The sequence below is a fragment of the Platichthys flesus genome, chromosome 18, assembly GCF_949316205.1.
Source record: "Platichthys flesus chromosome 18, fPlaFle2.1, whole genome shotgun sequence".
Taxonomy (NCBI): domain Eukaryota; kingdom Metazoa; phylum Chordata; class Actinopteri; order Pleuronectiformes; family Pleuronectidae; genus Platichthys; species Platichthys flesus.
Window position 1 is genome coordinate 3,340,625 of NC_084962.1, and position 288,358 is coordinate 3,628,982.

Sequence of the window (288,358 nt, forward strand, 5' to 3'; positions counted from 1 at the left end):
GCCTATGAGGAATGGAGCACGAAGGTCTTGACGTCTCATGAGGGGCTCCTGAGTATAGATCAATCCAGTGTTTCGGAGGGTGCAGGGGAAGAGATGGGGCACTGGAGCCACTAACATGTGTGTTTTTGCCTCTGATGAGAATAGATACAATCAGCATTCAGTACAGACTCAAATGACTCTGCAGCAGACAGGTTTTCATTGGCTCAAGCTCCGATCGGCAGTGATGGAAGTGAGACATCCGAATAAAGGCGTTAATTTGGCAAAACAGCGAGGTGAGAGAGAGCTACAGTTTCCTGAGTATTCGTGACATTGAACAAAAAAACAGAACGCAAACTCCTCTACCGGCAATGAGAAAGAAGTCATCCCCTTTTGTCAGCAGGTTAGCCCATGTTTAAAAACCTTTGTTTAAAAACCTGCTTGTGCCTTTAGTTTTGGTGATTAAGAGGTGTCAGGGATGGTGGTACCGAACTGGCTGCTGAATGACAGGTTGACTTACAGCTGAATGGCACAGGTATGGCAGGTTGAGAGAATGAGCTGGTGGAGCCTAGAGACAGCAGGAAGTGGAAGGCGCAAGAAGAACTTTCGCTCAGCTTCATTTAAGAAAAAAGTCTATTTGTTTCATAAACACATAGATTTTTCTCTGTTTTAAGAAGACAAGACCAGTCTTAGACTAAAATACTTGATATATTTGACTTGATTTGATCAAATCACTAACTTGATAAATTTGGAGGAGGCAGGAGATATGTAATGCGTCTGCATGTGCTCCTCCAGCTTCTTTCTTTAATTGATTGTCCTGTTAGTGTTTTGAAAATATTTGTAGACTTGTGATTATAAATGTATTTTTTATAAGTTAAAATTCAATTATGCATTTTTAATCAGCAACAGATTTATTCTTATTAATAGTTATAATAAATATTTACTAGTAATAACACATTGATAAGAACAATATTATTACAGTATTTTGAAAATAACTAAAACCCTGGCCGGTGTTCGCTTAGTTAGCAGAAACACAGTCTGAAATATCAGAAACATATTAATAACTGCTCGATAGCTAGTAAACAGTTTCCTCTTTAGAATACAGCTGGTAGCGTAAACTGCCTGAGAGCAGGTAGAGCACCGTGTTGTACCTGCAGGCTTGGTTAATCATACAGAAGGTATGTGAGTGGAAGAGACAAACGTGTGTATCTGTTGCTTCTCAGTGAAGCATGAATGACAGTGCACATTTCCCTCTGACACCTATCAGCCAAACAATAACATTCCACATGTGTTGCACAATCGTCGGCGCTGCCTTGTCCTCAAGCTGAGGGTTTCAGAGTTCACACAGGGCGGCCTCCCCCTGCACGGGGTTTCCTCTCTCCGTGAGTGACCAGACGGTTCACATGCTGCTTTTATTAAGTCTAATTAGTCTTACCAACATAAGGACACAGTGTTTGTCAATAGCCTTGGCATTGGGCGGCAAGACTCGGCTAATGCCATTGCTCCGTGGACTCTCTCACCCCCAGAGCTCCACAGCACCACCCCATTCATCCCCCACACCTTCCCCCTTTTTCCGCCACCCAACTTCAGTCAGCCGCCTTTGTTGAAAAGGCCTCGAGGAGAGGTCATTGAGTGCAGGAATGCTATTGCTCACTGTGTCTGTGTGTGTGTGTGTGTGTGTGTGTGTGTGTGTGTGTGTGTGTGTGTGTGTGTGTGTGTGTGTGTGTTTGTGTGTGTGTGAGTGTGCAGGGACTCCATAGTCTGTAATTAAATTCTCCTCATGCATTGGGAGCAGGAGCCAAGATGGTGACTGTGAAAGTAGCGCTCTGTGACACGCTGGTCAAAGCTCGTCTCCCGGCCCCCCTTTGTCACCCACCGGCCTCTACCACGGCCCCCAAGCCTCGCTTTGGAGCTCCACAACTTAAATATTCTGAATCAAAAACCCTCACATGTCCCGAAGGTTTCTGCGTGGATGCATATGAATATTAATACCTTCACTAATCTGGGGGATTAGTTGCGGGATTGTCAAACTGTGTCTCTGACCCCTAAAAAAACGCAAACTCCTTGCAGACTCCTTCTGCATTTCTTATTGAGCATTTAGCTCCTTATTTAGAGACACCTCTGATTTCCCTCTGCCACTTTACTTTTAGATTGTGAGTACACTCATAATCCTCCTATACTTACTATGCATATCAATTTCTAGCTATGTGCAGAGTGCAGGGAAATCTGTGCCTGTCATCTGGATTCTTAGAAGTCAAAAATACACTTGGATTAAGCTGGTGGCTTCACAGTCCGCTACAGAACATGTTCAGAGAGCCTGTCGAGAAGCAGCAGGTTTAAAGTCAACCTGAAATGTTCAAGTTGTGCAAAGAAACATATACTGAAATGATGGTGCAGTTTTTGTAGAGATTCTCAAAAGAGCGTAGAACCGCTTGTCAGCTGATGTTGTATCGTTATCTTCTGTGTCGCTAGTGACTTGAAAATACACTGCACAGCCTATAATTATGCTTAAAAACCTTTTCATCCATTTCTCAATAAGTCCACAAATAGTAAGCTATGAGCATTTAACAATTAAAGCTGTGTGTCTTTAAAACAGTAGTCGTGACTACAGGATAGACGTTGTGCAGATGTTTACTGTCTGTTAGTCAGTAAAGGGCAATAAAAATGGATTGGCTTTTCATTACAGGTATTCTTCCTGATTTTTCCCCGATGCATCATGTTCAACATTCCAATATCCCACTGATAAAAACCTGTTTCCACTGCAATCTCATTTGACCTGGGAGGGAACACTGATTGTATACATTCCTATTGCAGACAAAAGACACGTGTTATTGGGTGATAATAAGTTTTTTGGACCAGTGGAAAAGAGGCTAAAGTTTGTTATTCAGACACAACAAGAACATTCATCGTGTCGGGGGGAAACCAATTCTTCCTTTAGAATTGTATTCCCAGTGGAAGTGGAAGCTAGTTAGCCTAGTTTGCCAACATTAGCACAGATCCCCGCTAGGTGCGACTCTTAATTCCTGTTGTATTGAAAAGAGGGAGCCCAGTGTGTTAGCGGCTAACACACCATGCAGGGTCAGGGCTAAAGGATTGTTGTGAGTGACATGTTGCATCATTTAAACACAGCATGTTGTGTAATCCTCTAGAGAACACAAACAATACAGTAGGTGTTGCATAGGGTGGGAGCTTAATAGAAGTTAGTTCCATTTCATATTTGAGGTTAATGCAATTTTGACATGCCCGCAATAGAAAAGGGTCATTTGATTTTGATTATCAATTAGATTTAGTAGTTAATCTGGTTTTGAGTTGTGTTGTTGTATTATTATGTACGAGTTGACAGTTTTGTTATGTCTGTGATGCTGCTCTGTTTGTTGTTTTCCAGATATGTGCATTGGGTCAGATCATCAGGTCGATCAGGGAGAGTGACAGGTTTACACAGGTCAGGTCTCTGAGAGAGGAGGGGCTGGGCAGGCTCAAGGTGACAGAGATGGCTGACGCATGTTTTAGTAAACCTGTTGCATTTATCTGCTGTGTGGTTGATTTGATAGGTCAGCAGTAGCCCGGAGTCCAAACTTGCTATTGTCTTGAACGTGGTTTATCGTTGTCTCTCTTTTTAGCTCGCCTTAAACTTACCAGCACAGGTGGTAGGTTCCAAGCAGGTGAGGGTACAAAGCTAAAATGCCAGTCAGTAGTGAGGAGGGGTGAGGGGAGAGGAGTTGACAACTTGCTGTGAGGCTGCAGAATTTGATAGTTTTGTGCTCCTTTTCTTTCCCCAGTATGATTTAGTTTGTTTTGCATTTCCCAGGGATCATTTAGTTTTTCTGTTGTAGTACCTTTTTGCAATAAAATTCCGATTTTTTTCATCTACTCCTGCTTCTTCAGTATTGCTTTTGTTCTCAAGTTTTCTGAGCAAGATAGCACCCTCCACCCCTATCTGGGGTAAGATTTGTCAATTATTTGTTTGGATTTATTGCGTTTCAGAAATCACCCTGTGCGTGATCTTAAAATGTAATCATCCCGTTCCTCTGACATACACTATGTAAATCTTTTTTTTTCTACAGTCTTTCTCTGAATCTCACTCACTTTGATGTTCTCTCCACACATTTATCAAATAGCTCATGGTGGTGGTGTTTTGACTCCAGCAGCAGCAGCAGCAGCAGCAGCACCATCTCAAATCACCAGTTTAATGTGTGCAGCAGCAGAGGGGGCTGCTCTTTGAATGCCAAGGAATATCCAGTGAAAAGTGAATACCGCTGTGAAGATGGGGCTGTCTGCTGTTCTATGATAATTTGTAATTACATGCAAACTCCCTGGGGGCAGTCTTTACATTAGAAATGAAAACGTCTCCAGTGAGTGTTCACTTGTCCATACAGGATGTGAGCTCCCTTCCAGAACAAAACCCTGCCTCCCTCACATGGCTTGTGTTTGAGCCAAACAGCGTTCTCCAGCTTACCTCCCTCCCACCACCCCGCTCCGCTCATTTAGCATCCTGCATTTGTGTTTGCTTTGGTCAGTATTCAGAGGTGAAAACTTGTTAGTCAATATTATGGTTCTATAGCTGTAAATCTCCACTCTTGTGTAGCCAACAAGATACTTTGATCCAACCAGACAATTTGTAGACACAAAAATTAACGAATTAAATAATTAGATAAAAGGTAAAATAATAATTTGTGATGAAGTCAAAATGAGTCACTCTGTCTTGTTTGCAGTGATGACAAAGTCCAATTACAGCTGGAAACATGACACATTGGATAAGTGGAGTTTGGTTCTGAAAGAGACAATGTTATACACAAGGCAAGTTGTGTGGGGAATGAGCTAATAGCTAAGCTGAAGGAGAATTAAGAATTCAGAGGGAGGATTTATGAACAACTGAACAAAGTCAAACTGTTCCTAAGTAATCCCATAGCTCTGCGCTTACGGCTCATACCATATGGGTGTAAATGCCCTGAGCACCAAGTCCCCCTGTTTGACTCCCATAGGAATCAAGGGAACTACTGTGTGAGCTGATATCTGGTTTACTGCTGTGAAGTGCACATAGACATACTCAAACAAACTGTGGGAGGAGGTAAGTTCATTTGTGAAGATGAAGGGGAAACCTTTTGTGGAACACAGAGAGAGCAAAATCAAAATGTCTCAATTTACAGGCTGACTCTTTTTGAAGCTGCTTTTGAAGACCGACTGGATCCCAGCGGCGTGACTTGAGACACAGCTGCTATGTGGTCTGGCCTACAACGTGGACAACATCAATTAACTCTCAGGGCCTAACGTCAAGCAACAAGGTCTCAACCAGCTCCTCAGCCCTCCACTCCCAAATGTAAAAGATATCTGAAACTAAATGTAAAGCCTTTGGTAGTGGCAACAAGTGTTTAAAACTCCTTCAGACATTAAGCCACAGGTTTCAGGGCATGAAGTAACTGAACATATTTGTTAAGCTAATTAATATGGAACCACCTGATGTGCCTGACAAAGTACCTCACAAACTAATTGGACTGCAAAGTAACAAGTTCAAGGCTTATTACAGCAACCTCCCTCTGCTAAAGATCTACAAGCTGTATCCTGAGGTTTTTTAGATACATACTTTATTGTCAACTTTATATATATATCTCATCTCATCTCTCATTTTCATCCGCTTATCCGGGGTCGGGTCGCGGGGGGAGCAGCTCAAGCAGGGGGCCCCAGACTTCCCTTTCCCGGGCCACATTGACCAACTCTGACGGGGGGATCCCGAGGCGTTCCCAGGCCAGTGTTGAGATATAATGGGCGGCTCTAATCCAAGTTCCTCACGGATGGCTGAGCTTCTCACCCTATCCCTAAGGGAGACGCCAGCCACCCTTCTGAGAAAACTCATCTTGGCCGCTTGTACCCGTGATCTCGTCCTTTCGGTCATCACCCAGCCCTCATGACCATAGGTGAGGATAGGAACGAAGACGACTGGTAGATCGAGAGCTTTGCCTTGCGGCTCAGCTCTCTTTTCGTTACAACGGTGCGGTTAGGCGAACGCAATACCGCCCCCGCTGCTCCGATTCTCCGGCCAATCTCACGCTCCACAGTACCCTCACTCGCGAACAAGACCCCAAGGTACTTGAACTCCTTCACTTGGGCTAAGGACTCATTTCCTACCCGGAGTAAGCAATCCATCGGTTTCCTGCTAAGAGCCATGGCCTCAGATTTAGTGGTGCTGATCCTCATCCCAGCCGCTTCACACTCGGCCGCCAGCCGATCCAGTGAGTGCTGAAGGTCACAGGCCGATGATCCAATGAGGACCATGTCATCTGCAAAAAGCAGTGACGAGATCCTCAGACCACCGAACTGCAACCCCTCCCCACCACGACTACGCCTCGATATCCTGTCCATGTATATCACAAACAGGATTGGTGACAAGGCGCAGCCCTGGCGGAGACCAGCATCCACTGAGAACGAAACTGACTGGCTGTCGAGGACGCGAACACAGCTCTCGCTTTGGGAGTACAGGGATTGGATGGCCCTGAGGATAGACCCCCTTACCCCATACTCCCGCAGCACCTCCCACAGTTTCTCCCGGGGGACCCGGTCATACGCCTTCTCCAGATCCACAAAACACATGTAGACCGGATGGGCATACTCCCAGGCCCCCTCCAGGATCCTTGCGAGAGTGAAGAGCTGGTCCGTAGTTCCACGTCCGGGGCGAAAACCGCATTGTTCCTCTTCAATCTGAGGTTCGACGATCGGCCGAACCCTCCTTTCCAGCACCTTGGAGTAAACTTTGCCAGGGAGGCTGAGAAGTGTGATGCCCCGGTAATTGGCACACACTCTCTGGTCCCCCTTTTTGAACAGGGGAACCACCACCCCGGTTTGCCACTCCTTTGGCACTGTACCCGACTCCCATGCGATGTTGAATAGGCGTGTCAACCATGACAGCCCCCTCAACACCCAGAGCCTTTAGCATTTCTGGCCGGATCTCATCAATCCCTGGGGCCTTGCCACTGCGGAGATGTTTGACCACCTCAGTGACCTCCACCAGGGAAATTGACGATGAAACACCATCAACCTCGAGCTCTGCCTCCAACATAGAGGGCGTGTTATTCGGATTCAGGAGTTCCTCAAAGTGTTCCTTCCAATGTCCGACAACCTCCTCAGTTGAGGTCAACAGAGTCCCATCCTTACTGTACACAGCTTGGATGGTTCCCCGTTTCCCCCTCCTGAGGTGCCGGATAGTCTTCCAGAAACACGTGCCGACCGAAAGTCCTTCTCCATGGCCTCTCCGAACTTCTCCCACACCCGCTGCTTAGCCTCCGACACGGCAGCAGCTGCAGCCCTTCGGGCCTGTCGGTACCCTGCAACCGAGTCAGGAGTCCTCCAGGATATCATATCCCGGAAGGCCTCCTTCTTCAATCGGACGGCTTCCCTGACCACCGGTGTCCACCACGGTGTCCGAGGGTTACCGCCCCTTGAGGAGCCTAAGACCCTGATGCCACAGCTAGCCGCCGCAGCTTCAGCAATGGAGGCTTTGAACACCGCCCACTCCGGCTCAATGCCCCCAACCTCCACAGGAATGCCAGAAAAACTCCGCCGGAGGTGTGAGTTGAAGATACCTAGGACGGGGGCCTCCTCCAGGCGTTCCCAGTTCACCCGCACTACTCGTTTGGGCTTACCAGGTCTATCCGGAAATTTCCCCCACTCCCTGATCCAACTCACAACCAGATGGTGGTCGGTTGACAGTTCCGCCCCTCTCTTTACCCGAGTGTCCAAAACATGCGGCCTCAGATCAGATGACACGATCACAAAATCGATAATTGATCTTCGGCCTAGGGTACTCTGGTACCAGGTACACTTATGAGCACCCTTATGTTCGAACATGGTGTTTGTTATGGATAATCCATGGCTAGCACAGAAGTCCAATAACAAACGACCGCTCGGGTTCAGATCAGGGAGGCCGTTCCTCCCCACCACGCCTCTCCAGGTGTCTCCATCGTTGCCCACGTGGGCGTTGAAGTCACCCAGCAGAAGTACGGAGTCCCCTACTGTAGTCCCATACAGGACTCCATTCAGGGTCTCCAAGAAGGCCGAGTACTCTGAACTGCTGTTTGGTGCATACGCACAAACAACAGTCAGAGTTTTCCCCCCTACAACCCTTAGGCGCAGGGAGGCGACCCTCTCGTCTACCGGGGTAAACTCCAACACCGTGGCGCTCAGCCGGGGATTTATGAGTATCCCCACACCCGCCCGGCGCCTCACGCCCTTGGCAACTCCGGAGAAGAATAAAGTCCAACCCTTATCCAGGAGTACGGTACCAGAGCTGAGACTGTGCGTGGAGGTAAGCCCCACCAGATCTAACTGATAGCGCTCCACCTCCCTCACAAGCTCCGGTTCCTTTCCCCACCGCGAGGTGACGTTCCACGTCCCCAGAGCCAGCTTCTGCCGCCCGGGTCTGGTCCGTCGAGACCCCTGACCTTCGCTGCCACCCATGTGGCTGCGCACCCGACCCCAACGGGTCTTCCCACAGGTGGTGGGCCCATGAGATGTAGAGAGGGGGGGGTGCCACGTAGTTTGTTCGGGCTATGCCCGACCGGGCTCCGTGGCAAACCCGGCCACCAGACGCTCGCCATCGAGCCCTCCGTCTGGGCCTAGCTCCAGACGGGGGCCCCGGGCTTCCTCCGGGCTGGGTCCCATCTCCTCTTGTATCGATATTCATTGAGGGTTTTTGAACCCTTCTTAGTCTGGCCCCTCACCTGAGACCACTCTGCCATGAGAGACCCTACCAGGAGCACAAGGCTCCAGACAACACAGCCCTCAGGTTCACAGGGACACGCAAACCTGTCCACCACGATAAGGTGACGGTTCAAGGAGATATATATATATCACATTTAAAACAAATCGGTTGATCAAAGTGCTTTACAAAGTTAAAGGGACAAGAAAACACCAATATGTAATATATAGTACTAATAAAATAGAATAAAATCTGATCAGAGGGAAGCGTATGAGAGAAGGTGCAGATCTAATATGAAGGAATAAATCTGTTCCACAAGTTTGCGACGGCTACTGCAAAGTCGGTTGGCTCATTAAGAAATTTTAAAGTTAACCCAAAATTTTTAAATATATCTACGACGAAAAGGAAGCCAGTGAAGGGAGCATAACACAGGTGTAACATGGTCCCTCTTTTGCTTTCCTGTCAGGAGGCGAGCAGGCGCTGAATGGTTGACTGGTCTAAGCCCACATACAATTAATTACTGTAATCAAGTTGAGAAGCTATGAAGGCATGGATCACCTCGCTAGATCTTTAGGTGGGAAATAGGCATTTACCTTAGCTCTAAGTCTCAACTGAAAGAAGCTATACCTAACAACGGAGAAAGACAAATGTAAGAACACTGTCAAAATAAACACTCTTATATCAGAGTGAACATTAGATGCTAGAGGGCTAAGGGAGAAATCTCAATATTCAGGCATGTACCGACCTGCATCAGTTCATAATTGCCAGTTTCATTTTACTTAGGCATTCACGAAAAACAAATTATATTTAAGTTGCATGTTGAATTTGCATCACTTGATATTTTTTGTAATATTGACTATAGAGGGTGGAGTCTCATTGTGTTTTATTCCTGGAATCCCCCTAAAAGTCAATTATCCTTGCATCAGGGATTTATGTTTTTTCAGATTCTAGTTGGTTAGGGTGCTGACATTTAAGATTTTTTTGCAGTATAAATGACCACAATTTTTATTTTATTTTGTGAATTCAATTTTATTTGTATAACACCAAATCCTAATATACATTATCTCAAGGCACTTTACATTTTAGGTCAACACTCATGTTGCTGCCTCATACACTTGTGGTTTAAGAATTACAATTTAATTTGTTTGTGTTGCTATAATGATCAGTTTTCAGTTGTTATAATGATCCAAAACATACTTATTTATAAGATGTGATCAAAGACAGTTGTTGACCATGTATGTTTAACCTGTGGGTGAAAGTCAGATTCTCACACTGCAATTATAGATGCAGTCTATTAATCATCATATTGATTTCACAGAGATCTTCATCAGCTCTGATCAAGGAAACAGAGTAGAAATAAAGGAAGTATATCAACAGAATTGAATCTTAAATAATAAGAGCAGAGCTGAATCACACTGATACCTCCGATCATTGTAGTGTTCTCTATTTGGGCCGACTGGTACAAGAGCGACACCACCTCGCCTGTACTTGCATCCCTGCATTGACTCCTGTTCAAGAATAACAGGTATCAGGTTCTTTTCAGCATTGAATGGCCTGTCCCATTATATCTCTGAGCTTCTCTGCCCTCTCTCCACTCTCATATCCTCCCACCTACACGGCTCCCGGCTGGCCCTTGGTCCAGGCTGAAGGATAAAAGCGATCAAGTGTTTGCCGTCCCAAAGCACTTCAGCATTTACAATGACTTCCCCCTCTGGAGACATATTAAAGGCTACACATGTTTGCGCTGGTTTTTATGGTAGTTTTTATCCACTTTTTAGACTTTTCCAAGTTTATTTCTGATTTATTTATTGAATTATTGGGCTTCTCATGTTTATCTAGTACATTATTTCAACTCAGGTGGTTTATATGTGCTTCATAAATAAACTTGACCACTTATCAATGTGATATTGTGTAACCCTGTGAAAATGGAAAAGAGACGCAAATGTATGTTGAATGAACTGCGCCCCCCTCGCCCGAAAAGTGGATGAGCAAATCAAAAATAATGTGTTACAAATTACCAAAGTGGTGTCATTAGAACTGCTACATGAGAGAGACAATAAGTTACTGAGGATACAATAGATATACACAATTATATTGAACTCTAAGTAATAGTAAAGATAATTGCTAAATATTTCCATAATAATAATGATGATAACTTAATTTATGTAACACCATAGTAAAAACAATTTTGTCCGTATAATAGTAACAGCACAGGTGTAAGTGCCTTGAGGGCTGTGTTCAGTTCCAGTCCCAGGGCGACGTCACAGTGTGACAGTGAGTCAACATCAACAACTAGACCAGGACCTTGAACCTGAAGCAGCTGGATGGAACTCAGCTGCGGCTGTTTGACTGTTTACACCTGCTTTCCTGTGACACATCAAAACGTCTGCCATGAACAACAGGCCCTTATGAAATGCTCTTCAAAGTCAATGTTTGAACACACAAACGTCTCAAACATCAGTAAACTTTTATTCATAAAGGTTACAATTTTCTTTAGAATATTTGATTGAAAAAAACACTACTTCCAAATTGAATTCAAGATGTTTAAAGCCTTTCAGTTTTTTGGGAGATGAACTCACTTTCAGAGTCAGCTTTTTTCTAAACAGTTTCAACATACTTCAAACATGTAGCCTGTCCTGTTTTTGTGTGGAAATGTAGTTTGACTGCCTTATTATGGCATTTTAAATTAGTAAAATAAAGTGTCTACCTTTGGCCACGTTTGGAATAAAGGAACCTAAGTTATATGCATTGGAGTTTTGAATGTAATTTGACTCAATACATATTAGTAAAACAACATGTCTTATATAGAGTTTTAAATGAATAAAATAAAGTGTGTTTTATATTAGAGTTTCAAATGTGGTTTGACTTAATACATATTATCTTAAATTAGAATTTCAGATTTAGATTAACTCGTTAGTAGTATACTAACGTGTTACAAAAGACTTTTAAATTAGTAAACGTGTCTTGCCCTAGATGTGGTTTGACTTAGAGAAAGTGAGTACAACACACAGCCTTACCTGAGTTTCAAATATAGTGTGACTCAGAGTCAGAGACAAAGAGCAGAATAAACCGGGCTCTCCCCTGCACTTAGTGAAAAAACCTCGCGTCATGTTGCTCCATCATGATTATGTGGGGGCCGAAAAGAGCAGGCGCGAGAGGGGCGGGGTTTCAGCCGAGCGGCCCACTAGTGCGATTCACCAAGCTGCGCTGCGCACAATCGAGGGCGTACGCGCGCGCCAACGATGTTGTGAATGAAGGGATGGGAGTGACGTCAGCGGCCGAATGTCAACAATGTAGCGGCGGCGAGGAGGAGGAGGGGGGGTGGTTGTGGAGGGGGAGGAGGCTCCAGTCCAGAGGAACAAACTGCGGAGACTGAGCGCTGCACTAGCACGCGCACACACACACTGACTCGCAGACACGCGCGCACGCACACACGTAACACAACAGACCGGAGAGACGCTCGTGTTTTGTTGTGAAGTGAGTAAAGAGCCGAGGCGCAACGAAGCGTGGCGAAGAAGGAGAAGAAGAAAGAGAAGAAGAAGAAAGAGAAGAAGAAGAAGAAGTGGTCTCAGCGCAGCTCCGATGAAACGACAAAGAGAGCCATCATGTGAAAGAACTTAACGTGGGAAACGGACGACAGGGGCTGGAATACGAGCGGAAGAGAAAGTCAAAGGTGAGCCGCCGTGCACGTTTCTTTACGTCCCCCTCTCTCGCGCCGACCCGTGTCTGCGTCGCCGTATTTCTGCGAATCCTTCAAATCTGTGCCTCTTGTTGATTTGCGCCCGCGAAGCGAGTTGAAAGTTGGTGTGGAAGCGGCGCTGCAGCCGGGAGACAGCCCGCTGTCAAACACGGGCACGGGAGTCACTTGTAGTAAAAGAAAGAAGGTGATGGATAAGAGAGGACAGGAGGAGAAGCCCCGCGTGCACGGCAGCTGGAAGCAGCGGCGGCGGTGTGGGTACTGAATGGGGTGTAATGCACCGGGGTGTGAACGCGGGTTCAGGAGTGAAACACAACTCTGCACCACATCCTGTTGTGCTTTGAGTCAACGTGCCGTTTGCGCTCCCTGTTTTTCTCTGTTTGTCTCTGTTTGTGCAAAGTCGAGGCGTTGCTGGTCCCAGCGGAGAGTGGGACACGCTGCCGCTGTCAGGGAAAACACTCCAGAACACAAATACGACAACAAAACACAGGAGCTGTCACTCGGAGCGTCATTAAACATCTCCCTGAGTCACCTCATTCCCCACGTTCAAAAAGGAGCATGTTGTTATTATTTCACGCTGCATCTGTATTGCCTTTCACTCTTTGCATTTGTCGTTACACCCCCTCATTAATATACCTTGAGAAAAAACACAATCAAAATATTTGCTGTGTAAGGACGAGCCTTATTTGCCACGACAGCCAATGGAATCCTCTCATCTCCCCACGGTGCCGTTTAACAACCCGTCTTTAGTCTTAAGCCCTTATGTTTAAATAAACCGACCAGAAGCAAGTTCGACTACCTTCGGAAACGAAAGTAGATTGATTAAACACCCACACACATTGGTGGCTCTGTGGTTCACTCACAATGGGGACGGAATAAGGCGCTGCGCCTTTACGCGCGGTCCTGCTTTGTCATGAGAATTGATGCTGCATTCGTGGCTTAGTCAGTCCCAGTCACTCTTATTGTGTAGGAGTCAGTGTTGTACTATTTGATGCAATTCGTACATAAGGGTTTATGTTATATATTTGTATACATTTAAATCACATTAGTTGGGAATCACATTTTTACACATTTATTTTTTCTTGTTAAAAATTCTTTTAAGAGACCAAATGAATAGCACATGATGGTACGCAACTTGCTACAACCTTAGAGAGCAATAGTGTAGTCTACATTTTTTAATTGGCTTATAGTTTTTAAATTGGCTTCCACGTTTGCTTTGCTGACGCTGGAACATGAATAGCACGCGTGCATGTGTCACACACAGGCTGCATTGGTGTTTACTCTCAGTATCACACTGCAGGATAAATGTGTTTGTACAGTTTGGGGATTTTCTGTTGTTCGATTCCCTGAGTGGCCGAAGTCACCGGGGGGACTGGAGCGATGCTGTCATTAATGCGGTGATACAGCAGATTTGGAGGGAGCGGTGTGGCGTGCACGGGCATCGCAGCCTCTTTGTTAGTGCTGATGCAACGCGATGATGCCACCGGTGGAGGGAGGGGGGTCGCGACGCCCCCCCCCCCCCATCCTCAGGCATCCCTGTCATCATCACCGCCGCTGCCTTCGTTCCCGCACAGAGTGATGACATTGGGGATGAGTGGGGGAGTCACGCAGCAGCAGCGGGGACAGCGGGATCGGTGCGGTATGAGCTGCGGTGCGTGCGCGAGTCACAGACACGCACAGTGCACAGTAGTAAGTAGTAAACCCCCCCGCTCCGTTGTCACCGGAGGAGCTGATGATATTAAAAACGCACAGTGACGTCGCTCCGCTTTCGCAACACGTGTGCGGCTGCAGCACTCATGCGCAGTGTCGTGCACGGCGCCTTTTGTTCTGTACAGTATCTCCCCCCCCCCCCCCCCCCCCCATGCCCTTATTATTTTTTCATTGGCAATCCTCCGCTTAAATTGTTGGGATGCATGTGTGCGCGTGATCGTGGGTGTTTGTGTGTGCTGGTTGGGGGCGGGGGGGGGGGGGGGGGGGGGGGGTCAGAGGGTGACTCAGTCAGGCTTAAATGCCACTTCATCCAGTCTGCCAGCCAGCTTCTCCTGCTGTTGACACGTTGCCATTGTCTGTGTTATCAGTCACATTTGTTTATCTGCATCATATTTTACACGTTCGTGTCCCCGTACAGGAAATCAATGACATGACTCACAGAGCTTGATGTCTAATTATGAATGGATCCAGAGGCACCAGTCCCGTCTTTACTGGTTCAAAAAGTGATTATTTGCTTTTTGCTCATTGAGGTGATAACAATGATGTAAGACCAGATAGATAGAAAATTGCTACTCAAGAGCTGGATGGTTATGAAATCAATATTATAATAATGATAGATATAATAGATAATTATGGCATTTGTACACAAAAAGACACATTGCACATATCTAATGTTATATTGTACATATATTTCTCTTTTATAACCCACCACAGCCAAGTCCTTGGATGGGAAAACCTACCTGGTGATAAAAACCCGATTCAGATTCTGACATGATAATAATAAATGTTTGGTGCAGAGAACTGTTTTAAATAAAAAATGTATAAAGATTACATTAATCCAAACCTGCAACAATCTGTCTTAATTTTCAAAACATATTTAATTTGGGCAACAATATCACAGTACGACTCCGCCGGATGCCAGTAAACAAGGATTGCCCAGTTATTGCATCACATAGTTCTGAATTGCCTCTCTCATCTTCTGCCCCGTGCATTATTATAAAAGCTGCAGCTTAAAAGTCACATGATGAGTAACACAGACTGAGGTCTGGAATGACCCCCACCCACTTTCATTGTAGATTACTAATTGTACAGTTAACTCCCCCCCAATCTGAGGAAATCCCCACATTGCCAGAGAAAAAACCCACCCATGGCTTGTGACCTTATTGTCCAAAATGTGCGCTACACCCATATTGCGGTGTTAACCTCCCTAAATAAGGAAAAATAAACTTTGTTTAAAGGACCTAGAAACTGTTATAATTATCGAAATTCTTTATTCTTCCTCTATTCTGTGGCACCACAACTGAAAATGCATCAATATGAGCTGAGGAAGAGCCCGCTGAAATCTCACCCAGCAACAGGAACCCTCATGTTATTTCCAATCGGACCTGTAGGGTTCAGGTCCTCCATCGCCACAGAGCTCATAGTAATCATATTTTATAGCACTGCAGTTCCTGTCAAGCGTATTGAAATGCTGATGACAGAAGAGTGTCCAAAAGTAACAAAGCACTTTTGGGTCGAGGATCTATGAATTTGCAGTCGAAGTCTGGGACATGATAAAGTGATCTCCTGCTGCGATCCGAGATGGATTCCCCCTGAAAACAATCCCAGCAGTCGCCTAACTGCATCATATTTTATTTTCATGACGCACAGTAAATAAAAAAGCTGATCCCCCTTACTGAAATTAACAAAAAACTGTACATCCACATTTCTCTCATAGCTACTCCCCCCCCCCCCCTGCATCATTAAAGGATTGTTTGCATCACTGATGATATTTGAGTAACCCCCCCCCCCCCCCCACCCCCTACCCCCACACAAGCTCCGCTCCACATCTCAAGTCGGTGCCTTGGCTTGGAAAAAAGAAAAAAAAAACATGTTCCCGTAGCTCTCCCACGTCAGCACAAAGGCATGTTTGACTGGGCTGCTTCCAGGGTGAGGCGTACATGGAGCAGCACTGCTGGGAGAAATCTAAGATCCTGCACTTTACACCAAGGGCTATTGTTCCCACCCCTCCACCTCACCTCCCTCCTCCTCCATCATGTCATGGCCGTTCATTCTTCCTCTGCTGTCGTTCACGGCAGTGATGTGCACTGGTGTTTTTTTTTGCTCGCCATGTGAAATCAGATTGTATTATCCTGCCAGAGCCACGCAGCTCCCGTCAGTCTGCAGTTCCAAAGTGAGAGTGTTTCTCTCTCTCTCTCTCTGAGAATGAGGTGTTTGTGAAGTGGCACTTGGTGAACAAAGAGAAAACATTTAGCAAAGCACAATGTCCTGTTTGTGCTGATTACTACCACTACTACAACGAGTGGAAAGAGAAGAAACCTACTGCCGAGGTCTGTTTGAATGTGCACGCTCTGAACTGGGGTGGGTTCAGTGCAGAGGTGCTGCTGCTTCCTTTGGTCTCCTTATAGTGAGCAGGAGGTTGTACTGCTGCTGAGCCTGGCACCACTGCTGGTTGGACTTAGACCTCAGCTCCTCACTCAGAACAAACTCGTCTCCAGCTAGAGCTTTTAAGACACTCAGCAATTTATTCATAATAAAGTGTAAAAGTTCTGCCATTTGGGACGAAATTTAGTAATGAGTTTAATATTACAACTTTAACTTGACGGAGTAGGTGATCGAGTGATACATTTTTCATTATTTCGACTTTGTAGGGTTGTTTAAACCCATTGTTTGATTTCAGCTTGGATTCCTTCAGATTTCTGTTCACAGTTCTAGGAATTCTGACAATTCTTACAAAATATCCAGTTAAGCCTTCGCTTCACTGACATTTTCACACACATGTATTTCACAGAAACCAAATGTTGATCCTTGTGAGCCACATTGATTAGGAATGTTTTTTTAGAAATTATTTCAATGGTCTGTTTGGGGTCTTCATCCTCCACTGAAATCAGATTGTAAATTTAGCATTAGAAAAAAGTGTCAGTGTCAAAATGATCAGACTTGTGAATCGTCTTTGCCTAATTTAATTTAGAATTTACATAAATGTATCCCTCTAACATAATTATGTGGATTCTTTAATAAATCAGAATTATGAAAAGTCTTACAATAAATCCTTAAGTTGAAAAGTATTTGTAGTAATATTTGGAACTTGGTTTTATTAAAATATTTCTAAACTTCTTCCATATATTTGAAATCTAATTTGAAAATCTGACAAAAAGAAAAATGTCAAAATTGTAAGGTTTTTCATATCTGCTTTAATTTTGACCTTATTAGCCAAAATTTGGCAGAATTTTGACTTTCGCAATTCTCAGAAACAATCTGTGTGTCATTGTCTGACTTAAAATATAAAGGCTCATTCTTAGGAATCTGAAAAAGGACTTCCTCACATTTCTGCTTTTGACATTGCTTCCTGATAAATGGTTTGCTTTTAATTTCAGTTCTCCCTTCAGGAATCAAATTCTTCGGTACGCGTCAGTTTGTCTGTTGTCAGTTGGACAGTACAGATAGATAATTGCCTCTGAGCCTGACACTGATCATAAAAAAAGCTAAGAGACTTTTGCATGTGTTAAACTTGTTTCTGAGAAGCATTCCTCTATACTTTTTTCGAATTCCTTTGTTGTGGCTTTTGAATGTTGTTTCTTCGAAGTTCCACTGACTTTGGCGCAAGTGATATGTGAGCCACAGTTTCCAATGGGAACAAGAGTGGCCATAGAGCCACATGAAGTGCCTTTACTGTGTTAGATATTCACCTTGGTAACTGTAATGGCACCATTATTACAGCACATAAAAATGGCCTCCTCCATGTGTTCAATTGCATTTTCTTAGGGTTGCAGCGCTTATTCATAGTAAACACTGTTGTCTGTGTACTCCCCAGAGCCCACCCCCTGCTGCCACTGTAGAAACAATATGCAAAACATATCAAATTATAGCAGAAAGCCAGAGTAAATAGTGTGTCTCTTGGTTTAGGCCTCCTTTGGTGTTCGCAACTCTATGTCCTCTCAGGGAACACTGAAGCACGGTTGTAGTGGCAGTTAAAATTTAAAGTCCCGCACTTGTCTCGGCAGCTGCTGAGTTACATAATGTTGATGCTCATGCCGAAAAGATAAAGAGCCACTCCTGCACTGCGACCTCACACAGTCTCTGTCTTTACTGTCAGTCCTTTATTAATTTCTATGGTTTTGGTGATTAACTAAGAAAAGTAGCTACCAATCAATCAATTGCATTTCTACAAAATAATTTATGTTTAGTTGTTTACAGCTGATAGTTTCCAAGGTCAAGATTGAGCATTAAAGCTCAACATGTAAGTCTTTGTGGATTAAAAGTCCTGGTAGCAACTTTTGTCAATGTGTTTTGTGCCTTTTATTCATATTCAAACTTAAAGTTAAAAATAAGGGTTAACAGAAAATTTTGCAGCCCTACTTCTGCCTTTGTGTGTAGCTTGTAAATGTATAGTGAAGTTATGATGTCCTGAGCAGAGAATGAAGGCCCACTCCCTGTGTACTCTTTGATCCGAGTTTCTGTGTACTTTTGTCTTGGGAAGTGGTTGGGGTGCATGTGCATGTGCACAGTGTAACGTCTTTCAGAGCACGGGAAAGGTGCAACCACACTCTTAACCTGCCAACCTCAGCGCTCTTATAACAGATACCAATTTCTACACCTTATCTCATTCTTTTATTTATACTGACTATCGGCTACACACATCATTTTATGGCTATGCTAATAATGTTAGCTATGCTAAGCACAGCTTCAAGTTAAGTTTTAAATACATGCTCAGACACCAACAGGAGTACAAACCAACAGATGAGAAGCCACACATCTATTTTAAAAGTCTGATCATAGACTCTATATAGAGATGGACGACATGTCAGCTCCCAAAATTGAAGCTAAAATCACATTTATCGCCCCCTGGTGGCTAGCTGTCATAAACCCTGCCTCCTTCATGTTAGCAGCATGGAACGTGGACCAAACTGAAGTAAAAATCAAAGTACACATTCACTTTAAAAGCAATGCTTTTGAAATGACTTGAAATCTGCAGAAAGAGGGAAGTAGCCTAAGTCAAATTAAACAGTCTAGAAGGATTGTATCTATTTACCCAATACTTTTTGAAGTAGCACAAATCAGACATCTTTGTAAATGATGAAAGAATAAACAGTGTTCATTTTGAACCACCCCCCGCCCTGCACAGGCAGAAGAATGCTGTTCTGTGCGCCTTCGTCTGAAATCTGAGGTCATATCCTCATATGTGACACCCTTTTGTTCTGTTCACTGACATCGCAGTACCCACAGAAACAGTGGAAGGTTACCAGTTGTCACTGTTTTTTCCCTCGTACTGAGTTGGTAGAGTTAAACTCATCACACTGAAATGCATATAAAAAATATGATACTAACCTTTTGCACACGTTGCTATCTACATTGTGTTTATACTCATAACCCAGACAGACACAGCAGAGAGGATTGGGTGTCCCCAGGTGATGAATATGATATCAAAGAACATTTAAGGACATTTGTGAGCTGAGCCGGAAGTTTATCATCTGATTACATGCTGCAGTGATACACTGATATCACAAGCATCTGTTCACCAATGTTTTCTTCCGATATACAATACCCGATGTATTGGTGATGGTGTGTATGTTGGCAAACAGAACATTTTAAATGACTAAATATACCAAAGATGTTTTATTGGAAGAATTTATTCAAGTTTAGAAAGCTCTAATAACTGTCATATTCTAAAACCATTCCTTACTAAAAGTCTGACTGTGGTTTACTATATAATCCTTTTTCAACAATGTCACATATGAGAACACAAATAAATTGTTGCTTTAAAAGATGTTTTGGGGCCATTTAGTCTTTAATATATAACAATATAGAAAGAAGGAATATGACATTTGATCCCCAGGCCACTGTGAATATTGCAGTTTTGGGGTCTGCACCTATTTTGCCATCAGACTTCCTAGCTATGGATTTTGGGGATTTTTCTCAGGTTTTATTATTGGCCTGAAAACCACTCTATTGCTCAGGCTCATATTTTTGACTCATCTTTCCTTCAGCATCAATCTCATCTCTACTCAACTTCACTGCCAGTGATCATTCCCTGTGTCTCGCTGAGTTACAGTGGCTTTGTAGTCACTGGCTGTTATTCAAACCGTTAGCTGTAAGGGGCCAAATGAAGCTAGTTCCCATCTCGCTAGAGGGGTTGATGTTTCCTGCCAAGGTCATTATGTGTGTCCCCCCCCCCCCCGCCCCACCTCTCTCTCTCTCTCTCTCTCTCTCTCTCTCTCTCTCTCTCTCTCTCTCTGTCCTTTGGGTCGATGGGAAAAAGAAGTGGCGCTCAGTCAAGCATAGTGGAAGGTATTTCAGACAATCAGCGGATTGCTGGTACGGGGAATGAGATCATTGTTTTAGCGAAGGAGGGGGAGTGAGGGAGGGAACTGGAATGACCCCTGGCAGGACGTTAGCCAGAACGAACGCGACACCGGCTCTGGCAGACGTCAGAATTCCTCTCCAGATGGATTTATTTGTACTGCTTTGCACATTAGGAGACACCTTGCAAAAACAAAACACTGCCATTGTGAACCTCCGACATCTGCGAAAGATGAATACGGTATAAATAGAAAGTAATAAGCGTGCTGCTCTGAGGCTGGGGTAAACAAAGTGTCAGGCAACAACAACCTCTGATCATTAAGTACACACGCCCAAGTTTGATCTCTTGTTTGTTTCGTGAGCGCACACTTTAAAGAAGGCAGAGAAATACTCCACGTTCATGCACTGTATATCATTACAGCTCAGCTTTAACTTCAACAATCCTATGAGAGCATGAACTCAGCTGTGGGGCATAACTCTGTAAAGGGACAGTTCATTCCAAGCACAACAAAACATATAGAGATAACAGTGAAGAGTGGTTGACACTTCCCAGATCAAATCACAGTTTTAATCATCTTAATAGCTTTTAATTAAGACCTCCAGATTAAAGGCTTTGACACATTTCAGTCTGAGGAGCTCATGTTGTCTCATGCAGATTAAGTGCAGAGGTGTAGAGGCTGTTGTTTGGATATTGAACCTATCACCCCGAGACGTTACCTAACTGTAGTTTGTCATTGTTACCATAATTGGACAGTGTAGCTGAAGAAATGATATCCCTCTGAACCCCAAGCAGTTTATGGGCATTTTATGTTTTTAACTCACAATGAGCTCATTTTCCTTTGCAACACAAAGCGCTATTAGTCTGTGGAAACAGCACAATCATGATTGGATGAAAAGAGAAGTGTAAAACATATTCTGTGCACTATAACACGGTTATAATGGATAAAATATCATGAAGAAAAAGCTTAACTCTTCATGCCGTGTATGTGTAATCTTGTGCTGAGGAGCAGAATATTAAATAATCTTGTTTGTGCGCAAATGGTTTATTTTGGGTAAATATTTTTTAAATAGGACGTGAAAGAAATGGATTTTGAAGAAATATCACAATTTTAAGCTCAGAATTAGCTTTTCCTGACAGGAGCTTTTTGAAAATAAAAACCTGGAGATAGTTTATGTTGTTAAAGATCCTGGATGTGCCCTTCGAACCAGCCAGCCAGTGTTTTGGGATCAGAGGGATACACCATTAATGTGAAAGCTTGGGAAATGAAGTTCTGTTTTGCAATGTAGCAACTACATCATTTCAATATTTTATTTAAAATATTTTTTACAATAACATTTTTTTTCTTTTTTTTCTGCAAAGACATTGAAAATGACTTTAAAAGAAACTCAACAGCAGCAACAACAGTTTTCCCTGAAACAGTACAAATAACCAACGGGCAAACAACCTCTGTAGAAAATCATTCCAGTGTATACTTCCAAATGTGCGTATGAAGAAGATTATCTACAAACCACGTATCTTTTAAAAAAAACAGTGTGGTGAGACACCACTTGAGTTAAATATGAAGATATAACTATTAGTTTCCTAATGTGGGCGCGCTGACCCTGCATAAACTGTGAGGCAGTTTGCAGCAAACCATTTCATATCTTCGCTGACATCGAAGCAGCGGAGTGTAAAATAACAGAGTGTGTTGGGTCGTGTGGTTTGGTGAAGAAGTGCAGCTGTAAAGGAGTTTGTGTCGCGAGCTGGTGAGGGTTGGAGGGTGGGCGGGCGGTTGGGGGGCTCGCATGAGACCACAGCACAGGTGGTTGGGAGGGGGTTTGGGGTAGTGGTGCGAGGGGAGGTGGGCGGGCGTGGACATGCAGTAATGTGCCCATTTCCTGCACAGAGCCCTTGTGCCGCACTGTAAACCAGAAAGCTTACAACCAGATCAGCAGGATTTGCAGTTGGTGGCTTCTCGCCATTTCACAGCAGGCAGCCATAGGTGCAGATCCTGTCTGTGCTCTCGAGTGGCCCACTGTGCCATAACCATTGGCTATAACATGGAGCAGGAGCAGTCAAATAAATTCTACAGACGAAGGAAAAGGAAGAATTATCTTAAAATAACACTTCTATTTAACTGCACTTTGAGTCAATAGGTAAAACTGTAGACTATGTATTGGTTTATACACATTTAAATTAATTGCAAGAAACGCATATTAATATTGAATAACTCTGCAAAACCACAGATTCTGTTCAGTGGTGTTTTCCACCAATCAAAGAAGACAGGGTATCAACCCAGACCGGCAGTGTTAAAAACAGCTTTCACACCCCTGCATCACAGCAAAGAATACATCCTCACTTCTCTGTGTAAATGCATCATCTTCAATAATGTATTAAATATACTGTTTGTTTTGCATAGGATGTTTGCAGAAAATGGAACCACACTTAAATTCAATATATCAGATTTCTATTTGGATCTACACAACACACACTCGTAAATATCAGTCCCCTAAACAAGTTGTTTTTTTCATCAAGATAAATGATTTACTATCTGAGAAATCAATCAGAATGTTGATAAACGCCCCATCTCACAATGTCAAATAAAGAGAAAATAAAAAGTCCTGGGTTCGCCCCCTGGTCCAGAATTTAACAGGTTCCTCCTTAGGTCATTCCCCGAACCTTCCACAAACCTTCAAGGAAGTCGGTCATGTAGTTTTTGCCTAATCCAGCTAACAAACAAAAACAAAAACATTCCCCCCCTTGGGGAGGAAATGAAGATAGGATAATAACACCAATCAGAAAGCAAACTCACCTAACATCTTTTTGGCTTTATGATACTGATAATTTATTAATTTATCCTAAAGTATTAATGTAGTAGAAATGTAGCTGCAGGTGAATCTCTAAATGTATATGATTAAGGGAGAGAACAGTCAACATGACTGATAATAATTTGTATAATAGTGTAGGTAATTTTTTATTTATAATCTTCTGACATTGTACTGAATAAATAGTAACAAAAATAAACAAAAGTTTGAGAACTAAATAACTTCTGTTTTACCACATTTCCATCTCTGACATTGTAAGTGGACTTTAAATTAAAATTATTTGGTCAAACTACAATTTCCAAGGGTTTTGATTTTGTTAACATCTTATTTTTGTGTCATTAAATAAGGAAATGTTAAATATTTTCTAATCACAAGCAGTCATCGATGGGTGATGACAAAATACAAGTCTAAAATGTTTTTTTTAAAGCGTTGAATCTGGTTAAAATCAATAAGACGTTTCTGAAAAGACGTGAGCCTTCAGCGCCTGCCTGATTTTGATGCTTGGTATTTTTGCTGTAGCTCTCTGACCCGTACAATTCTTGATGAACGTCCAGTAGCTGCGGCTTTCATATCAAAGACGGAGAAGAAAGATCAGGAAACAAAGGCAGACAGAGCAGAGAGAGTTAGCGCGAGCAGAGATCAATAGTCCTGGCTGCATGAAAGGCTGTAGGAGGCAGCCATTTAGATGGATTACAGTAGCACTGCTCCCCTTTCATCTCACTCAGGGATTGTGTCTTGAGGGAAGGAAGCAAATTGGTTCTCATCATGCTTAGCAACTGCTCAGTCTGATAGCTGAGTCTGTTTGAACACCGTGATGTATATTCCTACAGCGTTATATACATGAGGAACATTTATGCTGCGCCCTAAGCCAACTATCGCAGTCATCTTCCCCTCCATGCGCCCAGTGACAGACCAGAAGCGGTCTAATCTATCACTCTGCGCTCTGCAGCTTTTCGGAAAATGTGATTCTTCAGGGCGCCGCTGTAACCATCATCGTGTCTGACACAAATGTGCAGCTTTAAGCACCCGCTCAGGTCGAGCTGTTGGATCAGTCGACACAAGTCGCAGAGTTATAACAGATTTCACTGCTGATTTGAATCTGAAAGTGAAAGACTTGTTCAACCACCAGCACAGACAGACACACACGGCTGTCATCTCTCACTGAGTTACAGTCAGGATGAGATTTACTGTAAAGTGCTCTGTGATCAACACGTCCTCTCGCCCAACTCACCATATACTGTAGTTAACGCAGCCTATATAAAGCAAGGATATTTGTTGTCATGGTAACAATGGTACGACCTGCAAGAGTGTTCCGATGGCAGAAGTACCAGACTTTTGTTGTCATGGGAACAATAATGAACATGCACTAAAGGTCGGGAAACGGTCATGGTTAAGTTAAGTTTGGGCACAAAAGAAAACTTGATTAGCTTTGGGAAAACATATTTAGTTTGTGCTAAAGTAAGTTCTTGTTGAGGTTAGAGAACCTTTGTTGTCATGGTTACAATAAAAGTGGTTTTGGCTGGGGATAAAAGAAACAACATAGATTCCAGCCTACTTGCACCTCACAGCCGCCATGTTAACTCCACTATAGGTCGCCAGAGAATAAACGTAACAATGGGTCAGAATAAGGTGCTTGCACTGACGACCTATGGGAATTGTGTTTTATAGGAGGAGAATTTCAGTCTTTACTTCTACTTGCTTATGTGGTTTCTCTGTTGAAATAAGGCTAGATAAATACAGGAAATAAATAAGCTGATTTATAGTTACTATTAAATTGTAATATATATTGTTAAATAATATAATCTATAATTGTTATTAAAAAAAGATTGTTGGAGTAATCCCTGTCAATTCATCATTTTTTTCATAATTGTTCATTCTTGACCTTGATGTTGGTAGTTTGAAAAACAATGGTGCAGCAGTGCTTTCAAGGACATCCCTGGATGGAATTATCATCACAACAAGGGAAACCCTCTCCATTGATTAAGACTGAAAATTAAACATTTTTCTTCTAGAAATATAATAATAATCTTGTAATTTCTTAGAATCTTAACCTCTGTTTTCTCCAGCCAACGATACAAAACATGCAGTGGTCTTAAGACACATTTGAATGAATCAAAAAAATTGTCATTTAACTCTTTTCATGGTTTCCTCTTCCTCCATGAACTTTCTCGCTTAGCATTTCAGTCAACAAGTCTAATTAAAGCTACACATTCCTATATTTAACAAATTAATTTATTTTGTCAGGAGCACAACATACCTGAAGTCAAATTTAATGAAAGTAAATCTTTGTTTATGAGAAAACCACCGAAGTCACTGGAAACAGAGGAATCAGTGTATTCCCACAGTATTTTAAAGGTTTTTATTCAAAGGGACTGAATAACTATTTGAGTTTGTGCTCAAATGTGTTACATTTAATAATATTAATAGTACATTTCTTTATAGTTGACTTTTAATACCAGAAATGTATCTCAAAGTGCAGTAAAACCAAAAAGGAAATTGTACAATAAAAAAAGGATGAATTGAAATATATTGTAATTATATATTAAAAATGCAATAGATAATAAAATATATTCATAAAAATGATTAAGAAGGATATTATTTAAAGGCCAAAATAAGAATGTGAATCTCATTTAGTGCCTTGATAGTATTGAAAAGTTCCTACTTTTCAGCCATTGCTTCTATAAGAAACCTGACAAATAAGCGGTTTTATAACAGATGATCTCCAATAAAACTCTCTGGTTCTATTCTTCATGTTAAAATGTTGTCCACCTCGACTGTTGTGCATGTCTCTGCAGCTGTCCTGTGAGAGTGCATGACAGGACAATCTGTCCTCACGCTGCAGGGACGTCCTCCCCATGCACCAACGACCTGCCAATCATGTATCTGCTCTCACATCTGTCTGGCTGACAGTGACACAGATGTGTCAGTGTGACTGAACGCCGCTCGTGGATAAATGATCACTAATCACTATCGGATGATGAAGGGCAAGTCTGTGAGTAGCGCTGATACAGTAATCTAAGTTTGGTTTCGACATTTCAACACATTATTTTTACTGTTGACAGGAAGGCAGTTTTTTATTTTTTCCTGTTGTGGTTAGTTTGTGCGAAGCCGAGGCAACATTTTACACAGTGATGCACACAAACACAAAAAAAACAGACTGAGCTGCTCTCTGATTCTTTATATTTATATTAACCTAGATTTAACAAAACTTGTTTATTTTTGCATTAAGATAATTCATAGATACATTTCTGCTCCAAACCAAAAAAGTTTAAAAGTGGGTTTTAAAAGTTACAATACCTGATTTCAGCAGATGATTTAAGGCTCTTGAAGACTGATTATATCACTTGTATTTTGTCAAACAACAGGAGAAAACTGCATTCTTTGAAACTAATTAACTCTTGACAAAGTGCATTTTTAACTTTTTAATTTATAACAAACTGTCAAAAGGAAATACAGCTTCCTTCTCTGACTTCCTTTGCAGGTGCAAGAATAACAACTGTTGTGGGCTTTAATATTCGATGTTCATTAATCCAACTCTCTCTCTTATGTCTCTAACAAGCACCATGCTGTGAATTACTCCAGTGATTTACTGACAAAATAAACAAGGGAAACCTACATTTTAAAGCCCTTCCTTCCTATAATGGATCCAGGAAAACTATTTCAAGAAATTATGCCTGTTAAATGGGTGACCACATCTCAAGTGACGTGTCGCTCACAAATGTCTTAATGGCAGCTCTCACATGCATTGGGTATGTATTAAATGGGAGCTCTCCTAGCCCAGCTTTTCCTAAAAAGTCTTCAAGCAAACACAAAGGCGTTCTTTATTCCCTGAACTGTTAGATTCATAGCCAGAGTTTTTGGCTTAGTGTAAGTAGTGGAGTTAGATTGTCAGAGTACTTAGCTCAGACCACGTGGAGTGCCGGCATCTGAGTGTCACGCTCAGCGTGGTGACTTTTACTTTTGACGGGGCCATGGTTGTGGCACGCTGTGCTAGTGTAGTAACACGGCTGCTCCCTCCCCCCACTAAATATATGTAGATCAGAATTATTTAGAATAGCTTTTTCTCCACTTATTTTTCAATTCTTAAAAAAAGAATGGATTTACTAACCAGTTCAAACCTTATTGATGGAGAGCATACTTTGCTTGTTTTTTGTATTAATTGAGGAATTATTGTCCTCTCCTCATTGGTGCACATATGCCTGATGTTTTCACCTGCGGCCATCTTCCTCTCTCCTGTAGCGGTAGCTTGAGTGGCATTTAGGTCATGTCATCGATACACCAATTTTTCCACCTCGAACAAGCGCGGAAACACGATTTTTTTTGGAATGCTAGCTAGCTGTCTTTTTCTCTATAATTATGCTACTGAACAAATGCAAAACTTACCCCAGGAGCTGATAGTGACCCAGAATCAGTGCTAATGTTAGTATGCTACTCTTGCTAGCGCCCCCTACCTGGATGATTTAGAAAAAACACATTGGATCTTCACCAAACTAAACACAATCATTCACACAGCCCAACTATAACTTTCTCCATTTTGCTGGAACTTGACTGAAACTGTTTTCTCGACTATGTCCAATAATGAGGAATGGGACAACATGCAAAATAGTTTTAGTATCAGTGAACCTAAAATTTCCTTACACAAAGAACAAATAGAATTCAAAGTTCTGTGATACTTACATATTCCATAAACATCAGTCTAAGTAGTTTTTTTGCTATTCTACCTCTTGGGGTGAGAAATCCAAAATGACTTCCTGCTTCCTGCTCAACTAAATATAATCCTGTGTGGTTAAAACAATTATTCCAACACTATGTGTATTGCTGTTAGTATCCAAAGGGCTTTCTTTGTCTTAAAAGAGCATTCAAAAAACATTTTTAATTTCGTCTATGCATTTTTAGTCAAAAATACACAAGGCTTTAAGAGAATCGAAATCAAGCATATATCCTTATTTATTAATATTTCCGAAGGCCTCCAATTCAATCCTTGCTACTTTTTTTTCTTACTTTTAAAAAACTTTTAAAAAGCTCTAAGCAAACAAACATTTGGAAATACATGAAAATTGCAATTGTGTTATCTCCACTGGAAGAAGTTATGCATCTCTGATCAATGCATAAAATGTAGAAATATGGAGTGCAGACAGCAGCCTATCCTTAAAAGAAGTGCTTGTAGTTCTGACTTGTAGGAGGTTTGTGAACTGCTTGCCCTCTAATACCGACTGAGTGTGTGTTTTACAAAGCAAGAGTAATCCAAGCACATAATTCACACATGGTGCATGTCTGGAAGTTTAAGTGCTATTGCTTGTTGCCTGGGTTCGTCCGTGGCCCCTCTGAAGTATCCCAGCTCAACTGAACGACTCTGTCTGCCTGTCTGCTTCCCATCATGCACCTCCCCAGCCCCAGCCTGGGGAAAGGCAGTGAAGGAAGCCATTGTTCCTGTCACTGCGAGGCATGTTGCATGCACTTATGACACCGAGTGGGAGAAATTATTCCCATTATATCCCTGGAATGTCTTTGAATCAATCAATTCTGTGTGAATATGCGCAGCTCTTTGGCCGACAAAATCTTTCAGTTACGAATGTGCATGTTTACATATTTGAAATGAAGAGAAATAAATGATAGTATTGTTTAAAAACAAATTCAAAGGAGCTGAGATACGTTTTTTAATCAAAAATCAACACCTTGCTTTATGCTAATATCCTCCTTCATTGAAGCGTTTCTCGTTTTTTTGAAAAGACCACCTCCAGGGTCTGATTCAGAAGTCTGATCGTCTCAATCTGTTTGTTAACAAATGGCGTTCAGAGCTTCTCTCCACTAATTCCTTTCTTTTCCTGCTGAGCTTTGATCGATGTGCAGCAAACCATAGGTGGAAAACCTTGCAGCTTCTCTCGTGGATTTACCCGGCATGATCTAATGTTTTGATGATTCTCAATGTAGTGTGCTGTGTGCAGTGACATCAAAACAAAATAAATATCCTCCCCCTGAAAAGTTGGACTCCTCCGTCTTGGCGGGCAGATCATTTATGCTTCACATACCACAAAACCCTTTGAATCCCCAAAGCTGGACGCTCTTTGCTTTTGACATGCGTGAGAACGTCAGATTGTCTCTGTTCTCAAGTTCCAGGAGATTTAAGGCTTCCTGATCCTTTTTCAGGATCTATAACTGTTTCAAAAAAGTGCCTGTTCTTTTCTGTTTTTCAATCCTGAGCTGAGTCGTATGACTCTTTGCCACAGACACTCTAAACCGAGAGCGCCATGCAGAGGTCATGAAACACTGCCCTGTCCACCAGCGGTGAGTCTATTTTTAACTCTGCTGTATCACCTATCACGTCTTGCCAATCAATCTGCCACTGACTGGTTGTAAGGATTGAGAATGTGCTGTTCTTGGTTGGCCCACACGGCCGCCAGGAGCTTTAACGTCATTTGTAATGTGGTCTCTGATAATTGGCAGTCTTGAGAAATGTGCAGACCTTGCACATATGGAAAACCACAAAGGAGTCTTGCACCATCATTCAAGCAAATGATGATTCTTGCATTTCTAGTTTGAGCAGTTTATAAAAAATCTATAGTGTCTCAATAAGATTTAAAAGCAGGAATATTAGTCTCTCCTGGATGATATTCATGAGGTTGTACTTAGGTTTTGACTCATGAAGCTGATGGAAATAATTGAGTGAACAAAGAAAGTAAAGGGAGCCTGAGCGAGAACTTCAGATCCATGCACAATGTATGAAGCAGGAAGGACTGCTGGATCCTTGGTTCTCAGAGAGAGAATCTGTTAGAGGCAGTACAGATTCAGATGTATCAGGATTGGGTTGTTGACGCTATGTGAGGACCCAACGAGCCTCGTTTGAGCCTGATAAACATAACTTGCATTCAAAATCACAGAAATCCTCATAGTTTTCAACTTTTTTCTGTTCATAGCCAACACATATATTGGGAAATCAGTGTAATGCTCTTTCCATTAAAAACAGAACCCCTGCTGACCCCTACCTTAGACATTTCTAATTTGGATATAAATGTATGCTCCTTGCTTCCTTTAATTTAGACTCTCCCCGTTTTTCTATTGGGTAATTCTATTATTTAGTAAGATCTCGACTTCACTGTTTTCCTTGAGTTAATTTTGGGATTTGTCTCTATACAAATAAGAAAAAAACATTAGCTAAATAAGTACCATTAAATGAATGTAGAAACCCCCCACAGTGTGTGTAGAGTACATGTGTGGTAACCCACTCTGACGGTGACCTGACACGTGGAAGGTACCAACCTGTAAGACATATTGGTCTGCTATTTTCTTTTCATTTATATTTGATCATGAAAAAAAAACAATGGTTGTTATGAGTTTTTTTTTGTATATATTTCTGAGTTGCTATTTATGAATTGTCAGGGGCTGGAGATTCCACACACAACCTAGAGGGCTGAAAGGCCAAATACAAATGTTGCAGAGTAAAACGGATTCAGACAGTGATCTGGAAGGTTCCAGTTGATGGGTTCAGAGGTCTAGTGAGTGAACAGGGCGATCAGGACAACAGTGAACGTCTGGCCAAGGCTTAAGCTCCTCTAGTGTAAAGCTCAGAGGCCCGTCTGCTGCTCTATTTGTTTGGGTTGGTTATGATCCTCAATCTAGTCTGCTGCTGCTGCTCTGTTTTGCTCAGAGTTGTTTTCTACGAATACGACAGGGGAATGTGTGTGGGGTGGGGTCACAGACAGGGGTGGAGTGCAGGAATTCCCGCTCACTTGGCTCATCTTGCATTTTGCTCCACTGCTCCGCCGAGTCATTCCCGTCACACACGGAAAAGGGGATGTTTTGTTTGTGGAAAAGCTGCACTCCCAGCGCCGCGCACACCGTCCTTGTTCTTCAAACTCCTGGGACCTGGAGAGGCTGCACAATGTGGTGGGATGAAAGCCGCTGAGTTCATTCATCCGCCTGTCAAGGGCCACTTTTTGCTTTTATTTTCAGCCAGAATTCATCAGGCTTGAAAGGCAGGCCAATTTGAGCCAAGCAGAGGGCGGCACTCCAGGTCCACAGAGTCTACCTTCTCCTCCCCATTTGGGAAAAAGCTTTAGACAGCGCTGCTCCAGGCCCAGGGTTTTGTTGAGTCATGTGAGATCATGTCCACAGAAACTCAGTAGAGGTGGGGGTTGAAGGTGGAGGGGGCTGCAGGGTGAAAGAGGAAGGTGGGGTTAAGGCCAGGGGCAGTTGGGGAGCTCAAATTTGCTCACAGGCCAGCAGACAGCAGAACGTGCTGGTCTTGTATAAGGTAATGTCTAGCGGGCATGTTGGGGTGGGTTGTGTACACGTGAGTTTTTTTAATGTACTGTTGGTGTTGCCATTGAGGGGTGGGATGTCGAGCCGGTCAGCTCGTCCCAGCAGCACTGTCACACTTCAGACGAGCCAGGACTATTTGGACAAACCTGCTACAGACGGGTAAATAAACTGTGAAAAGAGGCAAGTTTGAGGCCGAGCCTGACCTGTTAATCTGCATGGTTAAATTGGATTTCATTTCCATTCCCTCAAGGCTGTTTGCACTCATTTTCCTCATGCTGTCTACATGTGTCTGGACAAGCTCCTCTTACACATGCAGGTTTTGAGCTCATCCCACTACCGGGAGGTCTGAATTTGGCATGTCATTCTGGTATTTAGCATTGCACTGATAGAGTATGAGTTGTTGCCTCAAGGTAGGCATCTGCTGCAGCTTCATGCCCGAATGGATTTGTTTCTGGTTTAGAGAATGAAAAGTTTCAATGTCTTACCTGAATAATTAGACACTACTGGGACTGCAACTAATTATTTATTTCATAATGAATAAATGTGTAAACATTTCCCTTCACTCAAGTGGTTTGTTTTATTTATAAAATGTACCCAAAACAGTGGAAATTTTACAATGTATAATCATGTAAAACATAAAAACAGCAAATGAGAGGTTGTAACTTTAAATGTTTTACAATTGTGTTTAATAAATAATAAAGTATTATCCAAATGGTTACGGAATGTTATAAAACAGTCTTGCAGTTGAAAGCCAAGGAAATAAATATGGACCTCGTGTTCAGTGCTTTTTCTAAAACCAAATAGTTTTTTTCTCTCTGTTGATTGATCAATAAAGTTTCTCGAGCTATAAATACTGTTGGGGCATAATTATGCTATCAATTACGAAAGGCTGAAAGGCTATAGAGTAGAAAATGCTTCCTTTTAATGAATGAAAATGAGTTCCACTGTCCTTGAAATAGAACCTATAATGCTTTTAAAAAAATTCTTTCACACATATTGTTATAATGTAGTTATAAAGCACCTACAATGAATCACTGTGTGAAAATAGCTCAGATATCGGACTGTTCTGAACTCAAGGTTTTTAGTACTTCAGCTCAAGTCACTCTCTCAAAACAGTCAGTAGTTGTGTGGCCACATTGTTACACATAGAATATGATTGAAATACGTTAGGTGTTATGTCACACTATGAGCAGGTTATGGGAGTTTAAAACCTTGCTGCGGTGTTGACATATTTTTTGCTACGTATTTTGATGCACACTGAAATGCTCGCTCAGCCTTTTTCTAGCAACTGGAGCGTCAGCATAGACTAAAGTAGTTTGGTTGGGTTTGTTTGGTCTTAGCCATGTTGGTGGCAAGGATAAATTCTTTGGTTCTGATTGAAATATCTCAAAAACATTTGGATAATAGTAAAGATATTTATGTTCCTGCATTTTTGTGAGTTTAGTCATTTTCATTAACCATTGACATTTTAAGAACCTCAATGTATTGAAATCAGCGTTTATTGTATTTCATAGTGCTGTAAGTGCAGAGGTGTAACACAGGCTGTAGACCTGGTGTGCAACCAAAGCAGAGAGAGAAAGCATGACTATCCAGCATCAATAATTTAATCTGAGCTAATTTTGGACTTGGACTGGAATGGGATGCTACTATCAGGTTCAATGTTGACTTAATGGCTGGTAGCCAGTGGAAGTGATGGCCAATGACTGCAGCTCGGGTGTGAAATCCACTCCAAGGAGGGAAAATGAATGAGTGTTTCTATTTTTTCTTCCTCCTTCAGTGGCAGCTTTAGCTTTTTTTAGGTGGTTGTGGGATTAAATTGTTTAGAGGGCAGTCAGTGTAATGGTAATTTTTATAGCCTATAAAAAACAGCAACACTCTCAAAGGACATAAATCAGACCAGTCTGTCTTCGCGGCATGTTCTTAAGCATGTTGGAAACAAGACGGCTGCAAACCCCTTCCACCCCACCTTGAGCAATGAAGGTGACACAAGAGGAGAGTAAATGACCAGGCACACAGGGCAACTTTAATGAGCCCTGCACAAGTGTTATTTAGATTCCATTATACCGTGTCTTCCCACTCCCACTAAAGCTGTCAGGAAGTTGTATATCCTCTGTTCTCATGTGAGAATTTTGTCTCTTGGAACTGTTCGCGTCTGACCCCGCTGTAATTCTCCCAGCGACTCTGGGATGCTTCATGTCAAAGCAAACTTGGTTCCATTTAAAAAGGCCTAATTGAGGTGTGTCCACTATCTCTAGATAGAGTGGACCTCTTTCAAATGATCACTTGCTAAGGGCCGAGTGTGCAACATTTAATTCAGACATAATCTTGCATAATTCTGCTTTGACAAGCACCTGGAGATCTGGAGCATGTCAGTGAGCAAAGTAGGTCAGTGGATGGGCAGAGACAGAGTGGTGTATGTCTCTCTGCCTGAAGACTGCGGTCATGTGCATGGCCATAGACACTGGCCTCTTTTTCTGACAACTTTATTAATTGATGCTATCAGAAAGTGAAGAAGATTTCAACAAATATGGTGTGAGTGGGGAAATCAGAAGAGTTTGTGTTACAAATACTGAAGGACTAACTCACTGACTGATTGGGGACCAGGCTTATTGTCAGTCAGCGAGCAAGGTTGCCAAGAGAGAGCCACGATGATGGACAAGTGCTCTCATGTTCCCAGCTTCTGTCGCTCCCCAAATAGCCTCGCAAGCAGTCACTACCTCGTCAAGCGGCCAGCACCGGATACCTTGCAAGGAGACCCTAATGAACTTGCTGTGTCACTTTCAGGCCATTTCCAAGAAAAGAGACTTTTTTTCGAATGACTGATGTCGTCGTTTTGAGCCAAAGCCTTCACAAGATTTATTGTCCTCTCAGTGTTTGTTGTTGTGTAGTGTCCAGCCTCTGCTGCTTGTGACCAGGGGTTTATAAGCAGGTCGTCACCCCCCCCCTCCAGCTGTCAGCACTGTAGCCTTTGGTCAGTCTGTTGCTCGGAGCTTACCCATGATTCCCCCTTTCAGTGTGACATCATAGCCTTGCTCGGCCACCATCCTCCCCCTATGGAGCACGGAACTCTGTCTTTCTCTTTGTTCTCTTTCTGTTGAACTACTTTGTAGATTAAAAAAAACTATATTGGGTATATATGAAGTATGTTCAGTCTAAAAGGATTGTTGATAAAAGGGGTTCATTAATATCCAATCAGAAGCTGTGGCGTTCTAGTGGAGGGCTGCTTCAAATCTATAATGTAAAATTATTTTACCCTTGTTAAAATTGAAATGGCCATTCCCAAAAAGGATGTGGCTCTCCAGACTCCACTGGATTCTGTTAAGGATGCTACTTTCACCCAGACTATTGAGGCATGGAAATTCCTGCTGTGTTGTCAAGACCATAGGCTGAAAGGATGCTTCTGAAAAAAGGATGTTTGGAGCTATAGCCGTGGACCATGGGAACGGCAGAGATGGAAACTCAGCGTGGACAAAAGCGGATTTTCTTTTCCGTAAATCGGAGTTACCTTCTGACACAGAATGGAAGAAGGAGCCGGTTGAAAAATGTCCCATAACATGGTGGAAGTTGGGGTAATTGTTCTGCCAGTTCATTTTCTGTACCATAGCCCTGGATCGGAGGACCCATCACCATGGAAACCATTATGTGGGGCAATTGGCGGCGGAGCACTTTAGAAATCTCTTTGGAATATATTAGGAGCTGCAAAGGCCCCACTCCCCTCATCTTCAACCTCTCGCCATTGTCTCAGAGTTTACTCCAGGCGTTGTTCTCAGGATTTCAGGCCGCGGCTCAGGAATGTTCAACCTACAGCCCATCTCTATGCAGGGATGTAAAAACAACCCAGCTTATGTCAGCTGAGGTCTGAATTCTCAAGAAGGAAGGCTGTAACACACAAACCTTCCAATAGTGAAGTTCCACTGCCCCCGAATTCTGTCTTTTCCTATTTTATACACAATAAACCCAATTAAAAAGATGAATTTCATGACTCATACATACTCATGCCGTAGCAGTGCAGAACTTCAAGTTTGACTTGAAATTAAATGATTTGAGTTGCAGCGCCAAATAGAGACGCGCTGTTTTTCCTGATGTAGCAAAACTCTAAATAGGACGAAGACTTCATACGTAGCAGTTGTGCTGAGACTGAGATTTCACAGAGGAGCTGCCACAGATTCAGAATGCCCATTGAACCACTCTGAATATTAAGTGTTTTTATTCATCTCTCTCACCTTTTTGCCCCTGACACATTTCCCTGTGGTCTTTTTTTGAGAGTTTAGGTTCTAAGATTGAAATGCTCAGCAATCTTCAGCTCTGTCACCAAAGGCATTGGGTTTACTACCACTTTATTTTTTAGGATAACAAATTTGTTGCAGATTTCTGTGTTATAACCCGATATAGCATATTTTGATTGTGCAGGAAAACAAGCTTCCTAAAGATCTAACCCATCTGGCTGAGGTGATTAGCAAAAGCTGTGGCAGATGGTGCCACGACGAGATTTTGCATCGCCTCAGGGCTGTATTAATCTGCATATACGTCTGACAGCCATGTTGGCAGTGAAAAGAATATATATTTTTTGGTGTGTTACATGACCGAATGGGAGTGTGTCAGTCTTTTCCTGCAGTGTGTGAGGTTTCTCGTGGAACCGGCTCATTTGACTGGGACCCTCAGGATGTTTTTGACGAGGGGTGGAGGCGGAGGGCGGGCGGTAGACGGACATTCCCCTCTTCATCTGCAGCAAAAACACTAAATGTGAATGAGCCACACAGCAGTGTGCCCCCCCCCCCCCCACCCCCCTTCCACTCCTCAATGTTGGCGGCGAGGTCTGGAAATGTTGACACACGGAGCTTAGAGCAGCCCCAGAAACCCTAAGAATCCCCCTGAGAAGTCGCAGGGCGGGAGGGTGAGGTGGAGCATTGGAATGCACTTGGAGGAGTCAGTCACTTATTTACTAGCTGAACTCAGTGAACCTGGCCTGAGTCAGCCACTTCCACCACAGTCAGCCTGCCCCACCTCTCTCTCTCTCTCTCTCTGTTGTGTTGTTGAAGCTACCCTAATGTCTGCATGCCCCTCCTTTCACCTCCTTATCCGCAGACACTTGGCTCCTCATTGGCCGCCATCTTTGCCCATGCCCCCTGATCATGACTGACCCTGTCACCCGGTTCTCACCCTCAAGCTGCAATATTGAGGTCATGAGCTCATGATGAGTAATAAAACAAAAGTCAGCAGAACTGTGAGTTGAGCTGGGCAGTGCGTGGAGTACAGCCAAGGTACAGGAAGTACCCCACACATTTAGGTTTCTGTGAAGGTGAATCTGATCTTCCTCGAAGCCCACCTCAAACAGGCTTGTGATCTGCTGTCTGACCTTTACAGCAGCACATCCCGTCCAGTATTCTAAACTGGGGGTTAAAAGGAAGGGTTATTGGTGGGCCCAGACACACTTCACAATGTTTATGAAAACATCTTCATCAGGTAGTCCTGCTCTCACCCCAGAAAAGCCTTTGTTTGAAACCCGCCACTTTTAGACCCTATCATATAAATGTGCTGCCTCGAGTCTTCAGAGATAGATTGAAGACATTTTTAGACATGAACTCCAGAGGATGCAGCACAGTCGGTTCTGGAGTCTCACACATGAACTACGCGGCAGGATTCTGTTCAGACCTTCCGCACTCACTGCAACACATAAATCTACAGAGGGTTCATTGAGGGTTGACGCTGCAGGTGGAGACAGGATATTACACATTAAGGCTGCTGTGTAGACCACATGTTTTTGTTTACAGCACATCGACACCAGCGTCGGCCCACATCACCAAAAGCCCTCTTGACATCTTCATCAGTGTCCTCTACGTGTATGGCATCGCTTTTTCATTCTGAGTTCTTGTTATTCTTTTTTGAAAGTCAGGTCATTAGCTGGAGTTCAGCATATCTGAAAGCGACACCAGACTTTCAGGTTAAGGGTTGAGAGAAAGAAAACCTCTCCTCACACTTTCCTTTCTAATAACACACAGTAAATTTCTGAAAGGCAGTCTTAAACTTTACTAAGTAGTATGTTACATAATCCACTTAATTTAATACATGTAATTTAAAAATGTCGAATTTCAGGTTGCATTTCAGTTTGTAATATTAATTTCCCTTTTTATTCATGTTTCTAGCCCAAATCATTTTCCACAAGGGACTGTTGTCAGTTACTGATATTTTCTTAGACTGGAACATGGAGACAGTGTTTTAAATGTTCCCTTTAATCAATTAACAATAAATTAAGATGATTCATCCACAAACAGCCAATGCAGCGTGGTGTATTGTAAAGTAGCCAGCACTATGCAGATTCCATGTGAGTGGACTCAGGATCAAGAGGGAGGGTGAGTCACTCCTCAGCCAGAGAGAAGCGTCATGAGAGGAGATGCAATGATTAATAGCTGTCTCTGTCTTTTTTTCTCTGACCACTGATCTGATGAGGGAACAATAATCATTGAATCCGCAGGAATCCAGCGCTGCCTTGTCAGTGATACTCTCTGCATGACAATTACTGTTGCTGGGAAATGTCAGTGGGAGCGCAGCAGACGCTATAAGCTCTGCGTGAAAAATTATGAGGGAACAATTCGTTTATTATTGCATAGATCGACAAAGTAGATCCAACACAGACGGTGTGTTTCTGAGGAAAGGAGAATTAAAGGCATTGTTATCTACAAAGCTACTTTGGCCTTTTTTTGCTCTTGTACTGTCTGTATTTGTGTGCATGTGTGTTTTCCACGGATTGCTCATTTTACTGTGGATATTGAATGAACATAAGACTGACTTCGGGGTTCTTCATGAACCAGCAGCAGACATCGTAGACGTGTTCAACTTGGTGCTGTTTCTGCTCACTCCATCACTTTCATCCTGCTGCTGCTGGTCCCATCAGTCACCGGCTGACACATTACATAGCAGTAGCATTTGTCCTCTAACAAGGGCCAAGGAGATTGTGTTGGATTTCTTTTATACCAGCTGACAGGATCGCAAACCAGTGACTGGTTTGAGGATGAAATTTGGATCCAAAAGAAATGAGATCCATTTCTTTCAATGATTTCTCATGAAATACTTAATAACCATGGCCTGTCTCCTCTAATAACCCTTCACTTAGTGTAATTTGTTAGTTTGTATTAAAGTGTAATATTCATATTTTTATATCGCTAACCATCGGAGAGAAAAAGGGGTAAAAGTGAAACTGCTGAAGTCGTGCAACAATGGTGTAGCTCATTTGTAGCCTAACATTAACCTTTCTGCAATAATCCAACAGTGCAGCACTTTATTCTGTCGGCTGCTTAATCGAAAACTCACATGGATTTAAAGTTGATTAATCGATTAATCGATCCACTTTGATTCAGTTCTAACTATGTGGTTAATTAGCTTGGGTTATATTTGAATGGTTGTGGAGACTGACTTTGAGCCGTCTGTCTCGAATTATCTTCAGGAACCACTGTGATATTAAATAAACATTCCTTGGTCTTGAATATGAACCAGATTGGAAGTCACATTCCTCAGATTTCTAGTCAGCCCTACAGCAACACTCGTCTGTAAAGCCTCATGTTTGAGTTTGGTTTTTGTTCACTGCTGTGGTGTTTTCGTTCCTCGGGGTTCACCTGCCTGTCAAACAGTGGAGCGGCGTTTTCTGTTGATGCAGGTGGATCTCTTTTCTTTGTCGGGGTCAGGGTGACTGCTCCATTCTTTTGCTGTACTCAACTGTTGCTTGTGGCGATGAAAGAAAAGAGGCATCACTTCCTTTGTGCTGGACCGGCTCCTCTCAAGGCAAAACGGAAAGTGTGAAAGCCTTGACCCACTATGTGTAATATGGTGAAAACATGATTATCAGTCCTTTATGAAAATCAGAAAAGAATTTCCTTGTGAATGATAATGAAGAAGTTTGTTTTTAATGTAGTAGTGAGCAGGTTTGGAGTGTTTGAGGCTACATCTGCACTAGTATGATTTAATTTGAAAATTGCGTATTTAATCTAAATCGATATATGTTCAAAAGTGTTTGAACGGTGCATACCAAAACGCCTGAAAAAGACCACTCACACACTGGTGATACACGGTCTGGTATAAATAGGAAGGCATGTGTGTCCCACTGGACACAGGAATTATCACAGATTGCTTGAACAACAGTTTGTCTCCTACGCATTTCTGCATACGTATCATTTTAAATTGCAGAATTTAACTTCACTAACAGCTGGGTAAGGACCTCTTGTGATTGTTTATTAATGTGGCTTTCTTGATCTGGTAGTTGAGGCTAATACCGGTTGTTTTCTTCTGTAAAGGAGTCATGTGGTAGAAGCCTGAAAAAATGGCTTGTATATATTGTAAATGTGGCTGTAAAACTCTGGAGTAGTGTGGACGCCAGGCCTATACTTTGCAGAGTAGATCGATTTCAAATGAAAAGGTTGTATTGTGGATGTAGCCTTAGCCTATTGAAGCAAGGTGTTTGTTGCCACAGAGAAACTTGTCATCTAAACCTTACGGGCTGTGACACAGTTAAAGACACAGACAGGCCAGACTGACAGGGTTGAGCCTTAGTGCCAGGGGCTGATGGGAAAGATGTGTGTCCAACAGACAGATGCTGCCAGAGTTTACCCACTGGACCTTTGCCCTACTTCTCTGATAAATGGCACTGACTGAGAAGAGATGTGGGCTTTGAATTAAACTCTTTCCTGATGCATTTAAAAAAAAGTATTACTCCGATATGACTTTCCTTTACATCTGACTATGATCTTTGCGTGGCTGCACAAGGTCTTGCACAATACCTCCACCACATTTTCCTTAAATGACCCTTGAAGTAAGTTCTTTGTTTTTGCTCGTCGGGAAGAAACAGACACGACCCCCAAACTCCCCAAAGACATTCAACAAAGCCTCCTAATCAAATCAACCAGAGAGATAGGGTGTCTTTTGTTTTTTTGCACTTATGTTTTGACTCTCCACATCCCGGCAAGAAAGTAGGTCACAAGCTGACCGAGGTAAAGTATGAGGCAGCAGTTTGCCGGCCAGCCCCAGTCAAAGCAGATCGTGTCTCCAGGAAGCTTGTTGCAGAGGGGGAGACGTTAAACACACAAGTTCCTGTTTGACATCTGTTTCCAGCGAGTCTCACAGGCCTGTCTTTCCGCCCGCCGCTCAGAGGGCCTCGTTCACCTAGCCCCTCCATCACAGCCTGGTTTGTCCGTTTAACTGCTCTTCGACCCCTTCCTCCCCTCCCTTCCTAGACGCCCCCCAAAAAGAAAAAAATTGTATGACGTGCCTTCCGTTGAGTCTGTGCCCAGAAAAACAAAAACTTAAGCGATAAAATCAGGACAGACAGGTTCTTACGCAGGCAGCTACGCTGCCAGACTGCAACCCTCTGGGTTGTGAATAATTAACCAGGTGTACATTTAAGGAGACAAGGCAACAGTGTGTTGCCTTGTTGTAAATTATCACATCCTGTCATTTTACATGCTAGAGAAATCATGAAATTGCAGCTCAAACATATAGAAAGCTAACCAAGGAATTATTTAGGTAAGCTATGAAAGTGGGCTTTGTTGTTTGCTCAGAGCTGGCTCTCATTTGTTTTTCCGTCATCAATAAACCGGTGATAAACCTCTGCCAGTTTTCCGCGGGCTTCCCTCCCTCACATGTATGAAGGCGGACACACGAGGGGTGTATTTTTAGCTCAGGACGATACTGTGATACCACCAGACATCAGAAGACCAATTATCCTCCCACTACACCTTGCTTCACGTGAAACCCTAGATAGGCTGAGCTGGAGGGAGACGGCGACCTGACCCCACGAGCGGCGCTGATGTCAGAAGCGAGGCTGAAAAGCAACACGAGGGAGCGACAGGGGAGTTCAGGCAGAGGGCCAGCAGGGCCAAGGCACAGTGCTCCCACCCAACACACAGGGAAAGGTGTCACTGCTGCTCCCACCTGGACTCTGGCCTACACCATCATGTAGACATACAGTTGGTCTTTTTCAGTGACAGTGCTTTTTTTCACACTGTATTACTATATATTATTTTATAAGTCACTGTTATAAAATACAAAATCAAATTGAATTATTACACAATCAACTCATTGTTTCACATAACTTTTATATTTATTACACTATAGAAAATACATATCTAATATGTAATACTCTGAATAATGATATACTACTTTAGTTACTGTGTTGTATAACATTGGATCATATTTTAGATGGCTATTTCTTAATATGGATCTTAAGTTTGACTATCAAATAATTGTTAAGTAGCAAATGACAGAAGTATAAATACAAGTCAATGATTACTGGTTAAGTAAAAGGCAATTGGTACCGGAATCCAATACAATGAAAAATCTGTCTGCAGTAATTCAAGTGGAATAATATTTACTCTGTATTACTAAAATAGTGAAACTTTTTACAGTGTATTCACAGTTTTCTTTAAATTTATTTCCCAAAACAAACAACTTATGTGCTTAATGTTGTGTTGTTAAAGATTTTAAAATGTGGCATTTAATGGTCAATGTGTGTGTGGTGGATATAACATTAGCATTTTTCTACAATCCTCCAATTAATCGAAATCCACCCAATTTTTTGTCCAGTTCCGAAACATTTAAATAACATGGCCTTATGGAGCCGAGGTCAGCTATATCTGAAGGTATAAACTCTATAAAAAGCTTGTTAATATTAATCAACAATAGTGATTTTAACATGTTATTGAACAGAAACAAATGAAGATGAATGAAAAGTCACATTTACTTACAGCTTCAGCCTAAGTTTTCCATCATCCTCTAAAACCGTATCAGACTCACCACAATACACAACATTTTCTACAACTACTCCTTCAACTGCAAAATGCTGCTTGTGTGTTAAAACTGCACACATACAAGGAGCCTTCCTCTATAATGTTTTTCACCCTGTGATGCATTTAGGAAATGAGGCTGGTTATACATCTGCACCTTTACTTCAGTTACAATTTGAACACAAGTCAAAACTATAAAAAGTAAGAGTAGAGTTGTAGTAAAGTGAAATCATTCTTTATGACTGACTCTTTTTCACAAAGTGAGCATGTGTTTGCCTAGGGGAGCGCTGACATTAAGTATCAATAGCAGCCTTTAACTAAATGCCATATAGTTAGTCATTACCCAGAAGATGAAAACAGTGCTGTGCCCACTTCTCTCCGTGGAGGAAGATCTCCTGCTGTCAGGGAGGTGATACAGTCGGATTTTATGAATATGTTAAAACCCCTGTACATTTTCCTGTGTGGAAACAATGAGAGGTGGTAGGCCTAGCCCACATTTCCACAGATTTTTTTTCTCTCGGTCTGAAGGGTTACAGTGGGTGAATAAGATTTTCCACTTACTGTAAAGCTGCTGGCGGCTGAAGCTTCTCTGTCAGTACTTTGTTAGTTTTTAGAATAATGTGACAATATCCTCACTGTTTTCCTTCACAAAGTTACATCTCTGCAACAGCTCACATGTGACATGTTGAAAGAGTGCAGGTGCTGTCATACAGCAACACACTGTGTCTCGTTTCTCCTTATTGAGCGGTTTACTCTGCTCTCAGTAAGTGAATCAAAACGCAGAGTGAGTGCAGGGGCTGTATAAGCACCGATTTGCGTCTTCTTAATCATGGCCTCGCTCCAAAACCAGTTCAGCCATGAGGTGTGAAAAGACTTTTGTATCTGTATGATTGTGCAGCTCGGTACTTGAGAATCTCGGCCGTATTGACGTGGCTCTGATCGATAAACCATGAGCGGAGGGTGCAGGGGATTCGGGGAGGGAAAGAGAAAGAGAAAAGAGAAACGCTTGGTTTCTCTCATAGAAGGTGGAAGTCGTTGCGATGAGAGGGAGAGAGAGGAAAAATAAAAGAGCTTTGTTTGTTGTTGCTCACCAGCGCTGCCGGCTGAGATCAGACTAATCAATAGCAGGGATAATGTGGAGATGAGGAGTATGACATCAATATCACACACAGAGGCCCAGCAACACCATTTTGCTGCTCTCCATCTCGCCCTGTAAACAGTGGCTCCCCAGGGAGGAAGGAACTCGTCGATGGGTCTCCCGCCTCTGTGCGGTGTTGGGCCTCCCATACACAGCCGAGCCGTGAGCAGAGGGGGGGAGGGGGACGACCATACCTGCTGGTCAACCGAGGATGAGGGCTCCCGGTCGATAAGCGGTTAAATTCAATAACTTCTCAGTGGTTTGAGACGCTGAAGTACTCTCACCCTCCACTCCAGTGTTGTTTTTTATCGGATTGTGAAATAAATCACGAAAGCCTCAGCCGGGGCCATTCATGTGGGTGATTGGAGGCTCTTCCTTCTGGAAGTTTAGTGTTTCACTGATGCCTGATGATTTTTTTTACAACATCTTTCATTTTCCCGCTGGGAACGTGTGTGGGTACAAAATGAAATATACACAGTTTAATGAGACAAATACATGAGACACCTCTTCTTATAAACCGAATCAAGTCATTACCATAGAAATGAGGAAATCATTTTTTAATGTTTCTACAGTTTATTACAAACTTCTCACTGGATATTGCTGCAAATTTCATAGACTGATTAAATCTTAAATAGATGCTGCTATACTTATGCTTTTTTGTAGGAATGGAAATGTCAGTCACTTAGTTTTTCAGTCAGTTACTGAAACATCCTCCCAACCATTAATGGATTGCCTTGACATTCAGGGTCTCACTGGAAGAATCCCTCTTGATGGTTTTGAGGATCACAAATAATTGACTTATTACGTGAAATATCCCAAAATTGATGTCATTGCTTTGGCAGTTCATGGCCCCCAGAGGAGGTATTACCAAAAAATGACTGTAGATCGTCAACATTTTAGTTTTGTGACCAAACCCTTGTGACCAAGTGGAATTCAGACATGCACTGAACTCCAGGTAATCTCCTGATATTCTCCAGAGGGTCTGTTTACGAGAACGCAAACATCTGAGTAGGATTGCTGTAATAGGGGACGGCTGTGGCTGAGGGGTAGAGTGGTCGTCCTCCAACCTGAAGGTCGGCAGTTCGATCCCCAGTTTGACTCATCTGCATGCCGAAGTGTCCTTGGGCAAGAGGCTGAACCCCGAATGGCCCCCCCATAGAATAACAAAGTGCTGCCAATAGATGCACTGTATGAATGTGTGTGTGAATGGGTGAATGTCAAACTGTACTGTAAAGCGTTTGAATGGTCATCAATACTAGAAAAGCGCTATATAAATACAAAACCATTTACCATAACCATTAATAAAAACAGGTCAAACAATTGACATTAGTACATTACATTACATCCCGCATCTCCCTGCTGCACCACCCCTCACTTGGACACTCCGGAGAGTTCTATTTTGTTGTGAACACGTTTTTGCATCTAATCTTCTTGTTCAAGTGTTGAACGGCAAACTTCAGAGCAATTGTGCGGACGTTCTCAGGAGTTCAAATCAACAATGAAAAGTGATTCTTAAAATGTAAAAGCAAATAAATACTGTGAGGTTCATTTCAACTTCTAGTGTTAACAGCAGATAGATATTAAGTATTCCAGTCATGCATTTGGTGTTTAGTGCAGATGACATGAAGAGTATCTGCTACCTGACCTGGTTGGATCTGCCTCAGACCGGTTGGAGCTGACCTGCAGTATGATGAGCGTCTGCTATTTCCCCTGTGGCTCGTGCAGCAGCAGAATAGGTCTGATAAGAATCCTCATCTTTCTCTCGAGAAGGAAACACACAGGATGTATGAGTCAGCGAGGCCACTGGCAGACTATTGCTGGTCATCTCTGATACATCTGTGCTGAAAACGCAGCACTTCACTGATCTACTGATGAAGCCTCTCTGACAGTACAAAGGATGACTGTAACTTTGTATTAGTTATGCAAGATTATACCTAAAATTCTAAACTAAAAAATGATTTAAATTAAAAACAATAATCAGTTGTCAAGTCACATTATCTGGCTCCAGCTTCTCACATTGCACATGTATAAGATCCTGTAAACTGGATTGTGCTGTATAAATCAAAATATACTAAAGCTAGAGCACGGTTTGTGACTGTCAGTCATTCTTTCTTGTCTGATCTCTGCTTCTTAGATCATGAATGGAGTTTCACATTTAACTGAACAAATTAGGAACAGAACCATTTTCACTACCACTAGTGGTCCAGAAATTGTAATGGTTATGATGTGAAGCAATTCCAGTTTGGCTCCAGGAATTGCATACACACAAATGTGCACCTTAAAACTTGTGCTCGGTCCCTCATAGCCAAGTGGAGAGTAACAGGTTTGTGTGCATCTGACTTCCATGCACTCAAACTGAGTTTGTGCTCTTGCACAATCCAGTAGGTGAACATTCACTTCTTTGAAACTGTGGCTACGATCTTCTCCTGTTATGAACTTGGGGTTTCACAGAGTGGTCTAATACTGGGACAGTTTCAACGAGTTTAAATCTAAACTGATATTTTTAGAGGATGAGGCAAAGAAAAGCTCCTTATAGTGATCGCGTTGTCCTGCAGTGTAAATTGTTAGCTCTTGTCTAAATTAAAGTCCAGTTGGTGTTAAACAATAAGGTGTTCTTTGTCATGTGTAAGCTGGAGAGACAGTGGGACAGACAACTGGACTTAAAGGTAAAAGCTTCAGTTGATCACTACCCATGATCCTCCATTCTCTCCTCCCTCCCTCGTTGGCGGTCTGCCTCGCTCATCCCGTGGAGTGGGGGACACCTGACGTAATTGCTGGAGCTTTGATGTGACGCTGCTTTCGCCGAGCCTCTCGATTCAGCACTTAGCACTTAACAATGCACCTTTCTTTTCATCTGCAGAAGAGTGGAGTAGAATTTCAAAGAGCCGCTATACAGAGGGGATGTATATATATATATGCATTCTCAGAGGAGATGTGGTTTCACATTGCCTCACACAATGCTTCTGCATTTTTTTACATTGAAGTTCTTGCATGACAGGACCTCAGGAAACCCAGGTTCAGTGTTCTGACCACAGTGTATACTGCAACATCAGGGTTTATTCACACACAAATTTTACAGCAGGAAAAAATTTCACCAGACGGGGAGTTCGGTCTCGTCACTGGAGTTATTTATTGTGTCAAGAGACAAACAGTCCCTGAGAGTCATTCATGCAGCACTTAGATGTACTATAAGGCTTGTGGAACATTTTCTGACTCATTTTTGGCTTCCTCCTTCATATTATGACTCAGAGGTACAGGGTGAAGGACAAAAAATCTGTCTTCAGAGCATTGATTGTGAGTGTGTGCGTATGTGCATGCGTAGTAATCAGAGATAGAGACAATGCAAGGTTTAAATGTAATTGGATTACAAATGAAAAAGAGACTGGACTCCCCCCAGGATCTATTTCTAGAAGTAGGTAATCACATTACTGCAGATGCTCCTCTGGAGTCACCATACGTCTGGTTCATTTTATCACTGAACATTTGCAAGTTAAAATAATTATATTCATAAGTATGAATTTGTCTGGATTCATCAGAGGTCATTCGTGTGAGTGTCATGTCACCACCCTGAACCCAGCAGGCATAGACTTCTAGGAAGTGGACTTTAAAGGATACACACTGATAAAGTGATACATGCAAAGACATTTTGAAAACTCACTGGTTGCCAAAATCCATTTCAGCCAGAATACTTTGAGTATTTCGTGACTCATGAAAGTATTCTTCTCGGGAATCTGTCAGTGTCCTGAACTTCCAGTATGAAGGCAGTTGACTTCTGTCATGTCATAGAAAGAAAAAGCACAGAGTAAGCTGATAACATGAATCCATGCCAGTGTGACGTGCCCCTTACGCCTGTGTGCTTTTCCTGCGAGGACGAGTGAAGTTGAGACAGAGGTGCATCATGGGAAGTGCAGTTTGACAAAACTGTAAAGTTGCTCATCTTTTCAAATGACCCGTTTAAGTTCATGTCTAAGTTTCTCTTGTTTGCAGCGATCTCCCTTATTCATGTTTCGTTGGTGCAAACAGGTCTGATGGTTCTCTTAATGTCAAACAGGCCTGTGTGCTCATGCTGAGTAATCCTCCAACACAGAAACATACTTTTCATATGTGTGCATAAATGTGCGTGTCCGTACACTGCTCCACTTCTGTGGGAATGGGGAAGTGAAATTGAGTCCAAATGCCCCGACCGCCTGCCCACCCACCCACCAACCACCACCGCCTCCTCGGCCATCAGTGCAGTACAGTGTGCATCTGTGTGTGTGTGTGTGTATACGTGTGGAAGAATGGGAGGGGATGCATGCCCTGCGGCAAACCCCGGTTGCTTTGTGTGCGCTTTGTTTACGAGTCTCCTCTGTGGCCCTTTGCACCGCCCTAGCTCCTCCCCTCACACCCACCCCCACACTCAACCCCCGCCTTGCCACAGAGAGTTTGTTGTGACGAGCCGGAGCAACTGTTTGAAACAAGATTACGCCAGTCACACAGGATGTGAAAGGGTTCAGAATAAGTCAGCTTGTCACATATACCATGCAGCGATATCAATAACGGACGGCCGTGTTTACAGTGCCTGGTGTGACTGTGATTGTCGCTTCCTAAATCACGGGCAGAGAACGGTGAAGAGAGTCAAAGTTCTGTGGCAAAAGAGCAGCCCAGTGAGTTCAGTTGACGTCAGCTCTTCCCTCAAATAACCTTCGGCTGGTGCAGAGCTGGTGAATGGACCATGACTCACTGCCGGTTGTTGCCCTGACAGGTGAAGTCTGGTCTGCGGAGCTTTTACGAGCTCTGTGAGGTGCAGAGGTGAGAAAAGTTCACCCAATGAGATGACTGAGGGCCAGAGGCACTGCAGAGACGTGCCAGTAAACTGTGCTGCAAAGCTGCAGGTACTGTGAGAAGCTGCCCCAACCAACATGCAAGGAATGTAGAGTTGTTACACTTTCAGCGCCACCACATAATTCATTTTTCATAAATGAATACAGGTGTCATCCAAGCAGTTTTTCAGACTCTTGTTTGATGGATAGTTAAACAGTTAAAGTCTGAAGTTTGATGTTATGGTGCTGCAATTAAATTATTGTTTAGGCTACTACTACTACTCTATAGATCATCTATTGTAGTGGTGACTTTGTACTGCATGTAAGGGATTTCGCCATTAACTGCTTTCATACCCCTTTTGCAAAGACTTTTGCAGAATAGACCAGATGTTGAAACCCAGTCATTAAAATGCAGCTGAAACAAAGGCTGTATGAGCTCATTTTTGTTTTTGTCTAAAACATGGCTTCACTCTTTGCATTATCATGTTGCCTAACTTTAAAGAACAATGTTAGATTTAACAATATCATAATTTTCAGATTTCTCTTAATTCACTGATTAAATCTAAAATGCAATGCATGAAACTGTGAGTTGGCTCATTTCAAGATACAAGCTGAAGTTTATTTATATGTTATGTAACAAATGCATCTTAATTCATAGAACATTTTCAAGTGTAAGTCTCCAGTCTTTTTTAGCTCAATTCTTAGGTCTATATTTTTGCCTTAAACATATTTTATGTCATATGAAGGTTCAGGTTCAGGTTTTTAAATTCAATAAAACATTCACATTGACTCTGTTAATGTCTCAGAGGAGGGAGCTGCTGAACGTGATCATTCGCAATCATCCAGTCCGGTCCAGTCCACATCAATTTAAGAGCGTTTTCATATCTACCGTGTAGTTCAGATTAGTGGAAGGAGCATTTGTGCTCTGGACTAATGCATATGCATATCACTTCCTGTTTGTCCCAAAAATGGTGGAAGAGTCCCCTGCTGCTGGAAAAACTCGGAAGCCACTGCAGCAATGGCGGGATATCAGGCATTAGAGATAGGCCAAACTCTCTTTGAACCGTGTCTCTCGGTTAGGAAAATCCAGTATTGAAAATTCCACCTTGTCCTGAACTGAATCTAGTTCCACCTAAGCCAGTTTGCCAGATTGATATCAAGGGCCAGAAATGTAAATGTTGTGCTTAGCAGGCCGAGTAAAAGTCTGAAACCAAAACCCCAAAGCCAGTCCATAACTGTCCAAGTCTTCTGTGTCAAACATGATTGATGAACTTTCCCGTTTGCCTTGGTAAGCGGCATGACTTTGAGACTTGAGGTGTTAAACACAGAAAATTTCTCAAAGTTAGAATCATGGTAGGTTGACAGAATTCAATCACTTGTTTATTCTGAGCTCAGACCCTCGTAGATCAGTGATCCCGGGAAATGCTTCTGGCGTGATGAGATCCAGACATGTGATACTGTCGGCTGGCAGCGTTTGCCTGGAGGATATTCACAGATGTACAGTGGCTGAGATAGATATGTGTCTGTCAGTCAACTGCTGGTTTTACATTAGGATATAGTGAGTTTGACGGTGCACAGGGAAGTGGGGAGACAGCATGACCTCACGATGGATGATGAAAGAGCAACTCATCAGGGCTGAATGGAGAACAGAGCCCATTTGTCAACTCCTGGAGAATAAATCACCTGCCATCACGTCACCACTGAATGCATGTGTCTCATCTCCCTGTCTTGTGGAGCGGTTCAGAATAGACTCTGCATCACTGAATTTTTTTTTCCATGCACTTCGTTTTCTGCTGCGCACGTCTGCTTGCACACCCCCAGTTTTCCCCTTGCATGGGAGTACTGCTGTGAAACTTAACTACTCACATGACCTATTGGTGAGGAAAATACTCGTTTGCCTCTTAGCACCTCAAACTAAAATTCAATACATTTCTGACCTCAATCTGTACTGGTCAGATTTGCAGTAAATCTTCTCTATTGCGTCACTATGATGTAATCTGCTCCTTGCTTGCTTGGCACCCAACGACAACATATTCTCACAGGCACAATAAACAGTCAAAATAATGAGGGGGAGAAATTGAAAACAGTTCTTCCATGACTTCATAATAAGTTAAAGGCGTCCAATCTGAACACCCCTATAGGTCATTTGTAATGTTCACTTTCAGATACGACCTGTTGGAGAGTCTCCTGACATAGTGCCCATTGAGCAACAGGCTAATCAGAATCAGGTTTAATCAGACCTCATCATCATGGTTTGGATAACAAACCAGAAGTTTGTTACCATGGTTCAGATAATAAAGACACGGTTAAGGGTCTTGTTGGTTCGTGAGAAAGCTGTCAATCAAAACAAGAAAGCTTGAAAAGGGTGTGGTTTCAGCTCCATCAGTGGTTACGCCCCCAGCAATTCCAATTTTTCTGATTTTGAATCCTAATTTTATTTAATCTTTATTCAGTTTGGCACCACACATGTCTTTTTCGGCACATTGATGGCTACCTGTGTAATGGTACATGTCAATTAGAAAGAGTAAGCTGATCTCCTGGTCTTCTTCTATTGTATCAATGCCTGCTTGGCCATGTTTAGCAGTTTAGTTTTTTTACTCCTTGTGGGCTGGTTACCGCTGCCTAACGAGGCTTCCAAGCTTTTAGGTCATTTATGAGTTTTTAATTAAGTAAATGTGTTCAAAAACAACATGTTGTTTTTGTTGTGGATGTTTTGAATTTCCATGTTGGCCCGTGGCACCCAGCTAAGCGAGATGGAATGATGGAATGATTATGGGAGAACAGGGCTCAGCTCCCAGTGTGGTACTTTAAAGCTATAAAGGGCTGAGAGGTTTAGGCCCAGCCCTGTCTCTTTATGTTTATGTCTGCAGGATCCTACATAGTCAGAGGAGTTCCTGATACAATCCTGCGATGGGTGGGGGTTAATGCAGTCTATGTGTGGTCATGTTTGTTACCACCCACCTCAGCAGATAAGCTCCTCAGTTAATGCTTAGCAGAGCAGAATGTCCGGGAAACACATCCAACAGTTATGAAATAATGAATCCGACGCTCTCCATGACAAACCTGTTGTTTTTGACACATGCTGTATGGTTGCTTTCCTCAGAAATGCTCTCAGCTGACATGTATATTCGTCGCCATTCATTACCGAGACTGCAGGATGCATGGATTATATTTTCCTTGTGGAAATGTAAAGGGCAAAAATAATTAAAGATCGTACATAAACCCAGTATATGCTTCAACGTGGAGCTTTTAATGTTTATTTTTGTCATCTGGTCAGTCTGGGCCATTATAAATCCACTGAAGGATTATGCAGCTAAAAATAGCCTCTCATGATAGGGGACTTAGTTCACAGTCTGAACCGTAAACAAGCAAATGGCAATCTCTCGCCGGCCCTGTCTGCCAGCATTTCAGGGAGTAATTTGCGGTGTGCAGAGAGGTTGACCTCGGTCAGGAAACTGTGGCAGGATACAGAAGGGCCATTTAGCTCGGTTTGGAGCTTGAGAAAGGCTGCTCGCAGGCAGCGTCCACCTTGTGGCAGCTGCATGGCCGCAGACGGGCTAAAACGCTTAGGATACTCAAGCGGAGATGTGCATCAGTCATGCCCTCCAGGAACTGTGAACCACTGGAAAAGCCAGTGTCCTCCCGCAGTCCATCATGTTGTTCCAAGCAGGGCCGTCTCATCTGCAAATAGCAGCAGCTTGCGTCGTGTTTTTTCCCCCCAAAGGATTCAAGAGGCTGATCTGAGGAGGAGGAGGAGGAGGAGGAGGCAGGCTTCCTATGTCTGTCAGTGTAATGTTTGCTCTGCATTTGTTGAAAGTGGCAGAGGAGGGTGACCTTTGATACACAGAGCAGGGGCCCCAGGTATTTCATCTACCTGCTCAACAGAGGAGCACAAAGCAGTTTAGCGCTCGGTAGAACTGCCTCATCCTTTTGAAGCACTAATGGAGTGTGGCGAAATCAAATGTGTTAAAAAAGAGAGCGAGACAAAGCTCCTAAAGGATCCTGGACAGAAAAGTCGGTAACAGCAAAGATTGCAGTTGTATGAAACAAGCCAATTTTACCTTATTTTAAGACAAAGTCACCAAGAATCTCTAACTAGTGATTCTGTACATGTAGTCTTTATGCCCTGTGACCTTTAAGTTTTGTGTAGTTATGGCAGACGCCTGTTAGTAATGCGGTGAAGTAATGCAACGTTTCTTTTTTGAAACCTTGAAGAAAAAAAGAAAAAAAAAAAAAAAAAAAAAAAAAAATATATATATATATATATATAGTATTATAATTATCTGAGGGTTTCATCACAGGCCACGCTTTCACATTACACAGCCATTTGATACATTGTTATTATGAAACACATTGATTAGTGCAGCTTTAAAGGCTAAACGGAACACCTCTCTGATGGTGACTGATGGGAAATTGGTTCCCAATCTGAACCATTCACACATGAATAAAAACATTTGTATATGAGCAATATATATTCCCCTTTGATTGACTTGTGATTGTGATGGAGCGGAAACATCCATAAAAGGACCGAGAGCAGGTGAACGCTGAATGGCTCTGCTTATTTATCTTCATGAGGAGATAGATAGAACACTCAGGTATCACACTCGTCCATCTGCCTCGCTTCTCTCAGCCATGATGACACTAACAAATGGCAGCACACGGACTCGTCTGTTCTCCCAAGCTGCACGGCCATTGAAAACATCAGAGTGCAGTGAATGAAGAATAACAGATTTTTTTATTTAAACCATTGTTTCTCCTAAAGTCACTGTCCTGAAACATTCCTTGATTTTACATTCTTTTTAAAGCACATCAGAGGAGGAGCAGTGTGTGAAAACAAACAATCAGGCTCTGACTTGCTGTGTGTTGCCTATAGAAATTGTCCTTTCAGCTGATTATTGGATTACTCATTTCCAGCCATGATGGAAAAATCAATCACATGTCGCCTGGACAAATGTCATCCAGTGTACACGGTGTGTGCACTATGCTATGTCGTGCTGTGGTCCGGGTGTACAGTATAGAGTGTGAGCTCAGGGCTTCTTCCACAGTGACTCGTACACCATTTGCTCTCGCTGCTCCTTCTCCTTGAACTTGGTACAGTTGCATGTTTCATTTAAAAAAAATCAATACTCCCAGAGATAAATATTGATCCCACAAGAGCCAAGACTGTAAGTGAGTCATTTGACTAGTGGCCTGCACTTTTACAGCCAGATATACACTTTGGAACTATGTCAATGTTTGGAAGAAGAGCGAGAGGTGACTTTTTGTGAGGGTGTAAATGTCCGTATTGTTGATTTTGTTGAGTATTTTCTAAAGCTGGACTCCTGAGGATTTCTGCCCAATTGGTTCTGGACTTTCTTTGGGGTTTCCCTCTATCACATTAACAGCGCAGCAGGAGATTCTCTCCTTAGACGTGTTTACAACAACAAAGAAATCACCGGAGCATTCAGGTGAGGGGGTGATAGACCGTGCAGAGGCAGGACGTAATGTTAAATTCCGCTGAGCAGATCACTTTTATTTGTTCACAGCACATTAACACTAGTGTTGGCCCGTATTTACCAAAACCTTCCTGACGTTTCCTAATTGCATTGTTCTTATTCTATTAATTGCATTTCATCCTGAGATATTTGTTTTCTGTTTGCTTTTCTCATTCGACAAAATGTTGGTAGATTTACATGCAGCACATACCAGCTGTGTCCGAAATCACTTACTCATCAGTGCATAGTCCACGATATGGTGATTTTTGCAATTTTGTAGTGCTACCACCCTGCATTGCACTCACAGTGTTAATAGGATGAAGAAGGGTGGAGAGACGAGACTAGAGAGGGCAGCGCTTCTCTCTCTATGCACTGATTCTACTTCTTCTTATTCTGATGAAAAATATCTAAATTATTGTGAAAATAAAGAAAGACAGGTTTATATTTGCCAGGATTTTCACAGACATAATTTTAAAACAGTCTGTTTTAGTATATCTCTTATATTTTCGGTGGCAATTTTTTTTCATAACCGATTTAAACATGGTGATTCAAACATGCATTTTGAGGTTAAAGTATTAGTGCTATATTTATTATGGGATTTTCCAACAGCTGACGTTGTTGTACGTCATACTCCTGCAACGATCATGTAATTACCAGCCCAAAGAAAATGACCCGCATAGTGTCTGAAAGTGTTTTCTTCTTTTGCCGATGAGATCACAGTCCTCTACAGACAAATCCCTATTTATTGAGTAGGGGGTAGTGAACGAGTGGGTGATTTTGGACACAGGCACTGTTTTGATAACAGTATTTCAAAGTCTGTTCTCTTAGAAATATTCATTTCATGGTAAATATTTAAACTGATATGCTCCATATTGTAAAGTTTTTCAATTTTTCTGTTTGTGCATATTATCAATCTGTCCTTCTCCATCATGTGACAGTGCCCAGCAAACATGAATTGTCCGATTGCAACACTGTGTTTAACAGATTACTCTTATGGCTGCATGACACAGCTGGCCCACCCATTTCAAGATAAATCACTGCAGGATGGATCCAAATGCAATAATTACACAGGGAGGACTTTATGACCGAGAGGCCTGCTTTAGTTTTTACTGCCAGCCTGTGACAGGGGGAAACAAGTTGAGTTGATGGAAAAAGTTGAGTCACAAGTTGTGCATTTAAAAACAGAAAATGCTCTGTCATCACAAGGTGGACAGGATGTTCAAGGGGATTTAAGGCGTCCATCTCGAATTTGCTGTCCTTCAATGTATTTATGGGCCAATATATATTGTGTTGCTTCATAATTAGGAGCAAGGGATTAAAACCGAACACCCCAAACAATTCACGCTCTGCTCACGGGGGTGATGCACTTCCTCCTCCCTGCGAATATTTCCACTGTGACTTGTGATGCTTGGGCGTGCAAATGAGTCCAATCAATAAGCAATATACTCTCTCTTCTCAGTCTGACTCATCTCAGGCGTCTGCCCAAAAGCCACCAAACCACACTCTGTGTCACATCTGCGCACTCTTGAAACCATAACCTTTCAGTCAGTGCCCTCGCACTCGATCGCAGGCAGCCGACGCTCTGCGCTGACGTACTCTGACAGCTCTGACTGACCTATGATACATTCATTGCACTCACGCTTTACAGTAGATGATGTCATATACCCCTGTAGGTATATTGTAAATTGTTATTGATAATACGTCTTTGTAAGACACAGAATTGGCTGGATTATATAAATTTGAAGGAATGAAGCCACTCATGTTTACCAGGTGGACTGGGAGTGGAATAGTTGTCAGTTGATATTTTACTGCAAGATTAGATGTTTTGGTGGAAAACAAATGAGTTGTCTGTGAATGTTTTACGGCTACATATCAGTGTGTCCGTGCAGCTTACCAAAGAGGCCTATTTAAATCCAATCATATCCACATGATGCTATTAGAAAACACACTTCGGCCACAATTATATTCCTTATAAAACATTTGCAGTTGAGTTGTAGAATAAAATGTCATTTTGAGGACCATGACGGTCATGTGATTATTGTATCAGCTTTGTGATTTGTCATGTGATTCTTTCATGTTTTTTAGCAACATTTACACAGTAAAGAAATGTGTGTGTGTGTGTGTGTGTGTGTGTGTGTGTGTGTGCGGGTTTTTTCACCGTCACATCACTTCCCTAATTACCGCCTAACTTATTTTACTTATTCACTTATATTTCATTATGTTGATCATGTTCAGTGAGCATTATATTCTACTCCTTTAGTTTTGGAACCATATGAACCTTATAAACATTTATTGTGAGTGATGAAATAAGATTTTGATATCTTTCCGTACCTTAAAATTTGGATGGAGTTTTCTCTGTGAGTTTGGAGTTAACGCCGGGAGAAACCTTCCTCACACTGATGTGGCTGTTCCCTGGCTGGGTAATGTGAGTGCGCTCCCAACTCAGCCTCAAGTGTTGGAACATGTGAATGTGTTGCCGCCCCCCCTTCTCGTGCCCCTCACACTGGCATCGCCGCGGATGCCGTAAACTGACAGCAGCGGCTGTTCAGCAGATCCCCTGCAACGCCTGAATGACGACTGACTACCTTGGTAGCCCGGGAGGTTAAAGTCAGAAACCTACAGTAGCCACACTCATCAGAGCCTGTTTACAGTGTAATCAAAGTCACATGGAGTCCTATAATAATCATAAAAACTGATTTATTTGCCTTTCCATGCACGGGAGGGGTTGAGCACTCTGAAAATGAATGTGGAAATGTCATTTTAAGTATTTCTTCTGTAATAAAGATCAGCCTTTGTGAGACTCTACTACATGTAAACAAAAAAAAGAGTCACGCTGGGTCAGGACACACAGGAGACCACTGTTCAATTTTCGAGGCATTATTGTTTCATTTATCAATCACCATTAATCCACAACCTTAAACATGGGGTTATCCTGGTATGAAGATGAAGGTCCTCGAACCTCAAGGAATTTTAACTAAATCCACAAAGCACAAAAAACTACATGGTTAGAACTTTTGGAAGCCTGATCACGTCGTCTGCGTTGTTGTGACACTGTTTTTATGCTGCTCGACACTGAGCGGTCGCATTATCCTCAAATTAGATTTCTTGAGTCAGAGGTAAATATGCTGATGTTGTCAGGCGTCTCGTATGAATGACAGCCGTACGCAACCTTGTGAAGGGAGAGAACAAGAGCTGCAGGGCGCCGCGCTAAACAAAGCTTGTTTGTGAATGGTTGAAAGACAGTTTGGAGGGAATCCGCTCTCGTGGCCTTCCAGTCTTGCGCGTGGTCTTTCACGGCAGAACAAGATGTTCCGACGGCAAAGGAACAAATACACACGAAAGAATTTGATGATTAAAGAAGCGTCAGCGTGGTGTCAAGCACCGACCCTGAGTATTGCGACTTGCAGGAATGTCTCTTTGTGCTTGTCAACCGTGTGTTACAATCAGTCACATTCGTAGATGTTGCCTTTTATCGTTTTATCAAAGCCTGGTTTTGCGGCCTTTAGCAGGATATTCAAACCAGTGCTCCAGGTTTACACATTCCGCATGTTTCCACAACAATGTAAAGCAAATTTGTAAAACTTGAGAGGTTACACAAAAGAGAAACGTGTGTGAGAAAAAGCTTTTCTTTGCCATATCAACAGGCTTGTACCCTCCAGCCCACTCGCTCTTACACACATGATCACATACACTGGCTTTGCACACACACCCACACACATGCATGCGTACAGACGTGGCTTTTGAAGGTTTTGACGTGGGCGATGGCTCTGTGACAACTCTTTCCTGTGGAGAGACTTTCCACTTGATTTTTTTTTTTTCCATGAGAGCTCTTGAGTGTGAGCTTTTTGTTGAAATGACGGTTACATTTTTTTTTCATGCATGTGCCGGGTCTATTGTTTCAGATGAAGGCTTCCACCTCAAACCTACCGACCCCCCCCCCCTTCTCAACTCTTCACTCCATTAATAATTCAGCACATAATCTAGGCTTGGTCACACTCATGCTAGCAGCCCCTTGGCCTGCCCATCACTGGCCTATTTAGTGCAAGATCTGCTCCTTTTCAGGCAGTTGCTGAAGAACACTCCACTTATCCTAATCCAGTCCCTCAAAGGGCGCCTTCCCTCTTGACAGTGGTGGTTTTGGTGGTGTTTTGTTTCCCCCTTTTGGCCTTAGAGGGGCTGGCAAATACCAAAACTTGTTTCCCTTGTTAATTCAGCCAATCCCACAGAAAAAGGTTTAGACAAACACATTATTGTGTGTGCAGGTGTGAATGTCAAGCAGGAGTTAAGAAATGCGATATGTATCCGCTAACCTTTCTGGAGTCGAGAGTCTTTGCTTTGGCGCATTTTGTGCAGTAATGTGGTATTTACATTAAAGGCCGTGTCCAATGAAAGCCGAATGGTTCTGAGTCACGTTGAGTCACACCAGAATGTCGGGCAGACTGTTCAAATACTGAATGTCTAATTCACAGACATCACAGATAGTTCTTCTCAGACGACTAAATGAAGTGGAGTGAGTTGTCATATCATGTGAGGGCCAAGACGACGCTGACACAGAGCAACTCTGCTTCAGACATTTGAAACAGCGAGCCCAGTCTATAGATAACCCCAGTGTTTCTATCACATGTGCAGTGTGTTACCATATAAGACAGCAATATGACTCACCCCGCTCACTGACCTACTATGTGGGAAGTCATGATTCATGCAAGCTGCATTTGAGCAGGCAGGGTCCAGAAATACTCTGGTATGCCATCGCACATGCAAAACTACCACACACACACACGCACACACACACACACACACATACACACACACATACCTCAGTTGCTCAGTCATACTCACCACCCACAGACACTGATAGGCTAGATCCTGTCAGTAACCAACAGTGAGAGACATTAGAAAGTTATCAGAGCCACGACTGGAATAACAAGATGACTGGATCTGTGCTTAGGCCTTTCTGAGGTAATGCCAACGTGTTCAGGTGACGCTTACACCGCTTGATTTACACTGTTTCTGTGACATAGGAGGCAAAGAGGATTTTTAAAGAAATCAACGTAAAGTCTTGTATTTTTCAACAGACAGCACCAGTGATACTGACTGCATTTCAGTGAATACCTTCTGTGACAGCAGACATGTTTTTGATTATTTGGCCGTTAGTGGCGCGTGATTTCCTTCGTTGTTTGTCTTGATTTTATTCTTCAAGGTGAGCTTTCAGGAGGGATTAATCAGCAACATGCATAGTGTCTACTCTACATAGTGTCTGGAGTGTTGTTCAGTTAGATGCAGATGCAAGCCACCGCAGTGACACCAGGTTTTGAAGACATGCTGTAGAAACCCATGTTCACACCTGGCCACGAGTGCTTAGCGTCTGTTTCCCCAGTACACTCTTCCGTTGTCTTACTGTGGATTGAAGCTGTCAAAGGTTTTTTCTCTTAGCCCTCTGACTTCATATTTTCCTGAGGTCAAAGACACAAGCCTCAATGCATCTTTACTGCAGATGTCAGATGCTTATAATTCGTTTTTTAATGTGCAATCCAGAAGACTGATTGTTTCTGCACGGCTTGTGCGACACACTAATTGTCTCTTTTAAAAGCTAAATCTCTGCAGTGGTTTGAGTATTGATTCCGTGGCTGAGGTCAATGCCTGGACCGTTCCATTGCTGGGAGATGAAGTAGCTCTGGTGTTAATAAGGCAAGCTGCAGATAGATGCAGGTCTGTGCAGCAGTCCAAGTGCATTCGGGCCTGATCAGAACTTGCTCAGTTGCATGCTCGCTCTCTCAGCCAGTCCCATTCATCAGTGTCAGCAGCAGAAGCACTGTGGGAGGGTCTGCAGCTTGGCTGCACCCAGGGGACGCAACCTAATCCAGGTTACTCCAGTCATGTGACCATGCCAGTCCTGAGTGTTTGCTAAGGACATTACATTAATGGAGTACAGATTAGGTGCCTTCTCAGTACAGGCTCTTTTATTAGATCCGGGGCAACAGATCTAGAGTCCAGCTGAATCGTGTGCATGAATAGCTCCTCTGTGTGGAGGGATTGATGCTGTGTTGTCTTTGTCTCAGTCCCCCAATCTAAGCACAGGGAGACAGTATTGGTTTCTATCTGCAGTGAAAAGCACTTGATCCATATGTAGATGAACTTCAGGATAATGAGTCCAGTTGCATCCTGACATGGTTCCATGACACCCAGGTTTTACTTTCAAACTTTCTAGATTATCTTATGTTGTGAAACACCTTACCTCAGTCAAATTCCATTTACAACCACAGTGATGGAACCTTTCTGCAGTATTAAATATGTTATGATACATACACCACAACAGCACTTGGAATTAATTGCACAGTGGCAATAACTCTGATATCTTTGTTAGTGCAATCGAACACGGCAAAGGTTTTCATCATGCTTCCACGTTTCTCAGTGTTTAATCAGCAGATCCTGGTGAGCATCAGCTGCATGTCTCTGAGGTGGCTGTCTTGCACATATTATCTCAGGATCAATATTGGCAACCTGGTGACCTTCTGAAAGCTGTTTTGCTTATCAGCAGTGTGGAGAATGAGGAGCATCTGCCATGGAGGTTAGTGAAGCCTCTGTGGTCGGATTGGAAAGCCCCACAAAAACGGCTCGGCTCTAAACATGTCTTACAATCTGAAGTGGAGGAATTTACTCCAGGGATGTCGTCGGGCTGCTGGTTTTGATACAGCCCACTGATGATGTTCTTTATCTAAATGAACATTCAAATTCATCCATTTCTAACCGAGGTTTGAGGAAACAAGTTGAATGCCGAAGCTACCTAGTTCTCTTTTTTGTGTCCAAACACCACATCATTGAATGCATTACTCAGCTACCTCCTAAGTTACAGATTTTTTTGTTGCAATGAGCAGACACAAAAGATTTCCTTCCTCTTACCAAGAAAGGCCTCTCGTTTTCAAATCACGTATTTGTGATTGAATAGTTTTGGCTGAATATTGGCTCCATTAATTATTTCTGAGACACATGATCCAGCCTGAGCCGGATGTTTAGTCTGTTACAGCAACAGTTGCACACACAAAACCTCACTATGTAATTAGAGAACATCTTTTTCTTTTAGGAACAGGAAAAGAAGACTTGCTTTTAGTCTTGATGACAGTGCATATTGAACAGGTTTTGCAACACTGTCAAAAGCCACAAGGTTCAGAGAGTTGTCTCAACCACCAGACAACCACTCAGTCCTGCTTAAGTTACAACATAACAGAAATAACCAATACTTGTCCAGTGGAAAGATGGATCACAACTGAGTTCAAACAGTTCTTGCACAACCTTTAATTATAATTTCCGGAGAGTTTAGTTGATGTCGGGTACACTGATCAGTCACAGCATTAATACAGGTAACCAGTTTAAATGGTGTGGCTCATATAATACCAATCACAGCTCATTTAGAGTCTTAAATAACCTGAGTGTGAAATACAGGACTAATAGAAACAGAGAGGGGTGTATCTGCGTAATATCCAGGGAGACGTTGGAAGCAAGTTAGGAGCTGTAGGTCTGAATCCAACCTCATTTGCATTTTCTATAACAGCCCAGATAGAGTAATCCCAGTTTAATCAATCCATCTGTCTGATATCCCCATTCGGCGCCTGTAATGAACTATTAACGCGTTTCTGATGATCTCTTCAGTTTGTCCATCCTGTGTATGCACCAGCTTCTGATAATAAAGGCCAGCCCCCTATTGTCCAAAATGAATGTATGATACAGTACTGCATGACTGGAGATAGATATGTTTCAAGATTATTATACCATCTTAAATATGAACTGTTTATTTAACAGAACAACTAAATGAGATGATCAATACCTAACAGATGCTGTGTTAAAGCCTTGCTAAGAGCCAAGAAAGGCTTTAATATTCATTGTAGCCAAAAAAACATTTATTGGACAGGCTGTACAGTAAATTGATGTCGTGTTTGCTCTCCTGTCCAATGGCTTGCAAGTAGTACAGTGAGAGTTTTGCATTTGTTTGTGTAAATGTTTTAGAGCTCACAAGCTACAGTGCACAATCATCATGTCGGCCTCACTCTATCTGCACTTTTGTCAAATAAGCTGGTCTTAATGTCACCATGTCCCGAAGATGAAGCTGTGTATAGATGGTTATTTTGCTTAAAACCCAAAAGAGTGCTACTTTCAACCACAACGGCTGACGCAGTACAAATGGTTGCGGTCCAAATGGGAGTGTCATGCTGTGTGTGTGTATTGTGGGCAACTCTAAACTTGTAACCAGGTCAACACACTTGTGTTGAAATGTTGACGTTGCACAATAATAAGAAATACAAAATCAGCCGAACCACAAAGCACTATGACAGAGAATGAGAGAGAAATTGAAAGTGTGTTACAGACTAGAGTATGTTAATTAAGACGGCTGCATGTAAACTCATTGAATGTTACCTTAATTTTCCCAAAAAGATGCTACCTGTGAAAAAGTTAGTCTGGAGAATGTCAAACACATTCAGAACAAACCGCATCCGCACAAGATTTAGAAAGAAAGAAAATTACCAAAACCAAAACCCCAAACCCCTAAATCCTTACTCTCCTGGAATCTACTGGGTCTAGGTTGTGTAGCAGAACTCTATTTCATTCCTGACTCTACTTTCTCAACTTCTGTCTTGTCAGCTACCCAACTTACCATATACATACATGTGCTCAGCACAGCCTGCACAACATAGCCACAAATAATAATCAGAGGGTATGAGGAAGCAGATAGTTTCACATGAGGAAATGAAACCTTTATAAAAAAAAGAATCATCTTATTTAAATACAGTACATTATGATGTGCATTTGTGGCTAAAATGGCTTTTTCTGGCATTTGCTTTGCATGCAAACGTAGATAGAATGCATGGTAACATACGCTGTTATACTTGCATTTATTATCATCATCATCATCATCATCATCATCATCATCATCAAATTTGACATTTGCCACCTTGTACAGCACCTAGGGCAACTGTTACTGTGGCTTAATTTGATAATTCCAATTAAAATCAGGTTCCTACTCTGTGTAATTACAGTCATCTGGCAGAAGTCCTCCCCCCTAATTTCACACAGTGACACAGTGTTCACGCAAGTCTCCCTCTGACTTTACTGCCTCAGTGGTTAATGTTATTAGTCTGCAGCAGTCGAGACTAACCTTGTATGTTACTAGGGGCCACAACGCATTTGGATTTTGTCACAGTCATGCACTGACGATGTTCCGTGGGACAAAATCGTCCCAAAACTATTTCTTCTGTTGACCCAGAGTTGTGTGTGGTTTGCAGCAGGTGCTCATGTTGGTCTCCCTTAGCTCAGTGCTGTGCATTGTCGTTCTCTCGGAACCCCAATTTGTCAGGAAAATGATGGAAAACATCATCAGACATGTCAACAAATCAATAAGTAATGGAACAAAAAACGATTTCATTGATTAAAAGGTAGGCTTGGTAAGTTGTTTTGGCTGGCGTACCTGTCCGACTCTAACCTACCTGCCTATGTGAACCCTATCCGTGCGGTCACTGTGCATGACAGGTTTTCTTCACAAGCCAGGGAGACATACACAACTGAAGCAGAATCTATAGCCAGAAGTAAGTCTGGCCAAAAGTCGACTTCTAGCAGTTGTCGGGCAGTGTGTGTGCTTTGACGAGAAGGTCGATGGGAGGTGGAGGGATGTATCGCTTGCATATTTCCAAATGGTAGCCTGCTCATGCTAGCTTTCCCAGGATTACCAACCCCAGCTTTAAGTGTAAGAAAGGGAGCAGGTTCCATCTCTACAAAAAGGATAATGCCATTTTGTCCTAGTTTCAACTGGTAGTATAGATATTAGATTTCTGAAAATATACAAAACCTTAGGCCTGTAATGTCACATTCCTAGATGTGAGTTATTCAATGACTGAAGAGATGTTGCCAAATGAAAAGATAAGGTCCCAGTCGACAGAACAATGTAGCTGTTTCGTCAGTATCAAAGTCTTCATCTCCATTGAACTGTGAAGATCATTAGGAAGATTTAAATATCAAGATATCAAGAGATAAAAGGCCCCATAATGAAAAAGTAATACACTTTAAACATTTTTACACTAAAGGAAGCGTATCTGTAGTTTATTGAACATGGGTAAACGCTCTAAGTAGACTTGTGTGTCTCTCTGTCTTTTTTTATATTTAGTACATCCACCACGGTGTCATGTTTACATTGGAGTTGATAAATACTTGTGACCTCTGCATAGTAATTTGACTGAGGATTTAATGCCAATTGTATCCTCACGCAACACAAAAGCCAGACGCTAGTGGGAAACAGGGATCAGTGGAACTCGAGTGGGGATTATTTTGTAACCAACTTGTCTCTTATTGTTCTCTGTGATTTTTGTCTATTTTTCAGTAAGTGGACTATGACTGGAGATTGTTTCATCCAAAAGTCAGGAACCAACTGTAAAGCTCCAAGACTCAAGTTGTTCTGAAGATAATCGCCCTTTAATGTTTCTCTATATGTGTCCATGTCTGTGTTGCTTTGATATTAATGGGTGTTCTTGAAAACACCCTGCCTTCAGAGTGTTGGCGGACTTTGTCGTGAAACTGTCCGACCAGTGACTCAGAAGAACAATGTTATTCAGGAGGGTTAGTTGATATCTACTGGTGCTCGAATGCAGCCAGGTTTCAATCTGGTTCTGTTTTTCTGCACGTTAAACTGGCAAATCCCACATGAAAGTATTTCGTATTTGCAGAGGTGCACAGTGTCTGCTTGCCAGAACCACAGAGAAAACAGGAAGCCTCCACATCGAAGCTTTCAGTGTTGGCTTCGCTTCAAGGAGAAATGGCAAAACAAACTATGTTAAAAGAATCTATGCTGTTGTATATAATCTGCATATAGAAAACTCAAGTAGGGCATCTTTCCAGGAATGTGTAGAAGAGCTCCATGAATAACGGATGATGTGTTTTTTTATGATAGGAGTGATCATGACTCTGCCACCGTGGGCTCAGTTCAGCCCCCAAACACTGTCCGCCCTCTCTCCTTCGTATTTTTAAATCTGTCTTGGCCCAGACCCGCCTCTTCCTTCCACACACCCTGAACGTCATCCTGCCGAGTCTTGACAAGGGGAGGGAGGGGGGGACACACATCACAGAGCACATTATGATACTCAGTCACACATTACTACCCCTCCTACTGAAATTCCCCCAACCAAGACCACATGAATATGATAGTGTCAAGCCAAAGCTGCCTCAAACCTCCTGCCGCTCGTCCTCCTCAGCTCAACGACTGCTTCAATGTCTTTGTTCCTCTATAAATGCTGCTGTTGTCCACAGAATTATTCCAGCCTTAGCTTTGCTCTTATAGCCAACGGATGCATAAAACTAGAGTATGACTTGGCCAAAAGATTTTTCTGACCTACCCCCGGGGGAATCTCAGCTACGTTTCCATGGCGATAATCTGTGACACTGCTGATAACTGAGAAAAAAAAGAGAGGAAAGAATGGCACACAATTTGTGGTGTGTGTGTTTGTGTGTGTGTGTGTGTGTCAAAGGAAGTAATGCCTGTAGACAGATTTTTCATTTCTGCTTCTGCCACATTCCTTAAATAATAAGGACCCGTCCCTGAGCAGAGTCACAAAATACTACCCAATAATTTAATAACCATTGGGCAGCTGTGGCTCAGAAGTTGGTTGTCTAAAGTACTGTCTTTAAGTGGTTGACTTTATGCAAAAACAGCCCATTAACCATAAATGTAGTATTTATCAATACAAATATTGAATAATGTGATGACATCGATCTAGATAAGGGATGCAAGATGGTAAAACAGCACTTGACCAATGACAACAGTCAGGCAGCAGCAGATACAGTTAGTGATGGCTCTCGATTCATAATGGCAGGTGAACTTAAGTGTGGTAAAAGGTGTAACCTGCAGCTGCTTCTGAAGCACCTTCTGTACGGTGTGGTAGAGTGCTGCTTTAAGTGGTTCACTGAAGCTCCACAAGCATAATAGCTGTAAGTCCGAATGCTGTACTAATGGGTCTCCAGCCACATTAGTCTTCATCAGCTTTGCTCAGATCAGCAGGCTCGCGCCGGGAGAAGCCAGCCATAAACCTTGAAGTCAGCTCTGCCCTGCCGCTGAAGTGTACTCATCTTGATAACGCTGCACGTTTGATCCGCGCATAAATGTTAGGACACCCACCAGAAGCTTGGCAGCATCAGTATAAGCAGCTGCCGTCAACTGACCCTGGAAGTTAAAAAAAGCAATCAGCACTTCTAATCATATTTCTGCCAGATCCGGCTATTTTGTGATGTGTGTGTCTGGGTATGTTTCTGTCTTCATGTATGTGTGCGTTTGTAAATGAAAATGCTTGCAAAGTATTTGTGTGTGTGTGTCTGTGTGTTTGTGTCATCCTTGCATTTTCCCCCCGCTGCAACAAACCATCTGAAGTCCAAGTGAAGGGTAGAAATAGCATGTTTGGATTGCTCTGAACCTCGCAACCGCATCTGGAAACATTATTCTTGGAAGACAGGTCATTATCCGAGGAAGCCAACTGAAAAATGTTTGGTGGAAATAAGCAAGCTGTACAACAGTTGGACCAGCCAGAACCACAGGAGGAGTCTGGACTGACACAGTTGTTCCACATCAGCCCCCACACCAGACTGCTGCAGTCAAAATCATTATCATAACTCTGTCCTATAGGTAAACAGCTGGATCTACAAATGGCCTCTTATTAGGGGGCTTGTGGTTCGGTGTAGCCTCACAGAGCCAGAATGACCACTTCCCTAATTTCTGGTGGTCTGGGCTCTGTGTGCATTTGTTTGTGTCAGTCATTTCTCTTGTAGAAGAAGAACTCTCATCAGTGTGATCCCTTCTTGCACTTGATTGGACAAAAAGCACAACTCACTGGGCTACTGAAGATCTCTTTGTCTGATTGCTGGTTGTTCTTGAAGAAGTCTCAACTGTCGCCCAGTTCCCTAATGAGGCTAATCAGTTTCTCAAGGTCGAGCCTTACAGTTGCTCAGTCATTTGCATATTTTCATCTGGTTCATAGATGGTCGTTGGAGAGTTGTAAAAGGATGCGACTTGCATCACTAACTAAAACACCTTTTTTAGTCTGGCTTTCAGCTCAGAGCGGATTGTCAGTGGATGTTTTCCAGATGTTTCCTTGAGCTTCGGATTTAAAGCTCTTTTATGAGGCTTGTGTCAGCTGACTCACGGCCCAAAACACCCGCTAAAGTCCTGAGGAATGAATCTGTTAAATCTGTAAAAGATCGAGGTTGCATAATATAGCCACTCTAAAAACTAAGGCAAATAATATAATTGTTGCAACCTATAGCTTAAATAAGTACTTCTTTTGTTGTATCTTAACATTTAGTCCAATAATCTGCTCTCATGTTGATTAAGAAGGAAAATGCTGTATGTGGTTGAATATGTCTGTGATGTCAGGAATTACATTTTCTTCCAGCACTGTTCCCCATATCAATAGGGAGCCTTTTAACTCCACATGCACTTTCTGTAATATTAATATTTACTCCACATATATTTACCCATTGTAGTTAAGCCAGAGGCCTTTGTGTAGTCCCTTTCACAAGCTCTTGGTTCATCTCTCTTGACAGAACCATCTTTAAACCGGTGACATTTAGTAATTTCACCTCCTGTAAAGCTCATCTGACAGTTTCCTTCAGCACTGCTGTATATTGTTGTGGGCATTGTGAACCAGACTGATTGCCTTCAGGAGGAGAAACACTTGCTCATGACACCAAAGCCGGTGATCCGATCTCAGCTGATCACCTATAGTGTGTGGAGAGATTCCTACTCCTCATCCTCACCCCGTTCTTTTTCCATTCACACAATGAAGAGCTCCCATTTTCACATGCTGGGAGCTTATTCCACATGCGAGGTGAAGGAGCCTCTCAGGCTTCATTTTCACAACAACACCGTTCGGCACACACACCACTGTTCCTGAGGCCTTTCACCCAGATTCACTGACACTCAGAATCCTGGCTGACGGAAAAGTAATCTCACACACTCAGATAAAAGATTGTGCCATGACAAGTGACATGTTTTTACTCCAGAGATGTGTGTGCGTGTGTGTGTGTGAGCAGGAGAATCTAGGCCATGTGTTATTAAGTATGTTTGTGTTTTGATAGAAGTTACACTGACTTACTGTTACTTCAGCCAGGTTACATAATCTGTGTTCATTAAAATCCAAGCATGTACTGAACAGTATCAGTATTTATTTATAAATCTGTATATAGAAACCCGAATGAGAAGCTTGATATAAGTGTAATCCTTCATCTCTGTGTTTGAGTACAGAGCTGAATGGTGGAGAACTGAGTTTAGAATAAAAGCTTGGAGATCTAGATGGAATTTAGAATAAATTCAATTGGGATTTAAATGAAAATATTTTTTTATTGATGGAAATGCGTATAAGCTGGACATACTTTATAAGTCTGTCTCATGTGATTCATGTCGTCTGTGTGAATTCTTATGTGTAACTAGTAACTTTTTGAATAACTAAAAGTCAGTATGTAAAGCGGAGAGCAACAGTCTGTCAAGCCAGTGTAGGAGGTTCTCTGCAGCAGACAACCAGGGCAGATGTCAGCTCTTGGGTATGTGCTCACCAGACTCAGCTGTAAGCTCATCCTCCTCTGTTTTGCTTCTATTTTCAGGGCGTGAGCGGAATGTCCGTGGATGTGAAGCCTGAAGCCCCCATGTATGTGTATGAGTCGACGGTTCATTGTACCAATATCCTCCTCTGCCTCAACGACCAGCGGAAGCAGGATATCCTGTGCGATGTGACCGTCCTGGTGGAGGGCAAGGAGTTCCGCGGGCACCGGTCCGTGCTGGCCGCTTGCAGCGAGTATTTCCTCCAGGCGCTGGTGGGCCAGGCGGAGAATGGCTTGGTCGTTAGCCTTCCTGAAGAGGTTTGTTCATCAAACACAATGTTTCCCTGAAATGCTATTGACTTTAAAACAATGTAAAACTTAAACTCCCCCTGACAAGGAAACAAAGGCAATAACCAGGCCCTCAGCACTTTCCACGCAGTAAAACACAGTTCCCAGAACTCATCTTATGACCATAAACAAAGAACTCATGTAATAGATAACACGGTGAACTGTGTCCAATATTTTCTTATCATATAAAACACATCAAAAGCAAAAGTTTGTTTTAGTTGCACGGTCAATTTCCAAGTTCTTGGAAAAGCCTGAAACATTTATTCATCCAACATCTGATCAAAACAAACAGCACATAACATTTACATTTATTCTAGGACTCGGAAACTTTTATCTACAGACATTAGCAGCTGTCTTGCAAAGTACAATAGGCTATTCTGAGTCAAGAAGCTCGCCGAGACACAGACAGCAGCTGAGTCAGGGCAGACATCTCAGGGCCACAACACACTCCTGTCAACAGAGCAACTACAGCAGCCAGAAGTAGATCTGTTGCTACCGCAGTGAGGCCGTACATTGGTATCTTTTATTTTGATGGAAAACACTTTCAGTTGTGTTAGTAATCTTTCACACTCCCATCAGGTTTGGACTGGTCACTTTTGAATGCCCCCCCTACATTATTGTTTGAATGCGCATGAGCTCTGTATACTCTTGGCATCCACACTACTACACAGTTTTAGAGCAAGTTAAAAGGAGAAATTTGGAAACGCTGCTGGCCCTGGTTTAGTTTGGAAATGCCAGGTCAGCATTTTAGTCTGGAAGTAGAGGTGTTGGGAAACAAAAACACATGCCCCCCCCATTCTGGAAGAAAACAACAGGAAGTGAGCCTCAGCTACCAGTGTAAAATGCAACATGGATAATCAATTAGAAGTGTTGCTGACCATGATGTCTTTCCTAACAGCTGTTAAAATCTGCCTTTTACAATAATACAACTGTTTACATTTTTAAAACATGTTGGAGTGGATGTAGATTCAAAAACCCTCATTAGATTACATATTACTTGAATATAATTTCATTAAATATTCCATTATATTACTCAAAGTGAATTATTTACTTTCAATACTTATGCATCATTTTCTTTCATCATTTTTCCATGTAACACTGTGATTGAATGTTCCGTTCATACAATATAGCTCCCTCATGTAGACTGAACCCAGGAAATCAAATTCTGGTGACTGACAGCAAGTTATACTGCACCTGCTGTGAATTTGTATGTTTCCGATGTCATAAAAATGACTGATTATGGGCGTAATTCGTGCGGACTGCTATGGACCTTTGCTTGTCATAAATAGAAATGAACAGACACAAATGGGACAAAAAGAGACATTTTCTGCTCCTTTATTACAAAGGATGCTGTCAGGGCAGTTTCCCAATGGCAACATACAGTTTCTAAAAAATCTCACTTCATTCCCACCTTTTTTTTTCAATTAACATAACATCTCCTGCCTTGACTTTCTGATTGTTTAAAAGATATTTCTCTTTTCACTGTACGGGGCCTTTCTTTCAGCCAAATGATGTCAGTAAACCTTTATTTTAATTTGATCGAGACTCTGGGAGATGTGTGAGAAAGTGCAACACTGAGCCTATGGGGCTATGATTGCCAATTAGCACCTGTCAGATGACGCCGCCGCCGTCGTTGTCGGCAGCAGGTAACACTTCGCAGATTAACGCCACCTCGGGCCCGGCGCTCGTCAGGTTCAACAACACCCCTCGCTCTCGCTCACCTCTCGCTCTCACACTGTCACTTTAAACTGACTCCTTTCAGAGCTCCTTCGCCAAACACATGATGAAAGTACTCTGACGCATTGATGTCGCACACCCACACTCACACAAATCCACCTATACATGTGCCGACGGAAAAAACTGGGGCATATCCCACATGTGCTGTGGCGTTGAGGCTCTTTGCCGGGGCCAGCATGCATTAATAAAGCCCCAGTTTTTTCCGCCTGTCAAATGACTTTGTCGCTACCCTCATTGAAGGAGAAGTCGCTGTCAGATTGTCGTCTTATGTAAAATGAGCATCGCAGTTTTTTTTTTTTTTTTTACTCTTTGACTCAGAAATTGACAGCGGGGAAGGGCTCCCGGATGCACACAGCTGCCTCCCTTTCATTCATTTGCTGCACACATGAATAACGCATGAGCCACTGGGTGTTTCAGGTGTGGGATTGAGTGTGGAACGTAACATCTTTCAATGAATGTCTCTTTTATGTACCGGGGAGAATTACTGCCATTGAGGATTTAACCAAGCCTCCTTTCCTTTGTCTATCCCCGTTGAAGTTGACAACATTTCACACTTTTTTTTAATTCTTTTTTTTTTATTCTTTTATCTAAATGTAAAAACAACATCAAATGAATATGTTATTCTCTTGCAATGGACACTTAAGGTAGCCACATCATTTTCAACCACACCCCCCAATGACATGTGTAGAAGGATATCCTGTGCGATGTGATTGTCCTGGTGAAGGGCAAGGAGTCCTATAATGTGTAGATATTAAGTTTTATTTATAAAATACTAGAAAGGATTATCAAGTATGTGTGAAGACTGACACCTCTGCAGCTTGGCAGAACAAAATGTGATACAAATCTAAACATATTCAGTATTCAAGTATTTGACAACATATAATTTGCTTAATAAGTGGGAGTTGCATTGAGATCCCAAAGCAGCAATACCAAAATGGACCCTTCCATTTTATTATAAAATATAGCCTATAGATTTTAAAATGTTGTGGCTGGGGTCAGCTTATATCCAGTTTTTTGTGTCTCTGTATTTTGGGTGTAAAATCACAAGCACTAAGTATAGCTGTGAAATATTATGGAGTAATAATATGAAGTGGTATAAATTGGAAATACTAGTATTCCTTGTCACGAGCCAAGGAATACTGCACATTTTACACACAAACACAGGTAAACATACTGTAATTAGTTTTCAAAAGACATACAATTGAAAGTACTGCTTGTGGCTACAGTGTTTTTTTACACCACACAGTTTGAAAAAGATGCAAGGACTTCTGAATAGCTTGTTGTTAAGACAAAACTTACTTCGTCAGTGGCTCTTTGTTTGACCTCATATATTAATATTAATTATACTCATATTTTCTGTGAACTTCACCTTTAAATAAATAAAAGTCCTCTGCCCTCTCCAGCAGTTAGTGCATCCCATGTGTGACTGTCTAGACAGGTCACAGCCTCCTCGTGGAGGAATGTGATTACACTGATGTGGCTTACTGCCGCCCTTTGCTTTAAAGGGCGACTGAAGCATGCTGACGCAGACCTGCTTCATGTTTGAATGACGTTTTTCTCCCTGATGCTGAGGGGGGGGGGGGGGGGGGGGGCGCACTGGTGTGTCTGCTCAGGGCTGCCCCCTTTAGCTCGGCTGCAGGTTAGCAACACATCACTGATATGTGTGTGTCTGTCTGCGGCCACGGAAAGCTGCTACCTACTGTATGTGCAACAAAGGGTGAATCATGGAGGCACAAGCTGTCACTATCCCCATAGGGGGCGACACTCACTCCCTATCTCTGTAGCCTAACTTTTACCATCACGACTAAATCCTACCATAACCAAATTTAAAACCTAATTCTAACTATAACACCATGTCTCAAACCGGAAAATCAGCCTCTACCTATGGAGACCTCAATTTTTGTCCCCACGGTGACGCCCTACTAAAATATGAAAACAAGCCCACATGCTCAGTGTTTCTTTTAATCACAAGACTTGTGAATGTAAAAGCCAATGAATATTCATAAGATTGGCTTCGCTAAGCGTGCCACAAATATAAGGCAGGGAGTAGAATTTCAAAGAGAGCCCTCCACTGGAGAGGATCAGTCATCGCTGAGATGAACAGAAATCACCTCCTTATTGTGGGAGCAAGATGTCAAGCCAAGTCATCTGTGTTTATATAGCACATTTTATACGTCAGGCATAGACCCAACTTGCTTCAGGATAAAAAACAAAAAAAGGTAAAGATCATACTCATACTCAAAAATATACACTTTTACATCCCACTGTATAAAATAAAAAGTAATGAGAAAAGGATATCATTAATTTGCAAAAAATGTAAAGTATTGTGAGAAGATCTTTGATGGCCTAAGGGTTCTTTCTAATCTTTACCATTCATAGATTTAAGTAAGATGTTTTGGTTTTTTACAATAAAAATAATTTATTTCTTATTCTGAGAATCACTGCAGAGATGATAAAAATGAGGGTGATGTGTCGAGACCTATTGGTTTTAGTTAATACCCTGTCTGCAGCATTCAGAATGAAATTGAGTTTATTTACCACCTGCTCTTTCATTCCAGCGAAAAGTATATTTCAGTACTGTAGTTACTGGGAATAAATGTATGAACCAGCTTTTCAGAATCTGACTGAGGCAGGAACCATCGATCTTTAGAGATGTTTCTGACATGATATAAGACAGTCTCAGAGATGTTATATACGTGCCAACAGAAGTTAAGATCACTCTCTGAAATCCCACCAAGGTTATTGGAATGCAAACAAGGTTTTAAGGACAGAGAGGTTAGTAAAGAATGAATCTGGAGTCTCTTTTGCTTTAAAAAATGGCAATTCAATATTTGATCAGGTCACTTACTGGGCCGTGGTTGTTGACAATGCCAGATATGTTTAATAGTGCATCATCTACTATAGGAGTTATATGAAATGTTGAATTGTTAAAAAAGATGGACTCAAGTGGGAGCTAAACAAATTACTAACAGCAGTGGAACAATAATTGAATTGACTCTATGTGGAATGCATCTCATTGACAAGTACCAATTAAAACAGAGAATGATCTTCCAGTAAGATAGAAAGAAAACTCACCGGGATCTGTTCCTCTCAGGCTGAGTGAAGAGCACTGAAGAGGCATTTTATGGTTACCTGAGCAAATTTTAAGATGTAAAACGTAATGTTACCCTTCCCAGAAGAAGCAGGCAAACATGCAATAATCACCACTTACCTAGGAGAAATGCAGCAGCATGTAGCCTTGGTTCTCATGAGGGTTATTGTGAAAATCCACTAATAATCACAAATATTTATGTCCACTGAATCGTTATTTTGAAATTGCATCAGATAGCAAATAGACTTTTTTCATCAGATAAGGGAATCATTTTATTGGCTTGAATGAATCAAATAACCAGTCAAAGCGTGATTCCACTTAGTGGCTCTTACTCTGCCTACTTGTCCGCTCAGGGAATGTTAGGACTGGCTGGAGTGATTGATTCCAGACCAATGCAGGGGTAGCGTAGGGCTCCACTAGGTGGAGGATCTTTGGCTAACGTTTGTGCCCTATGATTTATATTCTGGGAAAAAAGGGGGGGCAGTACTGTGATTCAGCAGAGGGCTGGTTCACAGACCTCAAACAACCTCCTGTTTGTCAGTTCTTTCCTCTGTCACGAGCCAGGGAATACTGCACATTTTTCATCTCCAAAAGAAAACACACAAACACAGGTAAACATACTGTAATTAGTTTTCAAAAGACTTAAAATTGAAAGTACTGCTGGTGGCTACAGTGTTTTTTACACCACACAGTTTGAAAAAGATGCTCGGACTTCTGAATAGCTTGTTGTTATGTCAAATTAAAAGGCTAAAAAAGTGGTTTGTCCTGATTGTTGTGAGGGATAGGACCAGAGTTGGGGTGAGTTACAGTCGGGGGTAGGTTATAGGGAATAGAGGAAACATACATTATATATATATATATATATATATATATAAATGTATATATATATATATATTTATAGAGAAACCAAAATGAGGTTGTCTATGTCAATTGGAATTTTTTCTTAATAATGGTATTGTCCAAAATTAATCATAGGTTTGGCAGTGTTTGAGAAACAAATTGGCTAACTGTTGCCATAACGAGACATAAAACGGACTGCTCTGGTTGTTAGTTCATTTTATTTTAGATTTAATAAATTTTTATAATGAATTTTTTCCAGATCATATCTGAAAGTAAAAGTGTATTTAGAAAGGGTTTGGAGTGCCCTCTCTTGAAGACGACAAGATCCTAAAGAGGATGGGGCAAAAATAACCAGAAGGCTCATGATCAGAATCAGTTTTTAGACATTAGGGTGTTCCTAGTGGTCATTTGTACATCTGAACATATGCAGCTTTCACATCCCTGGTCAGTCGCTGCAGGGATTTGAGTTATTCCTCTGTTCCTGAAGAGCAACTTCTGGTGACCACATGAATAATGACTGTCATATCCTGAGAGCGAAGGCAGAAGTAGTATGTCGCTTGCACTGCAAAACCTCTTAGAGAGATCAGGGTCTTTCTTTGGGTCAGCGAAACATTGTTCTCCATCACTTACAAATTTAGTTTCTTGTTACCAAGACTACACTTTTTACCAAGCAGTTCTTAAACAGAATCCACAATCTTTCTCCAACCTCATTCAACTAGATAGTAGTTACCTTATACTATACCCAACTATATAGGTGACCTACTCTGCCCTGAGACAAATGTTATGGTCTTGTGTTGGCTTAGGAAGGTTGATAAGTGACATCTATCCACCACCTCAGGTCAAACAGAGGATCAGGGCTGGACCGATGAGACGGCGGCTTATCTGAGGGGGCCTTGCCGGGACACCATCACACACATATAGCCTATTAGATGGTAGGAGGCAGGGACCGAGCCTTCCTTAAAGATGGGGGTTGGGTTGTAGAATATGAAGAGGGAGCAGCACAGAGAGGAGTGATATGGTGCGGTGGGAGTGCTGGCACTAATACCCAACCCCCTCGGTCCAGCAGGGGGTCTGTCTTTCACTGCCAACACAAGGGCACATCTCAGCCCGTAAGCTGACAGAGAAGATGCTGAGTAGAGGAGCACCTTGAGCGGCCGGCCTGCTGGGAGACAGCGCGCAGTGGGATACCCATGGATATGCTCTTTAAATTTAACCTTCAAACCCGGCACAAAGAAGAAATGAACATCCCTCTTAATGAAAGGAAAATTTAGAATTCATCGGTCTGGGCTTAAAATTCTGCCATATGTGGTAACAAAAATAAAAAGCCTGGATTGTAATTGATTGCTCCGGCTCAAATGTGTTTGGTCAGAAACAAACAGCCCAAACACAATCTTGTTGTGTGTTAAACAGTGTAAAGCTGGGGTCATGTCCTCCAGAGTCTCTGGTCGCTACTGTAAGCTTAGGCAAGATTAGGATGTACACTATCTGATTTAATCCCCAGTCAGGGGGAGGTTACTTACCCAAAGCTCAGCACCAGGAACATCTGAGTTTCTAATGACATAGAAAATGACACATTACTTACACTTCTCAACATTTCTGTGAAACTGCCTGAATTCACAGTGCTCAGCAACGACCCTTTTCACGACGTCAAAGTAACTTTGTCTGGCAGCAAAACCCTGGTGATATTCCAAGTGAAGGCAGTTTTGAGTCTTTATGGTTGTTTGGAAGGAAGAAAGGATGGAAAACCAATTATCAATCTGGAATGAAACCATGAGAATGATATAAAAAAAATTAAGGATGGATATGCAGAATCTCCACAGTGGTATAAAGGCACTTTAACTGGTTTCGTAATGAGCTGTAAGCGGCTAGTCATGTGTTTTTTTTTTGCAGTGTCTCATTATACTGAATTTATCAGTTTACTGTTTCTTTAATGCAGAGTGCGATACAAATAAGAGGCTGTCTGATTGCTCACTGTATGTTTTGCTCCCGCTGTCTTTATCAAAGACTTTGCTTTGGCTTCGCGGCCGGCCTTTGTCCCTGCACAGTTCCTGTCATCTCCTCCGGCAAAACAGCTTAACCCACAATGGCGTCATGACAGTGTACAGTGCAGCACCCGTTCGTTTTCATTAGAGCTGTGACTCAGGCTCCTTACTGTTTGTCTGCGAACACAGAGGTTAATGTCAGGTTACTCAGCTGATGTTAAAGCGTCGGCTGCTGCCTCCGACGGAGATGCAGTGTTTTCTCTTGCACGGGGAAGCGCTCCATTGTCATACCATGCCGTGTCTTCATTAGCATGCATGACATGCAGGAATTCACTGAAGCCTATTTGAATACATTAGTCCTCTATACTATGAAGGCGAAAGGCTGATGTAAGAGAGAAGTGCTGGGTGAGGGAAGAGGGAGAGTTATTATGGGAGGGGAGGATGGAGAGAGGGGAGGGTGATGTAGTATTGCTCAGCCTGTTTATAGAAGGATATTTGGCAGGCTTCCCTAAATTGTCATGTGAATCGCCAGTGTTTGTGATTGGCCTCTGCCTGTAATTTCCTGCCCTGTAATGGTATCGCTTGTCCACTCACATACATAGCACAGGGCTGTTAGACTAAAATGGCCCCTATCTGTCCTGTTAAAATGAGTGTCTTTGTCTTAACTCATACACTAACTACTGCTAACAGCTGACATGTTTCAAACATCATGGTGGCCAGCTAATGACCAGGAAACACTCTGTGTATCCTCTTCTTTGTTTACCCGTGAGTTTCCTTCATTGTGACCATCCCTCTCCCTCTTTCATTTGCCTCCATCCACCGTGCCCCACTATCTTCCTCTTCCCTCCCTCCGTCCTGTGTCACTCCCTGTACGATTTCCTTCATTAGGCTGCTGTGCTGGTTGTAACAGTGGAGTAATCACATATGGTACAGGGCACACATAAAGATGTGCTCCCGCAGGCAGCAGCTGCTGATACTAGCTGAAAATAGATCCCTGGTATGCTCAGCACTTTTTCCTCGAGCAGCAGTGCTGTTTATCAGCAGCCTTGGATGCAGCCGGCCTTATTTAAGCTACCACTGCCTCACCGTTGCGGTCGGCATGGTTCAATCTACCACACGTTACTCTGTGTGTGTGGGTGTGAGTGTGTGTGCGTGTGCCTGCATGCTTATGAAGAGAGGCAGTGGTAGTGATTTCTGTGCACACTTTCAGATCACCGAAAGGCTTTTATGTATGTTGTTCTTTGTGTGTACGCTTTATGTGTGAGTAGAATCACTATTCATTTACCTCAAATGAGGCTAGTTTACAATAACAATTGAAAAATTAAAAATTAAACATGGCTAGAAAGTATAAACTCCATTGTGCTGTCTCAACTGATAACACATTATTTGACTACTTGTTAATAATTAACCAAGTATAAGGGGTCACTATTGGTCCAATGTTGACTTCATTATCGTTAAGTAACCGTTGATTGATTAATTTGCTGCTGGACTGATTGTTTAGTCTGACAATCCATCACACACAGCCGGTTTGTGTGTAGAGTTTGTCGATGGTTGTTTTGTGACAGTTCAGACTCATTAGGAACAACATTCTTTTCTTCATTTGAACCAGTCGATCTTGTTTTGGTTTGTTTCTTAATATAAATATGAAGACCTAGAAAAAGCTAGAATATTTGTCTTAAATTGAATTTTAACTTCCACAGATGTGTTTTAGCCTAAATTTGATCTAGGTAATTTGGAACTTTATTGCAACCACATTCAACCGACGTAATTTCTTCATGTCTAACCTTCTCACGTTTCACTGGAAACTCGTTAGTCACTACACAAATCCTCAAAAAGAGAATTTAAATATTTAGAAACAAATTGCTATTTGTTACACATTGTGTGAAGTGCATACAATTTTAAAATGTCTTTTGTAGCTGCAAAAAGCTTTCTCTGCCGTGAGCCAAACTAGGAGTTTAAATTTTGAAAGGTGAGGTAAGGGATCTCATTAAAAAAAATGCCTTTAGTTGCATTATGCTAAAGGTAGGAGCCAGGGCTTGTGGAAACTAGCTCATACATGTGCTAAATCAAAATATCAGTGCCTCCTCTGCACAGATTTGATCCATCCTATCATATTATCATTACGTCTAAAACGGCCTTATTTTTTTATGGATGTTTTATAATGGTAAATCACTGGAGGTTGCCTTCAAGGCAGAAATAATAAACAGAATTTATAAATATCATCAAGATCACACAGCGGCATGATTGTGAAGATAAAAGCGGCACACACAGCAAAGTATTGCTGATGGGTAGAGAAAAAGAGGCGGTCAGATTCATCAGGTTCATTAATGCAGCATGTTCAGAAATGTGTGTGCGGCAGCAGGAGTGTAGTAGATGTGCTGTGCTCATCAGTAGAGCAGCTCGTCCAGTCAAAGCCTCTACCCTCCCCCCAATACATCACACTCACTCACACACACTCCCACCCCCTTACTGTAGCGCAAGCAGGTGCACACATGCACTCACAAGCCCCTGGCATTGATATGGAGTCAGCAGCTTCCTCTTCACAATGACTGATGGCTCACAGTGCCGTTGGACTGTCTGTTAGCCAGAGCGCACTGCTTCAGACCAGAGGAATACTGGAAAATACAGGCTGTGGATGCACTGTGTTAAAATAAGAAGGAGATTCAGCCATCACAACCAACTGGAGCGCACCATGCAGATAAAACTTAACTTAAATTAAGATATTTCAGTTTTTATAGTTGGCCAACACATTGTACGCTGTATGCAAACAGATGTGTATTTACCATATGTCACATCAGCTAAGTCTGCTGCTGGCATTGTATTTTAGATCATGAACATTTGGTTGTTTGAAATCATATCACAGCAACAAAGAAAACAGCAGATGTGTGAATGAAACAAACAGGAGAATTCAGATTTAAGCCCAAATGAGACATGGCAACAGCAAACACATCTAATGACGCAAGCACAACTTGCTTTTTAACAGCACGGTTGATCAAAAGCGGTCACTGCTTCTTTGGCAATGTGGGTAAGAGGATGGCAAGTGGTGATCTATAAAGCAAACTGGGAAATATCTCAAGCTGTCATGGGCCAGCTAAAAGAAGAATTGAAAGATTTGACAGCTCTCGCTTGGAAGGAGCTGCACCAAATTTCACTGCAAATAACAAGAAACATGAATTCATCCTGTTTTAAGAGAGATTCACAGATAACAGTGGTTTTGTGGAATAGAACAATGTGCAATGGAGGGCCTAGAGGTTATGATGCTTCTCAATGGGTTTATCATAGGCTAATCATTGGGACTTGTCAAATACTTGACTTCCACAGTCGCCAGATTCCAACACAGATGAACACCTCAGGGAGATTTTGGAGTGATGTGTCAGACAGCTCGCTCTATCGTCTGACCTGTAGAAATCCACACACTTGGAGAATCTATCTAAATGCATAGGTGATTTAAAATCATACAATTAAAGCTGTTTAACAGATAATGTTAACAACATGGTAACATTGAAATAGTGTTGCCTTGAAAATCAATTTTTACTCTCAAAGAACTGTTTTTAAAAGGCAACACTCATGTCATAATTTTAAAGGAACTAAACCAACATAAAAAATGACCAGTAGCATTCCTCATACCAAACCACTCCAATTAAATTCTGCCACTACATTATAGAAACATACTGGTTAAAAGGCAAGTGACTGATTTATAGCTCCACCACACTCACAAGCATAGGGCTGTACCTACTATTTAAACATTAAAATGTCTTAAAAAAACTGGACCGACAGTGGGTTACAAATGGATGATTATATGATTCTAAATGTTCTAAAGAAAATGTATAGTTTTAAACAGGGCCATGGTATGTTGCCTGTTACTGATGCAGTGGCACATTCAGCAGCAATGTGGTTATCAAAATGTTGACTTTTTATCCAATTCTAGATATTGGTCCTTTTTAACAAATAACTTCATCCAGATAAAACATGTTAGTCATCAGACATCTGGATCTTACTTTACCTTCTGTCTGATGAGCACATATGTAATCAATGGTTGTGAACAGATGTAATCAATGGTCGTGAACACAACAACTGCAGAACATCACCAAACTCTGTCTTATTGTTATTCTTTTTAATGTAGAGGCCCCCAGCAGCAGATAATAACAGATAATGCATTAAACCACATTATCCCCATTTGTATTTTGGATTCATGTTCCATCTGCTGGCACAGCCACATTCTTCACAGTGTTCTGAGCCATAAGCATGTATTATCTCTGACTTCAGAAATAATTCTGCTATATAAACCAGGAAGAAGTCAATAAAGTATTGTCTCTACTGGGGTTTTGACCTCTGAAAAAGAATAGGCAGTCAGCTAATGAACATGATATAAATCTTCCAGAAAATCCCAAAGGCCCTGGGCTTTAATAGATTATCAGACTTATCCAGATGACCTCAAGCTATCTATACTAACATATTTTTGTTTCCTTACCAAACAATTTTGTATTTTTCAAAGCTGGATAGCAGAGAAAATAAATCCTGTTTCAGAAAACAAAGGCAGCAAAACCATCAGTAAACTGTGGGCTCATTAAAACCACATAGGAATGCTCATCCCTTACATCTACAAGCCTCTGTTAGGTTTCGTAAAAAAGTGTTTACATTAGTCAGAGCCTGAAAAGACACTTTGCAAACAATACCACCCCAGATTCAAAGGGAATCGATTGTAATTGCGTTTGTGAGCACACCTTTTCTCCATGTGTGGTTTGATCACATTCCCTGAGTGTCTAAACAGTAATATGTTTGGCACCAAGGAAATGAACAAAGGTAAGAGATTGGCTGCAGGGATTGGATTCTCGAGCCTGACTTAAGTGATGAACGAAACCTAGTGTGAACCTCACGTTAATCTCTAAACAGCAGACAAGCCCTCTATTACAGCCAGCTCCCGTGGCTCCTTTCTCTCGTCTGTGTGCTCAGTGACAGCAGAGGGCAGTCTGGACTTCTGCAGGCTCAGGAGTTTACCTAATTATCTGGCATTAAGTCTAAATGGAAGGCTTCCCTCTTTCATCCCATGCCACATGGCCACAACAGGGATAAGCCACAGTCTTACAAACCATTAGGCTTTACAGGCACTTGACCTGAGGATGCAGGGCACTGACACAGAAAGTGAGGCAGTGGGGCCAAGTCTTGATTAGAGCACAGTAAAGAGTATATTTCACTGCTGTGAGGACAAAATTACCTCTTTAACTGACGTTTAACCAAAGTATAATGCGGTTGAAAATAAACATAATTATTTTGTCCATGAGACCTGCAGTGTAGTGTGAAGTGGCAAATGTTCTCATTGTGCTTTGATTCATAATCAGATTTGTTTTGTTTATGACAACATAGTTCCTGACTTAAATAATAGTTTTTGGAATTTCAACAAATTCTTTAGGCTGTTTATGCTCAAACAATATTTAACGTACTTAGCCTTTGTTTGGTACCAGTGTCATAGGTTCTGGAACTGATACTACACCTCAGTATCACGCTGTAAAAACTGTAAATTCACTGTCATAAAGAATGACCATTTGGCCTTCTAGTAACACACTTAAGGCACGAGGTGGACTGCTGGAATATCCCACAGGTTGTTATCATGAACATGAGGATGGACACACAACCTGCCAACATTCCCAGAGCACCAGTTCTTATTTACTGCTGTATACAGTAGAATGTTCAATGCTGACCTGATAAAAGATTAACTGGTACTTCACAGTGTTTGTTTATGGTTGTTGGAGCTGTCAGGATATCTCACCACACTTCAAATGCTCTGAACAATCGCTGTGCTGATGGTAATGCTGGCAATTTCCCTGTTTTTTTTCAGGTCACTGCCAGGGGATTTGCCCCATTGTTGCAGTTTGCCTACACTGCTAAGCTGTTACTCAGCAGAGAAAACATCCAGGAGGTCATCCGCTGTGCCGAATTCCTGCGCATGCACAACCTCGAGGACTCATGCTTTCGCTTCCTGGAAGCTCAACTGCGCAGTGAGAATGATGGCCTGCTGCCCTACCACAAGGTGGCTGCTGTGGCAAACAACACAGAGGATGAGAGCATGCAGCCAGAGACGGAAAGGTCCCCTAGGGCGCAAAAGTGTGCTGATGCCCTTACCTCCTTTCGATGCCCTGACAATGATCGGCTAGCAATTGCTATTCCAAGTAACTTCACGGATGGCCGGCTGGACTTTGATAGACATGGAGTGTCAGACCTGCCACGATGCCCCAAGTACAGAAAATACCAGTGGGCTTGCAACAAGCACAATAATGACAACTCCTCACACACCAGTACCTCAGGTTTTCCAAGCACATTAAAGGAGAGCAGCATTGGTGGGGCAGTGGCAGGTCAGGGGAAGCTGCCTTTGGCACAGATCAAAGTTGAGCCACAGGTTGAAGAAGAAGCCATCTCATTGTGCCTGTCAGGGGATGAGCAGGATGTCAGGGATAGGGACATTGTGACAGCTATGGAGATGGATAACCCAATATCTATTGAAAGAACCAAGAGAACCAAGTCTCCTTCATGCCTCCGAACCCTCTTCAAGAAAGGGGTGGACCTGCCCAGCCTGCCCAACACATCACAGCAGCTTTTCGCAAACAGACTTGTTTGCCTCCAGGACAAAGGAAACTCTCAGGGAGATCATAAAAAAGACTTAGGGCCTTTCACTGGGGAGCTGGGTCTGTCTCTTACATCCCCAAAGGACATGGACGGTTTCCCAGCAGGGTTGTCTCTCAAATCTGCTTCCTGTGATGGGGTCTGCAAACAGGAAGTTGAGCTAGACCGTCGTAGTGTCATATTTTCCTCAGGGGCCTGCAAACGTCTGGGAACCCCAGCGCATTCCTACCCAGGAGGGAACTCTTTGGAGATGGAGCTCTCTGAGCACATGCCAAAGGGCCTTTGGGCTGGATCCAGCCAGTCTCTCCCCACCTCCCAGACCTTTTCTCCCAGCACCACCTCCACTGAACCTCCACTTCTATGCCGCCCACGGCCCAACACCAGCTGCCCAGTGCCAATCAAAGTTTGCCCGCGCTCGCCAACTTGTGAGACACGCACCAGGACTTCCAGCTCCTGCTCCTCATACTCCTATGCGGAGGACGGCAGTGGAGGCTCTCCCTGTAGCCTACCACAATTTGAGTTCTCCTCTTCACCATGCTCCAATGTGGCACGCTGCCTCAATGTGGACCAGCAGGAGCAAAGTGTGGGAGGGGATACCCTTTTTAACCAAGGGCAGCCCAAGATCAAATGTGAGCAGTCGTACGGCACCAACTCTAGCGACGAGTCAGGGTCCTTCTCAGAGGGAGACAGCGTACAGGAGCGGGGTCCAGAGGTGAGTGTAAAACATTGTCTTTCACATGTAACACAATGACACATCAGACTCAATTCCACCATGGCTAATTATATTGCAGTGCCCTGCTCTCCAGGTCTGCGTTAGCAGTCATTAAATCATCATGTAATTGAAGTAGGAGTGTTCAGTACAAGACTAAAAGCACCACCAAAGGGCACAGATGTGCTTTGATATTATTAATCTGCTGATGCTCTGCTGGAGATCTGTGTAATGAGTCTGAATATGTGAGCCCAAATGCACTAGGACACTCTTAATGCGTGGGGATGTTGTGCTGTTTTTAAGAGTGTGATTGGTTGATCATCCTAGCTGTGAGTAGAGCATTTGTGAAAAGCACTGCAGGCGATTGAGGGGTCAGGATTCTCCCAGGGTAGACCTGCCCTCTAAAGTGATTCCCTCCGGTAATGTTTTTTCCCTCTGCCAGTGCCAACAAGTCTAACTAGCTAATTTTATCCCAGCAGAAGCACTGACATCTATAATCCGCCTCCATAAATTTGCATATGCTAATTCTCCGTGTAGTCCAGCCAACTTCTGACATTTCTGATCTATCAACAATTAGCTGTGATACTCAGCCGCAGTAAAGGTGCGCAATGCGTTGCGAAAGGATTACAACCAATACATGACAGCAGTACTGTGCTCTGGAATCTGAGTGGGCGAGAGGTTGCGCTCAGTCTCTTGACAGGACCGTAGTGCAGTTTGACAGTGCTTGCAGTGACGGATGAATAGCCAATCCTCTAATCGTCCTCCCCTAATCCCCCTGGGCAGACGTCCTCCAAGCTGCAGACTAGACGACTGTTGTTGTTTTACCAGGTAAAGATCAGTGAGGGACTCTAATTCACAGATGAAGTGCAGCGCAGTTGTAAAAACATGAAGTGAGCCGATTACCCACCTGAGACAATGAAATGATTTCACAAAGAACACCTTTGCTTCCTCATAGAGCTGCTGTTTACTTTAATGATCAGATTAGTTCCATCTGCATCTCGCTAACATATAATTATTATTGTTGTTGTCAGATGAAAACCCCCTCTAGCTAAAATATATCAAACACTGTTAAACACTTGGAACTGGAGCTCTGTTTTATTTTTTTTGTATAGAGCATCATATTTTGGCTGTTGTGGAGCTTGAAATTACAAACATTTGGCATCACGTTACCACCAGGACGTCTTGGCTCTTGTACATTCGGTGATGTCTACCTTGCATAGAAATATTTTCAGATGATCTTGGTAGAGAGGCCTGTTTAAAGTGCACATAGGAGATAGAGAGGTAGCGAGAGAGAGGGGTAGCGAGAGAGAGAGACAGAGAGAAACTAGTGTGTTTCCATGGTGATCAGATTGACAGAGCATGCTGGTGTGTTGGGAGCTATAAGACAGGATTGTGCTTCTCCACGGAAATAATTCAGTTCCACTGCACAGAGTTGCAAGATAAAGAGGCTCAGCAGTAATGTGTAATTATTACCTTCCGAGCATGACCCATCGCCATCAGATTTACGGGGCTCTGAAGGGCCTGCTGAATGTGCTGCCGTATATTATGTGGGATTGATTTACAGCACTGAGCTGTCAACCCAGCTCAAAAAGGACTGCAAGACATATCAGTTGCCTTTTGTGCTGGTGAGACTGTGTTTATATACTGTATGTAAGTGTCAGCCATTGTAGACCGTCCATTACTCCACACAGTATTGACTCATACAGGGTTATCTGCCAGCTCTTGACTAACTATCACAAGCTGTTGATAACATTCATCATGAATGAATGTCTCCCAGATCTGCCTGCTCTACTGTTTATTGTGCCGGTTTTATAGTGGAGGTCACAGAGGGGTAGTTACAAAATGATGTCCGTGTCAGGTTACTTCTCTCTGGCCTTTATGTGGTGAAGAAATGCTACCTCATGCTTCCTGGGGCACTTGTTTTTCCTACCACCTTTCTCAGTAATTCGGGTGTACAAACAAACACATGGAGAGGGCCGTCCTCTCTGTGTGTTTGTTAAATAAATAGCAGAGGGGGAAAGCTGCTTTGGTAAAACATAGCTGTGGCCCAGGACTGTGGACTAGACACAATGAATACTGATGAGGAAGGTAGTTATTAAAGTGCAGGCCTGTCTGACCAGTGCGTTGTCATTCAAGGTAGCCAGAGTCACTTGAGGTCTCTGGGCAGCTGCAGCTCTGTATGTGTGGTTATGGGTTGTTGCCTTCATGTGAGCTGCATCTGTGGAGAGAACTATCAGAAGCTACACACAGACAGCAGACATAGTCACCTTAAAAATACTTAAGCCAATGACACATTCTTCTCTCCGGCTCTCTGAGGGGAAGTTCATAGTGTCATGTTTAGATTCTTGAGTACATTGGCTGTAGCCTAAATTTATGACAGATGTCATGTCTTTTTAAATCAGTGTAGGTGTGACTTAGCCTAACTTCTTTGTAACAGCAATGATTGGATTTACTTTCTAATTATGGCTTTAATTGGCTTTACAGGCCTTGATTTGTGATTTGATTTTGCAGCAGAACCAAAGGACAGGTCTCAAAACAGAGTAGTTCTGATATTGCAATCATGCAGGTCACAGCTAATGTTATGTGGGCTGCAACAGTCCCACTTGGATTTAACAACTCTGAAAGAGAAATTGCATCTACAAGCATCTGGACGTACAGAGATGCACGATACACACAGAAGTATTTGTTCCTCAGTCTCCTTCTCTCTTTGTGTCTCTCCGAGTTGCAGCTTCGAGTTGCAGCGTAGGCGTTGGGCTCATTTCACGGTATCGTCTGGCCACTGAGGTGCAAATATTGATCTCAGAGCGAGTGGGAGGAATAATGAAGCAGTCCTGATACATCAGCACATAGTTTTTTGTTTGTTTTGTTCCGTTGTTTTATAAATGCAAAGAATGTATATTTAAAAAAAACATGAAGTAGAAGTGTTCACTATCATACGAGCCTTGGACAATGAGAGAGATGCTCTATAATAATAATAATAATAATAATACATTTTATTTGGAGGCGCCTTTCATGTCACCCAAGGTCACCTTACAATACAACAGTACAGTATAAAAGATAAAAACATTAAAGATAAAAACAACATTAAAACAGAACATCAACATAAAAAATAAAAATAAGTGAAGTGCACAGGGTCCAGTTATAAGGAGTATGCCAGTTTGAACAGGTGAGTTTTGAGGTGACATTTGAATGATGTGATTGAGTCTGATTGTCTTATGTGTGGGGGGAGGGAGTTCCAGAGCCTGGGTGCTGAGCAGCTGAAGGCTCGGGCACCCATGGTACTGAGGCGTGACATGGGGATGGTTAGCAGGCCAGAAGAGGATGAGCGGAGGGTGCGGGGGGGAATGTATTCCTGAAGGAGGTCGTAGAGGTAAGTGGGGGCTAGATTGTGGAGAGCTTTATAGGTGAGGAGATGGTTTTTGAAGTCGATGCGGTATTGTACAGGGAGCCAGTGAAGTTGGATGAGTACAGGAGTGATGTGATCCGAGGATTTGGTAAAGGTGATGATCCGGGCAGCCGAGTTCTGAATGATTTGCAGTCTGTTGATGAGTTTGGTGGGGAGTCCGGTGAGGAGGGCATTGCAGTAGTCGATGCGGGATGTGACAAATGAGTGGACCAGGATTTCGGTGCTGGACTGGGTCAGTGATGGGCGGAGTCTGGAAATGTTGCGGAGGTGGAAGAATGCAGTTCGGGTGATGTTTTGAATATGGGGTGCAAATGAAAGGGTGCTGTCCAGAATGACACCGAGGCTCTTGACTTGGGGGGAGAAGGGTACAGGGAATCCGTCGACGATGATGGGTGGAGCTGGGGTGTGTTGGGATTTGGTGAAGATGGATTTGGAGCCGATGAGCAGGGCCTCAGTTTTAGTGCCGTTTAGCTTTAGGAAGTTCCTGCTCATCCAGCTCCGGATGTCATCAAGACAGGTGATGAGGGAGGTAGGAGGGATGGCAGCGGTCGGTTTGGAGGAGATGTAGATCTGTGTGTCATCAGCGTAGCAGTGAAAATGGACTCCATGCCGACGGAGGAGTGTGCCCAGGGGGAGGAGGTAAATGGTGAAAAGAAGGGGACCCAAAACTGACCCCTGGGGCACTCCGTGTGAAACACCCCAACACCCAGACTTGTGGTTCTTTAATTGCACGAATTGTTGGCGGTCAGTGAGGTATGATGTGAACCAGGAGAGTGCAGTGCCAGTGATTCCAATGCCAGCCAGGGGGTCCAGAAGCAGAGGGTGCGAGATGGTATCGAATGCTGCGCTGAGGTCGAGGAGGATGACAATTGTAAGGAGTCCGGAGTCAGCTGCACGGAGGAGGTCGTTAGTGATTTTGACCAGGGCTGTTTCAGTGCTATGTTTTGGACGGAAGCCGGATTGGAAGGGTTCATGGAGGTAGTTTGTATCGAGGTGGGACTGTAGTTGTGCGGCAACCACCCTTTCAAGTGTTTTGGAGATGAATGGGAGGTTGGAGATGGGCCGGTAATGGTTAAGGACAGCTGGGTCAGCACCAAGTTTTTTCAGGATAGGTGTGATGGCAGCCAGTTTGAGAGTGGGGGGTACAGTACCAGTGGTGAGGGAGGAGTTAATTATGTTGGTGATCATGGGGGAAATGGATGGCAGACAGGCTTTGACAAGGGAGGTTGGAAGGGATCGAGCTGACAGGTGGTGGTTTTGGCTTTATGAATGACTTCCGAGATGGTGTGTTCTGATACTGGGGTGAAGTCGGAGAGGGTGCTGATGAGAGGTTGGCCAGTGGTGATCATCCAGGGTGGATTGATTGAGGAGGTGCAAGATAAGGCCAGTTGTTGGTGAATGGTGTTGATTTTAGAGTTGAAGAAGTCCAGGAAGGCAGTACACTGATCAGTGGAGATGTCTGGAGGGAGGGTTTTAGGAGGCTGAAGTAAGTGTCTGACTGTTGAGAAGAGGACTCTGCTGTTGCCTGTACCAGTGTTGATTAGTCAGAATGTGAGTCTGAGACCGCTCCATTGGGCTGTGATTATGGGGCGTGTTTCAACTGACCAGGAAATCAGAGCAACGTAGTATGTGACGTATGCTAAGCAACGCATTGTGAGTTGTTTACTAACGCCGGGTTCACACCGGACGCTTCAGCGCAGCGCCAAGCCTTAAATTACAGCTGGCTCCCATCCACTCCCATGTTAAAACTTTGTGCCGGTCACACCGGAGGCTGAAGCACCGCGCTGCGCCAACGCCAAGGCTGCCTCGCGGTGCTTCAGCCTCCGGTGTGACCGGCACAAAGCCGTGCAGCGATCGTTTCGTGTTGAGTCTATTTTTTGTGCTTGACGCGAGCGTATCGCACCAGGAAACACACTGAAAAACGATTTTTAAATGATATTGATGACATATTTTATATGATATAAATGCTTTCGATGTCTTCTAAAACAGACTCAATGGCAGCATCTACACATTTCAGCTCTCCAGCGGCAGGCATGTTTGTTGAAGACGAATTCAACCCAAGGGCACTTTGATGATGTCGTTGATTACGTTACCGTTGATCATCTCCATCATCGTATAAAGCCCGCCCTGACAATCTGATTGGCCCGCTCGGGCATACTTTCTCCTCAACGGAGCGACTCCAGACCGAACTTCCCGACCGAAAATGTTGTGGACGGGGCTAAGTTCTTCTGGCATCCAGGCTAGGGGACAATGGTTCATTTAGTTAAAGCAATCTGACAATATCTGTTAGTGTTCACTGTGATAAAGGTGTTTTTTGTTAATACATTAATGGCTAAATAAACCATTACAAACACTTGTCTGTAATGTCTCAATGATGATGAGTGCAGCTGAATGGAAAGCAGGTTTCGACATTTCAAGCAACATTGGTGGGATGTTTGTTCCCTTCTTAAATCTATATTTTACAACAGGGACATGTATAAAAATGTACTTATGCTAACACATGTAGCCTTATTTTGTAGCCTACCAAATACACAGAGGGATCCTTGTTCAAACTGAGCAACAGAAGTTCCGTTTACCCAAGTGTTTTACTTTGAAATCTATATTTACCTACCTTGATTCATATAAAAAGAATGTAGTGACAGGGTAATGAGATACTCTCTCCAGGGGTAATGAGATACTCGATCCTGAAGTATTTGTTGCATCACTCTGGAGCACTGAGATAAAAATAGAGACCTTAGAGAGGATACTTTTATTTGTTGAGTCTGCAGAGAAGAGGACAGTGAGTGTAGTGTGCGATCGGGCTGGACTGGAGATCCCCGGGATTCTGCTAGAGCTGAGCTACAGCAAACTAGGAGGGCCCTCAGGGCCAGCCGGGGCACAGAAACATCTCTATTCCTCTGCAGGGCTTTACATCCTGTGGTCGTCCTGGCACCACTAGGACATTTAGCATCCGGCTAACTTACAGTGGTAATCTGAGAGATTCTTCTTGTGTTGCTTTTGGCCACATCCTTCCAGCTTGGCAGTGAGGGCCATGGTGTTTTTGCACTCAGATTCTGAGAAATAGCTTGGCAATCAAACAGCGTGTCCAATGCTGAAAAGTTTGTGTTGGTGTTGGGGATTTTCTGTTAATGAAGTTTGACACTTTTTTTTCATAGCAGTTGCTACTGCCAGTACATTAAAAAAGGATCAGTAGATTTTTCCATGGAAATATGTACATAAATTCCAATGCTTCTAGCATAAATAAAGTTTTTAATGAAGCTGGTAGAGGTAAAAATATTCATTCATGATGACATCATTCAGCAATAATAACAACAGTAATTTATTCATCTGAAAATGTTTCAGATTATTACTATAATCCCCGGGATAGAACAGTTACGACTGAACTGCTCATCGGTTCCTTCATTAAGATCTAACCCAACACATGCATGTGTATTGTCGCATTATAATCTCATTTATTAGCATATGCAATGTAGCAAGGTTAATTACAGATATACTTCAGAGACACAATATGCGATCTCATTTGGTTTTGTATTAGATAAGGGACAAGTGTTACACAGACCTGGAGCAGAGGTGTCAGACAGCAATCACTTTAGAAAATTGCTTCAGGCTGGAATGCAAACTGACAGAGGAAATATCAGAGTGCTGACAGCCCCGGGGCCTTTGTGTGAAACGGCTGTGAATGGAGTAAGTGCTTTGGTGTGAATGAAGTGAGTGTTAATGTCTTCAGAGCAGGTCAAGAGACTGTAGGGAGCACAGAGTGACCCCTTCCAGTGTGGGTCATCGGCAGAGCTGTCCCACCCTGCTATTACAGCTCCCTTCAGGTCTCCACCTGACTCAGCTCACCAGCTGCCCAGCCTGCGATGTCATGCAAAGATATCCTATTAACTTCTACTTAAAATGTGTTATGTATGCTTTATTGCCAGAGTTTACAAAGTCTTTCTGCTTATCCTCAACAATGTAAGTTTGTCCCTTTTAGCCCAACACAATCGTATCCACACTTTCAATAATGGAGCGTCCAACCTCATGGTTTGAAGAAGTCCAAAGTCAAAAGACATACCGATATATTTCATGTTGACATGTAAAAGGACTTTGGTGATAAACCTGCCTGACAACATTTTATAACATCCCTCCAGGGATTTTGGATATTTGCACATTCCCGTAAACATTGAAATAGAGTATTTTATCATAGCACCAAAAGCTGGTAAACTCACTGCAACAATATTCATCAAGAAGTAGTTCCAGCAGTCAATCTCCCTAAAACTGCAAAATCTTTAACTTTATAGTCTATAGGGTAAGGCATTTGATACAGCTTGTGGATTAATGAACATTTTATCTGACTCTTAGAAAGAAAATAAGGGATTTCGCTAGATGAAAGTATAGTTTTGAAGGAACACAGAGTCCTTTTTGTACTGGAGGCAATTATATGTGTACTCTCTTCTGCAGATAAGATACAGATAATGTATTTTCAACAGTTTAAAAGAAAAGTCATCGTTATTACCACTTAGTTTGTTGGTTGGAGTTATTTGTCCTTCACATATTCACATTTGTTCCAACATCATAAAAAGGTCCAGACTGTATAAGCTTTGCGACCTACATGTGGGAGGTTTATCACTTACAAAAAACAGCAGATCTGTTGGAGGAAAGTCAAAGACGTGTCCTGAAGACACTCGCCTTGTCTGTTAGCTTCAGGTCGTCGTCGTGCCGAAATGTGAACCTTCACCCTATGGTCTCAGATCACATGCATCCTTGAGCGGGGTTTTCTTCACAGACCACTTAGTGTTTGTCTGCATTCATTCTTCCCACTGTCCTGACCACTCCTCCTGTCCCTGCCATTGAGAACCTTCCCCGATGCCATGAGGCTGCCACCACCATGCCTCACCCTGGGGATGATAACCAACTGCAGGGCTGCATTTTCCAGACTCACCCCAAACAGTGAAACAGTCGTTTCATCAGACCAGAGAATCTTTTCCCTCACTCTCTCAGTCATTTCAAATGCCATTTAGCAAACTCCAAGCAGGCTGTCATTTAACTTGTATTTAGAGTGGCTTCTGTCTAGCCACATGACTAAAGGCCTGATTGATGGAGTGCTGCTGAGTTGGCTGTCCCTCTGGCGGGTTCTCTAATCTTTGCAGTGGACATTGTAAGAGTGATCATTGAGTTCTTGGTCAACTAACCAACCTGACCAACGCCCTTCGTCTCGGTTCGCCAATTCGAGAGGAATCCAAACTTCCATTTCACAAACATTCTGGATGCTATGCTTGAGAAATTTCAGTTTATTTAATTTTAATACATTTATCTTTGTCATTGCAATTGAGTGGTCAATCTACATCACAATGAAGTGAGTAAAAATGAAAGGATGTGAAAAACCTTCAGTATGTAAAAATGATCATGTTACTTCTTTGACTGAATCTTCCCTTTGTCCCACATTGTGTTGTATTTTGAGACAGGGTTTGAGCCTTGAACATCCATTATGTCTGCCCGCTGTCAGGGCTGGGCCCCAGCACAGCGCTGGTCCTGATAATAGATGAGCCCTACTTCTCACTCTGTACCCCACTTGCAGAATAATGACCCAGAGTAAGAGAATGACCGAGGAAAGGGGGGAGGAGGGGGGGATGAGGAGAATTGAGGAATAAATGTAAATCCAGAACGTTGGGTGTGAATTTATGACCGCGATGGAAGTGCACTCAGTCATTGCAGCTCTGCCACTGAACTGGTTCTCATGGTGGGTGGCTAAATTTAGCCATCCCCAGTGTACCAGTGACTGGTGCATGCAGGGGGAAAAGAAACTAGCACAAGGTTGCAGCGTCTCCTTCCCCCTTGACTGGTTTGGACAAAGATCTCATCAGATCCTGTGGCGGTAAAGCCTGCACTCCTCTCTCTGCTGTGCAGTGTATGCTAAAGAAGCTATCTAATCACAAAGATAGTCATCAGATCCTCTGCTTTACTTGAAGCTGGCAGCTCGCACTGATGTTTTATAGCCCTCCCGTCACCTCGCTTTGAGGCTTGAGTTGTCATGCCCTGGCAAAGAAGCGAGAGCCCACTGTGGCCTTGAAAGCTTGGGGGTCATTATTTATTCATGTGTCTGCATGCAGATGTTGAGCTGAGATGAGAAATAGGGCTCCTGGCGGCTCAGAGAGCTGCATTTCTAACGAGGAAACTCGAGCTATTTTCTCTTTCAGAGACAGATTGACGTCTACATTTGCCAAGCTGTGAGGAGTAATTTAAATTCTGTCATGAGTAGGCACCTTGCTTTATCCCCCTGTGTTCCGAGCTTACACCAGGTGACACCTCAGCCACTTCTGGCCTCCGGTATGGAGAAACATTGCTGCTCTGCCTCTGCTGCAGCCCCTGCTTGCAGTCATCTGAGCGTTTAAGGGTCTCCGGGGAGCCTCTGGCCCCGCTTCAGCAACCAGGTACATGGGGAATGGAGTCGCATCCCCTGCTCCTCCTCCCCCCCCCCCCCCCCCCCCTCCTCCTTTGTTTGGCTTTGTTCTTCCTGAGCTCCGCGGAGTCAGCCATTGGGAGGGAAAGGGAGAGGAGAAAGAGAGAGCTGCAGCTCCTCTCATCTCTGCCAAGCTCTCCGGCTGTCTTCCTCTGGCTCTTTGTTATGCCTCTGCTTCTTCCCTCGCTGCCTAAAGCTACTGCTCCCTGGTGCACACAGATACCACTGGGGTGGATCTGCCTATGATGTGCTTATCATAAGGTTTGCCATCACCTCAGGGAGGGAGGCTGACTTGTTGAAGCTCTTCAAACTGAGAAAAGGAAGAAAAAAAGCATACCACCACACATCAGCTGAGGTGTATCTGGCTTTGTGCTTGACCGTATTTATTGCACAAATTTTTTTTGTTATGCAGCCAGTAAGGAGTGCTGCAGATATTCATGATCCCAGAAAGCACCTGACACTGATTTGGATCAGGTTGATGAGTCACTTCCCCCAAATCCTGGCAAACTCTTCGATCAGATGGAGACGCGCTGTTCCAGGACAGATGGAGTGGGACTCTTTTCTTGGATCACCTTTTCCCCTCTGCTGGAGAATGTGCTACATGTTCAGACAGAGCTGAAGGCTTCGCGCAAGTCCTGCTCTGTGTGTGGAGCGGTGCTCTTCTGCCACCTTGTGGTCAAATGTGGCAACTGCCTCACTGCAAGTGCACGCAGTCGTACTGTACGTTGTTTTCCCCGGAAAAATACTCTTTATGAGCTTTAACCCTTCATTAATCTCCCTCATTTAAACACACATCACACATGTGATTTTTACTAGCTTTTATTAGCAAACTGTAAAATTCAAAGCAGAAACTGTGGAAATACTGAGGACATGATACTTTCCTCTCCAATGTCTTTGATGCACCCGATAGAGAATGACTCCCTGCAACATGAACGACCATAACCTCTGACAACTGCATGGATTTACAAGGCCATAAGAATATGAGAATAAGAATGTGCCTGGTGGTGGCATGGTTAAAAAGAGTATCAGTGGGATTAACAGATTAAACATTGTCAAAAGACATTTTTACTTTAACTGTATGAGCAATGTCTATCCATCTAAATCACTAATGAAAAATAAAACTTAATCTGTCTAATGGATGATGTGACTTATCTTTTTTGTCCTTTTTCCAGGTGAAGCTCCCTTTCCCCGTAGATCAAATCACAAATCTTCCAAGGAATGACTTCCAAATGTTGGTGAAAATGCACAAACTGACCTCGGAGCAGCTTGAGTTCATCCATGACGTGAGGCGGCGGAGTAAGAACCGCATCGCCGCACAGCGCTGCCGCAAGAGGAAGCTGGACTGCATCATGAACCTGGAGTGTGAGATCAGGAAGCTGGTAAGTGGACTGCTTCCATCAGCACCGACTATGAGACCCCCATGTCTTCATTATGGCATCAAGAGTAACGGCTACCTCACTGCAAATTAACTGATGATGAGGTAAAATACCTCAGGACGGATTGTGGTTGTTTGGTGTCAGCACTTCAGAGTGCCCTCTGGTGTGAGTGTGTAAAACTGGGAGGCTTTGATTTGTTGTGTCAGCCTCAAGATGTGTTACAGCCTCTGTTAAAGGTCCCCAGGTTTTAATTCCCACAATAAAAATTGTATTGTAAACAGCACAGCTCACACGACTGACAGTTAGGATGGAAAAGGAGGAGAGTTACCTGATAACCTCATAACAATCAAAATTAATAAAGAAAAATGTTCAGGATATCGTAGGTATGTTAGGGGACATGGGCTGTGTGGACCTCTAGTGGTAGGACACCTGAACTGCAACAACACCAGACACAACACCCCCATCGTATTGATTTTATTTGTATAATGAGGCCGAAGTGTTTTAACCTTTTGAAGCAGAAACGTTGAAATGATTCTCTGCGCTTTTCAATGGCATGAAGAATACTTTGAACTTTCCATATCTGGAACATTTCAGATACTGATACTGGTTCTGTCGCATTGCCAGAAGAAAAGTCTAGATAAAGAGAAAATAAACAAACCCCCAAAACAACGTAAACCAAGTCAACTGTACACTGGGGATATCATTGCATATTTAAATAATGTCATGTCACACGGCAACAACATATTTTTCAGTATCACAGATCATAACTTTTAGTGGAAATCCAAAAGTTATACATAATCAGACGTACCAAAAATATTTTTCTACGGCTGCTGTTGTTAATTCGATGACGTAGAAGAAAACCTGTTTAATTAGGTCCGCGAACAGAAGGCACCAATGCCACCTGCCCCCACCGAATGCTACAGAGCACTGTTCACATGCTCAGTCAACTTTTATTTAGCCCAAGATATTCTCCTATTATCTACTTACCACAATACCAACATAATGCAATTAAACAAAGTGCATCTTTAAAACCGGCCATTTTCTGTGTGTCTGTATGTGTGTGTGTGTGTGTGTGTGTGTGTGTTTGTGTGTACAGGTCTGTGAGAAGGATAAGTTGCTGACAGAGAGGAACCAGCTGAAGGCCTGTATGGGGGAACTGTGGGAGAACTTCTCCTGCCTGTCCCAAGAAGTGTGCCGGGACGTCCAGCTGAGCCCCGAGCAGGTCCAGTCTCTAAACCACTACTGCCCCGTGCTGCGGCCCGGCAACTCCAATGCGGGCAACAATGGTGGGCATGAGCCGGAGCCCCCCTGTAGCCCCGCCCCCGGCACCAACGCCAGCCCCCTCACCACCAGCATCGACCTCACCACCCACTCAGGCTCGGCAACGCCGGAACCAAGCTTCCACGGGTCCCCCGGCCCCTTGGAGAGAGAGCCTGACGTGGCCGTCAGGAACGGGGCTGTGAAAGAAATGGACGGCCAAGACGCCAGCTTGTTCACAAAGTCAGGGCTGTCCACTGGAAAAACCAACCAGACGGTGACAGTTGATTTTTGCCAGGAAATGACTGACAAATGTACAACTGACGAGCAGCCAAGGAAGGACATTACTCAGTAGTGGTGGTTCTCTGTTTTTTTTTTTTTTTTTTTTATTATTATTTAATTTTAATCTTCAGACAAACCCTCTGTCAGGGTTGTTGAGATGTCGGCCTCTCCCAGTGTTCACTGAAAAACAAGCTTTTTATGTATTTATGTCTTTTTGTGCTGTTTTATTTTGTTTTTGTTTGTTTTGAACGGTTGACACTAAAGTTGTCTTAACAGCAGCAATACTGTTCTCCAGGTATTTTCCTCTTATTATGACAGAGTGGGAACTTCTCACCAAACCCTTACAATGGTGCTACATTCGGCCCAGCAGCAACCTCTTCAGTGGAGACTCTGCTCTTCATGTGTCGCTCGTCACAGTTCAACCTCATCGGACCTAAACAGCAGCTCTCTGCGTCGCTCTGTGTACCAACAGCATCTCTGCTTCTGCCTTTCTCTCTCCCGCCTCCTCCTTCTCTTTCTTTCCCACTCTGTTTTTTAACAATCTTCTCTACCTCTCTCTGTCTCACCCTCTTCCTGTCTCTCTCTCTCTCTCTCTGCGGTCTCTTCTCTCAATATATCTTAGTGGCCCTTTTCGTCACAGCAATTCAAACTCAGGAATAGAAATAAAAAAAATCCTCTGAATGTTCAACGGAATTCATGAAAAATGAGAATACAGTTTCTGTACACGAGGAAGTTAACGATGCAGATAGACTGTAAAATGTTCATATGCAAAAAAGAAAGAAGAAAAAAAAACACGTCTTCAAGCGTCTCACATTTGTATTTCTGTACAGGAGAACTTTGTACAGGCTGCGACCGATAACATTCCTCCTTTGCCTTCCTCAGCACTGAATTGAAAGGAAAAAAAAATGTTTTTTGCAGGTGGTTAAATTACTATTTTTTATTTCCCACTCATCAGCAATACCATTGTATTTGGGTGTTGTAACAGTGACTGACTTTTCAAGTGCTTGTTTGGCAGAATTGTACATAGTCTGGAGCATGATGACTGTAACAGTGATTTTGTACAGGTAGAGGCTTAGATGTTTCTTTTTCACCGGGGTTATATCAAGCACCTTTTTGCTAAGGGAAAATCTTTGCTTTGCTGTTTCCTGTCCTGCCTAATGAATATTCCCCGTCATGGTGGGTGTTCTTATACTCAGGAAATCAGCTCGATACACATGTAGACACTCACACACACACAACAGCACATACAGACCCATGCGTCAACACCCGTGTAAAATTGTTAAGCCCAATGCATGTATAAAAGTTAGACATTCAAGATGTTCTCTGTAGTGCGCAGCTCAGGCCTGCTCCTCTCCACCTTTGACTCCTCTTTAAATGTGAATTTGACTTGTGTTTTTTGGGGTAAATCTTATTTCTTATCAGTATTTAAAGATGCTATTCATGTGCACTCGCGCAGACATGTTTGGGGTTTCTTCAGTGTTGCCGTTTGACAGCGAAAAGTGCAGCCACCATCGATGTGTCAAATACTCTCCTTTTTTCAAATTGATCCTGAATAATATATAAACCTCTTGACAAAAAGATTTTAAGAAATCAGTAAATTGGACTTTATTCAGACACTTTGTTTTCCGGCCATGGAGCCATTTAGCACTTCAATGAGGCGCTTTGTCCTTGTTTCAGAAAAAGTCTGAGACTGGAGCACTTAAATTGGCACTTCAAGAGGAAAAATCACGTTTATTTGATTATATGAATATACAGTAAAGAAAATCCCAAGGAAGGAAACGTATCTGAAACTTAAATCCAAGAGGAATCTAAGGTTTTAGAAGAAGAGTGTTCACACCTTGTATTAGTTTGTCTTCAGGACTTGAATAAGCTAATTCAGAATTCATTGGATGTGAAAGCAGTGTAAGTGTCGTCAGAACAATTAAGCAACAATCATATAAGATAGAAACATGTTTGCCCTGATAGTGCATTTGTTTGAACATCTACTTTGTGATGTGTGTGCATGCTGCCTATAGCTGTTTGGCCTAGTTAGTTTGTCCAGCTTCTGTTTTACCCCGCAAGTTCTCTGCGGAGCAGTCCGCTTTTAAAATTATTCTTTTTAAATCTATATATAAATATCTATATTTCTATGTATAAACAAGCTGAATTATCACAACTCTCACTGGAGGCTGGCTTTTACGTACAAGCAGAGCCACGCTCTAGTGCAAAGGTGGAGTTCAATTGGAATGTGAAACTTTGTTTGTTGCTCTTTAAAGCCCCAATCCAAAATGACACTCCTGTTAGAGTATTAGAGCTCATGTGAGATTAATAGAGAGCATAAACTAATGTCATGTCCGCCCCTGTTCCACTGGCTTATCTTACCCTTCTGTCACATGTTATTATTGATTGGTATCTACTACAGTACTCTGTATTACATGTAGTTCAAACGTGTATTAATTTAACAACATTAGCTTCAAGCAACAATTATATTATATGTAACATATTATAATTTGTAAGTATATAGGACATTAAACAGATTACTACACCTACAATTAGACAAACAAAAATATTATATTTGTATACATACTGTAAAGTGGAATTATACAACCAAATAAATGATACAACCACATAAGTGTTAGCAATATAGATACAACCATTCAGTGCATCTACGGAGCGCTGACTCTGCAGTTGAAGAAATGAGAAAATCTCACTGACATTTTGTCTTACTAAAAATGCTGGACACATAAAATAGCTAAATAATGTGTTGTGTGAATCATGCACAGTCATTGCTGAATATTTAAATAACTTACCACACCAGGTCCTTATTCTAATACGAAGTACTGTAGTAGATACTAATAACCTTTGAATATGAATATCTTCTGTAGCAGGAAAGTTAAGGGTATAACTAAGCTAAGCAAGCCACACCCCCTTACATGTACCAACTCCCTCACCCAGTTTCGTGATTTTACTTTGGTACATGAGTTGTGCTGCTGGATGGTGTCGTTACTCTTTAAATTGAATTCCCAGAAAAATGTATGGGGACATGTTGTTGCCAAATAGATTTCGGACTCGGGCTTTAAAGTTTGAACAAAATATTTTGAAGTTTTAACCCTAATTTTTACTGATGTACATTTTTTGACTTTAAAATAGTAGATAAGAAAATGATCTGACATGACTCTAAGTGTATTTTATGAACCTGTTTTTTAAATTGTTATAATACCCATCTCTATTTTGTAGAGTACATTGACCCGCAAGCGCACAAACACATGCACACATGCCGTACACACACATATACATATGATACACACACAGTACATACGTGGTGGCACAGCCTGGGTGCAGAGCAGTAGTGATTATTCATTGACTGGTGTGGTTTCTCTTGTCCTCAACCCTTTTTGTATACTGTTTATGCTTTTTTCATTCTTGTACTTGTAATTGAAGCTGAACAGTATTTACCCATGTGGCCGCTCTACCGGGTTAAAGCCAGAAAATTGTTACAGAAGCTTCTTCTCTGCAAACATTTTCTTTTTGTGTGCTTTTTCATATGCTTGATGTTAAAATGAAGAACCCTGGTGTTGCATTGGGGAGCACAGACTCTTTCACCTTGTGTTTTTCTGTCTGGAGAAAGTTCATTCATGAAGTTTGTCCTGTAACCATTGTAACAAAGGAGCCTTGAGATGTGCTTGATATGCTACAATGAAGAACTTCTGCTACCCTCACAGACCTGCTCTGTGTTGCTAATTCAACTTAACAAACCCTAGAGGAAGAAGCAGGCAAAATAACACCTCTGAATTACACTCTCCCGGCAGAAAAGCCTTTTATCCTGAGCTCTTTGAGTCTTGCTACATGCCCCAACACTGACGTGTTGGTAAAGTTACAGTGTAATCCTCCATCCATCCTCAGCTTCAGTGGTGGATTCCAGGAAAAACTGTCTGGATGCACCCTGGAGACTGAGGAAATCTGTCTCTTGAGATTTATTTTTCCATTCTACTAATGAAACAATAGAGGAATTTTGTTTATGGTGCTCATGTCACTGGATAATATTGAGAAACAAAAAAGCTCCTTGCCCCGCCCCTCCGGATAATTGTGCAGCTCTATAGTTCCAATGATTATGTACACAAAACCAATTTTCCAGTCGCCTCAATTGTTTTGTGTTGTCGGCAGAAATCTCAAACGACCTCAGAGCTTTGGCAAACGAAAACAAGACACAGTTCATTAAGTGACAAAAATGTGTTCGTCTTTTGGATGAAACAACTGCTAAAGTTGCTCAGGGAGCCGAGCATGACTTTGACTTTGAGCTTTTTCAAGTAAAAACTAATCCATTAGAATGTTGATATAATTTAAAGCCACATTCATTGATTTGTTCGGCCACTTGGGGGCAGCAGAACAAGTAAAAAGGCATTATCTATCAGGAGGTTAATTTGGCTCATTTACACATCCAGCAGATACGGGGTGAAATGTTTGTGTACATTTGATGCATGTTATATCCACTCTCTTTTAAGCTTTGTTTTGGTCTCCTCCAGCTCCTTGGAGAAAGGACGTGGCTCTTAAGTTCTATGGTGCTGCTATGTTCGTCAGCTAGTAGCTAACTTTCTCACATTTCATTGATTATAAATATTGATAAGTGCAACTTTACAATGAAGTTACAGAAATAACTCCAAGTTTAGAAAAAACTCTTAAAATGAATGAATGAATTTGAGAATTGGGGAATCCTTCAGGTTACTTGGTGCAGGCCAGACCCATTTGTGCATAGCTATTACAACGGATTGATTTAAGTGAACAATTTCGCTGTTGCTGTAACTCTGTAAATGAATGCTCTCACCATTTTTTGCTGTGTATTTGTCTTTTATAGTTAAACTCTTTTTTTTTTGTTGCTGCTTCTCTGAAACAAACACTGGCTTTTCAACTCCAAAGGTTGTTCTACAAAAGAATATGAACAAAATCCTGCCTTTCTCACAGACTGCTCGACTTTACTGAGAAGAAGAAGAAAACATCTGGTACCCTGGTTGAATGCGCAGGCTGAGCTCATTGAAGATAAACATGGAAATGGAATATGTTTACAAATAGGTCTCATGTCATGTATGATCAATTCTTGCCATGTAAAAATCACTCGGTTCAATTAGACTGGTTCTCGGTGTTGTGTAAAGACACAAAGATGAAGATTCCTCACCTTGTCTTTAATCCAACTTTTGGGATGGGTTAGCATTACATGAATACAAGTGCACCTCCGATATTTGCCTTAGAACGTGCAGAGGCCATAGTTCACATTCAAGTGAAGTGAGTGTATGCAGGGGCCTGGGCCCCCCATCCCTGAGTCACCAGTGCGGACTTTCTCACACTTATCTACCTGTGAAATCCTTCATACCTCTCATAACTGGTCAATGACTGTATCAGCAAACTGCATCAGGTGTTTTTTCTACATGCTTTTTACACAGATTATATGGATTATTGTATTAGTCAATTTTGGTGCATCATTTTTAATGTAATAGCTCTTAAGCTTGTAGTTCAAGTTGTTGTTTTTTCTTTCATTTTTCTAGATGACTGTTTTGTGTTAATATTGTCAATTCGAAATAGCTGTTATTTGCTTATTCTCTACTTAGAGTTCTTACCTTTATAATTTTTAAATGCTACATGACCCTAATTAATTAAAATGACTTAATAACCATTGTAAATACTGTATTGTGCAAACCCAGTTTTCATTAATTTCAATTGCTAGTGTTATCTAAACGACTTTTTTGTCTAGACACCATTTCTCTTTATGAAATAAAGAAACATGCATATCACATTTTGTGTTTGTGATTGTTTCTGTGCAAAATATGACAAAATGTTGTTTCGAACTAAACATTGAATTAATACAGCTGTATTACGTCCTGGACTGAGATGCTGTTGAGATATTGTATCTTGGTGTGGACAGAGGCCAACAGGCTCAGTTTGCTGTGTTCATGGTGCAATTAAGTCCCTCCAGAATAAAACAAAACACAAGTCAGACAAAACAGTTCATTCCAGCTGAAGAGGGGAAAGAGTTTAATAGAAAAAAACAACAGGACACCAGAAATATATGCAATAACAGCTCAAATTTGTCAGACGTCTTTATAAACAATGTTATCCTTTTTTTCTGCAGCTCATTCAGTATGATAAACCATAAAGACCAGTTTAGAGAACTCTCATCTTTGTGTGGTCACCAATTCCACAATCTGTATTTACAATCTTCTGTCAAGACTTTTTGCCTCATTTTATGAGTTGTTGCTGGAGACAGCGTCGGTGTGAAGCTAATTATTAGGCATCTTCATTCTGTGAAATTTAACTGAAGCATTTGCTCATGCACGATACATACTGTATAAACATACTGTGGAAATGCACAGCTGCAGCTGAGAGACAGGATATTTGCTTTGCAATCAGGATCCTCAATCCCCTCCTTTAACTCCTCCTCTGGCTCGGACCCAAAATGTTCCTTAGCACTTTACTTTTTCATGATTGAAGACAGCTCCAGAATCATGCTCTGAAAGAAGGAAAGAAAGAAAGAAGGAAAGAAAGAAATGAGTAAAAATGGCAGTTTATTATCCTGTCTCAGACACTAACGTGTTTCTCTTACGGAGCTCTCACACAGACATGTCATTCACTTGAATGGTAACCTGTGTCTTCTCATTTCAGATCCCATGATATCTACAGTCCTCACCTGATTTAAATTGGTCAAACTGCTCAAACCTTATAGTTATGGAATGTATGTTCTTACTGACAATACTTTATAAATAATGATCCATTTACTCAGTCAGCCTCTTTACGGCTTAAAGCAGCAACATTTCTGTACCTGAAACGTTTTGTGTGAGGATGGATGGAGCATGTTTGTTACTACAACTATACAGTAAGAACTACAGGTTTTAAGCTACAAGGGACGACAAATCAACCAGGGCAATCAATAAAAACGATTTTTTTATTTTTAAATAAGCTATAAACATCTATTTCATTCTGACCTAGAGGATGGTTTTTCAGATTCTTATCTTTAGTAACTAAATAATTGTTAAATTTCCAATTTTCCATCAAATCAAATCACGACACCAGTATAGAGGTTGATTATCTACCAGTGTTGTCTGGCAGCATAAATGTTTCATACCAAATGCTAAGTGCTGTCATTAGTTTCCATGGGGAAGTGCTGAGGAAGCTTTTTCTTTTTTTAGATGGAGATGTGTTGTCCATGCCGAATGGAAAATAATCGACTGTCAGTCCAGCTGGTGGTAGAGCTTGTTGTCAGTGAAACAAGCTGATGGCAGCCATACAGATAACAATATGTAATCATGGGTCACTTTATATGAATGTTTTAATTAGAAATTATTCAGGCAATTTAAATCTTTCACAATGAAACAGCGCTTCTTAACTGTATTAATGAACAACTGTGTAGGATTTAGTGATTAGCTGTGAAGTTGCACATTACAACCAATGGAATGTCTTCAGGTAATATACAAAAAAGGGAAGGGCCCTCTCAAGGGCCAGTCTTTGGTTTGTCCACTCTGGGTTCCTGTAGAAACATAGCTATGCAACATGGTAGACTCCATGGATGAGATGCTCATTATAGGATTCACAGTTGCTGGGTCTATTTCACTTGTGAAATTATAAGAATACATATTATTTTCTATTTCTGTTAGGAGACCATCCTAAATCCTGCACATTGGACCCCCTACACTCTGAGTTGCCCGCATATTATTTATGTGTTTATGCTTTTGTGTGCTAAATTACAAGTCTATAGCAAAAATAATCCTTCCTTCCTTCTACCAAAAATACTGCCCCTCACGTCAAAAGCATAAAAAACTGTTGTAGTAAATCCCAAAATTGAGTTTAATAAACTTCTAAATGGACAAACATGGGCTACACTGTGTCATTGATGTATTGAGCAAAACCGGTTAGATAGCCAGGTAGTTATTTCCCCCTCTCTTTATTCAAAATTATGTCCATTCAGTTTGAGAGTAGGATTTTTACGTTCAGATTTTATAATGTGCTCACTCAAAAGCCTGCGCTTGCACTCTAATATACTCTTCTGGTGCTTAGATTTCCTGTGCTCCAGCTTAGCCTCTTCTCCTAGAGTTATGCTGCCTCCATCCTTTTCGTAGTTTCTTCTACTCTTGGATTTTGTTGTCCTGCCCTGGTTTTGGGTGGGTTCAGTCCTGGGGGACTGAAAGGCTTTAAGCCAACACTCTGGTTACTTTAACCGGGTTCTTGCACTCCTCACCTACATGGCGTATTGTACCATATCAAATCTGCATGTGGACGTATTGAGTCCTGCTCTCAAACTGAAAGACTGTGCTCTTGAATAAGGATTAGAAAAAAGAATAGAAAGAATAGTAGCAGCCTCTGTTGCTTTAAGGGTTCCAGATAAAACAAGACTGAATGATAGTTGCATGTTCTCACCATGGACATCCTCCTCCCACTGGATGGAGGTGGGGTCACCATCGGACTCTCTCCCTGGTTGAGGTGCTGAGCCTCGAGGTCTGCTCCGCTCTGAGAGTCGGCGCTGTCGGATGGAGAAGCCAGCTGGACTTCCGACATTCCTCTGGACATAAAACTGCACTTCCTGGCTGTGGGGTAGTGGTCGCTCTCCGGAGAATCGCTCGTGTCACTGAGCTCCTTAAAAACACTCACCTTGCTCTGCTTCCTCTGCGCGTTCTTCAGGGCTGCGGCGATATCCATGTGGCCAACCATCACTGTGGGTCGGGGCCCTGCATACTGCGGCTGGCCTGAGCCGCGACGTCCATTCGACTCATCGCTGCTACATGAGGGTTTCCTGCTCTCGAGAGTGAAGCGCCGCTCCACAGCCCCCAGCTGCTGCAGACACTGGATGTCAGCTTGGCTTTGCAGATACATCTGTGCAGGGTTGTGATGGGTATGCTCCTGAGTCTCCCCGAGAGCATCAGGCAAACCAGGGCAGGTTAACTGTGTGAGCTGCACCAACCTCTGTGGTGAGGAGTTAGAGAGCACGCACACCTGCTGCGCCATGGAGTTCTTCTTTGACCTGCACACACTTTCATCATCTCCATATTTGTATCCGTACAAGCTTTGTTTGATCTTCTTCACCCCCAGATGGAAAATCTCCAGGAGGTTGAGGACTAAAGAAACTCCAGCAATAACCAGCATGAAGACCATGAAAATGTTCTTCTCTGTTGGTCGTGACACAAAACAATCAACACTGTTGGGGCAAGGCAACCTCTCACATTTGTACAGAGGAGAAAGCCCAATGCCGTACAGAGCACACTGACCTATAATAAAACCCACCTCCACCACAGATCTAGTCAAGATATGGAAAACATATGTGCGCAACAAGGAGCCTCTGAGGGGAGCTTTCCTTACTTTCTTCTGTTCATCCAGTTTCCTGAGCTCTCGCTCGATCCTCTTATGGTCCTCCTGGATGGGGTCTGTCCCCTCCAGCTCAGCTTTAAGACAAGCTTTTTTTCTGTGCCTCTCTTTCTCCAGGGTCCTCAGACGGTTTAAGGCATGACCCATGTAGACCAGAGATGGAGAGGACACAAAGATGATCTGAAGGACCCAGTAGCGGATGAGGGAGATGGGGAAAGCCTGGTCGTAGCAGACGTTCTTGCAACCAGGTTGCTCTGTGTTGCAAACAAACTCACTCTGCTCATCGTCCCACACGTCCTCAGCTGCAACACCGAGCACGAGCATCCGGAAAATGAAGAGGATGGTGAGCCATACCTTCCCAACAATGGTGGAATGGATGTGGACCTCTTCTAAAATGCTTCCTAATAAGTTCCAGTCCCCCATCTCCGGTCACATTATTATTAGCTGTTCTCGAATAAAGAAAACCATGAGTAGTTTAGTCATTTATCAGATGGGATTGTCAAAATTGGATTAAAAATGTTTCACTTACATGCTTTCTAGGGTTCTTATCTCTGGCGCTTCAGTGTGAAGCCACTGTAAAAGAGCAGATTCATTTGAGGGACGTCTGAGCTCGACTGTCATCCCTTGAAGACAGACGAGACCCCTCTGCGCAGTGTAGCTGACACTATTTCAGTGCACTAGCAAACTAGGACTCCAGTTTGACGTGATTGATCCACCACATGACCCTATAATGCCCTGAGGTTAGCTTCACCCTGCTACTTTGAACAGGACACAACACAAATAGCACAAACTGAAACGTCAATACGCTGCCATGGACATTGTTTTCAACTTTATTGCTTATAAATTAGCTCCAATGAGGGTGCGACAGCATGTTAGGATATACATGCAGCAGTATGCTTTCAACCTGATGGCTTGAGTTAATACATGCAGATATGTTTTCCCCTGTTTAGTGTCGGAGAGATCAACTGGTTTCATTTTCTTATTCATCTGAACTCCACCCTCCATCTCTGGGATGAACAGGAAGGCTATCATCATGCCAGGACTTATCAGTTGACATCAACGTTTGAGTTCATTAATGCTTTCTGGAGGAATAGGAGCAAATTAAGGTTATACTTAACGTTCCTTTTTGATAAAGCTTATGTTTAGGGCTGGATCCCGTGAGCCCTGAACCATCCTCTACTTATGCTGCTATAGGCCTAGACTGCAGGGAAACTCCCATCATGCACTGAGCACCTCTCTCTCTCTCTCTCTCTCTCTCTCTCTCTCTCTTAAAAAGCTATAATTAAACACAAGTAGAGGCAGAGCGGGTGCAAAGAGCTTACAATAGTTGTAAATAACATACATAATATGAATATTGCACAGTTCCTGCTCAGACAGGTCTTCTGATAGAGGACTGACTGATCCGATCCTATGAAATCGATGCACTTCCACTTTAAATTTCTATGTGTATAATATTAAGATTATACAAAAACGACTGGATGGAGTTCAATGAAACTTCCGGGAAGGATGTTGTATACATTTTGGTGTAGGTACAGGTCAGGGGCGGATGATGGAATTTTTCACTTTCTTTAACGTAGCGCTTTTTTAAACGATTTCACCATTTTCCAGGTAATGATAAATCAGGCAAAGGTGTGGGAAACTTGGTGCAGCTAGATTGACTTTAGAGAGAATGTTCGGCATTAGTGGAGGGATGAGTTCGACTTAATGACATTCTAGTTCTGTTGATCAACTCCTATAGCTTTCTTTTGCACTTTATTTTTATAATAAAATGTCCTTTATGCTGGATATATGTGCAACAAATAATTCTGTCTAGTAAGGGCAAATATTTGCAACCAAAGATCTGTTCAGCGTGGGCTTAACCCGTGTGGGCTTGACCTGTTTGGTAGGTACTTGTGTACAACAGAATCAACTTCACAAGCTTATGTACTAGGTACAGCTAAATGAGTTACTGCGAAGTGTTCTTCTGGCTTTAGTGAGTCCGCAGGTGCTGCATTAGCACACATGGTCTGTCCCTCCCTGGGACAGACCATGTGTGCTAATCTCCCCAGCAATGGTCACTGTGACTAAAGGTTCATGTAAAAACTGTATTTAGTACACACAGTATCAAAGTTATCATTGTGGAGGCAGGATATCACTGTCATATTATTATATATTACACTTAAGCATTACTGTTGCTAAAGTATAGCAATTGAGTACATTTACTCACTAACGAAATTACCAATTATCATGTGTGTGTGTTTGCAGTATACTTACTTTGTTTGTCTGCTGCCGTACAGTCAGCTGATTGTGCTTTTCGATATATTTTGCTCGAAATACATTTATCTTTTTCACACAAATGTCAACACTAAATCGTCTTCAAAAATACATGTTGTTCGCAGGTGAAGTGTGTTTAGCTGAGGTCACATTTCATTTCTCTCATCCAACGAAAATCAAATTCACCCCAACATACTATACCTTTTATCTGTAACTAGTCCCTTTAATGTTCTATTTGGAACTTAGTCTTTATTTGGTTGTCTCTCATAGATCTTCCACATTAGATATATTCTAATTTAGATTTATAAAGAGTTCAAATATGTAATAAACACATACACACACGTTTACTTTTTTGTTTTTGTTAAAGTTTAATTCTCTCTCTTGTTTTCTGTTGTGTCATATACGTCTTTATATTTGTCCACTAATCTGCATTACACCATTATTAATATTGACTGGCTACCTCATATACAGGTGGCTGTCAATTAGTTCAGCCGGCACATACCATCTCCAAGAACCCCACACATAATCCTGGGTATAAATATACAATAAACCCTCCTGGAAATATAAAAAAGGTATTCGTGCCCCCAGGGAAGTATTTTGCCCAAACACCCTGGGAGAGAGGAGAGCAGGCAGAGGTTATTTAACAGCTGACAATATATCTTAATATTCCAGTACTTGTCACTTTATAAAGAGTCTCCTATACTTAGCAATTAACCATTTCACCACATTGAATACATAATCAATGTGCACTCTGTGTTTTTTACAGGTCAGCGACGGGTTGCCACAACCATTGTCTCCCGCTGTGTCCTCAGAATCCACGACCCGTAGCATGCAACCAAACCATCAATCAAACAAAAAATAAACACTCGTCTAATAATTGACTGTGTGTTTTACGTATGCATATCAAGAGAAATTTTTTAATGAAGGTAAACAATTAAAGTATTGAGTAACGGCACACCCGTCAGAACCACCCTGTGACGTGTGTGTTGGAGTCCTTCATCCGGGTCAGCCACTGCAAAACACGATGGTCTGTCTCCAGGACAAAGTGACGTCCCACCTCAGTGACTCAAGGGCCCACTTCATGACCAGGCACCACTACCATTGTCTCCCGGTCCAGGAGCTTGTGATTCAGGAACAGCAGTGGATGCCTGTTTGCCAGTCACTGCCCCATTGCCGACCCCATAGCATCTGTCTGCAGTGTGAACGGTTGAGAAAAGTCAGGAGTGTGGAGCACAGACTCACTTGTGATGGCACCTTTGAGATCCTTGTAGGCTCTGTCACACTCTTCCGTCCATCACACTCTGTTTGGGGCAAACCCTAACCCTAACCCTTTCGTGAAGTCAATGAGTACAGTTCCCCTCCCAGAAAAGTGGGCGATAAACTTTCTGTACCATCCCAAAAGCCCGGCCTTCTTCTTGCTGGTGGGAACAGGCTAGGCATGGATTGCATCCACCTTCCCCACTAGAGGCTTGATGACCCCCTGTCAAAAAAAGTCCCAAGGACTCGACCTGCTGCTCCACAAAAGACATGACCTTGAACTGAAACATGTCAAAGGGTGTTCTAAATTCTGTCATCTCCCTGGTTTCAGGTAGCAGGGCCAGCTGCCAGTACCCCTTACTGCGGTCAAGGGTGTTGATGAACTTGGACATCCCCACTCTTTCCAGCAACTCATCAATACGGGGCCTCAGCAAACCATATTTTTTTGGGACCAACACAATAGGGCCTATCACTCACTGGTTGATGCTTCAATTATTCAAATGACTCCCATTGAGACAATAGCAGTTTGGATAGGGAGTTTGTGACACAGTCTGTAAGGATTTCCCTAGGTATGCCTACCCAGGAAAACAATTGAAAAGACAATTTGCAACCTGTCTAGCCTTAATAGATCTGAGGGGAAAGGTTTCTGGTGATCGGGTGGCATAATCACAAATTACCAAGATCTTTCTATTGCCTGTGGACCTTCTCTGAAGGGGCCCCACTACATCCAAGGCTATTCTGTCAAATGGGGTGCGAATGACAGGTAATGGCTGAAGCTGTGCATGGGCTACTACCCCAGGTGAGGTTAGCTGACATGTCTCACATGAAGCACAAATATCTTGGATGGGTATACATGCCCGACCAAACAAACCTACTGGCAATCCTTCTAAGGGAGTCCCATGTTGCCTCCCAAATGGAAATAGTGACCTAGCTTCATGACCTTGTGTGTCAGGCTCTGGGCAAACCTAAGGCCTCAATCTTCCCCTGACGCTGATAGAGAACATGTTAGACTATGTTTTTAACTATATAGCTAGCATCAGCGAAACAGTCTGCCTTGCCCTGTCTCTATCCCTAAACCTCTGAGACCTTGTCCCAACATGGTTTTAGCATCGGGTCAGCTTGCTGCAGGACTTCTAATTCTGAGCTCTGGTCTTTTGTTGCTTGGCTAGCCCTGCCTATAACTCAACTTGGTTAAAGGATAACTCCTCAAGGGAATTATTCACTTTCTGAGACCAAGTTGTAAAAAAACAACAACAGTCCAAGGTTTCCTCTCTGTAGCCAAATAGTTATACATATTAATGTTTTCCTATAAGGACTTCACAAGCTTCCTAAAAAATAAAATTCGGAGAGACCGAAATCATCAACTACTGCCCACCAACAGTATATTTTATCTAAAATACAAGAACCTTAAAAAACACCTTTAAAAAGAATCATATCATATTCAGACTGTTTTCCTCCCATTGTCATTTCTCTCCTCTCTTTTGAGTCTGATTGCAAACCAACTGTGGTCCTGCTCAAAACCATTTCATTATCATTTTTATTATCAGTTATATCATCATAGAATTACTACAGCTATTGTTAGAGCCTGGTTCTGATCATTGTTTCTTTCCCTTAAAAGGACATTTTCCTCTCCTCTTTCTCCGGTCTCTCCTCTATACAGTCTCAACCTTCCCTTTAACTACTAAATACATTTAAATTGTCTGTTTTATTCTCTTGTAATTTTATTGTATTGTACATTTTACCCTACCTTTTATTATAGCTGTGATACAGGTTACTTTTCAGATAAGAAATGCACATAAAACACCATTGTTAGCAGTAAAAGTGTTCAATATTATACACAAAAGAAAATTGTGTTTTATGGCAATGAGTACTTTTATTTTGGTTCTGTAAATATATTTTTGTGACAATATTCCTGTGTTTTGACAAAGGTGGGATGTTGAAACCAGGAAAATGTTACATTGTGTTATTGAAATTTCCTGTATACTTCTCCTACAAATGAAAGTGATCCAGTATCCATATGCTAGATTTCAAACTTCAAAACTAAGTAAAAATGATTCGATCTGACTTTGATTTTACTGACTAATCAATAATTGACACAGCCTGGCACATGTACAACACTGAGCATTTTATTTAGCCGGACACTGAAATATGAGATAAAAACATATAAATAAGTGGCACAATAATGACTGTTTACTTCAGTCGTCTATTTAATGTCACCGTCCGGTCTGCTGGCTATAAAGGGCACTCCTAGGCACTGGCCTCAATTGACGTACTTTGTTGCCCACTTCATGATTATTTGTGTCAGAGTGAATGCAATGTATACACAGTATATAACAGTGTCTTCTGCTTCTAGTGAAACTTTTATATTTTTTATTTCCTCCATTTAAAAAAACAATGAATAAAACAAGAACAGCATAAATAAATAAAACTTTAATTTCAGTAAAGAATTATGTACAATATTCACAATATTGCATTTCATGCTGTTCATAGGAAATGGGATCAGTCAATCGAAATAGCAAGCAGTCCCACAGATACAAGTTGTACTTCATATTAACAGAGATAAACTTACATCATTGAGCAATAATCACTTTAATAGCCTTTAAAGATGTTAAGCAGCACCACCACACACGGCCCACCCCTCCCCTCAAATACTTCAAATAAAAAAAAAAAACACATCCAAAATATCACACACAGAATTCAGTCCCATAGGTCAAGTGAGTCATCAATTATGAAAATATATTTCTTGCTGTTTTGAGAAACATGTAAGTTTGGAACTAGACGTAAAACTGGCTTGAGAAGTTTAGCAAAATATAGCATCTGCAAACCGAGGTAGCAAAGATGAACAGATGCTGTGCTGAGGACAGAGTCACATCAGTCTGAGGACCAGCAAATATCCAGAAACCAATACTGATGAAGTTATTGTAGTGTGCAATAATAAAAAAACCTAAGAACATCAACAACCACACTGATTTGTTCTTCATATGAATCCTTCTTGTCAGTTGAGCTGAAAAAGTAATTATTTGCGAACTAACAAACATTGACCTTTTCCAAAAGGTACAATTCAGTATCCAGAGCAAAACAGGTCCACACACAGTTAACTCTTTCATGGATGAATTTCCAACTTTCTGTTGAGCCGGTGGTTGGAGTATGATTGCCATCAAATCCTCACGGTCATTGTAGACAATGTGGTTCTCCATGTGACCGCAGACCATGTAATGACTCCGCTAGACCTGCGTTCACATCTTCCTGCACTGTGTCCTGTGAACAGCAGCCTACATACATGCACTGGTGATACAGGATGTGTATGGATTGTATTAGCACAGCAGTGTGAGGCGTCAGGGGTCCATCTTCTCATGCCTCTTAAAAAGCTTCATGAGCTGATTAAACCTGTGAGCGATCTGAGAAAATGGAAAAAGTACACAGGGTCACTGGATGTGCCTTCCTTGCAGCCGGCAATCTTTATGTATGATGCATCAAAATAACCTAAAAAGCTAAAGGAACATAATAACTCACCTGTCCTGATGGCTTGCTGAGTCTTTCTGACAGAGAAGAGAAAGTTTCACGTGAAGCCCCTTTTGTCTTCAGCTCAATCAGAATAGCTCGATCTTCATCTCTGCAAGAAGAAGCAAAACAATGAGACCTGGAATAAATAGATGCAAAGCTTACCACATCCAAAATTAACACAAAAGTATGCGAACGCCTTAATTGAGCAGGCCTCATAGACCTCTATCGCATTCTCTCAAGTCACCTCATAACATGTTGTTTTCTTTTGGGGTTGTTTTTATTCATTTATTTGTTTTTTCTTATTTGATCGGTGCTTATTGTTTACTTGTACACACTATACCTCTCCCAAAATGTACAAAGTTACCCAATTTTGAAAAAGGTTGACAGCAGCAGAAAGTCTTAGAAGGACGAGAACATAGTCTTAGAAGGAAAGCAAATGAGTGAATTTGTCCAAAATTTGAGCTACTCCTTTAATTAAACTAAAAGTCATTAGACAATATTGCAAAATGACTTCTTCATGACTCAGAGATGCAAGTTTAGCACCAGAGGCAGAACAACCATTATTTTGTCCTGACTAATAATTTATTTGCCAAAACTTTGTCTCTTTTGGTTCTGAGGTGGAATTTGTTAAGAAAAAAAGGCTATAAATGGCTTTGAGATCTGAGAAAGGAGTGCGTCAGGGATTCAAATATAGATTTGCACGAAGGAGTAAGAAGAAGAAAAAGCACAGGTCTGACCTTATAATCTTGTAATGACTGAAATAATCAGATTACTAATACCTTAGGGTTAGTAAAAACAAATCCAATTCAATCACAACCTTGTAAAACTGCTTTCATTGCCTCTGTGTACATCAGTGATTTCAGTGTTTTGACCGTTTGGACGAAATATTATGCACAAAACCAAAAGCTATTAGAAAAAACGTGGGGACTTTAAGATGTATTAAAGTTCATTCAGAATCAGCTACTGACCTCGTCCATGCTATCACCACCTCGCCTTTCTTCCTCACAACATTCTTTGCTGAGAGGCTGTTGGGGGACAAACTCAGTGGGGAGGATATGGACTCATTATCGTCTTTAGGCACCATCTTCTCTGTAATCTCCATCTCCTTCCTTCTGGGCCGCTTTGCTTTCAATTGATCTTGGTGCTTCTTTCGTTTTCTGCCCCTGTCACCATCTTCCTCTGCTGTGCTGTTAGACTCTGATGCCTCCATTGCATTTCTCTCTGAGTCAGAAACCTGTGATGGTGAAACTTTGCTCGTTTGAAAACTACCAGTAGGTTGATGTGGTTGATCAGACATCTTACTTTTAGAGGGACTGATCATTTTTTCGGAGTCACTCGAAAGTGCTTTTGATGGACTTCTTTGAGTTTGCATGTCTTCTACTCTTAAGTGCCTTTGACTCTTTGTAGCGACAGCTTTTCTAGGGACTGCCTGGCCAATCTGCACAGAGCCTTGAGCCCCACTGTGTAAACTGTTGTCTGAAGGAAGCGTCCTGTGTTCATTTTTCTCTGGCAGTGGCTGTGACTCCTCAGAAAAACTCAAACGTGCGTTACTCTGGTAAGTTGACACCTCTTTCTTTTTGTGGGAGGGATCTTTATTTAGTGTCTGGCGCTCATCTCGAGTGACAAAGCTCTCTGAGCCTGTGGCAGCCTGGCAGATCCCAGAGCTTTCAACAAAGTTAGACAGACTGTTCTCAGATAGCACCACATGTGACGCAGGACTTCCCTTCTGCAACTTGTTCCAAAAAAACGATTTTGTTTGACTTTCTTCACCTGCCAAGTCTCCTTCTCTATGCTGGTGATCTTCTTCTGTCAGTGTCTGACTTAAGCTTTCATCGGGAGTGAGCGTGACGTCAGCCCGCATCGCGGCTGCCTGGCGGATCTTCAGGATGAAGTGATCATTGGACCTCTCCATCACTAATGCTTGCATGGGCATGTCAGGCTTGAACAAGAAAGATGAGGCGTGTGCTGATGAGGCCACACTGCTGCCGGAGCAACAGCTGGAGTTGTCGGTGTCGAGGGCGAGGTGAATGTCCTGCTCTGTGGCGTCCTCGCCGTCCAGCAGAGCGTCCTCGCTTATGTGCGCGCTGATGACGCTTTCTGGAGTGGACATGGTGCGCATGCTTGATGGCTGTAGGAAGCTGAGAGTGCTGTCAGACTTGAGGGGTGACGGAATGGTGAGCGAGACAGCCAGATCTTCAGTCAGTATGGAATAGGATCTTTGAGAAGACAAGCTGGACTGCAGCGTTGTTCTACTCTCCGTTGGCAGCTCCAACAAGCAACTCTCGTCAAATAAACCTGGATTCAGGGGGACCTGCTCTTTCAACCGGGGAGAAGACATCCTGCGAGGTGAAATGCTGGACCAGGTAGCGATGAGTTTGGAGGGGGTGTTATATTTCGATGGGGTAAGCAGTTTAGACGGAGAGTCAAATTTATTTGGAGTGGTGATGCTGATGAACCTCTCTCCGTCCTTTCTCGGGGTACAGAGCGACCATGCTGTGCTGTCTCCTGTGATGTTGCTGTTTTCGAGTAAGTCAGATCCTTGGAGAAGACATTTAAAGATTTCTCCCATTTGAGAGTCTCTCACCAGGTTGAACGTTAAACTGGAGGCCTGCTGTTCCGTGAGCAGTTCAAAGTCAGTTTTGTCGAGCAGAGAGCCACTTTGAGACACAACCAAAGAGGGCATGCTATTTTTCTCTGGAGTTGGAGGAATAGTTTTACGAGGAGGGATGTCAGTTACAGATTGTGTATTTGTTAGATGTGGGACAATACTGCAGTCCTTTTCCTCGTGCGTGATTCTTATGTCTTTTCCTCTGCTTCCAAGCCCTGTTTTGTAAGGCACTACAGTACAAGGCTTGATTTGGATCATGCTGGTTGGAGGGGACTGTGCTTCCTTCTGTTGAAAGAGAGGCTTCTTTAAAGACGGCTGTGCGGATACTACCTCCTTCCCAGCGGGCTTCTTCTTCTCAGCCGCAGTTCTTGCTGGTTTGCAAAGAGAGCGCAGCGTCGCATGAATGTCCATGAACAAGCAGTCAACTTGGGCATCAACAAAGTCCCACAGCTTCTGCTTCAGGTCGACTGCTTGCTGTTCAAAGATCCGTTTCACGATACCATTATTTGCCAGTTTGCTAAACACAGGCACAATCAGATTCTTCAGCTTGGATTTCAGCTCGACTGCCTGACTGCATATCTCACCAAACTGAGCAACATCCACAAACTCTAAAAAAGATTCCTGATAATTTTCCATTATGCCATTGAAGCTCTTCCTGGGAAAGGTTTTATGAAGCTTCATGTACTTTTTTCGGATCTCACTGCGAACCAACCTGAATGTATCCATTATTTCCTCCATGTTGGAAAAGGAAGCTTTGGATGCTGCAGGGCAAACCGTTTTAAAACGACTCTTTGGACTTCGTGTTGAACTACCTGGTTCTTCACCGGTTTCTTTTGAGCCAACACACATTTCCTCAGTTATCCTCTTCAGCACAGACTTGGGACTTGGCTTATTCCTGACAGGTCGTACCATCTTCGCCTTCTTGTTTGCAGGAACTGGGGAACCAGCAGCCGCCTCATCGCTCTCACTTAAAATCTCCCCCTCCTCCAGTTCAGTGTCAGAGAGACTTGAAGGCATCTCAGAAACCTTGTCCACCACATTGTGGATGTCCTGCTTTGCAGGAGAACCAGGATATTTGTTCTCTTTGTTTACATCCAACTTCTTTGAGTTGACATCAACAGGTGTAATGGAGAAATCTGCACAGGAAGATGAGAGAAAACAAACTAATCAACATTTATGGTAGTTACGAATTAGCAGCTCATAAGTATAGTGAATGTATCATAGCATTAAAAGGTCGCAATCTTTTTTAAAAGATCTACATTTCTGTCTATTTGGATCATAACTCATAACTTAGAGAGGTGAAATAAAACATGATTAACAGTCGCTACTATTTGAGATGACAGATCTATGAGTACAGTAGTAATTTTGTAATATGTAATTTGCATTCCTTGGTTTCTATCATTGGCATGCTGATGTCGGTTGCATAAAAAACTACTTTGCACATTCTCTGGTGTAATTAGGTATCATCTAGCAGTAAAAAAAAAAAAATCAATAGTGATCGTCAAGAGTACCGATATAACCTGATCACATAATGACCTGAGGGGAGGTGCTGCATTTCTGTTTGGATCAGTGAACAGTGAACCTCATTCACAATTTCTAGCTTAAGGAATAGTTCACAGAAAGGTGGATATGAATGTCGGGGGCTTGTGGAGGCCACATGAGCAGTGTGGAGGCGTGTTATGTTTGCTCTGTTGTTTTATAACTTCTGAAGAAGAGGTAAATTTGGCTACAGCAATGTGTCTTGTTTCTTTCTGTGAGCAATCAAATTTATTAATCTGATGATCTATTTACATTTGCACTGATTAAAGTCAGCCATAATGGTTTATATTATTATTCATCTCGTGAACTATTTGCTGAAACAGCAGAATGGTCCCTTCCATAGTTTTATGTCTCTGAGTATCAAACATTGTTCTCATGTGATCACAACATAAATGTCTTGTTCTCTTTGAACAACAAGCTTTCAGATTTCAGGTTTTGTTCAAGCTGGTTTCATGGTGAAAACATTCCTCCCAGCCTTTAGAGAAAAGAGTGACCCCAAAGAAAACACGGCAGCAATTCAAGAAGATAAAAGGTATCCGAGTACTCTACAGTGTGGCATGGCTACATCACTTTACAACAGAGTAATGGGGTTACTTAAAGGGAAGAAATCTGATATTTCTAGTATTAAGTCATAATATCACTTATTCATTCTACAAATGTATTATTTTAATCAATATGATTGAAAACTGTGGCGAGCATCAGACTTCTCTTAGCTGCTTATTCCTTTCATAATATTATGACTTCTCATTGAATTATTAATTTGTTATGGTTCTATTTTGGCATCTTATTTTAATAAAAGTTGAATCCGACATCAAGATTATGACTGAACAACAATTGCTAAAGACATAATAATGAACACACTGTATAGTTGTGCTCACATAACAACAGGCCTGAAAGCCCCTAACAGCCACTCGAATCTCCTGCATGAATGTAAAATTCAACTTTAGCCTCATTATCAGGCTGACATTACCTTTTTGGAGGCTCTTGACATGACCAGGCTTGCCATGAACAGTGATGTGACTCCTCTTGGTTATCCGGATCGGGCTCCTCAGGGGGCTTATGGCATCAGGGATTCTCTTCAGATTGCTGAGTGTGCGCATCATGGAGTCCTCGTCATGAAGCAGTGGCACTGAACTGGAAGGCTTGAGATTATTCTCTTGACTCTTTCCAGGCCCGAAGCTCTTTCTTGGTGTGGAAGCGAGGCCATGGGAGTTTCCTGGCTGCACCGTCTCCTCTGTTGTGCTGCTGACTTTGTACACTGCGATACAGCCTGTGGAGGAGCTCGGCTCAGGGACGATAGAATTTCTGTCGTTGGCCTCTTCGTTTGTCTGGGTTAGAACTAAAATAGCCTCAGGTAAACTCAGCCCTTCCTGTGGAACTGAGTCCAGGCTTATTGTACTGGATACAGCATCCGTGTCTTTAGGACCATTTTCCATATGACTGGGATCTTTCTTGTGAATAGAAGTGACTGAAGCAGAAGGATGGAGTCCTTGCTGACAGACCGGTGTCAAAGCAGTGGCAGGAATCTTTTTACGCCTGGGACTGTCAGGAACATCTTCAGCTACAATGGGTTCCTTTGAGGGTGAAGCCATATGAGCTTCTTCAACTGAATCCACAGGGACGATTTCCTCTACTGTCCTTGACTCAAGACCATCAGGCTCAGAAACAGTTTCCTCAGTCATCTTTCCAGGGTTTACTTTTAGTGGGGAATTGCTTGCCTGTTGTTTGGAGACACTTCCTTGTGTGTCACTGATATTGTCTGTCACCTCCACTGGTTTAGATTTATCCACCCGTCTGTCTGAGGTCAGACTGTTTGACATGTAGCTCTCTGCTGTCTTGAGAGAACTACTCTCTTGTGATTTTGGTGTACGATGCACACTCTGCTGACTCTCTGCAGTATTTGGCGGTTGGATGAATGCTGAGGTAGTTTGGACTGTAATTTCTTCAAGCAGTTTACCAGCTGCAGCTTCACTGAGACACTTGCTCTTTTCCAGGACAACTTCTGCAGCATCACACCTCTTGTGTGTCTTTTCAGAGCTTGATTCTTTGGGGATATCTGTTGACTGCTCTGCCACATCTTCCGGTCCAGAGATTAATTCACTGCACTCTGCTTCGTCTATGACACACATGTCTTCAACATTAAACTGTAAATTCTCATCATCTGCTTTGTTTTCAGCCACCTTGTCCTTCGTTGGGGGGACGTCCTGGCCGGCCTCGATTGGTAAAACTGGCTTCTTAATCGGTGAAAGGGTTAGATTCAATGTTTCCATGAAACACAGTTTTCTGTTTGGACTATTTTCTTCCACAGAGCTGTTATCTCGGATACATGGTTCTTTAGATGCTCTTTCTGAGGCATTGTGTGTCTTTTCCTGACTTTCCTTAGTGACATCTTTACCTATGTCTGATTGGTTTAATCTCTGTTTCTTTCTGCTCATCTCTGAAAGCTTGTTCTTTTTATGTTTTCTGCTCGCATCGTCTTCATGTCGTCGTTCTTCCTTCTTTCGATGATCCTTCAGGGGGCGATCTCCCTCCCTCTCCTTGTGGGAATCAGTGTGGCGCTCGGTATGTTGATTCAAAGAGGATTTTGTTCGCTCCTTGGAATTTGAACGGTTACGTCCATCATCACTCTTTATTTTTCTATGATCTCGGCTGTGGACCTCTTTGGAACTGCGCGCTGCATTTTGCTCAGAGTCCGACAGGGCCACTTTGGTTTTGTCTTGTCTCCTTTCCTGACATCTCCCTTTGGTGTCATCATAGGGGGATGCATGGCGTATGATCTCTAGTTGGGGGCTTTTACTCCGGTCTGATCTGTGGTGTCCCTCAACATTTAAGATGTTCCTGTTTTTACATGACCTGGAGTCGTATTTCCGTCCTGTCTCTTTGTCTGCTTTATGAGACCTGTTTTTCTCCGAGGCTTGACAGTCCTTTTTGTGATGTGAATCACTTTTAGGTCGTCTGTCTGTTGATTCAGATTTATGACTTTGATATTTTTCCTCTCTCGGTTTAGATTTGTGTTTGTCTGAATCACTGTGCTGGCCTGATGAACTGATGCAGGTCTTGCTGACGGAGTGCCCAGGATGTTTGTCGGGTATTTCACCTCCTCTTGAAGAACTTTTAGAATGACTACGGGAAGATACTTTCGATGCTTGTGTCTCAATGCAGGAGCCAATGGGCTGATTGGCCGAACTTTCTGTCCCTGCAGAGTGAGGAGGAATCCTTGCAGGCTGGTTCTCTCTGGGAGGTGAAGTCGGCAGACGTGGAGGAGGTGGTGGAGGACCGGATGTAGGCAGAGGAGTGGACAGTGGGCGAGGAGGAGGGGGCCTACTGCTGTGAGACAGATAGTGATGATGACCTTTCTCTGACCTGAAGGAAACAAAGTTTTAACAACTGATTTATGTTTGAACAGGTATCAAATCAGTAGAGAGCTCTACAGAACACAGTGGTAAGGACGCTTCTTGGCCTAAATGTTATTCCAACATGGATTTGTCAGATTAACTCACAATCGGGTGTCTTTTACAATGACATCAACTAACAGCCTAAAACGTTATTGCAAAATAGACCCTACAGTTCTGAGTCACTAGCTCACACACATATACTTTTAAACGTACCGTTGATTCAACCTCTGAATCTCTGTGTCTTTACGCGTCACCTCCTGTCTCGCTGTTTGTAAAAGTGCACAGATGTTCTTTTTGAGACGGAAGTTCTCAGTGTTCAACCCCGTGTTCTGTTTAAAGAAAAAATGAGAGAGAGACAGAAGCTTAGTGTTTATACCACAATTGTAATATTACATTACATTACATTACATGTCATTTGGCTGACGCTTTTGTCCAGAGCGACTTACAATTAGTACACTAAACATTCATGAGGGGCCATTTAGGGGTTCAGTATCTTGCCAAGGACACTTCGGCATGTAGATGGGGAAGAGTGGGGTTTGAACCGGCAACCTTCTTGTTGGAGTACGACCACTTTACCCCCTAGGCCACACCGCCCCAGTAATATATTCCATAATTCAACAATATAAATCAATTTCAATGTAGATACAAGACTTTTATAGATTATCAACACTAATGAAATCTGCTCTTTTAAGGGTTATGAAATATTTTAGATTTCAGCATTAGACACATTTTAGAGTTAGAAAATCTTCTGTATGTAGCCTGATAATATCGCGGGAAAAAAATAATGCACACCTTTTCGTCAGAAAACAAAATACAGAAAATATAACAAACCTGCATTTCCACCTGCTCCAGTCTCCTGCGTAGCTCTTTGATTTGGATTTGAGCTGCTTCGAATCTGGACTTCAGCTTCAAACACACAAAAAGAAGAGTGTGTTAGATGTTTGGTGAGCTACTGATGGCAGCCACTGCATTTTAACACAGCAGAATTATTTCAGTAAAGTATGTGTTTTTTAAACCCCTTTCACCGCCTGCTAAACTATAGGCTACAGGAGTACCGGCTTAAACCTGGCAGAAATCCACGTTCACCTATTTACATCACAGTGATCACTGCTATGCACTACATAGCCAAGTAGAAATCAACAACAACTGCAAGAACCTATTTATCTTCAGCCTCTCATTCAGTATAAAATGCTAATTATTAAGTTAGAAGAGAGAAAGGAATCATGGGGAACATGGTAACTCACATCTGTGTGCGATGTCTCTCTACTATGCTGCTCCTCTGTGACAAGTTCTTCATATAGATCCATAGAATCCTTCAGTTGAGATGCATTTGGAGTTGAGTTATCTGTAATAAACAAAAATAAGACAAGAAATCTTCATTCGGTCTCAATGAAGGTCAATGGAATTTGTGCTAGTCGGGTTCGTCTATCTGTCTTAATATTGTATTGTAAGACCAAAGTGAGCCTACAGTAGTTCATAAAAGACTCTTACCTGCATTGCTGTGAATACCAACATCCAGGTCATCGTAGATATCCACAGAATCTTCATTAACATTCGCAACAGGCACCGACACTATGGGAATAATACATGTTTTATGCAGTTCATTGGGTAGGTTTACCAACTACATTTTTGTGCCTGAGAACTGGAATGAAACCACTTTTCATCGAGACAATATACTATATTGTACAAAAGCTATATTACAAGCCTAATGGAATAATAGATACAATAAAATAACAGATATGTACTTACGACCAGAAACATCGTAAGTGTTGACGTTCTCCATTGTGCCAAATGTCTCCGTGGCTCAGTTTCTTTAAGAATACCTGGTTACAATGCAAAAGGAAAAATCAATCACTATTCCCAGTCTACAAATATCATTCGGAACCAACATAAGGAAGCAAACTTGAGATGTTGCCACTGGAAATGTTGTTAAAACGGTCAAAAAATTATGATATATTAATAAACACATACAAAGTACAAGTACATACAAGTACTTATTCATTCCTACCACTTCATTAAACTAAGTTCCAAACCATTGCTACTAATGTCTGCAGAGCAAACCGCAGTTTGATAGATGTAGTCATATGATGTAATGCAAAGATGCTACTGGTTGCATTATGGGAAATATAGGATTAAGTGCTTCTAGCATTTGGGTGCTGCTAATTTCATCCTGATGAGTCCTCCAACTGTGTGTAGTGTAACAGCATTCATTGTCACTGGAGTAATCTGTTAAGTCTTGTTTGAGTCGTATTTCCAGCTCACCACACTGACAAGTAGTAATAAGTAACCTTATTAAAGGTTCTGTGTGTAGAATTTAGTGACATCTAGTGTTGAAGTTTCATGTTGCTGCTGAATACCCCTCACCTCCCCCTCCCCTTCCAAACATGGAAGAGCACCTGTTGTCAAAAAAACTCAAAGGGTGTTTAGTTTGTCCTATTTGGGTTACTGTAAAAAAACATGCTGGCCTCATGGTGTAATTATAAACGTATTTAAATATAAAGGGCAGAATTTGTACAATTTAGAGGATTTCAAACTAGTGAGCACATCACTAGTATTATTTTATAATTTCGGCCAATAGTTCCCTATGCACTTAACCTTACACACTGGACCTTTAGGGTACACCTCTACACTATAGATGCTATTATCTGTGGTGGGCAAAGAGGAGCTAACGGTGGTGTTGTTAGCATCTACAGCCCTATTGTTCACTACTGTCAGAACAAAGAAGGCATCGTTGAACAATGCGTTCCAACAGCAGGCCTGGACAGAGAAACATCCACAGAGAGCTGCTACACTTAAGGGTCTGAATGATCGTTGCCTCACTTTGAACCCAGAGGTCTAATGCGATGTTTAACACCCTCAGCTCAGGCTCGGGCTAACATTAACATCACTATGGCTGCGCCAGCCCTGTCCTGCACTCTTCAACCTCAAGAGACCACCGGAGCTCTCCTGAAATTAGCACTTAAATCAGGTGTTAAAACTTAAAGATGGAGGACAACCCAGTGTAACAAACGTTTCACTGCTATAAAACTACCCTGGACGTAGAAACACAGCTCTTTGTCCAGCCACTAGGATTCAAGAGGAATGTTATATTAAGAACTGCAATGATTACATTATTTTGAGGATGTTGTAATTTAGCTGATTAGCATTGCATAGTATTTTACTGATACATACAACAAGTCGCTGTGTGCTGCTTATTTACTGTTTCACCTACGACTGAAGGTGACTGTTACTGCAGCAGAGTGTTGTGTAGCTCATTGTGTAAGTTGAAGAAACTGTGAATCCTCCACAAACACACAATACACGTCTGTATAAAAACATGGTACCTAACAACAAAGCTAAGTATGAATTGGTTGACCTACTTGTTTGTGCGTACTGTTGTGTGTCCTCCCGTTGTTGACAGCCGTAATGTCGCGCCAAGACTTTTTAGTCCACAGGAAGTAACGACATTTTCCCGCGGTCTGTCACTGCTCGGGGTGTATTCTAGCAGCTGCTCGATTCCACAAAAATTCAAAAGAAACCTAAAAGTCAACCCCTGAATTAGATCGCTAATAGCGGGATTATGCCGCCTCACACTCTTAAACGACCCCCCGACACAATCAGGAGCATTAAAGGGCGGATGAGGAGGTTTAAACCCAGCGAAAGTTGTTTTTTTCTCGCAGAGAAAGTCGAGCTGTGCCGGCGCTGCTGTCCGCCTACGTCATTACTGCGCGACGTCCGGGTGAGAGGGGAGGGGAGGTTGAGCAGTCAAGCCGACCCGGAAGCATTTGTGTCCCAGTCACATGTGGACAGGATTTTAACACCAGTAACGGGAACGTGCTTGTGTGCGTGTGTTGTGATACAACCTCAGATGCACACGCGCGTGATGAACCTCACATTTTGCTGTACTTACACCAAACCTACTTATTGGACGCGCGCGCCTGTTTCCGCTGTAGACCGCAGCTCCACATGCGACAAATGATAGGATGGAGAATCTAGAATTGAGCCTGTCATCACTGGGCACCATATCCAGACATGTTGACAAAAGTCACAACGAACTCAGCCAGTATCTGTCAAAGCAGGTAAGACGTGTTGCCTCCTGGTTTTTGTGGAGTCCAAATTATGTGTTTACAGTTTGTTTTCACATCCAGACTCAAAAAAACGTGGCATCTGGTAGCGTTCACTTCACATGTCAGTAGTCACTGTAGTAATATTGTATCAAATCCGTGTTGTGTGGTTAAAACTGTAAATATCTGTGACGAAATATTGTTTCATGGTAATTAATCAATATTTGACTGGGGAATCTTGCTCCTGTCCCATGCTCTCCCCTCAGATATGGAGTCAGCACGACAGACAGTGTATTCTGGAATGCTTGGCTCAGCTGCTGCTGGAGAAGGACTACACCTTGCTGATTGCACGACACCTGCGGCCGCTGATCCTGGACCTGCTGGAGCGGAACGCAGAGAGGGTCAGAGGCGGTGGCAGGATCAACCATGACCTCCACGAGCGCCTGTGCGTGGCCCTCAGCAAACTCCTCAGCGTCAGTCCTGATGCACAGGCGTAAGTGGACCCTCTACCATCTTTTCCTTTCACCCTCAAGTAAACAAAACATACAGAACTATGTATGTGACCAGATCACCATAGCCAGGTTATATTTTTACGATCTGGCTTCACTGAGCCTAACTTTGGGCATCAGGGATAATCTTTGCCAGACAGCTGGTTATCAACTTTCTCATTTAACTCTGGGTTTTCCTATCTGACTTTGGAAAATACACAGCCCCTTATTACAAGCAACATCATGAGAACATTACATTAATTGGCATTTAGCTGACGCTTTAATACGAAGCGACTTCCAATTAGTGCTTTCAACATCTATGAGGGGCCATCCGGGGGTTCAGCATTTTGCCCACAGACACTTTGGCATGCAAATTGGGAAAACTGGGGATCGAGCTGCCGACCTTCTGGTTGGATGTCTGGTTAATATCTGTCCATCCATTATCTATACCACTTTTCCTTTGAGGGTCAATTGTTTTAAATCTACAGGTAAATCAGCAAGTGAAACATGTAAACAATATGAGTACATAACAATGTATTAGAATAGAAGATAAATACTAGATATACGTTCTAGTCATGAAGGCCAGGCTAGAGGTGCAGTATTAGTTACCATTGGAATTTACCCTGTAAGATTTGAATCACTGTTATAATAAAAAATCGGAAGCTACCTTGCTAAAAACAAATGTTGCTTCACAGTACAGGCCTTTGCTTGAGCACACAATAAACTTAAATAATTAAGGTTGTACGAACAATTTTGGTCTCAGGGCCATCCACAACACAGGAGGTAGAGCAGTTTGACTACTATTCAGGTCACTGCTATGACTCCCCCGGCTCCTAAATGCTCCTGTCCGCATTCTGAAGTGAACCCAGAATTGTCAGTCATTGTAACAAATATTTTTTCTCTTCTCTGTAAGGTTTGCTGCAAAGTACTTCAACAGTGCCCCTCCAGTGTTTCAAAGGCTCTTCTTCACCAGCGAAGAGTCATCAGCTGTCCAGTATGGCCCCAGGAGGATGAAGATGCGTGACCTCATGGGTGCCACTCTACGTTTCCTTCAGAGTGATTGTGCCAAGTTTCGAATGCTCTGGGACTGGAGTCCTTGTGTCTCCCAGCTGCTCACCAGCGACGTCATGGTCCGAGGGTATGTGGGGCCTTACAGTGAAAACATTATAGGACAAGAGTACTCTTGGTGTCTTTGTAGTTTCAATTTCTGATTTCCACACCATGACCAAAATAATTATATTGTGGCTGATTTGCTGCCAGTATTGCAGTGCAATTGTCCTGGTGTGTCAAGTTTAGCTGTTACTACAATTTCAATATTGTCTTACGTCTGTGTTACATGTTGAGCTTCATGTTTATTCCACCAATAAGTTAAACACTATTTCTCCATTGTTTCCTCCAACAGATACACTGCCCATTGTTTAGCACAGGTCTCTCACATGACTGATAATCAGAAAACCATCTTTCTGAGAAAGGTCTTGGCTAACGAGGAGATCCTGCATATGAAAATTAAGTATGTACATTTGTTTTTGTTGTTATTATTTTGTTGTCATAAATTAGTTTTACATACATATTACTTCTGTTGAATAATTGAATAAAATGAGTTTATAAATTTGAAAAAAGTTGTGTGGAATTTAAACTTTTTCATCTTTCATCACCACTAGGTATTGTTGGCATGTACTCAGCTGTTATGAGAAAACTTACTCTAAAATGAGGCTTTTAAACTGCATGTCTGAACTTTTCGTTTCTTTTTCAGAGCGCTGGAAGAAACTCAGCAGCAGGAGGTAGAAAAGGCGCTGGTGTTAGCCAATCAGGGCTCTGTAATGTGGCGTCAGGAGAAGGCTAATAAGTTTACTAGGGGCCAGGTGGTATCCGAGGACCTTTCCCAGAATGTGGTAGCAGTCTGTGGTGTCGTACTACCCAGGATAGTTCCTAGACATGCCGAAAAGGTATGTACCTCTCACATAGAAGGTTTTCTGCTGTTTAAGAGAAGGAAAACATGCTAATGTTGCCCTGTGTTCATAGGTTAACCAGAAGGATCTGGTGCTGGTGGACTCGACCTGCCGTAACCTGAGAAGACTGGCATTGGCTGTAGCTTCCCAGAAGCCTGTGCTCCTCGAGGGTCCTATTGGATGCAGTAAAACTGCCTTGGTAGAGTTTATGGCTGAAATCACAGGACATACAAAAGCTACAGAGATTCTCAAAGTCCAACTTGGGGATCAAACTGACAGTAAGGTGAGGATAAATGGAATCAGTCCAAACCTAAAAGCAACAATCCACTAGTTTTACACATTAAAATTCTCATGTAATTACTGGTCAGAATTCTGTATTCCACAGTTTGAGGCTACATCCACATTACTATTTTTTTTTGTTGAGTTTATCAAATTTGCTACGCATATGCCTGGCGTCCAGACTTTTCTAAAGTTTATAGCTGAAGCGATGAAGTAGACACTCCCAACCACTCGGGGATTGGGTCTTTTTGGTCTTGACTTAGTTTTCGCTGATTAGTTGTTTTCGCGGTTTTCCAAAAGAAAACAAATGTCATTAGCTGGGGCTACCAGTTTCGAACGTAACATGGATAATCAATAACAAGCGTTACTGACCCTGTTGTCCACTGTCTACTAACAGCTATTGTGATGATAAATTCAGTATTTTCCGGTGATCCAGCTGTTTACATGTGATGAAGATGAGCTATTATTCCAGAAATTTCTATGTACACTGGCATGCGCATGTTCTCTTGGTGCCACAGGCAAGTGCAAACCCAGGATAAATGAGCAGTCATGTGAAGTACGTTATCAGGCGTGTTAGTATGGATGTGGATTGAAACTTATTAGGTGCTAAACGCTGGTGTGGACAAAGATCGTTTTAGTTTGAAAATGAAAGGGTATGGGTGTAGCCTGAATGGTCACCTTGATGTTCTCATCTTAGCTCGGCCTTGAAGCATACAATTTTTAATGTCTAGGAGATGAGAGGTTTGAAAGTGGAAGGCATTTAAGAGGCAGTCATGGTCTAATTAGATATGATTGAGTTGCATAGTGGGAATAGTGTGATCCAGCTCTCTATACTAGATCTAAAGGTCAGGATATTACAGCCTATGATACTTTGATTTTCACAGATGCTGCTTGGGATGTACCGCTGTACCGATATTCCTGGGAAGTTTGTGTGGCAGCCAGGAACACTGACACAAGCTGTGTCTAAAGGCCAATGGATCCTCTTGGAAGACATAGACCATGCACCTCTGGATGTGGTAAGTTAAAAGTCATTGAGAACTGCATAGAATTACATTGTCATTTTTTACTCTGTATACATCAAACTGGGTTTTCTGATTAGGTTTTTGTTTTATTTAACCGATTTGTTTCTACTATAACACTCCCTCAATCCACGACTGGACCAAAATGTCAATTTTTCAGATATCTGTGCTGCTGCCTTTAATGGAGAATAAAAAGCTGATGATTCCAGGACGGGAGGATTGCATCGAGGTTGCACCTGGATTTCAGTTCTTTGCAACAAGAAGGTAAGAATATCATTGCCTTCTAAATCTACAGTATGTATGCACAAGCAGCTCGGCTGTCCTAGTATTACACTCTTGAGTGTTTACATGCACTGTTGTGATGTGATGCTTATTAGCTGAGACTGACATGATGACCTGATTTTCACTGTTTGGTTGAGTCTCTGCAACATTGCACATGCTGTCTGACCATGCGCAGAGTGCGAGGAGATGACATGTTCTCTGACCTTTACTACAGGAAGACGTTCTACCTGTTCACAAAAAGCCACAGTAATCTTCTCTTTGCTGCATCTACCATCTCCTCAAATATCTCTAAGAACTATTTTGTGCACCCTTGTTGTTTAATAGCAACAGGCTACATGAAAGAAAAGCAATTATTTTAATTGATGTGCTTCTGCATAAAAGTCACCTATTTATGTTAATTAAACTTTGTTATCCTCTGCGTCTGCATAATCCGAAGCAAACTATTGTTTTCATTGTGTATCTACCAAATAAATCAACTAAGCATATAGATGGATTTTCACAAATCTAAGTGCTAACATTGCTTTGGATGGTTTATCCAGAGGATTCACTTTTGGAGCTGATCTGTCAAAGGACATGGTCAACGATAATATGGTGTAAAAACACATTTTTTTGATGTATGTCCGCAAATAATAGACAATCTAAAGGTTCTAATGTTCAGAAAAAATAGTGATGCCATGTAGAAGTCATTAATTTCATGGATAGTTCCAAAATACACAAGGTAAAGCTTGTGGTGATTGAAAAATCATTCATGATCATATGCTCGGATCGATGTTGTTATGATTTCACTATGAAGACATGTTATATCTTGAAGTCAGATTCCTTTAAGTATGCACCAACAAACTTGACCAATAGAGCTGATTCTGAAGGACGAAAACACAAACTCCATTGAGCAAAAAAAACAAGACATAGGTCACAGTTGGTGATCGGTAAAAAAGGAGAGCATGAGAGAGACGATCAGCATCGCCACACACAGGAATATATTTTTCTTAACTAAGAAATTAACAACCAAGTTACTCTTGTGAACTGCAGGACGTACTACAGTGGAGGCAGCTGGCACAAGCCTCAGAACTCTCACGCAGCGCTGCTGGACAAGTACTGGACCAAGCTGCAAATGGGCAACATGACACGTGAAGAGCTGAAGAAGGTTAGTGTTTCTGGCTTTGGTATCGTATTCAAGACTGTTTATGGTCAGTTTGTTTTAAGTTCTTACCTTAATCATATTACATTTTTCAGCAGTATCCCCATTCATCTGTAAAATATCACTGCAAAAAACATATTCTTCTGTCTCCTGTTGCTGCTTTTACTTCTGGATATTACATTTCTATCTCGCAGAATTTCCCTCATCTATTCTAAGTTCACACCATGTCTCTTCATGCAGGTGGTCATCAGCAGATTTCCCAGGCTGACAGTGGTGGCCGACCGTCTCCTGGATATCTACTGCCAGCTGACTGGGGAGCGGCACTCGGACCCGGACTCAAGCAGCCTCCAAACCTCTGAAAACTCCCAGCAGCAAAACTCTGAGAACAAAAGCCCACCGCTGGAGGGGAGAGCCCTGTCAATGAGGTCAGGCCCAGCATCACTTTGTCTCTTTAAGTGTGTGTGTGGTAGTTCAAAATATAGATTTGACACAGTAAAGCAATTTCTTTGGAAGCATATTGCATTGACTTGATTAGAAAAATACTGCAGTGTCTGAATTAACAAGACACATCTTTGCAATCTAGAATGAAGCATATATTTTAGATTTGATATCCTCTTTGCTCATGCATCAACATCGTGTTTGTCCACCAGAAGCCTCACAATTTAACTTTGTATCCAGTTTTAAGCCACATTTTCATGATTCACTTTTTAGATCTCTGTTTTAACTAGATGAAGGATTTAAGTTATCTACCCTTCAGAATCATAGAAACAAGCGGAGCTCATTTTGCAGCCCCTCTGGTTGTCCTGTGAACAGTATATCTGATTGGTTGACAGCTGGATATTACATTACATTACATTTACCTTACATGTCATTTGGCTGACGCTTTTGTCCAAAGCAACTTACAATTAGTACACTCAACATTTATGAGGGGCCATTTTAGAGGTTCAGTATCTTGCCAAGGACACTTCGGCATGCAGATGGGTGAGAGTGGGGTTTGAAATGGCAACCTTCTTGTTGGAGAGCCACCACTCTTACCACTAGGCCACACCGCCCCACTGAAGTTAACATCTGACCTGTTTGAATTGCTGAGCATATCTCAGATGTTGGGGGGGATTAGGGGTCTAAAACCAGGCTATCTTTGTTGTCCCTTGCCACCAACTTTTTAAAACACTGTCTTTATTGACAAGAAACTATTAGAAAATGTGTATTTACAAAGCTGTGACAACCCCTCAGCTTAATTCCACATAGCTGGGATTAAACATGAAACCATTTTGGTTGTATGACTAAACTGAATCACATTACTGAGTGAAGTAATAAACTGAACATGTAAGTTCATACCACCCTGAGCAACCATGCAGAAACATGATGATTTGATGTATCTCAATACTGTGACTCCCGCCTGTGATTATCAGGGCAAACATGCAGAGCTTCAGCCCCCTTGGTCTTCCATCCATCAGATCCCCCCCACCACCAACCCCAGTCAAAACCTCCAACCGACTTTAATTAGCTTTCCACTAGCTGCTGCTGCGTTCGATAGATTATTGATTGGACTGCCCTCTGGACGATGGGCTGAAACGGACGATTCTCCAGGTCACACCGGGGAATGTTTATTAGGTAACAGATTTATAAACACCACCTCACTCTGAGAGACCACTCAGCGTACCCGGTGCTTTTTTCCACCTGTCGACATTGAGGTCCACAGATGGTGTGTTGATGAGCATTTGTCCTTAAGTCAGTGTGTCTGTAGTTTCCACGCTCCACAGGCCTTTCCTGGATCAGTGCAATCGATTGTATAGCTCGGATTGTGATGCTCATATGTGCTGGTGGAGGTCACACGGTTCAGGTTACAGACACATTTACATGAGGTTTACATTAATACTTTTTTTTGTTTAACAATATAAGCCTGTACTGCAGCTTATAATAATATTACCATTTTATTAAAATAACTTGTGATGCAGAACTATTTATTTTAAAGTGTGTTTTCATCATGTTGGAGAGCTACTGCCTGTTTGAAAGAAGTCGTTGGAATGTCTCAGATGTTGAAGTCTTGTGGATAAATCCTGCTTGCAGAACCTTGTTTCATTAGTCTGCACCCATTGTCTTTTTCTCTTCCAAACCATCACTGACAAAATGTGATACCTGAATAACTTGAATGATGAGTTAATTATGGGATTCTAAATGACGTCTCTCTCGCTCCGCTTCTCATTCATTACCCAGATATTACGTACTGTCTCTTGTAGTCAGCCAACATTTAGAAACATTTTATGTTAATTCCACAGGGACTTGCTGAAATGGTGTGAGCGGATCAGTGTCAACTTTGACGGCACCTCCTCTGCCACAGCACATCATGTCTTCCAAGAGGTAAGTGGATTTACCTATAAGAGGACAAATACATGGATTTACATATCTTTCTCACTCAACCTTTGGAACACTATTCAGTGTATTATGTTAAGCTCAGTCATATTGTTCTGAAATACCCACTCCCCTTAGGAAAAATAAAACTGCTGTGATTCAATGTGTATTTATGTTTACCAATGTCTTTTTCATGGCATTTCTCCCTCTTAGGCTCTTGACTGCTTCACAGCCATGTTGTCTCACCCTGAAAGTCGACTGCGACTGGCTGAGATCATCGGAATCAAGCTCAACATCTCCAAAGAAAAGGTTTTTTATTTTGACTAGTATTAGTGTGCTCCCTTTAAAAAATGTCAGCCCATAAAATAGCTGTAATCAATGTGTTCTGTCAAAAGTTCTATGATAATCAACATTTCATACAAAAGTCCTGGCTTCTGTTTGTTTCAGGCCCAGCACTTTTGCCAGATGTACCAGCCTGGCATATCTGTGACTGAGCTGGACGTGTGTGTGGGCAGAGTAACTCTGAGCCGAAAGCAGACTGAAGCGGTGCAGCTGAACGTGTAAGTGGGACATCCTGCCCCGCCTGCCCCCTTTGACCTCTGTTTACACCATATATTCATCGGCTAGTTGCTGTGCCAACATTCACCCGCTGACAGGGACCAAGCAGACCCCCTGCTGCTAAATTGAATAAACATTGAATTGATTTAAAACCACATTATGGTAAACAAAGCCCTCTAATGGTTCGACCATCAGGATATGCCCAAATATTAACATTGATTTTTCCCCGAATCCAATACGAATGGGTGTCAAACTTTGGACTGGACACAAGTAGGTGTTAATTATGTTCTGCAGTGCATATCTGAGACCAATGTGTGCAGCACGTCATGTGGTAACAAGAGCATTAAGTAATCTGAGGGTATTCCATTTGACTTTAACCCAATTCTGCAACAGAAATGGTGCCTCCTTGTTTCTTCTTTTTTTTTTTAACTGTACAAGTAATTCAATAAACAATAATAATAATAAAAGTACTGAAATTGGTTTATAAATTAGATTTAGTATTTAAAGATTTGTATCACATTTTGCTCACTAAACACAGATTAAAAAAAATTGTAAATATAGAAACATTAATACAAATTTTCTTTGCCACTCTGTGCAGTAACAACATGTGTTGCACAGCAAGTTGCACAACCAAGTGACGTCTTACAAGCCTATATTGTGATGAGAACACAGAGGCCTTGGGTGTCTGCTGCAAAAAGGATCAATATTCTAACTGTTACGAACTTAGATGAGTTTAAACAGGATCAGCCTCTAGCTGGCTTGTTTTAATAACTATTTCGGTTTTGCTATGACCATCTTCTATAGTGTTGAGGCTTTAGATACACATTCTTTCTCTTACAAATGTATCTTTTGTTTATTAGCTGTATAACAATGAACTTGATTCACTACATTGCTCCATCTTTACTTAGGATGAAACAACCAACAACAAACGGTAAACTTTAGATTCACAATTCAGAGTAACTGCATTCATTGACTATGAGACTTTTTCTTTCCTTGTGCTACTGTTGGTGTTCATCATAATTATCGCTCATTGCTTAAATTAGAACAGTCATGGTTTTTATCTCTACAACTAATCTGGTGTGATATGTGAACTAATGTAATCTCATGTTGAGAATATGTCTTGTTTAATGACTCTTTGTGCATATGCTAATATAGCACAAGCATTGATCACTGGCAAACAGAAGTTCAGTTTTTTTTATTTCTTAACTAATACACTAAGGGGGTTTGCTGCTCTAGCTCCACTTGTTCTGATATGACATGTCACTTATTGAGGCTTAATATAACATTTCTAGTTTAGATAGTTCTACCATTTAGCCTCTGTATGGCTTGTATTGTTATTGATATATGTAACAACAGTCGCTGCTGTTAACCTGTTGTCTGGTTAGAACAACGATGGCTGAAGCTCTTGGCGAAAGACCACCATCATCACCAACACGTCAATGCATCATTTAAGTCAAATTCTGTTTATAACAACAGGAGCTGATTATAGGCAAACAGCTGTAGCTGCCAAAACAAGACATGGTTATTCTTATATTCTTAAGGGGGGGGGGGGGGGGGGGGTCAGAAAAACAATTGGATGTCTTTGAGAGATAATTTATCCAACTTTGATTAACTCAAAGTATTTGCAACACATGGCGGATCTAGGTTTTTGCCAATGACTGATTGCAAATAAGCCACTGCATATTTTCTACACACAAATGCTGTATCTACAAGCTCCTACAGCCCATTGTGTACTCACTGACTCCTTATTGTCATGAACAGGGAGAACCAGACCTTCGCTGCCACCCGACCCTCTGCTGTGCTGCTGGAACAGCTGTCTGTGTGCGTGTTCAAGGGCGAACCGGTTCTACTGGTGGGAGAGACAGGAACTGGAAAGACGTCCACTGTACAACATCTGGCCAGAGTTACAGGTGAGCACAGGTTTATTGGAGCCATGTGGGTGGGTGTGCTGGTGAGATAAGTCCTTCACCAATCAGTTAAAGTGGGTCAATATACAAATTATTTGTTTCACTCCTGACTCCAATATGCTCTTTTGTATGTTCATCCCAGGACACAGACTGCGCGTTGTCAACATGAACCAGCAGAGTGACACTGCTGACCTTCTGGGAGGGTGAGTGACCTACAAATATTGCCTTTAAACAGGATTCATTTGAATTGCAAATGACACATTTTGTAGAGACTGAAAAAATCAATGATTAATCAATGATCAATGGATTCATGTTTTGTCCTACTGCACACCTCCAGTTTTTAAACGATCCTGTCTAATGTAGGTACAAGCCAGTAGACCACAAGCAGATCCTGCTCCCTTTGCGGGAGGCCTTCGAGGACCTGTTCTCTCAGACCTACTCGAGGAAGCAGAACCTGACCTTCCTGGGTCACGTTCAGACCTGCTTCAGGGGGAAACGCTGGCAGGATCTGCTCAAACTCATGGACCACGTCTGCAAGTCTGCTCTCACCAAGGAGCTGCAGGAGAAATCCAATGGTAGGGCATCAGACAGAGTAAACAGTCATAACAGTGTAGTGCCTCCTGCAGCACGATGGTTGACTAATGTTTGGTGTTTGTGTTGTTGTAGCCTCGTTGCTGAAGGATGATTGGGAGGCTCTGACTGCAAGACTCAGTCAGACCCAGCAGCAGATCAGAGCCTGTGAGACCGCCATGGTCTTTGCCTTTGTGGAGGTAAGGAGCTTATAAATCTCCTCTAGGGGCTCCCCGTACCCTGCACATGGCACATAACTGCAGAGTGAATTGTGTTATTCTGACCAAGGACCTCTGCTAAATATCATGCCCCTGTTTCTCCTCTTGTCTTGTCTGTGAATTTCTGTTCTGTCAAAGAAACTAAAAAGACACGACATTTATTTCTGCATGCACTTATTTTTGTATTTATAAACATATGTATATTTTGCATTTATATTACTTTCAACCACATGTATACATATATACATATTTTGAGAGAGAGACAGGGATGGAGGTCGATATTTAAAAAAACTTGATACATATATGCAGACATAAATGTAAAAATAATTGAAAATCTGATAATTATCTGACCAGATACCAACCTGATGGTATTGCATGACGTACCTTAAAAGTGCTTGTTACTTTAGCATAGGACGGTGTATCTCCTTAAACCCTTTTGCAAACACACACACAGACATATTCAAGCACATTTGTGTACAAGCTGAATTTTATGTACATCCTTGGTGTATTAGCTGATCCCTTTGTGTTCCTCTGCAGGGAACATTAGCTCAGGCAGTGAAGAAGGGTCAATGGGTTCTGCTGGATGAGATCAACCTAGCAGCAGCCGAGACCTTGGAGTGTCTGAGCGGACTCCTGGAGGGCAGCGCCGGATCCCTGGTGCTGCTGGACCGAGGAGACACTGGTGAGGATCACTACCACTAGAATAATCTGAATCCAGCACCTTGTCTGCTTCTCTAATCCTCCAGAATCCTCCAGTTTACAATATTAATATGCACATTTTAAAATCGTAGTTTGTAACTTTATTTTTGTAGAAGACCTTCATACGTAGGAATATTCAAATATTATTGTCAAATGTTTTGGCCACCCTAGTCGTGAGGTGAAAATCTGGAAATACCACATTGTGGAATACCAAAGATTAAATGGAATGCTTTTTCAGCATAACCATGAAAATGTTGATAATTTTGTTTCTTTAAATCTAAGAGCCCCTGGTTCGCCACCCAGACTTCCGACTCTTTGCTTGCATGAACCCAGCTACTGACGTGGGCAAGAGGAACCTGCCTCTAGGCCTCAGAAACAGGTGAGACTGAAAATCGTTATCTCATGAGCTTTATGATATTATGATCTTATTTACAATGAAATAACAGACATTTAATGCAAAAAATATCTTACACAGCAATAATGGTTTTAATAATTATAACATTTCTTCTGTGTGTCACAGGTTCACTGAGCTGTATGTGGATGAGCTGGAGAATGAGGGAGACCTGCGGATTCTGGTTTCAGACTACCTCAAGTACCTGAATCCACATAGAAATGTCATCAGCGGCATCATAAGGTTAGACTTTAATGTACCATCACAGCAGATCAAATCAAGTTAACACTGTTCTATTCAGTGTTCTAAGCAAACATGTGTCTTTCTACGTCTTTGAAAGGATGTGTACCTGATTTCATTGTGGTAAAGCTCATCATCATGTTGGGGCTTTTGGTTACAACAAGTATTTAAAAAAATTGTTTACTTATGCATTCTAAAAATCTACAACTAATTCACTGCATTACTTTGGAAACCAAAAAAGGCAGTGAAGGGTCGGATCTCTATCATTAAACATTCAACCCAAGGTCCTACTCGTGGGTGACATCAGGATCCAATCATCTTCTTACCAAACCTTAACTTTAAGCTTTTTACGCCTTAATGCTGCATTTTTCAGAATACCCGAACCCAAAGTTGTCTCCATCTTTATTTTGAATGTCTGTGTATGTGTGCAGTTTTTACTTGGCAGTACGAAAAGAGGCCACCACACATCTGGTGGACGGTACAGGGCACAGGCCCCACTACAGCCTGCGGACTCTGTGCAGGGCGCTGAAGTATGTGGCAATAAACCCCTGCATCAGTGTGCAGCGCTCCCTCTATGAGGTAAGGACGAGAGAGAAATAATCTCTTAAAAGGTTTTTTAAAAGGTTAGTTGACAGTGTCTCCTGTCAATGGTTTCAGGGTTTCTGCCTGAGCTTCTTGACTCAGTTGGACAGAAGCTCTCACCCTGTGGTCCAGAAACTGGTGTGTCAGCACATCCTGATGGGGAACATCAAGTGTCTCAAACAAGTAAGACATCCTAAGAGCCGCTTCGCTTATTTCATCACTGTTATGTTTTGTAAAGAATTCTGTGTCTGATCCCTGAGTGGGCATTATGTATTTGAAGAAAATGTTGCTTTTTAACAGTACTCAAATTGTGGCTAGAGAGTTTAAGCGAACTGCTGAAAGACGCAGGACTGTACATGAAACACGCTCACTATGTTAGAGATGATCAATATTATTTCACATGACAGTTTATATTTGTATCCTATCATATTGATGCAGGACGCCTCCATGATTTCTGACGTGTTCCTGTTTCTATTTGCTGACTATACTTTTTTATATATTTCTGCTAAACTTATACCATCAATCATACATAGTCCTGACAGGCTTTTAATGTGAGAAATACACAGCAAGAGATGATCTGTATTGACAGTAACTTAACACGGATCAAGATTTGAAAACAGTAATTGTCTAAGAACAGTGCAGCTCTCAGCAGCGGAGTTGCGTTTTACTTTTGATTCAATGGTGAAACATGCATGATGCCTATTGTAGTATGAACGATTGAGAACGATATTTCCAGTGGTTTTAAACTGGCCTTTATTAGTAAGAACCCCATTATTTGAAAGTGATATTGCTATAAAGTTGACATTTTTTGCAATGCTTTTATTTGAGAATTTACAATGTTAGAAGAGTTGAGATAATTTTTTTTAGTAATAATTAATATCCCTACTAAATATGCAAGTATATTTAGTGCAGTTTTTCTTTGTCCAAATCAAAGGTTAGGTGAAAACACTGTGATTAGGCGTTACATTTTCCAAGGCAAAGGAGCATTTATAAAAATTGAAACTCAGAGGGAGGAAACTTTTTTTTTAGGTTATTTATTTTGTAGCACCTCACTGCCTCAGAAACATTTCAATAAATATTTAATTAAAAAGTTGATCTCTTTGTAGACATACCTATTTGTACTTTGTTGGTTATTTGTGAACAGATAGTAAAATATCTCTTGTTGTGATTCCTCCAGCCCATCCCCGCACCCCAAGGTCAGCGCTGTGTTGAGGTAGAGGGCTACTGGGTGTCCCAGGGGGAGATGGAGCCAGCTCTAGACCCCAGCTACATCCTTACCCCCTCAGTCAAGCTCAACCTTCGCGACCTCGCCCGAGTCGTATCTACAGGGTAGGAAAACTGTCCCCCCAGTTTGACCCCGGCCCCCAGATCAATGGGTTCATTTATCAGTGTCAAAACGTTCAGTTCGACACAGCCAATTCAATCAGTTCAGAATGCATCAGTGTGCAACAGGATTAAAATGTGGCTGGACTGAGTTCCACTGCAGTCAATTGACCTGTCGCACTCCAAACGATTACTTTTTATGCTTCTTTTTGGTTGCTGTTGAGGACAGCTGACCTCCTGATCTCATACAAGCATTAGTTAGTTCTCCTGCTGATGTTGCTGAGGACTAATTTTCATGTCACTGTTTCATTTCATCCAAATGCTGATGGTTGCATTTTAGGTCAGGGCTCTGCAGGCCAGTCAAGGTTTTCTACACCAATCTCTAAAAAATATTTCCATACAGAGTGTTTACTTTCATCATAAAACAGAAACTAAACAAAAACAAGCTGTCAGTGAAATGACCATTTTATGGAATATCATCATAAACTGTAGTATTAAGACCTTTAACCTGTACTCGAACCACAAGACATATGTTCTGTGACATGTTGCATTGTCCTGCTGGAAGTAGGCATTAGAAGATGGTCAACTGGGGCCATAAAAGGATTGCATGTTGCATTGACAGCAACAGTGATAGACTGCGGCATCCAATCAATTGTTTCCATGTCCCTAAATGGAAAGTCTCCTCTGGTCAGCAAGGAACCAGGGTTTAGGTGATGCCTGACCGATATGGATTGTTAGGCACTGATGCTGATACCACATTTAGGGAGTGAAAAACGTCTTATCTCCGCACAAGTTTTCCTTACATCAAAACCGTGTAAATGTAATTGATGCTTGATGTTTAACAGACAAACCCTAAGCTGTGATATAAATAACCTATAAGAAGACAGCACAAATACAACCAAATATGTAGAACTTGAATCAAGAAAAAAATATATTTTTATAGGTCACATGTAGCTCATTGTTCTTATAAATCACCATTCTTAAATAATAAGATATTTATATGTATGTGAAGGGCTCATATCAGATGATAAATCAGTTGAGCTCAGGTACCAACTAGATATATCTGGGTTCACCTCCATTTAGAGCACTGGCTCTGGAATCAAACTGGACTCTGTCTTTTAACAAAGTTTCCATCATTAATGCAGTGTACAAAAATGTACTTTTAATGTGAGGATTGTTAGGGATTTGGACTGCCTATCCCCCTAAAGCTCATTCCCCTAATTATCTTATAATAAGGGAGAAATATTGAATATTAGCACCCTATTGTTTTGTTTATTTGCTTTTGACAACACACTCTTCCACAACACAGCGCTCAATAGCCGTTTAGTTTAATTTGGCACAGTCAGGTTACAACATCATTCTACACTGAGCTCATGACTAATCAGTACCATGTCCTCCCATGTCCCTCTCTCTCTCTCTGTCTGTCTCCTAATGTGTTGGCACCACAGAAATCACCCAGTGCTGATCCAGGGAGAGACATCTGTGGGGAAGACCAGCCTGATTTGCTGGCTGGCCGCAGCCTCTGGGAACCAGTGTGTGCGAATCAACAACCACGAGCACACCGACATCCAGGAGTACATAGGCTGCTACTCATCAGATGACAAGGGCAAGCTGATGTTCAAAGAGGGTACGGGCACTCATGCAGCCGCCAACCGTGGCAGACGTTTATGCCGTCACAGATATGTCACACGCTCACACAGGCAGTTCATATCAAATGCATTTATTGTAGACCTTTTATATGTCCAAGTGAGATATGATGTAAATATAGTCAAAGTGCTAATAAGAATAAGTTGCATTTTTTAGGACAAATTTAACTCAAAGAAATGTATTTTTGAAATATTATGTTCCGGACACATCTTGTCGAGCAATAGTTAAACCTCATTGTAATATTTGTCCCCCCAAAAAAGGCAAGAAACTTTCCCATTTGACATTTTCTGCAGTCATAAAATCTGATTTGCTTGGAAAATTACAATAGTTTTATCGTTGTAGACCTTATGATATATGTGGTTATACCAAAGAATTGGAGCGGAGGGAGGGTAGACAAATTATTAAAGAATTGTCAGTATTAACTTAGTATTTAGAAAATATTTTTAACTATAAAAAAGGGTAAACGGTCTGTATTTATATATCACTTTTTTTAGTCTTGATGACCACTCAAGGCTCCTCACAGACCAGTCCTGACAATTATCCATTCACACACACATTCATGTAGTGGATTTGTGTGCAGCACTTTCCTTCATACACTGCCGGCACAAACAGGGGCAAGGGTTCAATATATCTTGCCCAAGGACAAGTCTGCACCATAGACGGTGTCTGCACGCAAAATGGGACTGAGCATGGGATTTAACTACCAACGGTCTGGCTTGTGGACGACCCGCTCTATCTCCTGAGCCACAGCTGCCCTCAATCATATAGTAACACCAAGCCTATCCCTTTAACATCCAGTGTGTAAGATGTAGGTGAAAGGGATGTATTGACAGAAGTTAAATATTGAATAACCCTACTGATGTTTTCAGTAGGGTGTTTCATCTAAATTGTAAGAATTTTTGATTTCTTTACCCTGGAATGGGCCCCTTTTATTTTTAAATAAATAATATTTACATCGGAAAAGGGTCCTCTGTATGGAGGCCACCATGTTTTTGTACAGTCGTATAAACTGACAACTGATGATTACCACAGGTTCCCTTTCATCTTTGGAAGGGGAGGGTGAGGTGAGGGGTATTCAGCTTAAGCATGCAACTTCACCACTAGATATCACTATATTCTAGACACTGATGTTTTAAAACATAGATTTATCAATTACAATGAACAATATCTTATTCATAATTAAATCGTGACAGAAATGATTATTTTCTCTTAATCTAAACCTTACAAACTGAAATGCGAATAAGGGGTGCCTGCTAGCTTACCTGGTAGATCTGGTGGTCATATAGAGACACTAAAGCTCTCCTTCAGCAGCTGGAAGTTTTGCTGCATGTCTTCCCCAATCTCTCTCCTCATTTCATGCTAATCCCGTCCTACCAATAAATGCAAAATTGATCAAACAAATATCAATCAAAACCTATTACGTCAGCCTCCGGTATGCATAGTGTATTCCATTTGTATAAACCTTCAACTGTTACAAACTGTGGCAGCATATGTCTACTGCCACCATCCCAGACTGAAATGTTGCTTGTCTTTGCCTCAGGCGTTCTGCTCGATGCCATGCGGAAAGGCTACTGGATCATCCTCGATGAGCTGAACCTCGCCCCCACCGATGTCTTGGAGGCTCTCAACAGACTCCTGGACGACAACAGGGAGCTGTTTGTGGCTGAGACACAGGAAGTCATCAAGGCGCACCCCAGATTCAAGCTGTTTGCTACCCAGAATCCCCCTGGTCTCTACGGTGGTAGAAAGGTATACCATTCATTCAGCTTTAGAATAATTATCTGATCGTCTGAAAAACTGCACATAAGTACCTTGAAAGTTGTATTTATTGTTCAGTGAATAAAAAAATAAATAATATGAACACATTTTTCTCCTTCCAACCTCCAGGTGCTCTCCAGGGCTTTCAGAAACCGCTTTGTTGAGCTACACTTTGATGAGCTGCCCAGTGGAGAACTGGAAACCATTCTTAACCAGAGGTGTGGTTTGCCTCCATCCTACTGCAGCAAGCTGGTCAAGGTCATGCTACACCTTCAGGTAACAGTACATTCCTAAATGTCATTGTTGGACTCCCTGTCTACTAGGGCTGCACGGTATTAGGAAAACATGCAATAACGTTGTTTAAGATCGCGATGACGATGTGATTTGCGATATATCATGCAGCCCTACTGTCTGCCTCTCTTATCTCTTTATATTTACTATCCTCTTTGGGGCGGTCCTTGCTGTGATGGTTAAATGCATTTCCCCCATCCAGTCTTTACGCAGGCGATCCTCTGTGTTTGCGGGGAAACATGGCTTCATCACTCTCAGAGACCTGTTCCGCTGGGCAGACCGTTACAGGCTGGAGGAGGAGACGGAGGCCTCTCAGGACTGGCTGCAGCATTTGGCTGACGACGGTGAGGGTTTCTCTGACTTTTCTGTTTGATTACCTGTCGATGCCTCTGCTCCACTCAAACGCTAAATAAAGCTTTTTTCATCTCCTCCAGGGTACATGCTGCTGGCAGGGCGCGTCAGGAAGCCGGAGGAAGAAGCCATCATCCTGTCCATCCTGGAGAAGCACTTCAAGAGGACGGTGAACCCTGAAACTCTGTTCTCTCAGAAACAGGTGACCAGCCAGTTCAGTGAGTAAAACTCTTCACTCAAGCACGATACTGTGCACCACAGCCAACTCACCCTGTCACACCAGTCTGCATTACTGCAGCTGTTACAATATATATATACTGGAACACTACCTTTCAATAGATATCTGTTAATTCAGTAGCTTTTAGGGCTTTGCTGCTCAAGCCTCACTGGGTCCAGTTTAATCAGTATCTTACAGCTGCTAATGGTGGCAGCTGTTGGTGAGCTTTATATGGATATAACTGTGTAAGTAATTGGTGTGTTCAAAGTTGTGGATGCACTTATAATAAATGTCTTGGTGTTATTTGCTGTACAATTTTCATGTTCTGTCATCTCTAATGTTTGAGTGAAGATACACATTTTTCCTCATGATTATTTCACTTCTCTTTTATTTTGCTGAATATTTAGATTTGTAAATATAAAGTAAAAGCACAATGTTCATTTTGTTGCTGTAATGCTATATATTGAGCTGAGTTGAGCTTTTATTTTGGAAATTTGTTAACTTGGGTCTTAAGACCCAAGTTAACAAATGTGTAGATTTCTTGACAGACCTGTGAAAGCGAATACAGTTTCATACAATAATTCAGTTATTAGTTAGGATTATGATTTTCTTACAGGTAATTTAGCTTAGCCTAGAAGTCTTTGAAAGTAAATTGCATGTTGATAACAGACTAAGAATAAACATCTCAACTGAAAATCCGAGCAGAAATTTGGAGCATGTTGATTGTCTTATAAACACAGTTTGATGTTGTCTTGATGCTCTGATCACCAGGTCCCTTCATCGACAGCATTGCTGGAGTCCCAGAGGAGTTCCGCCACGTGGTGTGGACACACAGCATGAGGAGACTGGCTGTGCTTGTGGGACGTGCACTTCGATTTGGCGAGTCTGTCCTGCTCGTAGGAGACACCGGGTAAGAAACAATTGCAAACAATAATGTATTATATATATGAAAATCAGAAACTTAGACATTAGGTGAAAGCAAAGCAAACTGCAAGTCCAGCTTCTGCAATAAAATAACAACATATTTGATTATCTTGTAATTATAATGCTAAAAAGTCTTTACCCTTCACTACCAGATGTGGAAAGACAACAATCTGCCAGCTGTTTGCTGCTTTGGTTGGACAGAAGTTTTATTCCGTCAATTGTCACCAGCACATGGAGACGTCTGACTTCTTGGGAGGCCTGCGACCTGTCAGACACACACATCAGGTACTTACATCGATTCATGATAACCTTATCTCTGAAACTTACTGTCATATTTGTAGAAATGTATAAAAGGACAGCAAACCTGAAACATTTAATATTAATAAAAGTATGTATTATTAAGTTATTCACATTCTCCTGTCTTTGCTACTTGCATGTCTCTCACCAGAAAAATGATTCATATATGAATTTAAAACTCTTCATGCTCAGTTTGACAAACGCAATTTGAAATGAAAGGATGAATACTGCCACGTATCAGCTTTGATTTGAGTAGCTTCTCGTCACTATAGTAAGAACTGTTTGATATATGCAGCCCTATTAGTTTAGATTTTAAAAGTAAGTATACGTTGAAGGGATAGTTCACCGCAAAATGAAAACTCACTCATTACTCACTCATCAATTTAAGTCTAACAGAATCATCATATTTAATATTTAGTATAAAATCCTTTGCATTGAGTGACTGACTGAAGTTTTTGACAGTGTCCCAGACACCATGAATCTTCCCTGGTGATTCTCTCAGAGCTTCACTGATGCCTCTTTCAGCTCACGCTTATTATTGGATGTCTCTGTCTTGAGTCTGGTTTTTAGTAACCAGCTGTAATGTGGTGACTTACTTTGCAAGTCAAGACAAGAAAAGATCTTTGGTTGAATGCCTCTGTTAACGTCTAATGAGAGATTAACTAAATGATTGTGTGTGTAGCCGGATGGTGAAGACTGCAGGCTGTTTCAGTGGCATGATGGCCCCTTGGTGCTGGCCATGAAGGAGGGCGGGGTGTTCCTCATGGATGAGATCTCCCTGGCTGACGACTCAGTGCTGGAAAGACTGAACAGGTACTCACTCTCTCACATACTCACTCAAACACTCACACACCCACACACACAATTTGCCTTATTTGTATTCACCTATTTCTACCTTTTATACATGGTCATTAAATAAGGTTGTTAGGATCATGTCTCTTTTTTTTTAATGCAGCCAGTCACATTTGTAATTCATGAGGTGGGGTGGACGGTGTAAATGTCAGATTTCAGTGCATTCAATCTACAGTATTTGTTGAGATAATGGAAGGTCAATAAGGCTTGTATGCAGCAAAGTGCATTTGTTTAACACTTTTAACCCATATCCCCATTAATCACTCCAAATCTACAAAGGCCCTGACGATGTGATTTTTGTTTACAGTGTGCTAGAGACAGAGAAGTCCCTGGTGTTGGCCGAGAAGGGCAGTGGGGAGAATGACGACGTGGAGCTGATCAGAGCAGTTGCACAGTTCCGTCTTGTTGCCACCATGAACCCTGGGGGAGACTTTGGCAAGAAGGAGGTAAGGAAAAAAAGAAAAAGAAACTGAAAAACAATAGAGAAACCCGATCAAACTAGTCAAAGGCAGAGTCTTATTATTGTGCTTGTGTGTTTCCGAACAGCTGTCTCCGGCTCTCAGGAATCGTTTCACCGAGATCTGGTGTCCTCAGAGCAACAGTCGCAGCGACATGGTTCAGATCATCCAACACAACCTGCGCTCTGGCCTCTCACTTGATGGTAAAGTAGTTTGGAGATGAATTAAGTTTTGCAGTTTGTACATGAAACGGATCACTGATGTTGTTTCCTTGAATCAAATCTAGGTTGTGACATAGCAGAGCTGATGCTGGACTTCATCGATTGGCTGACTCAGCAGGACTTCGGACGCCGCTGCATCCTCAGCGTCAGAGACATCCTTTCATGGGTACACTTCCTCAACGTTGTGTGTGAGCGGGATGAGGATGGCTTCATGACCATGGGGGCGCTGGAAGATGAAGAAGAAGCAGAGTGGGACCTCAGACTGGACACTGTCACCGCCTTCATCCACGCAGCATGTCTGGTCTACATAGATGGCATCGGCTCTGGTAAGCCAAGGTTTTGACTTTTCTTTCACTGAAAGATTGTCTCTGAATGGACTTGTGTAGGGAATGTGTCTGAGTCTCCTCTCTCCTGCAGGAACCACAGTGTCCAGTGCAGACAGCGCCATCCTCGCACGCCGGCAGTGCATGAGCTTCCTGCAGCAGCGGCTGAGTAAGATGACAAAGCTGGATCAAGAGATGCTGGACGCCCTGAGAGTCTATGACAGCAGCCTGCCACGGAAACCGCAGTGTGGAGAGGACTTCTTTGGCATTGACCCCTTCTACATTGCTTTAGGTGTGCATGTAGTTTTATTTATCAGCTCTTTTTTTCCAGGATGTGAACCATATGTCATGAAATGTTTTATTCAACATCCTTACTGGAGATTGATGTACTGGTTTCAGCCCAACAGGCATCTTCAGATATACATATATTTTTTTATTTGAAAAGAAACTGGACTAAACAATAAATCATTATTTTAAAAACATTCCATGTTATGGTCACCAAGTGTCACTGGGTATAGCCTACTTGCTAACGTGTATTTTCGAAAAATGAAATGAAAACATCCATCTCAAGTGGCAGACTTCAGGAAAATGAAATGGTTAAAACAGTGAAACCACATTAAACTGCCAATCAGACTTAACATGAAAAAACAATGTTTACTTCAAGTTTCTTGAACATATTGTCTAGAGTTAATTTCCCCTTCTTGTGACTAAACTAATTCTTCATTAATCCATATGTCCACCTAGGGCCTCAGACTGAGAGTCGCTCCCTGACAGATTACGCCATAGCAGCAGGCACTACTGCGATGAACGCTCAGAGGCTTCTGCGGACGCTAAAGCTTCAGCGGCCTGTTCTGCTGGAGGGAGCTCCTGGTGTGGGGAAAACCAGCCTGGTGACAGCTCTGGCAAAGGCTTCTGGGAACCACCTGGTCCGAATCAACCTGTCAGAGCAAACAGTAAGTCTTCATATGAATATTGAGAGGCTCCTAACTGTGCTTCAAAATGAACTCTCCTGAGTGAAAATCTCTGAGGCTAATGAGTTGTACTTCCTGGCAGGATGTCACCGATTTGTTTGGAACAGATCTCCCAGTGGAGGGAGGCAAAGGAGGAGAATTTGCATGGCGTGATGGCCCCCTTCTGGCTGCTTTGAAGGCAGGCCACTGGGTTGTCCTAGATGAGGTACGCTTATTCTTTTTCATAAATTTGTCCACCAGCTTTTTTTGTTGCAGACGATCATGAAATATATAATAATATAATCTTGTGATGATGATGTATTCTGTTTTTTTTAACTGACTTGGTTTGTTCCCTACTATGAAAGCTGAACCTGGCCTCTCAGTCGGTGTTGGAGGGTCTGAACGCCTGCTTTGATCACAGAGCAGAGATCTATATCCCTGAGCTTGGCATGAGCTTCCAGGTTCAGCACGAGAAGACCAAGATCTTCGGCTGCCAGAATCCCTTTACACAAGGTGGCGGCCGTAAAGGACTGCCCAAGTCCTTCCTCAACAGATTCACACAGGTAAGAAACAGTCGACAGGACTCAACCTACTTTTATTTGCGTTGTGCTTTTCTGAGGTAGTTTTACTAAACTATTATCCTATTATCCATTCATCCAATTGTGTAGTTTAGCCTGGATTATACAAATTCTATAAAATACTATAGCTTCTACAAGGAGGAACATGCTGCACTAAGAACAGAAGCAACAAAAGCAACTAGTATCAACAAGTATTTACCTCAATACCTCAATACAATACCCCTGTCCATAGACAGACATATTGAGGTAAATACTTGATACTTGAGTAAATTAAGTAAATACTTCTGTGGTCTACAATAGTAGGCCACAGAATATGTTGTGAAGTTAGCCCTAATGCATTACTGCTCTTCCTGACGCTAATGATTTAACAGCGTAATGACAGAGGGATTAGCATTTTACACAAATAAACCTTATTCATGTCTGTGTTCCCAGGTTTTTGTCGACCAGCTCACCAGCAAAGATATGGAGTTCATAGCAGACTCCATTTTCCCCACCATCGATAAGGAAATCCTTGCTAAAATGGTGGACTTTAGTAACAGGGTATGTTTCTCTTCCCATTACTCTTTTACTCTATGTTGATTGGGCTTGATTGGGCTGTTCCAATTGAAGCAAGAGGTTTGAAGGGCTCTTTCTTCCTCCCATAGCTTGTCCAGGAGGTGTCTGTGGAACGGCGATGGGGGCAGAAAGGAAGCCCCTGGGAGTTCAACCTGCGTGACATGTTCAGGTGGTGTCAGCTGATGCAGGCCGACCAGTCGCCGGGATTTTTCAGTCCAGGCCAACATGTGGCGTTGGTGTATGCTGATAGGATGAGAACAGAGGCTGACAAGGCTCAGGTATTGTCTTCCACCAACTTATTACCAACTTATCTGAGGGTCCACGGATAAACGCTATGTATTTAATCAATTAATTGATTAATTCTATTCATTTTTTAAAGTTGAATAAGATTTCATATTAATATTTAAAAGACTAGTACCTGTTTTCTTCTGTTTTATGTTCTGTTGTTTGTGGTTTGGTTGTTGTTGTTCACATGCATGAGTTGGTGAATTTTTATTTTTAATAACAATCATGACCCCTAAGTCATGACGCATGTGTTAAGTTCCTGCATTCATGCACAACCCTAGCTTTGCTGCATTGGTTTGCCACCCTCTTTTTTTCTTTTCATTGGTCTGACTCAAAATTTGGAAAGCCTTTTCCACTGTTATATTATCTGAACTTTCTGTGTTCTCCTCTCAGGTACTGTGTGTGTTCAGGAAGGTGTTTGGGGAAGACTTTGAGCCTTACACTGGCTCCAGACAGTTCCACATCACTCCACTCAACCTGCAGGTGAATTCAAACACCAGAATCAGGCCCCTGTTCTCAACATAAAAAATGGTTAACATTTTGTGAATAATTGTTGGTACTTCCTCTCTCGTGGATTGTAGGTGGGCTTTTCAGTCCTGCAGCGCAGCGGTGGAGCTCCTGTGGCCCTGGACCCCCCACTGTCAATCACGCACCAGGCCCTGCGGCCACTGGAGTCCCTGATGAAGTGCGTGGAGATGGGCTGGATGACAATATTGGTCGGCCCCACAGCCAGCGGAAAGACCAGCCTGGTGAGACTGCTGGCCCTGCTGACAGGACACCGCCTCAGAGTTATGGCCATGAACAGCTCCATGGACACCACTGAGCTGCTGGGAGGCTTCGAACAGGTAACCAGGAAATCAGGTTTACTATATACCTCTTCATTGAAAGAGAAGACAGCTTTAGACCAATACTCTCTTCCCCATTCTAGGTGGATATCATGCGACCCTGGCAACAAGTGCTGGAAAGCGTGGACTACATAGTTGCTATGGTAATAAGACGTGGCCTAATGTCCCTGGATGTTGGCATCCAGGACACAGAGTTCCTGCTGCAGACCTGGGGCCTGTTCTGCAACTGGCTCAATGAGAAAGAGCTGCAAAAAGCTGGGGGAACGGTCGACTCTGAGGCTTTGAACAAGCTGGAGGTCATCATCCTCCTCCTGCAGAAACTCAACACCAAACTCAAAGTGTTCACTGGTAAAGACCAAGCACTGTTGGATAACATGATACTGCCTGAGGGAAAGTGGGATACAATAACGAGTGTGATTCCACGCCTTGGTTTTTCCCCCAGACATGTCCAAGCTGCAGATGGACTTCACGCTGCTGAAGGAACGCCTGGCCCAGCTGGAGGATGGCTGGACTAACGGGGGCTTTGAGTGGTTGGACGGTATGCTAGTCCAGGCCCTGCAGGCTGGGGATTGGCTGCTCATGGACAATGTTAACTTCTGCAGGTGAGGACAGTCAGGTTGTCTATAAAAACTAAAGTATTTGAAATGTGAAACAATTTCTGGCAGGGTTTGACAAAGTGACAGACAATTTAGTTTAGCTTTTTGTCTGTTACACATTGCAGATATGCTTTAGTTTAAATTACATGTTTGTGGTCTCTTTTGAGAAAGAATTTAGTACCATGAAAAAGAATAGGGCAGCATCCACAATCTGTGCATAACCTTCCTTTCATTTGGCAAATCAGGCTATTTGCACACTGATTTATGACTGACAGATGGCGATTCCTAACCTGACCGGAAACTAAAGGCTTAACACAAGAACAACTCCAAACTTCAATGATCAATCCATTTTAGATACTATCAGTAAACTTACTTATTGCTAATGCCTTTCTTCAACATCTTGTACCCCATCTTGGCTTATTAAAGAAGCTGCCACATGAATATCCATCAGGAAATATTGCACCACTAACATCAGTCAGTATGGTATAAACCTACCAGCAAATGTCAACACTGGTCAGTTGAGACGCTAAATGTTGTGATCCTTCTATCTCCAGTTTCACAGTTAAAATAACATTTCTTTCTTAGCTTGTAAGCTACAGCCATCCGCTAAGTGTTTTTACATACCTACTGGCCCATGTTTGGATCAATTGGACTTCTAGAGAAGCCTCAAGAAATCAATAGTCAAGCCTGAAAAAGGGTCAGTGGCCTAAAAAGAGCCAATTGAGTGCATTGTGTGTGTTCTGTCCTTAGTGCCTCAGTCCTGGATCGCCTCAACGCCCTGCTGGAGCCTGGTGGATGCCTCACCATCAACGAACGCGGCGTCATAGACGGAAAGACTCCCCAAATCACCCCACATCCCAACTTCAGGTAGTACAACAAATTAAAGCTAGTTGACCTCCTGTTGAAGTCATTGAATAAGCTGGTGCTCAGGTTATGTGTGGGTTGTGCAGATTGTTCCTGACCATGGACCCCGTGCATGGGGAGCTCTCCAGAGCCATGAGGAACAGAGGGGTGGAGGTCTACATCCCAGGGGAACATGAGGGCGTCTGCTGGGACTCACTGGACCTGAAGACCCTGCTTCACACTGCTGGGGTATCTGGGGACTGTGTGTGCGATCTGCTGATTGAAATACATAAAAGCATTAAATCTGCCATCTGGGGTAGGTACTGAATAATGAAAACAAATGACTGAACTGTCTATCAGAGTTTAAGATAACACTGAATCTTCTTTCTTTCAGATTCTCCTGCCTCATCATTGGCCTCTCTCCTGCAATCGGGCACCCTGCTGTCGTGTCAACTGCACAGAGGTGTGGATATACCCAGCGCCCTGCAGCACGCCTGTAGAGAGGCATACTCCCTGTGCCAGCGCACCACTGCCAACCAAAAGGTATCGTCGCCTCATTTCCCATGCATTACGTTCTATAATATTTCACTTTTGTCTCACTTTTATCAACCATATGGAAAAACATCTGTCTCACCTGCATCCCTCATCTGTGATGTCCACAACAGGTCTATTTTTGGGAACACTTTTTGTTTTCTTTATATACACTTTGTTGTCAGATTACCATTTAAACTGTAGTATATTTTTGCAGGATGAAGTTTCATTTAATTTTCTGGTCAACATTTTCTATTCCATGTGTTTTACTTTGTGTTGTGCAAATTCGAATCGAAAGAGTATGTTCATGAATAAACATTACTGCTTAATTTTCCTTCTAGCAAGCCCAGCAGGTGATTGAGCAGCACTTGGCCATCCTGGACACGGAGGACTGGGGCAGCGGGCTGCTGTGTGCCGGGGTTTGGCCTGACGGCTTCCCCTCCGCTCTCCTCTCCACAGAGGACTCCTGCTTCTCCGCCGTTCTCCGAGACGGACAGGTTCTGGCATTCTGCCTGAACACCCTCAGCCTGCAGGGCAAACGGTGAGGATGTAAACAGCAAACACATGAGTCTGCAGTGGACAAAGTGCAACACAAGCAGGGATTCAGTCCAAATCCAGTCAAGTGTAAAATTAACTAGGAGGTCCAGTTGGAGTTTTGAATCCATAAAATGCATTTAAACACTGCAGAGTGGTTTATAATACTCACAGACAGTATTGTACAACCCTGGAATGTTGTTGCATCTTTCGTTAAAATAACTGAGGTTAATGGTATAAATCCATCATTTGTTTAAAGGGAATCTACCAGGAATATGCTCTTGCTTTTATTTAATAGAACAAATTATTGCCAGGATCACGTTATTCACAGATGGAACTATGTTTTAATATGGATGTCACAATGACTTGTTCCAAAATAAAGAGCTGGAACCTGAACAGGTTTGAGCTGTTAGTCTAAATGCATCTTAATCAGCATCTTAATTGTAAATACTGAAAGGAGTCATTGTGTGAGTGTAATTTCTAAAAGGGAAGATCCTACTCATCAGCACTATGGGGAAAAAAGGCATGACGTCTATTACTGTCTGCACAGGAATCTACCACTGAGCCTAAGTGACCTGCAGAGGGCGATGCAGAGCAGTGGTGTCCATGAAAGCCTGGTGTTCTCTGACGGTGTGGTGGATCTGGAGGCAGGAGACGCTCTAAAGCTGATACCCACAGCAGTGAGACTGGTCACAGAGAGAGCCTCTCATGGGGACTGGATCCTCCGCAGCAGCTGGCTCTCCCATCTGGGAAAGAGCTACAAATATGCTCCTGGTTTGTGAAAAATATAGTCTCATATATTGTACTTATATTCATTACAAGGTATTCAGCACAATTTTCTTTTTAAGAATTCAAGTGACGTGTGTTTGTCAAACTGCAATGGGAGATAGACCAAAGATTCCTCATTACAGAGAGATCTCTTGTGTGACACTGACCAAAAGAATAATAAATAGTTGAGATTGTCCAGCACTGTCTAGTATCTCGTACATTAAAACTATGTTGTTGTTGGCTCTTCCAGATTCTGCGCGGGTCCAGGTGGAGGCAGGAAATCGGTCTCTGAAAGCTGTGTTCGCCTGCAAACTTGCTGCTAAGGGCAAGTCCCTCACAGAGCTGCTGCAGCCTCACAGCACAGGTAACGTTTCTGCTCATGATCTTGTTCTTTCATCAGCGTTTTTTCTTGTTTTTTGGAAAGATAACGGAAGAAGCCATTAACTCTAGTGATCAGGAACACTAGCAGTAAAAGGCATTTTTATTTGGCTGTCTCACTCATGTAGATATATAAGATATATAAGTTCAGTATTTAGAACGAGGAAGTTTGTAATCATTTTTATCAGAAAAAGTTTTTGTTAATCTTCCTTCCAGCTCGAATAGTATTTTCAATTCAACATTCCTGCTATCAGAAACTATGTTTACATTAAGTGATTGGAGGTTATCTACAATAACACACTAACTTAGCAAAATGTAGTCACTTACCACTGGGGAAAATGAACTATCTTTGGATAAACAACAATTACAAGATGTAAGGAATTGCATTCTGTGTCTCTCACCAAGTTGATAATCATTGTGTGTTATGTTGCAGATGAATACAGGATTCTGGTGGACATGCGCTGGAACAAACAATATCTGGACATTTTAGCCAACAAGTGCAGCTTTGAGGATGAGGAGAGATACATGGAGTTTTTGGAAGCACTGAACTCCGTAGCTAACAGGTAAACAAACAGCCTTTAAATAGTTTTCCATGTAAAGAAATCTGACTCAGCCATGTTGCCTATATACCACTCAGGAAGAAAGATAGTAAACATACAAGGGATAGCAACACATTTCAATAAAGATACATTAAAACACAATTTCAGTTCAAAATTATTACTGCATATGTATTGTATTATTTTAATTGTATTCTGCTCAAGTCTAGAATGGTTGATAATTGAAAATAAAAGTGTGATGTATGGTAACACAGGTATAATTATATGTGAAATGTGTGATGCATTAAGTAGCTGCTGGACATGTTCAAGTTTGATTGGTTTGTGTGTTTCTTAGGATCGTTATGATGATGGACAGAGAGGAGAGGTCTGTCATCTGCACCTGTGCTATCAACATCTCTGCGCAGAACTGTGCCCTGAGGATAGCCGCAGCCTTCAGTAAAGGTAAACACAGAATACACTGGTTATTTATAAACTGGTGGAGTAACGTCTCGATACCTGACACCCACCTGCATTACTGACTTACTGTACCGGTTTGAAACTAAATCCAAACATCCACCCAAGAGCAACAGAGTGCCATCAGTGAATTTCATGTGTCTGTATCTTTCCCTCCCCTCACAGGAACTGTTGATATCGGTCACCTGCCTCATCCGGTGCTGATGCACCTCCAGGCGTTCTTCGACCTGTGGAACACCTTCACGCTGCAGGCTGTGCTGAGCGGACAGAACTTCATCTCAGACCACATCACGTTTGAGGTGAAGACTGTTGCTTCATCATTCACTTTCCACCCATGATTTTCTTTTCCTGGATTAACTTAATGAAGATATTATTACTGCTCTGCAACTGCTGCTGCTGGTGCTTCTACTACAGCACCTAACCCCAGCTTGTCTACTTGTCGTGTCTTAGATCATGCAGTTGCTGCAGTGGCTTGATCGTTTCTGGGATGTGTGCAGCACGCTGCCGGCCGACTCGCAGGGCATCTCTGTGCTGTCTCTGCACTGGCAGTGGGTGCAGAAACACCTCATCCTCCGGCTGCCGCAGCTGCTGCTCGGAGACACCGACACCACATTAGAGTAAATATTTACCTTCACACTACTCATATTTTCATTTAAGTTACACAATTTAGAATTCTATATGTTTTGTGTATATTTGCTGAGAATACTGACATTGGAGAGATGGTAGCGTATTGAGATTGCAGTTGTACATATTGCAGTAATTTGATTTCACACATTACCAGTGCATTAAAGCTGTGTGATAGAAACTTTATATCACACTGTCTTGAGAACTAACACTTATGACTGTGCTGTGTCCAGAGGTCATCAGGAGCTGCAGGTGGTCTCCACAGCCATCCAGACTGTCCTCTCTACCCCGGTGTCTGTGGCCACAGCATTAAAAGGCATCCAGAAAAATCTGGGGAAAGCTCTGCCATTCAAGGTGAGGAAAGTCAAAATCCAACTTTAAGAAAAGAAAGTAAAGCTAGATTATCTGTTTTTATGTGTGTTTATTTACATCTGTTTACTTCAAAAACCGTCTCATCTTCCTCAGTTGGAGTCGGTAGGTAAGTGTGCGTCTCGGCTGCAGCTCCTGAGTAAAGCCTTAGATGTGAGTGATCTGAGGCTGGATGGCAACACTGGGCCTTGGAGAAACGATCTGCTCCGACTTCAGGGTGCTGCGCTCCAACTGGACATTAAAGAGAGTCTGCTGGAAGCCTGGGGCCTTGTTCTGCTGGCAAACAACCAGCTGGATCCTCAGAAGTCGGGTGAGCTTGTGTTACAGAAAGATCTTTCTACCCCTGAGAGAGGTGAAGTTCGTCTGTTGTTTCAGCACGAAATGTCTCAACAGATGCTTTACCTACTTTACTTTACTCATAAACAATAATAAAGCTTTATTTATATAGTCGTTTTCTAAAAGAGTTACAAAGTATTTCACAAAATACATTGGAATATAACAACTCAGAGCAAAACAATACAAAAAAAGATAGATAAGGAGAGAAAATATTTAAACCAAACATTTGAATAGACTATTTAAAAGTCTGACATTAAAAGGCTTTCCTATAAATAAGGTGTTAGGCAATGATTTAGAAAACGTATGTAATGTAAACTAATGTAAATTTAAACTGATTTTTAACAAAAATATTAGTAAGATAAAAAACAAATATTGATTATTTTTAACTTTCACATGTTTGTTTTAGATGCTAATGGAGCACCAAACATTAAGCTCTAAACAACTTTTAATATCAAGTTGTATTTGGTTAATTAACTGAAAAATTCTGTAATTCTTGTTTCCATCCATTCAGGAGTGCTGGACAGGTTGGTGTCCAGTGTCGAGCAGCAGCAGTGTCAAATGACCTTCAGGGGTCTCTTAGATTTCCGCTCCATGTCTGACGAGGAGGAGCCAGAGGTCGGAATCCAGCTGCCCAGAAAGGAGCTTCAGCAGCTCAGCCGCAGAGCCCAGCTCTGGCCAATGATGGAAGAACTGGCTGTGCTCAACCAGCTGCGACTCAGCACTGACCTGCTGCATCTGGCTCTCTCTCCTGGGTAAAAATCTGCCTCTCACTCAACAACACAACATTTATGGAGACTGACCCTGAACCAGTTGGCAGTTCCATTAACTCTTGCTGTTGATTCTGCAGTGATCAGGAGGCAGAAGAGAGCATACGCCGAGAACTTTCCAGGCATCTTCGTTACTGCCTCCAGTCAACACCGATGAATGTCAGTCAGCTGCAGCCCCTCTGGTTCCTGCTCAGCAGTGACAGGGTCAGTAGAATAAGCATAAACAGAATCACAGCTTAGATTACATTCTGATATATTATTAAATAAACACAATCGCCGGAAACACCATCGCCTAATCAACAGTGCTAATGCTTCTTCTCCCCTCCAGCCGTCTGAGGACCTGCAGTTTGTGTGGTGTGACCTCTTGTCAGAGGCTCTGTCTGCCTTGTGGACCAGCTACGTGACCTCCAGCCCAGACCGCTGGTTGAAATGGGACCCACTTAATCCGGAGACCAAGCCGGGTCCAAAGCTGCCCCATGGAGCAGATAATATGGTAGAGGCCTTTTAACGACTACGTCTAACTGTGATGTTTCAGTCAGCCTGCTGATTCTCAGATTTTCCAGCTGGTCTGGATATAATTACCTGAAGAGTGTCCATGTTGTTTTTAGGGTCCAGCCTTGTTAAGCAAAGCAGTGTGGTCGCACTGCATGCTGGGAGTGCTCATGAGCAGTGAGACAAGAGATCGTTGGGAGCCGTCAGCAGCCGTCCTGCTCTCCCTCTCCCATGTCACCCTGGGGGAGTGGAAGGAGAGGATCCAGCAGCTGCAGGATGTGTCTGCAGTGTTGTGGGACAATATGGCCATCCCTGCACTTACAGAGTTCAGGTAGATAAGAAGAAACGTATATTCTTAGTCCTCTCAGTTCTCTTAAAAAAGGTTTTTAATCACCACCACATCTTTTCAGGGGCACCGACTTTAGACTGCAGGGCGTGGTCCTGCGTCGGCAGCTTCAGAGCATGGCTGACCTGCTGCCTCCCAGTCTGCAGGAGGGCTATATGGAGAGCTGCGAGAGCCTGGTGGAGGATGCTGACCCTCTAATAGCTGCCCAGGAGATCCAGACTGTCTTCAGAGACTTCCTCCCCCCCAATCTGCTCCCTGACAGCCTGTTGGAGTCCTGCATCACCTGCCTGCAGCAGTACGTCCAAAGCAAGGTCCAAGGCACCAACTCGCTGGCCCGCGCTGGAGTGTTCTGGGTCAACATGGGCCTGTTGCAGATTAAAGTGTGGACACCACAGACCATCTTTGACCCAGCTGTGAAGAGGGCCTACAAACTCAACTACGCTCAGCAAGAGGTCAGTAGCCGACTGGTTTTAGTGCTTAATATCCTGTTGTCTGTAAAAACTACTCTTTATTACCCATGACTCCCTTTGAGCCATGAGTGTATCATGTGATTTTTCATGTAATTTATTTGATCATAATCCATAACCTCGATCAACATGGATCTTAGCTGATACAGCCTTGGCATTAAACTTTATAACAGCAGAATAACAAATATACTGTGATGTCTGAAGAAAATGTGACAAATAAAAAGTAAATTGTGTTGTCTGACGCAGTCTTACTACAGAATGTTCCATTCTGCTTTGAGAAAAGGGTTGGGGTTAGTGGTAGATACTGCGGTGGTTATTGCTGGAAATACTTTAAACTGATGCTTCCATCGTTTTCTTGCAGCTGACTCTGCTGCAGGAGGAGTGGAGAGGTCGCAGTCTGTCATCTCAGCTGATGACTGGAGCAGAGCTGGAGGAGAGCAGCACCACTGATGGCTTCCAGCATCCTCGGATCAGGTCAGAACCAGTCTCACCCAGTGACCTTCAATATGTATTCAAATATTCACATTCGATGATTCCAATAGTGATTCCAAATTGTGCAGTTGTTGAGAAGCAGTTGTCTTTTAAGACATCAAACTGACCTGTGGTTGTTGTAAGTAGGCCAGGTGTAGAGGATGTGAGGGGTGGTTACCATCCCATTTAATTCTAAATGACCAAAAATCCACAACCCCTTTCCAATGGATCAAATAATTTCCACAGTTCTGTATGGTATTTTGGTGGTTGTAATTTGTTATTAAGCACAAATGAGAACCATTGTGAATTTATAAAAAATCGGCAGCAAAATCGCTCAGCAGTTATCTGTAGCAAAAGCGCCACATTAAAACTGCAAATATGACAACTGACTTGAACTGAATAAATAAGGTTTTGTAAATTCAGATAACTGGATGAAATTATATAATTTAATTCACCTTCTGGATGCAGGTACTTGTGGATCCGTATGCAGCAGGTGAAGGATCAGATAGCTGAGCTCTCCAGGAAACAGGCTTGTCGCCCTCATGAGCCTCAGTATGGTCGACTCTTCCAGGAGCTCCAGCACTACCTCTGCAGCATCGGCCAGACCTCCAGAATCGAGGACCTGCTGGCTCACCTGCTGAAGGCCCTGCAGGGCTCCTCCTCCAAATCCAGGTCATTTGTTCAGAGTCTGCTGAAGGAGGAGGCTGTGTGGCAGAACTCCCAGAAGCGCTTCTCCCAGAGGCTGCCCGAGGAATACCCCTTGTACCCTGACGTGGTCGGGCCAGTGCGGACTGGCATCCTCCAGCTCCGACATGGCATGAGGCTGGTGGCCTCCCAGGTGGCTGCCTCACTCACGCCTGTGCCAGGTCTGCACAAGCTGGTGTCCTGCCTGCTGGCCTTCCCCTCCCTGTCCTTCAGTCTTCCCTCTTACCTGGCCCGGGCTGACTTCCTCTGCTCCAGCACTTGTATGGATGTTCTGCGCTGCCTGGGAAAGCTCCTTCCCGCACAGGACCCTGAGCATGTGGTCCCCAAGTCCTTAACGCTGCTTCTGAATGCTCTGCTGCTCGTGCAGTGCCATACCCTTACCACAGGAGAGTTCAGCTCCAAGGCACACAGCCTCTTCAGACACATCTGCCAGGTCAGAGAATTGATTTATGTGTCAAACATCTGTCTCCCCTTTCTCACTGTTTGCAATGTAATGATTGTTGTATGTTATCATCTTTATGTAATCAAAATAAGTTTATATTCTGTACGTTTTTTTAGTCAAACATTTGTTTTACAAGCTGAACGCTTGCTGCTGTACTGACTGTAACATGATGCTTCCCAGGCTATGGTGAACGAGTGGGACGACCAGGAGAGACAGAAGAGAGAGAGAGAGCAACTGGAGGCCAGTCTGTACCGCAACCGCTCTCGACTGCACGGCTCAGGGCTGACTGAGGAGCAGCAGGAGGAGAGGGACTTCAGACACCAGTTCCCACAGTTCAACAAGGTATTGACAGAAATGCTCACACATGTTTTAATATGTGTGGAGATCAGCCACTGGCTGGTGCTGGCACAGAGGCCATATATTTTCAGGTTGTCCGTACATCCATCCATATTGTCCGTCCCATTCTCGTGAGCATGATATCTCATGAATACCTTGAGGGAATTTCTTCAAAATTGGTACAAATATTCACTCAGACTCAAGGATGAACTGATACAATTTAGGTGAGGTCAAAAGGTCAAGGTCACATAACCTTACGTTGTTCTAAAGACAATATGCTAGTTCTACCCAAAGGGAACATCATAACATGTTGCACAAACATTCATTTGGACTCAAGGGTGACCGAAAGTGAATTTCGTGTTCAAAGGTCAAGGTCACTGTGACCTCACAGAGCACATATCTTGCCAAATCTCCAAACTCCTTGAAATAATTTGTTTGGTTAACAGTAGACAACACTAGATAATATAGGGCCAAAGAGCTGGAAGGACAAACTCAGAGATGGCAATCACTGACAGACTGCCATTAGTTAATTTTATATAAAGGAAATGGGATCATACTTCCTCTCCGCTCATTCTTTGTGTCCATGCTCTTAATCAGGATTTTGCAGACATCATATCCCAGCCAACCCTGGAGGGCCCAACAGACTCTGAGATTGACGAAGAGGAGGAGAAAGCCCAGGAGGAGGCAATTGACAGCGCCTCCCTGTCTCCGGCTGCCATGAACATGGTGGTCCAGGTCCACCAGCAGCTGTGTCTGGGATACGCCCGATCTCTGTGGTATCAGAGCACAGTAACAGCCAATCACAGCAAAGAATCCATCAAAGTTCTGGTATCCTCCTACCAGATCGCTGCCCCTTTGATGTCACGCTTCTATCATCTGATGGGTCAGTATCTTTTGTTTGCTAGCAGTACAGAAGAATTGCAGTGATGTAAATGGAAACTGGTTCATGGTTTGCCCTGGTTCTCCCTCAGATGCTGAACTGGACCAGCAGTTGACAGGAAGTGAGCTGCTGCTCTCTGCCCTCCTCCAGAACACGGTGCAGGGCTCAGGGGGTCCCGATGGTCTGCGTGTCGCCTCAGATGGACCCTATGACTTTTATCAGCAGCCCAACATGAGCGAGGCCGGCCAGTGTCTCCCTGTTCTGGAGCAGCTGAGTGTGGCAGTGAAGCAGAGACTGGAAGACTGGCCAGACCACCCCGCACTCGTACAGGTCAGTTCGGTTTTTACATTAAGGTTTACAGCGAGTGAGCAAGAAGGGATTCAATATTTCCAACCAAGGAATGTAACAGGAAGCAAGACCTCTTGATGTGCATGTGTTGGTTTATTCATTTGTATTATGTCTGGGTGTTTGTGATTTTGTAAGAGGTTGCCACTGCAGAAGAAACAGTTTACCCCAAAATGTTTGATTGACATTTAATCTGGAGTAATTTACACTCATCTCCTTTAGTAAAATGAGTGTGAAATAATCTGTAAAATTAAAACAGAACATAATTCACTGGTGGGAGAAATGGTATTAGTGTCCACATCCGCACTTCAGAGGTCGCAATGGTGGATCCAGTACGGCGGATTCTATATCGTGCGGGCTGATCGTAGTGGTAATGGCAGATCCTGTGTTGCATTGGCATCATATAATGGTGGTGGACCACGGCCGAGGCGGCGCCTGATGATGGATCTTAATAAGCGGCAGTGGACAATGACTGTGGACTATAGTGGCATCCAATCTTTATGGTGGATCATGATCTTGCTGGCTGCTGACCATAGACTATAATTGCAGCAGGACTGCTTGACATATAGTATTGAAGTTATTCTTCAAAATGTTTACCCTCATCAATGCTGCTAAAAACTTTAATCTTGATGATGTTTTCCTACAGGTGACATCTATTGCACTTCTGTTCCTCCTGGGAGAGGGATCCCTCACATGTGGCTCTCTCTGAAGTTTCTACATATTTTTACTTTGTTAAAAGGGTTTTTAGTAGTTTTTCCTTACTCTGGCTGAGGGTTAAGGACAGAGGATGTCACACCATGTTACGCTATGAGATGAATTGTGATTTGTGAATATGGGCTTTACAAATAAAATTTGATTGATTGATTGATCTACTAACTGACCGATTTAACTTAATAACTTAATTACGTAGAGAAAATTTGTGAGACAAATCCATGGGATTAATAGTTACACAGTAAAAGTACTAAGTGATATAATTGATAATTTCTGTAGGCTGTAGGTAACCTTGTGCTTTACATGCAGCTGTTATTGTCATACAGAGTCTTTTGATGAGTTATTAATTTTGGGGCTATAAAATGTAACCCTGTGTCTGTGTGTGTTGTTTTTCAGCTGATTGTGGTGGTGGAGAGGATCATGATTTTCAGTCTGGCCAGTCCACTCGCCAAATTCCTTAACGGTCTGGAGATTCTGCTAAGTAAAGCACAGGTGAGCTCAGTTCGCAAGGTGCCTCACAGGATATGTATTTTTAACTATAATGTTTAGAGTTGCAGGAAATGTTGATACATTTGGAAAATATGATCTGACAATTTTAATAGCCAACATGTAGAAAACTAAAAATCTTGTTACAGTTTCTGAAATGTTAGTTTGTTGTTTAGAGGAGAGCTCTGTGTTTCTTGTCGTCACCTCTGTTCTCTGCTGCTGTCCTCAGGACTGGGAGAATAACGCCAGCCGCTTGGTCTCTCTGCGGAAAGAGCTGGAACCAATCACCCAGCTCATTATCCAGTGGCGCAAACTGGAGCTCAAGTCAGTCACAGAAGGATTCAATCCAGACAGTTTTCTATGTTGTTTTTTGAAGTACTTAGTGTGGAGAGAGATCAAACTCCTTGTTTTAATGGAAATGTGTCCTGTCACTTTTGTCTGGTAGTTGTTGGTCGAGCAGTCTGGACAACGCAATGAAGCGGCACAATGAGAAATCAACCAAGCACTGGTTCTCTATATACCAGCTGGTAGAGAGGTATCTAGCGGAACAGAAGAACGAGGCTAATACAGGTTATTCCTTTATTTCTACAAACAATACATTTGCTTTTAACAACGTTGATTTAGCGATTAACCTTTTTCTATATGACGTGCATGAATACGTGAAATTGTTCAGAACACCAACCCTGGCTCTTGTCTCACTCTCCTCTCAGGTGAGGAGGTGGAGCGCCTCTCCCTGTCCTCAGTGTCCTCCACTCTCCAGGCCTTCATGGAGGGCTCCACCCTGGGAGAGTTCCACACCCGCCTGACTATGCTGCTCAGCTTCCACTGCCACCTCCTTCTGGTCCCCAACCAGCCTGGACAAGGTCAGCCATCACTACTCTGTCCTACACGAGGCCTATACCATACATGTCCGACTTATAACAGTATTCATATGTCCCACATATGAGTTATTAATCACCATGACCAATCCTCCCCTCTACATGGACTGTGAAGTATCTTTAGATTAGCTTTCTGGTCACACCATCGTTACAGGAACCCTAATCTTTAATTACAGTGGAGACCAAGTGCATATGTCATAATTTTATGATATTTTTAAATTATCAGCTCAAAATATAAAAATAAGTGTAGGATTCCTGCTCAGAATCGTTGAATTTTCTCAAATAGTGACTGGGCCTGTTATTCACCTCAACTGCAGAATGTAATGCATCTTTAGTTGAAGGAGGTTTGTATAAGAGAAAGGATTTGATGAGTGTAATTCATCATATGTTAGTATAAAGCTTAATTTTGATGTGCTCCTTTTGCCCTGTTTTGATTATGCCTTTACTACAAACTCAACACTTCCTCTAACCTTTTCAATAGCTTTTTTAATAGCAACCTTTCAATTCTAAAAAGAGCTTTTGTTGTGAAATATTAATAGTTATGCCTTATGCAATGGTCATCTTATGGTTTTCTTGAGCCGGCCTTTATTTGTTCATTTGGTCATTATTCAAGACCAACCTTTTAATCGACTGACATTTATTGATCCATTGACCAGACAGGGTCATCCCCAGGAGCTTCACCAACAAGTCCACATGTTGTGCATCATGCTGTCATATGTCACTGAATAATGTGGTGGAAGTAACTTTTTCAGCACTGGAGTTATCGTTTCAAAATGCATTTGACTTTGACTTGACCTTCAGTTCCAGGTCAAAACAAGATAATATTTGCTATCTGTTGCTTTTTAGCCAAGAGAGAGAGAGACTCCAATCTTCAAGAGAGACGACGTGTTGACTTCTTCCTGTTTTACAGAGTCTTTGTCCAGTCTGCTGTGGAACCTGCATAAATACTACAGTCAGTTTTCTGAGTGCATCCAGACCAAAGTCAGTCAACTCAGGCAGCCCATCGAGAAGGAGCTCAAGGTAAATAAGTGTTTATTAGTGTCCTTGTTTATTGCATGGTCCTTTGAAACCTTGTCCCTGCATGTCAGATTAATGCCTTTTTGAATAAATCTTAGAATATACAGAGCATGGATATTAAAAAGTTCCACTGTTGTTGTTTTCAGGACTTTGTCAAGATTTCCAAGTGGAACGATGTCAGCTTTTGGTCCATCAAAGTGTCAGTGGAGAAGACACACCGGTAAGATATGTTCTGGATTTGACCCTGTTAAAGAGCCCAGTCTCCCTCATTCCCCAAGCTAAAGTGTCTTTGGACAAGTTACTGAACTCAAAATTGTATGATAGAGAAAGTGCTGCACATTGTTCGGTGAACGGCTGAATGGCAAAACTGTAATGTTAAGTGCTGTGAGTGGTTGATAGAACTGGAAAAGACCTTCAGACACTTACTACTCAGGCAACCAAAATTCACATCAGCTGACCTCATGGGGGCGCTATACATTTCTTACATGAAAATCTGCATTAAGCGGCACGTAATACATTCCGTTCTATTTAGATTAATGTTAGATTTAGGATTTACTTTAAAACTGCCATCAAGGTCAGATTTAAATAAACTTTCTTAAAAAATCAGTTCAAGGTTTTATAAACATGTTTAATCTTTGGATCCTGTTTGGAACATACCACCTCTAGAGGGCGTTGGAACGAAATCATTAAAAAATATATATCCTTTAACTGAAAGCATTATTTTCTCAATAATAATATGACAGTCTAAGATCAGGTCAGTCAACAACCAATAGTCTGCTTTTTATCAGCAAAACTCACATTTAGTTGAATATTTAAACGTAAACAGTACATAAATTCTCATTGGATTCTTTTGTATTTAATGTTCAGTTCGCAGTCTAGTTGAGGAATGATAAAGGTAAAAAATGTCCCAGGTTTCATCCCATAGTTAAACTTGCACTGTGAGTCTCTTTTCTCTCCATCCCTTGACTTCCACTGCTGTTTACTCTGCAAGTTGAAGGTGTAAGAGGCGGATTAAATAATTCATCTTTCCCCAAACTCACCATGTTGTACAGATCAACAGCACAATAAGTCATAATGGTTCCGTTTCAATGAATTTAATTTCTTTTTTCTGATGTGTTGACTTTGTGTCAGACAATCCACTTGGACTTTACCACCACAGGCTGTTACATTCTGCTCATATCGTCTCCCTCAGGACTCTCTTCAAGTTTGTCAGGAAGTTCGCGGAGGCTCTGAGTGGTCCAAGTGCCCCTGCTCTGGTGGAACAGGGAAGCAGCGCAAGCTTAGACAGTGTAGACACCAACCCTGAGGAAACCCCCATCCATCGAGTTCGCAAGGCTCTGAAGAGCACTCTCCCCGGGAAGGGCAGAGATCTGCAGGTACAAGTCTCAACAGGACACATTAGTATTTATCTCACCATCACAAATTAACAATCCATTCATTTTATTTTGTTTTGTTTTGAATCATTTGAAGCTGAATAATGAATAAACAACCAGAGATAAACTGTGTATTTCAGGATGAGGAGCCGGAGGAAGGGGTTGAAGCTTCATCTCTACAGGGACGTCTGCCTGTTCTCACCAGGAAGATGAAGAAATTATGTAACCAGCATGTGAAGAAAAACCCAGTACCTGAACTGGCTGAAGACCTGGACTACTTCACAGGTAGAAATAACACTCCTAGAAAACAATTGTTTAAAGTTTACATTTACTGATCAGTCATGCTGCTGAAAGGATAAAGACTTTGCATTGTAAAGGGACTTAATGTAGTTTTTCATCATTGGAGTTGCTGTGGAGCATTGTTTTGATGAGCACGTCTCCCTGTGTATGGGGACGCTGTGTCCGGATGTTGAAAAAAAATGTAGACATGATTGTGATTACAAGGCAGCGCCACATGATGCTCTCACTTGATTTGTTGGTACAAGGTTTTAGAGTCCAGCAAAGGTCCAAAACTCTGTTACACTGTTATCTCCAAGTCAAATGTAGACCCGTCCGGATCAGCTCACATTTGACCATCGACCTGATTCAACCATGGATTTAACACATTTCTTGAATACACAGCCACTCACATCAAATGGGTTATTTCATCCCTGTCCTCCCGTTTTGGTTGTTGATTGGTGGATCAGCACCTGAGCTCCTGCAGCTCCCAGTGGGATTCCTCAGCCACAACGTACCGAGCTTGTGACAATAACAACAAATACATTGTGACACTTTCTACAAACAGCAAAGCCGATTAGAACATATTCACCACTGGCTAATCATATGTTGATATGATTCATTTTTTAACTTGATGATTCCCGATCAGTAGTGACAGTTATTTGTCAAGAGTGGTTTTGTAATATTTTACAGATAAATCAATCCTTGCAGTTGACTAGGTTTTATATAAGCTGATTTAGATTTTAATTTTTATCAAGTATGAAATTATATTAATATATATATATATATTTTAACCATTACCAATTACATAACTTTTTTTTTACAAAACCCATGGGTATCTGATTCAGTGCAGGTCTCTAGTAGGAGGGGCCACAAGGAGGGTTTTAAACTTTCGAACTTGTCTTTTTTCCAGGCGAGGTCATCAGCAACCTGCGAGACTTGCAAAGTCTCACCATCAACATGTCGGCAGAGAAGGAGAAGCAGAAGTCTGAGATCAAGCAGATCCTTCAACAGAAGCAGAGAGCTCTGTCTGACCTGTTCAAGATGCTCGCAGATATCGGTAAGTTTCCCTTTTCTGACTCAGACATGTCACATAATATACTGACTTAAAAGAAACAACAAAAAATGCAACCTTTCTGTCTGTGCCCTTTGAACCCAGGTCTCTCGTACCGTAAAGGCCTGGTATGGAACAGGACAGCTGACCCAGAGAAAACGCTCTGTATGCAGCCGCTGGAGATGAGCACTGCTCTATCTGCTGCCAGCAACCAGGAGCAGGCTGAGAACACGTAAATAGATCCTGTTCCCACTCACACCGAGCACCAACAGCTGAAAGACACTGTTTTTCTTTTGCTGAATCTCTGCCAAATTCTGCAATTTTCTGTTGAGTCTGCCTGCCGTGTTTTATGTTGGAATATATTATTGTGGGCACTATCCCATGATATGGCTGCAGTGGATGCTGTCCAGCAAAATATATGAAGTCTAACCTCAGGTTTTCGAGAGACAATTTATCAAATTAATTTTTATTATGAATTGTAGCTTTAATTCAATTTAAGACCTCCTAAGTAGTGGACAACACAGTGTACTCCCTCCAAACCATGTTCTTTCTTGTTGTTGCAGGTTGTTCACAGAGCTGTTGGCAGCGTGGGATGGATGTCAGAAGTACTTCTATCGTTCATGGGCCAGGAAAACGGTCATGCTGACTGCTCTTCAGCAACCGGCAAAGGTAACACACAGAGTACTCTCAGTAAGATAATCAACAATTTAGTCTTGTTTGTGTGTTGTGTGTATTTATCCTGAAGTGTGTGTTATTGTGTGGTTGTAGGAGCTGGGTCTGGGAAACATCGAGCGCTGCAGAGGCTTCACCTCTCACATGTTCAAGCTGCTTCTCAGACAGAGGCGACGTCTGGCCACACTCACAGAGCAGTGGGTCCATCTCAGGTCAGTGTGCGGCCACGGGACAAGATTTCTAAAGTTACTTTTTTTTATAATAATGTGGGTGTCACACTAGAGGAATACTGTTTTCATTTACTGCTGTAATTATTTTGTTAAATTATTTATTTAAATGTTATTATTATAATCTATGATCTAAATTGAGTTGTGTTTTTGTTTACTGCAATATGACCTTTTGTCCTTTTCCATCCTACCACCTCCAGGAGGCTGACTAACAGTATACAGGACATCAAGACCCACCTCCAGAGCCACAGTAATGACCCAGGCTGTACCATCCCGCCCCAGGCCTCTCTCCAGGGCTGGGTCAGCAGAGGCCAGGAGCTGGCTGCTCAGTGCACCACACTCCTCCAGCAGCTGGCCTGGCTGCTACAGTGCTGCCCCGAGGACCTTCAGCAGGTAGAGGAGACGAGCAGCTGCAGGCAGCAAACCCTGAGGTGCCCGTCCCCGCTGGCTGTACACCGCCAGCCTCCAGGTTGCTTGATGAGGAGGGGAGATACCACGTGGTGCCAGCTACACCAGCATGTGACCGCAATGTTGAAGCAGAGCAAGAGCCTGAAGGTGGAGCTGGACACTGTGGCCAAGCAGAACTCTGAGAGAGTACTCCACACATGGTAAAACAGTCCCACAAGTTTATTTTTATTTTTTAGATGTCTAATGTACAGTCCTAATTACACTGCTATTTTTCCACAGGGACCACTTTGTGATGTGCTGTTCAAGCTTCGACCAGCTGGGGGCTGTAGCAGCTCAGATGCCCAGCGTGGAGCAGCTCTTCACCCCTGCCACTTGCGTCGGGAGCGCAGAGAGTCAGCCGGCCATCACCACGAGCCTGCAGTATGTCAGAGCCCAGGTGGAGACTAACATCACTGAGTTCACCACCTGGAAGACTCAGCTGCTCTCCCTGGGACCCCAGCACCCGGGTGAGTTCACTGACCAGTCTCCCTGATGCTGCCATTCCGTCAGGGGTCACTGACAGACACACACTCACTCTCCTCCTCCCGTTGTTTGACAGATCTCCAGTCTGCCTTCAGTACTGAGTACTCTGCTGAGCTGGAGACAAACATCAACACGGTGCTGTGCGCTGTCCAGGCACTTGTGAAGAGGAGGGAGAAAGAGACACCGAAAGAGCAACAGAAAGAGCAGCATGGAGACGACAAGCGAGGTGAGGGTGATGCAGAGGGTTCAAGCAGTACTGTCTGCACAGCTGCTGGATGGAATATTCAAAATCACATGCAAATGCAAAGTCAAAATCACAAACGTAACTATTAAAGATTAAACTAAATGGATTCTCTCCGCTGCAATACACCCTTTTACTTAATAAAAGTAGGTATGACAGTCTAGGTAATAAATGGAGAACGTCAATAACAATTTGCACAATAACTATGTGTTCTAACTGTTTTCATCCACAGTATCTATTACAAATCCTTGCGTTTCAGATCATCTTGGTGAACCCCTCAAAACAGTTGTGTGTGAACAATTTGGGACACAGCAATTTGATTAAGAGAGGTTAATAGTCACTAAGAAAACATGCATCATCAGCAATGGGAAATCACCTCTGAAAGCATTTCTTTGAAGCTGTCTTGATCATGTTTTCAAACAGCACTGACAGCAGTTATGGTTGTCCTTAACGATCCAATGTTATTAGATGTTTCAGAGGGAGCTGAAAAGCAGGAGGAAGAAGAGCCTGTGGAGGACCTGCTGAAGCCCGGTCACCTGGCCCGTCTCATGGAGGAGGAGCTGGAAGCAGAGGTGGAGACTCTGTGCGTGGGAGAGGTTAACGTCAGACTGGAGAAGCTGCTCGGCACGCTGAGAACACACAGAGACGCTTGTCAACCACCACAGCTCCAGGTAAAAACAACTTCACATAGAATATCTGGAAAACAACTTATCTGTAGCACTTTAGTGACATCGTATTCCTCTGAGTAATTTTAAAGGGCCAAAGAATATTTTGCTCATTTGTAGCATAAAATCACAGTAATGTCTTTTCGAGAGTGATAATGTTGACAATTAACACCCAACCTCTCAACGTGTTCTGCCATATGGTTTACATCATGCGTAATGTTTAGCAGAATCAGTATCCGGGTTGCTCTGTTTTAAATCTGTCTCTTTTGGCCATTGTGTGTGTTCAGGAGGTGAACCGGGCGTGCAGCATGCTGGTGCGTCTGGAGCCCCTGCTGGGGATTTACTCCGACCTGGTGCGATACTACGTGGCTGTGTCCCTGGGAGCACACAGGAGCACGGGCAAACTGCTGACTGTCCTGGCCAGCATCTTCACCGAGCTCGCCCAGAAGGTACAGACACAACAAACGTTTCTCCGCTTCACTGTAGAATTGTTCTTTAATAACTTATGCAGGCATTATTGGGTGATTAAGTTCAACTTAATGAATTAAATGATTGTTCTGTCGTCCTCAGGGTTTCTGCCTGCCCGAGGAGCTGACGGCCGGTGGAGATGGAGAAGGTGCCACAGAGTTCCACGACTATGAGGGTGGTGGTATTGGAGAGGGAGAGGGCACCAAAGACGTCAGTGACAAGATTGACAATGAAGATCAGGTAATGAAAGGAATTTTTACTAATAAATTGATCTCACCTCTAGCTGGCTTTATTGTTGAGCTCTCAGCTGCGGTGGTTGTTCCAAACAATGAGATTTTGAATGAACTCCCCTGGCTCTGAAACAAATGTGACAGAGTCAGTTATACACAGTCAAAATACTATGTGAAACAACGTAAGTGCAGATGTCCCAACTACCTGAGGACCAGCAAAAAATATCCAGTTTCCAGTGGTATAAAACTGCCAGCAAGAGGTTTTCTGTGCATCTGCAATCAAATCAACAAAATAGGGAACATAATAAAGACATGAAGTTACCACAACAAAATCCTGTAATTAAGAGAGTGGAAATCCAGTCAATTAAACCGAAGCCTTTAAGACCTTGCACAAGTCTTTTAGTAAGTCACGTTACTGCTGAATCTCTAAAGAGGATTTTTGGTTTGGTCAACATTTCTCCTCTTCCTCCTCCAGGTGGAGGACACGTTTCAGGAGGGCCAGGAGAAGGAAGAACAACAGGATAAAGAGAAAATCAAGGCGGAAGACAACGCTATTGAAATGTCAGAGGACTTCGATGGCCAGATGCATGATGGGGATGAGAAAGAACCAGGTAATGTGGTACACCCATTTTAGGTTTTGTTCCATTTCTTGGTTTTATCTATTGTTTTCTAGTCCCTATTGCTGGCTACTGGGAAACTGGAGTAAAAAAAAACTCAGTCCTGATTTGTTCACACAGACTTCAATGGGTTTGTCAAACCCAGGTCTTGTGACATGTGATCTGCAAAAAGTGACAGTCTGTGTTAATAAGCTCTCAGCTAATTAAGTTTGTGTTGAAGCAGCACGTAGAATAGAAGGAAGGGCTTCTCTTAGATTTCTCACGCCCTTCATGCTGTAAAACTGATCAGAAATGTACTCGGATGCAGGCACAACTTTATTGTTGCTGTGTAAGATCAGGCTAGGAAGGCTTCTTTTTTATAAGAAGATCGCCAGAAATTAACTCATTTTTTATCATCCTGTGCTGGTGACCTACGACAAAAACCTTTCAGAAAGTAAAGATGCCTTTTCCAAGATAACTGCTCATAAGATCCGTCCACCATTCATCCTTCTCAGGTGAAGATGAAGACTCTGATAAAGAGGACCAGGAGGAGCTGGACAAAAAGATGGGGAACCTGGGTGAAGGCGAGACTGACACCCTGGATGAGAGGATGTGGGGAGATGATGAGGATGATGATGAGGAGGAGGAAGAGGAAAGTGACCAGGAGGAAGAGTCTGGCCAGGGCATGGACCAGGTAAAGGACACTAGATTACCATCAGGCTAAAACAATATTTAAAATACGTCGTTGATGTCTCCACTAAGTATTGTATTGGCTGTTTTTCATATTAATCAATATTAAAAACCAGTGAGGTGTTGTTGGTGTGGCCTAACTTCCTGTCAACACTGGATTCTGTGTCAGGGTGAATCCGAGCTGGTTGCCAAAGACGACAACTTGGACGCTGAAGAGCCAAACAAAGACAAGAAAAACCAGGATAAAGATGAACAGATGGTTGAGGAGGAGAAAGAAAAGATCCACGAGCAAGGAGATGAGGTAATATTCATTAAGAACTGAAGAAGAGGTACTCCTCCCTGCATACGCTGATCTCCTCTTACTTCTGTGGGTGAGCTGTATCTGATCTGTGCTGTTGCTGTTTCTCAGAGGGAGTTTGATGAGAATGAAGTGGATCCGTACCACGGTCAGCAGGACAAGAGGCCTGAGGCTGAGGCCATGGATCTGCCCGAGGATCTCAATCTGGACCAGGATGAAGAACCTGGAGATGATGGAGAGGGCGAGGGTGACGGTGAGACCTGCTGCTGAACTTAGAGCTGCTGCTTTTTTAACTATATGAACATGTTGTTGAAGGACAGTGATTTTAGAGGCAGTTGCTTGAGGGGAATGAAGCTGATTGACAAACAAGAATTGATATTTTGACAAAATGGTCTCAGAGTATTCAGACCTTTTGCACACTTAACTGTGTGGTAGATTTATTAGAGTGGGAAAAAAACTCCCTGTAATGTAAGATAAAAAATGTTAAACAATAAAACCTAAGAAATTATAATGTCCTTTTTGGTTAAAATACGGTTTAAATACATTCAGTATAATATCATCTACAGGAAGTCAAAGAACAGCACCAAAGCTGTTTCAGCAACACATAACCTTGAGAAGATATTGTGCTAAAAACTGAATACAAATATTTCTGATGTATAAAGAGGCATCTTTTGGTAATTATACATACACAGAACGTGCAACCGTATCTCTGAAATACATTACCATAACTTTTAGCCTCTGAAACATGTTTTCCCTCTTCAGAAGAGAATCCCTTAGACATCGATGAAAAAGCCATGGACCTGGACGAGAAGGAGGATGGAGAGAAAGATGGAGGAGAGGATGAAGGAGCAGAGGAGATGCAGGAGGAACAGACAGACCTACCAGGAGAGGAGAAGGAGAAGGAGAAGGAGCAAGAGCCCAAGACTGAAGAGGAGGAGGGAGAAGGGGAGAAAAAAGGAGTTGACGAGGAGTCTGCTGCGCAAGATGAAGAGGAGGAGGAGAAGGAGAAGAGTGGACAAGAGGCAGGAAGAGATGAAGATCAGACTGTTCGTGACGACAAAGGAGACAAACCAAAAGTGTGTATTTAAAGGAGCTTCTGCAACTTCTCTCCAAACGCATACTTTTGTTCTCCGTTTCACTATAATGATTTTCATGCGTGCAGGATGAAGAGGAGGAGGGTGGGGAGGAGGAGCAGCCAGAGTCAGCAGAGAGGAAGGAGCATGACCGAGATGGTCAGACTGGAGAGGAGAATGTCCAGAGTGACACAGCTGTGGAGCTGGGAGGAGAGGCCTCGGAGAAAGACCAATCTAAAGAGGTACACTTCACTCTGAACTGAATCAAGAGCGTCACCTGTCTGAGGCGTGTTACTCTAGAAAACCCAAACCAGTGAAACCAGGCAAACTGTGGGACACGGTATAAGGCCTGAAGAGGTTTAATCTTCAGATTGTTCAGACATGGTCTCAGCAGCGGGTACAGAGTGGTCTTCAAATATCTCCATGGCACAGACTGCACTGATAAATAAAGGAAACAATGGCCTTAGATTTAAAGACATATTCAAAGATGCATGCTAAATCAAAGATTGCAAACATCCAATATCCATATAAAAAAGAGAATCCTTCAAAGATTGGAAATTAAGGTAAAAAACATTATAAATATATTAAGAATTTAACGTATCATTAGTAAATAGGCCTAGAGCCACTGATTTTGTCTCTGTCATCTCGCAGCTCTTCAGCTAATTGATAAAACGCTGAGCAGCAGAATCTGATACAATTGAAGTCAATGGAGACCTATCTTCAGACATTAACAATCAATCAATCAATCAAATTGTATTTCTATAGCCCATATTCACAAATCACAATTTGTCTTAAAGGGCTTTAATAATAAAACATCTGACTAATAAAATCTGTCTGTGCAGTTAAACAGAAAAAGATCAGATCAGAGGAAACGTTTCTCCTCATGTCCTGAAGCTTTGCAGCCAGTGGCAATAAAACTGCTGACATCCTTATCTAAAATGTTTGTTGCTTATGTATGCATGATATCAGAGAAAGTGGGATTGTGGCTACTACCACTGATCGACTCGAAACAGACCTGGCTCAGTTCAGTTGAGACAGAACTGGATCAATTATTCATCCACTGTCAAGTTGTCCCTTTACATATGATTGAATCTAAAATATTAAACCTCTTTCTCTCTTCTATAGGAACATGGGAGCGGGGCAGCTGATGCCAGCCAAGCAGATGGTCACCAGTCAAAGCTGACGGCTAGAATGGCTTCACAGACACAGACTCAGAGCAAGACTCAGGTATGACTCACAGGGATCAGGCTTCGTTTCTGCCTGCCTTTTGTTTTTCAATCCATCTCATTGCAGCTTTCTTTTTATTCCTCTGCTCCAGAGCTTCAAGAGGAAGCCTGGTCACGCGGACAACGAGCGATCGACTGGCGACTACAACGAACAAATAAACAAGCGTCTGCGTACAGTGGAGAGCAGCAAGGACAGAAGTGCAGACAACAGGCCGAGCGACGCCCAGCAGGACTCTGAGCTGTACGAGCACATCAAACAGGGAGAGACGGCCTACGACACCCAGACATACGGTCAGTGATCCCACAAACACACAAACAGCCCATGAGAACCTCAGATCAGGGTTTTTTTAAGGCGGATGAATGACTGTTGTGTTTCCAGATGTGGCGAGTGCAGACCAGCAGAAAGCAGCTGGGCCTCAGCAGGACCACGATCAGAAAGATGAGGATGTTGCCATGGAAACCGAGGACCAGGAAGAGGACCTCCGTGCCGCTGATGTCCAGGAGCTGAAGCCTGAGCAGCTGGATTCAACCAAGGCCTCCCAGAAAGGTGCCAGCATATCTGCTTCTCCTGCCTCAGCATATATTCTTCTCCTTTATGTTAGTTATGAATTTCTAGTTTTTTTTAAAGAAAGCTGAACATCATCTCACTTCTTCCTCCTTTTGTCCATGTGCAGGTGTAGACAGTGGGGAGATGGACGTGCAGAGGCAGGGCGAGGAGGAGGAGGACCAGGACAGATGGAAAGACCGACAGCGTCTCGCAGAAGATAAGCGAGCAGAGAGAAGCACAGAATCCACAATTCACACTATTCCTGAGCTGCTGATGGACACCATGGAGGTAAACAACCGCTGTAACACTGACACTCAGCTTTGCTCTTCTTCCTCTTCCTACACAAACATTCTCAGGGCTTTTGTTTCGCCGTAGGCAAAAAAACAACGAGAATTTAGTATCAAAGTCGTGTCTCTGTGTTTGTGTTTGCAGAAAGCAGAGAGAGACCCAGAGGAGATCAGGAGGGAGATGGAGCTTCAGCTGGATGCCTGGCACAAACTGGCTCCAGGAGCTCAGGAGGAGGTGAGGCTGCAACAGGAGGTTTAACTTAATGTTTAACTTTGCCATCCACACAACATTCACACAGTTGTATCATACATCCCTCACACTCTGCTGGCACTGCCCGCAGGGGCAATTTGGGGCTCAGTGTCTCGCCCAGGAACACTTTGGCGTGTCGAAGGGAGAATTGAACGGACCACTAACCTGTACTGCGTACAGTACTTTATATTCTTAAGGAGGTTTTGGCTTTTTCTGCAATGTATCTTATGTTCTAGGCAAACAGTCTGTGGGTCTGACTGAATGTCCAGGAGAAGGGGTTTAAAGTGTCTGCTGACATGCACTATTGCACACTAACAGTTTGACTTTTGACTGTGATTGTGCACCTTGTGGATTTACATCCTTCTGTGCATATGTGATACACAAAAGATGAAGAGCCACTCATAAGCACATTGCTCAATAGTCCCACCAGTGGTCCAAAACTCCACAGGCTACTCGTAGTGATGTTTAATCTCCGGCTGTGTCTGAGATCTATTCTCTCTGATCTCTGTGGCCGACGTGTTCTTGTCTGTGTTTCAGGAGAGTGCAGCTGCCTCCATGTGGCATCAGTACCAGACCCTGACCTCCGCTCTGTCCCAGCAGCTGTGTGAGCAGCTCCGCCTGATCCTGGAGCCCACACAGGCCGCCAAGCTCAAGTCAGTACAAACACAACACAACATACACCATGTCTGCAGGGTAGAGATGGCAAATTGATTTAGAATGTTTTAAGACCACTTCACTATTGCTCACTTTATTATGTTGTATGCTTATTCTGATCAATATACACTCAGTATCCATAATGGCTAAATGAAAACAAAACAGTTTGTCTTTATGGGATAAGGAGTAAAATTGGTGTCTCACAAGACTATAAAATGTTCTTCCTCATGCCTCAAGATTCTTTTAATCAATGAATGATTATAGCCCTTATTCCCACATCCTCTGCCCTTAACACTTATCTGGAGTGAGGAGAAAATACCCAAAAAGTCCTTAGCTAAAAAAACCCATAGTTGCCTGGTAAGCCTCTTAATCAGTGGTGTTGACCGTGGCGCTGCACTGTCGCCTCACAGAGGAGATTACCGCACAGGGAAGCGTCTGAACATGAGGAAGGTCATCCCCTACATCGCCAGTCAGTTCCGCAAAGACAAGATCTGGCTGAGGAGGACCAAGCCCAGTAAGAGGGAGTACCACGTCTGTCTGGCTGTGGATGACTCCTCCAGTATGGTGGACAACCACTCCAAACAGGTGAGAAGGCCCCGTCATGTAACCTTGTATACTCGCTTCATAGCTCTTCCAGAAAGCTGTTCCATAGATTAAAAATAAATTATTGATGATTAAAGCTGTGTTCAAATGTGGTTTCTGTTCACTATCTGAGCAGAAATATCAGTTTTGTAGAATCATAGTGAATATAAGTAATTGCAGTAAATATCTGACAAACGACCTGTTGTGTATGTGTTTGTTGCAGCTGGCGTTTGAATCCCTGTCAGTGATCATCAATGCTCTCACTCTACTGGAGGTCGGACAGGTGTCTGTGTGCAGGTAAGGACTTTTTTTCTTTAGTTCTTGTTTTTAGTTTATTTGCACAGTGAAGATAGAAAGTGATCAAATGATGCTAGGGAAGAAAAACGTAATTAAAATTAAAGACGTGATCCCAGAAGCAACAAGAGGGAAACTGAGTGCAATGGAATGCACAGCTCGTGGTGAACAACATGTGCATGTCATGTCTGTTTGTGTGTTCAGCTTTGGCGAGCAGGTGCAGCTGCTCCACCCCTTCCAGCAGCAGTTCAACGACGAGTCCGGTGCTCGGATCCTCCGACTGTGTCAGTTCCAGCAGAAGAAGACCAGAATAGCTCAGGTGGGGGCGTCGACCATCCTCTGTTCTAAAGTTTGACCTAAAGTCACTGCTCGTGTTTGTCTTTAAACATAATGACTGAATGGTGCGCAGCAGACTTACTGAATCAGAAGGATCCATTTGAATCAACCTTTTACACCTTTAACAGCAAATCCTTCTTTAATCCTGACGCCTTTTAAGAAATACTACGTCTGTTTTTTAAAAGCTTTGTGATTCTTGCCCTTAATTAAACTCCTCCTGTGTGTTCCCAAGCCGAGAGACCCACCTCATATAAGGAATACATGTTTGAAAAGCTTTTAAACAAGTTAACATTTCCGCCTTGTGCCTTTTCATATGATCAAATACATACTGTGAGCAAACAAGCTCCTTCTCGTCAGACTCACTCTCTCATCCCTCTCTCTCCTCTGTAGTTCATGGAGACTTCCACCAAAATGTTTCTCGCAGCTCGGCAGCAGATTCCAGGATCTGTAAACTCAGGTAACGACTCACGATAGGTGCTGACTGTACCAGCCCAGTCAACTGATGCTGTGTATTGTGGGACTTTTGAGATGTGTGTGTGTATCTGTGTGTCATTGAAATTTCATAGTTTAAGCCACAATAACACATCTGTTTTCAAATCTCACTTTGCTGAGAATAATCACAACTATCAGTTTGCACCAAAACATTTAGATCAATAACGGCACATAAAAAAAAACATTAAACATCTCTTGTTGGTTCATAAACGGTTGTATTGGTTGTAAAAGTTTGTGACTGCTTGGAGTCTTTCTTCCTGCTGAACCTGTGTGAGTAAATGGAGTCAGATTGTGTCTGATGTCCATAAACACACCTGTCATGTGACAAAGAGGAAGAATCAGAGACCGCTGCTCTGAGGGTAAAACGTGTGACTGCCACAGACCTGAAAACCTCAGAGGGAGCGTTGCCCTTCATGTCACTGTGATGCATACAGAATTATGAAGAAGCTCAACAAGCAGCTAAGCCTGTAAACACTGAGCAACAATAACAAGACAAATAAAATATTCATTCATGTATGTCACTTTGCTCAGTCCCACAATGCAACATTTCCCAGTATGCCACTGAAGCCAGTGCTCACATGTATTTGAGTCCAATTTCAACATAAACGTGTCTTTTTAATGATTCTCTCTTGATATCACAATTAGACTGGGAAATGGAATAAGAATATAAGCTGTTCTACATCAGATTTGAACTGTACATGTACTTTATCACCTCACAGGCCTTGCCTCATGGAAACAAAACTTCATTATCAGCACGAGTTGTTTCATTTACCTTTTAATACCCTCGACCGTTCCCCTCTGACCTCCCTCCACAGACACGGCCCAGCTGCTGGTCATCGTCTCTGACGGCAGGGGTCTTTTCCTGGAGGGGAAGGAGCGGGTGACGGCAGCAGTGCGAGCAGCTCGCAGCGCAAATGTTTTTGTCATCTTCGTGGTTCTCGACAACCCCAACTCACGGGTAAGAAAAGCAGAAATCGACTTCACTTGTATTTTACTTTTCCGTACACAAACTGTTACTAAGCAGATTTTTGTCTGTGCTGCGCGGCAGGACTCCATCCTCGACATCAAGGTCCCCATATTCAAAGGGCCGGGGGAACTCCCAGAGATCCGCACCTACATGGAGGAGTTCCCCTTCCCCTTCTACGTCATCCTGCGAGACGTCAACGCCCTGCCGGAGACGCTGAGCGACGCTCTCAGGCAGTGGTTTGAACTGGTCACGGCAGCCGACCAATGAGAAGCCATCTTTCACACAAAGGGAAGATGTGTGCGGCGACCCACTGCACAATGCCACTCTGCTGCTAAGCTTCTCAGCCAGAACTGAAAATCAACAGAACAAAAAAATAAAACAGAAGACGGATTTACCGCTGTACATGTGCCTTTATTTTCTTATTTTTACTGTAGATTTTAGTAGAGTTTAATAGCAACCTTTGCTGTTTTATCTTTGTTATCAGAAGAATTGTGTTTCTTTTGTAATGTAGCGAGGATTGCTTTAACTTGCACGTCTCAGATGAAGCGATAGAAGTAAAATTGTGATTTCATTGCGTGTGAACCACCTCAGTGAAGGGTCAGTAAATACCTCTGTCCACCTTGTACAATACCCCAAGACCGCCTGTTTGTCCGTGTGGATGGGACAGTCAGTGCTGCAGAGATCATCCAGTCATTCATGTGTGAACACGACAGACGGGCAGAGCTGTGCTTTGTGTATAAGGACGTCACGACCTACAGTAGCATGTTGTCGTGGTCGTGACTGAGGAACTCCTAAATGTGCCTTGGAGAGGAGAACATGTTGCATCTCCCTCCACAGCTGGATCAGCTGCTGGTTGAGGAGTCGGAGGCACGGCCACAGCTCTGTCACCGATTTTTTTGAAACTCCAATCTCATACACTTTGAAGCACAACGACGGTTCCGCAGATTCCAGTTTTGAGTGACTGCCCCAGGATTAACCAGCGTGTGTGGTTTGAAGACGACACATCTGCTGAGCGACGGCTCATCAACCTGTCTGTTAGTAGATGAAATGTGCATTGAAATGTTTCTCATCACTCTGTGTTTCGTAGCGTACATGTAAGAGCCAGAAGACACTGGCCATTTTTAAGAGCATCCATCTGTTAAATCATGACATGAAATGATCCTTGACAATAAACTGTTTAAAAAGCAGCACTGTCTCTCTGTCTCTTATTATAGCATTGCTCCAACCACAACAACAATAGACAGTCTGAGATCAGCATGTTTCATGATTGTAGATACAAATGCTCTGTTGATAAAGTCAGATAAAATCACTGTCTCATAAAAGAGTAGCTGTAATGTAAGACTGATCTTAATGTGCACAGTTACATTCAGTAACTTCAGCGCAGCAGACTGGCAGGTTTACTGCAACTCCAGAAGAGCACACGCCATTCGATATGTGAGCCTGAGGTAATGAGGAATGTTCTTTTTTATAAGTTGTCCTCCGTTTGTGCTGATATCTCTTGGTCAGGTGGGAGAGGAGAGAGAGAGAGAGAGAGAGAGAGATCAGGAGCAGTTGGGCACCATCAGATGTCAGCTCTGACAGACTGGTTATTATGAAAACAATGAGTGATAATTATGGATTTAAAGATGATCACAGCAACCATTAATATAATAATATTAATAATGAGAGAGAGAGAGAGACTACAAATCAATCAAGGCCTGATTCACCTGCATATTCTGTGGTCACCTCTGTGTTTACTACTGGGCCTGTCGCAAACTGCCGCTGCTGTTGTCCTCTGCTCCGCTAGAGGACGCTGAACATTGAGTTAGCCTCTAGGTTACGTCATCACAACATCCGCTTTTGTCCACACAGTCAAAGATGGCGGCTCCCAGGTTACCTCTTGCTGCTCTCTCTCTGAAACAGGTGAATATTAACGCTGAGCATGTCCACACTGGTTGAAGTTAACACGGAGGTCCACGGAGGCTCTGGTCGTGTTTACAGTTCAAGTTAAAAAATAATTAGGACGTTGACAGGCTTCTGTCACAGAAGAAGATGAATGTTCAACCTTCAGTGATACATTCACTGTTCATCACTTTACCGGAACTATAACTTTGTGGCAGGTTTCTGTGGAGATGAAGGAACTAAACCCACATCAGATCAAATGGTGTCACATTCTGATTGGACTGTTTAATATAAACAGTGTCTATTTCATACATGTAACATTAACCTGAGAAATCAGATATCGACACAGCTCCTGTTGACACGTTAACCATCAAATTATTCTTACTGTCGTCCATTGTAGCTTGACAGTGTGAATATTAAACATATAACACTCCTGACCTGGTAAAGGATAGAGGTGGCAGCTAATGGTTGAACCTGATGGTGGTGGTGGCTGCTGCCCATGGACTATGATTTCAACAAGCCTGCCTAATATACAATATGTCTCCTCAGATACCTTTACCATTACTGACAATAGTCCCTATGCTACAAAGTGATTATTCCAATCAATGCTGCTAAAACCCTTATCTTGCTGATGTTCTCCTCGACACATGTGAGGGATCCCTCACATGTGGCTCTCTCTGAGGTTTCTGTGTTCTTTTGACTCTGTTAAAAGGCTTTTTAGAAGTTTTTCCTTACTCTTGTTGAGGGTTAAGGGCAGAGAATTTCACACCTTGTTATAGCCTATGAGACAAACTGTGATTTGTGAATATGGACTATACAAATACAGTTTGATTGAATTTGATTGATTGTTATATCCTGGTTATTCCTGAGGAGTGTCTATAGATTTACTGTATAGATGATATATTATCACACCCCCCCCCCCCCCCCCCCCAGCTCACAGTGGACACTCTGAAGTCTCTTCACACCAGGCTGTGTCTGTTCACTTCACTTGAAAGCTGATTCCTCATAAAGTGTTTTGTCAGTTCCTCCAGAGGCAGAAGGTGTTGGGGATCTACAGAAACATGCTGAGGACCATCAAGAAGGTCCCAGATGAGTCGGACAGGAAGTACCTGAGAGACTGGGCAAGAGATGAGTTCAAGAGGAACAGAAACGCCACGGAACAGGTAATGGGACCAGTCACCTGCTGCACCATTGTGCTGTGTGTTAGTTACTGAGAAGAGTTCACTATGAGCAGGAGAGGGCTCAAACTGACTAGTAGATTCACGCAACACTACTGAGAATGTTTAATTCAAACATTAAATTAAGAAGTGGTGACTGGACAGACTGATTATTAACTCAAATAATCCTGCTCACCAGCTTCTTTCCTGGAGCTTTTTCTGGAGCTCTCAGTCTTCTGCTGTTTGCTCAGAACTAATCCTGCCGCCATCAGAGACTGAAAGCTCCAGAAGGAAACCTCAGTGGTTGTTTCTGAAATCAAATCAGTCACTGGTTCACTCGTCCTGACAGGGAGTTCCAGATACAGGGCTGCACACTGAGATCATCATCACCCACTTCTTGGGTCATGTTCTCTGCACCAGTGTCTGTCATTGCTGTCGCACCATTAAAATGAACTTCGTTTACATCAATTGGGTGAATTTTCCCACGTGGATGATTCGAATATTCACCTAAAACTCTTAGTTCTTTTCATCAAGGCTTTAAGATAAGATAAGATAAGATAATCCTTTATCAGTCCCACAAAGGGGGAAATTGCTTAACTGAGGCAGCAAGAGTCAAAAATAGGCATCGGTAAGAAATAATAAGTAACATGCAATACTTAAGCTTAAGGATAATAATACTTAGTGTAAGGAAATATTCAAAATATGAATGATTATTCCTCTCCAGGACGCCATCCGGATGATGATCACACAGGCGAACAAGCACCTGGAGGAGCTGCAGGGGTCTCTGGCGTTGGCGACCCTGATCCGCTAGGAGTCACTGAAGACACTGTGTGTGTGTGTGTGTGTGTGTGTGTGTGTGTGTGTGTGTGTGTGTGTGTGTGTGTGTGTGTGTGTGTGTGTGTGTGTGTGTGTGTGTGTGTGTGTGTGTGTGTGTGTGTGTGTGTGTGTGGTAACCATGAAAACGGGGAACCCCCTCCCCACCGAAGACTCGGATGAATGGACGTTATGGACTCTGTCTCAATCAGGAACTGGGAGCCACCTGGGAGCCAGACTCTTCTTCATGTGTAACACTGTGTTATATTTGTTATGTAATAAACAAGGAAACTGAAAGCAGATTAAGAACAATTTTCATTTTAATACAAAATATGTTTTCCTGGCTTCATCATACAGAGTGCATCGAGGTCATATACAAACAGTCACTACATCAAATGTACAGCAGACAGTAATACTGCAACACCACTAGGAGCGTTCTTCATGCAACAGGTTCAGACCAAGTTCAGCTTTAAAAGGGAAACATGATTGGCAGGGCAGAGAGGATTCTGGGAGAAACGATTAAAGGTAGTTACAGGACGAGAACTCAGCTTGATGTTAAGCTCTTCAGGCAGGTTTCAATGTTTCTTAGAGTTTGTATCATAAATGATTTTTCTTTTTTCCTTTGACTGACCATTTCAGTGGATTGAACACTTTGTTCCCCGCTCACTTTTTACTTAGACACTTAGAGTTAAATATCTTTCTACTATCTAGGACACAGTTGAGCTGTTGAATGGCGACAGTGTGGGTGGCAGCAGGATTGATATGTCTTTTTTATGTGACAGCAAGTTTTGAGCTTGACTTTAAGGTAGTTCACAGGTTGAATTTGGAGTTCACTGTGACACCTGAATATTAATACACTTTTACAGTTTTTAGTTAGAATCAAAATCGTCTCTTCTTTTAGTCTAAATACTGACTCCTAAAGTAATGTAACTAAAACAAAGGTACAAACTTATGAGGGGCAGATCCTTAAACTGTCCATGTTTATTGAAACAGAACAGATCAAGTGTCAGACACACAAATTACAATTATTCTATTTAATATTTGAGTATGACTCAGGGAAACATTGTTATACATGTATATTGAAATATAAATGTTGAATAACCAATTCAGTTTGAAAATGCAATAAATATATTGATTAATCATTTAATTATGAAAAATGTATGTTTTCAACTAACCCTATTTATATCTTATCGATTTAAGATTTAAACATTTTTTTAGAAATTGTATTTAACACTGTAAAAGTCACATTCTTCAATTGTCACACTCCAGCCTCCACACAAATCACCATGCAGCAGAATCAGGGATCGATACAGTTACAAACAAACCTTCAGTATTTACAGTGTCACTTCAACTACATTCTCATAAATAAACAGTGGGTCGTTCTTTTACAGTCACAAGACTGATTCCAGTAAATAGACACTAACAAAAAGCTTATTCCACTGTGATGCAGACGGCTGTCACTGTGATCATGACTCAGTATTTAGTCTATGGTCGGGCAGATGCATGAAGATGTGTGTGTGCACGCTGCACAATGTTCATCATGTATTTATTCTACAAATGGCACATTAGTTCAATGTTTTGACAACTAGCTTTACATTTACTGGTTTATTTACAACACAGTGCACAAGAGCTTCCCCTGTTTCTAAAGAACTGTTAATACACACCTCAGCATACCAGGGCGCTGCTGCCAAGAAAACCAGCATGAGAGGGTCTTCTACGTGGAACAGTTGTAGTTCATGTAAAAATGGGTAGACTGGATTCCAGGGGGACGTGATTTACAGCACTGGTTGTGAACGTGAACTCTCTCTCAGTGCTGGATATCCAGACTCATCTCAGTGTTGCAAGGAGAAAACATGGCAGTTCAGATTCGTGTCCTAAATCTCTGCTGCTGCAAGAGGCTGAAATCCAACCCAACCACATGTAGTGTCTGTTCAGTCTCATGGTGACAGGTGATCGTCAGCATCCATCGTGTTTGTCAGTCCTCAGCATGCGCAGCTCGTCTTCCAGGTAAGAGATCCTCTCGACCAGGGCGGCCCTGTCGGCCTCTGCCCTCTGAGTGGCCTGCCAGCCAGCCTCCTGCACCTTCCTCTCGTACCAGCGCTCCATCTGCGTCGACACCGCCTCGAAGAAGTACTGCGTCACCTCCAGAGCGTGCATGTTGTCCTTCTCCTGAGCAAAGGAGGGCTCGCTGGGCTGCTCCCCGAAGACCTCCAGGACCTTGGTCCCTGTGGCCCCGGTGGAATTTGTCCTTCCCTGGGAATGCTTTTTACGCAGCTTCCCTCTGTCGCGGCCTCGCTCCCTGTCCCTGAGCACAGCGTCAGTCCTGCAGCGCCGCCCTGTGGCCGGGGAAAGACTGCTCGCCCTGTGGACTGTGCCCCCGATGGCACCGTACTCCACTACATCCACGTCCAGCAGGTCCTTATTCTTCCTCTGGGTGTCAGCGCAGATTACTGAGCGCTCCTTTGGCCGGACCACCTGCACAGATGAGAGCAGCTTCTTGGCTGCTATCGGAGAGGTGGCTTCAGCCTTACGTGTCTTATCACCGTCTGGTAAAGGTTCAGAAGACATTCAGTCAGCACATCAGTTACACAGAAATTAGTTGTTAGTTTCTATTTATCATGCAGCTTAACTGAGTTGTGTCTCTGGCAGCAATGTTATTCCTTCCAGAAAGGTCATGAGAAAGGAATAGTGCACTTTTCTTTGTGCAATGTCATTTGATAAGCCACTGAGGAGTATTCATCCTGAAGGACAAATGTGCTCTTCACAGCTTAACGCAGAGTTTTCTAGTGAAAAGTTTCTTTTGGCAACAGAGCAGAGTTCAGCCTTGATTCATCACAGAATAAGATGAGAACTCTTACACTGAATTACAGTCTAAACAAGAAACTTCTTAAAAAAAGAAAGGTTTTCTTTTTCCTGAATAATTAGTCAAATCTTCATAATCACTGTCGACACAAATACAGCAATTTATTGCTTCAGTGCACAAATTGAGATGAACCTCTTTTCAATCTACAACAATTTATTTGTGTATCCCAGGGTGAATGCCACGATAAACTTGTGTTATGATACCACAAGGTCATGAAATTTGGTGAAATTTTTTATTAATTTGTCAACTTGTAAAATTAATTAATCAAATTCCCAAATTAACTTAAGGATTGTATTTGTATACATGACATACAGCCAAAAAGCTGATGTGCTTGGCCTGTGATAGTGTAACAACATCTAAATGACAGTAAGTGAAAAATGTCCAGTAATAAACTAAGTGCTAAGGCTGTTTCTTATTTATAGCCAAAAAGCAATTGTGATTAGACAAGGAAGAAATCAACTAGGAATACAATTTATTTGACTAAGAATTGTTGTCAGGTATGAAATGAATGAATACAGGCTAATCCCTGCTCTATATTTGTTGTATTCATTTTAATTGTATACACTTGTAGCATTGATTTCCAGCCTTTAATTTAGAGTTAACAGTTATGACAAATCCGGATTAATAGTACCTGGAGAGCTCTCCACATGAACCACAAAGTAGTGGCTGGCTGATCCACCCTCTGCCACACTGGGATCCCTGCGGTCGGACTCCCGGAGTGTGGGGCTGCTGTGCAGCTCTGGACAATGGGAGAAGCCATCATCTCCAGCAGGCAGCTCAGTGAGCTCAGGTCCCTCTGCTTCGTCCAGGCCCTCGGACATGGAGGAGGAGCGCCGCAGCTTGGTCCTTCTGGGGTCTCCTGTGAAGAGAACCTCCATGTTCTGCAGTTTGGACAGACACCAGCTCTTCAAGTCACTGATCAGAGATGCCTGCTTAAAAAGAGACATGCAGCAAAACAGAAGAGATGATGTTACAGGCATGAGAAAGATAGATAAGAAAAAATGAAACGTGAAAGAGGCTGAATATAGAGCTCACTGTTGTGGTTTAACAACATTTCCTTTTTTAGTCTCCAGCAGCAAGCAGATGTTAACATTAATAATGCACTGATCAACCCACTACTCACACCCTGACCAGCACCACAACAGCACAGTTACAAACGTGGTGAACATGTTGGAGCTTTCAGCAGTTAAAGAGACAGATATTTCTCTCAGGAGTCTGTGGAGACACAACCAGAGCTAAAAGGAATGTGAATGTTAGACTGAGATTCATCAGAAGACTGCCTCAACACAAATATTAATGTGGGTTTAACTCTACTGGGTGTGTAAATATATTGAGGTTGATGCTGCCCACTGGCTCTAAAGGATTCTTTCTATTAAAGGGGAGTTTTCTCTACATAGTCCCAGCAGTGTTTGCTTGTGATGGAAACCGTCTGGTTTCGCAATAATATACTTCAGTCTCGATCTTAGTGAGAATCTGTCTTGTGATTTGGCACTATACACATTACCTGTCTCTTCTCTGCTTCCAGTCGCTCCTGCAGGGCCCGCTGTTCCATCCTCTGCAGACACTCGCTCCTCTCTGCCGACACGCGCTCCACTGTCATCTTATCAAGAGCACAGATCTGACGGCAACAAAACACATTTCAGGAAGGATATGAGGAAAAGAGACAAACACTTCTAAATACAAGCTGCCTTACACTTTTAGTTTGTTAAAAAACAAATTGTGTATAGTAGTATTTATATATATATATATGGTCACTTAAGAAATAATTCACCAAACTCCACAGTACTGTTTGAGCACCAACATGAGCATGTTTTAACAGGGATGCAGTAAAGCTGATCCTCTCCTTTGTGTATTTTCTGCATGTGTATGACAGAGTCCTTCCAGCACACTGTGTTTTGTCAGGTTCAGTGTAAACATATTTTGTTTTGTCGTCCCTCGAACGAAGATCTGTTGAATTTCCCATGTTTGTCTTCTGTGTTTGCCAGCATACAATCTAATGTTGTTCTGATCTCCCTGATTATACCTCCCTGCCTAGATTCACCGCTGTGTTTTCTCGAGCAGCAGTGATGCTCAGAGTACATGCATGAACGACTGCCTGCAATCTAACAGAAGCTTTTATTTATAGCTCCTTACTGTTTGTTATGGGAGAATGTGTAATGTATTATAAATAAAGAGTCTTCAGGGGAGATGAGGCCCAAGCCCCTCTACTGTTACTGTAATGTGTTCACCCAGTTAACTACTCAGAGGATATAATCTCTAACCTGTGCAGTGTTAGAGCTGCGTTGTTTCTGTTCAGTATCAAAGCGCCACGATGAAAACTCTCCATCAGCCACAACTTCATCTCATACTATAACCAATTTAACAGAGTTATCTACATAGTGGACACTTTGACTTGTGATGCTTCACAGAGGCACAGGTGAAGAAGAATCAGCCACACAGCATTATATATTTAAAGCATTTATAGCATTAGCAACCATAAGCTACTTGTCTTAATGTCCAGATCATAGACCAGTTATTCACAACCGAGGGCTTTAGCTAAAGATCATTTTCAATATTTAGAATCTGTGGTTTATTTTGATCAAATGTGTTTTTATTTAAGTAAAGAGTAAAAGATGACTAATATAATTAAAGCAAACAGCAAAAAAACAGTAAAAAGGGCAACTTTTATTTTAGGTTTTGATACATTTTACAGTAAAGGTTTGTGTATTTGGACATAATATTTGACAAAATGTTATATATTTTTTACCGACATGCTGTTGAAGCATGAATAATATTTACATGATAAGTGATATTTGTCTACTTTCACCTTGAAAACTGAGTTAACGCATTAATATAGATCAGTTCACGACCAACATGATTTCACAATTATACAGGTAATAAAATATGAAATACAATACACAAACTTAAAGCAGTGTGTGAAAATAACCGGGGAGTGTCTGTTGCAAGTTGTTTTATAAACCCACAAAAGGGTTGTGTAGCCTGGTTGTTTAATGACTTATGATGTGTGGAGGGAGAATGAAGCTGTGAGATCAAAGTTTGATTTAGTAGCTCAGGAAGGATTACATGAGAATCATTACATTACATTACATTTAGCTGACGCTTTTGTCCAAAGCGACTTACAATTAGTACACTCAACATTCATGAGGGGCCATTTTAGGGGTTCAGTATCTTGCCAAGGACACTTCGGCATGCAGATGGGAGAGAGTGGGGTTTGAACCTGCAACCTTCTTGTTGGAGAACCATCACTCTAACTACTATGCCACACCGCCCCACCGAATCATCACTGTTAAAAAGATTAATTTCCCTTGTGGAAAAAAGACAAAGGGGGTGAGAACCATGCTGATGGACCGATGCTTCGAATACAGAGTCATACTGTTTTATATATTATGTTGTCGTAGTATCCCTAACCCTAGAGTTATCACGACTTTAGCTTTTAATAGCAACATCTCTCATCTACTGATTTTCTCTGGCTGAATGTTAGATCTAAACAGGTTAGGACACATCTGGAGTCATCATCCATATTAATGCAGATCAGTAATTTCTTTGAATTAAACAGTTCCTGGAATGTTTTTACTAATGCTACAAATATGCAGTTGAGCCGTGGAACCCACTCAATATAAACAGAGCTGTTTTTACCACAATATTCTGTGTGGTGATGAAAAATCAAAACGAGTGAGTTTTAATTTAACAGAGAAAAAAACTGAGGATGAATAGTTAAAAATGAAATGATGTATTTTTAAGAAAGATAAACTCCAGTTCATAGGGAGATTCAGAATAAATACCTCCTCTCCTCTGTGAAGCCGCTAAAATGATCTGCTGTGTGTCAGCGTGTGTGTGCTACCTGGTGCTTGTTCTTGCGGTCCAGCTGGCCCATCTTGCTGTTCATGAGGTCTTGGACCGTGTTGATCTCAGTCTTCATCTCCTCTTTAGTGGCCTCCAGCTGGTTCTCCAGTTTAGTGATGAGAGGTTCACAGCGGCAGCCATTCAGAGGAGCCTGCAACACAGTCAGCAGTCAAATAGGGTTTGTTCATATTTGCTCTGGGGCAACACTGAGAGGGGTCGGGGGAACATAATGACAGTAAAACGACTAAGCTAAAAACTGCATGTTTGGAATATACTCTGCTTTTTAAAGTGTTTCCTTGTTATATTGCAAATGATTAGTGTGATGTGACTATACTGTATATACTGTATATAACGGTAACTGCCTCTGAGCATTACTGCATGTTATATTATCTATGACTTGTACATCATTGACATTGTAGGTTTCCTTATCTATAGTCAGTTTCTCAGATGCTCCAGATAATGAACTATAACGCAACATATCGATATATAAAGATCTGATCTATAATACCCACTACTGTATGAGGAATTTGAAACTAATACAACAAGCTGCTGACACAGATGAAACTGTCTTTGTGATTTATGTCTGGAGGGAATGTGAACTGTTTGAAAATCAGACACACATTGTCGAGTAGTTTAGTGATAGAAGAAGGCAGAGTCATTTCAGAGCAATGAAATAACAGATATCTTTCACAAAATTACTCTTAACGTTTCTCCAGGAAAACTTCCTTGCATTTGTACCATTCCCAGACTATAAAATGGCTCATCTGCAGGTCTGTATGTAAGTTTTCTTCTTGCATGCATCCATATAGTGAAGCCTATCATATATTACACTATATGAAAGGTTTTCTTTTAGAGGAATTCCTCATTACAGTAAGTCCAGACACATTGCCTTTGGAGGCCTGCTATTTGCTGACACAGTGTTAGCAACACATCAATCTAAATGCACATTTCTCGTGCCCTTTGGTAACTGGTACAAGTTTAGTATTTTATATTCCCATTATTCTCTGTAGTGCTGCTCTTTCGTTATGGATGAAATTCCTCTATATATAACGACAAGACATGACAAATGAATTTACAGAACATAACAGAGGAACTAAATGAAAAATTATCTTTCCTCTTACACAACTGGGGAGTATTTGTGCGCATTCAGTACCTGCATGATCTTGCCATCCTTTCCGCGGTACAGTGTGTAAAGCTGATAGGCTTTAAAGTTTTGTGGTGGGATGGCTGCATGAGGGGAGACTCCTCGCAGTTTACCCTTCCTCCTATGAAAGGCTTCACTGGGCCTGGTCTCTCTGCGGCGAAGAGGGTCAGACAGAAAAGGCTGCAACGGGAACAGCAGTTCAGATTGATAGTTACTCCATATCTTATATAAGGAGATAATAGACCTTTATTACGAGAAGCAGGAGTAGGAGACTCATGGTCCTCCCCTGTCCATCTCTTCTGAGCAGACACTTCTCCAACTTAAATGCAGGCACCTACCTTTTCCTTCTGCTTCCTGTTCTTGCCCCTCCTGGTGTTAGTTTCAGTCACCTCAGTGTGTTTGCAGGCAGCTCGGTCACTGCTCTGGGTGTCATCGGCAGCTGAAGCACTGTCCTGTAGGGAGCACAAAGAAGGAAAATACTAATTCAGATAAGTGAGTCAATAAGCTGGTTCTGTTTATAAAAAGAGTGGACTGTGGTCGAGAAACTAAATCCAATTAGTTTCTTCGTCTTTAGAACATCTTTCTTAAGTACTCTCACTTCTTTACTCTCTTTACTCTACTCTCCTCACTGCCGCTTCCCACCGACTTTTCCCTCATTTCCTTTTTAAATCTATAATACTAATTTACAACAGCTTTGACACAATGGTCCAGTTTTTACCTTACAGTGCAGCATCTCATCCCTGGGCACCGACTGAGCTCTGCCCTCTGCCTTCAGCTTTTCTCTCCTCTTCCTCGCACTCCTGCCACGCACAAAGCTCTGCACCTGAACACACCCAGAGGAGATAACTCATGATTAGTAAATACAATAAGACAGTGCACTATTAATTTCTAAATACGCAAAAAACATAAATACACATAACAAAGGCTTAATGTTGATGGTTTGACAGAAGAGAGGCTGGAAGGTTTTTTAAAGGAGATGACTTGTTGAAACAGATTTCTTTCTGTCTGTGTATTTTTCGCAGCAGACATGTTGGATTGTCATTAGCAGGAAACAGATGAAATTGATAACGTCAATACAATTTTATTTAAGTGAGCAACTGTACTTCCTGGTTATGTGGTCCTGCTATTGTGCACCCTGGCTGACTGGGACACACTGGACTTGTCGGATAAACCTGCTGTACACAACCTGAAAAATTCCAGGTCCAGGTGGCGTATGTTTGTTATTTTAATATGTCCATAACTGACAACAAACAGCACATTCCCTCTCAATGCCAATATTTCTAAATGGATATTGTGTTTGGACATTTTATTATAAATATATTTATAAGTAAATTTATTCAGATTTTTAGTCTATATACTTCAGTCTATGTACAGTTATCCTCATCAAATACATTGTGGTTGTACTCTCATCAAGACAGAGTTTAACTTCCTCTAATGGAATGAGTGATGAGTCCAGAAGATTGAGGTGATCAAGACTCTTCAAGTTAGGGTTGCTGATTTTTTCCTGATTTGACTTTCTATCCTTTTTGTTGAAATCCTCCTTCATGTCCTCATAGCCATCAATAAATAAAATTATCTGGGGGAAAAACACAAAAAAAAAGCTAGTGTCTGTGGCCCTGGCAGGACTATAATGAACAGGACCAATCATTTCATTCAGAACGAATGAAATGATTAGCTGGGGTACCCGTCTATCACTAACCAACCTGCCTGCCTGCGCGCACCCTGCCCGTGCTCTCACTGCGCATGACCAGAGTCTTCTGCCGGGGAGGCATATATCGCTGAAGCAGAGATGATAGCCAGGAGTTAGCAAGTGAGTCATGGTAAAATCCGGTTCTAGCAGTTATCATTTAGTGCAGTTAGTGTGTTTTAGGGGGAGGAGATGAGATGTATCGGTTGCATCAAAGTGTAGCCTGCTCTTGCTGGCACTTCTAGGATTACCAACCCTAGCTTCAGCAGTTCAGTATGTTGAAGTAGCTGCATATTCACAACAAAAGCATTATCAGTTTTGTTCACAGCTGCCTGTACTGGTCGGACTGGGAGTTACTGGTTTCACCTGTGGAGCTCTGGTCAGGAGAAGAGCCACTTCTGGGTTGTTATGTTCTCTGGCCTTATCCAAAGCTGTTTCACCAGCCTGTGGAAACACACACAAGATAAATCAGACAAAAACAAACGTAAAAGAATGACCCTGAATTCTAAAACAGGCTCATATTAGAGACAGCTTCTTATTACTATTCCCAGGTAGAGCAACATGTCCTTCATGCTTACCTGTTGTCTCAGCAAATTCAGTATTCAGTGGACATTTGTTTCCATCGACTTTATCATGTTTTGCTTTTATAAAAATTGTTTTATCAGAACAATATATTGTCAATTTGCTACAGTAATGCATAAAGACTTTTGTGCAATATTTAAACATTTCCACCGTTTATGTGCAAATTGAAAATCTGCACTAAAGCATGTGGATGGAAACCCACCTGAGGTAGAATCTCTGAAAAGGCAGTTGAGAAAACTTCTAGAACACAAATTTGTTACTCTGAAAAGCCATATATCAGACATTCATGGGCTTCAAAATGCACTGTCATTCCCTTCCAAATTGATTTTATGTTATGAATGTGATCATGAATTCCAATAGAGCTTCAAACAGACGACAGGAAGCTGAGACAGTCAGCTGAGATAAGAATAACAACAGAGATGACTTGACTTGAAGATGAAGAAGGGTAGTGAGCCCCCAAACACATTCTTCTCAGCGTTAATGATTCAGAAAGAGACCGCGGGGCACTCACATTGTTGCAGATGCGGCTGTCTCCCCCCGCCTCCAGCAGCAGACGTACTGTTTTCTTATGATTCAAAGCAGCTGCCACATGTAGCGGAGTGTCCCCAGCCTGCACAAACACAAACACACAAAACAGATCTTTTATCTACTGAACTCCAAAAACATCTGTTGTTTGTATTAACACTTCATTGTTACATTTTAACCGGAGGCTTATGTGCAAAGTAACTAACACTGATTTTTTTTAAGGATTTGTCATGTTTACAAGTGAACTTTTGCTGAAATACAGCAGGACCCTGTTAATTTTCTCCTTCAGTTCATAAAAAAAAAAAAAGCACCAGCTACATTTCCAAACCATCAAATTTATGATGAAATATGTTTACGTTGGTTAGGGTAAGTATTCAGAATGTGTCCAGGTAGTAACTCACCAGGTTCTTCTCTGAAACCGAGCAAAATGCTCCCAGGAGGATGCGGATCATTGATATGTGGTTGTAGCGGGCTGCCACATGCAGACACGTATCCCCCAACTAGAAAAAAAATGTTCAGCAAATTATTCAAAGATATAGTTTAAAATTTAGGCATTCACTTATATTGAAAAGACGTGCTGCAGTCTTATGTGAAACTATGCTGGGAATTCCATCATTTTAAAAAGGTAGATTCTGTCAATTTGTAAAGGCACTGGAAATTAATTTACCCTAGCCCTAAATGTGAGAAGTGGGGAACAAACAAGTCCTGTGTTCTGTGTAGAGATGGGGAAGCATTTTAGGGACTGGTTGACAAGAAGCTGAAATGAACCTAATGAAAACCTGGGCCAGACGCTCAGGACTGAGCCATCTGTCATTCACTACTCATCAGGTTTGCTGAAGCCAATCAGGGGAAAAGCAAAAACATGTTTTCTAATCAAGAAAAGCCTCTAATGTGCTGATACCACTTGAGCTAACCTCTATCTCCTTTGATCAAGGTGATAAGACTGAAGAGCAACATACCAGGTTCTTGCTGTCGGGCCTGGAGCCTCCGAGGAGCAGAACCTTGGAACTCTGAGCATGACCATTCTGACACGCAAGGTGGAGAGCTGTGTTCCCTGCCTGAGAGAGGAGGAGAGATCTAATTCAGATTTGTTGTGCACTGATGTTTTGGCAGCGCTCTTCATGTGTATTTTACGGCTGCTATACTTTCATCATGTGCTTCTATAGGCATACAGTATTTAAAGAATGAGCAAGATACAATTTTGCAGTGTAACAAACAACTATTGAACAAACTAAAGAAAATCCAGATAAGTGAAGTATAGTCGTTGATCCCAGTTTATATACAATAATTCTAATTAGTACATTTTCTCCAAACAATATAGTAATATGTCTTCCATTCTGCCCCAAGTCTTTATTAATCCATGGGAATTGTTAAGGAGTGGGTTATGATGAAACCATGATGAACCTTGAATTAGGATTTTGTAGAGGAACAACTTCAAAGGTCAAGTATTAACTTTCACACTCATTTAAGTACAAAATATCTGATCATCAGTGTCCACTATGGCAGCTGCAGCTCCTTCAAAGGCATCATCAACTTCCCATTAATAACAGAATACCTAGAAATATTTCATTTCAAGAGGAAGACATTTCTACAAATCACAAGGTTTTGTTTTCAATGATTCAATCTGGATAGTTTGGAACAATAACGTTATTGTGTTGAATAACTCTTCTATAAGAAGCACTGAGTGAGACCTGGATATTAAAACAGAGCTTCTAGCAAACATATTTCTTAAGTGCTCTGGTCCAAATCTGACCACTCCACAATCTAATCACCTTGTTTTTTGCATGAACGTTGGCTCCAGCTTTCACCAGCAGTTTGACCGACTGGCTGAAGCCGTGCCAGGACACTTCATGGAGAGCAGTGTTTCCATCCTGAGAGGACAGAAAACAAAAGTCACATTTACTACATCAAACTGATAATACAGAATTTCTGATGACTCTATTCCTTCAAAACACTTTGAAGCTACTGTCAATACACACTACACTTCTGTGGTTTAGCTCATTTAAAAGGACACATCCTGGGATCTTTGAAAAGACGGAATCATTTCAAAATAAACATAGCTGAACTGCCCTTTATGTCTTACGGTGGTGAGGAGGATATCATCTAGAATGTTAATTAGCCTTTCAATCACAAACTTTTTAACAAATAATAGTCAAAATAGTATTGTTGTCCCGATTGAGGATTACTAAAACCAAAGAGCTGCTTTTGTCTGGACTGATTTTTACTGTAAATATGGAAAAACAAGGACTGCTTTTTTTTAATTGACAAACTTGACCAATTCATCAGTTGGCTGCTTTGAGAGCAAAGGGAGGAACTGTTGTATAGTGTTCCTCTTAAAGTGAGTGTACTGCTTTTTTTTTAAATAAAGTATTTGTTATTAAAGAATAACTCTTTTCTCCTCTCACTGTGACTCTGAATACTCTACTTTTCATATGAGGAAGAATGTGAAGCAGATGACAGACAGACTGATTTCTCTGAGATCACCAAATGGCTTATAATGACTGTGTTCTTCTGACCGACTGCGGCAGAGGTAGCATTAACTTCTCTATGTGTTTGTTTCTGTCTTTTCAGCTGCACCTTGTCCTGTCTGTCCAGTGCACACCCTTCCTGGATGAGAGCGCTGATGACGTCACTGTTTCCCACCACGGCCGCCCGATGTAACGCCGTCTGCTCCCCCTGCCAGCAGAGAAACACAGAACATTGTCTAACTATACACGACAACATGGCAACACAACAAAAGAGCAATCCACAATCCAAGCAATTTCACCATGTTAAAATCTTGTGTGATATTTTTAGTAAAATGTTATTTTGCAAGTGCTGTTGCAGGATACAAACATTCATAAATCTCTAAATCTTTTTACTTATAAAAATAATTTAAAAATAGTTGGAAATGCAATTTCTAAGAAATAGTTTGGTTATTGGGGACTTGGGTTATATGTCTGCTTCCTCTGAGTCGAACAAACACATAAGTGCATGTTCAGCTGAATAAATGCATTTTTATGGGACAGGTACTGCTCAATAGAAATACACCCTTCAACTTTTACACAGAGGAACGGCTGGACCACCTGCCCTATTGCAGTGGTTCTCAAATGGGGGGCCCGTGATGCATTACCATGACAGGGGGGTCTGTTAAAAGCTTCCAGTCATTGTGGGAACTTTAAGATCACAGAACCTTTCACAGTTAGCTAGAAAGTGCTACAGAAGGTGGGTTTTCCCATGACTGAGTGGAGAAGCTAGTTCATCCAAGTAACAGGACTTAATTAAGCTAATGTTACTGTTTATTTTATATTCAAAACAATATTAAAACCCCCTAAAACAAATTATGCCTTTACATTCTGAAAGTTTTGTTAGAAAGATGTTATAAGCACAAACTGTCCCAAACCTCTGCAAAGTTAGTATTGCTTACGCATTAACAATGTTAAGAAGATCCCGATATAACAGTGATACAAACCACAGCAGCTAATGTCAAACAGCTATATTTGCAGTCTGTTTGCTGGAGTGTACTGTGGTCCATATAACCATGTGAAAGCAGTGAGTATACAGTCCCAGGAAAAAGGTTCAATTCACATTTATACCCAGTCGTATATGGAATTCCTGCACACAGATCAGATTAGTGGTGAAAGAGATTCAGCCAGTCAGGTTTAAGAGTGCTGGAAGAGCAATAAGCAAAAAATGTCCATGAGAGAGAGAGGAGAAACAGGAGTAAGGAGGATCATTCCGGGCAAGATAAGAAGTGAGCCAGGGCAGCAGCAGCAGCAGAGGCATTAGATGAGCGGCATTTTTTCAGGGGAAGGAAGGATGGGGGGGACAGATTTCCACTGGCTCAGTAGGAGCAGGTTTGTCTAACCTCCTTCACTCTCCCTGATCCTCTAGGCTCTTTCCCAGCCCTCCTCCTGTGTCTTCTGCCCTCCTGCTCCTCCTCCAGCCTCAGTGTGCACTTCCCGCTCCCTCCAGTCCTGGAGGATTTACCGCAGCCTGTTGTGGAGCTCACTGACCACAGAGAGGGAATTTGGCAGCGCAATACATCTGGACTATATCTTTCTTTAGGGAAGGAGGACTTGCATCCTGAGGGCAATCCCACAAGTGGGAAGTCCAAAGGGTCCCACTCAAGGCCACTAGAGGTCATTAGACTACAGTTGTGTTAAAATAAAGAAATAAAATAAGTAAATAAAAAATATTCCAACATAAACAGCGCTGAAAGCAAAAAGGGAAGCGGCTGCTGGTAACCACTGATCAGGACTGCAGAGTGAGGTGGAGGTGGATAAAAAGTGGGATGATGGCCGACGCAGCAATCAGAGAGATGATTCTACTCACGTCGTCTTGGATGTCCAGGTCGCATCCAGCTTTGAGCAGGATACGCACGACCTCGATGTGGCCTTTGTAGGCAGCCAAGTGCAGCGGGCCTCTGCCATACTGTGAATACAAAACATAAACAACTCAAGATGCTGAAAAAAAACACCACAGTGCACCCAACATAAGCAAACACACTCTGCAGAGAAGCAGTCAGGGAACCCACCGCTGCTGTCCCACACACCAAGTCACAGTGTAGGGGTCAGATCATGCTGCAGTGTCATAGCTGATGGTACGACTGAAGACAGAGTATAATACATCTCGGTAATGAGTCGACTGAAAGCAAACAAATCCGTAATCCATGGTTTAAGAGAATAGTGCACAATCTGCACAGCTGTTCATGTTAGCTGAGTGGAGGATAAACTCTGCATCCTGTCAACAGAAAGATCTTTGGGTAAAAGCAAAAAGGTCTCTTAACTTAGGGCAGGTTTAAAGGAGCTGTTCACCCAAATGACAAAACCTTAAAGCATGTTTTACTTTCCCCTGGAAGAATTATTAAGTTTTATTCACCAATGCCTAAGATTTCTGCTTCTATCCCAATGTAATGGAATTTCAAAATAGATTCATGTTTTTTTTTCTATTCAAGAATAATTAAATTGTCAATGGACAATAAAAAGTGTTTTTCTGTTAAATTTATGTATCAATTTTTTTTTAATTTTTCTTATAGATGGATCAGGTCAGTGAGTGCTTAATTACGCTGCTACCGGCATAGCCTGTCGGGGGACCACTATAATTACATTGATAATACATCAATGTATTATTGCTGCTCCCTTCATCTCTTAATGAATGAAAGTTGTAAATATATTATTGTGATCCTGGGATAGGGATCTGTCAAGTGTAGCTCTCTCTAAGTTTTCTACATTGGTTTCCTGTTAAACGATTTGTCAACGCCTTTGTTGAGGGTTAAGGGCAGAGGATGTTGCACTTTGTTCAGCCCTATTAGGCAAATTATGACTTGTGAATATGGGCTATACAAATAACATTTTATTGTTTGAAAGGAGGGAAAAAAACATATTAATAAAAAGAAGGAAATATTTGTGTGAAATGTCAAAGATTTAAGATTGATCGTAAAAATCGACTAAGTTATAAAAAGTATTTCATAATAAAGTCTGTGATTTAAAATAAGGACAGCAACTACGTATATAGCTGAAACAATGTGCTGAAAATGATTAGTCAACAGAAAATTAATAAGTAAGTGTTTTGGTAATTCCTCATGTAGCGACACATACTAAACAATCCCTTCTGATTTTATACATTATCGTAATCTGAATATCCGGTAATTTTTCACAATATTATCTGACATTTTTTAGTCAACATGAATTAATGATGAAAACATAAAATAATTTACAGTTTATTCATAATGAAATATCTGTTAACTGCACTCTTAATCCACCCCACCCAAAATGCGCTCCCTTAAGCACTGGATCAGCCAATGGGAGCCGTCCAAAGGTTGTGTGCCATGCATTACATCAATCATCACAGCTCCATGCACATGATGGTTAATCCCTGTGAATGAAAACCCATAATTTATTGTATCCAACATTATACTTCCCTCGAAATGCTGTTTTTTTCTCAGATAAGCATTTTGGGGAATTGATCATGTATTTACAACATAAAAATGAGCTATGAAACTATAAATCAAATTATATTGTATCGTGATTGTTTGGCCATTTCTGATTTCTGAAAACACAGGGTCAACCTAATAAAGTTTACAAGAAAAAGTTTGTCTATAAGGAATCAACATTATTTGTCAGTTGTTTTCTTACTTATGGTTGCTTTTTCAATTTCATCAAACACGATTTTATAGATCTTTCTTTGAGCAGCTTTCTTTAAGTTGCAAGAACTAGGGTACCCGAAACAAATAAGACCTTCGCAAACATCATAAAGAATGAATAGAAAACAATTATCATCAAGGAAAAACTCATCATAGGACATATACCATATTTAACATGGATTGTCTGGGAGTATTAACACCTAGGCTTAACAATTTACTGCTGCAGCCCTTGCCTGGGTAAACAAAACCAAAACTACAACATCACTCAGTGAGTTCATATCTAACAGTCCCTTTCTATTGAATCAAAATGCACCAAATTGAACACACTCCTAAAAATCAGTTCCCTGACCGTGCCTAATTTTTTTCATCAGGATCAATGAATTGTTCCCTGGGAAAACAGCCCTATTTCAAATGTTTAAGAAACTGAAAAAGTTGGTAGAAGAATCTTGAATTAAATAAGAAGATATTTTTATATCATATTTTTGTTTTGAAATTGACACTATAATGGAAGATACAGCAAATTGAGATCCAAGAATGCTTTGTGTGTTACCATGGAGGCTGAGCTGACATAAGGGAATTAGCAGCAGGAAATGTCTTTCCAGCTCTCAACACATCCTGAAAATCCAAAATAATGAGCACTGCTTAACTGCATGGAGACGAAGACAGAGCAGGAAGTCAGTGAGTAGATAAACAGTCAAACTTCATACACAACATCCACACAATGTCTTTTAATCTGTAATTATCCTTAGTAAATACAGTTTAATTACAGATCAAGTGTTTTTCCCACACGACAGCACAAACCACATCACACCCCAGGTATTATCTCGGCGTTTTGAGGTGTGCTCTTTATTTGGGAGCGGCTCAGCTCGGCTCTGCATTCATGTGGCCCCTGGATCGAGTTACACTGGGCCTGACTTGGAGGGAAGCCACCAAGAGAGCTCAGGTAAACACAGCAAGCCTCAAGCTATCAGGGCGACTATGTCGTCTCCAGACTGACTGGTCTGTTTGTGAGTCTGTGGCCAGGCTCACATCTTCAACATAAGTTCAGAGTCTTCACAATTTTCTCTGCTAACCGAAATTTCAAGTGTAAATATAAAGTTTGTTCTTACAATAAAAATATACTACATATTCCACAACATACAGGAACATGAGATAATGGATATTGTGACAATATGTTTATGTTGAATGTCACTGTTTACCCCTTAAATTCAAAGTCAAATTCAAATTCATCAAACACCGAAAATCAAGTGACTTTAACCTGACTTTGGTGGTGCCAGTAAAATAACTTTACAAAGAGTGACTGATGTTTCTCATAGCTTACTTCTATTCTTCTAACCCTGTCAGCTTATCTTGAATATACAGACACTAATCTGGCCTGTTATTTCAGGAACCATGGATCAAGAAAAAGCTGTAGTTTATTTTCAAACTATAAAATGTCCCAGGCGCTACACAACTCTTATTAAGATTATATAGGTGTTTTCACCAACTGTTTCTTTGTAGATTATTTCCATTTGTGTTGTTGTGTATACATAGACTGTGTTTAACTAACATCTCTCTTATTCTCTTGACAGTCGCGTTACATTTTGAGGGAAGTTTCTTAAACTCTGTACATGTAGGTTTGATTACAAAAAGTCTAGGGCCACTAACTACCTTTTTCTGGACTGAACTATTTACTATGTTAGAAAGTGGACTTTGTGTTGATAATTTTGGGTCACAATATTGAGAATTCCACTACACAACTCTTCTATAAATGCAATTGAAAATAATTGTTTACACTCAGTGAGTTCCATTTGTTGTTACTAGTTTATAAAGGAAAATCAGGCTTTGCCACAATGTTTGAACAGATGTCTGAACTCTCCCAATTGTAGACCCAGCGTTGATCACGCAAAAACATCATCTCCTTTGTTTTTTTTAACTCCAACATCCTTCATTTTAAACCTCATCAAAACCCCTAACACCTAATCCTTTCTGCCTCCCTCTCTTCATCTGATTTATGATTTTCTATCTCAGTCCCATTCATCATATTAGCCGTCAAAAAAACATCCCTACATTCCTTGTCTTGAGCAGAGGAATGTTTCGCACGAACTCTGCCCCCTTTATCCTAGATTAAGCTTCTACGATGGCGCCTTGCCAAAACACCCAAATGCAGCACATTGCAACACAATCGTGCGAGCGAGCATCAGCTCATGTAATTGTGTTTTAGCTGTCGCAGTTTGATGCCATGTGTTCATGTTCAAATGGAAAACGGGTTTCGCAGTGCGAGAACAGTAAATGCAAAGCACATGATGCACAACAAAAACAGCCAGTATGAAGCATTAACACATGAAAAGAACTCAGTGCTCTTTTATTTCAGGCATCTGACATGGAGCATATATTATTTTAAAGTCACTAAATCATTGATTCTACACGTGTATAAGAAATATCTAAACTCCTTTTTAATTATTCCAGGAGCATGCTGCATGAACAAACCTGTCATTGTGGTGTCTAGGGAAACAAATCTATGATGGCCACCCAGAGTAAAAATTCCAGGTTCTCATGGGTAAGATCTTACTGCGGGCTGATATACTTTAAGTGGAGATGTACAAGCCTGATTCTGAGTCTCTCCACTGCAGATACTGTTTTCTTCCATGCAGATACAGGCTCTTTGTGTCAATTCATCTTCTGTTAAATGAAACCGCCTCCCAGGTAGCTGCGAAAAATGACCTCAGAAAATATTGTAAATGATCTAAGAGGGTGATGCAGTGGTTCTGTAGCATTTTTCCAGATAGGTTGCTGGCAATCTACCAAAAAAAACAATATGGCTAAAGTACCATCACACTTAAAGTACTGTATATTAAAGCCTGACCTACAGAGATTTTTGGGGGCGATGCAACTGGCGTTAGTAGGACATAAAATATTTCTGATATTGATATATCAGCCAATACTTATATATTCAAAAAATTTGACGTTTAAGTTCCTCTGGCAGACTGACACACATTCACAAACACGCACATATATTCTCACACAAATCAACTGAATACCTAATTCTATACCAACTCCCTTGTACCCTGACAAACCAGATGGCCCATACACAGAACTATCTTGGACACCTTCGTTGGTACTTGTTTAGAAGAGGGCAGGTGCTTTCAAAATAAAACGGGGCAGCTGATTGAATGAACCATCTGTCTCTCAGTGTGTCAGTTGCTGAATTCAGTCGGGAGACGAATGAAAGCACCTTTCCTGTTGCAAAAAGCCTTCAGTGTCGTTCTTTGCTCTTCTTTTAATGAATTACTCAGTTCTGATATAACTGATGCATTAGCATCTACACTGATAATAAAGTACTGTAATATATGTGTTGTTGCTTGTTTGTCTGAGACATGTGGTTTTCAGCATAAAATCATGTATGTTGACAACACCTATTCTAGTTTAAATTGCAAACCTGACACCGTCATTAAAACACCACATGTGCATCTAGACAGCTTGAAAGGCGTGCTGACATTAACTAATGGGAATGGGGAAAGGGTCGGAGACAGACATAAGCTTCTCTCCCCTCATACAACCACCTGCTATCACATAACTCAAGTTACATAATTGATGAACCCCATAAGATGTAATTAAAAACTCTGGAAACATCAAGTAACTGGGGCCTGCGATAACGTTGTTGTGTCAAACTATCTTCATAGTCTATAATGATTAATTTTTTAGTTTAATAGGTCAAAGTTTTATGACAAAACCCGAGAATGTGTCAAATCTTTTGGGTAAATTATGGTTTGAGTGATTAAATATCTATGAATAGCAGAATCAGACATAGAATTTAGAATCAAAGAATAACTAAATAAGATAATAATCAATGACAGCTTTCAGTACTAAAGTAGAGCACAATTTTGTATTCTCTGCTGTTGAGAGCATCCTGATTGGGTTTGATATCCAGCACTGATTGACAACAAATGTGAGAAGTCCTGAATCTGTTCTCACTGTGCATCATCTAACAGCCAGGCTATTATTCTACATGCAGAGATCACAGGCAGTTAGTGGCACAGGCGAGGGTTACATCACATCTTCGTAAAACAACCTCTGACCTTTGCTATGTTTACAGGAGATATTAGATCTGGGATGAAGAATAAAGCAATGCCTCTAAGTGTGTGTGTGTGTGTGTGTGTTTGTGTGTGTGTGTATCTACTCCTTGTAGTTGATCAGTATGGGAAATAGATGCTGGGTCAACTAATCAGATTAAACTAAATTAAAGTTTAATTCACTTTCAGCTGATTTAGCTTCTTGAAATCTTTGTAATATGACACACAGGGAAAATGGAAATGACCAGCGCAAAGATCTGAAGCTGCCAATTTCTGATATGCAGGTGAGTTTGTTTTTAAGGGATTTGTCCTTTTCTAATATTTTCTGGTGTCGCAGTGTCAAAATGCCTAAAATGAAATATAAGATACATATGAAATGGGGTTGAAAGCTTTAGAAAAGCTCAGAAATACAAACTGAGTCAAAGGTTAATATCACTTTCTAGTATGCAATTGAAAAAAGTTTAGGTACATATTTAGGTATAGAATTAGCACTTCTATCACATTATTTAGAATGATACCCAGTCCTGTGGATACATTTTGTATCCATGCAGAACAGATGTGTATACAAGGAAGGCAACTGATTCCTCTCCAAAATCTGATCTGTTTACACACCACAAACAAAGGGTAGGCTGAGATCCAACTTTTACAGCTACTCGGTCCCGTCACTTTTCCTGCGCCATACAGCTTCATTGACAGATTTTCACCAGCAAAACACTGCAGACTTTGTTGGAACCAACCTAAATGCTTCAGCTGTGGAAGCTCTTATAATATCCAGTCATGGACCGAAGTGTGTCTCAAATTGAAATTTAGATCTGACTGCAGTACAGCACATTCACTCACCTTGGTGACAGCTACTTTTGCACCCTTGTTGATAAGCTGGACCACATTGTCGGCCTGTCCCTTGTGTGACGCTATGAGGAGGCGCTCAGAGAGTGCGAGGACCTCAGCCGCATCCTGCTGGCTCATGAAGCAGGGCGAATGATGCTGCTGTCTCCAGATGCTGAGGAAGGCAGCTTTGGCAAGGCTCGCCGATGCCCTCTAACTCATGGTGAGCTCCTTGACAGACAGAGGTGTCAAACAGGAGCTGGAGAGGCTGCCAGTGGGTCTGATTCTTCTGCTGCTATAAACCGCACAAAGCGCCAGGATTCCTCCCCTTCATCCTCTTAGCTGCAGGGGAAGAGAACAGGAAACACATGAATGGAGGGAAAACAAGTCAGCATGTGCTCTGCTCATAGTAAGCTGGCAACCAGGAAAACAAGGGAACGGGCAGAGCGGACCGACATGTGTGATCATGTGAGCTGGACTGAAATAATCTGAAATGAGAGCCACAAACAGGGGTCATATGTGGTCACTGCTGTACAGCGAAGCAAGCTCTTCACACACAGTGAGACCAAAAAAAACAACAAGCAAGAACATGGTCCTAATCACTGCACACTTCACACACACACACACACACACAAACACACGCACACACACACACACACACACACACACATACACACACTCCTGTGGTTTGATGATTTTTTTCTGACACAATTCTGTGGCTTTGGTCTAACCACAGGAAAGAGAGCGATAAAAAGGAAAAGGGCTGCCGCACCTCAAGAGACTCCTCTTTTGTCATTATCATTCAAATCCAACAACTGACAGACATTGAGCTGTCATACAGTGTCTCCGTCTTTACAAGCTCAGTGGAAGGCATTGTAATTATTTAAGTTCCATATCTTTGGATATTAATTCTATCAGTTATGATTAGAAACGTGTTGTTCCTTCAATTTAACTACACACAATGTTTAAATGTTCTAATGGTCTCAATCATTCTTTTAAAATGGCAGCCCGATGAACACAGTTACAACAGCCAGACTGAACCAGTTACAACAGCCAGACCAGTCTACTTTAGGTCAAGAAACTCAGGTCTTAAAAATGCTCCATCATTAGCGAGTGTGGATGCTTTCAAAATAAAATGTGTGCTGAGTGGAACTATTTAGCAGGATTTTACCTGAGAACATCTTCTGCATGTATCAACATGGATACAGTTATCAGAACCCATGTCTGGCAGAGTTGAAGATACTGTTCCATTTCTTCCTGAGATGCCTTCCCAGCAGTGGCTCTGCGACCTTCCAAAAAACCTCTTATCAAATCACGATGACATTGATAATAATATAAATTAGCCTAAGCGTAAGATATTATGTTGCATTGCAATACAACTTATCTAGAGATGGATGGTTTGTTTTTAGAGAATAACACGAAAAACAGCATGGTGAAAAGGATTAGCACCCTGCAGCAGGTAATTTCCACAGGAACATGACAAGGTCATAGACGAGCAAACTGGTAACCGGAGACGGACACAGGATGTGAGAGATGGTGAAAGCAACGTTTTCAACTCAACACTGATTATACAGCTCTACCCTGCAGAGGAAGAGGCACGTCCCATCTGATCCCTGGAGTCTAATCTGTGATGACAGTTCCTCTAATGACTGTATTTTTTATTACTGGAAACACAGCAGAGAATGAGACAACATGGTGCAGATGACATCAACAAGACTGATTCACAGCACCGCAGGCAAACATGGCTACATCCAGAGAGAGAAATGGATTATTTCCAAAACATTAAACTTTAATTTCAACTGAACCATGAACCCTTGCTGTGCAATTCAGTTTGACTGCCAAATTATTTTTTGTGCACAAGCCCAACAATTTAAAACCCAAAATTGAATGGGTACCTTCCTTAAACAATTTCAATTGAGACAATATCTTGATCTCTTTTGAAAAGTAACTCTAGGAGATTACTATCAAAAAGTCAAAACTAGCCTAATGAAAGTATCTGCCTGAAGAAGTGCCTGATGACCTTGAAAATACAATGGAGCCCCAGGCACAAAAAGGCATTTCATAGAAGCCTACCCTGCTATATATTGTTAAACCTGGAAGGTTATTGGCTGCTATGTGTTCCAATTACCCCTATAAGCCTATAACTGACCTAGGTCTTGTACTACGAAGGAAGTTCAACATATCCAGGATATCTTTCTGATATCCGGGTGACATTAACCTAACAATCAAAATCAGGCTAAGCAGTCACACTGCTTATCAATTGAATCAACTCAGGTTCTGCCTCATCAAGATCTGAGCGCGTGCCCAAAAAAAAAGGGCGGGCTTTACTACGTATGACCAATCACCAATCACTGGCAGCAGCACCAAATACAGAGCGAAGAGGGGCAAACTCTTCTATCATAAAAATATGTTGAACAAACACATTATCCAAAGAGAAAGTAAAAGAGACACAGTTACAGCTGGTAAATGCAGGATGGAGAGCTGGTAAAAAAGAAATGTTACGGAGCCCCCTGGTGACAAAAGAAAGTCTATTAAGTAACCACAACATAATAACGTGTGGGACCAACATAAATAACTTTGGGCAGTGAGATATGAGTCTGTTCTTTACTAATGAGAACTGTTGAGCAGAAGTGAAGAAGCCTTTTGGATGAGAGATGAAAGGTTTCAATTGATCACATAATGTAGCCTCTATAATGAGATTTAGTTTGACATACACTGTCAGCACTGACTCTGAGGACACACTGTGGTGGAAATATTTGCAATTACTCGTATAAAAAAAACATATTTTCCTATTTTCATGCGCCACGGCAACAGAAGGTGACAGAGCATATTCGGTATTTTGGTGACAGGATGTGCCTGACGCATCTGGAAAGAAACTGAGATGTACTGGGTGTGTTAGTGGTGGGGATCAACTTAACCAATCAGACATTTATCATTCCCTATAAGGATACTCATCAGAATAGGTAAAATCTGTGCTTTTACAATGCTTGATCTTTTATCTCCAACGTAACCTAGCCCTTCAGAATAAGTAACCATGGTGATTTACCCCGATACAAAGTGAAAGAGACTGAATCATCCCTTAAAGGAATCTCATAGAGGTTTCACATCAGTGCATGTTATAAATTGTTTGTGTTTTAAGAAGTTGTACAGTGTATCTAAATTTAAAAAAAATTAAATTCAAGTTGCTGTTTAAAAGGGTGCTTGTGATTTAAGGTTTTAAACTCTCTTTGCTCTCCATATAATTGTCTTACTTCTCACAAAAACATCAACAACATGCTTTTACAACACAATGAATGTTGTCGTCATTCAGATTGACATGCAGAAGTGACCAGAGGTTTGTGTCCGACAAATTTCATAGTTTAAACGTCACCAAATTGTTTTAATCGGACGAGGGCCTGATATGCATGAAAAAGTTTTTTGCAAGAAGCGTTTGAATGGCTCCTTCCTGCCTGCAGAAAATGAACGAGATTAAGAAAAGAGTGTGTGTGTGTGTGTGGGGGGGGGGGGAATCTCTACCCGGCTGCATTCCAGTTGATTCTAAAGAAGATCTTTTTCACTGAGAGACCCACACACACAAAAGCAGGCCTTGCCGTAACAGTGAGGGTTCTCACACGCCGCTAGGCAACAAGGCTTTTGTGTAAACTTTTAGGAACTCAGGACTCGGATCAAAAACAAGAAATGCCAAGCCCTCGCTTTTCACATGGCTCAGGGAGGAGGCCCGGGAGAATACTTATTAACCTGCTCGCTCCTGAAAACAACCTCCCTGTCATACTGACACACTGCTTTGTATCCGTGTTGGTTCCCACCTGGAAGAAGTGGAGTTGCAAAGTCTTCCGTCGTAAATGAGTTACAATCAAAATTGTAACCAAGGTTAAAAATAGAACAAAAGAATGTGGCAGAAATTGGTTGTAGGGTTCTATTTGAACTTTTCAATGTAGGTGTAATCCAGGTTATTCAGATGAGTCTCATAAAATCAGTGTCACAGATTCAGTCCCATAAATGAGTTACAATACTGTTTACTATTCAAACATAAAGAAACAAAGACAAGAAATCATTCTAGACTGGTCACAGTAAATAAGACCTGCTTTAAAGGTTAAGCATAGAGTTGGTTTAAGATAGAGTAGGGCTGGGTGATAGTATAAATAATTATCGCAATGTGATTTTCATAAATAGTAATATCAAAGGTTCAATATATGTTGCTATAATGCCTTTGAATTGTGAAAGCAAAGTTTGGCGGTATAAACTAAAATTGATAAAAATTTATTTGTAAAATGTTCTGCTGTTGGTCATTTTCTTTTCATATAGAAAAAAGTTTAAAATCGCTTACACCACAACACCTACAATCAGTTTTTTAACTTAAAATTAATAGTAATGTGTCTCAACAATTATCGACTATTATGAATATTTGTATCTTTAAAGTGAACAAGATACACCTGTCTAAGACAGACTGAACCAATAAACAAAATGTTAATGCGACAGTGGGAATCAAACATGTATTTTGAACCCAACCAAACCACTGAACCACTCAGGTTTTCCACCCACACACATGGAGCATCTGTATGTCGAGGAGAGAGGTCAGGAACACCTCAGCCTGAACTTTATATGGCAGTGAGTGACAGCTTAGCAGCGCCCTTCCTATCAATTAAGGCTTGGATGTCAAAAGCTACATTTGCTGAACATAACTCACTAGCCTTTCAAAGCTGTAATCAGTGTCATGATAAGTGCTGAAGTATTGGAGCAATTTAAGTCAAAAGTGACTGGTTTTACAGCTGTTATAAAGACTACATCAGTGTGCCATGTGACCCTGTGACCAGAGAATACAGCTGTGGTTATTCTAGACAGAAAAATTCCAAAAACTGTTCTCTGTCCCACGGTTTTAAGTGCAAGTACAAACAGTGGTGAAAAAAAGGTATGGGAAACCTTTGAAATTACCAGATTTTCTGTATTAATTTGAGGTAAAATGTGATGAGGGGCCACATTCACTTCACATCCAGAGGCTAAAAGTAGGTGATTAAGTTAGGGGAAGCTCCTCAAAATAGGTCTCAGCAATCTGTTTGATTTATTCACTAAACTAAAAATGCTCTATAGACTTTGCTCATTAAATGCAGCCTACATCAATCTTGGCTTTGTGGCAGAGTAGCCATACAGACGCCTATCCTCAATGAAAGACACACGAAAGAACCTAAGGAGTCCGAAGAACTTTTGGACTGGGAGAAACAAGATTTTTTGGTCTGATGAAATCAAGACTGAACTGTTTGGCCTCAAGTCTAAATGTCGCGTCAGGTCATCAGGCATCCAACTCAGGACCTCACACTGAACCAAAAGGCCACCTTCGAGAATGAAAACCAATCTAAGGACAAAGATAAGACAATGCAAAAGTGGCCAAGGAACAACTCTGTGAATGTCCCTGAGAGACCCAACCAGAGCCCTTTCACACTTCTTCTCAGGGATCCAACCTGATAAGGCTTGCAAAGCTTCATTCATCATACCCAAGAAGACTGAAGACTGTAATCTCTGCCAAGGGTGCTACACTTAGTTCTGAGTAAAATACTGAGTTTTTCCTTTTTAATAAATGTGCAACATTTCTAAAACTCAGTTTTTGCTTTGTTTTTATGGGGTATTGGCTGGTTTACTATTTAACACTACAATAAACTCCTAGGTTTTCCAAATTATAACAATTGTCAGTTGACACAATTAAATAAATGGAGTGATATAGCGACACAGACTCTGGCGAGATGTAGTTTCAGAAGTGTAAGTGTGCCACTTAAATCAAATAACCATGACAGCCCTGAATAGCACCTCTCGAAACAGTGTTAAGCTGATGAATAATGCTGAGTCAGCGACGCCCACTATGGTTAAACTTGGAAGCTGACAACATTGTTACCAAGAACAGACCCTGAACAGCAATTAATATCTAAAGTATGCCAGGAATTTAACCGCTAGTGCCCATCTGTCAACATCAGCATCCGTGTTCAAAACATCAATCTAGAAACCCTTAATTTAAATTTTTGTGGGTGTGAGATTAGGATCTGACAAACAAGACATTAATGTGACCCACTGAGGGACCCCAAAAATACCCTAAATACCAACCTGATTTCAAAGAATTGTATGCTGGGGGGATGCAAAATAAAGCCTGAACAATTACGATTTTTAGGGGGATTTACAAAAAAATTCTATACCATATATTGGTAATATTGGCAATAAATGCTGATATCGATATGTCTGTGAAAGCCTCATATCAACCAATATTATCAGGCAACAAACATATTGGTCAGCTCAGAATTTCTCTTTCTAACTAACCCCCTTCAAGAAACCAGTAGTGCATCAAGGGCTCCATCATATGTTTTTTTCTGTGCACACTTCAAACATAGAAGTTTATTTTCTATATCTGAGTGTTAAAGATTCCCTAGGGCGTGGGTCATTAAACTTTAAATGCTCTCTGATGACTGCAGAAATACATTTTGCAGGAGATAACACCACAGAAAATAAAAAAAACATATCCTTCACTGCAGTGTGTACCTCTTATCTGGGATGAAAACATTAAAAACGAAATCTGTATTACCTTTGTGCAATGAGGCAGGGTATGAATGCACTATAATTAACTTCAGCGCTTTGAGCTACAACCCTGCCTGCTGTACATTCTCTGTTATGTGGGTCAGCTCTTGTATGTGCTCTCACAGCCCCATAAAGAATACCTTCATGACTTTCTGTTCCGTGGTTCACTGCATGAGCTTTTAACACACTGATACACTGTAAATTCCCTGAACTAGCCACAACACCTCATCTCTTAGACATGAAGAAGTTTATAAGTGTTCATCTACCAACATTTCACCGCAAGATTTATAGCTTTTTACCCTGGACTTCTAGGTCCAATTTCTGTCCGTTCTTTCAATTAAAATACTTCAAGCGTTAAATGAAACACAAACATAGCAGCAGTTTTAGAAGAGCCACTAATGATTAACTAGATTTCTATGGAGCAGTCTCCATCTTCTTACATCCCTTTTCTATATGTTATTTTACATGAGGAAAAAGGTGGGACAACATTCAGTTTAGTGCCCAAACTATTTACAGCACTCGATTACCAGGGAGCACTCTCTTCTTAATTATAAAGAGTATAAGTATAACTCACTAAGGTAACCAAGACAAATCCCACTTCAGACTTCACACCAACGCTGACAATATGAACAATTATTATGTAAAGAATGTCTCTCCTGATGCTGAGGTTGATTTGCCAATCTTGGCACACATCCACTCTTGACTGTCCTGGAGGGGAACCCCTCTGAGTAGACCCTCCCAAGCTTTCTCCCTTTAGAAAGTATTTTCCTTGTTCTCATGAGGGTGTAAGGTTTTCATGGGTGTCATTTTCATCTAATGAGGACACGAGAGCCTTTCCGTCCCCAAAAGCAAGATCAAACTAAATTTGACATAAAAATACCAAATATGCAGGAGAAGTTGTACCCTTATATGTGTGACATAAGGGTACGAGCAGCTTTTACCACAGAATAGATTTATACTGTGGAGGTAGACCACGCTCTCATGTTACGCATGAGAGCACACAGTTTGCGCTAGTGCACAAGAGAGCCCCAGTGACAGGTACACAGAGAATACAGGTGTAAAACCCTAGATATGCCTGCCTGCTTAGAACTGCCCATCTCAGTAACACAGCTGGAACCATGACAAGGTCTTCCTGCCTGAGAATGAATATAAAACCTCCATGGAATTTTAATGGATATTCTGACTGCCAATAAACGCGACGGGATGATGCCAATGGTCAGTCCAATTATTACTGATGGGTAAATGCGTTTGTGAAAGAATGAGAGAAAAGAGTTCAGGAAAAGAGTTCAAAGCACTATATAGAACTCTATAAATTCCAAAAGAAACTATCATTAATTTATTTTGGACTAGCATTAAATCTGACTGTAAACAACGAACAACACACAGTGACAGATATATTACGTGCAGCTTCCCATCAAAGGCTATTACCAGTGCAGCTTTTCACTCATTAGGAGGGATTTTCCCATCACAAACATGAATATATGATTTACAAGTGGCCAGACTGGAAGGTCCCCCTCAACCCTTTCTTCTATCCCCGGATTTCACTCAAATCTCAGCCATCTGTCTTCCCCTTCACTAGTAAGGGACAGAGTGCCAACCCAGGTTAAAACAATCCTTTGACCCATTAACTAATCCTGAGATTTGTTTCAGTGATAGCTAGCTCACAGCGGCAGTGAGATCTGTGCTGACTGAAGCGTTTATGATGGACAAAATGGACCATAAATTCTCAAGAGAATGCTGGACAAATATTTACGACTACATCATCAGTTTAATCACTGTAAAGTAATGTGTATTTTGTGCAGAGACATGGGAGGCTGACATGCTGCTGGCTTATCCTAAGATCAATGCTGGAAATAAACCTTCTGTCATCCATGTGACAGCCGAGCCAGATGTGATAGCCATCTAAATAACTAGTACAGAGGTCAACTTATACAAGATAGGACTCAAAATAACATTAACAACATGTAATGTATTTTAGTATAACTCTAGTATTAAAAGACATTTTAATTACCATTTAAAAAAGCTGGTCTTTTGGGGTCAAACATTTTCAGATTAGACTTTTGATATTAAAGTAAAAAAATATATATCTAAATAAATAAACACACAGAAATGTTTTACCCTGGTAAATGATGAACAGGTTTGAACTTTGCATTACTATCTTTTCTTTCTCTTCTTTAACGTCATTGTATAATACCTACTTGTGTGAAAATGCTGGGAAACTGAAACACTCCAAGGGAAAGTCAGACCATGGTTTGCTCCTGTGGTCAGAGTGACAATATCTGGCATTTGGAGAGTAGTGATAGTTAGGTTTAACTTGTACAAAATAGGAAGTGGACAACATTTTTCTCACCAAACACTAATCCTCTCCAAAAGATTCAGAATAAATCATAGTGACCGAAAAACTGCATTGACTCCCCTCTACGGCATCCAAATTTGCCGATGCCAATTTCCCAGATTGCTGTCGTTGGATATCATCAAAAGTGTGCACACAAAATGGTTCATGCCACTTGTGCTCATTTGAACCAGAGGCTCTGTGTTGCATGTAAACAAGATTACACATATTCCAGTGCACTGTTACCCTTACTGATAACCTCATTTATCCCACAGTGTGAGGCAGCAGGGTCCTGCCATGAAAGAGATTGAATTCAAGCTTAGCGCAGCTTCTCCGGGACAGTTACCAAATTCATCTTCAGCAATTTTATAATAGATGTCCTGTAAAATACACACAACCAAAATATTGCTTTACTAACAGGTATTTTTGCACATGCACACATACGCATAAAAGATACAAATACAGACCCCCAAAATTGAGACAAAGACGGTGTAGCTGCTCGCAATACCACATCTCCTGCTGAGTGTCAGCTGAGGGGGGCAGATTTTTTCAGCACTCCCTCCCTTGGAACACAGACAATTCACTAATTCATCTGCACATTATGATATCAGCTTCATATCCGCAGGCAGCTGGTGGCTAGCATTAGCTCAAATGGAATTAACTAGAAACCACACCCTGTTTGCCTGATTATATGGCCTTACATCTCACAGAGGGATATATCTCCTCAACAAACACAAACCAACAGTTTAAATCAATATATTTTCAGTCCTTTCCTCTCACACATACAATCTGTAGATTCACAACAGGACAGCCACAGCCAGCTAACCATCCCGTCACAACAGTCCCATAAACTGCAGCACAGGAAAGTGTAAATTGTTGGAACGGTTGCCAGTCATCATCTGTTACTTTTCAATTTAAGGTAAAAAAAGTGCATAATAATTATGATTAACTTCCCAGAAAGCAAACATTTTGCAACTAATCCAGCCCTGAATGAACCATTTACATAAGCACGTACTGCAAACACGTGGAAAAGACGAAAATACAGAAATCATTGTGGGCATTGGGTCACTCAAATAAATATTTTGATTACTCCAAAAACCTTTTTTATCCAGCCCTAGTGTTCATACACCAATGCTTCCCTCCATTTCTTTAATCCCCTGCATACACATAGAGCTCCCTGAAAGTAGGTGCAGTGTCTGAGGGAGGGCGAGGGGCTGTGCACGGCTATAGAGTTCATTGTTTCAAGTCATAAAGACTTTAAGTGGTATTTAGAGCTCCTGCAATGCAAAGGACTGGATAAAGCTCCTTTTCTTATGCCTCAGAGATATTCACTTGCAGTGCAAGTAAGGAAGCAGTACTATGAGAAACTGTGTGCTAATCCCATGATTTGTCTTATTACACTACCACCTGAGGTTGGGCTTAAAATTGTAATGTGTAAATCTGATTACAAAGTGACATTATCCCCGTAGAAAGCATTTCAGAATCGGTACATTTAACTCACTACAAAGGCATAGTAAAACATATGTGTTGCTTCAACATTGATTTTCACTCACAAAGCAATATGGGAATTGGCTGCTCTCATCATCTGTATTTGCGCTAGGCTCCATCTCACCATCTGACAAATCTAATAATCACCTCTCGTACAGTGTCCAGTTTCTGGATCCTGTACAAACAGCCACCCCCGCCCTGTGACCCATTAAACTTATTATGTTCCCATTATACACATGGTGACCTCTGACCTCGACAGCACTGTGCCATGCTCATTAGCTCCCCCGGGACAAGAGCAGATGGACACATGGTCGAGGTTGTTGTTCTTAATCTAACTGTGTGGATGCACTCATCAGCTTCACACAGACCTCACACTGAGAGGCTGCATTATATGGCACTGTATTCAGGTGGAAATCTCACCCTCTGAGAAACAAAAAAAAAAGCAGTTTAGGAAATAGGAGTGTTTAATAAAATTCTCCTTTTTTCTAAAACAAAGATTTGAAAATATCAGATGAGTATTTGAGTGACATGAGTTAACATGTAGGTCAATTTACTCAACATGAGTTTGTCTCAGCCTCTGAGAAAAGCTGTGTACTCAGGGTGGAGGATCATATTTAGGACAATATCTCCCGGCCCTTGTGCTGTGATTTCCAAACAACACTAAAATATGATATTGTTGTTATCGTTTCACTTTTGTCAGGATATATAAGCAAAGTACACCTGCTTTATCATACAATCATCCAATCAGCTAATCATATATAACTAAATGCATTCAGATACCGGTCAGAATTCTGTTAATGTTAATGTCAAACATGAGAAAGGAGCAAGAATGGGATCTCTGTGACTTTGACCATGACATCATTGCTGGTTTGATATTTCCAAAACTACTGATTTGCTGGGATTTAACGCACGTGTTCAGAATGGAGCCAAAAAAGAAAAACATCCAGTGAGCAGCAGTTCTGGGAATGGAAACACTTTGCTCATGTTGTAAGTGTGGTGAGTAGAAAAGCATCATGAATGTGCAGCTGCAAAAAACGATGATGTAGTCATGTCAACCTGGAGCAAAACCTCAAAGGAATGTTTCCAACATCTTATGGAATCCATGCCCTGCCCAGTTTGGGTCGGGCATTCCTGATAATGTGAGTGTGTAGTATAGGTGTGAGGAAACCGAAAGTGAACACTCAAGCGGACGTCCACACAACTAGGTCAGGGTTTTCTCCAGGGTTTGGCTTTAAAATTTGAACAACGCAGCCACATTCTCAACAGCACAGACGTCTCCAGTCAACCTCTGAAGAGAAGTTCACCCAAAAAGGAAACTATTCCCTCCAGGCTCCCTGGACCCTGACTTCACCCTTACAACACTAACAACCCATTGGAATCCTACACACAACTAGGTGACAACAACCAGTCCTGCCCTCTGGGTGTAAGTTGCTGTACTTAGCATATGATCATTATAGCACATTACTGACCAGCCTTTCTTAATAAGCTCATAACCTCAATGGATAAATACCTCAATGTGAACCCTTGTAGTCTTAAATATTCAGGTTAAGCCTGAGGGCAAGTTCCACGCTGCAGAGAGGATTTCACTTAAGCCTACTTTATTTCACATTTTCCTGGTATTATTTTCCAGGGGCTGTAGCCTAATTTGCATCAGATACAGCGCTGGCTAATTTGCACCCATTGTGTTAATCCATTTTTCTACTGCTTAATATTCTGTTGTTTTCAGATACTTCTCTCACAGACACATGGTTTTAATATATTCACCCGAGTCCATGGGCCAATCCTTCTGTTTCAATAGTGACACATTTTTGCAGGAATAATAACTGAATAATATGTGTGCAACAGTAGAAACTAAAGCAATGGGGTAATACACTGCATATAATGATAACACTGAATATCTTGGTATTCAATAGTGACCTGTACACACACATGAGTGCGGTAGCTTTCTTAATATTTGTCAGAGAGGAATTTAAACTTAAATATGAATTTATTTTACAGTGACATATTTTACAGACACAGGGATTATAAAAAGTTGATTTCTATTCAAATTAAAATTTATGAATAGCAATGAGACTTATAGACAAGGTTGATGTAAAATAACTGACTGTTTATTGAGTCATGTGTTAAGACATAAAGATTTAGTTGACCTAAAAATATTATGTGTAAAGCCAGAGATGGTTCCTGCTAACAGAAAACCAACAGCAGCTGGTTACATTAACATCGACCAACATGGATCATAGAAGGAATTAGAAGTAGAGTTAAAAAAATCCATATACACGCATTACGTTTAAAATGATGTTTAAACTGTATTTCTGTTTATGGAATGAAACTTTGGAAAACTCAGCAAATTGTTTAATATCTTGCTCAAATATTATTTGACTTATGGGACTGTAGCATATTGATAATATTGATGTTGGAAATTTATTGATATATAATGATTATGGAATCTACACTGTACGTATTCAATTATATTCCATTAAACTGTTTTTATGTCCTTGCGCTTAAATTGGATGTTTACTTATTATTACTTTTACTGATGTCTATTTTCTGAGAATATCTAATTCTATTTGATCTTAATTGATTTGTTACGTTATGTGTGGAAAGAAAGGAAAACAAAAAAAGTTGGTAAATTTGCATTTAGGTTATTAATAAGAAAGGGTCAGGTAATATAAGATGTTTCGTCTTCCTGCACTTTGTCCTTCATGGATTGGGTTAAATAGAAATGTAAGTAAAAAGTAAAATAAAATCTCCATAGAATCAATATAACGTCAAAACAAGTTAATGACTAATATTGGGGGTGTATTAACGAGAAAGGAGCGAAAGTAAAGTAAAGAATAAATGAGTGACAATGTCGCGAAGCAGCAGACTCACATGAAACCACAGGAAATTAGTTAGCTGCGACTAAGCTAACACGACCTGGAATTAGCTGAGGTTTGTTTTCGGTCGTGGCGCAGAGTCTCAGCCACCATCCAGGGAACAGGGGCGAGACGCACACACATGCACACAGATACGGTATGTTTTAAAACACACGCACACACACACACAAACACACACACAGGAGGAGAACATGCACACACACAGACTCACCAAGTGTCGAGTGGAGTGACGGCGGTGGGTTATCTGTAGTCCCTCAGCCCCGCGCAGCAAATGTTTGTTAGTGTCAGAGAGAGGAAACTACAAAGTGAACACACCAACTCCCTCACTCTCTCTCACACACACAGTCACTGGCACTGCTGCTGTCTTCCACCCTCCTCGCCCTCCTCCTCCTCCTCTCTGTGTAATTTGCATGTCAACAGACTGTGTCGCCACTTGGAAATGAAGGAAGAAGAAGGAGACGCACGGGGCAGCTGCAGTCTGTCCAACTTTCTAATCTAATGGGTCGTCCCCCACTTTTCTCCCTTGGCTGCTCAACTCCAACACAAGCATGCTAACGGAGCGTGTCATCTATTATGGCGAGGGAGCTGCTGCTTGACCCAGAGATGTTGAGCTGACCACCATGAGCATTTAAATGAAATAACAAGCTCAGGTTTTATTATAGCGCCTCGGATAGTATACTTCAAAGGGACATTTCAGGAATTCACTGGTCTCTTTGCCCCAGCCTCCACGCTACGTCATATCTGCACACAGCATGTTACATAGATATCTGTGGCTCCTTCGTTCTCACACTGATTAACCCAAAGTATCTGAAGGAGAGGTGTCGCAGGTCTCTTCTGTGAGACTGGAAATCAGCACGTTCTTCCATTTAGTCCACCTTATATATATATATATATATATATATATATATATATATAGCTCAATCAGGATTTTCAACTAACTTGACATTACCTGTTATTTCATTTAATTTACACTTAACTGTGTAATAATCATTTTCTATTCTTGCAAACTCAATATCACATGTGCAACACTGTTTCATATTTTGTTTACGTTGTGTATATATTCCACATATGCTGTGCATGTACAAATATGCCTTTTATCTTGTGTGTATTTTATTATTTTTCCTTTTTGCTGCTGTAACACTGCAAACAACTTTGCAGTTGTACATAAAAAGCAGGGTGTTGGTTTCATTCCACTACAAGAAAACGATGTAATACATGCACCAACATGTGTCAGGGAATATGTTACTACATAGAGGGCAATGAGGTTTGCCCCCCCCCCCCCCCCCCCAACAATGTCATACTTTTGTATATATCCTTTTTTTATATAGTTTGAATGAGTATACTTAAATTTGTAAAAAATCTCAACACAGAGTCCACAGATTAGATTAGTAAAAATGTAAGTGTACAGTTCAGACTCACAACCTAAGATTTAGTTAAGTTATGAATTTGGGCACAGCTCTTTAAAACGTCACATGCTTTCTATTACAAATTTGTACTCAGCTCTGATAACCCCAGATGAGCCGGTGACATCACTGGGTTTAAAGCTCCTTCGAGGCTGAGGAGGACGTCATACATGCTCAGAAGCCATTTTAATGTGTAGTGGCTCCCAAACTAGGCCTTGGGGACTCCCAGGAGGAGGTTCCCTGAAAGGAGAGAAAGGGCGGCACATCTAAATCTAGGTTTGTGAAATTCAAGATAACGACAGCCCTTGACCGACATTGATAAAGGTTCTGAATATTTACAGAGAATAAACAATAGACTCAGCCAGACTGAGTTTGACGGTGGTCTCCATGACTGATGACAACAAATTGCTGTGACCACTACATGCCTGCGGTAGAAAGCACGGGTATATATCTGTTCTACAACCTGCTTTTTAACAAAAGGCCATAATTAGCTTCAACTCACTGCTGGTCTCAAGTTTTTTTAAATTATGAAGAGATCTCATTTCATGGGCAGAAATATGTTAAGACTTTTTTAAATAAAACAATGGTGACATCTGAGTAAGTGCCTGCTCTGTGACGACTCTCTGCATCTTAAGTAGACACCCCCAAGCCACGGAGACCAATGTGGGCCCCTGTCCTGAGGAAGAAGGGTGTGTCTGCAGCTGTCAGCCTAAGACAATCGCTCCCTGGAAGAAAGGAAGCAGATATTGGAGAAGTGCAGAGAATATCTGCAGTGAAACTGTTGCTTCATGATTTTGCCGGGACCCTCCTGCCAACACCAAAACACTTTCTTCTCCAGCTGTATAGATCATTGTCCCGTACTGTGAGTCAGTGGAAGGAGAGCAGATTGAAATTGTGTTGCGCTCACCTTAGGGCTTGTTCTGCTCTATCCACAAAGCAAAGAGCCACGGCCTGACCCGTACAATATACTTAGCAGGATTGATTACAGCATGAGAGGATAAAGCAGAAACTGGAGGATAAGTATATCCCACATGAAGGGAACAGTGAAGTGTAGATTGTGAGAATACATGAAGATTAGGATTCTGTGGCAACATTAAATAAAAGGTCTGTTACAACAATTCAATTCTTACTTAGTTGTTATTGTGCTTAGTTCGCAAAACTAAGTCGGGAGGTGTCTCATAAATGCAGTTTTATGGGTTTAATGCATCTATAGATTAGAAAGACCTGTACTCAGATTAGAGAAATACATATGTATGTATAAAATGTGGATATGATAGGCCTATCCAGGGGTGCACTGGCCCCAGAAGTGTCACCATCCTCTAGAGCTAGACATATAATTTAAGATAATTAATAATTAATTAGACCACTAGTTAATTCACATGTAGTTCATGTTATTATTGTACAGCTTTCTTTTGGAAACACAAAACCAGAGCAGGAAGAAAATACACCTCCAACGAAAAGAGGAGGAGTCTGTGTCAGGAAGCGTACTGACTGGGAGCTGCACTCCCACAGATTTCAGAGCAAAGACATCCGAAACCTGATCGGCGACGTCTTTTGGGCCGGGGCCAGTCATTTGTCAACTGATGTTCGCGGCTTTAGTTCAGTCACAGTAACCTGGATGAGGTAAAGCCCCCCCCCCCCCCCCCCCTTCACTGCCTGTGACCTCTGATGGTCAGGAGACATTGTTTTCATTTATCTTGCCGGGCAGAAATCTGACTCCCCATTATTCTACAATTGTCAGGTTTACAGGCTCCTGAGTCATGCTAGAGGAAAAAGGGTTTTTGTTTTGCCATTGAGGGAAAATAACGTCACCCTGTCTCTGGAATGTGATACGTGGTGTGTTTACTGCTTGTCAACAACTCTCTAAAGCTGGAAACTTAAGGAAGATAAACAGCCACATGTCACTGTTTCATACCCTGATTGAGTAAATAGGAACACCTCCCTCCCTTTGCTCTCAGCCTCACCGCCTCTCGCCATCAATTCCACAATCTGCTGATAAAATTCTACTTATGTTGAGTCACATCATTTCTGCAGATTTGTCAGGTGCACATTCATGCTGCCAATCTCCTGTTGCACCACATCACACAGGAGTTTGAACCTGATGTGGTCTCTGCTGTTCTAGAACCAGCCACCACAAGGTTTAACGTGGTGTTGTTCATTCTGAGATGCTGGTCTATTAACCACAATTGTAAAAATCTGTTCATCAGAGTTACTGCAGCATTTCTGTCAGCTCCAACCATTGTCCTTTGATCTCTTTAATCAACATGGAACTGATGCTCTCTGGATGAGTTTTGTTTTGGCATTTGATATGAACATTAACTGAAGCTTCAGATCTGTGTCTGCAGGGTTTTATTCATTGCATCATAGCCACACGATTGGCTGATCGGAATGACAAAATAACAGGAAACAAAACAAAATCGTCTGCACAGATTTTGGTGAAAGATTGCTAAATTTCTAATTGGTAAAAGTGGTGAATAAACGTATTTACTCAATAAGCCTAAGTTTCTCTCACCTAGTTGTCCTCAGCAGATGTTTTACACGTGAACAGTCAAAGCAAAAAGCTTGAAATACCATAGAAACCCAAAGGGGAGGGAGCAGATAATAAATCTGGGTCACTCGAAGTCAAAACTGTTATTATTTTCTGAGGAATGGAGACAGTCTCAAGGTTCATCTTATCCCAATGCCAGACACAGGATGACTACTCCTCTCACAAACACATTCACATCTTATGCAGATGGGGAGAGGGTGGCCTGATGGGGAGAGCGTGGCCTAGGGGATAGAGCGGGTGTTCTGCAACAAGAGGGTTGCTGGATTGAATCCCACTCTTTCCCATCTGCATGCCTAAGTGTCTTTGGCAAGATACTGAACCCCTAAATGGCCCCTCATAAATGTTGAGTGTACTAAAAATGTAAGTCGCTTTGGACAAAAGCGTCAGCTAAATGACATGTAATGTAATGCATTCCAATGATTGAAGGTTCCCCATACACGATATTGGAGATTTTAAAAAAAGATGAATAGTCACCAATTCTCTGACAAAACCTTTAACACGGCATGGAGATGGAAATATGCATAAAGTCATCTATCATATGGTTTACATTGTTATATCAAATCATATAGATCATAGTTCTCTCCTTTCTGATATCTGATGTGACCATTAACTGCTGCCCTGTGACTGTATAAGCAGATATCCCCCACTACTAACTTTACAAACAAGGTTGATGTTGACTGTTAAAATTGTTTTAACAGCTTTAGTTATCCCTAAAGGACAGTGGCTGTGTGTTTAGGTGTGAGGTGTTTTGTTAGCTTTAAGGACTTGTTGTGGGTTTAAAGCCTATAACACTCAGGAAAGAACCAAAACAGTGAGCTAAACAAGGCTTCAAAACTATGGTAGAGATGAAGGGATCTGCAGTTAGGTGATAATTGTGTTTGGGTTTTCTCACTTTGAGCAAGAGGTTCACTGCTACATGTTTTCATGATTATAGTCCGTTGTTGATATAGAATCATTGATGCTGCTGATAACATCTGTAGTTCAATCTAAACATATTTAATTATGTGTTGCATCTCTCTCTCTCTCGCCTTAACTCCTACCAGGACTATCTAATAGGGATATACAAATACCCCCAACTAAAATGAAAGTATAAGGCTGGAGGCTACGTTAGAATTCAATGTGTGACAAGTTGAAAACAGCTGAAAAAGACAAATCCCATAGCTGGTCTGGTGGCTGCAGGGCCTCAATCGGCCACCTAGTTTGCCTCTGCCCAGGGGCCAGTTCCTGCCTGCATGGTGAGGTGCTGTATATCTGACAGAGCTGCATTTTCTCTTTGAGCAGTTGAAGGTTCAGATGATGAGTTGACGGGAGATGTGATCAGCAGATTTACTCTGGTCCTTCAGCGTTTGTCACCAAGTAATTTAGTCTTTATCGTTAATTGGTTTGTTAGCAGGCAAAGACATATCCTCCTGAGGCAAAAGTCCTTTTGAAAAGTTTATATTAGTGAAACATTTGTGAGAAACAATATAATTCAAAGATTCCTTAGGATGCATCAAAATTAATCATTACCATACAGTGCCACCATGTGGTGAGATGAGGACATAGCACCATGGAAACAACCTTACAGTTACAGTTTGGACTTTTGTTCCCCTCTGAAATACAAAGGCCTTGAAGTATAAAGTACCAACAACAGGGAAACTAAAAACTAAACTAAACTCCAAGTCACTTAAAACTTTACCCAAACAAGGTATTTAAATATAAATTCATATTTAATGCCACTCTGAATAACCTTTAGCATTTCCATTATTTCCCCAATTTTTGTTTTCCATCTCTTTAACTTTTATATATTCAGAGCAATACATTATGCAGTTGTGAGGTGTGAAGGGAGGGAAGTCTCGCATTTGGATCCAAACCAGCATCTTCTGATGTTTCAGAAAACAACCTGAAAATAACACTCCAATGCTCTGAATCGTGTAAAAGCGTCTCTGAGAGAAACACTGACACTTTTTTTTTTTTAATCATACCACTCAGCGGCAGATTCCCTTGCCAGCCTCTCTCAATGCACTGCAACAGTAAATGATTTGATGCTTGATGCAGAGTGACTGTTTTATTTCACTCTCATGTATTGTGTGTCACACATCAGCAAACACTCAGGGACAGAGGGTGTTTGCAAAGCGTCACAATGATGCACTTGCGCTTTCAGCCATGACATTCCACTTAAAAACCTCTTCTTTCAAATGTCCTTTCATACACTGTACAAAGACAAGGAGAAGGATGTTCAGGGTAAAATAAAGGTAGGATGAAGGGGCATGTTTCAATTGATGATACAAATGGATTATGTATATGTTCATCAGGTTTGTCATATATATATTCTTATTCACATTCCTGACAGTTCCATTTTCACAAATTATTGTTATAAACATTTACTTGAAAGTTTCATGGCATCTGAGCAACTGAAAGCTCCGTTAAATGCAAGCAAGCCAACCTTGGGTGGAGATTGTTTTGTCAGATGAATAAACTGCAGACAAGTAGGAGATCATTACTGACTGACTGAGTGAGATCAACACTCTTTCTTTCTGTTCTACTGACAATAAATCACTGACTGATGGTCACAGAGGTTTTGAAAAACATTTTATATTCCAGGTACTGTGAAGTATCCGGACCCGTCTTGTCACGATGGCAACAGGTCTCTGCTGTTCATATGTATTAAATTATACAATCTTAGGCAATGTATGTGGGTGGGTGAGTTTTCTGCCAGCAGAACAAAGGGATTCAGACAAGAAGCATCAAAGAGTCTCAACAAATCCAGCAGATGTCAGCAGAATGCTACTGTCTCTGGGTCATCAGCATGAGGTTATGAATATGTCAGAAATCCATTTAACATGCCCAGTGTTCAACTGATGTTGGTTTGGTTCATGGTTTATATAACAATAATCAGTGTTTTCCATATTATTATATTTCGTGTCACAGTCTTCAACAGTCCATTTAAATCCCCCAATGAAACTTGGGAGCCCGGCTATCAGTTTGTTGTACAGATGGTGAGTTGTGAGCCTCTTCTTTGATCTTTCTCCAGTCATCCATAAACTGCTGATTGATGACATTTGAGCTCAAGCTCTAATTTGCTCAACACTTCAAGCTGCACGAATCACTGCAACCTTGTGGTTAGGGTAATTGTGGCAATCAAGACGAAGAAGTAGTTATCCACAACGTGAAGGTTCATACTACTTAAGTTACGTTAACTCTAATCCTGACAGTTTCTGAGACAGCGATAGTGTCAGATCAGACCACACGTATATTATTAAATAACTTAGACGACTTGTCTGCGGCTCCCTTCAGCACTTTAGAGCCATCCATCCATCCATCCGTCAAATCAGCCATACATTATCTATACCACTTATCCTTTGAGGGTCGCTCTGACATTGGGAAAAAGGCTGGGTGCACTCTGGACAGTCTACCATTGTAATACAGGGCCAACATACAGACAAACAACCATTTAGTAGAGTCTCCAATTAGTGCTATACAAATAAAGTTATTACAATGAACCTAATCCTAATTCTGTCAGACATCATGTGATATATTTATTACAACAGATTTAGTGTTTGGCGTCTAGGCTCCAACTTAATCACTCACCCATATGATTACTCAGGAATGATGGGAGTGATGATAAAAAATACTTGTAACCCCCCGCTGGAGCCTACAGGTGGATGCTGGGCCTACAGGTGGATGCTGGGGTGGTGGAGGGACTGAAGTAACAGGTAGCAATACTGCAGCAGCAGTGCGAGCAAGAGGGGTTGATGGGAAATGTCTCTCTGGTTAAATAGACCACCTGATAAGGTGGGTGTGTATCATAGATGGTTGTGGAGATTGAGGTATGTCACATGATGTATGTCACGTGATGTATGTCACGTGATTGGCGCAGCGCAGCTCGAGTTGCCTGCCAGAACTAGCTCGCAGGCATCGCCATATTCTGTATGTCTTTGGACTGTGAGAGGAAACCCTGGAGGACCTGGAGGCTTTTTAGCTTCTTTCAACTGATTGATTTACAACTGTAAAGAGAGTTTTTTTTATCCTCAATGGTCACCACGTGTTTGCTCGTGGTGAGAAATGATTCTGTCTACACTTTTGGTTCAGAAACAGTCCTAATATCCACATCTGCTGACAGCATTTGACAGCGAGTGTTTCTCACGTCTGACATTTACATCAACACACAGTCCACAGAACCCACACTTGTCGTAGTTACATTTCCTAAGCAGTACAATTTACAAAAGTCTACAGTGATGAAGAAGTTGAATTTTGTGACGATATAAATATTATAACTCACATTCCAAACAAAGTTATATTAGAACAGAACAGAGGGTCAACAAATCAAGATCATTTATTAAATTGAATGCACTCCTTTCAGCTCCTGGTGTTCTATCATCTGATTGTAGCTATAATACAGGTGTGTCCTTGATTATGTGGAGATCAAATGAAATAACAAAACACCTAACACATTTGTTTGTATTTGCCTACGCTCTGGAATGTCCTTGATAATTAAATGTGTCTCGTTTCATAGTCTCATAGTCTCACAGGGCAGTTTGTGGCAGCCAACACAAATGCATCAACAGACACTTGACGACGTGCAAACACTGCAGGTGTGGGCACTGGAAAATACTCTGGTCCTCAGGAGCGGAACAGCCGGCAGTGATTTTCAGTGAAAAGGCCCCAGTAGACCCAGTGTACACAACCTACCCAGCACCATGTCTGTTCCTCTCAGGTGCTAGTGGAGACTAAAACAATTCTGACTCATCAGCGTGACCAAAACACAACACCACATGAATGATAAGGTTTGCTAATTACCACTTTAAAAGTTCAGTGAGTAGGATTTAGGGGCAAATAGAATGCAATGCAAATAATCCTCAGTGTAAAAACTAAAACTTTGTTGTGTTTTGTGTTTTCAGTATTTTGAAATGAGCTCTTGTTATCGACATTAGGAGTGGGTCTTTGTCTATAGCTGTGTCTCTTTTCACGGGCTGCATCTTTCAGAGGCTGCATTGGAAGACTGTATCACAGCGACACAACTACACTGTCCAATTTCAAGGGCTACTTCAAATGCTGCCAACAGATGAATCCCCTACAACCGAGCGGGCGGATCCTCTCCGGCCCAACCTATCTCAGGGTTTGTTGTTCTTCAGTGACAAGGAGGTAATGACACCTGCGAGCAACAAGACGTCCAGCACTTGAGTATCACACTTTAACTCAACCGAAAAGCTACAGGTGCACATGGGGCATTAAAACTTTTTGTCGTCTCCAACTTCAGCTCTGTCACTTGACAACGGCAGTAAGGGCAGGGTGATGCAGTTCAAGGAAATCCTCTGCAGACCAGACAATCTAATTTCTATAGAAGCCCATTTCCGCCACTGTGATGACGAAAATAAAAATCATGTATGACAAACTAAGTCATAATTACGAGATAATAAGTCATAATAATGAGATACTAAGTCATGATAATGAGATATTAAGTCATAATAATGAGATAATCAGTCATAATAATGAGATACAGGATTTTTATTTTCTTCATCACAGTGGCGGAAATGGGCCTCCATACATTTCAGTTTGGCCTTTGAGGTCTACACAGCCCATGAACACTGCCTTGTGCGTGTCCTCTGAAGGATGCAGTCCCTGAATTGGGAACCAGCTAATGCCCACAATGTAGCAGCACCATGTTTCTACAGTAGCCAAGATTGGAGAATCCGAAAGCTAGATTTTGAGAGGTCGTTTTGCTTTGTAATATTACCTGAAAGTCACCATAGATTCCCTGTCACGTCACTGCTGCATGTGAGTGAATTCTGTTCTTTATTAGTAGGGTTGTAGTAGGTCAAATTTTTTCAACACATTTTCCCACCAAGTGTGTAAATAATGCAGACATAACGTCTCTGCTGATTCCCCTTTAAGGGCAGTTTCCCCCCATGAAAGGAAGACTGGTGGTGTTTGACATTTTCAGGACATCAGGTGTGCGAGCTACAACAGTGAAACAGCATGGACCCTGAACAAGAGACCGAACGAAAACCAGAAACTGACAACATCAGCTGTTCATGAACTCCACTCTTAAAAATCACAGCTTCCAACAGTGATCAAAAGGTCATCATTGGCTGGAGAAAGATCGAGGATGGCACTCACATCTGAGATCAGCGACCTTAGAGATAAAAGTTCAATGCTTCAATCACCATATCCACGATAAGAAACTGATACAAAACAAGATAATGACAATATTTTGTGTTGTTTTACTTTTTTTTTGCAGTGATAATTGATGATTGATTGTAATAAAACAACAAAGTTCCTGTTGCTGACATCGATCAATACTGCTGCAAATATTACCACTTTGCTGAAACAATGGGAATTGCAACGACTAATGACTACATTTACAGACTTACTAGACTTACAAGCCAGACAAATTGGGGAAGTTCGTCAATGACAGAACTGCTGAGCAAGCACAAAACTATTAAAAAAAAGCTGCGATCAGTCTGCGAGTCCACATTTGAGAGGATTCTGGGATGTGTTTGTATGCACAGGACACGTATTCAGTGCAAGTGAGGACATCATTAACATCAAAGTATCGTGGCACCAGGAGGAGTCGCCTCAGTAGATGTGAGCAGCAGCGAGGCCTGATGTGCTCACTGTCTTCAAAGCTGCTTGTACTCACTTCTGGCTCTTTGTATCTCTCACATACAACCTCCAGCTGAGAACAGAGTAGACTCTGCTGGATTTGGCCCATAATTGAAATGGCATTCTGTTGATTGACATCAGGTCTATAAGAGGGTCCATTTAAAATACTGGTGCAGTGCTCATTCTAAACTTTCTGTCTGTTTGGAATGGGCTGTTTTCTTGGCCTGTATTAATGCTCTGGAGCTACTTCAGTATCAGTAGCAGTAGTCATTAGTGAAGAGATCTTGTGGAGATCTTTATAAACATTATTTGATGCAGAGTGAAGTTAGAAAACTTTGTGAAGTGAAGTTAGAAAACTTTGCATGCACCCTACCTGGTTTATCAGCAATGAATGTTTTGTATTTATATTTTAAAAGTCAATATAGTCTATTTAATAAAATGTTGTCTTCGTGTGTGGTTTATATTAAACTTTAGTAAGTAATACTATACAACACAATCTTCAGTCCCAACTTCACAACCTTTCAAAAAAGCTCTGTGATTGAGCTAAATATATAACATTTCAGCAATAAAGTGAATCTTTAGTCTTTTTTACTTTGAAGACAAATTGCCAAACAGGAGGTGATTATGTGAACGTTGTTGCCATGATGGAGATTAGCACCCGTCACGGGTCAGTCCATCTGTGCCTGTGTCTCTGTCCGATATGGTGAAATAAAATAATCTAATAATCAGAACGATCTGGCTGCGAATTTGGCCTGTTGTTTTACCCAGTTGCCGACCACTGTAAGACTGGTCCAAAAGACTGAAAGCACACCACCAGCCCCTGCTTACTCTTACAGTGCCGGACACTTGTTTATTCAATTGTTATTAAGGTTGAATGTATCATGTGTCCAAATTAGACAAAAATGAAACACTGCACTGGACAATTAAAAACACACACGTCAAGTGAAGCCAAGAAAATTAATGGTTCTTGACATATGCGTTCCACATACAGAGAGACTTTGTGTTATAAATAGGTGCGTACCCAAACTTCTTGTGAAGTGTTCACTCCTCTAGAGATGTCAATACAAATTTGTATTCGATTTCATAGAGTGAGATGTGAAGATTGACATGATTCTCATGTCTGTGTGTTTATGCACGGAGCTGGAGTCAGGAGGTGTTCTTTAGCTTATAAGCAGGCGGGAAAGCACCGGTGATGTAAGCCATGAAGCCGTGGCCAGTCATAATCTTTCACTGACATAACTTAACATTCCAATGAACACTTAATTCCTGTGATGACGAGGGCCTGTATTAAGGTATTAAATAATGGCTTGTACCTCTATAACCCAGATAATGTTGACGAAACATGATTCAAAATAACCCTCTCAGATGTGGGTCATGCTTAGTTCACATCAGATCCCTTTCCTTCCTGTTCAAATCCAACCAAACCACCGGGGAGGGCTGTGGGCTTTGCACACACAGGGATTTGCCAAACTATTTATATCATGTTTCCTTTTTTGGGGGGATTTCAAAGACGTGCGTAAATATTTAGTAATTTATCCCAGACACAACATGTCATGAGTTAAAGACAAAGACATCTGTAGAGGACAAAGTTCTCAGGGAGATGCTGATGGGAGTAAAACACAGGCAGACATATTAGAGGATAAGTCAATGTTTCACCTTCCAGCAGACGCATTAGATACAACACAGGTAAGAGTGCAGCATCAGTTGGTTTATTAAAGCAATCTGTTTTTGAAAAGTGATGGCATAGTTATCAGTAGTGATTTGTTTATTTGGAGATTATATGTTTTCTGAGTTCTCTCTAAAATCTGGATTAAAATTGAATGCGTCGCACATGAAGATTGTATCTGATAGATCTTGTATCTTGGAAGTATTCACTGTTGTGTCTTAGCCACCACTGTCAATTTGAAGACAGAGTGGAGGAGCTTAATGACATTGTCGGTCCTCAGTTTCTGCATACTGTTGTTTAGACGTTTGAAAATCTTCAAAGCATGAAATCAAGACTCATGTAAATGCATGAAAGAAAGACTTTATTTATGAAATTTGCTCTGTAAGCATTACATTCTGAACATTTTCTGAGGATGAAGGTGGAAGTGATGTCGGTTTGGAAGCTGTACTGTGCTTGTCTTCTTGTTGTTTTTTTTTGCTGAGATAATCTGACTGCTATTTTGAGAATTCCATTCCAAAATGATATGCGCCTTGAGAAAAAAAGATTATCAAGGAAAAGCTATCTCTATTCAGGGGCGCCATCCTTCGGGAGGTGTTTTTACCAAGTCCACAAAGACTGTGTTCTTCAAAGGTCATGTAGCCCGTGAAGGAAGAACTTCAATGATGTGGTCTACAGAGGATTTCCGGGATGGGTGTCACCAGCCCGTCCCGCTCTTATTGCTGTCGCCAATCAACAGAGCTGAAGTTTGACACAACGATAAAGTTTTAATGCGCCTTCGTTTTTTTACATCTGTACTGTTAGCGGTTCTGTTGAGTTGAAGCGTGACACCCAAGTATTGGAGGTGTATTCGCTTGCTGGCTTCATTACGTCTTTGGAAAATAGTTTGTCACTGAAGCGCAAAGAAATCAGGGATGTGTTGGGTCGGGAAGGATCCACTCACTGGAGCCTTTGTTTCTCAGCAATGGAAGGAAGCATTTGGCAGCCACATTTGTAGGTGCCTTTGATACGGTACGGCCTAGTTGCGCAACTGTGATGTAGCTTGTCTTCAGATGCAGCCTCCGAAGTATGCAGCCCCTGAATTGAGACACAGCCTAAGTCTTGTAAATTCATTGCTGCTTTGAAGCTTTAATGGTAACTGAAGATTTAGGTTGAGACCTTCCATTAGAAGAGCACTCAAATTTTAGCTGAGGGTGTCATGAAAAGATCAACACCACTCTCATATCTGTGCGGCATGTATCCAGCTAGAGCCAAGGTGATGCTATCCAAGCTTCCCATTAGGAGTGAGACAGAGCTAGCTTCGCCTGCTGAATCAATTGTCTGGGATTGTGTGCACTGCAATGCCCCCCCCCCCCCCCCCCCAGGTTGGAGAAATATTTGACCAATCAATAGTAGGTCAAACAGGGATGGGGACCCACCTGGCTCGTCAGCTATGTGGGATGCTATGCAACTTAACAATAGCAAACTCGAAATATCGCAATAAGCATATATGAAATGGACGGAGTTGTACAGTTGTACAAACATAAATAAAGCCACCAAAAGAAAAGAGAGCTAAAAACTCTCTCTTTCTATGATCGATGTAAAAAATAAATTGGTGTGTCCGAAATCACCCACGCCCTTCTCACTATAAAGGGCCTTCCATGTAGTAGACCATCAGCAAAAGAAACAATGCTCTCAGACGCCTATCTGGTTTTGAACGAGCCAGTGATGACGTCCTTGCTTCGCAGGTTTATGACGTGCAACAACAACAAAGTAAGCCGATGGAATAACCCATAGTAAAATGTGAAAATCCAGGCAAATGTAAACCTGTCTGTCTTCTATCACATGATAATTCAGATATTTTTATGTGCTGCCATTTGTCTTCCTGTCAATGCCGCAGGAGGAACACTTGATGGTATATATTGCCACCACTTGTACACTACCGTTCACAATAGACTGTGGGTAACAATGATTCCACTAGATAGGGTACAAAAACATTTTCAAAATATACCAAGAGCACATTATTTGCAAATTCACTATTTGGTGGACTATACTAGCAATTAGTAAGTGATTTCGGACACAGTCTTCGATTGATTCGAGCAATTACTATGGCTGCCCCAGTGTTGACTGAAATTTAGATGTGTGGTTGGTGCAGTTTCCTCTGAATTCCCGAGTCATAAAATAAAATGTGAAACCCGAATGAAATCCTGCTGAGAAAACCTCAAGGAAAACTATGCAGTCACTCATGGTACTCAAACAAACAAATTGAACAAAATTCATTTTAGAACCATGTGTGTGTATAAAAAAATGTTCACTTAAGGCAGTTCAAGTCTGTTTCCATCACTGCTAAAGCTTATCATGCTTGAAACTCCTTTCTAGGAAATATACAAGTCTAAAAGATACAGTATTGCACGTCTTGCAGCATGCATCAAGCAGTTTTGTACAACCCCCATTTCGTGCTTCTTTGCCAACTTAAGGTATAATGGCAGATGTATCCATTGACGCTTACGCCGGGTTCACACCGGACGCGGAAGCGACGCCGAAGCGAGGCGTAAGCGCAGCGCCAATCCTCTGGCTCCCATCCACTCCCATGTTAAATCCTTGTGCTGAACACACCGGAGGCTGAAGCTTAGCGTTGCGCCGCGGCTCCCTCGCGCCGTGCAGCGATCGTTTCGGCGTCGAGTCTATTTTTTTCCGCTTGACGCGAGCGTATCGCGACAGGAAAAATTATTTTAAACGATATTGACGACATATTTTATATGATATAAATGATCAAATATGCATCCCATACTTTGTATTCACCTTCTGTTGTCCAGGAGTTTTAATTTTACCACTTTTACCGACCACATTATTAAGTGTCACCCTCTGCCCATCCACTACAGCCACACAAGCAGTCATAAAGATAAAAAGAGAGAGGGGGGGGGCTACGTATTCTCCACATAGGTTTGAGTGGAGAATACGTAATTTACCCTCAACACCCGACATTTAACTGAGCAAACAGCGGAGAATTTCTTCAACATGGATGACATTAAATGAATAATTGAAGTGGAGAAGTACAGTGAGTTGTATGATCCTCGGAACATGTTGTATAAAGACAACACCAAGGAGGACACATGTTGGGACGCTGTTGCAATTCATTTTGGAGCAACAAGTAAGTATATGCTTGAAAGAAAATATTAAATGCCGTTTTTACTGCAGGCTGATAACAGCGGCGCTTCGGCGTCGCTACCGCGCCCGGTGTGAACCCGGCGTTAAGAAATAAATAAAACGAATATTAAATAAAAGTAAGTCAGTGAACAATGAAGCCCGCAAATCCATAAATAAATACACACTTTACTACAATACATTGGTATTATCCTGTTTAGTCCTGGCTTTATCATTTGCTGTCGTCTGGAGAATGTCAACAGCAGTCGATGAGTAATACTGGGAAGGAACGCTGACTTTCAGTTGAACTGAAATGTTGTCACTGTAGTTGGAGTGATGTTCAGGGAAGAAAGCTTGGTATTAAGCTCACTTACTGCCTCATTAAATGTTCAGTAATGTGACTCAGACAGCTCCAAAGGTTACAGAGACAATAGCATCCAAATGATATGCCGCTATTATTTTGACAGTTTGATTATGAAAAATAGAGAGTATTATTTAGGGAACGCCTTGGCAGAGCCTGGCTGTACCAAGACAAGAGTCTGAATATGACTCAGATCACAACAGTCCAGCTTCACATAGATATAGTAGTTCCTCAGTTTTAAAAAGCTGTGACAATCTTAAAGCTTGGCAAATCAATATTTCCTGTATCGACCAAAGATATGACTAAAATGCAATGTTTTGGTTGTCTGGCCTTTATTCTCTACTCTCATGAACCTTGTTTTCCCCAAAGAGTCAACTATTTCCCTGGGAGATGGTGGAGACCAATACAGAGAAAAATGAGAGTAAATGATCTGTCAAACTTTGATTCAGTTGCCAAATACCAATTAATACAAGTCAATGAAGGTGGCCCTGGGGTTCAGTGGCTAAATTATTCAGTTTATATTTTTTTACAACTGGCAGTAGACTAGTCAAACGGCACAACTTGTACAACTAGCCGCACCAGGTTGTTGGAATGTGATTGGAGTACCTATGAGCTTATGATATAATTATATAAAGGAGGAGAGACTGCATTAGTGACCCAGTCCAGTGGTGACATGGGCGAGAGTTAGTGAAATTTACACCCAGAAGCCTCTGTTATTTTTCAGCCGTCTGTCCGCTCCACTCGCCGCTCCACCTGATCATGCAGTTTGTGAACAATTATCTCTTTTCCAATGTCAATGAAATGGTTTAGCAGTTTTTCTTTTTACTTTCACTGCTTCAGTTTAGGCTGAAACACACACACTCAGCAGTACGCACACCAGTAGATCAGGTTAAAAAGGATGTAGGCACCAGGGAAAATCATGCGAGAGTAGGTGTCAATAGCGTGGGTGTTATGGATTATCCGGAAGCCGCGGATGCCCTTTTTCTTGGTCCCCGTGGACTCGTTGTCCAGAGAGAGGTGCACCACCATTCGTTCTTGTTTTTCAGACGCGTCCTCAGCCATCATGGAGGCTCTGGTGTACCCTGCCAAGCTGTTAGTGTCTGCCTCGCTGTAGGTACCGTCCAGCATCATGGTCCTGGTATGGGACATGCCACAGGTACAAGGGAGGTTCTGGGATGGTAGAAATGGAAAATAAAGACTGAATAAAAGGCTGAAAAGTTATAAGCATTATTTGGAAGCATGTGCCATTTCGGAAAAGGTCTCTGTACCTGTTCCCTGACTTTTTCCCTGAGCTTCCGGTCTTTTCCGTCCCTCACTGTCGTCAGGTAGTTGACGGCAGCATATTCAAGCACAGACAGGAAGACGAAGACAAAGCTGACCCAGAGGTAAATGTCTACAGCTTTGATGTAGGAGACCCTGGGCATGGAGGCGTTGACTCCGGTGATGATGGTGGACATGGTGAGCACCGTGGTTATACCTGAAGCACAGAGAAAGCACAACCTTATGTTAGCATGGCAGATGAAAGGTTTTTGGGTGAAATATGAGGAAGATTCAACATTTATTTAAAACACTTAAAGGTGTCAGTGTTGATATTAACGTCTATCTTAGATTTTAAAGTCACTAAATCTATTAATTTTGCTACCTTGGCAACGCTGAGTCTGTAATTCCACAAAATACAACAAGTCGTTGTTTAACTCTCTGTATGTGTTAAGATGAAATGAGCAAAGTTCCTTTGCTCGTTTCAGACCGATGCAGCTGTTATATTTCCTTTCCAGCAGTCATGCTGTTTAAATAGCAAATGCACTTTTGTACATCTGAGTGCCCATGGGCTTGTGTCATGCACTGCTGGCTCATTTCTATCACGATGCAGCAAAAAGCAACTGTACAATATACTAACAAATACGTTGTCTGAAGCAAATGCAAAGTCTTCCACTAGTATTTAAAGGGAACGTTATCCACACATTCATCCATCTTTTACCACATATCTTCTCCGGTAAGCAGACTATCACAGGGCAGGGCATATTATCAAAATAGTAAAGTGTGGTTACACTCTGCTACACACACAGATCTTGCTTTAACTTTTTCCCCTGCAGAAAGGTAATCTCACTAGGTCCAAGTATATCTGGATTTGAAAGGAAATGGAAGATTGCATGTTGCACCCAGAACAAAGCAAATCAGAATTAAGTAAAGCCCTCTTCAACAATGCATCTGGCACTGCCTCCACTTTTGTTGGGTAAGGACCATAGACTGCATTTAAAGGTAAACAATGTGTCTTCACTTCCTCCCACTACCCTGAAAGGAAGATAAACTTCCCTGACAGAATCTTCGCAGTAGCAATCGGGGGTAGAACCATTGTAGCAAAGTCAATGGTCCAACCAATCAGTCTCAGTCAATCATGAAGTCCCCCCCCCCCCCCCCCCCCCCCCCCCCAAATAATGAAAACAGAATTTAAGGGAAAACTTTGGCTAACCTTTGGCTTCACATTTGGGAACAGTTGTGTCATCCCTAAAACTTCTGTCTTAAATATTTATTTTGGACAGAACAAAGGAAGCCGTTCCACCCTGGTTCCAGTCTTTATATTATACAGTATATAAAATAAGCTAACAATGTTCTGACTGCAGCACTTAATCCAAAGATAATATTGATCTCCTAATCTCATCCTCAGAAAGAAGCAGAAAATGAGCTACTAACCCTCTGGGCTACTCCTGTGCTAACTGGGTTATGCTTTTAATCACTGTCATGTGCTCTGGACACATGCAAGACAGTGGTTGTGTTGCATATCCTCTGACCTAATGAGACTCTGGCAGGGACGGCCCTGCGGTCGATCCAGAAGGACACCCAGGACAGCATGACCATCAGAGTGGCGGGGAAGTAGGTCTGCAGCAGGAAAAAGAAGATGTGCCGCCGCAGGGTGAAGTTGATGTAGAGACGGTTGTACCAGCCTGGAGACAAGGAAGAAGGAAGACATAATAAAAGATAACAAATAGCTTAATTTGTCAGGTGTAAAGTAGAGGAATAGTGTCCGAGAGTGACAATATAAACAAAGAACAAGGTCAAATTACCAACTAATCTGTATGCCCTGAACTTGCCGATAGGTTTTCTTTAAATCACTCTCTCCGATTTACCTTACAATGTAGGACACACACACACACACACACACACACACACACACACACACACACACACACACAATCACACAAACTATATCGCAACCAACAACTAATATTTTCCTTATTGTTTCCGACTCAGACTCTTATTGACCTGTCCTGTATTTATGTCCCATCACCACGTTGTCACGTCAGTGTTCTTTATATTTAAAAACAAAACAAAAAGCCCTCATCTGCACAGGGACGCTACAGATCTTCAGGGCTTATGAAACCAAAACAAACAAACACAACAGCAGCTGAACAGAAAAGAGGTCATTGTGCTGGATCCAAATATCTATGACAGAAAAGCACTACAAGGTATAAACTGGTAGAATAACAATATGGAGGAAATGTATGCAGTATGGTAAAATAGACAAGTGGTGGGTTTTTCCCAGCAGTGTTCCAACTCCCAAGGTTCAAATATTCTCCAGAGGAAGAGTTTACCTTTCTATACAATGTTTACTCATTGGAAAAGGTTTAATATAACGATAAAGTGAACAGCCTCTACCGAGCTATTTTATATCTTTGGTAACCTCTGTCTTTGGTCATCAGTGAGTAATTAGGTCATTGTTTTTTGTGAGAAATGTTGCGACCGACCTCAAATTGAATTATTTACTTGAAAAGTAATTTAACTTTATTCCCTGGTGCCATGTGTTGTATAATATATTTATATAATAAATAACACAATATTTCAAATTGAAAAAACATATGTTGAATCTTTAATAATCTGTTCTAGTTACATTTCTTTGTTTGTAAGTGCAACTGTCTGTATTCTCCGCCACATTAACCATCATAAACTAAGCTATAGCTCATGTTCACAGTTGAGAATGTGACTTGCAACGGTTAGAAAAGCACATTTGCTGTTGTATAACAATGTCTCTATTGTGCTATTCAAGTGTCGCATACAATGTCGCATTTATTAGCTAAAATTATAATAACAAATCTGAGAAAATAAATAATTTTGAATTATAATATGTTGTATTATTGTTAGGGATGTGATTATGATTTCTTCTCATTGCAATTCTATACACAGTATGTGGCTGAAGATTTGATTCAAATGTGGCTCAATTAAAAGTATAACGAGACCAATGACTGACTGCAGAATACTTTTGTTGTGTTGTTCCTCTTCTTCCCATTTCCACCATTGTCTTGATTTAATATATTAAAGATGGAATTGAAATGTTGTAAGAAATACTTAGAAAAGTAGTTTCTCAATATAAAGTAAAGAAACACAAATAAATTAGAGTAAAGTGAAAAACAAATAAACTCCGCTTTCAAAACAACTGGCCTGTGAGCAGCTACTTTCTTAAACAACAAAGTCAAGCAAGACTGACTCTAGTGCAGGGTCAACTGTGTCTGAACTCAATACATCAACTCACTCAAGTGTAAAACTAGGAAATCGAAGGGAATCAATGGTCCTTCCAGGTGCAGCATTCAGTGGGTTTTAAACTCCAGCCGACTGCTGATGAAACTGTCGACTTGGCTGCTGACCAAAGCACCAGTAACTGCTCCACTGTATTGTAGGTGATAAGTGATACACTTATCAGTTCGATTTTCTGTATGAAAATTGAATGAAACTTTGTTATGGAAAATGGAATGATAAACTTACATGGACCTTACTGACTCTGCTAATTAGCAATGCTACAACAATCCCTAGCACCCCTTGGCTCGCAACTAACATACCTCAGATAGCAGAAAAAAAATGGACGAGGAAAATGTGACTTGTTATTTTCACAGTAAAAGCTCTAATGTAGCTGGTCTCACCACTGATAAATGAAAATGTTTGACCTGATCAATGTCATTGATTCACTCACATATTATTAACATGCATACAGAAGTTGCAGGTATGGCTCCGTATTTACCAGTACTGGCATTTAATTGGCCAGATCAGTATCTGACTTTACGAAGTAACTGCCCTCAGCTGACCTCTCAGTAGCCTTCATTTTGTCCCTGATAGCGTAAAGGCGGTACCTTGCTAGTACACGTCTGATCACTACGTCATAAATGCATGAGATGGCAACGTTTGTATCCAGGATGTTTTAGCTTAGTTTTCTAGATAATGGGGATATCAGTTACCCCCACTGGGCAGCTGAATTGAGAATTGGCTCAACCCCCTTTCAGGCACAGCAATGTCCATATTTTGTGCATTGTCTTGACATCTCAGTAATGTATTATGGTATGGCCTGACCATTCCATGGCAGCCAGCCGGACTGCTGCCACATCAACCGCTCCTGCCTAGCTGAAAAACTGCCACGCCCTCAGCAAGAACATTTTCTTTATTTCCTATTACTGCTTTTGCCTCTCATCTGCTGCCATCTTTAAAAATGTCGGTCTTTGTTTTTACTTGAAGAAGGTAATTCTGCAGTTCCTTGTGTAGAATGGGAGAAACAAACCCATCAAAATGCCTTACTTGTGTATTATGTATATGTTTGTGGTCTCGTTCTACCAGCAACCTTTCATTATTATTTAGTAGATTTTGCCACCAGACCCTTAGACAAAACAGGATAAGATAAGGTAAAAATGCACGGGTAATGTTAATGTTATATTAATCAATGAATTAATTTACTCCATGCCACATAGTAAATCTAGGGACTTGCCGGACAAATGTATAATCTGGCCTTTTGAAAGTATCTATGTAAAAAAACACTCAGCCTTTGGTTTTGTTACCTGTGCTGCTGTAGAAAGCCAGTCTAGAGGTAGTGTGAAACTTCTGGATGAGGAACTGCGACAGGGAAATCCTGTCGTCGGTGCTCAGGGACTCATCACCGCTCTTCCAGTACAGCATCAGGTCCTCATCCGTGTAAGCATCTGATGGACAGAGAGCACAGAGCTTAAAGCACAGAGCCCAGGGTGTGGAGTTAAACCAGTGTCAGTACCAGCAGCAGTAGCTGGATCTCTGCAAGAATTGAAAATGGCGAAGATACAGATGAAGCGATGGCTGATTCTGAGGTAAAAGCAGAACAAATCAGCTTCTCGTTACAGTGTTAGCATCCTGCAGATGTTTCCAAAGTAAAAGCCTCATGTAATTATAAATGTCAGCAAAAGTTAATGATGGCTTACAGGTGCAGTAGATGTCAATTTACGGTCTTAATCTCTATACAGAAACTGAAGAGCAGGAACATTTGATGCAACTGGAAATTATTATTGAATAAAAATAATATCTGTTTCTATGTGAGGCCTATAAGGGGTGAGTATGACCTGAATACTTTATTATTCTGTGCTAATGGGGTTGGTGCTGTATAAAAAGTGCACTGTATCCTGAATTGAAAGGTAAACATCGACAAACCTCGACAACTTAAGACAAACAAGCAATAAAATATTCTGAAATGTTGTTTTTAAACAGGCATTTTGGAACGAATATGGCAAAGTAAAGGGGTCCCTTAAAGAGAAAAAAAGATTTGAGAGTAAAGTCATAATATTACAAGAATTAAATCATATTATTATGACCCTATTATATTAGGCTCATCAGCTCCATATTATTGATATATTTATAAAAAAACATATGTACAAAATTATATAATACATCCCTAACTATCTATTCTACCCTATTCTGGAGAGAGATGCACAGACTGGAAGGAACTTGTCTATTTTGTGGAGGAGATTTTTTTTTTAGTGGGTGTTGCAATCTGTGTGCTATAACGTTTCTTAGTTTTCTGGATTTTGGATCCAGAATAATTTGAGAGTTAGCCAATCATGTCCCTTGATATGTTATTTTTCTCATTAGCACTGTATTCCTGTAATGTTAAAACTTTTTGGGGTTAAAATTCTGACTTTATTCCCGTAATATTACGTTATTATTCTTGAAATCTCTGTATTTGTTCTACATATAGCCCGAATAAGGAAAAACCTGCTTCTGATATAATGATGTTTGAACTAAAGTCCTGCTTCTCTCTACTGTCATGGTAAATTAAGCAACTATTTTAGTATTCCTTTTTTACCAACAGTATCATTTATAAATGCAGTACTGGTGTGAAAATACACTATTTATCATTCTTTGCTGCTGTGATGCATCAACGTCTTATAAATCCCAATTAAATGCTTGTGTACGGTGTCAGGCAACATGCTGCTAAAATGCTATGGGCCCTCAGTAATTAGGAGCCAAATATAACAGTCTGCATATATTAATACTTACAGCTCTCCAGCTCCAGTGTGCATGTCTGCGAGTCCAAAGGGAAGCGACTGAAATCCATGTTGCATGCAGCAGTAACTGTGACCCTGGGGAATTATTGCAGAATGTAAATCTCATGGAGCTGCCACGTCTCATTTAGCTTGTGTGAGGGAAACCCTGTGAGGGCAGATGTTTCCTGTCCTCACCTCAGGCTGTACAGGACGTGACCATCTGGGAAGACCCGCAGCATGATGTTGTCCGTGGTGGTGTCGTGGATGAAGGACCTCTTGGAGTGGACGAAAAACACGTCAGGTACCCATATTTTCTTCACCAGTCGCCCGTCGAAGGTCATGCTCTTGTTGGTGGAGCTGGGGAAGGCCAGCCTTTCGTCCTTCCAGTAGTGCCTCAGATACAGGGTCATGGTGAAGTCCTGGGGGGGGTTTGACAGAAACCGTCTCTGGATTAAGTCACACTACAAGGTCTCTCTACTTGCAGAATCTGTTTTATTGCTTTCCTCTGGGATTACATCGCTGCTGCCTGTGGGTGCTGGATTATATGGATTGTTTATCACTAAACATTCATGGTCAACTGAAGTGCTGAGCATATGTCGGCTAAGCACAGTCCACAGCCTCCATTGGTCTTAGATTACTCTCTTCTTCACGCCTCTGTCCTCCCTGTTGCTATGCAGGCCGGAGCAGCTGCACTACCCCCTGTCACGGGAGATCATCCTCTATCCCATTCTCCCCATGGCATTACATAAGACCAGATCAGTTTATAATAATGGCTGCAGCAACACATTGTACTCTTGGCACTCCCCATCAAAGTACCATTGATATTGCGTAAAATGAGTCCAGTCTGAATCCCTCAGATGAGTAATAACTGTAATGCATTTGATATTTAAAAAATAAAAAAGTTGGTGTAGTATGACCAGATGCTAATGTCGACTAATGCTAGAGAACCTTTGCTTTCTACTTGAATAGGTTTCTGTGTTGGTGAATAAATGTACAAATAATCGTTATTCTTGTTGGGTAGGAAAATCAGAGAGTACAGAGGCAGACTGCCATGTTGCTCTCGCTCTCTCCATAAAAACATAGAATAACACTAATTCTATTCTTTAAAATCACATTTTTGTAAAAAATATAGTTTGCTGCTGTAATTGTTAATCTTCCAGGAGCTTGGTGAAATGACAAAAGGTCATTAAGAGCAGCCGTCCTTCAGGAATCCTTTTTGTTCCGAAACAAATAAGGAGACACAAACCTGGGATCCAATTGAAAGGTAATCCGTGGTCGTCCTTGCAAACAGGAGCTTACACAATATCAGGATGACAATTTTGGTTCCTGAACAGAGGGTTGCTTTAATTACATTACTCAACATTATTTTATTCTGACTTTGAGCCAAAATAAACAGTTCCTGCCATTGAGCTTATCCAGCCGAAAGCATTTTAATGAATATAACTAAAATCAGCCCTCAAATGCCAACAGCAGAGCTGACATTGGCCTCTGCTTTTTATTTCTTTTTATTAATTAAACTCTGTTTGGCCTCTGGTGTGTCCTTTTTAAAAAGTTAGATTTCTGAGTTTTGTTAGCTCTGCAGCTAAAATATTGTAGAAGCAATGCCAATCGTTGAAGTCAGCAATGTACACGACTGCAAACTGAATATATCACAGACTTACTAGAGTTAAGTCTTCCACCAGTACCATAATCCACTGGAGGAGTAGCTTTAATAATGGCATTATGCTTTTACTTCTGCCATAATCTCCTCATTTTCAGTTTCTGTTGGTCTTTGCTTTAAAACCTGATTGAATTCTAAGTTAGAGAGAAGGATTAATCCATGTAATTCCGTAATTTCCCCCCCAGAGTGAATCTATTTTAATTGCGGTTGTTTTCAGTATCTGCAGCAGATTGTTATGCTTTGCAGAATGATTCCAGCTTCTTGTAATCCATTTTTACCCGTAGCCTTTACCATGTGTACCATGTGGCATTCAACACGTTCAAGCTGCTTACCATGTCGACCTCGGATATGCTGTCCAAACTCTCCACCTGAACATCCACGCCGACCGGGACAGCAGGACCTGCAGATTTACAGCAGTTAAACAGATTAGAGTTGCATTCACCCTTTTCTCTGGTTTGATGTCTGGTGTGTGTTGCTTGAACATATGAGCAGATGATGAACTCAGTCCGTACGGCAAAGCTGGAAGCACAATATAAAGAAGAGCAAATTACTGTACCAGAATGTCTCACACATAGTGTTAAGACCATCCAATCTAATGAATCCACACTGTTCAATCGAGGCAAAATGTTCCCTGAGGTGAAAATTCTCTGAGACACTGGTTGGTTAATGAGTTACATATAATAGCACTGATGGTCAGTAGACTGTATTCCAATTGGTTAATCAACGGGAATCATGCTGATTGGCTCGTCAGCGCAACAGTAAAAACAGGGTCATGGTTTCTACTTGTAGCTTGAGGTGTGTAGCTGCAACTTGATGGGAAGGGTGTTTGTTTATCTAACAGACATTGTGAAAACTTATAGAAAATATCCCTAAGAAAATATGAATTACATTAATAAATATTTCCACAGCTAGAAAACGTTTTTATTCACACAAAAGGTGATGTACAACATTATTTTCCAAGCATAAATTATCAGTGACCCTATGATCTCATGTCAAAGTGGCAAAAAGCAACATCAACAGTAGAAGTTTGTTGAGTGTCCTCTATTAGAACATTGACATGCTGCACACCACACACCCACACTAACAGCTAAATGAAGTGCACACAATGCATTGGAATTGAACGTTGGGAGTGGAAAAGTCCTAGAAATACTCAGATGGTGTTAGGAAATAACCGACTACCTCCGGGTAACTGTGTCTGGTCTAGGTCGTTAGCTAATCACTGTCCCTTGAGGATATATATTTATTACAGCTTGATGACCTTTCTTCACCTGTGCTATGAGGTGAAAGACCTGACAATGCAGATTTGTGCAGTGGTTATTTTGAGTTGTACACAAGACATATCAAAAATCTAACAGAAAACGTTTTACTGATGTTAATGAGTACATTCATGTTCCACAGAGAATTAAGTATTTTGGTTTTGGATACAGCATGAAACTTAAATTATTGTCAAATTTATAGGATATCTCTTTTCTGGGTATTAGATCTCAATGAAATGTTTCACATAGGGGATGAATGATACTGACTTGAGGTTTCTTTTTGCTTTAAGAAGGAAAAAAGGAGAGGGAATGGACAATACGTGAGGGCACATCTGGGCCATCACATGAAAATGAGATGAACTCCAGCTGTCAGATAGGAGGCAAATTGGCTTTTTGTAATGAATGACCATTGTCTGCATAAACACTATGATGGTGAAACTGGTGTAAATAAACAGTTTACAGGAGAATATTTTTTTCAAAACATGCACAAACTGATTTTATGGAGGGATGAGTGTTGTTGCTGATGAATGTGATGAAAGTGTCTTTCAGCCCTGTTTTGCACCACCTCCTGAGAAAAAGATCTGGCTCTTTGGCTGCTCAATGCTCTAATACTCTCACCAGCTGTGTCTGTCTGCTCTTTGGTGCTGAGCTGGTAGTCTGCAGGGATTTTTCAGAGCTTTTTCCTTCTGCATACACTGTTACGAGTTGACCAAAGAGCAAATTAAGTCGCAGTAAGACAGCTTAAAATTATCCCCAAACCCACTTTACAGCCATTTGATACATTTGTTATAAATAAATAAATAAATACTTCAGTTAGCAAAGAATTATTTGCAGTCACTGCTGTGATCTGTATTCCTGCCACAGGCCCATCCTCTTTCACAGAGTCCTAAAAATAACAGCCACGACAACCTACACCATGACGAGTAACTCCAGTCATTTCATATGATTTCTTCAAATGAACTGAACTCAGTATTTGCATGTGTGATGATATGCGTATATTTACATATTTTCATATATGTACATGTATATAGTCTATATTTAAAGTCATCTTGGGATTTATGGGGATATGGAAGGGGAACCTAGTAGCCTTATCGTCAATGGAAAAAACTAAACTTGCACATCCTTCTGTTATTTGTGTACTGAAAGTCGCATTGGCTGTGGTAGTATTTTTTAATCTGCGCAGGAGTAATGGTGCCAGCCTTACATAACTAGTGGCACAGCAAAGCTGCTACCTGGAAGAGGGGATATTAATTTGTGCCCAGTCCCAGCTGTCAGCACAGAGTCCTCCCCAATCCCTCTCACACCATATGCCACACATCACGTGCCAGACTCTGTAAAAGCCAGAGCACCTGCTGAAAGCGAGGCAGCAGACGTAATACCAGACACCTGCTCAGAAAAAGAAAGTCTGGACCAGTGGGGTTCATGGACTGGAAATGTCTGTGTCCTCTCTGCAGCTGGGGCACAGGAAGCTGCAGCAGAGCTGAACCTCACTGTAAGGACACAGCAGAGGGGGAAATGTCTGTGACAAAGGAGGGATATCACAGTGTCCTAAATTATAGGGCATGGAAGCTTACTTTCTGTGCTTGAGTGTTCAAAACGTTGGCTGCGGACTGAGGCTGAGAAAGCGAGGTTAATGTGTTCAGACGCCACAGTCGGGCACTGAAGAAATGTCCTGCGCCTGGTTTTGCCAGAAGATTTCCTTTTGCTATTTCGAGCTTTTGAGCATCAGCGAATTATTCTACGTCACTGATTATCAGATGAGACCCATGGATGCGTCACGGAGACGCTCCACTTCATCATTCTAGTTGCCCCTCGCATCCTGCAGTTTGCTTCTGTGTGGGCTGCGTTCAAATAGGGCGTGAAGGCAGAATGTGTCAGCCAGACATTACAGTCCAACACTGTGAGTGCCAACACCACAGAGAAGCAAACACTGTAAGTCAAAGTTCAAAAGCATAACTGCCCACTTAATGGGCTCATGCAGCCTGAAGCGCAGGCATACTGACAGTTCCCAAGAGCTCCACCGAACCTCAGCAGCTCCATTTAATACCATGCCTTACACTTTAAGATGGAAATATTGTCTAAGGCATGAGGGAGAAAATATAGAAAAATCTACAAAAGCCAAAATTTTAGCAGATATGTGGTACAGAAGCCCTAAACTGACGTGGAATCATATATTCCCTCTACTTTCCCGCGATAACGAGTTAATTTCAGATGTCATTTCGTGATCATGAGATAATTAACTCGTTATCTCGAGATAATGAACCTTTGTTTTCCCAAGATAACAGGATAATTAATTTGAGCTCATGATTTAATATTTTGACTGATGGATGACTTTAACACTCATGTACAGAAATAAGCCTATTTCTGCACTTGTTTGGTGCTTTATAAATGCTTCATCATGAATTAGATTAGATCTGAATGCAGGTGTTTGGGTAACTGGAGAAAAAACATGATGTGAGGATCAAGCTCATCTGACCTTGCGACACTGAATGCAACCGTTCCTGTAATGATTTGGCTTCATCAAGATGTATCTCGTAATAACAAGTTATTTATTCTGTTATCTCAGGAAAACAAAGGTTTTTAAAGACAATTAAAGGTATAGTATTTAGGTGTTATCCATTGAAACGTCTAAAAACTACGAGATCTATATGTTATATATGATGCTGAGATTATGAGTTCTTACATTATCACAAATTTCCAGTCTTTTTCATGCGGTCACCTGTTTATCCTTTTTGCAGACACTCAGTGATGTGTTCGTCTGCCAGAATCATACAAATCCACTCTTGAACCTTTCTAGAGCCACATTTTCAAATAATAGCTTTTATGATTTTAATCTCTGGATCCATGTTTCATGCTAATCTACAATGTCACAAACCTCTGTCTTTTGTGGAATTTACCAAGAGCAGACCTACTCTTAGAAATAAAATAGGTTTTGATGTATCAGTCCACCTGATAAGTCATGGATATCCATCTTATGTCTGTATTTTAAGCACAGCTAAGCTTAGCATAAAATTTGGACGCATGAGGCTAAACTGCTATAGGCCGGCTTTTCTAGTATTGTGTTTGTGCAGCAGAGGCTCAAGCCTACACAGGATGGGATTTGGGGGGACCCCCCTCCTCGGTGCCACCAATACAACTTGACAATTCTAAAATTATCCATTTTATCAGTTGTATTACTCTGATAGAGGCATTGGGAATTGATTATGTTGTAATTATGTTAAAGCCTATTATAACAGTCTGGCTAGTTAATACTATACTAACTAAAAATGTGTTGTATTCATAGTAATACTGTGTTTTTGTATAATGTAATATAATATAATTTGAATGTGGGGAATTTTAAGGGATAATGGGGGCCCTCTAGTGTCCGCATAGGGAGTGAGCTAAAATGTTTAAGTGTGACGGGCTAAAACAAACGCCAGCACAAATAGAGACCAAACATAAAATCAGTTAACTGACTCACTAATGTTAGAGTTATACATCAGATAGATAAGCAGCATATTAAACAAATATACAATGATACAAGCAGTGTTTTATTCACCGTACCATTATATTAAGTGCGTCAGCCACATTGGCTGCTCGGTTAGAATTGCTCCCTGGGTTTATTTATGCACTTATTCTTTAATATATATAATATATCTTTATTTATATTATAGCTGCTACCTGTATTTTATAATATATATTTTGTATATTTGTATCATCTGCTATGTCATGTATTTACACTTCTGCTGTGAAGTGTACATAGTGTTTGTATCAAGTGTTTGTATCAATACAAAACGCATAGGTCCTATACTAGAGCATTTAAGGCTTAAGCAGCAAAACCTCTGAGCATACTGAGTTGATTACAGGTCCTTTCTTTGTATGTTTGAAACTACTTCTTAACTGTTCTTTTCAAAAGTTGCGTAATTTGGTTTTAAGGGACATCGGATGCATTAATCGTCTGATCACCCTCTTCACATTCAACACACTTGATCCAGGACCTTGTTTTTGATATATATTAATATAAATACTTGTGAATGACTCCTCAGAAGCGTTTGAAGTAACATATCTACAGTTACAGATAAGACGTTAATTTCCTCAATCACGGTGGCTGTGGCTGAGGGGTAGAGCGGTCGTCCTCGAACCAGAAGGTCGGCAGTTCGAACCCAGTCTTCCTCATCTGCTTGCCAAAGTGTCCTTGGGCAAGATGCTGAGCCCCGGATTACCCCTCATAGAAAAAAAAAAAGTGCTGCTGATAGATGCACTATATGAATGTGTGTGGATAGAAAATTTTACTGTAAAGCACTTTGAGTGGTCATCAAGACTAGGAAAGCTCTATATGCATACAAACCATTTACACTTCCACTGATCAAACTGTCCTCATGTAAATCCTACACATGTGTTTGAGAATAGAAGTAGAAACCCCCCCTATCCATTCCGCCTCGTGATACCGGACTGCTCCTCTCTACATGGATTAGCAGCTGTAAATCCACAGCTGGTTGGCCCTGACTAGATTATGCAGCTGGCTCGTCCATTAGGCCCCACACGGCTAAGGCTGGAGATATCCCAGTCGGGGAATGCGTTTGGATGCAGTGCGCTTCCGAACGCACACGCTGGGATAAGGGAGAAAACATGCTGTTTCTTTAACGCAAATGTGACTAATGCATGACAGGCCCATCCACCCCATCAAATGTGTTATTTTCTTTTTCAAACACCAGGCAGACAGGGAGGTGTAGCGCCATAAATAGATGTACCAAGGAAAATCTGAACTAGGTGGGATGACAAATATGCCTTTCCTCTGCCTGAATGTGCCACAGTGGGGGGGGGACCGCCCAGTGGCAACCTGCAAACTATTGATAATACAAACCGCACCCGATGCTGCTCAGTGAAGCGCAGTGTGGAAGCGAATGAATCGTAACCAGACGATTAACATCCCCATATTCATCCTCTTTGTTCTTCGGGATCAGGTTTAACCACAAAGCAGTGTCTTGTGTGCGTTTGGACAATAACATGCTCCGCACTGAGGATTTGTTTGATTGTACCTCGGGAGTTTGCTCCGTGTCTTCACTGGCATCCCCCCGAAGAGCCCCATTCTCCATACTGTTCCCAGCCAGCAAACAGGAAGTGGTTGTGTAAGAGGCTTTCATTAGAAACACTGCAACCAGTCCTTTTGAAGCCCCCAAGAATCCATGGCAGCCGTTGTGCACTAACACTTCTTCTTCTTCTTCTTCTTCTTCTTCTTCTTCTTCTTCTTCTTCTTCTTCTTCTTCTTCTTCTTCTTCTTCTTCTTCTTCTTCTTCTTCTTCTTCTTCTTCTTCTTCCCTTTCTGCTTCTATGCCTTGATTCTGCTGACGAGGCTCAACACATAACCAGTGATCCTCGGTTGGGTCCCACTCCCATATGTGGCTGCAACTGTGGCCCCAGAGGAGACTCCCTGTGGGACGATTCGTTTAGATCACCCCCTCCTCCTGTATACACACCCCCGGGCCTGTTTATGCTAAACACCAGGAAATGCAACTCTTAAGTTCAACAAATAAGCTTCTCATTTCTAATTGTCTCCTGAAATCCCAGAGGCAGAACCATTGTCCCGACATTCAGGGTGTATAGCAAGGACGCTGAAGTTGACTTTTGCTGGAAAATGCACGCAATCACAGTTGACGAATAATGGCTTTAAAAACATCTGGCAGAGGAATAAACTTGTCAGCAGCCATAATTCTACAGCAGCAGGGGATTTTGTATCTTCCCAAAGAACCTGCTGAGTATTTCTCTGTTTGTTTCATTTTCTTTGTTAGCTTGGGGGCTGCATGCTTTACATTGCTCCTATTTCTGTCTCGGTAAAAATGTTTGGCAGTGGAGTGGAAAAGAAGACAGGTGGGGAAGATAAAGCAGCTTCTTTTCTGTTTCCAGTCACACTCAGGTTCAACAGGGGTGGCACATCGACAGCGGAGACACCGAGTCAGAGTCAACAGACTGCTGAGCTAAAGCTTCTAATCCAGTCGGTGTGAGATATCAGTCAAAAACAAGAAATTCCTATTATTCCACGTCTGTCTGTGTGTATGTGGAACGCATATCACATGAGCCATCCATCTAGTGGAGCGATTTGAAGATGTGATACGTTCAATATTAATACAAATGTGTGTGAGGATTTGTGGCAGTAGCGGGGGGGGGGGGCTAACATTGTGCTAACAGTGTGTCTGTGGATTGAGTTGAACATGTCTTCTTCAACATCATGGCATAAAATATAGCAGTGCGGCCAGTAATAACTGTCGCGCCAGATAATTTGTTATTTTTGTGTCATTATATCATACTGAGAATAAAAAAAAGCACAATATTTGCTTTATTGCTGTGATGCTTTATACTGAGCGAAATTACAGAGCTTTTATTTAAAAATAAGTTGTGAACTTGCGTATGAAGATTGTGTCAATTGCTTAACAGACCTGTTGAAATTGAAAAAACAATATCTGAAAAATTAAGAAGGTAAAGTTTCATTTTATGATAAACATTCACTTTAAAAGCTTCACTGCAGATAAACCAGGTAGGATGAACACACATTTTTCTAAGTAATAAAAAGGCAGTAAATTGTAGAAGTGTTTGAGGAGGTGTAGAACAGACACTGCACTAGACCAATTATAGACACAAGCAAAATGGACAAAAGTTCTCTGATTGTCACCAACATCAGCTCAGTGGTCTTACCTGCGAAGGCGGGCCTCATCGTGAAATCATGGTCATCTATGCGCAGAAGGTGGCTTGTCTTCACCTTTCGGGATTTGGTTCCATCCGAAAGCTTCTTCGTCAGAGGACTGATGACACACAGACAGACGGACAGAGAGTGAAAGTGTCTTAAGCCACATCAGAGTTTGACCTCAAAGGAAAAGCTGTGTTATTCCCTTATTTTTGTATTACTGTTAGCAGATTGCATTAAAGGACTAAAACATGTTCTTCTTCTCTCCATCAGCAGAGATTACTGGTGATAATGGAAGATTCTAAACCTCTGACTACATCTAATACATACATCAAAACCATATACAGTAAGTATAGCTAAGCTTCAACAACTAAAACACACGGATCAGAGAAAATGAGTGTGGTTATATTACAAACACATTCACTGCAACACTGTGAGAACACACATGCTTAAGTCACACATGCGTGTCAGATGTGTCACAAACATCAATGCCAATGCCCAAGTGTGTCCTCCAAAGAGGAATGACAGCGTCAACCAAACATTGGAGGCCTCTCTTCGTCATTTAAAAAAAACAACTAAATGGAAACAGAAAATTTCAACAAAATCTTACACTAACGCAAAAAAGATTTTATGCTTGGGGGATGTGGAAAACTTTCTTGATAAAACGTAAAAATGAATGAGGTGCAATGGAAATTGATTCGGCGAATAAATGATGGCATATTGAAATCACATGACTTACATGTCACTCAAGCTTCAGGGGAGAGGAAGGAGAGAGGGAAAATGGCGTCAGATGAAACCATTAACGCCAACAACTCCTTACTTTCATGAAAGAAACCCAATATTCACATATAACGCTTGTGGATGGAAACGAGCATAAAAATCACTTTTTTTGCATATTTTTTTGAAATTTCCAATTCATTGGATGCAAACACCAACTTATTGTAACCATGACAACTACAGTGTGCTGTTGAACCAGCTTCATGATCTTTTCCCAAAACCAACCTTTAACAAAAACATTTCCACAACGTTAAAACAGATTAATTTTCCAGCAGGGATCTTTTAAAACAGTTTTGGAAATCCCTGAGAGACAGTGCCCTTCTGCTGATACAGGCAGAAAAGGCAGAAAAGGCTTCGCTGTGCCCTTTCGGAAAGGCTGGACCCACTATGTATACTGTCATTTAAAATTGGGAGGACGTGTTGCAGTCTAAACACCCTGCAGGCAAACACGCACTGGCTACGTGCGCTGTGCATCGGCCTGTCACACCCTGGTCTTCTTGACACATGTCGACTCTCGAGGAAAGCAGCGATTTTGAACATTCACCCGAGCAGAGCATAATAATGCAGTGCTCCGTGATGTGGATGATGTGCACTGTGTTTTACTCTCCTCCTCTGTACATAAAGGCTAGACCTCTACAGTGGCACTGCATGATTCTTTGTAATGGATGTAAATCTCATGGAGCAGCATTCTAACGTGGGCATATTTCCGTGGATACAGAAAAGGACTTGCCAGTCATCTGTGGTTCTCTGCCCCAAGGCCATAGGTTCCTATAGTGGATAAAATTAATCTTTACAGACACTCCACAAATGCACTATAGTTCCATTAAAAGGGGACTAAGTCATTTACACTGGTCATTATAATTTTTCGCAAATGCCACACAAACACGAGGAAATAATAAAACAGTTGGGGACTATTTTTAGCGGTGGATTAATCCACATTTGGTTCCCTGGTGACTATTTCAGACAGCAGGATGATGTATGTGGGATTGAGTCCAAATGCACTTGAGTGCATGTTTCATGGTAATGACAGCTCATGCCACCAAGTTTAACAGAGATGTGCTTTTAATAATAGTTCTCGGGCAGCAACACCATTGATTTAGAGGAGTAACATTATCAGGCTTTAGATACACACTCAACACTCATTAGTAGGAGATTTGTGTGGTTGATTTGGTTCTGCACCAGATTTGCACGAAAAGAAATAATGGAACATCACCAGACGTGCTTTAGCTCGACACTTAAAGGAGTGGGAGGAGGGAGCGAGTTAAACACCCGCTCATATGCGTAGTGGCTCAGAGAAATTATATTTTAATTTTTTCAAAATAAAAAATACAACTTTTATATGTTTGATTGATTTCTATTGGTCACAGATTTTAATTGTAGACAATAGATGTCCTGCCATATCAAATAATATATATTATATATATATATATATGTATATACATGAAGACAGTTTTTAACTATAAACACATTTTATCACCTTTTTACACATATCAATAATTTATAAATCAATATATAAATTAAAATGTTTTCAGCTTTTCAATAAAGAATTTTACAGAAGATTTTAGGGACAGAAGAGACTAAAGTCAGGAGGGAAAAAATAAGAAACATTAATGAAAATTTCAGTTCTGCTGTTCCACTGACTTCAACTTGGAATATAATACTGTCTAGTGCCTGGTGCAGTTTGCTTCAAGATTAAATCTGAGTTTATCTTTTTCTACCAGCTCCTGCACTTTATATAACAGTACGAGTGAAACTGCTGCTGGGTGGATGTCTGGTGCTCTGAGGTTAACATAGGAGCCAAACAAAAGGCTTAAAGAGAAATATCCCTCCACTCTCCAGTCGCTGCTGCTCCCCTCGGAGCCTCCCGATGAACGGCTGTGTACGAAGCTCACAGAACAGACATCACGCTGCTGCTGTGCCTAGGGACGGATTTGATCCGCAGCTGTCGCGGGAGACATGGGGAGAGCGATCCCTGCGCCCTGGCTGCCTTTTTACGCACGGTTTGCTCCCGATAAATAAAACCACCAAACAGCAGTGAAGCCGCTGTGGGATGGTGTCAGAAGTCCTGTTGGTGACCATCACCTCGGGGACCACCAGCATCCGGACCACAGCTGATGCGCAGATCGCACATATTGACTAATCTGTGCGTTCTTGGAAATTAAGTGGGGCTGAAATCCACTGAGCAGCTGCCTCGCTTCTGATTCCACCACTTTTTTTTTCGGCTGAATTGAATCTGTTCGTTGTCAGTTCCACGGAGTTGTGTGTCTTCCAGAAGAGATGGACAGCACGCATTGGACTCCCCTCATCCTGCTGCTGCCGGAGGTTGGATGATCCTTGAAGGTCAGAGTTCAGTCACATTAAAATCGCCATCACTTACTTGCCCTGCTTGTGAATCTCCGCCGGCGATGTCCACGAGCGCTTTTTCCTGCTTTTTTGTCTCCTGCACTCTCCGATGAGGATCAGGCACAGAAGTAGGAGCAGGAATCGGACGTATCCCGGCATGATGAGTTCAAAATTCCCGCAGCGAGTCGGTGTGTGACGGCCTGGCTCCGCGTACAGGACGCACTGTGCACGGTACCATCTTCCTCTCAAAGGCAGGAGGACGAGACTGAGAGCCCAGGGGCTGTGTGTTTGTGTGTGTGTGTGTGTGTATGAACAAGTGCGTCGGCATGTTTCCCAGAGAGAGAGAGAGAGAGAGAGAGAGAGAGAGAGAGAGAGAGAGAGCGGTTGGGTGGTGAAGTCTGATAAGCTCTCTGATTGGTTTGCTCCAGAGGGCATGCACAGCATCAGGACCCCACACACACACACAAAAACCATAATGTAAACAAACGAATAATCAAATAAACAAATACCTGAGAAAATATAGACTGATCCTCCATTTACCAGCATGTGGTGAGTGAGAAAGACAAATTAATCACCTGATTTCACCTTAAAGAACCAGTGTGTAGGATTTATTGACATCTAGTGGTTAGTTTGCAGATTGCACCAAACTGAATACTGCTGGCTTCAGCCCTTTCCGTAAAGGGAACGTACAGTGAATAAAGCCCTGGGTGTGATCCCCATCTGTGTAACCCCTCTAAAACAGGACTACCTCTACTGAGAAACGTTTTGTTTATTCATCGTCAAGGTAAACAAGTTTGTTATGTAGCATCAGAGAGTTAAATCATGTCAAGTTCCACATGAGCGTTTTTATAATTTGTAATGTCGCAATAGTAAAAAGGCTCAAGTTTCGGGTGTAAATATAGTCACAGAACTCAAATCCATCATTTCTCCTCAGCAATTAGATAGTATTGCATTTTAAAGATATTCTATTTGTACATAGGCCTTTTGTTATCTTTATATTGACATTTATCAAATATGAATAATTTCCAACTTCCATAGTACGAGACATTTATTTTTAAACCAGAAGTAGTCACTTGACAAGTCATGAGTTGTATTGTCTGTGTTCAGGGACAATAAAGATGTCAGTCCCTCTCTTCAGGAAAGACTGATTGCGTCACTTACATCTGCTTGTTCATACAATTGACGTCTGGCTTGTACCTGCATCCATCTCCCTGTCTCCTATGCCTGACTGTGAGATCCACTCAGGAGGCAGAAATGTACCTGGCCCACAAACTAGACTAGAGCACAGTCCAACAAGGTTACTTGACCCACGCGGTGACATCATACCGTTAGATGCCACTGAGAGATAGAAAATGTATGAATATAACCACACAGGGTATTTTTGGGCTTGCTTTATTCACTTTTTATATATGCCACCCATATCTAAATCTACCACAGCTTTAAGGGGAGAAGACCTGCTCCCTCTTAACGGGTTTAAGATAATGGACACAGACAATGAGTCTTATTTTCAGGTGACTTAACACAAATGAAAACACAATTATGTATATTATATGCTAATAGATCCCACTAAATCCTCCACATTGACCTTTAAAGTCAAAATTATTTTCTTTTATAAAGTTGTCTGGGTGAAAAACGTACCGGATCAAATTTGTATTTAAAAAGACTATTACTGAAAACTCGATATCTCCATTTATTATTCTCTACTTTCATGTCAATGGGCTGGCTAACTATTCTACATTAAATATTTTTGTCACGACAATCTATTCAAGGGAACACATTAAAACAACACAAAAAAGAGCACGTAGAAGGGTTTGAAATACTAAAGAGCTTTTGAGGATTTTGTGTCTGTACTAAGTGTAACTGATTTGCATCAGAAAATTAGGCTAAAAAAGTGTAATTATTTCTATCTTTGTAAACTTGTAAAATAGTCTCAAAATGACATTAGGACTTGGACGTCCACGTGTGTCTGCTCCTCCCAGTCTGCAGGGTTAGAAAGGCAGCGGATATGAAATTACATAAGCAGCCAGTGGAGTATTTCCTTCTGAAACTCACTTTATTCAGGATTAATACTTTTTAAAATGGGTCTCCTACAAAAGTTAACAAATCCACTTTTCACTATATGTCCAAGGAACAAAATGTTCCCCCACCTCAATTTTGTTGTTGTCTTGACCTTTGACCTGCGTCACACGGCTCTGACTCCTTACGCGAGCTCTGACTTTATTTCGTGGAGGCGGAGGAACATTCTGTTCCTTCCGCTTGACAAAGTGTTTTTGATCTCAAAAGATTAAAAGGTATTATCAAGTCAAAATCATGTTTTCTCCACGACTGTGTCCAGCCAAGATTAGTTCTGAGCATTCAACGACTGAGGGGGGTTTCATCAACAAGAAAAGATTTCCCTTTTTTTAAAGGAATAAAAAGGGCTTTGAGGCTGACTAACCAAACTGCGGAACAGACCGTTTTACTACTGGGATTTTCGGCCTGTTGAGCCTGATCATTTTATTCCAATTTTTGGACAAAGACTTTGCACAAGAGCTAAAATTGTTACTCCTAAGGCTATTCTCTGAAGGCAATGTAAAGGAAAAAGTGTTTTCTCAGCGTCAATTTTTCTTGTCTGTTTGAACGAGATGTTAATTATTAAAATAATATATTTCAATAATGTTTGTTATATAAAAGTGAATCAAACCAGAGCTGTTTAGAGCAGGAATGAGACCAAAGTCCAAAGTGTGGGATGAATAAAAAAATCTAATCTGTAAATTGTCTCAAGGTTTCAAATCTTAAAAAGTCCACATCGCATTGTGAATTATTCAAAATAATTTCTAGGTCTAATGAAACAAAGCAAGACCGAAGTCAGGTGTTGAGAGCGTGTTCCAGTTATGTATTCATTTATCTAAGCGAATTTCAAGTCTTTCTAATTATTTAAATTCGACAGAGTAGAACATCCTGCCTTCAAAACTATGTTAATTATGTCTTTGTAGATAGTTAATTCAATTAAACAACTGAACCATTAAATATTAAATCCGATGCCTATTTCCAGATTTTCATGTCCAGACTTGACGTATGAAACCTGATTAATACTTGAAGCATAAATCGAGCAGAAGGCAAAAGAGGTTTCCTGATGTGTCATGGGATCGTGGGCATGAGATTTTGGGATCCTGATTGAGTTACGTCAACAAATAGTATGATTGCCATTAATCTTTATTAAAATTGACAGTTATTATAACCATAGGCTGAATCCATTGACCACAGACATTTCCTGTAGCATCACCATGAGGCAGACATTTCTTTAGATCAGCAATGATTAACATGGTCCTAGACTCTTACTTGTGTTTCAACACTAGAACTTGGAATTAAACCAATCTTCAAGATTATTGAACAGTATCCTACATATTCCCTGTAAGATCGATAGATATAATTAAGAAACGATAAAACTTCACACATTGCAAATACATTTTATCCTTCAAGTCATTTATTTTCTGTTCATGTCAGTTCACCAGCCGGACTAAAGAGGCAGAAATGGAGCGATTGTGAGAAACTCTGCTGTCTTCAAGTAAACCCTGCACGAGTATACAGGGAGAAGATGTTGCTCAATTAAGAGAAAAACTACTAAGATAAGTTGTTCCACTCAACAGGTAGGCTTCTACGACCACCTCTGTATATTTGTATGCTGTCAAATCTATCGGAATGAATTATGAATTGCTTCCCAGTTCCTGTGAGTCTCACCACCCTACTCAAAGTTTATCAAAGAGGGTAAACGTTAGACAGTGTTCAAGTCTATTTATACAAGGTGGGGGGAAATGTGTGTTTGCATACAGCTTCAGAGAATCCCAGTCAAATGAGATTAATGCACAGGGACGCAAAGCGAATACTGCGAAGCAGCAGGGGAGAGAAGCAGCAAGGGGGGAAGAGATATAAACCAATGGATTTAAAGTGTCAGCAGAAAAAAAATAAACACTTCCAGATTCAAATGAAAATAAATAAAAACTGATGTGGGGGTGAAGGCAGAGTCAGGCTGCAGATCCAATGAGTCAAACCTGAACTGAACCTGCCGGTTTAATGGTGCGAATAATGCCGTCAAATGATCTCATCGGTAAATGTTGCCATGGTGATAATAGCTATATTTCAGTAGCCAATTCTGGAACAGTTCCCTCATCATCCTGACGGGACTGATGGGAATTATAACCCCAGGAACTGCATTTAGACCAGCGCAGACCGTTCACTACCTTCCCTGGAATTCCTTGAAATTCTCTTTGATTTCGTTAATGTCGTGTCCAGCTCAGCGGAGAGTTCGATTTGAACACTTTGTGCGTTTCGCAGACAACGGTCACTCTCACACGCCGCTGATTCTGAGAGACGTGTGAGAGTGATAAGAGCGAGAACTGCATTGATTGAACAACTGCAGCGGAGGTATAGCTGTCTGCGTGGACAGTAAAACGTTTATGGACCATAGTGTGAGCACTGCACAAGTTACAGATCTCCTATGTCTATATGAGAAGAGCGAAAAATGTGTATGTTCTTTATGAAACTGTGGCTGGAAAAATTTGAATATACATCTACATATCCTACAATGCAACTTGGCCACCAACAGTTTGGTCAGATATTTTGTGGTGTTGTGCTCGTAGTGGCTAATATACTGTAACTCTCATCCACTATCAAGAAAAATAATAACAATTTGTAGTCTTCAGGCCCATCCCACGCTGACTGAAGTGACATCGCTCCAGGACATTTCTCAGACTTCACACTGCTCCATCTGGCGCCGTACTCAGCTCCGTATGACCCCACCACCCGCAGACACACTTTGATGTGTGAAACCGCCGGTGTGACCCTTTAATGCGAGACCGCAGGACATCTTGCTGCACGGATGCACTGACCCTTTTCACAAGTGTCTGTTGTCATTTAAACGATATGAACGTTATCATTTCTCCTAAAGTGGTGAGAGAAAACGGATAATATCGCGACTCTACATATACTTTATTTCTTTAAGATGCAGGTTTAATGGGGGTCACGTCTTCTCATGGTCAATGTCTCTGATGACAGTTGGGATTTTTTTTAATTTGAAAAAACAGGGAAAAGGACACAGTCCAAGCAGGAGACAATAGTTGAACTTTATAATCCTAGGGACAACACGGTCGCGTTTTCCCATGGCCTGCGTCAGAAAGTGTGACCTCCTATGTGACTTCACCGGCAGACAGTGTGATACAACAGCCCTGCAGTCCCACATTGCACAAGGTCACAGAATATGACTTATCTCATGGTTGTTAGCACATCAGGCTGCACTGAGCCATTAGCAACTCCTTGATTCTTAAAGTATCTGTTATCACAGCTGCAGTATGTTGGATGAAAAATACTTCAGTTCATAAAATCCCTGTCGGCATCTAAACGCGGCAGTACACAAACTGTGTGTTGATGAACCTGCAGCCTCTGATGTGACCGGTGCAGCCACACACACACAGACCCACACATCCGACTGGTCCGTAGTAACCCAGCACTGTGTCCATTTCTACAGGTCACATTAGATCAGGAGGGCTCATCAATGACTGCCTCCTTTCCTTTTGTTTCCAACACACTACATATGCATGTCTTGCTTTATTCTTGCTACTGTACAATGATGAGAGCATTTACACTGCAAGACATGGAGCGGGGGATTTAATAAACCAGCTACACCCATGTGAGCTAAACGAGTCATCACATTAAACTGGATGTTGCACTTGCACTGTTAAAATAAAGCCCTGTTTGGAAGAGGAATTCAAAGCCCATTAAAAATAACTCTTTATAGTATATTTCCTGTGCTTCCGCGACCAAATAACTACTCTGAGAACAAATTCCCCCATGATTCTACGTTGTTGGCATTTCATATCACATTTTTAATAAAATAAAGGGAATTAGCGGCAGCCCAAGGACAGACAGATACACAGAGGGAGACATTTTGTGATGTGACTGCTGAGCCGATCACAAGAAAACTCAACTTTCCATTCTTAAAATTGCATGATACTCTGGAGAGTAAAAATTCACATTGCCTAAAAGACACCCTGGAGATGTTGTGGTAAGTGGAGTGGCTCCCCCTGCAGGAATGACAGTTCCTGGCTGCACCCTCTGCTGATGGGCAGACGGGCACGGATGCCACTAAGTGTGTCGGTCACTGTCCTCAGTCTTGCTTCCACTTCAGCTGGTCGAAGTTCAGTTGAGTTGGTGGCAGGGGGGGCTGACCTGTGGGGTTAGGAGGAAGGAAGAGGTGGTGGAGGGGTCGCCCAGTGTGTCTGTGTGTGTGCTCACAGCTCGTAGTCAAACTTGTACTCTTGTGCCAGGTAGATCCTGCGGAAGATGAGTGCAGCCAGGGCCAGGGTGAGCACCACGATGAGGACGACCGAGCCCGCGTGGCTCTCAACCTGAGGCTGAAGAGGGGCCGCGGGGAACACCGGCCTGCTGTCCCTCTGAGCCTGGTGGCTGTGCTGCTGGGTGCGACGCTGCCGGGGACTGAGAGGGCGACCAGTGCTGGGGGCTGTTTGGAGCTGCGACCCCTCTACGCCTGTGGCAGGAGGCGCCTCAGGCTGTGGAGGAGGAAGAGGAGAACAGCATCAATACTTATTATCAGTGAGACAAAATGAGGCTGTGGAAGTGTAAACAATTAGTCAATTCATCGGCTATACGCTTTGTGTCCTGTGGATCCAGCTGCACTGATTTCATGCTACAGCTCAGTAACTGCGATGTTGGAATGCGTTTTTTTTCTCCAACATTGTAGAATCACTACATCTGTTCTTCAGCAGCCATTTCTCTGACAGTTTGCATGTTGTATAAGCATAAATACATGTTTGCAGCTCATTAAGGTGTCCCATATCATGTATACATCCACATCTGTACCGAATTCAAATAACAGAGTGAAGATTATGATTACAACAAGTCACATGTAGAAGAATACATCTGCAGAGAATCATATTAGGGTGCTATACTATTCTATATACAGCTTAAGTAGATCTCAAACCAATCTACACATGTTCACAGATTGACAGATTTAGGAACTGCAGAGGGGTTTTTGAACATCTTCATTAATTCCATCATTTGGACTAAGACCCCATTCAGAACTCGTATTAACATCTGTCCTGAGAGATCTGATCACAAGTCGAGAGTGTTAAGCTCGTCGCTGGTATTAAAATTCATCATTAATGTGGCGCCCGGCACCACTTGTGATTGGATCTCACCTCCCCACTCTGTCAAACAGTCATTTGTGTTCATGAAGACCAAGTGTTGTTTTTACCCTGTTCACGTTAACAGATGAGTCTGATGACAATGTTTATGTGTTTATATGTGTGTGTGTGTGTGTGTGTGTGTGTGTGTTTGTGTGTGCACGCGCGTATTTTTCTGTCCAGGATGTCTACAATGAAAAGACATTTGGAATTGTCCCTACAAATTCAAAGGGTTGTTTGAGGATTAAGAGTTGGTTTTAGGTTCAGAATGAGGTTTAGATTGGAATGCATTATGAAAATGAGTGTCCTTTACAACTATAGAGAGACAAGTGTGTGTCGGGTTGAGCGAGAGAGAGAGTGAGAGCAGAGTCAGGAAAGGCTGAAGCAATCGATGCCCGCAGCTTAAATTGAAGATTTTATCAATTTAAGAAAAGTATCAATCATTATAAGGTGGTGGCAACAAACAAATCAAAAATATTGACCCTGAGAAGCATAAACATAGGTTTAAACTGTAGTGGTTCAGAGACGTCAGCAGAGTAGGTGGTCCTTCGTATGTGTTTGTTTTGTCCTGATAACGTTTCTCAGTTGTAAGTATTTGTTGAACTGATAACAGAATATACAATATTTATATATCAGCTTTTTTTTTTTATGACATCTGACGCTCACTAACAGGATTGTTTGTTGTATTTTTAGATCCATGTATTGCTCAAGTTTTAAATCCTTCATCAGACCTTCCTGAGGGGGGAAAAAATCTATTTCCCTATAATCGGCTAAAGAGTGAGAGAGAGGCAGTTTCCCCCAGATGTTTTTGGACATGCTGCCACACACCAATCATGCGTCTAATCATGTCATATTTTTTATCTTGCTTTTTAAGCTTTTTAACATTTAAACAAAATGGATCATCTCCAGCAGCTGTAATGGAGCTCAGATGCTGTAAAGTCATTTTTAGCAAAAGGGAATCAAATTTTCTGCATCATTAAATTTGAATATTTTACCAGTTGTGTTATTCTACTATGACAGTAAACTGAATATGATTGTGTTCTTAACTAAGAGGATGTTTGAAGTCCTGGGTTGTGGGTAAATGTGACGAGCATTTTCCACTCTTATCTCCCCTTTTATGATCCAGGCAGCTGATTAAATGAGAAATTAATCAGTAGATTAATCAATAATGGAAATCATCATCAGTTGCAGCCCTTCTCTGCTTTAATGTGCTGAAACACACAAACACACACATCGTGTTTGCAAAAGTTGTGTGAACCCTGATTTTTGTGAGGCATCGTGTTCCCTTCCCTGATCAGCACAATTTAAATCTGCTCCCATTTCAATCATAAATAACTTATTATCAGAGTTTATGAAACATTAACTTAGGATGCTAATGCTCATTAAAAGTGACCACATCACACAGAATGAGTGGTCAGAATAAGGCTGTGAGGAGGATGACTAACCAATGAGCTGTGCTGATGGCCTCAGCTTTTTACATAGAAAACACAAAATTCATCCAATTAGAGTGTGGCTGGAGGGAGCCAGGAGAAACTGGGGGAGGCAATAAGCAGTACACAGTCATATCAAACCCCCTTGGTCTGTGTACAGCAGCAAGGCAGTGTGGGATACCACGGGATGGACTATCTTATTCCAGACAAATCTTTTCCCTCCAACTTCAGCGACAGATGGCAGGTCTAGTTCATCAGAGGTAAAAAAAAGCACTGATCTAAGTTCACTGTCCGACTGTCACTGTGGTCGTCTGCAGCTCGCGCCGGAATCAATCCTCTTTAGGGGACTGAACCCACCCACACCATCTGAAGTGGTGGAAAGAAGCTGTGAAAACGGGGGCTTTCGAGCTACCACAACAAATTCCCGGTGATGTTAAGAGAGAGCGCTGATGTTGATGCTTGATTTTACACACTAACCCAGAACAAATAAAAACACAGCTGGCCTGCAGAGTAGTTTCCTCCCATTGAAATTTTAAATGATTTGGGAGCTCAGTGGGACATCAGCAGGTGATGGAGTGTGCCACCAATTAAAAGGAGCAATGTGAAAGTCTGGTAATTGACAGCATACAGACAGCACCACGTAATCCTTGTGATTGCCCACTGTGGAGCGTTGGAACACCCACTGCTCCGACTAAAACTTCTGGTGGATTGAAAAGCAAAAAAACAGAAAGCTGAAGACTGAAGTCTGTCTTTAATTATGCTAAACATCAGGTAAAGGAATTAGCGGAGACAAACACAAGCATAATTTCTGTATGTGAACTGACTATATGTTTGTTTATATCAACTCTTTTCAGCTGATTTATTCTATATGTACCACATTAGCTTCAATATCTCTAATTGTATTAAAGGGATAGGGGATGGTAAAGTGTGTAAACTTTGAAGCAACCTTAAATACTTCACCCATCCCTCCATCGACATAGTTGTAAATAGATAATGACAGAATTTTAATTTTTCAGTGAACTATCCCTTTAAGGCTTAAACAAACTGTTTAATTGGATTTTATATACATATTGACATAAATATTATTATCTACTGATCTTATAGACTATAGTAATAATTCCATAATGTTTTACTTCTTTCTACTCTTTTCGCATCTGTAACATTTTCTATTTGCGTACATGTGTGCCCTAATGCAGTGTGGTTTCCAAACTACTTTTAATAGTTTTCTATTGTAACTGCTTGCCTTCAATTTTTCACAAGACCGTGTTTTTGACTTGTAAAGCACTGTAGAGCGAAGAAACTATGTTTTGAAAGGTGCTATATGACTAAAGTGTTTAATAATTATTATAATTATTACATCTATGACAGGTATTCGATTTGCTGTACAAGCAGATCATTGTATTTCATTTGCTTGGTAAATAAAGCAGAATCTGAAACTGATGGAAATTATGTAGATGATAGAAACATATGACCTTGTTTAAAACAAACCAGAATTACTTTGCTTAGATTCATCGTTTACTTTGATCCCTATTGTTTGTTACCTAGGCAACATCCTCTGCAATGTGTTGCAGACTGGGGTGAAATACATTGCAGTCGCAGAGACATGAGGCCTGAGACATGATTGAGATGCTTCATCCAGAAGAGTAAACCAACTAAATAAAACAAAAATATAACCTTGACAAAAATGATGAACTACTATTGTGAATTAACTTTCTCGATCAAATAAGAACCAAAGTGAATGGCAAGTTAGAAGAAACTTAAACCCTGTGACAAAATTGTGGTTTGTGAAATTGTTGCCAGTCAAGTCACATTATTTGAGTCACTGACCAGATGAAAACTTTCTGTATAAAACCATGGAGGCGGTCTGTTGTGTAGATGATCTGTTGACTGGAGGCAGGTGATGTGCTGTGCTGTGTGACCTGAGAGTGGCAGAGTAACGCCCACCTGTTCAGCCGGGGGAGAGTCAGCAGCTTCCTGGGCGGCAGAAGGAGAGGTGTCTCCCTCGCAGAGTGGGGATGGATGGCTCTCAGCACCTCCACTCTCACTTGCTGGTCTGGATGAACTTGACTCTGCCTGTATTGACACACAGGAGACCGCAGTCATCGCTATGAGGCTGGATAATAGGAGCCCAAATTGACATCATCACCACATTAAAGTAAATTACTTAATTTTTTTATCATTTAATTAATCAGTGAATGCCATCTCATGTGATCACAAACATCAGAGTGGGCTGCTCAAATACCATCAATTCTCAAATAAGAGCTGGTAACCAATCAGGATGTGACCACAGAGAAGCAAGGATGTGACCACAGAGTATCAATAAAAGTAAGCAGATAATTGAAGGACATTCTAAAAAAGACTGAAGAGTAAAAGTAGACAATGGCCATGTAACAACAACTGCATATGTATTTTATGTTTATATAGATGTATAAGCCAACAAGAAAAAAAAGGGATTTTGCTATTATTGTGAAAGTTATATGTAAGAAAAGTTTGGTAAACAATTCAGTATTTCTGTATTGTGACTAGTATTAACTTATTCATTGTTAAATATTTTAATCTAACTATTTCAGTGGAACCTGTACTGTTTAATAATAAACCATGTGAATCTTATCTTATTTAGTTAACTGCTGTTTCAAAAAGAGGAGGTAAGAGCAGCAAATAGCTCTTTTGCTCTCGGACTTAAATGTCCAAGCTACTTGTGAGTCAAACCTTGTGTTAAGTGCCGGGATCTGTACCTTGAAGTTGATTTGCTGAGCCAGTTCTTTGGCCTTGTGGTCCTCTGCGCTGGGGTGGCTGTTGGGGGTCAGAGCCAGAAGGGCAGAGCGCATGGAGCAGCCACACGTCTCACAGCAGAAGTCCTGGGACCTGCCGGAGAACAGGTAGTACATGACTAGGTCATCTTGCTACAAAGGCACCTCTCAATAGAATCATTTCTTTTACCTCCATTTGTTTAACTGCCACCACAATGAAAAGATACGATGGGTAATTCATCATGAGGTGCACGTTTGGTATAATAACATATTTCACTCCGCTGCACAACTGTAACATCTTATCTCAAACACACAATGTCATAGCTGCATGCTTCAAGGTCTGTCCTGGTATTTTTCCTTTTTATTCAACAACATAGATGCTGTGGTAGTGCCTGTCAGGAGAGATAAGTAATTTCAGAGCTTAAGGAAGTCTCAAAGTACACGGAGAGTGTCTGCAATGTGGCTAGGTAGCTAGGTAGGTAGCCATGCTGGATGATGGCGTAGCCCGTTCATATACAAAAGTCTAATTAGGTGACATTTTTGTGACGGCAGTAATCCACAGATCGGGAAGCAGATCTGTGGATTACATCTCATTACTTTGGTGAGTAAAACTTCATAAACAGCCCTTTGAAGAAATGATTATTGCCCAAAAGGTCCTCACTGTGGCAGACTGAGCTTACCACGCAAAATGAACATTAATGTACAGGCAGAAAAAAAATAAACAGTTTCAAAAGCTCTGTGCAACTGTGAGTAAGCTTATTGCATTGGCCTAGGTTGGCTCTTTTCATCTTCCCATGCCAGGTCCTTGCTAAGGTTTAAGACTGTTGCCTGCAGCTTTAGGCCCTTGCGGTAGTCCTGGGAGTTGGGTAGAAAAAAATGCCACTCATGAGAAGTTTCTGTGGAATTTTTGGCAGCAGCTAATAAAAAAATGTTATGGCTGATAAATCGTGCTCCGAGGAACACCACATCACGACTGTACAACTCCTCAGGCAAAGGGTAGCTAGATAGATTTGGATACATAATGGTATTAAATGATCCAATTCACCATCATCTTCTGTAGAAAAATGGAAATAGGTTTCTAGTCAAGTGATGTTAAGATGTAGATGGGGACGAAACTGGGGTTAATGGGCCCCGGTATTTTCCAAGGCACAGCAAATGTTTTCTTTTGCCCGAAGTCATCTGGACCATGATTACGCATAAACATGCAGTGTGCATCCTCTAAAGTGGACTCCATGCAGACAGGCTCATGACCCTTTTAGACACCGATCTTCAAGAACATGTCTCAGCTCAGAGAGATGCCAAAACCAGATAAAATATGAGATGCACACTGAGATGACTGCATGTCAAGAAGTGTGAGGGCTTTAAAGGCCAAAGCATTAACCGGAGAAAGTGCCTGCAGAATCCTCTGAAAGCATCTGGAAGTCATGTTCCAAGAAAAAATCTATGCAAATTTTTGGAATTTTCCAGAACAGGCAATTCAACAGATGTGTGCACACACAGAGGTGTAGGTGTGACCTTCACTACTTCTGTCATGTTTTTTGTGGCTTTAAATGTGTTCACGCTCATGATTGCCTAAGTCAAGATGACAATGATATGAAAAAAATAGTTTTTAGGGAGAGACTGTGGAGGCAGTAGGATGCAGCCAGAAGGAGGCTGTGATAACGGGCATTTTCCTTGGCCTTTGAGAGTGGCCTTTCAGGACAATTTGTAACACTTGTTAATGTGGGACTGGTCATATCCGCTCATCCATTTCATATTAAGTACTCCTGGTAGAGAAAGTTTACTGATTAAAATCGCTTTTGTCGAGTTGGAAGATAAAATTACATTTGTGAATTAGTTCTAAGATCCTACTCCCGCTGATTTTAAGTTGCTGTGTGTTTGTGTCTGCTGAGGCTATTATTAAAACTGGACTTCCTGGATTGAATGTTATCATCTCATCCATAGCAGTGCCATTCATTGAATGCAATGCCATTAACACTATGGACACCTGTGAACAGGTTGCAAAAAAGTCAGCATTCTGCAGAATACACATTCTGTTTCACCCGCAGATTATTTGTAAAATTGTCAAAAAGTAATGCAGGCTGTGACAACTGGCCTGCAGGTGCACCGCAGGCAAGTCATTATAGTCTATAGCCAGACTACTATTATCAACACTTCAAGGTACATGCCAACATTTACAAAAAAGAAATGTTGATGTCATGAACCAAGGGTAGAAGGAAATGATTAATGAATTACTGAACTAAAATAAAAATAAAACACATTGAATCTTAACACAATTCAACAGCTGATAAGGGGATACACACTTTGGGACAGCAGTATTTCCGATGGGTTGGAAATATGTTTTGAGAGTCGAGATACACACAAAATATGACAAAATATCACAGAGTAATCCTTCACATGCGGTTTTTGCACAATCAATTTAAATAATATATATATTTAATTGAATTTAAAAATTCTGATGCCATGTTACGTATAGACTGGTACAGTTTTAGGAAACCAAAGTACAGTGAACCTGACTATAATTATTTAAACAGCAATAAAGATTTACAGAAATGTAAATATTACCAAGTACATATATAAAATAATGTTTAAATTGAAATATGTTAAAGAAGACCTTTACTTGTGGAGCACTTTATTAGGAACTTTGTACTACGTAGTTCCTCAAAACAGCTGCAGTTCTTCATGGCATGAATTCCACAAGATGTTGATGAGGTTTTGCATCGCATCATTTCTGCAGCTTCACGATTCCAATTTTCTGTTCTTCCACATCAATCAATCAATCAATCAAATTTTATTTGTATAGCCCATATTCACAAATTACAATTCATCTCATAGGGCTTTAACAGGGTGTGACATCCTCTGTCCTTAACCCTCAGCAAGAGTAAGGAAAAACTACAAAAAACCCTTTTAACAGGGTAAAAATATGTAGAAACCTCAGAGAGAGCCACATGTGAGGGATCCCTCTCCCAGGACGGACAGAAGTGCAATAGATGCCACGTGCAGGAGAACATCATCAATAATCAAAGTCTCTAGCAGCATTGATGAAGCACAGTCCATGCTCAGCAACCATCTAGACCACGATCCACCATCCAGACCAGACGCCACTTCAGTCCTCAGTCACCGTCCACCGCCGCCCACCAGGAGGACCCATCACAAGCCACCACTGCGGTCCTGGTCCACCGCCCGTGCCCAATGCCAACGCGACACAGGGTCCGCCACCAGCACCACGATCAGCCCACATGACTCAGAATCCGCCACACTGGATCCAACACCGCGACCCCCGGTGCGCGATCCACAAACCGTAATCCATGGTGCGGCCACAGAGGCCCTGGATCTGCGGGTGATAAAGCAAAGGGATTCCGGGGAAGGGGGATAGGGATGGAGAAGAGGAAGGAGAAGCTGGAAAGAGAAGCTCCGTGTGTCATGTGTCATAAAATAGAACAAGTAACGTTCTGGCGCACTAATTAGCTCTAACTATAAGCTTTATCAAAAAGAAAGGTTTTGAGCCTACTTTTAAACGAACAGATGGTGACTGCCTCCCGAACTGAAAGTGGTAGATTATTCCACAGCCGAGGGGCTTGATGGCTAAAAGCTCTGGCTCCTACTCTACTTTTAGAGAATTTAGGGACGACAAGTAGGCTTGAATTCTGGGAGCGGAGTGCTCTAGTGGGTTTATAAGGTATTAACAGCTCTTTAAGGTATAAAGGCGCTATATTATTAAGGGCCTTGAAGGTGAGGAGGAGAATTTTAAATTCTATTCTAGATTTAACTGGAAGCCAGTGTAGTGATGCTAATATTGGAGAAATGTGCTCTCTTCTCTTTGTTCTCGTCAGGACACGTGCTGCAGCATTTTGGACAAGCTGTAGAGTCTTTAACGACTTCCTGCTGGAGCCTGATAATAATGAATTACAATAGTCCAGTCTCGATGTAACAAAGGCGTGGACTAGTTTTTCTGCATCTTTTTGTGAAAGGACATGTCTAATTTTTGAAATATTACGCAAGTGGAAAAAAGCGGTCCTAGAAATTTGTTTTAAGTGACTATTAAAGGATAAATCAGGATCGAAGATCACTCCCAAGTTCCTGACTGTTTCATTGGAAGCAAGGGCAATGTCGTCTAGCGCAGCTATATCATTAGATAATGCATCTCTAAGGTGTTTGGGGCCAAGTATTATAACCTCTGTTTTGTCTGAGTTTAATAAGAGAAAATTGCGGGTCATCCAGGTTTTTATGTCCTTGAGACATGTTCGAAGTTTAGTTAATTGATTACTTTGTTCAGGTTTTATTGACAAATATAACTGGGTGTCATCCGCATAGCAGTGGAAATTTACCGAGTGTGTCCTGATAATGTTTCCTAGTGGAAGCATATATAATGAGAATAAAATTGGGCCGAGCACAGAGCCCTGTGGAACACCATGATTAACTTTGGTGCGCACAGATGACTCATCATTAATTTGCACAAATTGGGAGCGATCAGAAAAATACGATTTAAACCAGTTAAGGGCGGTTCCATTAATGTTAATTAACTGTTTTAGTCTTTGTAATAAAATTTGATGGTCAATTGTGTCGAATGCTGCACTGAGATCTAACAGAACGAGGACAGACACAAGTCCCTGATCTGAGGCTATTAAAAGGTCATTAGTGACTTTTGCCAAGGCTGTCTCTGTACTGTGATTGGCTCTAAACCCCGATTGAAAGTCTTCATATATATTATTTTCCTGGAGAAACTCACACAGCTGATTGGCTACCACTTTTTCTAAGATTTTAGAAATGAAGGAGAGGTTAGATATTGGTCTGTAATTGGCTAAAACCTCTGGGTCTAGGGTGGGTTTTTTGAGTAGGGGTTTGATGACAGCTATTTTAAAAGACTGTGGTACATAACCTGATGATAATGACAGATTGATAATGTTAAGTAACGAACTATCAATTAGGGGCAGAATGTCTTTAAGTAAGTTGGTAGGAATGGGATCTAAGATACAGGTTGTTGGTTTAGAACCTGAGATTAATTTGGTAAACTGATCACGGGTGATCAGAGAGAAGCTGTCTAAGTAATGGGTAGGATTCTCAGCCGTTTCTGAGATCTCTGTTGTTGGGAGGGTATTAGTGCCAATTGAGGGCAGGAGATGGTTGATTTTATTTCTAATAGTTTGAATTTTATCATTAAAAAAGGTCATAAAGATATTGCTATTTAGGGATGGAGGAATACTGGGTTCGGTGGAGGTGTGACTCTCTGTCAGCCTGGCTACAGTGCAGAAGAGAAACCTGGGGTTATTTTTATTCTCTTCTATTAGTTTTGAATAGTAGGCGGCTCTTACTTTGTGGAGAGCCTTTTTATATTCTTTAACACTATTCTTCCAGTCTATGAGGTTTTCAACATTGTTGCTGGAGCGCCACTTCCTTTCTAGTTTTCTTGATAATTGTTTTAACTCATTTGTCTGAGAATTATACCACGGAGCTAATTTACTATGTTTGACATTTTTCTTTTTTAGAGGCGCTATTGAGTCTAATGTTAATCGTAATGAGTCTGCAGAGCTATCGACGAGGTGGTCGATCTCAATGGAGCTCAGGGTTTTAAAGAATTTGTTGTTTATATCTACTGCTAATACGGGTTTAAATGTAATTGGGATTATTTCCTTAAATTTAGCTACAGCACTATCAGGTAGACATCTAGAAAATGAATTTTTTATTAGTGGCATATATTCAGTTATTGAAAAATCAAAGGTTATTAAATTATGGTCTGATAGAACTGGATTGCGCGGAAGTACTGTTAAATTTTCAATTGCGACACCGTACGATAATACAAGGTCAAGTGTGTGGTTACCACAATGAGTAGGTTTGTGCACACACTGACTGAAACCAATAGAGTCTAGTATTGAAATAAATGCTACGCTAAGGCAATCTTTATTATTATCAACATGAATATTAAAGTCACCAACAATAATAATTTTATCGGTCTTTAGGACTAAGTTTGATAAAAACTCAGGGAATTCCTTTAAAAATTCAGTATAAGCCCTGGGGGCACGGTAAACTACGGCAAATATGATTGGCTGTTGGTGGTTCCTTGATTGGCGTGGAAGACTAAGAACCAGACATTCAAATGACTTGTAGCTGAGTTTAGGTTTAGGATTAATTGATAGACTGGAGTTAAAAATAGCAGCAACTCCACCTCCTCGCCCAATTTCTCTAGGAACCTGTGAATTGATATGACTGGGGGGAGTAGATTCATTTAGACTGACATAATCATTAGGATGCAGCCACGTCTCAGTGAGGGACAATAAATCTATGTTGTAATCAGAGACTATTTCATTAACTAAAAGAGCCTTTTTTTCCAGTGATCTAATGTTTAAAAGACCACATTTAAAAGTCTGGGTTTCCTGTATTGTTTCAGAGGTTGTTTTAATTTGTATTAAATTTTTGTGTGGAGTTCTCGTTCTATTATTGTTTAATTTCAATAATTTAATCGGACGGTGAACAGACACAATCTCTATGGGGTTTTGTGACTGATCCAGAGGGAGCGCAGAGAAGTGTTTAGCACTGCAGCTCTGCTTCCTGGTCCCAACTATGGGTTGTCATGTTATAGACTTAGTAATATTCCTAGATAAGAGAGCTGCTCCATCCCAAGTGGGATGAACGCCGTCTCTCCTAACAAGACCAGGTTTTCTCAAAAAAGTTAGCCAATTATCTATAAAGCCCACGCCGTTTACAGGACACCACCTCGACAGCCAGCGGTTAAAAGACAACATGCGGCTAAACATGTCATCACCTGTTGTGTTAGGGAGCGGGCCAGAGAAAACTACTGTGTCCGACATCGTTTTAGCAAAAGCACACACCGACTCAACATTCAATTTAGTGACCTCCGACATACGAAGCCGGGAGTCGTTGCTGCCGACGTGAATTACGATTTTATTGTATTTACCTTTTTTAGATTTAGCCATTAACTTAAGTTTAGATTCGATGTCGCCGGCTCTGGCCCCTGGGATACAATTAACTATGGTCGCTGGTGTCGCTAACCTGACGTTTCTCAGAACCGAGTCGCCAATAATCAGAGTTTGTTTATCAGCGGGTGCCTCGCTGAGTGGAGAGAATCTATTTGAAAAGTGAGCTGGTGGCTCTTTAATCGTGGGCTTTCTAAGTCTAGCACTATGCCCCCTCTGGAACGTCACCCATCTGCCCTGGGCTCCCGGCTGCACGGGACTAGTCTGGGGACTGCTCGTTAAGGCTAAGCTACGTGCTAAGCTAGGTGGCTCCGCGGCTAGCGGGAGCCGGCTAACTACAGCTAACGGAGTTTCTAAGCTGCTGAGCCGAGCTTCTAAGTCGCTAAGCCTCGCCTCCATCGCTATCAACACACTACATTTATTACATGTACCACTACTGTTAAGGGAGGCAGAGGAGTAGGTAAACATTAGACACTCGGAGCAAGAGAGAGCAGTAGAGCAAATGTTCTACTGGATACTCATAGGGTGACGGCAGGTCACTTTACTTCACCAAGACTTTTTCTTTGCAACATGACATATTAATTCAATTCAATTAGCCCGATGGAAGTAGCCATTAGAAGATGGTAAACTATGTGCTTTACATGTAGTTGAACTTTGACCTGCGATATTTGCTTCAGCCTATGTCTTTCCAGATATCTCTCATTAGTGGTTCTCTCTGCAGAAATAACTGAAAATCTCAGGACATCAACCCAATACTCAAACAAGCCTGTCTGGCATTAACATGCCGACCTTTAGTTTTGTAATATGTGGTTACGTTGGAGTTAACTGTTCAGGAAATAATTATATTACAACTCACAGTTTGATTCGAAAATGATTAAATGTGGATCATTTTTGCCAATGTTTAAAAATGTATACACCTCTATAGAGAATCCACAGTCAACGCTTGGTTTGTCCTGATACTCTGCTGTTGCTGTGGGACAGGCTACAATAAAAGACAATAGAGAATACATGAGGGAATTATGTCAGTTTTAGCTCAGCTTACCTGAAACCTAAGTTCCAAAAATAAAAGTAAGCTGATCCCCAGACTGTCTCTTTTACACCCCCCCCCCACTGATCTTTGCTTCCATCATAAAAGGAAAACCTCTAACTTTCCCTAGCGGCACAAAGATCAATAAAAATAGTGCTGCTTCCTCTGAAACATTTAATCAAATACTTCACCATCTGATAACGTGGATCATCAATTTTTATGTGCAAGTAATGTCAACTTTCTTCAGAAAGAGGGGGAATAATCAAAATAATTTGTTGTGCTTGAAGTTGCCGTAACATATTAGAACAGGTGACTTCATAAAGCTGGCCACTTTAATAATAGATCATGCATGTTCATGTCTGGAGTCTGTCTGAGGTTCAGGAGGCAGCTACAACCCCTGAGCCTTATAGTCTTACCACCAAAACCCTTCAGCTAATATAAGAGGGCTCTGAGATCAGACCAAAGACCTAACCTGGTGACGGAAAGCAGGTAGCTTCTAATACAATGGAGGTATGCAGTGGGAGTCAGGGTCTCATTAAAACCAGTCTGCCATAGAGCGACAAAAATCCTCTGTTCCCAAATACCAGCTTCTGAAGATCTTCATGACATATGCCCGTGAACGTTGGCTTTGTTTACATGCAGCAGCCTGTGCAATTAACATCTTTCCTTTTGAATGCGTTTTTTGTATAGACCAGAATCTAATTTCTTTTTTAGGCTTTCCCGGGACAATATTACCTCACCGGCTGACAGTCTTGAAGTTGAAATGAGAAAAGACTGCTGATACTTAATCAACCAAAACCTCATATCAAACGGAGGTCGTTATAGATCAGAGTGACTAACACTCCCCCACTGAGAGCCACAGTATACTATTTCCTAGCATGCTCACTCGCTTAGTGCAATTAGCGTCATAGTGTTTGCAAACTACATTGAAACAGTGTGTTTAAGTGTTAAAAATACCCATGTGATATATACTTTGGAAATCACAGCCCGGAAGAAAGTAATATTACCTTGCTATGACAATTACAGACATAATTACCCAGACTCTCAGCATCCCCTGTGTTTATGTAGCTGCATCTCTTTTGTGTATTACCAGCCTGCAGCTGCACTCGGCAGGGTTACCTCTGCTGCTTGTCTAAAAGTGGGATTAAAATAGTGCAAAAGAGTACTTGCATGTCTCAAGATGAATATAATTCCTGGGAGACTCAATGCACAAACAAACTGCACAGCCAGCAAAGCAAGTTTAAACTTTGGCTGTTGACAGGTCGTCGTCTGAACTTTTCATTCAAGTGTTTCCCTTGGAGTTTTGTGAACTACTTCTTGCAAAGTAAAAACAAAAAACAAAACAAAAATCAGTTTCATAACAGGAAATAATAAGCAGTTGGAAATGTGACAGTTAATAGGTAAGTGTGATTTATTTGCTCCACAGGTTATGGGGGTTGATAAATAACCGCCTGAATACAAAGTTTCTATCTTCCAGTTCGTCTTTTTTAAAGATTTATTGTCTTGGCTTTATTCAAAATTTTTGTTCTAAGGACAACATGATCTTTTAAAAGACAGGATTGTACGAAGGCATCTCCTGTTCTTTCCACCATTGAGAATGCTCATCAATGTTAATGCGGGTCTTTGCCCTTAAATTATTCAGTTATCATGTTTAGGTTTGGCTGGATTCTGTTGAGCTACAGAAATTATGTAGTTTTGGTATTTGGGAAGTCAAACTTTCTTTCTTTCACCAAATATGGAGCCAAGGTTGTGTATTTAAACCAAATGTTTTACCAGACAACACACAGATTGTACGGTAGTGGACTGTGAGGAGATATAAGCAGAATTTGACAAAAAGTGTATTGAACTAATAGGGCTTACCCTACATTTAAAACCACACTACATGACCACCATTTATCATGCCCTTGCAATGTAAATTATTTTTGACAACTAATTTCACGATATGTGAAATTACAGCAGGTCTCCTGTTTATGAAATGGGTGCGCAGGTTTCAGTAATGAGTGACATCCTATCTTATCTTATTTCTGTGCCGTCTCATACCTCCGCAGGGCCCCATTGTTTGTTTTTCCAGCCACATCACCACCTGGCCAACTTCTATATGATAAAATGGGCAAACCAGAACAAATATTGGACAGGAAGCTTGTTCTGCTGCGCCTCCTCTGACTGGCAGCTCTCCCAATCACCAGGGGCATAGAAACAGGAGATGAAAAAAAGCAAAGAGAAGTGCTGTCTCAGCCTTGGACTGAAGGGAAAATAAAAGTTTTCCATCAGGGAGATAAGCAGCATAGTAGTTATAACAGTGCGTCTTAGTGTCTATCTCATCTCCATGTGCTAATGAAACAGCCTGGTGATCAAGACCCCCGTCTCATCTGCTAATAGAAGAGCAAGTTTAGCCTCTCATATTCTGGCATTGCATCACATTCTCAGAGAGAATTGCAGTGTGAAATGAAGAGCTATGTGCCCACTCATGCTCCCTCCAGAGACCGGGTATTTTGTCGATAATGAATTTGTCATCTTGCATGTCAGAGCTGGCTTGACCAGCCTCCTTTCCCTTTGTGACTGGGGATTGAGTCACGTCCACCGAGGCTCAGGTGCTGATTATATTGCATGTTTGTGCGGAGTTTACTATGTTAATGCCATCTAACCAGCAGCAAGCTGTGTTTGCGTATCCCACATGTAAGGTCATAATGTTTTTGTGACACACATTGTTCCATACATTAATCCCATTACCATTCTATATCCACTTTATTCACACAACACATGCTCTGCAGAGACTCAACATTGAAAAGCCAAATCTTACTTTTTGGCAAGGGCCCTCCTCTCCTCTGGGGTATAATCAAGAGATCCAATTGCTCCCTCTCCTTTTGTTGGCATGAATCCAATAATAGCGATTAGGGCAGTTCGGACTGGAAGAGGAAAAAACAAAAGGAGAGAAAAATTAAAAACAGAGCATGTTAAACATTGCTTGTTACAATTGAGGAGGTTAAATTACACGACAGGCTGCACATGTCGTCATGTTCAGAGCCTGTGTTACATAAGTGGGTATGGTGCTTTTTTTTCAGCGCGTAAGCCTGGATATACCCCAGTGCCTGTGAGGACGTCTACCATTAGTCTGTGCTCACACATTCTCCAGCTGGCGGGGGACACATTTTACAATATGGTCAGGGTCAGGGGTTTGTCTGTGCTCCGGTTGATCCAATATACTGAATAAAGCATCTGGAAGCCCATTATTTGTGTTTGTGATAAATACGCCTTCTTTAGATGCTTCGCACGTTGGACTTTATTTGTATAACCCACCAGACATGATATGCAAAGTGGTATTAATGGGTTTACATTTTAAGGACAATCCTAGTGATTTTGCAGTTATACATCCAGTAAATCCTGTGGGCTTTAAACATACACCGTCCCCAGCTCAGACAAACTTGAAACTTAATCAACAAAGCTAGGGTCTCACAATATCTTTCAAAAATAAACATGATAGCACATACAGCAAATGCACCATTTATATTCCTCCACTGCATACTCTTATTGGATGATCAGACCTGGTAAGTTTGCATAGTAAGTAAGTAATTATAAGTTAGCAAAGGATGATCTCTGCAGAGTAGAGACATTTGGAGAAGAAAAGGTCAATCTGTGGTATAACTTGTACCATATTTTGGCTGGGGAGGAAATGGTGGCGAGTTGAGCAGAGAGACATAAGGAAAGGCCTAAGAGGGGACACTACATCATTCAATCAACCAGAACGCTGCATTCTGGAGCAAACAGATGCCAGCTGGTGGTGTGTAGTTGTAACATATGTCAAACCGTGATGGATCAATTCTGAAGCTACTCACAGGCTGACTCTTGATATTTGCTGAATTGCAAATGAATTTGACATTTATGTGATCTGTTGAACTCACCCTGTATGGAAGACATTTCCTGCTTTTGGAATAAAAACACACTTTGCACAATATAATGTCCTAATGTAGCTTTGCTGCAATTACCACTAAGTTGAAAGTGAATCCTATAATGAAACAATAGAGAATAATTAACGGATCTTAATGAAAATGTTTAGGATATTGATATATTTGCAGTTTAGTGCAGAACCCCCTCAAAAAACATCATGATCTAGTGAATTTAAATGTGGTTTCATGAAGCCTTGGTGGAAGCATGCACTATAACATGTGCCAGTCTAGTTTCCTCTGTGTACTTTAGTTTTTTGATTATATCTTGTTATCGCCCAATTATAGTGTAAAATGTAAAAATATAAAATATAATTATTTGTTATTAGTAGTGCTGTCAAACGATTAAAATATTTAATCGCATTAATGTCATAGTTATCTGAAAATTATTTGCGATTAATCGCAATTTGTATCTATTCTTAATGTCCCTTCATAAATTTTTTCGCCAACATTTTTTGGGGGTTTTAATGCTCTATCAACATGTAAAGTGGATTGGCTTGCTTTGTACAAATGTTTTATTTTATTGAAAAAAAACATTGCCAAACAGGGCGGTACAAAATAAAATTATAAAGTGCACATTTCAGGTAAACAAGGACTTAAACCATGGCTTAATAATTTATTTTTTTCAAGTTTGCTGTGAACATAGCAGTCAGGCCTCTCAAACAGACAAGCAACAAAATAACAAACAAACAAAACACAGAGGCAAGTGTCGGCCTACTTTGAAACAAATTAAACACAGAACTGTGTAGGGCTATTTGAGTCCTCCCCATATTTGTGGAAAATGTATGAAAAAGAAGTACCCTATTTTGAAATAAATAAAAACATATAGCTGCAGCCTAATAGCTTAAAAATATATATTTTAGTTGGCAAAATATTAAAACAAAAAACGAGAGCAGGTCAGACTGGAGGCGAACACAGAAACTGAAGCTCGATAAAACCAACTGTAGCTTCTGCTCTGATCGAGAAGCTGCGGCGCTGATCACTGATCAGCTGAGACCAGAGAAACTCTGTGTTTTCACTGTTTCCATAGTTAAGAAGCAGTCAGTCACTGAGAGGCTGCTGCACGTGAACGAGCTCTGATCTCACTGTGTCTCCCTGAGTGAGTGCGCGGGGGCAGGGGGCGGGGCTACTATGCGCTATCTGGAACCACACACAGACACACTCGCCCGCTCCTTGTACTTCATGACAGCCTGATACGATGATGTTTTCAAAAATGATTGTGACTTAGTCAACCACCAACATGCAAAAGCGTGTGTCACACGGCGAAAGCGTGAGAGTTGGCAGCTCTGCGTTAATCTCGCGATAAAAAAATTGACGGCGTTAAAATGGGTTTGCGTTAACGCCGTTAATAATGCGTTAAACTGACAGCACTAGTTATAAGATCATGTAGGGATTCTCAAACCTTTGAAACGAACTTGTACAAAAATTGAAATGTTAATTTTGGAGCATTTGAATAAGTAATGTATTTTATAACAGATGTTAAAAATCTTTTGCAATAAAATACTGAAGCACTAACAATAACCGGCATCTGCTGAAAAACCCTAGACTTTGAGGGTTAGACACTTTTTACCCTTATTTACTGAGCTGCTGTGACTGACATTGGATAACAGAGCTCTACACGCCTTGTCACATTATGTACTTGCAGTTGCAAATTGGACTGCACTGTCATTAAATTGAGTCACCAGAAAAATCAAAGTTAAATTAGAGAGTCATCTGAGGCAGCAGCAGCACATTTTATTTTAAAAACAGCAGTGTCTTTTGAGATATGGGCCAACTTTCTAACTTTTGAATCTTCTCAGCTTCTGAAAAAGATGAATCAGTGTGTGTGCGTGTGTGTGTGTGTACTCCTGCTTCTCTACCTACTTGCAATCAATGAGAATGTGAAATCAAAATTTAACAAATTTATTGTAGAATAAATATTTAAATTCTGGCACTCTTACAGTATTAAATACAAATAGACCAGGAAAACAGGCGGAGTAAAAGAAATAAACATATTCATGAATAAGTTTATATGTGTGTATGCATCTATCTAAAGAAATAGGAATATGTAAAATGTGAAATTATAAACCTTCTTTAAAGTGACATCAGAGGGAATTTTTGAATTACTTAGGCACACTTCATTAAATGCGTTGGCGTAGCAAACAAAGTGAAACAGCAGCCGACAGCGGTGAGCATAAGCAGGGAATCACTGCAGCTGGTCTCCCTGTGACGCTCACAACTCGGAGTAATTATCCAGCCGTGCCTCCTGCGCTCAATCCAAACAGGATGAGACACAACTTATAGACACAGGAGGGGAAGTAAAATCTCTAAGGCATGGCCATCCATGTGACCAGGCAGTTGGCAGAAAGAAGTGTAAAGCATCCATCGTTGAGAATTAATTGTGTTATTGATCTGAACTTTTGTTTTTGGTTAAAAGAGGAAACCGGTATGGGAAAAAAATTCTTTGAGGTAAAATGCACCGTCTCCCACTGAGTTCCCGCTGATTGAAGTCCCACACTGGGAAGTAACATGAAAGCAAAACTCAGCCAAAGGATGGATTACCTGTAAAGAACGAAAAAAGTTCTTGGAAGAATACTTTTCTTTTTGACTTTAGAGGTTATAACAGGAAAACAAGCCCATGAAGCAGCCTCGCCATCAGGTATTCAACAAATATTAATTGTTTTACAATGACCAACACTAAGGATATGAGGTGAAAACCAGAAAAATCACATGGATCCTAGGATTTGTATTGGTGGTGGGTGTCACATTTTTTTATACATTTTTTTTAACATATTTTCAAAAGGATTCATTATTCATTTTGTTAAATATATTGCAGATAGAACATCTAAGTCCAATTTAAGACTATAAGACCTTCCTCTCTTCTGTGACACCTATCAATTTATCAAATTTTATTTCATTTATATTTATAGCCTTTATTTAGCCAGCTTAGAGGGATTAATAACATTAAAACTGGTTTATTATGACAGACAGACAGACAGACAGACAGACAGACATTAAGTTCAACTGCAGGCTCAAAAACTTAATTAATTTCTTATTTCCCCAGTTTTATAAATATCTAATTTCATACTTACAAACTTTTTGTGATTGCTCATGGTATAATTTGCTGATCAATGTTTCTCAATGTTTGTTTGTTGTCTTGATTAATTTCCTTCTACTGGCTTCAGTAAAACAACAGAGCCATGACTGCCTCAACACTCTGCTGCTTTAATTACATTTTTCTAACTGGAAAACACTCTGCATGCATAAACTATTTCCAGTCATTTCCGTTTCGCCAAATTTTGGAATGCTGATACTCTGCACACCCCTTCCAGCTGAGGTGTGTAAATAAATAAGCGTACGTGCACCTCAAAGATTTCTTCTGTTCCTTTGAAATATTTGCAGGACTTATTTCGTTTCCCTGATGGTAGCGGTAACAGTATTGAAATACAAATAAAGCTAAGCAAGGCAATGAAAGCTTTTTAAAAGAGAGAAAGTCAAAAGCAGACTGGCAATTATGAAATGACAAAATAAGGGCATGTTAGTTATAAATAGGGATGCAAAATTCCTGGAATATTCAAAGTGGGAAACTTTCCATGGGAATATATGGATAAATATAAACATTTGTTTTGTCATAGGCTGATTTGAGCCCTGAGGAAACTTTGGGCACTTGACTATATGTTCTGGATCTTTGTGTCATTCTCAACATAGGTCTTTAAACAGTATTTGCAAATGCACTCAGCCTTTCCTTCTACATTGGCTGGGGTGAAATGTCTCCACACATGAGATAGTGCACATGGAAGTGCTCTGTAGAGTAAGATGAGAAAAAAGCTTGTAAAAAAACACTAATGCAATGCTAGAAATATAAATAGTAGGCCAAACAATTGGAATCGTCTTTAAAAATATTTACAATTAATGGATAAATGAATAGAAATAGGCTAGATGAACAGATGAACCATCCTCAATCAGCATGCTGATATATCTTCCCCAGTTATATCATCGAAACTTACCTGACTAGTCCTGCACACTACAGCAGGCCTCAATAGCCCTGCTGTAGTGTGCGGGATGCTGGGAATTATCTGCACAAGTGATGGAGAAATGCATAGTGCAGGGTTGATCTTTAGAATAGAGTTATGAATGATGTTTTTATTGCGCAGCTTTTTCGAATTTCTTTTTTTTTTTTTTAATTCTCAAAATTCCCGAACTCAATATTCCGGAAATTTACCGGAAATAGTCCGCCCCTTTGCAACCCTTTATATATTCAACATGTAGTAATTTGGAATTATAGTACAAATGATACCACCCCAAAAAAAATATTTTTTAAAAACTCATTATTTGTTTGTGATGGCCACATCCTTAGTGTTATTACGTCGGCTAAGGAGGTTATGTTTCACCACTGTGCTTCGGTTTGTATGTTTGTTTTTTGGCAGGATTAAGCTACAAATACTAAACGGATTTCCACAAAACTTGGTGGGAGGATAGGACATGGGCCAAGAAAGAATTTTGGTGCAGGTCCAGAAAGAAATGCAAATCCAGGAAACGTTTGTTCTGTTTCTTTCACATTGTGAGATAGGAAATTAGTTATTTTTGCTTTGGTGGAGGTATGCGCTCTTGTGAGTGCCATTCTAGAGTGTCATTATCTGAAAACTGCTTTTCATTGGAGAGTCGAGCGTAATGCAATTTAATAATAATGGACAGCGTTATCACTGCTACTTCAAGCCGTCACTCAAGGTTCCTCCTCACAACACAATATATAAAATAAATGTACTGAAAAATATAAAAGGGCCAAAGAAGAACTTTACAAGAGGAACTCAGGAAAGAAGAAAGAATGTGGGGCAACTTACTGCTCCAAGACGGCTGCCAGGTCTCTGGATGGTGGCCAGAGATGCTGAGGCAAATCTTCTTACCAACTTCGAATCTTCCGTTCGGCTAGGACGGAAGGTAACAAAGAGGTGGTGGAGGTGAGTATGTGGGTGGGGAGAAATGAATAAAACATACATTCTCGAAAGTTATGACAAGCCAAACTGACATGGGGGTTTGAAAGAGTTGCGAGTAAGGAATGTGGAAATGTTGTCTGCTCTTCTGCAAAGTAGGAGTTTGCAAACTGAAAATATCGGAAATATCACAGACAAGAGGAAAGAATATGTTTCAATCACAACAATTCAAGAGTGGTACGGCTTTTATCAGGCAGCAATTAGTGCAAGTGTCACACAGCTGTCTGAACACAATGACACAATCTCATGTTCTCTTTAAAGAAGTGTGAATCCCTCTGACAGTTTGGTGGCAGCCCGCGCTAAACTCTGACAACCGTCACCACGTGTGATGCAACTAGAAATGGCTGAAGGTTAAATGACATGCTGTCCTTTTTCAACTCTTTGATCATTTGATGCGATGATTTCATGTTCAGCTTCCGCAGCAGAATAATCGGATGTGAGGTGAGAGCCGTGGCCTTTGGCCGCTGCTTACTGTGAGGAGGATGATGCTGGGGGGCTTCATGGGATACTCTGGGGGAAGCACGATTCTGCCGTGGTAAACGCCACCATCAAAATCTGAATCTGGAGGCCCGCGTACGGAGAAGTGCCATTCGAAGAGGTTATCCTGCAGAGAGAGGAGGAGGGAAATGTCACATCGAGCACATGCCACAGACGTGAGGACCCTGTGACTTCTCATGTCTGTGTGAAGTGACAACACTGAGACCGACTTCAACTGTGCAACGTGAAATCTTACTCCCACAGCGGTTTGATATGCTAATATTAAGCAGTTATATAAATCCTCATCCCCATTCTTCGATTGAAATATATTTTATATATGTATATATTTCTGTGTGTAAACATACACACAGAAACATAAAATTGTACCTGTCATACATCAGTAGCAACTTGGGGTTTAACTTCCTCTTCCTTCCTTCTCACGTTAAAATTTAAATAACAGAAGCCAGGGAACATTTCATCAAACTGTAAGATTCTGTTTGTATGTTTACACTGGACAGTTGGGACTGCTCTGATTCGTTTTCTCATTCTTCTTTAACTAACTTGGAAAGTATGTTCATGACCATTGTGATCTACTGACTGTTTGTGTTTCCTGACTCACCTGGCTTGTATTTTGTAATGTCACCACGTTCTCAGATCTCATTAGTTTGGTGAGTACAGTCTCTTTACCTCTGCCAAGGAAGATATGTTTTCTGCTGTTTGTCTGTTTGTTTATTTGTCTGTTGGTAGGATCTCTCAAACTACAGAATCCAATTCCATTTAAATTTATTGAAGAATGGGACATGAACAAAGAAAGAACCCATTCAATTTCAGAGCTGATCTGGATAAACAGGTACAGGACTTTATTTTAACATTGTAAGAAAGAGCATTAGCTTAGGTGGATATATACAGTCTCTGACTGGCCTGTGAGTGACAAGTGATGGATATGATGTACAAAACCTCAAGACAGGTTTTGACTGGAAAAAAAATGTTGACACAAAATTCCCCACACTATAATATATTAGGTCCTTGCATTCACTAAAGACGCTTGATTGTGCTGCGTTCATACCAGACGCAGAGCGAAAAAAACTCGCTATGTTACTCTGCGGGGGAAGCCAGCCTAGTTGTGTTTGGATCCACACGATCATCCGTAGGCGCACACAGCTCAGGGAATTTCTGGATGACTCTTTTCCAGCGCTTCCTGCGGCTTTCATGAAATAGCATCATGCTAATTCTCGTGCAGGTTCAAATCTTATCAAATGACAGAATTTAGTGTCTTCATGTCTGTTTGCACGTGGGTTGACGTTATATGTGTAATCTGACTGCATGAAGAAATCGCTTGTTTTGGTGAACTTCAGCTGCTAAAGTGAGCCTATGGTACAAATACTGACAGGTGCTGCAGCTGTGTTGGGTTCTTTGGTGAACTTACATCCAGCGGCTGGGCGTGGTAGTGCTCTGTGGGATCCCTCAGTTCAGCAGCCTCCTTCATCAGCCTCTTCACTGCTGTTTTTTTTTCAACAGAAACAAAAAAATAGAACAAAACCCCTGAGATTAGTACCTGCAGAGTCAATTATGATAATAAGCGCTTACATCATTGGCCGTTCAAGATAAAAACTTGGATCTGTGGAGGACAAATATACAATTATTGTCCTTCCCTATATTTCCTCTGCTCATTTGTATGGCTCGGAGCTTTCTTGTCTTACTCTGACCACCTGCAGTTTGCCTGCTATTCCCCATTGTGATGTCTTCCTTTTGATTTTCGGCTGCTACATGCTCGGACTCTTCATTTCGCCCTGTCTTGCCACAGAGCCTTGTTTCCCCCCATCTGGCTTGTGACTTTGATTAAAAAAACATTGATTTGTATTGTTCATGCACTGAACTTTAACAAGTGTGAGACATTGCTTTAGCGGATTATGTGATGGTGTTCCATGAGTTAACCAGGTTGCCAGATTGTTTACCTCACCTTTCATTCTGTAGAAATATTAAGACATAATAAAAGCTCAAATATACATGAAACATTTGCATATAGGGCCAACGCAAAAGCAAGCAACACAACAGTAAGTAAAGATTTTGTGCCATACTTAGATCTTGTGTATGAACTGTTTATACTTGTACTTTAAAAATTATGTATATTGGCTCATTGTCATAAATATCTGCTGCCCTGCTTGTGTCACTATCACAGCACAAAGCCTAACCGCATTGTACATCCTCAGAATTTGTAGCAGTCCTCCACCATGTCAACAATTCCACCCAAATTTCTGGGCCAAGATTCCTGAAATCCCTGATACAGTGAGCTTCAAATGTGCTGTTCTCCTGGGTAACAGGATGCTAACACAGATGGATAGATGAAAGAAGCCTGCGGAGGGATAGGACTCAAAGAACTGACGGTGCAAAAAAACACACTCACTGTCACAGTCTTTCAGACAGAGAGAGGAAAAAGGATGGAACAACAATGTGTCTTCACACATCTAATCCAACAATTACGTTTAGAACTGATTGTTTCTTCACAACTATTCAATTAAACTATTCTGCACATTCTGATTCCACTAAGCCTTTTGGGGGCCGACTGGCTTCCTGCATGATTAAATGTATCAAATCGAGTTTGATCAAGAAAAACGTCACGATGGATATCTAAGCTAAGAATATATTATTTTATCTAAATTATTCATAATTACCCTTGTTTCTCAAGAATATTTCATTATATTTATATAAAAAGCCTCCCTGTCTTCTGATCTACTTTTGTTTGAGTTTCCAGTGAATACAACCCCCCCCCCCCCCCCATGTTTACAAGAACATTTCCATAGCACTAATTCCAACACACTCATATCATACTCACCACTTGGCTGCTTGCAATTAATAGTTTTAAAAGCTGACTAATTAATTCAAGTAAATTCAACTTGGCTGTTTGAATTTTGTTGTCAGCCGTTAAGCTGCTGTCACAATACAAGCTTTCCAGGCTCCCTTTCCTGGTATGCTTTTAATGTGACATGGCACTGGGTCATCCACAATTGGTCTTCCTCATGTAAAAGGTCCGCAACACTCAGTTAGACAGTTGCCAGATAGATTAGAAGAACTGGGAACAAGACAGCAGTGTGGCAGAGGTTCTTTGTACTGATAATTGTTACTCAGTATCTGAAAAGTCTTTATGGATTTGTGTACGTTTCGTTAGCAGGCTTTAAGTATCTGAAGCCAGAACTGTTAGCATGATTAATCGATTGATCAATATTTTATGCTTTTTTCACAGTGTCTCTCCATTCAATAGGACTATATGCACAAATATATCTCATCTGTATCATCAACTGTAATCATATTCTATTTAAACTTTTGCAAAAAATAAGATTTACGATCCACAGCTTATATCATCGAATTATTATATAACTGATGTCATGATGACATACAAAATGTCTAAATAAAAAAAGTTAATATTGCCTGATTGAGGTATATCTAGCACACACAGGATACGCATCGCCCTTCATTTTTTACTGTCTGTATAGTGAAGATATGTCCACCTTCCCTCAATGCTAATTCATCTTTTAATATTAAAAGTTATAATAATAAATAATGACTCAATTTGCTTATTGCAAGGACAGGATATACCTTATTGTTGGTGTCAGTAAATTTTGCCTATACCCACATATCACTCAAGTTGAAAGATTGTTGCAAATTGCTCATGGGGGATTAGTGGATGATTAGCAGATGCTTCGTGCTACAAACACAGCTGAACTTGTAACCCGGCTCAGGGCAAAAACAAGTTTTTTTGTTTTGTTGTATTTAAGAGGTCAATCTCTCCCCATGGCAGCATTGAGTAAGTTGACGTGCAGATGCAATGGCTTTTAGAATGAGGGGGCCAGAAGAACATCTGCTCGTATTAACCCTTGTGTCATGACCTAGCCCGCAACACACTCAGACCTTTTGTGTTAATCTGTATAAAAACTACCTCATCACCATAGGAAGGAGAGTTACACAAGTGTGGTGGTGGTGGTGATGATGATGATGTAACACTGACTACCAAAATGGGAGTACATGGAGGCAACACAACAACAGGTGCTGATGTCTCAGTCTGACGTTAACAGCTCTAATCACCAGTTTCAAAGTAGCTGTTGAGCAATAAGAAAGCAAGGTCAGTTTGCTTGCTTTTGCCGTCTCGTGGGATGCCTCTAAAGCTCCAGCTACCAGCTACCAGTAAACAGCAAGAGGAAACAGAATGAGGCTGAAAATCGGAAGTAATTGTGACAAGGAAAGCAGAACTAAGAGGTATTCATGGAGGCAAAATTGATTTGGAATCCAATCGAGCGTGGATTGCTTGGGAGTTGAGCTGGAAATGGAGACTGCGAAATGAACACAGGAGAGGAAGATGAGGGGCAGCAATGGGGATGGGTTGGAGGACAAATAATAGGCCGGAAGGCCAGGGAAGCTGGGAGGATGTGCAGGCTGCAGAGGGTATGGGATGAGGCAGTGGAGCAGAGAAATGGTCTGACACCACGCAGCTTTCAGCTTGAACCCATCGCAATAAGTCCACACTAGACATACATGGAGAATGGGGAGTGGGTGGGCTGCATGCCTTTTCTATGGGTTTTCCTTACCTCCGCTTGTTTTAACAAGAAGCGGGGGTCGCAAAGTGCTTGCAATCCTTCTCAAGCTTAAAATTATTAAGACGTAAAAGCAGATCAGAAACTGATCTTATGTAAATAGATATAACCTCCATGCCTCAGACTACTCTTGTATCTTGACCCACAGCTGATAAGAACACACTTCATGTTTTGTTAATTTTGCACCGCACAAATCTTTTCCATGGTGATGAACGTTGCCTTCCCGGATAGGTATCTGTATCCCTGAATGAGAACTCCAAAAGCACAAGAGAGCTGGGCTACATTTCAATCAGAATGTTAAAATAAGCTGCTTGAGGGATGTTACTTGTTTGGTGTGATGACATGTGCTTTTAATGTTCTGGGTCTGATTCTACCGCCTCACATCATCTCTGCTCTACAAACACCTATTGCGTGCATACATAATTCCTCCTTCATCAGTGACAGTCTGTCAAGTTGTCAGGAGAAAAAACAAGCATAAAACCCATCAAATTAAATAACAGACCGGAAGCTTGACTGTGCACAGAATCATCAGTGCACCTATCCGCAAACAGCTGAACATGTGTCTGCGATGCTAAACTGTGTGAGCTCCATCCATCCGTCAGGAGTGTCAACATTTCACATTCAGAAATGATGAGGCAGCTGCGGGGCAGACTACTTGTTCACAACCTGTAGCTGCAAGCTGAAAATGAGATTGGCAGCAGAGGAAATTAAATTTTCATTAAATGTATCTGAGACCACTGCAGCACTAACTTAAAAGCCTCATTTTTCAAGGGCAACTTGCTCAGTTGCATCGTGAAACTGATGCAACAAACTCTGTTCATCTTGTTGAACTACAGAAACAAAGTCCTCTTTCATTCCTGATTGCTTTATTTAAAACAGGGACAGTATATAATAAATATATTACAATTGATTCATCAAAATAAATTGTAATATTGGCTCATAATACATATAGCATCCGCATCCAAGTTGTATAATATTATTGAATCGGGAGATAAGCATATCGTTCTAGCCTTTTTCATGCATAACAATACATTTTCTGGACTGACCAGTGAGTAGACATTCAGAGATACGCTCATGTGACTGTCTTTTAACTATTCACATTAGTTTAAAGGTGATTAAATTAGTACACAGTTATTTATAGCAATAACATTTCAGAGTTTTGTCTCTGTAATTGACAAAACAGTTTGAGCAAACTTTTGCAAGCTGTGTTTTGTATCTTTATATCACTCTACTCTAATTTTATTAACCATTATTATAATTTCGCATCATATGCCCTTAGCCGAGAGCATAGAGGTGTGAGCTTGTGCGGTGTGTGAGCGCGGCTCGGGGCTGAGGATATCAGAGGACATTTAAACTAAAAACATGGTGTAAACGCATGGCACTGTTTCGAGTCGAATGTTAACGTCAAGGCTGACCGACAGTTGGATGACACCTCGGGAGCAGCATGGAGGCATTTTATGTTTTTTTTCTGTTGTTTTTTTTTACGTTCGAAGATGTGGTCGCCCAGTTACTTCAATTGTATTGGATTTGGCTGCAACTCTGTTTACCCCTTAAACTTCAAATGTGTTTTGGGGACTCCTCCATCGACATAGTGGTGAGTAGTTAATGAGTGAATTCTCATTATTGGGTGAATTAACCATTTAAGGTCTATAGCTGAGTACAGACACCAGCTTGCAGAGAGTGTATTTTGGATGCTCAGATTTCTCATGTAGGATAAAAAAAACCCGATAAGAGGGGTGAAAGTTCTCCAAAGGTAGCCTGGAGCCTTGACTTTACCTACTATGCAATGAGCAGACACTCTCACAACACTGTAAAGGAGATGGGCACCTTTGATGTTAGACACAACAAACTAGTTTTACCGTTAGAAATCCTATAAAAACCCAATAGTACAAACAGCTGGTAGCCTGAAGTGCAAGAATCAAAACTCAGTGTTCTGAAAATGTTCCCGTGGACACAGGATTTTTATTCAAGAGAGAAAAAGAGAGTGGTGCAAGGAAAATAAATAATCACTGAGGGGAAGAGTGAAGGAGGGGAACAAATGACAGCAATTAAAATGAAAAGATGATGAAGGAGGAAAGGCTGCAGGACATGTGTTGCAGAGCTGAAATTTGGTGGAGGAAAGCAAAAGCTCTGGAGGTCTAATTCCTCTGTGTCTGTCTTTGTGGGTGTGTACCTTTCATGATTGGGTTTCAACATACTGCAAATTTTTTCAAATTCAACACTTTATTTATGATCTTAAATCCATGCTTGCACTAAAAGATGTAAGTCTTTGCTCAATGTTCTATGCTGATTGTACAGTAGGTCGCATTATAGATGCTAACTAGGCCACATTGCTCCACTGATTTTTCTTCAGAACAATAACATCTAGGTTGATTAAGTCAATGGCTCAACCTCTTCACTGTTACAAGCACACTTAATATGTTATTATGTGTGGGCTGCGATTCTGGGACATATCTGCAACATTTTGCATATTTTACTTTTTTTTAATTCAATTCTCCCTACTTAGAGCTTTGAGAGAGAGAGAAAAATACATTTTATATAAATAAACATTGCCTGAAACATTGATATCACGCAATTTGTTGCATCACTTTTGGATGATGGACAGATGGATTGGACCACCCAAAGACAAAACGCCTCTGTCCACGGTTATCTTTGGTGCAGCGGTATAACAATGATGAGAAATTGAGCCTTTTCTATTTTTCCAAAAACTGTGTAGGAAGCGATGAAAGGCTCTAAATTACTATGTGTCCATTCTTACAACAATTTTACTTCAATATGTGGTTTAAGATGTTCGAAAGTATTGCCTAAGTTATCCTGACAGCATAAATACCAACCAGTGGCACTGGGCCTCATTAACATACCGGCAGCAGCAGCAGCAAATGAGGCATTAAATTACACATTGTGACTGCGTGGCAGAGGACTGAGTCGGCAGAAAACACAGACTCAAGAGTGCTGCTGTGAGCAGGAAAAAACAATTTGTGTGATCCTTTTTCCCAGTTATCAATCTTCACATATGATATGCACATATGCTGTTTATGTTATCATTTTTTATAAATAATTTTTCTAGAAATGCATTCTAGAAAAAATCTCAGTAGCGTGGGTCAGATAGAAAGACTGGGACACTTTTAGGTGGCAGGTAGATGAAGAGGAATGGAGTCTCTGTGAGAGCTATGGCTAAAAGC

At 41.7% G+C, this 288,358-nt stretch overlaps 8 protein-coding genes across 9 annotated transcripts in view; 3 read left to right on the top strand and 5 right to left on the bottom strand.

Annotated features, from left to right (window-relative positions):
• The first annotated feature begins 12,003 nt into the window (after positions 1 to 12,003).
• On the top strand, positions 12,004 to 102,031 carry bach2b (BTB and CNC homology 1, basic leucine zipper transcription factor 2b). Its single transcript, XM_062411151.1, has 5 exons — positions 12,004 to 12,338; positions 68,245 to 68,499; positions 82,016 to 83,509; positions 94,527 to 94,733; positions 95,827 to 102,031. The coding sequence occupies exons 2-5, from the start codon at positions 68,257 to 68,259 to the stop codon at positions 96,340 to 96,342; spliced, it is 2,460 nt and encodes an 819-aa protein (XP_062267135.1). The 5' UTR covers positions 12,004 to 12,338; positions 68,245 to 68,256; the 3' UTR covers positions 96,343 to 102,031.
• A 236-nt stretch (positions 102,032 to 102,267) lies between these two features.
• Positions 102,268 to 106,253, bottom strand: gja10b (gap junction protein alpha 10 b). The gene is made up of 3 exons (XM_062411152.1): positions 106,120 to 106,253; positions 104,649 to 106,034; positions 102,268 to 102,747 (listed from the first exon to the last, which is right to left on the bottom strand). Exons 2-3 carry the CDS (start codon positions 106,011 to 106,013, stop codon positions 102,709 to 102,711), a joined length of 1,404 nt encoding a protein of 467 aa, XP_062267136.1. The 5' UTR covers positions 106,014 to 106,034; positions 106,120 to 106,253; the 3' UTR covers positions 102,268 to 102,708.
• A 5,261-nt stretch (positions 106,254 to 111,514) lies between these two features.
• Positions 111,515 to 123,815, bottom strand: casp8ap2 (caspase 8 associated protein 2). Its single transcript, XM_062411865.1, has 10 exons — positions 123,506 to 123,815; positions 121,896 to 121,969; positions 121,638 to 121,718; positions 121,391 to 121,491; positions 120,978 to 121,052; positions 120,360 to 120,475; positions 117,722 to 120,114; positions 113,573 to 116,348; positions 112,614 to 112,713; positions 111,515 to 112,498 (listed from the first exon to the last, which is right to left on the bottom strand). The coding sequence occupies exons 2-10, from the start codon at positions 121,927 to 121,929 to the stop codon at positions 112,436 to 112,438; spliced, it is 5,739 nt and encodes a 1,912-aa protein (XP_062267849.1). The 5' UTR covers positions 121,930 to 121,969; positions 123,506 to 123,815; the 3' UTR covers positions 111,515 to 112,435.
• A 124-nt stretch (positions 123,816 to 123,939) lies between these two features.
• mdn1 (midasin AAA ATPase 1) lies at positions 123,940 to 178,683 on the top strand. Its single transcript, XM_062410842.1, has 102 exons — positions 123,940 to 124,204; positions 124,456 to 124,682; positions 125,591 to 125,815; positions 126,080 to 126,187; positions 126,431 to 126,623; positions 126,700 to 126,909; positions 127,790 to 127,921; positions 128,085 to 128,188; positions 129,236 to 129,350; positions 129,585 to 129,769; positions 131,624 to 131,705; positions 131,910 to 132,005; positions 132,144 to 132,256; positions 134,016 to 134,164; positions 134,304 to 134,364; positions 134,525 to 134,736; positions 134,828 to 134,931; positions 135,487 to 135,631; positions 135,931 to 136,027; positions 136,169 to 136,282; positions 136,711 to 136,858; positions 136,937 to 137,044; positions 138,039 to 138,190; positions 139,633 to 139,811; positions 141,372 to 141,580; positions 141,719 to 141,865; positions 142,083 to 142,224; positions 142,315 to 142,449; positions 143,220 to 143,358; positions 143,525 to 143,657; positions 144,352 to 144,482; positions 144,829 to 144,967; positions 145,068 to 145,182; positions 145,266 to 145,526; positions 145,618 to 145,815; positions 146,268 to 146,476; positions 146,577 to 146,699; positions 146,839 to 147,036; positions 147,484 to 147,591; positions 147,696 to 147,884; positions 148,285 to 148,374; positions 148,473 to 148,736; positions 148,820 to 149,084; positions 149,179 to 149,338; positions 150,083 to 150,199; positions 150,283 to 150,491; positions 150,570 to 150,718; positions 151,048 to 151,247; positions 151,791 to 152,014; positions 152,259 to 152,372; positions 152,820 to 152,949; positions 153,278 to 153,384; positions 153,562 to 153,695; positions 153,847 to 154,013; positions 154,254 to 154,374; positions 154,486 to 154,699; positions 155,237 to 155,477; positions 155,573 to 155,696; positions 155,821 to 155,985; positions 156,101 to 156,315; positions 156,395 to 156,782; positions 157,159 to 157,271; positions 157,737 to 158,406; positions 158,596 to 158,757; positions 159,349 to 159,634; positions 159,723 to 159,961; positions 161,084 to 161,179; positions 161,403 to 161,497; positions 161,619 to 161,743; positions 161,884 to 162,036; positions 162,962 to 163,071; positions 163,215 to 163,288; positions 164,261 to 164,444; positions 164,582 to 164,726; positions 165,631 to 165,777; positions 165,877 to 166,003; positions 166,335 to 166,440; positions 166,540 to 166,655; positions 166,871 to 167,278; positions 167,358 to 167,584; positions 167,677 to 167,826; positions 168,310 to 168,512; positions 168,794 to 168,955; positions 169,077 to 169,214; positions 169,680 to 169,815; positions 170,316 to 170,494; positions 170,660 to 170,791; positions 170,900 to 171,041; positions 171,551 to 171,864; positions 171,951 to 172,103; positions 172,987 to 173,088; positions 173,180 to 173,378; positions 173,467 to 173,634; positions 173,762 to 173,922; positions 174,067 to 174,156; positions 174,709 to 174,824; positions 175,236 to 175,410; positions 175,631 to 175,704; positions 175,906 to 176,020; positions 176,428 to 176,494; positions 177,345 to 177,487; positions 177,578 to 178,683. The coding sequence occupies exons 1-102, from the start codon at positions 124,109 to 124,111 to the stop codon at positions 177,761 to 177,763; spliced, it is 16,617 nt and encodes a 5,538-aa protein (XP_062266826.1). The 5' UTR covers positions 123,940 to 124,108; the 3' UTR covers positions 177,764 to 178,683.
• Positions 178,684 to 179,294: 611 nt separating this feature from the next.
• Positions 179,295 to 181,490, top strand: lyrm2 (LYR motif containing 2). The gene is made up of 3 exons (XM_062411728.1): positions 179,295 to 179,398; positions 180,400 to 180,540; positions 181,259 to 181,490. Exons 1-3 carry the CDS (start codon positions 179,354 to 179,356, stop codon positions 181,343 to 181,345), a joined length of 273 nt encoding a protein of 90 aa, XP_062267712.1. The 5' UTR covers positions 179,295 to 179,353; the 3' UTR covers positions 181,346 to 181,490.
• A 154-nt stretch (positions 181,491 to 181,644) lies between these two features.
• On the bottom strand, positions 181,645 to 216,604 carry ankrd6b (ankyrin repeat domain 6b). Of its 2 annotated transcripts, none has more exons than XM_062411725.1 (16): positions 216,455 to 216,604; positions 203,008 to 203,334; positions 196,306 to 196,404; positions 194,569 to 194,667; positions 193,764 to 193,862; positions 192,951 to 193,049; positions 192,393 to 192,491; positions 191,978 to 192,076; positions 191,251 to 191,328; positions 189,916 to 190,020; positions 189,536 to 189,649; positions 189,207 to 189,377; positions 188,052 to 188,204; positions 185,715 to 185,828; positions 184,842 to 185,142; positions 181,645 to 183,893 (listed from the first exon to the last, which is right to left on the bottom strand). In XM_062411725.1, the coding sequence occupies exons 2-16, from the start codon at positions 203,131 to 203,133 to the stop codon at positions 183,304 to 183,306; spliced, it is 2,346 nt and encodes a 781-aa protein (XP_062267709.1). In that variant the 5' UTR covers positions 203,134 to 203,334; positions 216,455 to 216,604; the 3' UTR covers positions 181,645 to 183,303. The 2 variants fall into 2 exon arrangements, with proteins under 2 accessions (XP_062267709.1, XP_062267711.1); XM_062411727.1 differs by having other exon boundaries at positions 184,842 to 185,139; positions 216,455 to 216,603.
• A 13,204-nt stretch (positions 216,605 to 229,808) lies between these two features.
• LOC133974035 (gamma-aminobutyric acid receptor subunit rho-2-like) lies at positions 229,809 to 252,135 on the bottom strand. The gene is made up of 9 exons (XM_062412127.1): positions 251,920 to 252,135; positions 248,777 to 248,883; positions 241,184 to 241,251; positions 239,387 to 239,610; positions 239,205 to 239,287; positions 237,740 to 237,880; positions 234,716 to 234,868; positions 233,195 to 233,403; positions 229,809 to 233,096 (listed from the first exon to the last, which is right to left on the bottom strand). Exons 1-9 carry the CDS (start codon positions 252,042 to 252,044, stop codon positions 232,788 to 232,790), a joined length of 1,419 nt encoding a protein of 472 aa, XP_062268111.1. The 5' UTR covers positions 252,045 to 252,135; the 3' UTR covers positions 229,809 to 232,787.
• A 2,927-nt stretch (positions 252,136 to 255,062) lies between these two features.
• ube2j1 (ubiquitin-conjugating enzyme E2, J1) overlaps positions 255,063 to 288,358 on the bottom strand; it is a 41,028-nt gene continuing 7,732 nt past the window's right edge. The window contains exons 2-8 of the mRNA XM_062411123.1: positions 282,017 to 282,090; positions 280,586 to 280,717; positions 279,964 to 280,048; positions 274,003 to 274,108; positions 263,229 to 263,358; positions 262,438 to 262,566; positions 255,063 to 258,430 (exon numbers count right to left, since the gene is read on the bottom strand). Of these exons, the coding sequence (XP_062267107.1) occupies positions 258,152 to 258,430; positions 262,438 to 262,566; positions 263,229 to 263,358; positions 274,003 to 274,108; positions 279,964 to 280,048; positions 280,586 to 280,717; positions 282,017 to 282,090 (935 nt within the window). The 3' untranslated portion in view covers positions 255,063 to 258,151. The remainder of the gene's footprint in view (positions 258,431 to 262,437; positions 262,567 to 263,228; positions 263,359 to 274,002; positions 274,109 to 279,963; positions 280,049 to 280,585; positions 280,718 to 282,016; positions 282,091 to 288,358) is intronic.

What these genes read in the sequence shown, in the direction of transcription:
- casp8ap2 (XM_062411865.1), bottom strand. Translation starts at nt 121,929, where the DNA reads ATGGAGAACGTCAACACTTACGATGTTTCTGGTC. An exon ending in TGGAGCAGGTGGAAATGCAG is followed by an intron (nt 120,476 to 120,977) that starts GTTTGTTATATT and finishes TTCTTTAAACAG; the next exon opens with AACACGGGGTTGAACACTGA. An exon ending in ATTCAGAGGTTGAATCAACG is followed by an intron (nt 120,115 to 120,359) that starts GTACGTTTAAAA and finishes TGTTTCCTTCAG; the next exon opens with GTCAGAGAAAGGTCATCATC.
- lyrm2 (XM_062411728.1), top strand. Translation starts at nt 179,354, where the DNA reads ATGGCGGCTCCCAGGTTACCTCTTGCTGCTCTCTCTCTGAAACAG. An exon ending in CTGCTCTCTCTCTGAAACAG is followed by an intron (nt 179,399 to 180,399) that starts GTGAATATTAAC and finishes GTGTTTTGTCAG; the next exon opens with TTCCTCCAGAGGCAGAAGGT. An exon ending in ACAGAAACGCCACGGAACAG is followed by an intron (nt 180,541 to 181,258) that starts GTAATGGGACCA and finishes ATTCCTCTCCAG; the next exon opens with GACGCCATCCGGATGATGAT.
- gja10b (XM_062411152.1), bottom strand. Translation starts at nt 106,013, where the DNA reads ATGGGGGACTGGAACTTATTAGGAAGCATTTTAGAAGAGGTCCACATC. An exon ending in GTGGGAGGAGGATGTCCATG is followed by an intron (nt 102,748 to 104,648) that starts GTGAGAACATGC and finishes TCCTTCTTTCAG; the next exon opens with AGCATGATTCTGGAGCTGTC.
- bach2b (XM_062411151.1), top strand. Translation starts at nt 68,257, where the DNA reads ATGTCCGTGGATGTGAAGCCTGAAGCCCCCATGTATGTGTATGAGTCG. An exon ending in TCGTTAGCCTTCCTGAAGAG is followed by an intron (nt 68,500 to 82,015) that starts GTTTGTTCATCA and finishes GTTTTTTTTCAG; the next exon opens with GTCACTGCCAGGGGATTTGC. An exon ending in AGTGTGAGATCAGGAAGCTG is followed by an intron (nt 94,734 to 95,826) that starts GTAAGTGGACTG and finishes TTGTGTGTACAG; the next exon opens with GTCTGTGAGAAGGATAAGTT.
- ankrd6b (XM_062411725.1), bottom strand. Translation starts at nt 203,133, where the DNA reads ATGAGCCAGCAGGATGCGGCTGAGGTCCTCGCACTCTCTGAGCGCCTC. An exon ending in GGCCCGACAGCAAGAACCTG is followed by an intron (nt 192,492 to 192,950) that starts GTATGTTGCTCT and finishes TTTTTTTTCTAG; the next exon opens with TTGGGGGATACGTGTCTGCA. An exon ending in ATGAGATGCTGCACTGTAAG is followed by an intron (nt 189,650 to 189,915) that starts GTAAAAACTGGA and finishes TGCTCCCTACAG; the next exon opens with GACAGTGCTTCAGCTGCCGA.
- LOC133974035 (XM_062412127.1), bottom strand. Translation starts at nt 252,044, where the DNA reads ATGCCGGGATACGTCCGATTCCTGCTCCTACTTCTGTGCCTGATCCTC. An exon ending in CCCTGCCAGAGTCTCATTAG is followed by an intron (nt 233,404 to 234,715) that starts GTCAGAGGATAT and finishes TCTGTGCTTCAG; the next exon opens with GTATAACCACGGTGCTCACC. An exon ending in GGGAAAAAGTCAGGGAACAG is followed by an intron (nt 233,097 to 233,194) that starts GTACAGAGACCT and finishes CTACCATCCCAG; the next exon opens with AACCTCCCTTGTACCTGTGG.
- mdn1 (XM_062410842.1), top strand. Translation starts at nt 124,109, where the DNA reads ATGGAGAATCTAGAATTGAGCCTGTCATCACTGGGCACCATATCCAGA. An exon ending in GAAGCGGTGCAGCTGAACGT is followed by an intron (nt 132,257 to 134,015) that starts GTAAGTGGGACA and finishes TGTCATGAACAG; the next exon opens with GGAGAACCAGACCTTCGCTG. An exon ending in AACCAAGGCCTCCCAGAAAG is followed by an intron (nt 173,635 to 173,761) that starts GTGCCAGCATAT and finishes GTCCATGTGCAG; the next exon opens with GTGTAGACAGTGGGGAGATG.